The following is a 288,358-nucleotide window of genomic DNA, read 5'->3' as shown; positions in this document are numbered from 1 at the left end:
TGGAATGGCATGCTGAGCAAAAAAACAATGGATTTAGGCCCAGATCTCTGTACCGGGGTGAATGTATGACATTGTTCTGCATTCAGTCCATCAACTATCGTTTTTCCATTTTTCACCCCTAGTGGGAAGGGTATGCCCAGATGTGGGTCCCATGCTCTCCATGCCACTGGAATCAAGCTATCCTGGTTGAAGAGCGGTGAAACCCTGAAACCAGTCCTAGGATGCTTGTTTCCAGTCCAGGGAGGACCTGGCTTGGCAGTTCGGGCTGGACTGTACCCATGAGGCACAGGGTCAAGACTGATTTGCAAATGGCTGGGTTCAAACTAGAACGGCATGGTGAGCAAAAAAACAATGGATTTAGGCCCAGATCTCTGTACTGGGGTGAATGTATGAGATTGTTCTGCATTCTGTCCATCAACTGTTGTTTTTGCATTTGTCACCCTAAGTGGGAAGGCTATGCCAGACGTGGGTCCCATGCTCTCCATGCCACTGGAATCAAGCTATCCTGGCTGAAGAGGGGTGAAACCATGAAACCGGTCCTAGGAGGCTTGTTTCCAGTCCAGGGAGGACCTGGCTTGGCAGTTCGGGCTGGACTATACCCATGAGGCACAGGGTCAAGACTGATTTGCATATGGCTGGGTTCAAACTGTAACGGCATGGTGAGCAAAAAAACAATGGACTTAGGCCCAGATCTCTGTACTGGGGTGAATGTATGACATTGTTCTGCATTCAGTCCATCAACTATTGTTTTTCCATTTGTCACCCCGAGTGGGAAGGGTATGCCCAGACGTGGGTCCCATGCTCTCCATGCCACTGGAATCAAGCTATCCTGGTTGAAGAGTTGTGCAACCCTGAGACCAGTCCTAGGATGCTTGTTTCCAGTCCAGGGAGGACCTGGCTTGGCAGTTCGGGCTAGACTGTACCCATGAGGCACAGGATCAAGACTGATTTGAATATGGCTGGGTACAAACTGGAACGGCATGGTGAGCAAAAAAATGATGGATTTAGGCCCAGATCTCTGTACTGGGGTGAATGTATGATATTGTTCTGCATTCTGTCCATCAACTGCTGTTTTTGCATTTGTCACCCCGAGTGGGAAGGGTATGCCCAGACGTGGGTCCCATGCTCTCCATGCCACTGGAATCAAGCTATCCTGGCAGAAGAGGGGTGAAACCCTGAAACCGGTCCCAGGATGCTTGTGTCCAGTCCAGGGAGGACCTGGCTTGGCAGTTCGGGCTGGACTGTACCCATGAGGCACAGGGTCAAGACTGATTTGCATATGGCTGGGTTCAAACTGGAAGGGCATGGTGAGCAAAATACTCTATGGATTTAGGCCCAGATTTCTGTACTGGGGTGAATCTATGACATTGTTCTGCATTCTGTCCATCAACTGTTGTAATTGCATTTGTGACCCCGAGTGGGAAGGGTATGCCCAGACATGGGTCCCATGCTCTCCATGCCACTGCAATCAAGCTATCCTGGCTGAAGAGGGGTGAAACCTTGAAACCGGTCCTAGGATGCTTGTTTCCAGTTCAGGGAGGACCTGGCTAGGCAGTTCGGGCTCGACTGTACCCATGAGCCACATGGTTAAGATTGATTTGCATATGGCTGGGTTCAAACTGGAAGGGCATGGTGAGCAAAAAAACAATGGATTTAGGCCCAGATCTCTGTACTGGGGTGAATGTATGACATTGTTCTGCATTTTGTTAATCAATTGTTGGTTTTTGCATTTGTCACCCCGAGTGGGAAGGCTATGCCCACACATGGGTCCCATGTTTTCCATGCCACTGGAATCAAGCTATCCTGGCTGAAGAGGGGTGAAACCCTGAAACCGGTCCTAGGATGCTTGTTTCAAGTCCAGGGAGGACCTGGCTTGGCAGTTCGAGCTCGACTGTACCCATGAGGCACAGGGTCAAGACTGATTTGCATATGGCTGGGTTCAAACTGGAACTTCATGGTGAGCAAAAAAATGATGGATTTAGGCCCAGATCACTGTACTGGGGTGAATGTATGACATTGTTCTGCATTCTGTCCATCAACTGTTGGTTTTTGCATTTGTCACCCCGAGTGGGAAGGCTATGCCCAGACGTGGGTCCCATGCTCTCCATGCCACTGGAATCAAGCTATCCTGGCTGAAGAGGGGTGAAACCCTGAAACCAGTCCTAGGATGATTGTTTCCAGTCCAGGGAGGACCTGGCTTGGCAGTTTGGACTGGACTGTACCCCTGAGGCACAGGGTCAAGACTGATTTGCATATGGCTGGGTTCAAACTGGAATGGCATGGTGAGCAAGAAAACAATGGACTTAGGCCCAGATCTCTGTACTGGGGTGAATGTATGACATTGTTCTGCATTCAGTCCATCAACTGTTCTTTTTGCATTTGTCACCCCAAGTGGGAAGGGTATGCCCAGACGTGGGTCCCATGCTCTCCCTGCCACTGGAATCAAGCTATCCTGGCTGAAGAGGGATGAAACCCTGAAACCGGTCCTAGGATGCTTGTTTCCAGTCCAGGGAGGACCTGGCTTGGCAGTTCGGGCTGGACTGTACCTATGAGGCACAGGTTCAAGACTGATTTGCATATGGCTGGGAATAAACTGGAACAGCATGGTGAGCAAAAAAATGATGGATTTAGGCCCGATGTATGTACTGGGGTGAATGTAAGACATTTTTTTGCATTCAGTCCATCAACTGTTGGTTTTTGCATTTGTCACCCCGAGTGGGAAGGCTATGCCCAGACGTGGGTCCCATGCTCTCCCTGCCACTGGAATCAAGCTATCCTGGCTGAAGAGGGGTGAAACCCTGAAACTGGTCCTAGGATGCTTGTTTCCAGTCCAGGGAGGACCTGGCTTGGCAGTTTGGACTGGATTGTACCCATGAGGCACAGGGTCAAGACTGATTTGCATATGGCTGGGTTCAAACTGGAACGGCATGGTGAGCAAAAAAACAATGGATTTAGGCCCAGATCTCTGTACTGGGGTGAATGTATGACATTGTTCTGCATTCTGTCCATCAACTGTTGGTTTTTTCATTTGTCACCCCGAGTGGGAAGGCTATGCCCAGACGTGGGTCCCATGCTCTCCATGCCACTGGAATCAAGCTATCCTGGCTGAAGAGGGGTGAAACCCTGAAACCAATCCTAGGATGCTTGTTTCCAGTCCAGGTAGGACCTGGCTTGGCAGTTCGGGCTGGACTGTACCCATGAGGCACAGGGTCAAGACTGATTTGCATATGGCTGGGTTCAAACTGGAAGGGCATGGTGAGCAAAAAATCGATGGATTTAGGCCCAGATTTCTGTACTGGGGTGAAGGTATGACATTGTTCTGCATTCAGCCCATCAACTGTTTTTTTTGCATTTGTCACTCCGAGTGGGAAGGGTATACCCAGACGTGGGTCCCATGCTCTCCATGCCACTGGAATCAAGCTATCCTGGCTGAAGAGGGGTGAAACCCTGAAACCGGTCCTAGGATGCTTGTTTCCAGTCCAGGGAGGACCTGGCTTGGCAGTTCGGGCTCGACTGTACCCATGAGGCACAGGGTCAAGACTGATTTGCATATGGCTGGGTTCAAACTGAAACAGCATAGTGAGCAAAAAAATGATGGATTTAGGCCCAGATCTCTGTACTGGGGTGAATGTATGACATTGTTCTGCAGTCTGTCCATCAACTGTTGGTTTTTGCAATTGTTACCCCGAGTGTGAAGGCTATGCCCAGACGTGGGTCCCATGCTCTCCATGCCACTGGAATCAAGCTATACTGGCTGAAGAGGGGTGAAACCCTGAAACTGGTCCTAGGATGATTGTTTCCAGTCCAGGGAGGACCTGGCTTGGCAGTTTGGACTGGACTGTACCCCTGAGGCAGAGGGTAAAGACTGATTTGCATATGGCTGGGTTCAAACTGGAACGGCATGGTGAGCAAGAAAACAATGGACTTAGGCCCAGATCTCTGTACTGGGGTGAATGTTGACATTGTTCTGCATTCAGTCCATCAACTGTTCTTTTTGCATTTGTCACCCCAAGTGGGAAGGGTATGCCCAGACGTGGGTCCCATGCTCTTCATGCCAATGGAATCAAGCTATCCTGGCTGAAGAGGGATGAAACCCTGAAACCGGTCCTAGGATGCTTGTTTCCAGTCCAGGGAGGACCTGGCTTGGCAGTTTGCGCTGGACTGTACCTATGAGGCACAGGTTCAAGACTGATTTGCATATGGCTGGGTTTAAACTGGAACAGCATGGTGAGAAAAAAAACAATGGATTTAGGCCCGATGTCTGTACTGGGGTGAATGTAAGACATTGTTTTGCATTCAGTCCATCAACTGTTGGTTTTTGCATTTGTCACCCCGAGTGGGAAGGCTATGCCCAGACGTGGGTCCCATGCTCTCCCTGCCACTGGAATCAAGCTATCCTGGCTGAAGAGGGATGAAACCCTGAAACCGGTCCTAGAATGCTTGTTTCCAGTCCCGGGAGGACCTGGCTTGGCAGTTCGGGCTGGACTGTACCCATGAGGCACAGGGTCAAGACTGATTTGCATATGGCTGGGTTCAAACTGGAACGGCATGGTGAGCAAAAAAACGATGGATTTAGGCCCAGATCTCTGTACTGGGGTGAATGTATGACATTGTTCTGCATTCTGTCCATCAACTGTTGGTTTTTTCATTTGTCACCCCGAGTGGGAATGCTATGCCCAGACGTGGGTCCCATGCTCTCCATGCCACTGGAATCAAGCTATCCTGGCTGAAGAGGGGTGAAACCTTGAAACCGGTCCTAGGATGCTTGTTTCCAGTTCAGGGAGGACCTGGCTAGGCAGTTCGGGCTCAACTGTACCCATGAGCCACACGGTCAAGACTGATTTGCATATGGCTGGGTTCAAACTGGAAGGGCATGATGAGCAAAAAAACAATGGATTTAGGCCCAGATCTCTGTACTGGGGTGAATGTATGACATTGTTCTGCATTCTGTTAATCAATTGTTGGTTTTTGCATTTGTCACCCGAGAGGGAAGGCTATGCCCAGACATGGGTCCCATGCTTTCCATGCCACTGGAATCAAGCTATCCTGGCTGAAGAGGGGTGAAACCCTGAAACCGGTCCTAGGATGCTTGTTTCAAGTCCAGGGAGGACCTGGCTTGGCAGTTCGGGCTCGACTGTACCCATGAGGCACAGGGTCAAGACTGATTTGCATATGGCTGGGTTCAAACTGGAACGGCATGGTGAGCAAAAAAATGATGGATTTAGGCCCAGATCACTGTACTGGGGTGAATGTATGACATTGTTCTGCATTCTGTCCATCAACTGTTGGTTTTTGCAATTGTCACCCCGAGTGGGAAGGCTATGCCCAGACGTGGGTCCCATGCTCTCCATGCCACTGGAATCAAGCTATCCTGGCTGAAGAGGGGTAAAACCCTGAAACTAGTCCTAGGATGATTGTTTCCAGTCCAGGGAGGACCTGGCTTGGCAGTTTGGACTGGACTGGACCCCTGAGGCACAGGGTAAAGACTGATTTGCATATGGCTGGGTTCAAACTGGAACGGCATGGTGAGCAAGAAAACAATGGACTTAGGCCCAGATCTCTGTACTGGGGTGAATGTTGACATTGTTCTGCATTCAGTCCATCAACTGTTCTTTTTGCATTTGTCACCCCGAGTGGGAAGGCTATGCCCAGACGTGGGTCCCATGCTCTTCATGCCAATGGAATCAAGCTATCCTGGCTGAAGAGGGATGAAACCCTGAAACCGGTCCTAGAATGCTTGTTTCCAGTCCCGGGAGCACCTGGCTTGGCAGTTCGGGCTGGACTGTACCCATGAGGCACAGGGTCAAGACTGATTTGCATATGGCTGGGTTCAAACTGGAACGGCATGGTGAGCAAAAAAACGATGGATTTAGGCCCAGATCTCTGTACTGGGGTGAATGTATGACATTGTTATGCATTCTGTCCATCAACTGTTGGTTTTTTCATTTGTCACCCCGAGTGGGAAGGCTATGCCCAGACGTGGGTCCCATGCTCTCCATGCCACTGGAATCAAGCTATCCTGGCTGAAGAGGGGTGAAACCTTGAAACTGGTCCTAGGATGCTTGTTTCCAGTTCAGGGAGGACCTGGCTAGGCAGTTCGGGCTCAACTGTACCCATGAGCCACACGGTCAAGACTGATTTGCATATGGCTGGGTTCAAACTGGAAGGGCATGATGAGCAAAAAAACAATGGATTTAGGCCCAGATCTCTGTACTGGGGTGAATGTATGACATTGTTCTGCATTCTGTTAATCAATTGTTGGTTTTTGCATTTGTCACCCGAGTGGGAAGGCTATGCCCAGACATGGGTCCCATGCTTTCCATGCCACTGGAATCAAGCTATCCTGGCTGAAGAGGGGTGAAACCCTGAAACCGGTCCTAGGATGCTTGTTTCAAGTCCAGGGAGGACCTGGCTTGGCAGTTCGGGCTCGACTGTACCCATGAGGCACAGGGTCAAGACTGATTTGCATATGGCTGGGTTCAAACTGGAACGGCATGGTGAGCAAAAAAATGATGGATTTAGGCCCAGATCACTGTACTGGGGTGAATGTATGACATTGTTCTGCATTCTGTCCATCAACTGTTGGTTTTTGCAATTGTCACCCCGAGTGGGAAGGCTATGCCCAGACGTGGGTCCCATGCTCTCCATGCCACTGGAATCAAGCTATCCTGGCTGAAGAGGGGTAAAACCCTGAAACCAGTCCTAGGATGATTGTTTCCAGTCCAGGGAGGACCTGGCTTGGCAGTTTGGACTGGACTGTACCCCTGAGGCACAGGGTCAAGACTGATTTGCATATGGCTGGGTTCAAACTGGAACGGCATGGTGAGCAAGAAAACAATGGACTTAGGCCCAGATCTCTGTACTGGGGTGAATGTATGACATTGTTCTGCATTCAGTCCATCAACTGTTCTTTTTGCATTTGTCACCCCAAGTGGGAAGGGTATGGCCAGACGTGGGTCCCATGCTCTTCATGCACCTGGAATCAAGCTATCTTGGCTGAAGAGGGATGAAACCCTGAAACCGGTCCTAGGATGCTTGTTTCCAGTCCAGGGAGGACCTGGCTTGGCAGTTCGGGCTGGACTGTACCTATGAGGCACAGGTTCAAGACTGATTTGCATATGGCTGGGTTTAAACTGGAACAGCATGGTGAGCAAAAAAACGATGGATTTAGGCCCGATGTCTTTACTGGGGTGAATGTAAGACATTGTTTTGCATTCAGTCCATCAACTGTTGGTTTTTGCATTTGTCACCCCGAGTGGGAAGGCTATGCCCAGACGTGGGTCCCATGCTCTCCCTGCCACTGGAATCAAGCTATCCTGGCTGAAGAGGGGTGAAACCCTGAAACCGGTCCTAGGATGCTTGTTTCCAGTCCAGGGAGGACCTGGCTTGGCAGTTTGGACTGGATTGTACCCATGAGGCACAGGGTCAAGACTGATTTGCATATGGCTGGGTTCAAACTGGAACGGCATGGTGAGCAAAAAAACAATGGATTTAGGCCCAGATCTCTGTACTGTGGTGAATGTATGACATTGTTCTGCATTCTGTCCATCAACTGTTGGTTTTTTCATTTGTCACCCCGAGTGGGAAGGCTATGCCCAGACGTGGGTCCCATGCTCTCCATGCCACTGGAATCAAGCTATCCTGGCTGAAGAGGGGTGAAACCCTAAAACCAATCCTAGGATGCTTGTTTGCAGTCCAGGGAGGACCTGGCTTGGCAGTTCGGGCTGGACTGTACCCATGAGGCACAGGGTCAAGACTGATTTGCATATGGGTGGGTTCAAACTGGAAGGGCATGGTGAGCAAAAAATCGATGGATTTAGGCCCAGATTTCTGTACTGGGGTGAATGTATGACATTGTTCTGCATTCAGTCCATCAACTGTTTTTTTTGCATTTGTCACCCCGAGTGGGAAGGCTATGTCCAGACGTGGGTCCCATGCTCTCCATGTCACTGGAATCAAGCTATCCTGGCTGAAGAAGGGTGAAACTCTGAAACCGGTCCTAGGATGCTTGTTTCCAGTCCAGGGAGGACCTGGCTTGGCAGTTCGGGCTGGACTGTACCCATGAGGCACAGGGGCAAGACTGATTTGCATATGGCTGGGTTCAAACTGTAACGGCATGGTGAGCAAAAAAACAATGGACTTAGGCCCAGATCTCTGTACTGGGGTGAATGTATGACATTGTTCTGCATTCAGTCCACCAACTGTTGTTTTTGCATTTGTCACTCCGAGTGGGAAGGGTATGCCCAGATGTGGGTCCCATGCTCTTCATGCCACTGGAATCAAGCTATCCTGGCTGAAGAGGGATGAAACCCAGAAACCGGTCCTAGGATACTTGTTTCCAGTCCAGGGAGGACCTGGCTTGGCAGTTCGGGCTGGACTGTACCCATGAGGCACAGGGTCAAGGCTGATTTGCATATGGCTGGGTTTAAACTGGAATGGCATGGTGAGCAAAAAAAGATGGATTTAGGCCCAGATCTTTGTACTGGGGCGAATGTATGACATTGTTCTGCATTCTGTCCATCAACTGCTGTTTTTGCATTTGTCACCCCGAGTGGGAAGGGTATGCCCAGACGTGGGTCCCATGCTCTCCATGCCACTGGAATCAAGCTATCCTAGCAGAAGAGGGGTGAAACCCTGAAACCGGTCCTAGGATGCTTGTTTCCAGTCCAGGGAGGACCTGGCTTGGCAGTTCGGGCTGGACTGTACCCATGAGGCACAGGGTCAAGACTGATTTGCATATGGCTGGGTTCAAACTGGAAGGGCATGGTGAGCAAAAAACTCTATGGATTTAGGCCCAGATTTCTGTACTGGGGTGAATCTATGACATTGTTCTGCATTCTGTCCATCAACTGTTGTGTTTGCATTTGTGACCCCGAGTGGGAAGGGTATGCCAAGAAATGGGTCCCATGCTCTCCATGCCACTGCAATCAAGCTATCCTGGCTGAAGAGGGGTGAAACCTTGAAACCGGTCCTAGAATGCTTGTTTCCAGTTCAGGGAGGACCTGGCTAGGCAGTTCGGGCTCGACTGTACCCATGAGCCACACGGTCAAGACTGATTTGCATATGGCTGGGTTCAAACTGGAAGGGCATGGTGAGCAAAAAATCGATGGATTTAGGCCCAGATTTCTGTATTGGGGTTAATGTATGACATTGTTCTGCATTCAGTCCATCAACTGTTTTTTTTGCATTTGTCACTCTGAGTGGGAAGGGTATACCCAGACGTGGGTCCCATGCTCTCCATGCCACTGGAATCAAGCTATCCTGGCTGAAGAGGGGTGAAACCCTGAAACCGGTCCTAGAATGCTTGTTTCCAGTCCAGGGAGGACCTGGCTTGGCAGTTCGGGCTCGACTGTACCCATGAGGCACAGGGTCAAGACTGATTTGCATATGGCTGGGTTCAAACTGAAACAGCATGGTGAGCAAAAAAATGATGGATTTAGGCCCAGATCTCTGTACTGGGGTGAATGTATGACATTGTTCTGCATTCTGTTCATCAACTGTTGGTTTTTGCAATTGTTACCCCGAGTGTGAAGGCTATGCCCAGACGTGGGTCCCATGCTCTCCATGCCACTGGAATCAAGCTATACTGGCTGAAGAGGGGTGAAACCCTGAAACTGGTCCTAGGATGATTGTTTCCAGTCCAGGGAGGACCTGGCTTGGCAGTTTGGACTGGACTGTACCCCTGAGGCACAGGGTAAAGACTGATTTGCATATGGCTGGGTTCAAACTGGAACGGCATGGTGAGCAAGAAAACAATGGACTTAGGCCCAGATCTCTGTACTGGGGTGAATGTTGACATTGTTCTGCATTCAGTCCATCAACTGTTCTTTTTGCATTTGTCACCCCAAGTGGGAAGGGTATGCCCAGACGTGGGTCCCATGCTCTTCATGCCAATGGAATCAAGCTATCCTGGCTGAAGAGGGATGAAACCCTGAAACCGGTCCTAGGATGCTTGTTTCCAGTCCAGGGAGGACCTGGCTTGGCAGTTTGGGCTGGACTGTACCTATGAGGCACAGGTTCAAGACTGATTTGCATATGGCTGGGTTTAAACTGGAACAGCATGGTGAGCAAAAAAACAATGGATTTAGGCCCGATGTCTGTACTGGGGTGAATGTAAGACATTGTTTTGCATTCAGTCCATCAACTGTTGGTTTTTGCATTTGTCACCCCGAGTGGGAAGGCTATGCCCAGACGTGGGTCCCATGCTCTCCCTGCCACTGGAATCAAGCTATCCTGGCTGAAGAGGGATGAAACCCTGAAACCGGTCCTAGAATGCTTGTTTCCAGTCCCGGGAGGACCTGGCTTGGCAGTTCGGGCTGGACTGTACCCATGAGGCACAGGGTCAAGACTGATTTGCATATGGCTGGGTTCAAACTGGAAGGGCATGGTGAGCAAAAAAACGATGGATTTAGGCCCAGATCTCTGTACTGGGGTGAATGTATGACATTGTTCTGCATTCTGTCCATCAACTGTTGGTTTTTTCATTTGTCACCCCGAGTGGGAAGGCTATGCCCAGACGTGGGTCCCATGCTCTCCATGCCACTGGAATCAAGCTATCCTGGCTGAAGAGGGGTGAAACCTTGAAACCGGTCCTAGGATGCTTGTTTCCAGTTCAGGGAGGACCTGGCTAGGCAGTTCGGGCTCGACTGTACCCATGAGGCACACGGTCAAGACTGATTTGCATATGGCTGGGTTCAAACTGGAACAGCATGGTGAGCAAAAAAATGATGGATTTAGGCCCAGATCACTGTACTGGGGTGAATGTATGACATTGTTCTGCATTCTGTCCATCAACTGTTGGTTTTTGCAATTGTCACCCCGAGTGCGAAGGCTATGCCCAGACGTGGGTCCCATGCTCTCCATGCCACTGGAATCAAGCTATCCTGGCTGAAGAGGGGTAAAACCCTGAAACCAGTCCTAGGATGATTGTTTCCAGTCCAGGGAGGACCTGGCTTGGCAGTTTGGACTGGACTGTACCCCTGAGGCACAGGGTCAAGACTGATTTGCATATGGCTGGGTTCAAACTGGAACGGCATGGTGAGCAAGAAAACAATGGACTTAGGCCCAGATCTCTGTACTGGGGTGAATGTATGACATTGTTCTGCATTCAGTCCATCAACTGTTCTTTTTGCATTTGTCACCCCAAGTGGGAAGGGTATGCCCAGACGTGGGTCCCATGCTCTTCATGCCACTGGAATCAAGCTATCCTGGCTGAAGAGGGATGAAACCCTGAAACCAGTCCTAGGATGCTTGTTTCCAGTCCAGGGAGGACCTGGCTTTGCAGTTCGGGCTGGACTGTACCTATGAGGCACAGGTTCAAGACTGATTTGCATATGGCTGGGTTTAAACTGGAACAGCATGGTGAGCAAAAAAACGATGGATTTAGGCCCGATGTCTGTACTGGGGTGAATGTAAGACATTGTTTTGCATTCAGTCCATCAACTGTTGGTTTTTGCATTTGTCACCCCGAGTGGGAAGGCTATGCCCAGACGTGGGTCCCATGCTCTCCCTGCCACTGGAATCAAGCTATCCTGGCTGAAGAGGGGTGAAACCCTGAAACCGGTCCTAGGATGCTTGTTTCCAGTCCAGGGAGGACCTGGCTTGGCAGTTTGGACTGGATTGTACCCATGAGGCACAGGGTCAAGACTGATTTGCATATGGCTGGGTTCAAACTGGAACGGCATGGTGAGCAAAAAAACAATGGATTTAGGCCCAGATCTCTGTACTGGGGTGAATGTATGACATTGTTCTGCATTCTGTCCATCAACTGTTGGTTTTTTCATTTGTCACCCCGAGTGGGAAGGTTATGCCCAGACGTGGGTCCCATGCTCTCCATGCCACTGGAATCAAGCTATCCTGGCTGAAGAGGGGTGAAACCCTGAAACCAATCCTAGGATGCTTGTTTCCAGTCCAGGGAGGACCTGGCTTGGCAGTTCGGGCTGGACTGTACCCATGAGGCACAGGGTCAAGACTGATTTGCATATGGGTGGGTTCAAACTGGAAGGGCATGGTGAGCAAAAAATCGATGGATTTAGGCCCAGATTTCTGTACTGGGGTGAATGTATGACATTGTTCTGCATTCAGTCCATCAACTGTTTTTTTTGCATTTGTCACCCCGAGTGGGAAGGCTATGTCCAGACGTGGGTCCCATGCTCTCCATGTCACTGGAATCAAGCTATCCTGGCTGAAGAGGGGTGAAACTCTGAAACCGGTCCTAGGATGCTTGTTTCCAGTCCAGGGAGGACCTGGCTTGGCAGTTCGGGCTGGACTGTACCCATGAGGCACAGGGGCAAGACTGATTTGCATATGGCTGGGTTCAAACTGTAACGGCATGGTGAGCAAAAAAACAATGGACTTAGGCCCAGATCTCTGTACTGGGGTGAATGTATGACATTGTTCTGCATTCAGTCCACCAACTGTTGTTATTGCATTTATCACTCCGAGTGGGAAGGGTATGCCCAGACGTGGGTCCCATGCTCTTCATGCCACTGGAATCAAGCTATCCTGGCTGAAGAGGGATGAAACCCAGAAACCGGTCCTAGGATACTTGTTTCCAGTCCAGGGAGGACCTGGCTTGGCAGTTCGGGCTGGACTGTACCCATGAGGCACAGGGTCAAGGCTGATTTGCATATGGCTGGGTTTAAACTGGAATGGCATGGTGAGCAAAAAAAGATGGATTTAGGCCCAGATCTTTGTACTGGGGCGAAGGTATGACATTGTTCTGCATTCTGTCCATCAACTGTTGTGTTGCATTTGTGACCCCGAGTGGGAAGGGTATGCCAAGACATGGGTCCCATGCTCTCCATGCCACTGCAATCAAGCTATCCTGGCTGAAGAGGGGTGAAACCTTGAAACCGGTCCTAGAATGCTTGTTTCCAGTTCAGGGAGGACCTGGCTTGGCAGTTCGGGCTGGACTGTACCCATGAGGCACAGGGTCAAGACTGATTTGCATATGGCTGGGTTCAAACTGGAAGGGCATGGTGAGCAAAAAACTCTATGGATTTAGGCCCAGATTTCTGTACTGGGGTGAATCTATGACATTGTTCTGCATTCTGTCCATCAACTGTTGTTTTTGCATTTGTCACCCCGAGTGGGAAGGGTATGCCCAGACGTGGGTCCCATGCTCTCCATGCCACTGGAATCAAGCTATCCTAGCAGAAGAGGGGTGAAACCCTGAAACCGGTCCTAGGATGCTTGTTTCCAGTCCAGGGAGGACCTGGCTTGGCAGTTCGGGCTGGACTGTACCCATGAGGCACAGGGTCAAGACTGATTTGCATATGGCTGGGTTCAAACTGGAAGGGCATGGTGAGCAAAAAACTCTATGGATTTAGGCCCAGATTTCTGTACTGGGGTGAATCTATGACATTGTTCTGCATTCTGTCCATCAACTGTTGTGTTTGCATTTGTGACCCCGAGTGGGAAGGGTATGCCAAGACATGGGTCCCATGCTCTCCATGCCACTGCAATCAAGCTATCCTGGCTGAAGAGGGGTGAAACCTTGAAACCGGTCCTAGAATGCTTGTTTCCAGTTCAGGGAGGACCTGGCTTGGCAGTTCGGGCTGGACTGTACCTATGAGGCACAGGTTCAAGACTAATTTGCATATGGCTGGGTTTAAACTGGAACAGCATGGTGAGCAAAAAAACGATGGATTTAGGCCCGATGTCTGTACTGGGGTGAATGTAAGACATTGTTTTGCATTCAGTCCATCAGCTGTTGGTTTTTGCATTTGTCACCCCGAGTGGGAAGGCTATGCCCAGACGTGGGTCCCATGCTCTCCCTGCCACTGGAATCAAGCTATCCTGGCTGAAGAGGGGTGAAACCCTGGAACCGGTCCTAGGATGCTTGTTTCCAGTCCAGGGAGGACCTGGCTTGGCAGTTTGTACTGGATTGTACCCATGCGGCACAGGGTCAAGACTGATTTGCATATGGCTGGGTTCAAACTGGAACGGCATGGTGAGCCAAAAAACGATGGATTTAGGCCCAGATCTCTGTAATGGGGTGAATGTATGACATTGTTCTGCATTCTGTCCATCAACTGTTGGTTTTTTCATTTGTCACCCCGAGTGGGAAGGCTATGCCCAGACGTGGGTCCCATGCTCTCCATGCCACTGGAATCAAGCTATCCTGGCTGAAGAGGGGTGAAACCCTGAAACCAATCCTAGGATGCTTGTTTCCAGTCCAGGGAGGAGCTGGCTTGGCAGTTCGGGCTGGACTGTACCCATGAGGCACAGGGTCAAGACTGATTTGCATATGGCTGGGTTCAAACTGGAAGGGCATTTTGAGCAAAAAATCGATGGATTTAGGCCCAGATTTCTGTACTGGGGTGAATGTATGACATTGTTCTGCATTCAGTCCATCAACTGTTCTTTTTGCATTTGTCACCCCAAGTGGGAAGGGTATGCCCAGACGTGGGTCCCATGCTCTTCATGCCACTGGAATCAAGCTATCCTGGCTGAAGAGGGATGAAACCCTGAAACCGGTCTTAGGATGCTTGTTTCCAGTCCAGGGAGGACCTGGCTTGGCAGTTCGGGCTGGACTGTACCCATGAGGCACAGGGTCAAGACTGATTTGCATATGGCTGGGTTCAAACTGGAACGGCATGGTGAGCAAAAAAACGATGGATTTAGGCACAGATCTCTGTACTGGGGTGAATGTATGACATTGTTCTGCATTCTGTCCATCAACTGTTGGTTTTTTCATTTGTCACCCCGAGTGGGAAGGGCATACCCAGACGTGGGTCCCATGCTCTCCATGCCACTGGAATCAAGCTATCCTGGCTGAAGAGGGGTGAAACCCTGAAACCGGTCCTAGGATGCTTGTTTCCAGTCCAGGGAGGACCTGGCTTTGCAGTTCGGGCTGGACTGTACCTATGAGGCACAGGTTCAAGACTGATTTGCAAAAGGGTGGGTTTAAACTGGAACAGCATGGTGAGCAAAAAAACGATGGATTTAGGCCCGATGTCTGTACTGGGGTGAATGTAAGACATTGTTTTGCATTCAGTCCATCAACTGTTGGTTTTTGCATTTGTCACCCCGAGTGGGAAGGCTATGCCCAGACGTGGGTCCCATGCTCTCCCTGCCACTGGAATCAAGCTATCCTGGCTGAAGAGGGGTGAAACCCTGAAACCGGTCCTAGGATGCTTGTTTCCAGTCCAGGGAGGACCTGGCTTGGCAGTTTGGACTGGATTGTACCCATGAGGCACAGGGTCAAGACTGATTTGCATATGGCTGGGTTCAAACTGGAACGGCATGGTGAGCAAAAAAACAATGGATTTAGGCCCAGATCTCTGTACTGGGGTGAATGTATGACATTGTTCTGCATTCAGTCCATCAGCTGTTGGTTTTTGCATTTGTCACCCCGAGTGGGAAGGCTATGCCCAGACGTGGGTCCCATGCTCTCCCTGCCACTGGAATCAAGCTATCCTGGCTGAAGAGGGGTGAAACCCTGGAACCGGTCCTAGGATGCTTGTTTCCAGTCCAGGGAGGACCTGGCTTGGCAGTTTGTACTGGATTGTACCCATGCGGCACAGGGTCAAGACTGATTTGCATATGGCTGGGTTCAAACTGGAACGGCATGGTGAGCCAAAAAACGATGGATTTAGGCCCAGATCTCTGTAATGGGGTGAATGTATGACATTGTTCTGCATTCTGTCCATCAACTGTTGGTTTTTTCATTTGTCACCCCGAGTGGGAAGGCTATGCCCAGATGTGGGTCCCATGCTCTCCATGCCACTGGAATCAAGCTATCCTGGCTGAAGAGGGGTGAAACCCTGAAACCAATCCTAGGATGCTTGTTTCCAGTCCAGGGAGGAGCTGGCTTGGCAGTTCGGGCTGGACTGTACCCATGAGGCACAGGGTCAAGACTGATTTGCATATGGCTGGGTTCAAACTGGAAGGGCATTTTGAGCAAAAAATCGATGGATTTAGGCCCAGATTTCTGTACTGGGGTGAATGTATGACATTGTTCTGCATTCAGTCCATCAACTGTTCTTTTTGCATTTGTCACCCCAAGTGGGAAGGGTATGCCCAGACGTGGGTCCCATGCTCTTCATGCCACTGGAATCAAGCTATCCTGGCTGAAGAGGGATGAAACCCTGAAACCGGTCTTAGGATGCTTGTTTCCAGTCCAGGGAGGACCTGGCTTGGCAGTTCGGGCTGGACTGTACCCATGAGGCACAGGGTCAAGACTGATTTGCATATGGCTGGGTTCAAACTGGAACGGCATGGTGAGCAAAAAAACGATGGATTTAGGCACAGATCTCTGTACTGGGGTGAATGTATGACATTGTTCTGCATTCTGTCCATCAACTGTTGGTTTTTTCATTTGTCACCCCGAGTGGGAAGGGCATACCCAGACGTGGGTCCCATGCTCTCCATGCCACTGGAATCAAGCTATCCTGGCTGAAGAGGGGTGAAACCCTGAAACCGGTCCTAGGATGCTTGTTTCCAGTCCAGGGAGGACCTGGCTTTGCAGTTCGGGCTGGACTGTACCTATGAGGCACAGGTTCAAGACTGATTTGCATATGGCTGGGTTTAAACTGGAACAGCATGGTGAGCAAAAAAACGATGGATTTAGGCCCGATGTCTGTACTGGGGTGAATGTAAGACATTGTTTTGCATTCAGTCCATCAACTGTTGGTTTTTGCATTTGTCACCCCGAGTGGGAAGGCTATGCCCAGACGTGGGTCCCATGCTCTCCCTGCCACTGGAATCAAGCTATCCTGGCTGAAGAGGGGTGAAACCCTGAAACCGGTCCTAGGATGCTTGTTTCCAGTCCAGGGAGGACCTGGCTTGGCAGTTTGGACTGGATTGTACCCATGAGGCACAGGGTCAAGACTGATTTGCATATGGCTGGGTTCAAACTGGAACGGCATGGTGAGCAAAAAAACAATGGATTTAGGCCCAGATCTCTGTACTGGGGTGAATGTATGACATTGTTCTGCATTCTGTCCATCAACTGTTGGTTTTTTCATTTGTCACCCCGAGTGGGAAGGTTATGCCCAGACGTGGGTCCCATGCTCTCCATGCCACTGGAATCAAGCTATCCTGGCTGAAGAGGGGTGAAACCCTGAAACCAATCCTAGGATGCTTGTTTCCAGTCCAGGGAGGACCTGGCTTGGCAGTTCGGGCTGGACTGTACCCATGAGGCACAGGGTCAAGACTGATTTGCATATGGGTGGGTTCAAACTGGAAGGGCATGGTGAGCAAAAAATCGATGGATTTAGGCCCAGATTTCTGTACTGGGGTGAATGTATGACATTGTTCTGCATTCAGTCCATCAACTGTTTTTTTTGCATTTGTCACCCCGAGTGGGAAGGCTATGTCCAGACGTTGGTCCCATGCTCTCCATGTCACTGGAATCAAGCTATCCTGGCTGAAGAAGGGTGAAACTCTGAAACCGGTCCTAGGATGCTTGTTTCCAGTCCAGGGAGGACCTGGCTTGGCAGTTCGGGCTGGACTGTACCCATGAGGCACAGGGGCAAGACTGATTTGCATATGGCTGGGTTCAAACTGTAACGGCATGGTGAGCAAAAAAACAATGGACTTAGGCCCAGATCTCTGTACTGGGGTGAATGTATGACATTGTTCTGCATTCAGTCCACCAACTGTTGTTTTTGCATTTGTCACTCCGAGTGGGAAGGGTATGCCCAGACGTGGGTCCCATGCTCTTCATGCCACTGGAATCAAGCTATCCTGGCTGAAGAGGGATGAAACCCAGAAACCGGTCCTAGGATACTTGTTTCCAGTCCAGGGAGGACCTGGCTTGGCAGTTCGGGCTGGACTGTACCCATGAGGCACAGGGTCAAGGCTGATTTGCATATGGCTGGGTTTAAACTGGAATGGCATGGTGAGCAAAAAAAGATGGATTTAGGCCCAGATCTTTGTACTGGGGCGAATGTATGACATTGTTCTGCATTCTGTCCATCAACTGCTGTTTTTGCATTTGTCACCCCGAGTGGGAAGGGTATGCCCAGACGTGGGTCCCATGCTCTCCATGCCACTGGAATCAAGCTATCCTAGCAGAAGAGGGGTGAAACCCTGAAACCGGTCCTAGGATGCTTGTTTCCAGTCCAGGGAGGACCTGGCTTGGCAGTTCGGGCTGGACTGTACCCATGAGGCACAGGGTCAAGACTGATTTGCATATGGCTGGGTTCAAACTGGAAGGGCATGGTGAGCAAAAAACTCTATGGATTTAGGCCCAGATTTCTGTACTGGGGTGAATCTATGACATTGTTCTGCATTCTGTCCATCAACTGTTGTGTTTGCATTTGTGACCCCGAGTGGGAAGGGTATGCCAAGAAATGGGTCCCATGCTCTCCATGCCACTGCAATCAAGCTATCCTGGCTGAAGAGGGGTGAAACCTTGAAACCGGTCCTAGAATGCTTGTTTCCAGTTCAGGGAGGACCTGGCTAGGCAGTTCGGGCTCGACTGTCCCCATGAGCCACACGGTCAAGACTGATTTGCATATGGCTGGGTTCAAACTGGAAGGGCATGGTGAGCAAAAAAATCGATGGATTTAGGCCCAGATTTCTGTACTGGGGTTAATGTATGACATTGTTCTGCATTCAGTCCATCAACTGTTTTTTTTGCATTTGTCACTGAGTGGGAAGGGTATACCCAGACGTGGGTCCCATGCTCTCCATGCCACTGGAATCAAGCTATCCTGGCTGAAGAGGGGTGAAACCCTGAAACCGGTCCTAGAATGCTTGTTTCCAGTCCAGGGAGGACCTGGCTTGGCAGTTCGGGCTCGACTGTACCCATGAGGCACAGGGTCAAGACTGATTTGCATATGGCTGGGTTCAAACTGAAACAGCATGGTGAGCAAAAAAATGATGGATTTAGGCCCAGATCTCTGTACTGGGGTGAATGTATGACATTGTTCTGCATTCTGTTCATCAACTGTTGGTTTTTGCAATTGTTACCCCGAGTGTGAAGGCTATGCCCAGACGTGGGTCCCATGCTCTCCATGCCACTGGAATCAAGCTATACTGGCTGAAGAGGGGTGAAACCCTGAAACTGGTCCTAGGATGATTGTTTCCAGTCCAGGGAGGACCTGGCTTGGCAGTTTGGACTGGACTGTACCCCTGAGGCACAGGGTAAAGACTGATTTGCATATGGCTGGGTTCAAACTGGAACGGCATGGTGAGCAAGAAAACAATGGACTTAGGCCCAGATCTCTGTACTGGGGTGAATGTTGACATTGTTCTGCATTCAGTCCATCAACTGTTCTTTTTGCATTTGTCACCCCAAGTGGGAAGGGTATGCCCAGACGTGGGTCCCATGCTCTTCATGCCAATGGAATCAAGCTATCCTGGCTGAAGAGGGATGAAACCCTGAAACCGGTCCTAGGATGCTTGTTTCCAGTCCAGGGAGGACCTGGCTTGGCAGTTTGGGCTGGACTGTACCTATGAGGCACAGGTTCAAGACTGATTTGCATATGGCTGGGTTTAAACTGGAACAGCATGGTGAGCAAAAAAACAATGGATTTAGGCCCGATGTCTGTACTGGGGTGAATGTAAGACATTGTTTTGCATTCAGTCCATCAACTGTTGGTTTTTGCATTTGTCACCCCGAGTGGGAAGGCTATGCCCAGACGTGGGTCCCATGCTCTCCCTGCCACTGGAATCAAGCTATCCTGGCTGAAGAGGGATGAAACCCTGAAACCGGTCCTAGAATGCTTGTTTCCAGTCCCGGGAGGACCTGGCTTGGCAGTTCGGGCTGGACTGTACCCATGAGGCACAGGGTCAAGACTGATTTGCATATGGCTGGGTTCAAACTGGAACGGCATGGTGAGCAAAAAAACAATGGATTTAGGCCCAGATCTCTGTACTGGGGTGAATGTATGACATTGTTCTGCATTCTGTCCATCAACTGTTGGTTTTTTCATTTGTCACCCCGAGTGGGAAGGCTATGCCCAGACGTGGGTCCCATGCTCTCCATGCCACTGGAATCAAGCTATCCTGGCTGAAGAGGGGTGAAACCTTGAAACCGGTCCTAGGATGCTTGTTTCCAGTTCAGAGAGGACCTGGCTAGGCAGTTCGGGCTCGACTGTACCCATGAGGCACACGGTCAAGACTGATTTGCATATGGCTGGGTTCAAACTGGAAGGGCATGGTGAGCAAAAAAACAATGGATTTAGGCCCAGATCTCTGTACTGGGGTGAATGTATGACATTGTTCAGCATTCTGTTAATCAATTGTTGGTTTTTGCATTTGTCACCCGAGTGGGAAGGCTATGCCCAGACATGGGTCCCATGCTTTCCATGCCACTGGAATCAAGCTATCCTGGCTGAAGAGGGGTGAATCCCTGAAACCGGTCCTAGGATGCTTGTTTCAAGTCCAGGGAGGACCTGGCTTGGCAGTTCGGGCTCGACTGTACCCATGAGGCACAGGGTCAAGACTGATTTGCATATGGCTGGGTTCAAACTGGAACGGCATGGTGAGCAAAAAAATGATGGATTTAGGCCCAGATCACTGTACTGGGGTGAATGTATGACATTGTTCTGCATTCTGTCCATCAGCTGTTGGTTTTTGCAATTGTCACCCCGAGTGCGAAGGCTATGCCCAGACGTGGGTCCCATGCTCTCCATGCCACTGGAATCAAGCTATCCTGGCTGAAGAGGGGTAAAACCCTGAAACCAGTCCTAGGATGATTGTTTCCAGTCCAGGGAGGACCTGGCTTGGCAGTTTGGACTGGACTGTACCCCTGAGGCACAGGGTCAAGACTGATTTGCATATGGCTGGGTTCAAACTGGAACGGCATGGTGAGCAAGAAAACAATGGACTTAGGCCCAGATCTCTGTACTGGGGTGAATGTATGACATTGTTCTGCATTCAGTCCATCAAATGTTCTTTTTGCATTTGTCACCCCAAGTGGGAAGGGTATGCCCAGACGTGGGTCCCATGCTCTTCATGCCACTGGAATCAAGCTATCCTGGCTGAAGAGGGATGAAACCCTGAAACCAGTCCTAGGATGCTTGTTTCCAGTCCAGGGAGGACCTGGCTTTGCAGTTCGGGCTGGACTGTACCTATGAGGCACAGGTTCAAGACTGATTTGCATATGGCTGGGTTTAAACTGGAACAGCATGGTGAGCAAAAAAACGATGGATTTAGGCCCGATGTCTGTACTGGGGTGAATGTAAGACATTGTTTTGCATTCAGTCCATCAACTGTTGGTTTTTGCATTTGTCACCCCGAGTGGGAAGGCTATGCCCAGACGTGGGTCCCATGCTCTCCCTGCCACTGGAATCAAGCTATCCTGGCTGAAGAGGGGTGAAACCCTGAAACCGGTCCTAGGATGCTTGTTTCCAGTCCAGGGAGGACCTGGCTTGGCAGTTTGGACTGGATTGTACCCATGAGGCACAGGGTCAAGACTGATTTGCATATGGCTGGGTTCAAACTGGAACGGCATGGTGAGCAAAAAAACAATGGATTTAGGCCCAGATCTCTGTACTGGGGTGAATGTATGACATTGTTCTGCATTCTGTCCATCAACTGTTGGTTTTTTCATTTGTCACCCCGAGTGGGAAGGTTATGCCCAGACGTGGGTCCCATGCTCTCCATGCCACTGGAATCAAGCTATCCTGGCTGAAGAGGGGTGAAACCCTGAAACCAATCCTAGGATGCTTGTTTCCAGTCCAGGGAGGACCTGGCTTGGCAGTTCGGGCTGGACTGTACCCATGAGGCACAGGGTCAAGACTGATTTGCATATGGGTGGGTTCAAACTGGAAGGGCATGGTGAGCAAAAAATCGATGGATTTAGGCCCAGATTTCTGTACTGGGGTGAATGTATGACATTGTTCTGCATTCAGTCCATCAACTGTTTTTTTTGCATTTGTCACCCCGAGTGGGAAGGCTATGTCCAGACGTGGGTCCCATGCTCTCCATGTCACTGGAATCAAGCTATCCTGGCTGAAGAGGGGTGAAACTCTGAAACCGGTCCTAGGATGCTTGTTTCCAGTCCAGGGAGGACCTGGCTTGGCAGTTCGGGCTGGACTGTACCCATGAGGCACAGGGGCAAGACTGATTTGCATATGGCTGGGTTCAAACTGTAACGGCATGGTGAGCAAAAAAACAATGGACTTAGGCCCAGATCTCTGTACTGGGGTGAATGTATGACATTGTTCTGCATTCAGTCCACCAACTGTTGTTATTGCATTTGTCACTCCGAGTGGGAAGGGTATGCCCAGACGTGGGTCCCATGCTCTTCATGCCACTGGAATCAAGCTATCCTGGCTGAAGAGGGATGAAACCCAGAAACCGGTCCTAGGATACTTGTTTCCAGTCCAGGGAGGACCTGGCTTGGCAGTTCGGGCTGGACTGTACCCATGAGGCACAGGGTCAAGGCTGATTTGCATATGGCTGGGTTTAAACTGGAATGGCATGGTGAGCAAAAAAAGATGGATTTAGGCCCAGATCTTTGTACTGGGGCGAAGGTATGACATTGTTCTGCATTCTGTCCATCAACTGCTGTTTTTGCATTTGTCACCCCGAGTGGGAAGGGTATGCCCAGACGTGGGTCCCATGCTCTCCATGCCACTGGAATCAAGCTATCCTAGCAGAAGAGGGGTGAAACCCTGAAACCGGTCCTAGGATGCTTGTTTCCAGTCCAGGGAGGACCTGGCTTGGCAGTTCGGGCTGGACTGTACCCATGAGGCACAGGGTCAAGACTGATTTGCATATGGCTGGGTTCAAACTGGAAGGGCATGGTGAGCAAAAAACTCTATGGATTTAGGCCCAGATTTCTGTACTGGGGTGAATCTATGACATTGTTCTGCATTCTGTCCATCAACTGTTGTGTTTGCATTTGTGACCCCGAGTGGGAAGGGTATGCCAAGACATGGGTCCCATGCTCTCCATGCCACTGCAATCAAGCTATCCTGGCTGAAGAGGGGTGAAACCTTGAAACCGGTCCTAGAATGCTTGTTTCCAGTTCAGGGAGGACCTGGCTTGGCAGTTCGGGCTGGACTGTACCTATGAGGCACAGGTTCAAGACTGATTTGCATATGGCTGGGTTTAAACTGGAACAGCATGGTGAGCAAAAAAACGATGGATTTAGGCCCGATGTCTGTACTGGGGTGAATGTAAGACATTGTTTTGCATTCAGTCCATCAGCTGTTGGTTTTTGCATTTGTCACCCCGAGTGGGAAGGCTATGCCCAGACGTGGGTCCCATGCTCTCCCTGCCACTGGAATCAAGCTATCCTGGCTGAAGAGGGGTGAAACCCTGGAACCGGTCCTAGGATGCTTGTTTCCAGTCCAGGGAGGACCTGGCTTGGCAGTTTGTACTGGATTGTACCCATGCGGCACAGGGTCAAGACTGATTTGCATATGGCTGGGTTCAAACTGGAACGGCATGGTGAGCCAAAAAACGATGGATTTAGGCCCAGATCTCTGTAATGGGGTGAATGTATGACATTGTTCTGCATTCTGTCCATCAACTGTTGGTTTTTTCATTTGTCACCCCGAGTGGGAAGGCTATGCCCAGACGTGGGTCCCATGCTCTCCATGCCACTGGAATCAAGCTATCCTGGCTGAAGAGGGGTGAAACCCTGAAACCAATCCTAGGATGCTTGTTTCCAGTCCAGGGAGGAGCTGGCTTGGCAGTTCGGGCTGGACTGTACCCATGAGGCACAGGGTCAAGACTGATTTGCATATGGCTGGGTTCAAACTGGAAGGGCATTTTGAGCAAAAAATCGATGGATTTAGGCCCAGATTTCTGTACTGGGGTGAATGTATGACATTGTTCTGCATTCAGTCCATCAACTGTTCTTTTTGCATTTGTCACCCCAAGTGGGAAGGGTATGCCCAGACGTGGGTCCCATGCTCTTCATGCCACTGGAATCAAGCTATCCTGGCTGAAGAGGGATGAAACCCTGAAACCGGTCTTAGGATGCTTGTTTCCAGTCCAGGGAGGACCTGGCTTGGCAGTTCGGGCTGGACTGTACCCATGAGGCACAGGGTCAAGACTGATTTGCATATGGCTGGGTTCAAACTGGAACGGCATGGTGAGCAAAAAAACGATGGATTTAGGCACAGATCTCTGTACTGGGGTGAATGTATGACATTGTTCTGCATTCTGTCCATCAACTGTTGGTTTTTTCATTTGTCACCCCGAGTGGGAAGGGCATACCCAGACGTGGGTCCCATGCTCTCCATGCCACTGGAATCAAGCTATCCTGGCTGAAGAGGGGTGAAACCCTGAAACCGGTCCTAGGATGCTTGTTTCCAGTCCAGGGAGGACCTGGCTTTGCAGTTCGGGCTGGACTGTACCTATGAGGCACAGGTTCAAGACTGATTTGCATATGGCTGGGTTTAAACTGGAACAGCATGGTGAGCAAAAAAACGATGGATTTAGGCCCGATGTCTGTACTGGGGTGAATGTAAGACATTGTTTTGCATTCAGTCCATCAACTGTTGGTTTTTGCATTTGTCACCCCGAGTGGGAAGGCTATGCCCAGACGTGGGTCCCATGCTCTCCCTGCCACTGGAATCAAGCTATCCTGGCTGAAGAGGGGTGAAACCCTGAAACCGGTCCTAGGATGCTTGTTTCCAGTCCAGGGAGGACCTGGCTTGGCAGTTTGGACTGGATTGTACCCATGAGGCACAGGGTCAAGACTGATTTGCATATGGCTGGGTTCAAACTGGAACGGCATGGTGAGCAAAAAAACAATGGATTTAGGCCCAGATCTCTGTACTGGGGTGAATGTATGACATTGTTCTGCATTCTGTCCATCAACTGTTGGTTTTTTCATTTGTCACCCCGAGTGGGAAGGTTATGCCCAGACGTGGGTCCCATGCTCTCCATGCCACTGGAATCAAGCTATCCTGGCTGAAGAGGGGTGAAACCCTGAAACCCATCCTAGGATGCTTGTTTCCAGTCCAGGGAGGACCTGGCTTGGCAGTTCGGGCTGGACTGTACCCATGAGGCACAGGGTCAAGACTGATTTGCATATGGGTGGGTTCAAACTGGAAGGGCATGGTGAGCAAAAAATCGATGGATTTAGGCCCAGATTTCTGTACTGGGGTGAATGTATGACATTGTTCTGCATTCAGTCCATCAACTGTTTTTTTTGCATTTGTCACCCCGAGTGGGAAGGCTATGTCCAGACGTGGGTCCCATGCTCTCCATGTCACTGGAATCAAGCTATCCTGGCTGAAGAAGGGTGAAACTCTGAAACCGGTCCTAGGATGCTTGTTTCCAGTCCAGGGAGGACCTGGCTTGGCAGTTCGGGCTGGACTGTACCCATGAGGCACAGGGGCAAGACTGATTTGCATATGGCTGGGTTCAAACTGTAACGGCATGGTGAGCAAAAAAACAATGGACTTAGGCCCAGATCTCTGTACTGGGGTGAATGTATGACATTGTTCTGCATTCAGTCCACCAACTGTTGTTTTTGCATTTGTCACTCCGAGTGGGAAGGGTATGCCCAGACGTGGGTCCCATGCTCTTCATGCCACTGGAATCAAGCTATCCTGGCTGAAGAGGGATGAAACCCAGAAACCGGTCCTAGGATACTTGTTTCCAGTCCAGGGAGGACCTGGCTTGGCAGTTCGGGCTGGACTGTACCCATGAGGCACAGGGTCAAGGCTGATTTGCATATGGCTGGGTTTAAACTGGAATGGCATGGTGAGCAAAAAAAGATGGATTTAGGCCCAGATCTTTGTACTGGGGCGAATGTATGACATTGTTCTGCATTCTGTCCATCAACTGCTGTTTTTGCATTTGTCACCCCGAGTGGGAAGGGTATGCCCAGACGTGGGTCCCATGCTCTCCATGCCACTGGAATCAAGCTATCCTAGCAGAAGAGGGGTGAAACCCTGAAACCGGTCCTAGGATGCTTGTTTCCAGTCCAGGGAGGACCTGGCTTGGCAGTTCGGGCTGGACTGTACCCATGAGGCACAGGGTCAAGACTGATTTGCATATGGCTGGGTTCAAACTGGAAGGGCATGGTGAGCAAAAAACTCTATGGATTTAGGCCCAGATTTCTGTACTGGGGTGAATCTATGACATTGTTCTGCATTCTGTCCATCAACTGTTGTGTTTGCATTTGTGACCCCGAGTGGGAAGGGTATGCCAAGAAATGGGTCCCATGCTCTCCATGCCACTGCAATCAAGCTATCCTGGCTGAAGAGGGGTGAAACCTTGAAACCGGTCCTAGAATGCTTGTTTCCAGTTCAGGGAGGACCTGGCTAGGCAGTTCGGGCTCGACTGTACCCATGAGCCACACGGTCAAGACTGATTTGCATATGGCTGGGTTCAAACTGGAAGGGCATGGTGAGCAAAAAATCGATGGATTTAGGCCCAGATTTCTGTACTGGGGTTAATGTATGACATTGTTCTGCATTCAGTCCATCAACTGTTTTTTTTTGCATTTGTCACTGAGTGGGAAGGGTATACCCAGACGTGGGTCCCATGCTCTCCATGCCACTGGAATCAAGCTATCCTGGCTGAAGAGGGGTGAAACCCTGAAACCGGTCCTAGAATGCTTGTTTCCAGTCCAGGGAGGACCTGGCTTGGCAGTTCGGGCTCGACTGTACCCATGAGGCACAGGGTCAAGACTGATTTGCATATGGCTGGGTTCAAACTGAAACAGCATGGTGAGCAAAAAAATGATGGATTTAGGCCCAGATCTCTGTACTGGGGTGAATGTATGACATTGTTCTGCCTTCTGTTCATCAACTGTTGGTTTTTGCAATTGTTACCCCGAGTGTGAAGGCTATGCCCAGACGTGGGTCCCATGCTCTCCATGCCACTGGAATCAAGCTATACTGGCTGAAGAGGGGGGAAACCCTGAAACTGGTCCTAGGATGATTGTTTCCAGTCCAGGGAGGACCTGGCTTGGCAGTTTGGACTGGACTGTACCCCTGAGGCACAGGGTAAAGACTGATTTGCATATGGCTGGGTTCAAACTGGAACGGCATGGTGAGCAAGAAAACAATGGACTTAGGCCCAGATCTCTGTACTGGGGTGAATGTTGACATTGTTCTGCATTCAGTCCATCAACTGTTCTTTTTGCATTTGTCACCCCAAGTGGGAAGGGTATGCCCAGACTTGGGTCCCATGCTCTTCATGCCAATGGAATCAAGCTATACTGGCTGAAGAGGGATGAAACCCTGAAACCGGTCCTAGGATGCTTGTTTCCAGTCCAGGGAGGACCTGGCTTGGCAGTTTGGGCTGGACTGTACCTATGAGGCACAGGTTCAAGACTGATTTGCATATGGCTGGGTTTAAACTGGAACAGCATGGTGAGCAAAAAAACAATGGATTTAGGCCCGATGTCTGTACTGGGGTGAATGTAAGACATTGTTTTGCATTCAGTCCATCAACTGTTGGTTTTTGCATTTGTCACCCCGAGTGGGAAGGCTATGCCCAGACGTGGGTCCCATGCTCTCCCTGCCACTGGAATCAAGCTATCCTGGCTGAAGAGGGATGAAACCCTGAAACCGGTCCTAGAATGCTTGTTTCCAGTCCCGGGAGGACCTGGCTTGGCAGTTCGGGCTGGACTGTACCCATGAGGCACAGGGTCAAGACTGATTTGCATATGGCTGGGTTCAAACTGGAACGGCATGGTGAGCAAAAAAACGATGGATTTAGGCCCAGATCTCTGTACTGGGGTGAATGTATGACATTGTTCTGCATTCTGTCCATCAACTGTTGGTTTTTTCATTTGTCACCCCGAGTGGGAAGGCTATGCCCAGACGTGGGTCCCATGCTCTCCATGCCACTGGAATCAAGCTATCCTGGCTGAAGAGGGGTGAAACCTTGAAACCGGTCCTAGGATGCTTGTTTCCAGTTCAGGGAGGACCTGGCTAGGCAGTTCGGGCTCGACTGTACCCATGAGGCACACGGTCAAGACTGATTTGCATATGGCTGGGTTCAAACTGGAAGGGCATGGTGAGCAAAAAAACAATGGATTTAGGCCCAGATCTCTGTACTGGGGTGAATGTATGACATGGTTCAGCATTCTGTTAATCAATTGTTGGTTTTTGCATTTGTCACCCGAGTGGGAAGGCTATGCCCAGACATGGGTCCCATGCTTTCCATGCCACTGGAATCAAGCTCTCCTGGCTGAAGAGGGGTGAATCCCTGAAACCGGTCCTAGGATGCTTGTTTCAAGTCCAGGGAGGACCTGGCTTGGCAGTTCGGGCTCGACTGTACCCATGAGGCACAGGGTCAAGACTGATTTGCATATGGCTGGGTTCAAACTGGAACGGCATGGTGAGCAAAAAAATGATGGATTTAGGCCCAGATCACTGTACTGGGGTGAATGTATGACATTGTTCTGCATTCTGTCCATCAGCTGTTGGTTTTTGCAATTGTCACCCCGAGTGCGAAGGCTATGCCCAGACGTGGGTCCCATGCTCTCCATGCCACTGGAATCAAGCTATCCTGGCTGAAGAGGGGTAAAACCCTGAAACCAGTCCTAGGATGATTGTTTCCAGTCCAGGGAGGACCTGGCTTGGCAGTTTGGACTGGACTGTACCCCTGAGGCACAGGGTCAAGACTGATTTGCATATGGCTGGGTTCAAACTGGAACGGCATGGTGAGCAAGAAAACAATGGACTTAGGCCCAGATCTCTGTACTGGGGTGAATGTATGACATTGTTCTGCATTCAGTCCATCAAATGTTCTTTTTGCATTTGTCACCCCAAGTGGGAAGGGTATGCCCAGACGTGGGTCCCATGCTCTTCATGCCACTGGAATCAAGCTATCCTGGCTGAAGAGGGATGAAACCCTGAAACCAGTCCTAGGATGCTTGTTTCCAGTCCAGGGAGGACCTGGCTTTGCAGTTCGGGCTGGACTGTACCTATGAGGCACAGGTTCAAGACTGATTTGCATATGGCTGGGTTTAAACTGGAACAGCATGGTGAGCAAAAAAACGATGGATTTAGGCCCGATGTCTGTACTGGGGTGAATGTAAGACATTGTTTTGCATTCAGTCCATCAACTGTTGGTTTTTGCATTTGTCACCCCGAGTGGGAAGGCTATGCCCAGACGTGGGTCCCATGCTCTCCCTGCCACTGGAATCAAGCTATCCTGGCTGAAGAGGGGTGAAACCCTGAAACCGGTCCTAGGATGCTTGTTTCCAGTCCAGGGAGGACCTGGCTTGGCAGTTTGGACTGGATTGTACCCATGAGGCACAGGGTCAAGACTGATTTGCATATGGCTGGGTTCAAACTGGAACGGCATGGTGAGCAAAAAAACAATGGATTTAGGCCCAGATCTCTGTACTGGGGTGAATGTATGACATTGTTCTGCATTCTGTCCATCAACTGTTGGTTTTTTCATTTGTCACCCCGAGTGGGAAGGTTATGCCCAGACGTGGGTCCCATGCTCTCCATGCCACTGGAATCAAGCTATCCTGGCTGAAGAGGGGTGAAACCCTGAAACCAATCCTAGGATGCTTGTTTCCAGTCCAGGGAGGACCTGGCTTGGCAGTTCGGGCTGGACTGTACCCATGAGGCACAGGGTCAAGACTGATTTGCATATGGGTGGGTTCAAACTGGAAGGGCATGGTGAGCAAAAAATCGATGGATTTAGGCCCAGATTTCTGTACTGGGGTGAATGTATGACATTGTTCTGCATTCAGTCCATCAACTGTTTTTTTTGCATTTGTCACCCCGAGTGGGAAGGCTATGTCCAGACGTGGGTCCCATGCTCTCCATGTCACTGGAATCAAGCTATCCTGGCTGAAGAGGGGTGAAACTCTGAAACCGGTCCTAGGATGCTTGTTTCCAGTCCAGGGAGGACCTGGCTTGGCAGTTCGGGCTGGACTGTACCCATGAGGCACAGGGGCAAGACTGATTTGCATATGGCTGGGTTCAAACTGTAACGGCATGGTGAGCAAAAAAACAATGGACTTAGGCCCAGATCTCTGTACTGGGGTGAATGTATGACATTGTTCTGCATTCAGTCCACCAACTGTTGTTATTGCATTTGTCACTCCGAGTGGGAAGGGTATGCCCAGACGTGGGTCCCATGCTCTTCATGCCACTGGAATCAAGCTATCCTGGCTGAAGAGGGATGAAACCCAGAAACCGGTCCTAGGATACTTGTTTCCAGTCCAGGGAGGACCTGGCTTGGCAGTTCGGGCTGGACTGTACCCATGAGGCACAGGGTCAAGGCTGATTTGCATATGGCTGGGTTTAAACTGGAATGGCATGGTGAGCAAAAAAAGATGGATTTAGGCCCAGATCTTTGTACTGGGGCGAAGGTATGACATTGTTCTGCATTCTGTCCATCAACTGCTGTTTTTGCATTTGTCACCCCGAGTGGGAAGGGTATGCCCAGACGTGGGTCCCATGCTCTCCATGCCACTGGAATCAAGCTATCCTAGCAGAAGAGGGGTGAAACCCTGAAACCGGTCCTAGGATGCTTGTTTCCAGTCCAGGGAGGACCTGGCTTGGCAGTTCGGGCTGGACTGTACCCATGAGGCACAGGGTCAAGACTGATTTGCATATGGCTGGGTTCAAACTGGAAGGGCATGGTGAGCAAAAAACTCTATGGATTTAGGCCCAGATTTCTGTACTGGGGTGAATCTATGACATTGTTCTGCATTCTGTCCATCAACTGTTGTGTTTGCATTTGTGACCCCGAGTGGGAAGGGTATGCCAAGACATGGGTCCCATGCTCTCCATGCCACTGCAATCAAGCTATCCTGGCTGAAGAGGGGTGAAACCTTGAAACCGGTCCTAGAATGCTTGTTTCCAGTTCAGGGAGGACCTGGCTTGGCAGTTCGGGCTGGACTGTACCTATGAGGCACAGGTTCAAGACTGATTTGCATATGGCTGGGTTTAAACTGGAACAGCATGGTGAGCAAAAAAACGATGGATTTAGGCCCGATGTCTGTACTGGGGTGAATGTAAGACATTGTTTTGCATTCAGTCCATCAGCTGTTGGTTTTTGCATTTGTCACCCCGAGTGGGAAGGCTATGCCCAGACGTGGGTCCCATGCTCTCCCTGCCACTGGAATCAAGCTATCCTGGCTGAAGAGGGGTGAAACCCTGGAACCGGTCCTAGGATGCTTGTTTCCAGTCCAGGGAGGACCTGGCTTGGCAGTTTGTACTGGATTGTACCCATGCGGCACAGGGTCAAGACTGATTTGCATATGGCTGGGTTCAAACTGGAACGGCATGGTGAGCCAAAAAACGATGGATTTAGGCCCAGATCTCTGTAATGGGGTGAATGTATGACATTGTTCTGCATTCTGTCCATCAACTGTTGGTTTTTTCATTTGTCACCCCGAGTGGGAAGGCTATGCCCAGACGTGGGTCCCATGCTCTCCATGCCACTGGAATCAAGCTATCCTGGCTGAAGAGGGGTGAAACCCTGAAACCAATCCTAGGATGCTTGTTTCCAGTCCAGGGAGGAGCTGGCTTGGCAGTTCGGGCTGGACTGTACCCATGAGGCACAGGGTCAAGACTGATTTGCATATGGCTGGGTTCAAACTGGAAGGGCATTTTGAGCAAAAAATCGATGGATTTAGGCCCAGATTTCTGTACTGGGGTGAATGTATGACATTGTTCTGCATTCAGTCCATCAACTGTTCTTTTTGCATTTGTCACCCCAAGTGGGAAGGGTATGCCCAGACGTGGGTCCCATGCTCTTCATGCCACTGGAATCAAGCTATCCTGGCTGAAGAGGGATGAAACCCTGAAACCGGTCTTAGGATGCTTGTTTCCAGTCCAGGGAGGACCTGGCTTGGCAGTTCGGGCTGGACTGTACCCATGAGGCACAGGGTCAAGACTGATTTGCATATGGCTGGGTTCAAACTGGAACGGCATGGTGAGCAAAAAAACGATGGATTTAGGCACAGATCTCTGTACTGGGGTGAATGTATGACATTGTTCTGCATTCTGTCCATCAACTGTTGGTTTTTTCATTTGTCACCCCGAGTGGGAAGGGCATACCCAGACGTGGGTCCCATGCTCTCCATGCCACTGGAATCAAGCTATCCTGGCTGAAGAGGGGTGAAACCCTGAAACCGGTCCTAGGATGCTTGTTTCCAGTCCAGGGAGGACCTGGCTTGGCAGTTCGGGCTCGAGTGTACCCATGAGGCACAGGGTCACGACTGATTTGCTTATGGCTGGGTTCAAACTGAAACGGCATGGTGAGCAAAAAAATGATGGATTTAGGCCCAGATCTCTGTACTGGGGTGAATGTATGACATTGTTCTGCATTCTGTCTATCAACTGTTGTTTTTGCATTAGTCACCCTAAGTGGGAAGGCTATGTCCAGACGTGGGTCCCATGCTCTCCATGTCACTGGAATCAAGCTATCCTGGCTGAAGAGGGGTGAAACTCTGAAACCGGTCCTAGGATGCTTGTTTCCAGTCCAGGGAGGACCTGGCTTGGCAGTTCGGGCTGGACTGTACCCATGAGGCACAGGGGCAAGACTGATTTGCATATGGCTGGGTTCAAACTGTAACGGCATGGTGAGCAAAAAAACAATGGACTTAGGCCCAGATCTCTGTACTGGGGTGAATGTATGACATTGTTCTGCATTCAGTCCACCAACTATTGTTTTTGCATTTGTCACTCCGAGTGGGAAGGGTATGCCCAGACGTGGGTCCCATGCTCTTCATGCCACTGGAATCAAGCTATCCTGGCTGAAGAGGGATGAAACCCAGAAACCGGTCCTAGGATACTTGTTTCCAGTCCAGGGAGGACCTGGCTTGGCAGTTCGGGCTGGACTGTACCCATGAGGCACAGGGTCAAGGTTGATTTGCATATGGCTGGGTTTAAACTGGAATGGCATGGTGAGCAAAAAAAGATGGATTTAGGCCCAGATCTTTGTACTGGGGCGAATGTATGACATTGTTCTGCATTCTGTCCATCAACTGCTGTTTTTGCATTTGTCACCCCGAGTGGGAAGGGTATGCCCAGACGTGGGTCCCATGCTCTCCATGCCACTGGAATCAAGCTATCCTAGCAGAAGAGGGGTGAAACCCTGAAACCGGTCCTAGGATGCTTGTTTCCAGTCCAGGGAGGACCTGGCTTGGCAGTTCGGGCTGGACAGTACCCATGAGGCACAGGGTCAAGACTGATTTGCATATGGCTGGGTTGAAACTGGAAGGGCATGGTGAGCAAAAAACTCTATGGATTTAGGCCCAGATTTCTGTACTGGGGTGAATCTATGACATTGTTTTGCATTCTGTCCATCAACTGTTGTGTTTGCATTTGTGACCCCGAGTGGGAAGGGTATGCCAAGACATGGGTCCCATGCTCTCCATGCCACTGCAATCAAGCTATCCTGGCTGAAGAGGGGTGAAACCTTGAAACCAGTCCTAGAATGCTTGTTTCCAGTTCAGGGAGGACCTGGCTAGGCAGTTCGGGCTCGACTGTACCCATGAGCCACACGGTCAAGACTGATTTGCATATGGCTGGGTTCAAACTGAAAGGGCATGGTGAGCAAAAAAACAATGGATTTAGGCCCAGATCTCTGTACTGGGGTGAATGTATGACATTGTTCTGCATTCTGTTAATCAATTGTTGGTTTTTGCATTTGTCACCCCGAGTGGGAAGGCTATGCCCAGACATGGGTCCCATGCTTTCCATGCCACTGGAATCAAGCTATCCTGGCTGAAGAGGGGTGAAACCCTGAAACCGGTCCTAGGATGCTTGTTTCCAGTCCAGGGAGGACCTGGCTTGGCAGTTTGGGCTCGACTGTACCCATGAGGCACAGGGTCAAGACTGATTTGCATATGGCTGGGTTCAAATTGGAACGGCATGGTGAGCAAAAAAATGATGGATTTAGGCCCCGATCACTGTACTGGGGTGAATGTATGACATTGTTCTGCATTCTGTCCATCAACTGTTGGTTTTTGCAATTGTCACCCCAAGTGGGAAGGCTATGCCCAGACGTGGGTCCCATGCTCTCCATGCCACTGGAATCAAGCTATCCTGGCTGAAGAGGGGTGAAACCCTGAAACCAGTCCTAGGATGATTGTTTCCAGTCCAGGGAGGACCTGGCTTGGCAGTTTGGACTGGACTGTACCCCTGATGCACAGGGTCAAGACTGATTTGCATATGGCTGGGTTCAAACTGGAACGGCATGGTGAGCAAGAAAACAATGGACTTAGGCCCAGATCTCTGTACTGGGGTGAATGTATGACATTGTTCTGCATTCAGTCCATCAACTGTTCTTTTTGCATTTGTCACCCCAAGTGGGAAGGGTATGCCCAGACGTGGGTCCCATGCTCTTCATGCCACTGGAATCAAGCTATCCTGGCTGAAGAGGGATGAAACCCTGAAACCGGTCCTAGGATGCTTGTTTCCAGTCCAGGGAGGACCTGGCTTGGCAGTTCGGGCTGGACTATACCTATGAGGCACAGGTTCCAGACTGATTTGCATATGGCTGGGTTTAAACTGGAACAGCATGGTGAGCAAAAAAACGATGGATTTAGGCCCGATGTCTGTACTGGGGTGAATGTAAGACATTGTTTTGCATTCAGTCCATCAACTGTTGGTTTTTGCATTTGTCACCCCGAGTGGGAAGGCTATGCCCAGACGTGGGTCCCATGCTCTCCCTGCCACTGGAATCAAGCTATCCTGGCTGAAGAGGGGTGAAACCCTGAAACCGGTCCTAGGATGCTTGTTTCCAGTCCAGGGAGGACCTGGCTTGGCAGTTTGTACTGGATTGTACCCATGAGGCACAGGGTCAAGACTGATTTGCATATGGCTGGGTTCAAACTGGAACGGCATGGTGAGCCAAAAAACGATGGATTTAGGCCCAGATCTCTGTACTGGGGTGAATGTATGACATTGTTCTGCATTCTGTCCATCAACTGTTGGTTTTTTCATTTGTCACCCCGAGTGGGAAGGCTATGCCCAGACGTGGGTCCCATGCTCTCCATGCCACTGGAATCAAGCTATCCTGGCTGAAGAGGGGTGAAACCCTGAAACCAATCCTAGGATGCTTGTTTCCAGTCCAGGGAGGAGCTGGCTTGGCAGTTCGGGCTGGACTGTACCCATGAGGCACAGGGTCAAGACTGATTTGCATTTGGGTGGTTTCAAACTGGAAGGGGCATGGTGAGCAAAAAATCGATGGATTTAGGCCCAGATTTCTGTACTGGGGTGAATGTATGACATTGTTCTGCATTCAGTCCATCAACTGTTCTTTTTGCATTTGTCACCCCAAGTGGGAAGGGTATGCCCAGACGTGGGTCCCATGCTCTTCATGCCACTGGAATCAAGCTATCCTGGCTGAAGAGGGATGAAACCCTGAAACCGGTCCTAGGATGCTTGTTTCCAGTCCAGGGAGGACCTGGCTTGGCAGTTCGGGCTGGACTGTACCTATGAGGCACAGGTTCAAGACTGATTTGCATATGGCTGGGTTTAAACTGGAACAGCATGGTGAGCAAAAAAACGATGGATTTAGGCCCGATGTCTGTACTGGGGTGAATGTAAGACATTGTTTTGCATTCAGTCCATCAACTGTTTTTTTTGCATTTGTTACCCCGAGTGGGAAGGCTATGCCCAGACGTGGGTCCTATGCTCTCCCTGCCACTGGAATCAAGCTATCCTGGCTGAAGAGGGGTGAAACCCTGGAACCGGTCCTAGGATGCTTGTTTCCAGTCCAGGGAGGACCTGGCTTGGCAGTTTGGACTGGATTGTACCCATGAGGCACAGTGTCACGACTGATTTGCATATGGCTGGGTTTAAACTGGAACGGCATGGTGAGCAAAAAAATGATGGATTTAGGCCCATATCTCTGTACTGGGGTGAATGTATGACATTGTTCTGCATTCTGTCTATCAACTGTTGGTTTTTGCAATTGTCACCCCGAGTGTGAAGGCTATGCCCAGACGTGGGTCCCATGCTCTCCATGCCACTGGAATCAAGCTATACTGGCTGAAGAGGGGTGAAACCCTGAAACTGGTCCTAGGATGATTGTTTCCAGTCCAGGGAGGACCTGGCTTGGCAGTTTGGACTGGACTGTACCCCTGAGGCACAGGGTAAAGACTGATTTGCATATGGCTGGGTTCAAACTGGAACGGCATGGTGAGCAAGAAAACAATGGACTTAGGCCCAGATCTCTGTACTGGGGTGAATGTATGACATTGTTCTGCATTCAGTCCATCAACTGTTGTTTTTGCATTTGTCATCCCGAGTGGGAAGGGTATGCCCAGACGTGGGTCCCATGCTCTTCATGCCACTGGAATCAAGCTATCCTGGCTGAAGAGGGATAAAACCCTGAAACTGGTCCTAGGATGCTTGTTTCCAGTCCAGGGAGGACCTGGCTTGGCAGTTCGGGCTGGACTGTACCTATGAGGCACAGGTTCAAGACTGATTTGCATATGGCTGGGTTTAAACTGGAACAGCATGGTGAGCAAAAAAACGATGGATTTAGGCCCGATGTCTGTACTGGGGTGAATGTAAGACATTGTTATGCATTCAGTCCATCAACTGTTGGTTTTTTCATTTGTCACCCCGAGTGGGAAGGCTATGCCCAGACGTGGGTCCCATGCTCTCCCTACCACTGGAATCAAGCTATCCTGGCTGAAGAGGGGTGAAACCCTGACACCGGTCCTAGGATGCTTGTTTCCAGTCCAGGGAGGACCTGGCTTGGCAGTTTGGACTGGACTGTACCCATGAGGCACAGGGTCAAGACTGATTTGCATATGGCTGGGTTCAAACTGGAACGGCATGGTGAGCAAAAAAATGATGGATTTAGGCCCAGATCTCTGTACTGGGGTGAATGTATGACATTGTTCTGCATTCAGTCCATCAACTGTTGGTTTTTGCATTTGTCACCCTGAGTGGGAAGGCTATGCCCAGACGTGCGTCCCATGCTCTCCATGCCACTGGAATCAAGCTATCCTGGCTGAAGAGGGGTGAAACCCTGAAACCGGTCCTAGGATGCTTGTTTCCAGTCCAGGGAGGACCTGGCTTGGCAGTTTGTACTGGATTGTACCCATGAGGCACAGGGTCAAGACTGATTTGCATATGGCTGGGTTCAAACTGGAACGGCATGGTGAGCCAAAAAACGATGGATTTAGGCCCAGATCTCTGTACTGGGGTGAATGTATGACATTGTTCTGCATTCTGTCCATCAACTGTTGGTTTTTTCATTTGTCACCCCGAGTGGGAAGGCTATGCCCAGACGTGGGTCCCATGCTCTCCATGCCACTGGAATCAAGCTATCCTGGCTGAAGAGGGGTGAAACCCTGAAACCAATCCTAGGATGCTTGTTTCCAGTCCAGGGAGGAGCTGGCTTGGCAGTTCGGGCTGGACTGTACCCATGAGGCACAGGGTCAAGACTGATTTGCATATGGCTGGGTTTAAACTGGAACAGCATGGTGAGCAAAAAAACGATGGATTTAGGCCCGATGTCTGTACTGGGGTGAATGTAAGACATTGTTTTGCATTCAGTCCATCAACTGTTGGTTTTTGCATTTGTCACCCCGAGTGGGAAGGCTATGCCCAGACGTGGGTCCCATGCTCTCCCTGCCACTGGAATCAAGCTATCCTGGCTGAAGAGGGGTGAAACCCTGGAACCGGTCCTAGGATGCTTGTTTCCAGTCCAGGGAGGACCTGGCTTGGCAGTTTGGACTGGATTGTACCCATGAGGCACAGGGTCAAGACTGATTTGCAAATGGCTGGGTTCAAACTGGAACGGCATGGTGAGCAAAAAAACGATGGATTTAGGCCCAGATTTCTGTACTGGGGTGAATGTATGACATTGTTCTGCATTCAGTCCATCAACTCTTTTTTTTGCGTTTGTCACTCCGAGTGGGAAGGGTATACCCAGACGTGGGTCCCATGCTCTCCATGCCACTGGAATCAAGCTATCCTGGCTGAAGAGGGGTGAAACCCTGAAACCGGTCCTAGGATGCTTGTTTCCAGTCCAGGGAGGACCTGGCTTGGCAGTTCGGGCTCGACTGTACCCATGAGGCACAGGGTCACGACTGATTTGCAAATGGCTGGGTTCAAACTGAAACGGCATGGTGAGCAAAAACATGATGGATTTAGGCCCAGATCTCTGTACTGGGGTGAATGTATGACATTGTTCTGAATTCTGTCTATCAACTGTTGGTTTTTGCAATTGTCACCCCGAGTGTGAAGGCTATGCCCAGACGTGGGTCCCATGCTCTCCATGCCACTGGAATCAAGCTATACTGGCTGAAGAGGGGTGAAACCCTGAAACTGGTCCTAGGATGATTGTTTCCAGTCCAGGGAGGACCTGGCTTGGCAGTTTGGACTGGACTGTACCCCTGAGGCACAGGGTAAAGACTGATTTGCATATGGCTGGGTTCAAACTGGAACGGCATGGTGAGCAAGAAAACAATGGACTTAGGCCCAGATCTCTGTACTGGGGTGAATGTATGACATTGTTCTGCATTCAGTCCATCAACTGTTGTTTTTGCATTTGTCATCCCAAGTGGGAAGGGTATGCCCAGACGTGGATCCCATGCTCTTCATGCCACTGGAATCAAGCTATCCTGGCTGAAGAGGGATGAAACCCTGAAACTGGTCCTAGGATGCTTGTTTCCAGTCCAGGGAGGACCTGGCTTGGCAGTTCGGGCTGGACTGTACCTATGAGGCACAGGTTCAAGACTGATTTGCATATGGCTGGGTTTAAACTGGAACAGCATGGTGAGCAAAAAAACGATGGATTTAGGCCCGATGTCTGTACTGGGGTGAATGTAAGACATTGTTTTGCATTCAGTCCATCAACTGTTGGTTTTTTCATTTGTCACCCCGAGTGGGAAGGCTATGCCCAGACGTGGGTCCCATGCTCTCCCTACCACTGGAATCAAGCTATCCTGGCTGAAGAGGGGTGAAACCCTGAAACCGGTCCTAGGATGCTTGTTTCCAGTCCAGGGAGGACCTGGCTTGGCAGTTTGGACTGGACTGTACCCATGAGGCACAGGGTCAAGACTGATTTGCATATGGCTGGGTTCAAACTGGAACGGCATGGTGAGCAAAAAAATGATGGATTTAGGCCCAGATTTCTGTACTGGGGTGAATGTATGACATTGTTCTGCATTCAGTCCATCAACAGTTTTTTTTGCGTTTGTCACTCCGAGTGGGAAGGGTATACCCAGACGTGGGTCCCATGCTCTCCATGCCACTGGAATCAAGCTATCCTGGCTGAAGAGGGGTGAAACCCTGAAACCGGTCCTAGGATGCTTGTTTCCAGTCCAGGGAGGACCTGGCTTGGCAGTTCGGGCTCGACTGTACCCATGAGGCACAGGGTCACGACTGATTTGCATATGGCTGAGTTCAAACTGAAACGGCATGGTGAGCAAAAAAATGATGGATTTAGGCCCAGATCTCTGTACTGGGGTGAATGTATGACATTGTTCTGCATTCTGTCTATCAACTGTTGGTTTTTGCAATTGTCACCCCGAGTGTGAAGGCTATGCCCAGACGTGGGTCCCATGCTCTCCATGCCACTGGAATCAAGCTATACTGGCTGAAGAGGGGTGAACCCCTGAAACTGGTCCTAGGATGATTGTTTCCAGTCCAGGGAGGACCTGGCTTGGCAGTTTGGACTGGACTGTACCCCTGAGGCACAGGGTAAAGACTGATTTGCATATGGCTGTGTTCAAACTGGAACGGCATGGTGAGCAAGAAAACAATAGACTTAGGCCCAGATCTCTGTACTGGGGTGAATGTATGACATTGTTCTGCATTCAGTCCATCAACTGTTGTTTTTGCATTTGTCATCCCGAGTGGGAAGGGTATGCCCAGACGTGGGTCCCATGCTCTTCATGCCACTGGAATCAAGCTATCCTGGCTGAAGAGGGATGAAACCCTGAAACTGGTCCTAGGATGCTTGTTTCCAGTCCAGGGAGGACCTGGCTTGGCAGTTCGGGCTGGACTGTACCTATGAGGCACAGGTTCAAGACTGATTTGCATATGGCTGGGTTTAAACTGGAACAGCATGGTGAGCAAAAAAACGATGGATTTAGGCCCGATGTCTGTACTGGGGTGAATGTAAGACATTGTTTTGCATTCAGTCCATCAACTGTTGGTTTTTTCATTTGTCACCCCGAGTGGGAAGGCTATGCCCAGACGTGGGTCCCATGCTCTCCATGCCACTGGAATCAAGCTATCCTGGCTGAAGAAGGGTGAAACCCTGAAACCGGTCCTTGGATACTTGTTTCCAGTCCAGGGAGGACCTGGCTTGGCAGTTTGGACTGGACTGTACCCATGAGGCACAGGGTCAATACTGATTTGCATATGGCTGGGTTCAAACTGGAACGGCATGGTGAGCAAAAAAACAATGGATTTAGGCCCAGATCTCTGTACTGGGGTGAATGTATGACATTGTTCTGCATTCTGTCCATCAACTGTTGGTTTTTGCATTTGTCACCCCGAGTGGGAAGGCTATGCCCAGACGTGCGTCCCATGCTCTCCATGCCACTGGAATCAAGCTATCCTGGCTGAAGAGGGGTGAAACCCTGAAACCGGTCCTAGGATGCTTGTTTCCAGTCCAGGGAGGACCTGGCTTGGCAGTTTGTACTGGATTGTACCCATGAGGCACAGGGTCAAGACTGATTTGCATATGGCTGGGTTCAAACTGGAACGGCATGGTGAGCCAAAAAACGATGGATTTAGGCCCAGATTTCTGTACTGGGGTGAATGTATGACATTGTTCTGCATTCAGTTCATCAACTCTTTTTTTTGCGTTTGTCACTCCGAGTGGGAAGGGTATACCCAGACGTGGGTCCCATGCTCTCCATGCCACTGGAATCAAGCTATCCTGGCTGAAGAGGGGTGAAACCCTGAAACCGGTCCTAGGATGCTTGTTTCCAGTCCAGGGAGGACCTGGCTTGGCAGTTCGGGCTCGACTGTACCCATGAGGCACAGGGTCACGACTGATTTGCATATGGCTGGGTTCAAACTGAAACGGCATGGTGAGCAAAAACATGATGGATTTAGGCCCAGATCTCTGTACTGGGGTGAATGTATGACATTGTTCTGAATTCTGTCTATCAACTGTTGGTTTTTGCAATTGTCACCCCGAGTGTGAAGGCTATGCCCAGACGTGGGTCCCATGCTCTCCATGCCACTGGAATCAAGCTATACTGGCTGAAGAGGGGTGAAACCCTGAAACTGGTCCTAGGATGATTGTTTCCAGTCCAGGGAGGACCTGGCTTGGCAGTTTGGACTGGACTGTACCCCTGAGGCACAGGGTAAAGACTGATTTGCATATGGCTGGGTTCAAACTGGAACGGCATGGTGAGCAAGAAAACAATGGACTTAGGCCCAGATCTCTGTACTGGGGTGAATGTATGACATTGTTCTGCATTCAGTCCATCAACTGTTGTTTTTGCATTTGTCATCCCAAGTGGGAAGGGTATGCCCAGACGTGGATCCCATGCTCTTCATGCCACTGGAATCAAGCTATCCTGGCTGAAGAGGGATGAAACCCTGAAACTGGTCCTAGGATGCTTGTTTCCAGTCCAGGGAGGACCTGGCTTGGCAGTTCGGGCTGGACTGTACCTATGAGGCACAGGTTCAAGACTGATTTGCATATGGCTGGGTTTAAACTGGAACAGCATGGTGAGCAAAAAAACGATGGATTTAGGCCCGATGTCTGTACTGGGGTGAATGTAAGACATTGTTTTGCATTCAGTCCATCAACTGTTGGTTTTTTCATTTGTCACCCCGAGTGGGAAGGCTATGCCCAGACGTGGGTCCCATGCTCTCCCTACCACTGGAATCAAGCTATCCTGGCTGAAGAGGGGTGAAACCCTGAAACCGGTCCTAGGATGCTTGTTTCCAGTCCAGGGAGGACCTGGCTTGGCAGTTTGGACTGGACTGTACCCATGAGGCACAGGGTCAAGACTGATTTGCATATGGCTGGGTTCAAACTGGAACGGCATGGTGAGCAAAAAAATGATGGATTTAGGCCCAGATTTCTGTACTGGGGTGAATGTATGACATTGTTCTGCATTCAGTCCATCAACAGTTTTTTTTGCGTTTGTCACTCCGAGTGGGAAGGGTATACCCAGACGTGGGTCCCATGCTCTCCATGCCACTGGAATCAAGCTATCCTGGCTGAAGAGGGGTGAAACCCTGAAACCGGTCCTAGGATGCTTGTTTCCAGTCCAGGGAGGACCTGGCTTGGCAGTTCGGGCTCGACTGTACCCATGAGGCACAGGGTCACGACTGATTTGCATATGGCTGAGTTCAAACTGAAACGGCATGGTGAGCAAAAAAATGATGGATTTAGGCCCAGATCTCTGTACTGGGGTGAATGTATGACATTGTTCTGCATTCTGTCTATCAACTGTTGGTTTTTGCAATTGTCACCCCGAGTGTGAAGGCTATGCCCAGACGTGGGTCCCATGCTCTCCATGCCACTGGAATCAAGCTATACTGGCTGAAGAGGGGTGAACCCCTGAAACTGGTCCTAGGATGATTGTTTCCAGTCCAGGGAGGACCTGGCTTGGCAGTTTGGACTGGACTGTACCCCTGAGGCACAGGGTAAAGACTGATTTGCATATGGCTGGGTTCAAACTGGAACGGCATGGTGAGCAAGAAAACAATGGACTTAGGCCCAGATCTCTGTACTGGGGTGAATGTATGACATTGGTCTGCATTCAGTCCATCAACTGTTGTTTTTGCATTTGTCATCCCGAGTGGGAAGGGTATGCCCAGACGTGGGTCCCATGCTCTTCATGCCACTGGAATCAAGCTATCCTGGCTGAAGAGGGATGAAACCCTGAAACTGGTCCTAGGATGCTTGTTTCCAGTCCAGGGAGGACCTGGCTTGGCAGTTCGGGCTGGACTGTACCTATGAGGCACAGGTTCAAGACTGATTTGCATATGGCTGGGTTTAAACTGGAACAGCATGGTGAGCAAAAAAACGATGGATTTAGGCCCGATGTCTGTACTGGGGTGAATGTAAGACATTGTTTTGCATTCAGTCCATCAACTGTTGGTTTTTTCATTTGTCACCCCGAGTGGGAAGGCTATGCCCAGACGTGGGTCCCATGCTCTCCCTACCACTGGAATCAAGCTATCCTGGCTGAAGAGGGGTGAAACCCTGAAACCGGTCCTAGGATGCTTGTTTCCAGTCCAGGGAGGACCTGGCTTGGCAGTTTGGACTGGACTGTACCCATGAGGCACAGGGTCAAGACTGATTTGCATATGGCTGGGTTCAAACTGGAACGGCATGGTGAGCAAAAAAATGATGGATTTAGGCCCAGATCTCTGTACTGGGGTGAATGTATGACATTGTTCTGCATTCAGTCCATCAACTGTTGGTTTTTGCATTTGTCACCCCGAGTGGGAAGGCTATGCCCAGACGTGGGTCCCATGCTCTCCATGCCACTGGAATCAAGCTATCCTGGCTGAAGAAGGGTGAAACCCTGAAACCGGTCCTAGGATACTTGTTTCCAGTCCAGGGAGGACCTGGCTTGGCAGTTTGGACTGGACTGTACCCATGAGGCACAGGGTCAATACTGATTTGCATATGGCTGGGTTCAAACTGGAACGGCATGGTGAGCAAAAAAACGATGGATTTAGGCCCAGATCTCTGTACTACGGTGAATGTATGACATTGTTCTGCATTCTGTTCATCAACTGTTGGTTTTTGCATTTGTCACCCCGAGTGGGAAGGCTATGCCCAGACGTGCGTCCCATGCTCTCCATGCCACTGGAATCAAGCTATCCTGGCTGAAGAGGGGTGAAACCCTGAAACCCGTCCTAGGATGCTTGTTTCCAGTCCAGGGAGGACCTGGCTTGGCAGTTTGGACTGGACTGTTGTAGAAATCAAAACCTAATCTGGGGATTCACTGATACACCTGGTCCTTTTAAACCAACAAAGAAGAGATTGGCACAGAAGCTGTATTATAAAAGACATCTTTTTATTTAACCTCTAAAGAGGGAAAAATGCGTCATACAGAATTCTCAAATCACCGTAGGAGACATTTCTAAGGAGTTCAGAGAACAGGGGCATTATATACCCACACAGGGGCTGAAAAAATGCGGTACAAGTACACATGAGAAGAGTTATGCACATAGATGGTCATACAGAAACTGCACAGTCAACAGGTAGGAGGAGTAATAAGTTGCTGACATCAGTTAGAACAGCCTGACAGTTCTATATTAGGAACAGGTGCAAAGTACAAAATGGCTTTCAGCTCATTATAAGAGATTAATGCAATCTTCAACAGATGGTCCTTTTAGCATGAGCTAAAGACATTCCTATAATCCAGTAGGAAATATGCATATTAAGTTTTTTTCATAAAATTTATCAATATCCTAATTCATTGCTTGGTGGGCATTTCTCATTCTAAATATTGTTAAGCGGGTATGTATAAGGTATAAGCAGGAGTACAAAGGGAACAGAGCATTGGGTCATACATATAGCAGGAGAGAGTAATTACTATTATCAGAAACAGAACTATTAGCTTTCTAGTCCTAAGCAAATCCTAGAACATCCAGTAAAAACATTTTCAAGGCTCCTATGCATTTCAGTGACCATCAATTTCAACTTCAAAATAGCCAACAGCACATACCTAATAAAAACATTTTCACTAGACTTTTCCAGTGTTTTCTTTATGAGGGTAAGAGTATCAATCAAGGAAAGGGTAAAATAACATTTGTCAACTGCTCAGATGAACTTTTCTCTCGCAGAATAAACATTATTCCTAATACAATTATGAAACCAGTCAGACATATTATTACAAAAATGATCCTGGATCCAGAGGACCAGGAGGACTACACAGGACCATGAGAATTAGGACGAAGAGCTGCAAAGGGCTGCTCCTCCTCAAAAATGGGACGACCAATGGGGTACATTTTCAACACAAAAGAAAAAGAAGTCCTTGGGAAATTAAAGCCGCTGTACAACCAACCAGAGGGGAGTCTTCTCCCTGTGTCCGTTTGAGCCTCACAGGCAGGCTCTTGTTGTTCCCACGGTGGAGCTGTGCAACTCGCAACTCAGGAATCACGGCCCAGTTTCAAGGGAAAAGTTTCTTCTTTCAGGATATGGCAATCACCCACCTGGGCAAATGCTCTCAGCGATCCTGTCCAGTGTCTCAGGCAGTGCACCAGTTTTCTTCATTTCAATCTAACAGGCACCAGAGACACAGCACCTGTACCCTGAACTCAAGACCTTCCCTAACTCCTGTATTGCTCTGCTGGCACACTGCTCTTTCGTTGGGGCCATAGATTGCATTCAGTGTGCCCAGGTATCTCTTGACCAACAAAGGTGAAGACTTTACAGCCACTTTGGGACCAGGATTCAGAGGCCTGATGCTAGGATCTCTGAACCAACCCTAGTTTCAAGGGGGGTTACCTCAAGCAAAAACTTTCTCGCCTTGCTGGTCGGTCTGTGACTCTCGGCTGGGCATCAAAAACTTGATCCACGATTTCTCCTTTCTGATTTGTGACCCCGTCTTTCGCCCAAGACAGTGGCAAGGGTACACACTTCACATCCCAGTGCTTCCGGCCTTCTACCTTCACTGAGGTCCTGGTTGCCAGCAATACCTGTGCTGGTTACCTTCACTTTGACTTCAAGTTGGACTGGTGCTGACTCCTCAAGCTGGATCTGACGTCCGCGCCCCTCTGGCAATGGTTGTAAGGCAGCAAATATCTATTGGTGGACAGAACAAAAGGTCTTTAGACAAGGCACAGAAATAATCTATCAACAGAGAGGTTAGTCTCAGAATACTTCTTAGTCTAGGGACGCCCCATATATTAGCAAGGCACCCAAGAACCACTTTCATCTATGTGAGAGTAAAAAAAACAACAGCCTCGACCTATTGGCAAGTATAAAAGGAACTCTTTGGTGAACTGACAAGAGTAATACGTCACCCAATCCCAAGCAGCCAAGGAAGTCTGTGTTCATTTACTAAATTCTGAGGGAAAGAGAAAAACAATACAGACATACTCCAAATCCTTACATCTGTATATTCCTATCTTAATCATCTAAAGACCCTCAAGAAAAAAGGAAATGTTCTACACTTTTACTCATAGACTTTGCATTACTTGTACAGGACTGTAGACACTTCTAAAATGATTTCTCTTAATAAAAGCACCTACATTGTATGCTTAGGACCATGCTCTCATGTTATAGGAGCAACAGGAAAATCTAAAACTGCTAATTTAACAGGAATTCCTATTACATAAAGAACTAAAAACTTCATCATCATCATTTCAACTTTATTTCGGCCACTTGGGCCATAAAAGAATAAAAGAGATAAACATACAATAAATAACATGTTATGCACCACATTAAAATACTCATTTAGAGTTAGCAGCATAGCAACATTAAGATCAGTCCATCCTCAATTTTTGGGCTTTACATGACGGTTGCGGCTGATCCACATAGCTGTTAAAAATTTCGCTACCGCAAATACTATTGGTGGTGATAAGTCAGTTTTTAAAATCCTATAAGCTGAAATGTAATGCTTAAAACCCAGGTTTTTTAAAAGTGGAAGAAGCCAGTATCTCCGTGGTCTGTGGTAGGCTTGGCAGAAGAAAATTATATGCAAGTCAGACTCTGATGGGTGGCCACACGCTGGGCATAGAGTTGTTGAGTTAGGCGACCAGCTGACAGTATGGGCTCCAAGAGGCAAAGTACCGTAGCACCATTGTAGGTAAAGCTTCCTGGTTAATGTTGGTTCAATATCATCTAGGACTGGTTCCCGGGTGTATGTATCTTTAAATGCCAGGAACTGTTCAGTAAGGGACCTAGCCCTAGCCTTCATAACTAGGGCACGTAAATTGTGCTCATAGTAAGCTGAGGAGATAGTTTTGCGGGAAGACATTGGGCATGTATTAACTGGGTCAGTCCACAGATCAGATCTTCCTATTAATTCACAGGAATGTTTAATATAAGCAAGCCATGGTACTTGATCAATTCTTATAAGGCGCAGAATATCTTGTAGCTCTTTTCTGTAATTCTCAAGCTCTGGGGTACGCCATAATTTATGCCAGAAAATTAGAGGTTTGAGGCCTAGTTCCACCGCAATGGGTTTTAAGCCCAAGTCCAATCTTAAGGGTAATAGCGGGGTGCTTGATGGTAGAGCTGTCAGCTGCCTCAAGAAGTTGTTCTCTACAACCTGTATTTTCTGGATAGGTACATGTCCCCAGATTTCGCCCCCATATAGCCCAGCCGCCCTAGCCTGGGTTTTGTAAATGTGAAGGCGTGGGACTAATGGTTTGTAGCTCAGCCCACTCAGCATCCTGGAAATGGCGCCCGTCATCTGGGTTAGCTTCAGATTCACTTTTGTCTGATGTGAATCCCACCTCATTAGGGGATTAAAGATAACCCCCAAGTATTCAAAGGTGTACACCCTCTCAAGACTGGAAGTCCCTATCCGCGGGCTAGATCGGGTAGAGGCAGGTGGGTTGAAGATCATATATTTTGTTTTTGTAGTGTTGATCTCCAAACCATGCGACTTGCAGAAGTCGACAAAGCCGTCAAGGACCTTTTGTATACCCATAGGTGATTTGGAGAGCAACAGGGTATCATCAGCAAACATAATTGCCGGTACCCTGTTGCCCGCCAACCTTGGGGCGTCGATGTTACTAATCCCGCCAAGATGGTTAAAGATCCCGTTGACAAAGAGGCAAAAAAGGGTGGGTGCAAGCACACAACCCTGTCTAACCCCCCTGTCAACGGGAAAAGGATCTGAAAGGGTACCTCCTCTGCCACATCTTACCCTTGCGTAGTTGCCCTGATGTAGTTTTTCCAGAATAAAGAGTAGATCAGCAGGAACCCCTGTAGCTGCCAAAACTGCCCAGAGTTTGTCCCTAGGGACTAAATCAAACGCCGCCCGCAGGTCGACGAATATTGTGTATAGACTGCCCCCCTCGATTGTTACTGTTTTCCAGTAGAGAAGATTCAATCGGAAGATCTGGTCCACCGTCGAAACCCCCCTTCTGAAACCTGCCTGAAAGGGACTCAAGATGTTATTGTCATCGATCCAGTCCTGAAGCCGGTTCAGAATCACTCTACCAAAGATCTTTTGTGAGACATCTATGAGGCTTATGGGTCTGTAATTGGCTGGGAGCAGAGGAGAGCCCTTCTTAAAAATGGGAACAATCTCTGCGCCCAGCCAAGTAGCAGGAATCTCCATGCCTCGCAGAATGTGGTTAAATAATAAAACCAGATATGGAGTCCAGACATCCACCTCCTGCTTAAAAAGGTCACCTGGGATACCATCCAACCCTGGGGCCTTGCCTGAAGCTAATCCAGCTATAGCCGCTCTAACCTCCTTGAATGTAAACAGGGAGATTTCTTTAGGATCCTCAGTGCATAAAGGGTAGAAAGCAGCCTGCTCCCCATCTGGTAGTTGGTATAGCGATTTAAAATGATCAGACCATGCACTAGGTGAAATGTTCGGCTCCAGTGCAGGGGCCAATTCCAGTGAGCCAGTGTTCACTGTTCGCCAAAATGTTCGTGAGTCCCCCCTGGCTAATGATACAGAAAGGGATTCCCATTTCTGGTGTTCCCATTCTCTTTTCGCATTACAGATTAAAGTTTTGTAAGCGGATCTCTTGGCTCTAATTATCTCGCTTCCCAGACCTGCTTTGATAGAGGTCAAGAGGCTTGATTTTGCAGTACGACAGGTCCTATTATACCAAATTGGGCCAGCTGCACAGGCAGTTGGCCTCCTTAGGGTACGAGTAAGTGTTGCAGATACTGTCTCAGAGAGGGTTCTATGGCACTGCCCTACTTGTTCATGGTTACTCTGGTTTATATCATTAACCATGATTTCCTGAACTTTTTCGAGTATAGGGACAACCCTTTGATAGAGTATGGGTATCCTCTCTGGGTTAGAGATGAATATCTCCCACTTTACTCTTCGTTTATTTTGAGTCAGGCCAAGACCGGTATCCCGGGAATCCCTCAATTCCAGCCTAGAATCTATACCAGGATGAGCAAATTCTAGTTTCAGTGCATTATGGTCACTGTCATCCCTAGGCAATACCCAGAAGTCAATGATACTTGACCACATTGGTAGTGGGGCCAGTATATAGTCCAGTCTTGACTCCCTACCCTTGCTGTTAAAAGTGAAGCTAGCTGGGTTATCTGAGGTAGACCTGCCGTTACATGCCCTCAGACCAAATTTTAAGGTTAAGGCGGTAACTTGTGTAGCTAGGGGGGTCCAAGCTCTGGGGGCTGTTGCTCGCAGGGGGGGTATGGACCACTCCATGTCCTCCTCCATTGCTAAATCCAACAGTAATCCCGGAAGGGGCTCATAATGGGAGTTAAGATCACCTCCTATCAAGAAGTGAGTGCCCTGTGGAATGTCATCTAAAACTCCTGAGAGCTCCTCTATCGTACTTGAAGTCTGGGAAATCTTGGTTGGCCTGGAGTATACATTAATTAGCAGAAGGCTGTTTGCGTTCGGCCAGTCAAGCCGAACCATAAGAATGTTCGGCGAATTTTGTGGATATACAATAGCCTTACAGCCCAGATCGGTGGCTACCCAGGTAGCCAGACCATCTGAGGGGCGTCCAATGCCGGCCCATGTTGCCTGCACAGAAAATGCAGCGAAGCCTGTTTGGGTGAGATGTTCTCTCGCCCAGGTTTCCTGAAAGAGGCAAATGTCTTGGGCCTGGATAAATTCTCTCCATTCTGGGCAGTTGGTTTTATTTACCAAACCTGCCACATTCCAGGACAGGATCTTGAGGGAGGGACGGTTAGATATTTCCGGAGCAATAATTGCAGAGACATCGTTCTCCCCCCTATCCTGGCCTGGAAATTCCAAAGCCCGTGATTTCGCCAGTTGGGGTGCAGATACCTCATGCGGGCAACACGTTGAGAGAAATGAACCCATGTTTTTATCTCTAACTTGATGTACTCCAAGTATTTTTATATTTTCAGAAGGAGTAGTTGGCCTAAACGGTTTGTTAATAATGTCATTGGGCCCTGTTGTTACCGCCCCTTTCGACTTTATTGGTCAATCGACCATATCAAGACTGCTAAATCTATTATGAGTTAATAATTAGGGGGCCTGATTTCTAGACCTTCTGGACACAAGTTCCCAACAATCTTCTCCCCGTTCAGGATCAACGGTTGGATAAAAAAAGGATAGAGGGAGGGAATGAATCTGTGATCCTTGGGGCTGATAGGGCCAACTGCAAATGTGCGAGACAGTAAGAGGATCTCTAAAATTAATCAGTGCACAATCTCCCTGGATTGACTTCCTGGTATGTCCTATCCAGGGGATTCGTCTTACCATCAAAATCTCGCTAAATATTCCTTCTGGCAACGGCCTATTCCTAGAGAGCCAGTGGATTACCTTATTCTTCAGTGCCTCCGCCGGCTCTCTAGTAGAGGAATTTAATTTGGGGATGCCAGCTAAAATTACAGTATAAGGCATTGCTTCTGGTGGTAGATCGATAGTTCTATAGTTATGATCAATGCCATTAGTGCCCATAGAAGGTGTGTCTTTCTTCAGTGGGCCACTTGAGCCGAGGGCTTTAGTTATGGGGCTATAGTTTGGGGGCACTGCAGGGACGTTGGAAAGCTGCTGCAATTGGCTGGGATGTAAGGTCGAGCTACCCAGCGCCCCTTTGGTGTCAGATGTAGAGATGTTGATGGGATGTGTGGATTTATTTTGTGGGATCTGGTTTATTGTGCCAGAGCCCTCGTCGACACGGGTAAAATCCATCTTACGCTGCACTAAGGCCTTTTCTATCTTAACTAGACAGTTTAAGATGGGGTTAAGTAAATCCCTCAGAAGTGTACCTATATTCGATAGTGTTAAGCCCTCATCTCCCGCGGCATCAAATGTAATTAGTTTATTTTTGGACTGAGCGCCGGAGGATGAGTTGGCTTGCTTTAGGGGTTTCGTCGTGGCTTTTCTGGCTATACTAGCAGTATTGTTGCCTCGAGGAGGGATATGTTTGAAATTCTTAGTTTCAACTCCTCTTATGCTTTGTGCCCCTTTTTTTGTCTTAGGGATTGCCCCTTCCCTCTCGTAAGCGGTAGTTAATTTATGCTGGTCTGTGGAGATTGGAGTTGGTACTCTGTCAGAAAGACTAGGTTCGATAATGGTAGGAATTATGGACGAACTAGGTAGTGGGAGGGATAGTAGACTGGGATCAGAATGGATGGAAAAATCATGAGTTGTTAAAGAGTCATTTAGAGTAACAAGTAACGAATCTTCAACTGTATTAGTCGCTATTTCTGTTGCCCCCCCCCCATCCAACGTTGTGGCCCTGGCAAGAGGGGCCGGAGATGTTACATGTTGAAGAGGGCCCAAAGAGGATCTTCTAGCCCACTCTAACTCTTGGGAAATTCGCCTTTCTAATATTGAGATTTCATCTATGAGAAGGGATCCCGCTTTCACAAAATATGTGTCCAGAGTACCTGAGGGGGCCCCCTTGGCCGCCGAGGATTTGCTCCTAGTTGTCCTTGATGACATCCTCAGTCTCTCGGGTGTAGGGAGCGTATCAATAGGGATCAGCGATTGATCGTGGTCCCTCGCCTTCCTCGTCCGTCCTTGAACGGCCTCAAACGGCCCGCTCTTTGCCCGGTCTTAGCCCCGTGCTGAGACCCGCGCGCGTCCCGCTAGCGCGTGTAGGCAGGGAGACGTACATATAATGGAGGGCAACGGTGTTGGGGGAGGAGTCAGGAAGAGGACCAGGTGCGGCTGATCTGCTTCGTGCACAGCACCCTGGTCCTCGCAGTCCTGAATACGCCGGTTCTTGCAGGGTCAGCACACCAACAATGCCCCAAGTGACAGCAGCAGAGTCCCGGTCCCTCGAGCGGCTCCCGCGAAGCGGGGGCCGCGAGGAGCGGTGTTGATTTCAAGACCGCGGTGTTGATTTCAAGAAAGCTGGGATGAAAGTCCAAGGAATCCCTCCAATGGGCAGCAGCACCAGCCAAGTTCACAGACGGAACTTCAACATAATGGGTGCATTTTCTCCAGCAGAACATCTTGTGACAAACAGACTCCTATAAAACAATATTTTCCTCAAAAATGTTTGCTAAGGATCACATGGGCATGTTCCCTGCATTCTGTTTTTTCACAATCCAAACTATGCAACATCAGCTCTAGTAAGGACTGTCAGTTTATTTACACAGACTAGCTCATAAAAACTAGCAATACCCTTGCAAAACTGTATGTAGCATGAGAATAACAAACAATAGTGGTGTTATCACCTGAGAATTTCAGAACAAAAACTACCCACAGCTAGTTCCCCTTAAAGATCAAATAAGGAAACCACAATCTAGACTACTCATCCTTTCATAATTTCATCAGACAGGATGGACAGTAGCATAGCAAATTTATTTATTCATTTTATTAATGCTAATAATGTTTAAAACAGTATTATTGAATAGCCAATTAAATGTCTCATGGCTATTTCACAGACAGTTTAGACAAGCTCAAAAGAAATTTGAGAAAAAGAGAGAGAAAACATAAATTTGCCTACCCTTAATTTTTAGAGGAGCTAGCCTCCTCCCCCCATTTTTGACAGTAGGAACCCTGTAACAGGTTTCATTCTGTCAACACTATCAACCCCAATTTGTAGCAACTGGGCATAAACAAACTCTGAGGAGGTAAATAGCACATTGAGCTAGCTAAAGAACATATTCCTTTAGCAAATGTACAAGTGTAACACAAGGGCACATGAATTCAAACTAAATCCCATTGCTTCCTTAATTCAGCCCTAAAAGCATTAGTGCTATATATATGGCAGAGCCATTGTCTTAATAAGAGCTCACATATACCATTATTATTCAATCTGTTCATATGAGTGAACAAAAACTTGCTTTTGCCAAAAAAAGTAAGCAAAACCTCTTTCTGTCCCTGCCCTGACATTTCGTCTTTCAAATGTCGAAATGTCAAAGCAAATGTTGCGCTGAGCCCTGCTAGGCTTCTAAATGTAGAACTTCGACCTTTAACCTATTCACAGCTGTCCCATCTTGCGTGCAAGGTTTTCATGTAGTTTTACAAATTCAAAGTGACCCTGGAGACTGAGAGCTCAACAACCCACTCCATTCCTGTCTACCAGCAATTCAGAGGTAACTTCTGCCAGTTTTTTTTGTACATATTTATATTTGTAAGCAGTGTGCTGATTGCTTGTCTAGCAGTATAGATGTCAGCTATTCATTCTATACTTACATATGTGCATTTACTGGAGCCTAAGGCAGTTTAAAAGCTGCTCTGATTGGAATAACCTCATTTAAATAGTGAATTTTACTCAATATCAACTTTGATGTTTGGGGAACTTAAAAATGAATATCCTACAATGTTTCTGCATAATAGTCATCCCCAGAATGTCCTCTACATATCCCAGAGATGTGGCATCAAAATGTATAATGTATACCCTTATAAAAATAAGTGTTGTATGCCTGGGTAAAGTAACATTTCACATGTAAGTGACCCCCTATTGCTGTATAGAACGGCTTAAATTCAATTTGGATGCTAGGAGGTCACAGCATCATTATTAGGCATTATAAATATTAAAAAACGAATTTAATGCACCTATTTTAAATAACATTTTTTATATGATCAAAATATATATTTTCTTTTTTTAATTAAATCCAATTATTTTGATGAGTCCACATACGAAAAGCAAGCTGCATCCCTTTGCCTATCATATTTAAACACATTCATTTTTAGCCCTAAGCACAGAAGCTTAACTTGAAACATCTTAAGTCTGCGCCACTTTTAAATGAAGGACAGTCATTATTATTTAACATCAAAAACCACTCTTATCCTTATTTAAAAAGGCATTAAGAAAAGAAATCCCTACTGTCAATCTGTCCTCTGTTTATCAAAAATAATGAAACTATATTTCTAACTTTTTAAAACAGCAGTCTGAAATGCAGGATTTTACACCGTTTTTGACTTCAGCTGTTTTCTGTGGCCGGAGTCAGAAATACCCACGTGCTGACACAGCTGCTTGACACGTAAAGGCGTCGAATTCACACGCCTTTCAAGTCAGCCTTTCGAGCCAGCACAAGTCTGTTGTTCTGTAATGTGTATTTTGGTTCAGCAACAACCAATTCACTCAGATAATGTGAATGCCTTTCAATACCTAATACAGAAGGATAAATGCTGTGACATTTTGTATCTTAATTTTATCTATTGCAAAACACACACTTTCGTTTTTTGAAGCCTTTTTATTCCTATTAAATGTGGATTCTAATTTTATCTTTAACATTGTGGCAATTTGCACACATGTATAGTGTCTTACTCTGTCAATTTAATGATAGCGTGCAGCTATTTAGCATATATTATATAATTCATTGCTGGATTCTTTTAAAATATATTTCATTTTAATGATGTTTTGCATAACAGAATGATGACAAAAAAAAACATTGAGCTCATTCCAGACATTTTCAAAACGGTGTCATACACATAATACAGGGCACTTAAGGCGAGCCATTTTTGCACCAAGAGCGAAATCGCTACTTACAAGTACCACTAATGACAAACCACAGACATTTAAACACACATTTAATCCACAGATCAACACTTAGGACAGAAACAAATGACAGCCCACAGACTGTACTTAAACCAAACCATTTGTAAATACTAGTTGTAAGCCATATTCACTTGATTTGGCTGGCAGAACACCAAGAAAAAACGCTCTGCATATCACCACTTATGAATGTTACTAAGTGCACAGACCAGGATCCTTTCTATGTACATATTTAGTTCCTCGGGGTACTAGTCACCAAGGAAGAAATACGTTTCTATACCTAAACCTAGTTAAGTATCCCCTCTAGGGGAGCCGGCTAATTCAATACAAGTTCCAAGGGTACCTACAAACCAGGCAACACATTCTATGATGTGTGCTAATAACAGGCATGCCAAAAATATTGCAGCATATACAATATTATACACATAGTAGCACTTAACTCAAAGTGTGCCGTTCAAGTTTACAAAAGTTTCTCATTACCTGCCTACATAAATTCAGTTTACATATTTCCAAATTCCAAATATTGGCCAATTTCCATACAAATCCAAGAAGCGTTGTAACAAACGACCTTACCAAGCACAAGTTTCCAGATTCTAACTGCCAAGTTCTGCGTGACCAAACGGTCATTTTTAGAATACTCACGCCAAAAATGTTCTCAGTCAGGAGTGGTAAGCAGTTGGAGGAGTCCAATCAGGAAGACCAGAAATATACTGGGCTGCAGAGACAGAATCTCAGTTTTAGGGTACCTTTTTACTAGAGTCCTGTTCTGTCCTCCTCAGTAGATTCCTGTCTCCCATCAGGATCCCTCCCTTGGATAGCCACTTCTCTGATGAGCCTCACAGAGGGCACCAATTGTAGAAATCAAAACCTAATCTGGGGCTTCACTGATACACATGGTCCTTTTAAACCAACAAAGAAGAGATTGGCACAGAAGCTGTAATATAAAAGACATCTTTTTATTTAACCTCTAAAGAGGGAAAAATGCGTCATACAGAATTCTCAAATCACTGTAGGAGACATTTCAAAGGAGTACAGAGAACAGGGGCATTATATACCCACACAGGGGCTGAAAAAAGGCGGTACAAGTACACATGAGAAGAGTTATGCACATAGATGGTCATACAGAAACTGCACAGTCAACAAGTAGGAGGAGTAATAAGTTGCTGACATCAGTTAGAACAGCCTGACAGTTCTATATTAGGAACAGGTGCACTCTACTAGCTAAGCAAATCTGAGCATGTGCAAGACTCTGGGAGAGGGAAACAGCAAATGGCCAGCACATAGGTAACTAAAAAGGCTGCCAACTACAAAATGGCTTTCAGCTCATGCTAAGAGATTAATGCAATCTTCAACACTGTACCCATGAGGCACAGGGTCAAGATTGATTTGCATATGGCTGGGTTCAAACTGGAACGGCATGGTGAGCAAAAAAACAATGGACTTAGGCCCAGATCTCTGTACTAGGGTGAATGTATGACATTGTTCTGTATTCAGTCCATCAACTGTTGTTTTTGCATTTGTCACCCCGAGTGGGAAGGGTATGCCCAGACGTGGGTCCCATGCTCTTCATGCCACTGGAATCAAGCTATCCTGGCTGAAGAGGGATAAAACCCTGAAACCAGTCTTAGGATACTTGTTTCCAGGCCAGGGAAGACCTGGCTTGGCAGTTCGGGCTGGACTGTACCCATGAGGCACAGGTTCAAGACTGATTTGCATATGGTTGGGTTCAAACTGGAACGGCATGGAGAGCAAAAAAACGTTGGATTTAGGCCCGATGTCTGTACTGGGGTGAATGTATGACATTGTTTTGCATTCAGTCCATCAACTGTTGTTTTTGCATTTGTCACCCCGAGTGGGGAGGGTATGCCCAGACGTGGGTCCCATGCTCTCCATGACACTGGAATCAAGCTAACCTGGCTGAAGAGGGTTGAAACCCTGAAACCGGTCCGAGGATGCTTGTTTCCAGTCCAGGGAGGACCTGGCTTGGCAGTTTAGGCTGGACTGTACCCATGAGGCACAGGGTCAATACTGATTTGCATATGGCTGGGTTCAAACTGGAACGGCATGGTGAGCAAAAAAAGATGGATTTAGTCCCAGATCTCTGTACTGGGGTGAATGTATGACATTGCTCTGCATTCTGTCCATCAACTGCTGTTTTTGCATTTGTCACCCCAAGTGGGAAGGGTATGCCCAGACGTGGGTCCTATGCTCTCCATGCCACTGGAATCAAGCTATCCTGGCTGAAGAGGGGTGAAACCCTGAAACCGGTTCTAGGATGCTTGTTTCCAGTCCAGGGAGGACCTGGCTTGGCAGTTCGGGCTGGACTGTACCCATGGGGCACAGGGTCAAGACTGATTTGCATATTGCTGGGTTCAAACTGGAACGGCATGGTGAGCAAAAAAACAATGGACTTAGGCCCAGATGCCTGTACTGGGGTGAATGTATGCCATTGTTTTGCATTCAGTCCATCAACTGTTGTTTTTGCATTTGTCACCCCGAGTGGGAAGGGTATGCCCAGACGTGGGTCCTATGCTCTCCATGCCACCGGAATCAAGCTAGCCTGGCTGAAGAGGGTTGAAACCCTGAAACCGGTCCGAGGATGCTTGTTTCCAGTCCAGAGAGGACCTGGCTTGGCAGTTTGGGCTGGACTGTACCCATGAGGCACAGGGTCAATACTGATTTGCATATGGCTGGGTTCAAACTGGAACAACATAGTGAGCAAAAAAAGAAGGATTTAGGCCCAGATCTCTGTACTGGGGTGAATGTATGACATTGTTCTGCATTCAGTCCATCAACTGTTCTTTTTGCATTTGTCATCCCGAGTGGGAAGGGTATGCCCAGACGTGGGTCCCATGCTCTCCATGCCAATGGAATCAAGCAATCCTGGCTGAAGAGGGGTGAAACCCTCAAACCGCTCCTAGGATGCTTGTTCTCATTCTAGGGAGGACCTGGCTTGGCAGTCCGGGCTGGAATGTACCCATGAGGCACAGGGTCAAGACTGATTTGCATATGGCTGGGTTCAAACTGGAACGGCATGGTGAGCAAAAAACTGATGGATTTAGGCCCAGATCTCTGTACTGTGGTGAATATATGACATTGTTCTGCATTCTGTCCATGAACTGCTGTTTTTGCATTTGTCACCACGAGTGGGAAGGGTATGCCCAGACGTGGGTCCCATGCTCTCCATGCCACTGGATTCAAGCTATCCTGGCTTAAGAGGGCTGAACCCGGTTCTAGAATGCTTGTTTCAAGTCCAGGGAGGACCTGGCTTGGCAGTTCGGGCTGGACTGTACCCATGAGGCACACGGTCAAGACTGATTTGCACATGGCTGGATTCAAACTGGAACGGCATGGTGAGCAAAAAAACAATGAATTTAGGCCCAGATCTCTGTACTAGGGTGAATGTATGACATTGTTCTGCATTCTGTCCATCAACTGTTGTTTTTGCATTTGTCACCCCGAGTGGGAAGGCTATGCCCAGACGTGGGTCCCATGCTCTCAATGCCACTGGAATCAAGCTTTCCTGACTGAAGAGGGTTAAAACCCTGAAACCGGCCTGAGGATGCTGGTTTCCAGTCCAGGGAGGACATGGCTTGGCAGTTTGGGCTGGACTGTACCCATGAGGCACAGGGTCAATACTGATTTGCGTGTGGCTGCGTTCAAACTGGAACAGCATGGTGAGTAAAAAAGATGGATTTAGGACCAGATCTCTGTACTTGGGTGAATGTGTGACATTGTTCTGCATTCTGTCCATCAACTGCTGTTTTTGCATTTGTCACCCCGAGTGGGAAGGGTATGGCCAGACATGGGTCCCATGCTCTCCATGCCACTGGAATCAAGCTATCCTGGCTGAAGAGGGGTGAAACCCTGAAACCGGTCCTAGGATGCTTGCTTCCAGTGCAGGGAGGACCTGGCTTGACAGTTCGAGCTGGACTGTACCCATGTGGCACAGGGTCAAGACTGATTTGCATATGGCTGGGTTCAAACTGGAACGGTATTGTGAGCAAAAAAATGATGGATTTAGTCCCAGATCTCTGTACTGGGGTGAATGTATGACATTGTTCTGCATTCTGTCCATCAACTGTTGTTTTTTCATTTTTCACCCCGATTGGGAAGGGTATGCCCAGTCATGGGTCCTATGCTCTCCATGCCACTGGAATCAAGTTATCCTGGCTGAAGAGGGGTGAAACCCTGAAACCGGTCCTAGGATGCTTGTTTCCAGTTCAGGGAGGACCTTGCTTTGCGGTTTGGGCTGGACTGTACCCATGAGGCACAGGGTCAAGGCTGATTTGCATATGGCTTGGTAAACACTGGAACGGCATGGTGAGCAAAAAACGATGTATTTAGGCCCAGATCTCTGTACTGGGGTGAATGTATGACATTGTTCTGCATTCAGTCCATCAACTGCTGTTTTTGCATTTGTCACCCCGAGTGGGAAGGGTATGCCCAGACGTGGTTCCCATGCTCTCCATGCCACTGGAATCAAGCTATCCTGGCTGAAGAGGGCTGAAACCGGTCCTAGAATGCTTGTTTCCAGTCCAGGGAGGACCTGGCTTGGTACTTCGGGCTCGACTGTACCCATGAGGCACAGGGTCAAGACTGATTTGTTTATGGCTGAGTTCAAACTGGAATGGCATGGTGAGCAAAAAAACAATAGATTTACGCCCAGATCTCTGTACTGGGGTGAATGTATGACATTGTTCTGCATTCAGTCCATCAATTGTTGTTTTTGCATTTGACACCCCGAGTGGGAAGGGTATGCCCAGACGTGGGTCCCATGCTCTCCATGCCACTGGAATCAAGCTATCCTTGATGAAGATGGGTGAAACCCTCAAACTGTTCATAGGATGCTTGTTTTCATTCCAGGGAGGAGCTGGCTTGGTAGTCCGGGATGGACTGTTCCCATGAGGCAGAGGGTCAAGACTGAATTGCATATGGCTGGGTTAAAACTGGAACGGCATGGTGAGCAAAAAAAGATGGATTTAGGCCCTGATCTCTGTACTGTGGTGAATGTATGACATTGTTCTGCATTCTGTCCATGATCTGCTGTTTTTGCATTTGTCACCCCGAGTGGGAAGGGTATGCCCAGAAGTGGGTACCATGCTCTCCATGCCACTGGAATCAAGCTATCCTGGCTGAAAAGGGCTGAAACCGGTCCTAGAATGCTTGTTTCCAGTCCAGGGAGGACCTGGCTTGGCAGTTCGTGCTGGACTGTACCCATGATGGTACAAAAGGGGGTGGTGATGGGCGGAGCATCAGAACCAATCAAAAACTCACACCCAGTCAACAGATCTGGGTTTGATCCATCACCGTTCTTTAGCCCACTCTGCCACCCCAGTTCAGACATGGCCATATGCAAATCAGTATGACCCTGTGCCTCATGGGAACAGTCCAGCCCAAACTGCCAAGCCATGCCTTCCCTGGACCGGAAACAAGCTTCCTAGGACCGGTTTCTGGCATTTCAGCCGTCTTCAGCTAGGCTTGCTTGAATCCAGTGGCAAAGTGAGCAAGGGACTCACGTCTGAGCATACCCTGCCAACTTATGGCGAACAAAGCGGTACAAAAGGGGGTGGTGATGGACAGAGCATCAGAACCAATCAAACACTCACACCCAGTCAACAGATCTGGGTTTGATCCATCACCGTTCTTTAGCCCACTCTGCCACCCCAGTTCAGACATGGCCATATGCAAATCAGTCTGACCCTGTGCCTCATGGGAACAGTCCAGCCCGAACTGCCAAGCCATGCCTTCCCTGGACCGGAAACAAGCTTCCTCGGACCGGTTTCTGGCATTTCAGCCGTCTTCTGCCAGGCTTGCTTGAATCCAGTGGCAAAGTGAGCAAGGGACTCACGTCTGAGCATACCCTGCCAACTTATGGCGAACAAAGCGGTACAAAAGGGGGTGGTGATGGACGGAGCATCAGAACCAATCAACAAAACGAGGATTTAGGCCCAGATCTCTGTACTGGGGTGAATGTATGACATTGTTCTGCATTCGGTCCATCAACTATTGTTTTTGCATTTGTCACCCCGAGTAGGAAGGGTATGGCCGGACGTGAGTCCCATGCTCTGCATGCCACAGGAATCAAGATATCCTGGCTGAAGAGCGGTGAAACCCTGAAACCAGTCCTAGGATGCTTGTTTCCAGTCCAGGGAGGACCTGGCTTGGCAGTTCGGGCTGGACTGTACCCATGAGGCACAGGGTTAAGACTGATTTGCATATGGCTGGGTTCAAACTGGAACGGCATGGTGAGCAAAAAAATGATGGATTTAGGCCCAGATCTCTGTACTGGGCTGAATGTATGACATTGTTCTGCATTCTGTCCATCAACTGTTGTTTTTGCATTTGTCACCCCGAGTGGGAAGGCTATGCCCAGACGTGGGTCCCATGCTCTCCATGCCACTGGAATCAAGCTATCCTGGCAGAAGAGGGGTGAAACCCTAAAACCGGTCCTAGGATGCTTGTTTCCAGTCCAGGGAGGACCTGGTTTGGCAGTTCGGGCTGGACTGTACCCATGAGGCACAGGGTCAAGTCAGATTTGCATATGGCTGGGTTCAAACTGGAACGGCATGGTGAGCAAAAAAACAATGGACTTAGTCCCAGATATCTGTACTGGGGTGAATGTATGACATTGTTCTGCATTCAATCCATCAACTGTTGTTTTTGCATTTGTCACCCCGAGTGTGAAGGGTATGCCCAGACGTGGGTCCCATGCTCTCCATGCCACTGGAATCAAGCTATCCTGGCTGAAGAGGGGTGAAACCCTGAAACCGGTCCTAGGATGCTTGTTTCCGGTCCAGGGAGCACCTGGCTTGGCTGTTTAGGCTGGACTGTACCCATGAGGCACAGGCTCAAGACTGATTTGCATATGGCTGGGTTCAAACTGGAACGGCATGGTGAGAAAAAAAACGATGGAATTAGGCCCAGATTTCTGTACTGGGGTGAATCTATGACATTGTTCTGCATTCTGCCCATCAACTGTTGTGTTTGCATTTGTGACCCCGAGTGGGAAGGGTATGCCCAGACATGGGTCCCATGCTCTCCATGCCACTGGAATCAAGCTATCCTGGCTGAAGAGGGGGGAAACCTTGAAACCGGTCCTAGGATGGTTGTTTCCAGTCCAGGGAGGACCTGGCTTAGCAGTTCCGGCTCGACTGTACCTATGAGGCACAGGGTCAAGACTGATTTGCATATGGCTGGGTTCAAACTGGAACGGCATGGTGAGCAAAAAAAGGATGGATTTAGGCCCAGATCTCTGTACTGGGGTGAATGTATGACATTGTTCTGCATTCTGTTAATCAATTCTTTGTTTTTGCATTCGTCACACCGAGTGGGAAGGGTATGCCCAGACGTGGGTCCTATTCTTTCCATGCCACTGGAATCAAGCTAACCTGGCTGAAGAGGGTTGAAACCCTGAAACCGGTCTGAGGATGCTTGTTTCCAGTCCAGGAGGACCTGGCTTGGCAGTTTGGGCTGGACTGTACCCATGAGGCACAGGGTCAATAATGATTTGCATATGGCTGGGTTCAAACTGGAGCTGCATGGTGAGCAAAAAAAAATGGATTTAGGCCCAGATCTCTGTACTGGGGTGAATGTATGACATTGTTCTGCATTCAGTCCATCAACTGTTGTTTTTGCATTTGTCACCGCGAGTGGGAAGGGTATGCCCAGACGTGGGTCCCATGCTCTCCATGCCATTGGAATCAAGCTATCCTGGCTGAAGAGGGATGAAACCGGTCCTAGGATGCTTGTTTCCAGTCCAGGGAGGACCTGGCTTGGCAGTTCGGGCTGGACTGTACCCATAAGGCACAGGGTCAAGACTGATCTGCATATGGCTGGGTTCAAACAGGAACGGCATGGTAAGCAAGAGTGGGAAGGGTATGCCCAGACGTGGGTCCTATACTCTCCATACCACCGGAATCAAGCTAGCCTGGCTGAAGAGGGTTGAAAGCCTGAAACCGGTCCGAGGATGTTTGTTTCCAGTCCAGGGAGGACCTGGCTTGGCATTTTGGGCTGGACTGTACCCATGAGGCACAGGGTCAATACTGATTTGCATATGGCTGGGTTCAAACTGTAACGGCATGGTGAGCAAAAAAAAGATGGATTTAGGCCCAGATCTCTCTGCTGGGGTGAATGTATGACATTGTTCTGCATTCTGTCCATCAACTGCTGTTTTTGCATTTGTCACCCCAAGTGGGAAGGGTATGCCCAGACGTGGGTCCCATGCTCTCCATGCCATTGGAATCAAGCTATCCTGGCTGAAGAGGTGTGAAACCCTGAAACCGGTCCTAGGATGCTTGTTTCCAGTGCAGGGAGGACCTGGCTTGGCAGTTCAGGCAGGACTGTACCCATGAGACACAGGGTCAAGACTGATTTTCATATGGCTGGGTTCAAACTGGAACGGCATTGTGAGCAAAAAAATGATGGATTTAGTCCCAGATCTCTGTACTGGGGTGAATGTATGACATTGTTTTGCATTCTGTCCATCAACTGTTGTTTTTTCATTTGTCACCCCGATTCGGAAGGGTATGCCCAGTCATGGGTCCCATGCTCTCAATGCCACTGGAATCAAGCTATCCTGGCTGAAGAGGGGTGAAACCCTGACCCCGGTCCTAGGATGCTTGTTTCCAGTCCAGGGAGGACCTGGCTTGGCAGTTCGGGCTCGACTGTACCCTTGAGGCACAGGTTCAAGACTGATTTCCATATGGCTGGGTTCAAACTGGAACGGCATGGTGAGCAAAAAAACGATGGATTTAGGCCCGAAGTCTGTACTGTGGTGAATGTATGACATTGTTTTGCATTTAGTCCATCAACTGTTATTTTTGCATTTGTCACCCCGAGTGGGAAGGGTATGCCCAGACGTGGGTCCTATGCTCTCCATGCCACTGGAATCAAGCTAACCTGGCTGAAGAGGGTTGAAACCCTGAAACCGGTCCGATGATGCTTGTTTCCAGTCCAGGGAGGACCTGGCTTGGCAGTTTGGGCTGGACTGTACCCATGAGGCACAGGGTCAATACTGATTTGCATATGGCTGGGTTCAAACTGGAACGGCATGGTGACCAAAAAAAGATGGATTTAGGCCCAGATCTTTGTACTGGTGTGAATGTATGACATTGCTCTGCATTCTGTCCATCAACTGCTGTTTTTGCATTTGTCACCCCGAGTGGGAAGGGTATGCCCAGACGTGGGTCCCATGCTCTCCATGCCACTGGAATCAAGTTATCCTGGCGGAAAAGGGGTGAAACCCTGAAACCGGTCCTAGGATGCTTGTTTCCAGTCCAGGGAGGACCTGGCTTGGCAGTTCGGGCTGGACTGTACCCATGAGGCACAGGGTCAAACCTGATTTGCATATGGCTGGGTTCAAACTGGAACACCATGGTGTGCAAAAAAAAAATGGACTTAGGCCCAGATCTCTGTACTGGGGTGAATGTATGACATTGTTCTGCATTCAGTCCATCAACTGTTGTTTTTGCATTTGTCACCCCGAGTGGGAAGGGTATGCCCAGTCGTGGGTCCCATGCTCTCCATGCCACAAGAATCAAGCTATACTGGCTGAAGAGATGTGAAACCCTGAAACCGGTCCTAGGATGCTTGTTTCCAGTCCAGGGAGGACCTGGCTTGATAGTTCGGGCTGGACTGTACCCATGAGGCACAGGGTCAAGACTGATTTGCATATGGCTGGGTTCAAACTGGAACGGCATGGTGAGCAAAAAAACGATGGATTTAGGCCCAGATCTCAGTACTGGGGTGAATGTATGACATTGTTCTGCATTCAGTCCATCAACTGTTGTTTTTGCATTTGTCACCCGAGTGGGAAGGGTAAGCCCAGACATGGGTCCCATGCTCTCCATGCCACTGGAATCAAGCTATCCTGGCTGAAGAGAGGTGAAACCCTGAAACCAGTCCTAGGATGCTTGTTTCCAGTACAGGGAGGACCTGGCTTGGCAGTTCGGGCTGGACGTTACCCATGAGGCACAGGGTCAAGGCTGATTTGCATATGGCTGGGTTCAAACTCGAACGGGATGGTGAGCAAATAAACGATGGATTTAGGCCCAGATCTCTGTACTGGGGTGAATGTATGACATTGTTCTGCATTCTGTCCATCAACTGTTGTTTTTGCATTTGTCACCCCGAGTGGGAAGGGTATGCCCAGACGTGGGTCCTATGCTCTCCATGCCACCGGAATCAAGCTAGCCTGGCTGAAGAGGGTTGAAAGCCTGAAACCGTTCCGAGGATGCTTGTTTTCAGTCCAGGGAGGACCTGGCTTGGCATTTTGGGCTGGACTGTACCCATGAGGCACAGGGTCAATACTGATGTGCATATGGCTGGGTTCAAACTGAAACGGCATGGTGAGCAAAAAAAGATGGATTTAGGCCCAGATCTCTGTACTGGGATGAATGTATGACATTGTTCTGCATTCTGTCCATCACCTGCTGTTTTTGCATTTGTCACCCCGAGTGGGAAGGGTATGCCCAGACGTGGGTCCCATGCTCTCCATGCCACTAGAATCAAGATATCCTGGCTGAAGAGGTGTGAAACCCTGAAACCGGTCCTAGGATGCTTGTTTCCAGTGCAGGGAGGACCTGGCTTGGCAGTTCGGGCTGGAATGTACCCATGAGGCACAGGGTCAAGACTGATTTCGATATGGCTGGGTTCAAACTGGAACGGCATTGTGAGCAAAAAAATGATGGATTTAGTCCCAGATCTCTGTACTGGGGTGAATGTATGACATTGTTTTGCATTCTGTCCATCAACTGTTGTTTTTTCATTTGTCACCCCGATTCGGAAGGGTATGCCCAGTCATGGTTCCCATGCTCTCCATGCCACTGGAATCAAGTTATCCTGGTTGAAGAGGGTTAAACCCTGAAACCGGTCCTAGGATGCTTGTTTCCAGTCCAGGGAGGACCTTGCTTTGCAGTTCAGGCTGGACTGTACCCATGAGGAACAGGTTCAAGACTGATTTCCATATGGCTGGGTTCAAACTGGAACGGCATGGTGAGCAAAAAAATGATGGATTTAGGCCCGAAGTCTGTACTGGGGTGAAAGTATGACATTGTTTTGCATTTAGTCCATCAACTGTTATTTTTGCATTTGTCACCCCGAGTGGGAAGGGTATGCCCAGACGTGGGTCCCATGCTCTCCATGCCACTGGAATCAAGCTAACCTGGCTGAAGAGGGTTGAAACCCTGAAATCGGTCCGAGGATGCTTGTTTCCAGTCCAGGGAGGACCTGGCTTGACAGTTTGGGCTGGACTGTCCCCATGAGGCACAGGGTCAATACTGATTTGCATATGGCTGGGTTCAAACTGGAACGGCATGGTGACCAAAAAAAGATGGATTTAGGCCCAGACCTCTGTACTGGTGTGAATGTATGACATTGCTCTGCATTCTGTCCATCAACTGCTGTTTTTGCATTTGTCACCCCGAGTGGGAAGGGTATGCCCAGACGTGGGTCCCATGCTCTCCATGCCACTGGAATCAAGTTATCCTGGCGGAAGAGGGGTGAAACCCTGAAACCGGTCCTAGGATGCTTGTTTCCAGTCCAGGGAGGACCTGGCTTGGCAGTTCGGGCTGGACTGTACCCATGAGGCACAGGGTCAAACCTGATTTGCATATGGCTGGGTTCAAACTGGAACACCATGGTGTGCAAAAAAAAAATGGACTTAGGCCCAGATCTCTGTACTGGGGTGAATGTATGACATTGTTCTGCATTCAGTCCATCAACTGTTGTTTTTGCATTTGTCACCCCGAGTGGGAAGGGTATGCCCAGTCGTGGGTCCCATGCTCTCCATGCCACAAGAATCAAGCTATACTGGCTGAAGAGATGTGAAACCCTGAAACCGGTCCTAGGATGCTTGTTTCCAGTCCAGGGAGGACCTGGCTTGATAGTTCGGGCTGGACTGTACCCATGAGGCACAGGGTAAAGACTGATTTGCATATGGCTGGGTTCAAACTGGAACGGCATGGTGAGCAAAAAAACGATGGATTTAGGCCCAGATCTCAGTACTGGGGTGAATGTATGACATTGTTTTGCATTCAGTCCATCAACTGTTGTTTTTGCATTTGTCACCCGAGTGGGAAGGGTAAGCCCAGACATGGGTCCCATGCTCTCCATGCCACTGGAATCAAGCTATCCTTGCTGAAGAGAGGTGAAACCCTGAAACCGGTCCTAGGATGCTTGTTTCCAGTACAGGGAGGACCTGGCTTGGCAGTTCGGGCTGGACGTTACCCATGAGGCACAGGGTCAAGGCTGATTTGCATATGGCTGGGTTCAAACTGGAACGGGATGGTGAGCAAATAAACGATGGATTTAGGCCCAGATCTCTGTACTGGGGTGAATGTATGACATTGTTCTGCATTCTGTCCATCAACTGTTGTTTTTGCATTTGTCACCCCGAGTGGGAAGGGTATGCCCAGACGTGGGTCCTATGCTCTCCATGCCACCGGAATCAAGCTAGCCTGGCTGAAGAGGGTTGAAAGCCTGAAACCGTTCCGAGGATGCTTGTTTTCAGTCCAGGGAGGACCTGGCTTGGCATTTTGGGCTGGACTGTACCCATGAGGCACAGGGTCAATACTGATGTGCATATGGCTGGGTTCAAACTGAAACGGCATGGTGAGCAAAAAAAGATGGATTTAGGCACAGATCTCTGTACTGGGGTGAATGTATGACATTGTTCTGCATTCTGTCCATCACCTGCTGTTTTTGCATTTGTCACCCCGAGTGGGAAGGGCATGCCCAGACGTGGGTCCCATGCTCTCCATGCCACTAGAATCAAGATATCCTGGCTGAAGAGGTGTGAAACCCTGAAACCGGTCCTAGGATGCTTGTTTCCAGTGCAGGGAGGACCTGGCTTGGCAGTTCGGGCTGGAATGTACCCATGAGGCACAGGGTCAAGACTGATTTCGATATGGCTGGGTTCAAACTGGAACGGCATTGTGAGCAAAAAAATGATGGATTTAGTCCCAGATCTCTGTACTGGGGTGAATGTATGACATTGTTTTGCATTCTGTCCATCAACTGTTGTTTTTTCGTTTGTCACCCCGATTCGGAAGGGTATGCCCAGTCATGGTTCCCATGCTCTCCATGCCACTGGAATCAAGTTATCCTGGTTGAAGAGGGTTAAACCCTGAAACCGGTCCTAGGATGCTTGTTTCCAGTCCAGGGAGGACCTTGCTTTGCAGTTCAGGCTGGACTGTACCCATGAGGAACAGGTTCAAGACTGATTTCCATATGGCTGGGTTCAAACTGGAACGGCATGGTGAGCAAAAAAATGATGGATTTAGGCCCGAAGTCTGTACTGGGGTGAAAGTATGACATTGTTTTGCATTTAGTCCATCAACTGTTATTTTTGCATTTGTCACCCCGAGTGGGAAGGGTATGCCCAGACGTGGGTCCCATGCTCTCCATGCCACTGGAATCAATCTAACCTGGCTGAAGAGGGTTTAAACCCTGAAATCGGTCCGAGGATGCTTGTTTCCAGTCCAGGGAGGACCTGGCTTGACAGTTTGGGCTGGACTGTACCCATGAGGCACAGGGTCAATACTGAATTGCATATGGCTAGGTTCAAACTGGAACGGCAGGGTGAGCAAAAAAAGATGGATTTAGGCCCAGATCTCTGTACTGGGGTGAATGTATGACATTGCTCTGCATTCTGTCCATCAACTGCTGTTTTTGCATTTGTCACCCTGAGTGGGAAGGGTATGCCCAGACGTGGGTCCCATGCTCTCCATGCCACTGGAATCAAGTTATCCTGGCTGAAGAGGTGTGAAACCCTGAAACCGGTCCTAGGATGCTTGTTTCCAGTGCAGGGAGGACCTGGCTTGGCAGTTCGGGCTGGAATGTACCCATGAGGCACAGGGTCAAGACTGATTTCCATATGGCTGGGTTCAAACTGGAACGGCATTGTGAGCAAAAAAATGATGGATTTAGTCCCAGATCTCTGTACTGGGGTGAATGTATGACATTGTTTTGCATTCTGTCCATCAACTGTTGTTTTTTCATTTGTCACCCCGATTCGGAAGGGTATGCCCAGTCATGGGTCCCATGCTCTCCATGCCACTGGAATCAAGTTATCCTGGCTGAAGAGGGTTAAACCCTGAAACCGGTCCTAAGATGCTTGTTTTCAGTCCAGTGAGGACCTTGCCTTGCAGTTCGGGCTGGACTGTACCCATGAGGAACAGGTTCAAGACTGATTTCCATATGGCTGGGTTCAAACTGGAACGGCATGGTGAGCAAAAAAACGACGGATTTAGGCCCGAAGTCTGTACTGGGGTGAATGTATGACATTGTTTTGCATTTAGTCTATCAACTGTTATTTTTGCATTTGTCACCCCGAGTGGGAAGGGTATGCCCAGACGTGGGTCCTATGCTCTCCATGCCACTGGAATCAAGCTAACCTGGCTGAAGAGGCTTGAAACCCTGAAACCGGTCCGAGGATGCTTATTTCCAGTCCAGGGAGGACCTGGCTTGGCAGTTTGGGCCGGACTGTACCCATGAGGCACAGGGTCAATACTGATTTGCATATGGCTGGGTTCAAACTGGAACGGCATGGTGAGCAAAAAAAGATGGATTTAGGCCCAGATCTTTGTACTGGGGTGAATGTATGACATTGCTCTGCATTCTGTCCATCAACTGCTGTTTTGCATTTGTCACCCTAAGTGGGAAGGGTATGCCCAGACGTGGGTCCCATGCTCTCCATGCCACTGGAATCAAGTTATCCTGGCGGAAGAGGGGTGAATCCCTGAAACCGGTCCTAGGATGCTTGTTTCCAGTCCAGGGAGGACCTGGCTTGGCAGTTCGGGCTGGACTGTACCCATGAGGCACAGGGTCAAGCCTGATTTGCATATGGCTGGGTTCAAACTGGAACGCCATGGTGTGCAAAAAAACAATGGCCTTAGGCCCAGATCTCTGTAGTGGGGTGAATGTATGACATTGTTCTGCATTCAGTCCATCAACTGTTGTTTTTGCATTTTTCACCCCGAGTGGGAAGGGTATGCCCAGACGTGGGTCCTATGCTCTCCATGCCACAGGAATCAAGCTAGCCTGGCTGAAGAGGGTTGAAAGCCTGAAACCTTTCCGAGGATGCTTGTTTCCAGTCCAGGGAGGACCTGGCTTGGTATTTTGGGCTGGACTGTACCCATGAGGCACAGGGTCTATACTGATGTGCATATGGCTGGGTTCAAACTGGAACGGCATGGTAAACAAAAAAAGATGGATTTAGGCACAGATCTCTGTACTGGGGTGAATGTATGACATTGTTCTGCATTCTGTCCATCAACTGCTGTTTTTGCATTTGTCACCCCGAGTGGGAAGGGTATGCCCAGACGTGGGTCCCATGCTCTCCATGCCACTGGAATCAAGCTATCCTGGCTGAAGAGGTGTGAAACCCTGAAACTGGTCCTAGGATGCTTGTTTCCAGTGCAGGGAGGACCTGGCTTGGCAGTTCGGGCTGGAATGTACCCATGAGGCACAGGGTCAAGTCAGATTTGCATATGGCTGGGTTCAAACTGGAACGGCATGGTGAGCAAAAAAACAATGGACTTAGTCCCAGATATCTGTACTGGGGTGAATGTATGACATTGTTCTGCATTCAGTCCATCAACTGTTGTTTTTGCATTTGTCACCCCGAGTGTGAAGGGTATGCCCAGACATGGGTCCCATGCTCTCCATGCCACTGGAATCAAGCTATCCTGGCTGAAGAGGGGTGAAACCCTGAAACCGGTCCTAGGATGCTTGTTTCCGGTCCAGGGAGGACCTGGCTTGGCAGTTCGGGCTGGAATGTACCCATGAGGCACAGGGTCAAGACTGATTTCGATATGGCTGGGTTCAAACTGGAACGGCATTGTGAGCAAAAAAATGATGGATTTAGTCCCAGATCTCTGTACTGGGGTGAATGTATGACATTGTTTTGCATTCTGTCCATCAACTGTTGTTTTTTCATTTGTCACCCCGATTCGGAAGGGTATGCCCAGTCATGGTTCCCATGCTCTCCATGCCACTGGAATCAAGTTATCCTGGTTGAAGAGGGTTAAACCCTGAAACCGGTCCTAGGATGCTTGTTTCCAGTCCAGGGAGGACCTTGCTTTGCAGTTCAGGCTGGACTGTACCCATGAGGAACAGGTTCAAGACTGATTTCCATATGGCTGGGTTCAAACTGGAACGGCATGGTGAGCAAAAAAATGATGGATTTAGGCCCGAAGTCTGTACTGGGGTGAAAGTATGACATTGTTTTGCATTTAGTCCATCAACTGTTATTTTTGCATTTGTCACCCCGAGTGGGAAGGGTATGCCCAGACGTGGGTCCCATGCTCTCCATGCCACTGGAATCAAGCTAACCTGGCTGAAGAGGGTTGAAACCCTGAAATCGGTCCGAGGATGCTTGTTTCCAGTCCAGGGAGTACCTGGCTTGACAGTTTGGGCTGGACTGTACCCATGAGGCACAGGGTCAATACTGAATTGCATATGGCTAGGTTCAAACTGGAACGGCAGGGTGAGCAAAAAAAGATGGATTTAGGCCCAGATCTCTGTACTGGGGTGAATGTATGACATTGCTCTGCATTCTGTCCATCAACTGCTGTTTTTGCATTTGTCACCCTGAGTGGGAAGGGTATGCCCAGACGTGGGTCCCATGCTCTCCATGCCACTGGAATCAAGTTATCCTGGCTGAAGAGGTGTGAAACCCTGAAACCGGTCCTAGGATGCTTGTTTCCAGTGCAGGGAGGACCTGGCTTGGCAGTTCGGGCTGGAATGTACCCATGAGGCACAGGGTCAAGACTGATTTCCATATGGCTGGGTTCAAACTGGAACGGCATTGTGAGCAAAAAAATGATGAATTTAGTCCCAGATCTCTGTACTGGGGTGAATGTATGACATTGTTTTGCATTCTGTCCATCAACTGTTGTTTTTTCATTTGTCACCCCGATTCGGAAGGGTATGCCCAGTCATGGGTCCCATGCTCTCCATGCCACTGGAATCAAGTTATCCTGGCTGAAGAGGGTTAAACCCTGAAACCGGTCCTAAGATGCTTGTTTTCAGTCCAGGGAGGACCTTGCCTTGCAGTGCGGGCTGGACTGTACCCATGAGGAACAGGTTCAAGACTGATTTCCATATGGCTGGGTTCAAACTGGAACGGCATGGTGAGCAAAAAAACGACGGATTTAGGCCCGAAGTCTGTACTGGGGTGAATGTATGACATTGTTTTGCATTTAGTCTATCAACTGTTATTTTTGCATTTGTCACCCCGAGTGGGAAGGGTATGCCCAGACGTGGGTCCTATGCTCTCCATGCCACTGGAATCAAGCTAACCTGGCTGAAGAGGCTTGAAACCCTGAAACTGGTCCGAGGATGCTTATTTCCAGTCCAGGGAGGACCTGGCTTGGCAGTTTGGGCTGGACTGTACCCATGAGGCACAGGGTCAATACTGATGTGCATATGGCTGGGTTCAAACTGGAAAGGCATGGTGAGCAAAAAAAGATGGATTTAGGCCCAGATCTTTGTACTGGGGTGAATGTATGACATTGCTCTGCATTCTGTCCATCAACTGCTGTTTTGCATTTGTCACCCTAAGTGGGAAGGGTATGCCCAGACGTGGGTCCCATGCTCTCCATGCCACTGGAATCAAGTTATCCTGGCGGAAGAGGGGTGTATCCCTGAAACCGGTCCTAGGATGCTTGTTTCCAGTCCAGGGAGGACCTGGCTTGGCAGTTCGGGCTGGACTGTACCCATGAGGCACAGGGTCAAGCCTGATTTGCATATGGCTGGGTTCAAACTGGAACGCCATGGTGTGCAAAAAAACAATGGCCTTAGGCCCAGATCTCTGTAGTGGGGTGAATGTATGACATTGTTCTGCATTCAGTCCATCAACTGTTGTTTTTGCATTTGTCACCCCGAGTGGGAAGGGTATGCCCAGACGTGGGTCCTATGCTCTCAATGCCACAGGAATCAAGCTAGCCTGGCTGAAGAGGGTTGAAAGCCTGAAACCTTTCCGAGGATGCTTGTTTCCAGTCCAGGGAGGACCTGGCTTGGCATTTTGGGCTGGACTGTACCCATGAGGCACAGGGTCAATACTGATTTGCATATGGCTGGGTTCAAACTGGAACGGCATGGTGACCAAAAAAAGATGGATTTAGGCCCAGACCTCTGTACTGGTGTGAATGTATGACATTGCTCTGCATTCTGTCCATCAACTGCTGTTTTTGCATTTGTCACCCCGAGTGGGAAGGGTATGCCCAGACGTGGGTCCCATGCTCTCCATGCCACTGGAATCAAGTTATCCTGGCGGAAGAGGGGTGAAACCCTGAAACCGGTCCTAGGATGCTTGTTTCCAGTCCAGGGAGGACCTGGCTTGGCAGTTCGGGCTGGACTGTACCCATGAGGCACAGGGTCAAACCTGATTTGCATATGGCTGGGTTCAAACTGGAACACCATGGTGTGCAAAAAAAAAATTGACTTAGGCCCAGATCTCTGTACTGGGGTGAATGTATGACATTGTTCTGCATTCAGTCCATCAACTGTTGTTTTTGCATTTGTCACCCCGAGTGGGAAGGGTATGCCCAGTCGTGGGTCCCATGCTCTCCATGCCACAAGAATCAAGCTATACTGGCTGAAGAGATGTGAAACCCTGAAACCGGTCCTAGGATGCTTGTTTCCAGTCCAGGGAGGACCTGGCTTGATAGTTCGGGCTGGACTGTACCCATGAGGCACAGGGTCAAGACTGATTTGCATATGGCTGGGTTCAAACTGGAACGGCATGGTGAGCAAAAAAACGATGGATTTAGGCCCAGATCTCAGTACTGGGGTGAATGTATGACATTGTTCTGCATTCAGTCCATCAACTGTTGTTTTTGCATTTGTCACCCGAGTGGGAAGGGTAAGCCCAGACATGGGTCCCATGCTCTCCATGCCACTGGAATCAAGCTATCCTGGCTGAAGAGAGGTGAAACCCTGAAACCGGTCCTAGGATGCTTGTTTCCAGTACAGGGAGGACCTGGCTTGGCAGTTCGGGCTGGACGTTACCCATGAGGCACAGGGTCAAGGCTGATTTGCATATGGCTGGGTTCAAACTGGAACGGGATGGTGAGCAAATAAACAATGGATTTAGGCCCAGATCTCTGTACTGGGGTGAATGTATGACATTGTTCTGCATTCTGTCCATCAACTGTTGTTTTTGCATTTGTCACCCCGAGTGGGAAGGGTATGCCCAGACGTGGGTCCTATGCTCTCCATGCCACCGGAATCAAGCTAGCCTGGCTGAAGAGGGTTGAAAGTCTGAAACCGTTCCGAGGATGCTTGTTTTCAGTCCAAGGAGGACCTGGCTTGGCATTTTGGGCTGGACTGTACCCATGAGGCACAGGGTCAATACTGATGTGCATATGGCTGGGTTCAAACTGAAACGGCATGGTGAGCAAAAAAAGATGGATTTAGGCACAGATCTCTGTACTGGGGTGAATGTATGACATTGTTCTGCATTCTGTCCATCACCTGCTGTTTTTGCATTTGTCACCCCGAGTGGGAAGGGTATGCCCAGACGTGGGTCCCATGCTCTCCATGCCACTAGAATCAAGATATCCTGGCTGAAGAGGTGTGAAACCCTGAAACCGGTCCTAGGATGCTTGTTTCCAGTGCAGGGAGGACCTGGCTTGGCAGTTCGGGCTGGAATGTACCCATGAGGCACAGGGTCAAGACTGATTTCGATATGGCTGGGTTCAAACTGGAACGGCATTGTGAGCAAAAAAATGATGGATTTAGTCCCAGATCTCTGTACTGGGGTGAATGTATGACATTGTTTTGCATTCTGTCCATCAACTGTTGTTTTTTCATTTGTCACCCCGATTCGGAAGGGTATGCCCAGTCATGGTTCCCATGCTCTCCATGCCACTGGAATCAAGTTATCCTGGTTGAAGAGGGTTAAACCCTGAAACCGGTCCTAGGATGCTTGTTTCCAGTCCAGGGAGGACCTTGCTTTGCAGTTCAGGCTGGACTGTACCCATGAGGAACAGGTTCAAGACTGATTTCCATATGGCTGGGTTCAAACTGGAACGGCATGGTGAGCAAAAAAATGATGGATTTAGGCCCGAAGTCTGTACTGGGGTGAAAGTATGACATTGTTTTGCATTTAGTCCATCAACTGTTATTTTTGCATTTGTCACCCCGAGTGGGAAGGGTATGCCCAGACGTGGGTCCCATGCTCTCCATGCCACTGGAATCAAGCTAACCTGGCTGAAGAGGGTTGAAACCCTGAAATCGGTCCGAGGATGCTTGTTTCCAGTCCAGGGAGGACCTGGCTTGACAGTTTGGGCTGGACTGTACCCATGAGGCACAGGGTCAATACTGAATTGCATATGGCTAGGTTCAAACTGGAACGGCAGGGTGAGCAAAAAAAGATGGATTTAGGCCCAGATCTCTGTACTGGGGTGAATGTATGACATTGCTCTGCATTCTGTCCATCAACTGCTGTTTTTGCATTTGTCACCCTGAGTGGGAAGGGTATGCCCAGACGTGGGTCCCATGCTCTCCATGCCACTGGAATCAAGTTATACTGGCGGAAGAGGGGTGAAACCCTGAAACCGGTCCTAGGATAATTGTTTCCAGTCCAGGGAGGACCTGGCTTGGCAGTTCGGGCTGGACTGTACCCATGAGGCACAGGGTCAAGCCTGATTTGCATATGGCTGGGTTCAAACTGGAACGGCATGTTGTGCAAAAAACAATGGACTTAGGCCCAGATCTCTGTACTGGGGTGAATGTATGACATTGTTCTGCATTCAGTCCATCAACTGTTGTTTTTGCATTTGTCACCCCGAGTGGGAAGGGTATGCCCAGACATGGGTCTCATGCTGTTCATGCCACTGGAATCAAGCTCTCCTGGCTATAGAGGGATGAAACACTGAAACCGGTCCTAGGATGCTTGTTTCCATTCCAGGGAGGACCTGGCTTGGCAGTACGGGCTGGACTGTACCCATGAGGCACAGGGTCAAGACTGATTTGCATATGGCTGGGTTCAAACTGGAACGGCATGGTGAGCAAAAAAACGATGGATTTAGGCCCAGATGTCTGTAGTGGGGTGAATATATGACATTGTTTTGCATTCAGTCCATCAACTGTTGTTTTTGCATTTGTCACCCCGAGTGGGAAGGGTATGCCCAGACGTGGGTCCTATGCTCTCCATGCCACCGGAATCAAGCTAGCCTGGCTGAAGAGGGCTGAAAGCCTGAAACCGTTCCGAGGATGCTTGTTTCCAGTCCAGGGAGGACCTGGCTTGGCATTTTGGGCTGGACTGTACCCATGAGGCACAGGGTCAATACTGATGTGCATCTGGCTGGGTTCCAACTGGAACGGCATGGTGAGCAAAAAAAGATGGATTTAGGCACAGATCTCTGTACTGGGGTGAATGTATGACATTGTTCTGCATTCTGTCCATCAACTGCTGTTTTTGCATTTGTCACCCCGAGTGGGAAGGGTATGCCCAGACGTGGGTCCCATGCTCTCCATGCCACTGGAATCAAGCTATCCTGGCTGAAGAGGTGTGAAACCCTGAAACCGGTCCTAGGATGCTTGTTTCCAGTGCAGGGAGGACCTGGCTTGGCAGTTCGGGCTGGAATGTACCCATGAGGCACAGGGTCAAGACTGATTTCCATATGGCTGGGTTCAAACTGGAACGGCATTGTGAGCAAAAAAATGATGGATTTAGTCCCAGATCTCTGTACTGGGGTGAATGTATGACATTGTTTTGCATTCTGTCCATCAACTGTTGTTTTTTCATTTGTCACCCCGATTCGGAAGGGTATGCCCAGTCATGGGTCCCATGCTCTCCATGCCACTGGAATCAAGTTATCCTGGCTGAAGAGGGTTAAACCCTGAAACCGGTCCTAAGATGCTTGTTTTCAGTCCAGGGAGGACCTTGCCTTGCAGTTCGGGCTGGACTGTACCCATGAGGAACAGGTTCAAGACTGATTTCCATATGGCTGGGTTCAAACTGGAACGGCATGGTGAGCAAAAAAACGATGGATTTAGGCCCGAAGTCTGTACTGGGGTGAATGTATGACATTGTTTTGCATTTAGTCTATCAACTGTTATTTTTGCATTTGTCACCCCGAGTGGAAGGGTATGCCCAGACGTGGGTCCTATGCTCTCCATGCCACTGGAATCAAGCTAACCTGGCTGAAGAGGCTTGAAACCCTGAAACCGGTCCGAGGATGCTTATTTCCAGTCCAGGGAGGACCTGGCTTGGCAGTTTGGGCTGGACTGTACCCATGAGGCACAGGGTCAATACTGATTTGCATATGGCTGGGTTCAAACTGGAACGGCATGGTGAGCAAAAAAAGATGGATTTAGGCCCAGATCTTTGTACTGGGGTGAATGTATGACATTGCTCTGCATTCTGTCCATCAACTGCTGTTTTGCATTTGTCACCCTAAGTGGGAAGGGTATGCCCAGACGTGGGTCCCATGCTCTCCATGCCACTGGAATCAAGTTATCCTGGCGGAAGAGGGGTGAATCCCTGAAACCGGTCCTAGGATGCTTGTTTCCAGTCCAGGGAGGACCTGGCTTGGCAGTTCGGGCTGGACTGTACCCATGAGGCACAGGGTCAAGCCTGATTTGCATATGGCTGGGTTCAAACTGGAACGCCATGGTGTGCAAAAAAACAATGGCCTTAGGCCCAGATCTCTGTAGTGGGGTGAATGTATGACATTGTTCTGCATTCAGTCCATCAACTGTTGTTTTTGCATTTGTCACCCCGAGTGGGAAGGGTATGCCCAGACGTGGGTCCTATGCTCTCCATGCCACAGGAATCAAGCTAGCCTGGCTGAAGAGGGTTGAAAGCCTGAAACCTTTCCGAGGATGCTTGTTTCCAGTCCAGGGAGGACCTGGCTTGGCATTTTGGGCTGGACTGTACCCATGAGGCACAGGGTCTATACTGATGTGCATATGGCTGGGTTCAAACTGGAACGGCATGGTAAACAAAAAAAGATGGATTTAGGCAAAGATCTCTGTACTGGGGTGAATGTATGACATTGTTCTGCATTCTGTCCATCAACTGCTGTTTTTGCATTTGTCACCCCGAGTGGGAAGGGTATGCCCAGACGTGGGTCCCATGCTCTCCATGCCACTGGAATCAAGCTATCCTGGCTGAAGAGGTGTGAAACCCTGAAACTGGTCCTAGGATGCTTGTTTCCAGTGCAGGGAGGACCTGGCTTGGCAGTTCGGGCTGGAATGTACCCATGAGGCACAGGGTCAAGACTGATTTCCATATGGCTGGGTTTACACTGGAACGGCATTGTGAGCAAAAAAATGATGGATTTAGTCCCAGATCTCTGTACTGGGGTGAATGTATGACATTGTTTTGCATTCTGTCCATCAACTGTTGTTTTTTCATTTGTCACCCCGATTCGGAAGGGCATGCCAGGTCATGGGTCCCATGCTCTCCATGCCACTGGAATCAAGTTATCCTGGCTGAAGAGGGTTAAACCCTGAAACCGGTCCTAGGATGCTTGTTTCCAGTCCAGGGAGGACCTTGCTTTGCAGTTCGGGCTGGACTGTACCCATGAGGAACAGGGTCAAGACTGATTTTCATATGGCTTGGTTCACACTGGAACGGCATGGTGAGCAAAAAAACAATTTTATTTAGGCCCAGATCTCTGTACCGGGGTGAATGTATGACATTGTTCTGCATTCTGTCCATCAACTGTTGTTTTTGCATTTGTCACTTCGAGTGGGAAGGGTATGCCCGGACGTGGGTCCCATGCTCTCCATGCCACTGGAATCAAGCTATCCTGGCTAAAGAGGGGTGAAACCCTCAAACCGGTCCTAGGATGCTTGTTTCCATTCCAGGGAGGAACTGGCTTGGCAGTCCGGGCTGGACTGTACCCATGAGGCACAGGGTCAAGACTGTTTTGCATATGGCTGGGTTAAATTGGAACGGCATATTGAGCAAAAAAACGATGGATTTAGGCCCAGATGTCTGTACTGGGGTGAATGTATGACATTGTTCTGCATTCTGTCCATTAACTGTTGTTTTTGCATTTGTCACCCTGAGTGGGAAGGGTATGCCCAGACGTGAGTTCAATGCTCTCCATGCCACTGGAATCAAGCTATCCTGGCTGAAGAGGGCTGAAACCGGTCCTAGGATGCTTGTTTCCAGTCCAGGGATGACCTGGCTTGGCAGTTCGGGCTGGACTGTACCCATGAGGCACAGGGTCAAGACTGATTTGCATATGGCTGGGTTCAAACTGGAAAGGCATGGTGAGCAAAAAAACTATGGATTTAGGCCAAGATCTCTGTACCAGGGTGAATGTGTGACATTGTTCTGCATTCTGTCCATCAACTGTTGTTTTTGCATTTGTCACCCCGAGTGGGAAGGGTATTCCCAAACGTGGGTCCCATGCTATCCATGCCACTGGAATCAAGCTATCCTGGCTGAAGAGGGGTGAAACCCTGAAACAGGTGCTAGGATGCTTGTTTCCAGTCCAGGGAGGACCTGGCTTGGTAGTTTGGGCTGAACTGTACCCATGAGGCACAGGGTCAAGACTAATTTGCTAATGGCTGGGTTCAAACTGGAACGGCATGGTGAGCAAAAAAACTATGGATTTAGGCCCAGATCTCTGTACTGGGGTGAATGTATGACATTGTTCTGCATTCAGTCCATCAACTGTTGTTTTTGCATTTGTCACCCGAGTGGGAAGGGTATGCCCAGACGTGGGTCCCATGCTCTCCATGCCACTGGAATCAAGCTATCCTGGCTAAAGAGGGGTGAAACCCTCAAACCGGTCCTAGGATGCTTGTTCCATTCCAGGGAGGACCTGGCTTGGCAGTCCGGGCTGGACTGTACCCATGAGGCACAGGGTCAAGACTGTTTTGCATATGGCTGGGTTAAAACTGGAACGGAACGGTGAGCAAAAAAATGATGGATTTAGGACCAGATCTCTGTACTGGGGTGAATGTATGACGTTGTTCTGCATTCTGTCCATCAACTGTTGTTTTTGCATTTGTCACCCCGAGTGGGAAGGGTATGCCCAGATGTGGGTCCCATGCTCTCCATGCCACTGGAATCAAGCTATCCTGGCTGAAGAGGGCTGAAACCGGTCCTAGGATGCTTGTTTCCAGTCCAGGGAGGACCTGGCTTGGCAGTTCGGGCTGGACTGTATCCATGAGGCACATGGTCAAGACTGATTTGCATATGTCTGGGTTCAAACTGGAATGGCATGGGGAGCAAAAAAACGATGGATTTAGGCCCAGATCTCTGTACTGGGGTGAATGTATGACGTTGTTCTGCATTCTGTCCATCAACTGTTGTTTTTGCATTTGTCACCCCGAGTGGGAAGGGTATGCCCAGATGTGGGTCCCATGCTCTCCATGCCACTGGAATCAAGCTATCCTGGCTGAAGAGGGCTGAAACCGGTCCTAGGATGCTTGTTTCCAGTCCAGGGAGGACCTGGCTTGGCAGTTCGGGCTGGACTGTATCCATGAGGCACATGGTCAAGACTGATTTGCATATGTCTGGGTTCAAACTGGAATGGCATGGGGAGCAAAAAAACGATGGATTTAGGCCCAGATCTCTGTACTGGGGTGAATGTATGACGTTGTTCTGCATTCTGTCCATCAACTGTTGTTTTTGCATTTGTCACCCCGAGTGGGAAGGGTATGCCCAGATGTGGGTCCCATGCTCTCCATGCCACTGGACTCAAGCTATCCTGGCTGAAGAGGGGTGAAACCGGTCCTAGGATGCTTGTTTCCAGTCCAGGGAGGACCTGGCTTGGTAGTTCGGGCTGGACTGTACCCATGAGCCACAGGGTCAAGACTGATTTGCTTATGGCTGGGTTCCAACTGGAATGGCATGGTGAGCAAAAAAACAATGGATTTAGGCCCAGATCTCTGTACTGGGGTGAATGTATGAATTGTTCTGCATTCAGTCAATCAACTGTTGTTTTTGCATTTGTCACCATGAGTGGGAAGGGTATGCACAGACATGGGTCCCATGCTCTCCATGCCACTGGAATCAAGGTATCCTGGCTGAAGAGGGGTGAAACCCTGAACCCGGTCCTAGGATGCATTCAGTCCATCAACTGTTGTTTTTGCATTTGTCACCCTGAGTGGGAAGGGTATGCCCAGACGTGGGTCCCATGCTCTCCATGCCACTGGAATCACGGTATCCTAGCTGAAGAGGGGTGAAACCCTGAACACGGTCCTAGGATGATTGCTTCAAACAAAGCAAACACAAGGAGATGATAGACGGAGCACTGAAACCTTTCAGACACTCACTTCCAGTCACAGATCTGGGTTGACTGTATCATCAATATTTAGCTCACTTTGCCACCTCAGTTCAGACCCAGCTTTATGCAAATCAGTCTTGACCCTGTGCCTCATGGGAACAGTCCAGCCCGAACTGCCAAGCCAGGTCTTCCCTGAACCGGAAACAGGCATCCGGGAACTGGTTTCTGGATAACACCCTTCATCAGCCATGGTAGCTTGAATCCAGTGGCAAAGTGAGCAAGTGACCCACTTCTGGGCATACCCTGCCAACTTATGGCGAATAAAGCCAACACAAGGAGATGATGGACAGAGCGCTGAAACTTTTCAGACACTCACCCCTAGTCACAGATCTCGGTTGAATCCATCTTCATTATTTAGCTCACTTTCCCACCTCAGTTCAGACCAAGCTATATGCAAATTAGTCTTGACCCTGTGCCTCATAGGAACAGTCCAGCCCGAAGTGCCAAGCGAGGTCTTCCTTGAACAAAAAACAAGGATCCTGGGACCGGTTTCTGGGTGCCACCCTTCATCAGCCATGCAAGCTTGAATCCAGGGGCAAAGTGAGTAAGGGACCCATGTCAGGGCATACCATGCAAACTTATGCAAACTTAGGGCGAACAAAGCAAACACAAGGAGATAATGGTTGGAGCACTGAAACTTTTCAGACACTCACCCCCTGTCACAGATCTGGGTTGAATCCGTCATTATTATTTAGCTCACTTTGCCACCTCAGTTCAGAACCAGCAATATGCAAATCAGTCTTGACCCTGTCCCTCATGGGAACAGTCCAGCCCGAAGTGTAAAGCCAGGTCTTCCCTGAACCAGAAACAAGGATCCTGGGACCGGTTTCTGGGTAACATCCTTAATCAGCCATGCTAGCTTGAATCCAGGGGCAAAGTGAGTAAGGGACCCATGTCTGGGCATACCCTGCAAACTTATGGAAACTTAGGGCGAACAAAGCAAACACAAGAAGATAATGGACGGAGCACTGAAATTTTTCAGACACTCACCCCCAGTCACAGATCTGGGTTGAATCGATCATCATTATTTAGCTCACTTTGCCACCTCAGTTCAAACCCAGCTATACGCAAATGAGTCTTGACACTGTGCCTCATGGGACAAGGCCAGCCCGAACTGCCAAGCTAGGCCTTCCCAGAACTGGAAACAAGCATCCAGGGACCGGTTTATGGGTAACATCCTTAATCAGCCAGGCTAGCATGAATCCAGTGGCAAAGTGAGCAAGGGACCCATGCCTGGGCATACACTGCCAACTTAGGGCGAATAAAGCAAACTCAAGGAGATAATGGACAGAGCGCTGAATCTTTTCAGACACTCACTCCCAGTCACAGATCTGGGTTAACTGTATCATCATTATTTTGCTCACTTTGCCACCTCAGTTCAGACCCAGCTATATGCAAATCAGTCTTGACCCTGTGCCTCATGGGAAGAGTCCAGCCCGAACTGCCAAGCCAGGTCTTCTCTGAACCGGAAACAGGCATCCGGGAACTGGTTTCTGGATAACACCATTCATCAGCCATGGTAGCTTGAATCCAGTGGCAAAGTGAGAACTTGGTTAGAAAAGATTTTCATCATTTGCATTTCAAAAGAACTAAGAAGACTAATTTAACTAAACATGAAACCTGTACGCTACGTTCTATTCAGAACAATGCTGAAGTCCAGGTGCAAGGAGCGGACAAAGGCGACGATATTGTCATAATGGACAGTTCATTTTATTTCAACGCCGTTCAAGATCATGTAGCAGACTTACAGACATACTTGCTGTTAGACAAAGACCCCATCAACGAACTTAAAATACCCTTAAGAGCATCCTAGATCATGCCCTTGAGATGGGCTGGATCACCACTGCTACTAAACAATTTCTCACTGTGGATTATCCTCGCAAACCTCTTCTATACATGTTACCAAAAATTCACAAAGACTTGCACAACCCTCCCATGCGACCGAAAGTCACTGGTTGTGGGACTATCTTTGAACCTCTTGGTCATTATATTGATTATTTTTTGCAACCCTTTGTCCATGACTGGAACTCTGGGCGCTTGTTTGACATTGTTCTGAGGAATCATACCTGATTGCTGATAGCTCGGGTCCCGCTCTGGTCCCGCCGAAGGTCTCTCCCCGCTGCCGCGTCCATTTCCAGCAGCGCGGCCGCAGTGGGGGAGGGAGGGAGATCTAAACTACACTACCCACAAACCTTTGCGGCAGGAAGCCGTCATCGGGGGATCCCTTTTCGCGCCAGGAGGCGTTTAAAGTTGAGAGGTCTTCCCCGGTGGAGTGGGCGCTTGTTTGACATTGTTCTGAGGAATCATACCTGATTGCTGATAGCTCGGGTCCCGCTCTGGTCCCGCCGAAGGTCTCTCCCCGCTGCCGCGTCCATTTCCAGCAGCGCGGCTGCAGTGAGGGAGGGAGGGAGATCTAAACTACACTACCCACAAACCTTTGCGGCAGGAAGCCGTCATCGGGGGATCCCTTTTCGCGCCAGGAGGCGTTTAAAGTTGAGAGGTCTTCCCCGGTGGAGTGGGCGCTTGTTTGACATTGTTCTGAGGAATCATACCTGATTGCTGATAGCTCGGGTCCCGCTCTGGTCCCGCCGAAGGTCTCTCCCCGCTGCCGCGTCCATTTCCAGCAGCGCGGCCGCAGTGAGGGAGGGAGGGAGATCTAAACTACACTACCCACAAACCTTTGCGGCAGGAAGCCGTCATCGGGGGATCCCTTTTCGCGCCAGGAGGCGTTTAAAGTTGAGAGGTCTTCCCCCGCGTCGCGGGACGCGCGCGGGACACGCCGGGCTAAGCCCGGGCAAAGGGTGGGCCCTCTGTGGCCCTCAGTGGACGGAAGAGGACGGGACGGGCCATAGAGTAAGGACCGGCAATTGACAGTTTGGCACACAATATATATTGTGCACCTTGGTTAGTTGTGGTGGAATTTTGCTGATGTATTCCCCATATGATTTCTTTTTTTTTTTAATTGTTATATTCAATACATAAGTTTTACATAATTGATTTTGATCCTGATATATGCGTACTAGACATTTTGGGTATTGTATTTCGTATTAGTCAGGATAATCCTGTCTTACATATAGCCTGTACAGCATGAGTATGAGGGAGACCAGAAGTAAAATCGTGACGGGGGGAAACAAGCTGACGGGAACATTAGATGATTTCATTGTACGTACTAATACCCTAATAGATCAAGGGATAGTACTAATGGAGAGAAGGGTATCCCAAGACCTAGCCCTTGCCAGAAGATCATCGATGGGTAACATAGCTATGGCACGTAGCCCTGAAAATACTCTGCTTGTTTCTTCTGTACTACAAGTACATCCGCAATTACATAACAGTGTTGATACTGATTCTCCTTCTCAGAACTCTACCATTATGGGTCTTGAACCATCTAATCCCCCGGGAGAATCTATACCAGCGGCTCACTCGGATACTGCGATTGAGATCGCAAACCCAACTCATACGGGAAAAAAGCAGGGAGCAATCCCAAAAAAGTGTACTAAAAATAAAAACTCAACCTGCAAAAAAGCTAAGATGAAAGTAAAAGTGTCTGAGAAGGGTGGTAGGAAAGATCCTATGATAAGAGAAATTGGGAATAGTCTTGAAAATGAAGCAGTTAACCAAAAGAAAGTCTCCCTGCCCATGATGGATGTTACTATATCAGATGAATCATTAGTTGATATCCTTCATGAGAGCATGATAACTAATGGTATAGATGGACATGCAGATAGGGAGGATTCTATGATATATACCTTGACAACATTAATAAAATCTTTACTCGCCCCTATACAAGATAGGCTATTTGGTATAGAAAGGCTACTTCAAACATTGCAGAAGGATATAAAGACTCATCCTCCTACCCTGGAAAAAAAGGCCAATAATGAGACCATATTGGTGGATAAATTGACGATTTTAAAAGATACCCGGCTGGAAGGGAAGAAAGGCACTCCTATGAATCCCTCATCTCAACCTATATTAAATACAAATGGCACCGCAGTGTGCATAAATACTCCCACACTAATCCCTGTTCCTGGAGTAACCACACCTATTACAATTCCGCCTCCTGCACTCACTCCTAATTCAGTTAAAATACAACAGGAGAAAATTGGAAAGCGCAGAATTATAAATTTGCCCCCAGATGCAAGTCCCTACGTGATAGTATTAACTGGGGTCCCTGAATTGGCTCCCCATATCATGGAACCCTTTGAAGCACTCAGAAATAAGGTGATTCACTGGTTAAACTTTAATTACCCTATACCTTCAAGTCTGGCCAGTAGAATCTTAATGGTCCAGAGGGTTCCATGGGTAGGCTATAATAGAAAGAAACTAAAGGGCGATTGTGTGGTTATAACTTTTGAAGACCCGCAAACAGTAGACTATATCTGTCAGGGGTCCCCCAGGAATCAGGATTTGTCGATCACAGCAAGATCCTTATCTTATTTTTATACTCCAATTGAACAACTAGAGGATAGATGGAGTGGGATTAGGAATGAAAACTGTGCTAGGGAAGGGAGGACATATTACGGAGATCCAACCTATAAAAGGCAAGGATGGAGGGAAGAAGACCACTGGACATTAGTACAGCGAAGAGCTGGGAGAAATCAAAAGGGAGGCTTGCAACACTGGGGAAATTGGCAAATGACACAGTTTGCTCCTTCCTCCCTCCCATGCTATAATAGATTCAGTCCACTGGATATGGTTGACTGACGCCTAGGGATTGAAGAATTTCCCGACTTGTCGTCATCTGTAAATACTACTTCAAACCTATTAGAGTTCAGTATTTCCAAGGAAAATTTTGACCTGATTAATGGTAATGAGTCTGATAAGATTATACCACTAAACCAAGAATCGAATAGTCTGATTAAACCTATGGTGCATGGGGACATAAAATGTAAAAAGGGATTACCCTATTATAGTAATCAAAACTTAACTAATGATAGAAAAGAACTTATGGGCGAACCCATAGTTGAAATAGCTAAGACGGATAGAGGTTATGCACCCATAGACGACGCAATAATATTTAGCCAAAACAAAAATTGTTCTGTGATGTTCTGGAACGTGGCAGGTTTAAAGAATAGAATTTCTAACCCATCATGGAAAACGGCCACGGATAGCATGGATATTATGGCCGTGCAAGAAACTTGGACCATAGACCCAATACATCTAACTGGCTATAAAACTTACTGTACTCCTGCAGTAGGAGGGACATATGGGAGACCGAAAGGTGGTATAATCACCTACCTTTCAAACACCTTAACATATGAGAGGGTCCGTTTTCATCAAAACTGTAGTTTCTATCATAAAGTAGTTATAGATACCAAATCGGGGATCAGCTTGGTCATTATTAATTTTTATAATAATATCCCATGCACTGCTGTTCAGAAGATTATGAAAAGCCTAAATGAGGATCTACAAGGGGAGATAGTCAGTAAGACAAGAGAAGTAATGGTTTTATGGGGGGGGGATTTTAATTGTCATCTTTGCAAAAAGGGTCAAAAAGGTTTCTGTGGTTTGATGTTGGAGCAAGACATTAACCTTACGCATTTTGACCATACTCTAACAGGTGATTCGCTGAACGAAATACTGTTCAACTGCGATTTGGGATATGCTAACGAACTGGCCACGCGCCCAACACCTTTTGTCCCAACCTTTATTGGGAGGGGTGCATCGACCACCATTGATTTTATTATCTGTTCAAATACCTCTGGTTTTAGGGACTCTAACTATAAGATTCTTGAATTACCACTGAGCGATCATTACCCACAAGTCCTTGAAATCGATATCCCATTCTCAGCATGCCAACAAAATAGCTTGCAGAGACAGGTAGCCCCGGATGTGCTGATGGGGAGACAAAATGGGTATTCCCTCAAGTGGAGCAAGGTGGTCCCGAATGAATTCTTAGCTAAACTAGTTGATATATGCACAGATAGTTTTAGAGTCTGTTTAGATGAAAACTCAAAGAGTGATAATATAATTGAACATTTTTATATCATAGCAGCCACCATTAAAGAAAACTTGAGGGTGGCTTCTAGAAAAAGACTCAAAAATGGTAGAAGATGGTTCGATAATGCATGTACTAAAGCCCTGACTGAGCTTAAACACGCTATACACCGGGAACCACGGAACCCCACCCAAATAAGAGATTTAAGGAACCGTTATAATCTTGCACTCCAAGAAAGAAAGAAAAACATAAAGAATTTGGCCTGGGAACAACTATGCGATGCCTCACAGGCTAAAGATTTATCGGCATTTTGGAGGGTGGTTAATGCCCCCCTTCTTTTTGATAATACTAAGGCTCGCATAGAAATTGCTATAAATGAGGATGACTGGGTTACACATTTTTCCACCCTATATATGTGCCTAGAACAGTCCCCACAAAAGGTTTCCCAGTCTTTATGCGAGAACGAGATAAATATACAAAATGTATCGGTTATACCATCGGAGGATTCTAGTGAGAAAGGGGGGGTCCGTGAAAAAATAGTGGTTACGCTGCCTGAAGTTTTATTGAGCTTAAAAGCCACAAAGGGTGGAAAAGCACCAGGACCGGATGGGATCCCAGCCGACCTGTATAAAGCTAACACTGACCTCTGGGGCCCCATTCTGGTTCAGCTTTTTAACGCAGCATTGGCCAAGGGCCTAAGCCCGTCATGGTTTACATCCATTATTGTTCCCATCTATAAAAAGGGAGACAGACAAAATTGCGCATGTTACAGGCCAATATCCCTACTTGATTCAACTATAAAAATCCTGGGTAGAGTTATTTTAGTTAAACTGCAAAACTGGGCGGAGGACAACGGGGTAATAAGTGACCTTCAGTTTGGTTTTCAAAGGGGTTTAGGAACTATAGAGCAATGCCTAAACCTATTTTTAATTCAGCAGAAGTATATAACGATAAAAAAAGAGCGCTTATACCTTGTATTTGTCGATCTAACTTCTGCTTTTGATTGCGTGTCTCATAGCAAATTATGGAAATTGATGCAAAGGTTGGGCGTGGACGATTCGATTCTTTGTTTTTTGAAGGAGTTGTATTCAGGGGCTACAGCAACTGTTCGTTATGGAAAAGGGGGGGAATGCAGTAGACCTTTTGGGATAGGGCGTGGAGTACGCCAGGGATGTGTCCTGGCCCCCTTCCTATTCCTGATTTACATAAATGGGCTGGAAGACCGTCTACTGCAGGAGGGCAGGGATGTCCCGGTTGTTGGTAATAGGCGTATCCCTACGCTCCTTTATGCGGACGACGCTGTTTTAATGGCGCGAACACCGAATGCCCTCCAAAACCTATTAACATCCTTCAATAAGTTCATGAACACTCTGGATTTAAAAATCAACTGTAGTAAAACTTTCACCATGAACTGTGGAACACGATCTAAAAACAAGATGAAAACTATTTTAATAAATAACGCTAGTTTAGAAAATACGCCTGCCTTCTCTTATTTAGGCATCCTATTTCATGAGACTGGTTCATGGACAAACGCGATCAAGGCAAGAACTCTTTTGTTCTCAAAGACAATAATGGCCTTAAAGAGTTTCATACAGAAACTGGGAAAAAAGCCTTTTAGGGAAATTTTAACTGTTTATAACGCAACATGTATATCGGTGGCTGTCTATGGAGCAGGACTCTGGGGGTATGCAAATATTGATGCTATCCAAATAATTGAAAATAAATTTATGCGGTACATGCTGTCTGTGCCCGATAGCACTTCAACCGTTAATTGCCATGAGGAATTGGGGCAGCCGTACATTTCAGACATAATAAGAATTCAGCCCATATTACTATGGCATAGGGTCTGGACTGCTAATGAGTGTGTTATAAATCGTGCCACACTTCGGGATGTGTTATCACTTGAAAATGTAAATACATTTAAATGGTTAAATTATGTGAAGACCTCCTTAATAGAAATGTGCTTTCAACAATATTTTGAGGATCCACTATCCATGGTACACATCACAAGAAAATCATTGAAAAAAGCCTGTATGGAACATCTTAGGGAAAAAAGACTGTGTGTGGAAAAAAACAAAAAGACAGTGTGTTCCCACCAGTTGATATTAAATGGCGCTAGTCTACAACCATACTTACGCCTTTCCATGCCATCCTATGACAGGTTCTGCCTTACACGTTTTAGGTTTAATATTGTTTTTAGATTACTAACATTCCCAGTAATGAACTCTTGGTCTAATGAATTGTGTTTATGCCCATGTGACGAATTATCCACGCAATCTGATATTCATGTACTGTTCTTTTGTAGATTCTATACCCTGCCCCGCAGGAAATTTATAGTCCCACTTCTTAAAGAGTTGAAGGTAAACAGATGTCGCCCAGCATTTTTAGTATTGCAAAGAATGGACACTGTATTTATAGTTATTTCATTGATAGAATTTTTTAAAAATGTTTTTAAACTACGTAAATCAATGGACAGATAATTTTTAAAAATTCGATATAGAAATCCTGACATTTTCACTTGTAATAATAACTATGTATTGAACTATTTCTTCTTCTTAATTGTATATGTATTATTGATGCTTTTATGGTTACTGTTTTTTAACCGAATAAAGTACTTTTTGAACTTTGAACTTTGACTGGAACTCTTACATAAAAGATACCAAGGACTTTCTACAGAAATTGGAGACTGTGGTTCTCACAGAAGAGATTTTACTTTGCACGATTTATGTTAAGTCCCTTTACACTTCCATACCACACACTGCTGGTATGGAAGCTGTAGAGTGGGCCCTGCTGCATCAACCCTCGCTACGAGCTGACAAAGTTTTCATACTTGAAATTTTGCATTTTTGTCTGTACCACAGCTATTTCCATTGGAACAATAATTTTTTTCTACAACAACAAGGTACTTCGATGGGCTTTGCAGGGGCCCCAGCATACGCTAATACCTTTATGGCCAAATTTGAGTCTGATCATATATATAACGATGTAGACTGGACAAGGAATTCCCTGCTTTATTGCAGGTTTATAGATGACATCTTTATCCTATGGACGAACACCCAGAAACTACTGGAAGAAAAAATTCAACATCTAAATACAGTAGATGAACACATTCAATTTACTCACACTATCAGTAACACTACTATCTCATATTTGGATGTGACCCTTGCCATTTGTGGGAGGATCATTCGGACTGAAGTACACAGGAAACTGACCGATGTTAATAGCGCTTTGCACTTTCAGAGTTTTCACCCTACTAGTCTCAAACATAATCTACCTTTTTCACAATTCTTGCGGATCAAAAGAATTTGTTCTGAACCTAACGATATGGGAAAACACTCTTTACAACAACAACAAATGTATCTTCAAAGAGGATATCCCCATGAAGTGATCGAACAAGCTAAACAACGCACCTTCAAACATACGAGAAAGAGCTTGTTACAATTTCAACCCCGCAGACAAACGTCCAGACAAGTCTTTATCTCTAAATACTCAACGAGCTCAACAAAGCTTAAAAAGATCATCATCAAAAGATGGGAAATGCTACAGAACGAACCTGATTTTAATGACATCTTTAAGGATCCGCCCATGTTTGCATACACGCGATCAAAAAATCTGAAAGAACTCATCAATACTCCCGAAAAAACATTTGGCACTAATTTTAAAGGCATGAGTAAATGTTATAACTGTGTTCACTGCAACATTGTTATTGTGGGAAACGTGTTACACCATCCTACCTCCGGAGAAACGATCAAACTCTACCATGATTCTGATTGCAATTCTAATAAACTCATCTACTACATAAAGTGCCCATGTGGAAAGCTCTACGTTGGCAAGACAGAGCGAAAAATATAAGTGCGAATATCTGAACATAAAAGTACTATAAGAACACAGAATAAAAACAGAAGCTTAGCTACCCACTGGCTGGAAGAGAGACACAGTATAGCCCAACGAAAATTTTCAGTGCTAGAAAGAGTTGTACATCATTCAGATATGGATCTCACCAGAGGTCTTTTGCAAAGAGAAACATACTGGATTAAACGTCTCGACACCCTGATAGACAGGGGAATTAATGACAGAATAGATTATTTATGCTACCTATGAACACTATATATTCACTATAACTGGCTTGTTCCACATGATGACTCTGAATGTCTAGAGGTTTATGTACTGAATTCTAATGTTTTTCAAGTTTATGACATTTCACTTGGGTTTCACTTATTTTTTATGCACTTTTTCACTTTTCATCTTTTTTAGCTCACTGACAAGTCACATTCGCTTCTCAGTTGACCGTTGGTAGAACCAGCAACTTGGATATAAAGATCGTTCGTGTAAACTATAGTGTTAAAAATGGCACTTGTAATTTCCTTTTGTACTTTTAGATAAACACTTCAGTTCCCGTTTTCAGTTTCCATGAAAGTTTCCCTCAGTTTGGGCTAGTCCGCCTTTTATCTCTGATCCGATCGCGTACCACCGCATTACGGAAAGTTTGTATCTAAACCAAGCGGGTACACGGCTGAATACTCCTGAGTCCGCTACACTGATACCGAGTGTTTTGGCACTCCTAAATTTTGAGCTTTCTCACACGGTATGATGAGTTACTTATCGTTTCATAAAAAATGAGGTTACAATCGAGTATTTTTTCAGTGTGGTATTGAAGTGATGGCGCTGACTCTTGTCGATTCGTTATCTTTTAGGCATCTAATTAACTGCTTGGCCATTAGCGTACACACGTCTGAGATTGAAGGTATTTACTAATCACGCTTTTAAAATCACGCTGGTGGTTTACACATGGGTTGTTTTTAATTGGTGCTTCTAAACTTGAGTAGTGTATTTTGACCTCTATAGATGACGTTTAAGCTTCTTTAAACTTTAAATAAGTATACACCCAAACAAGGGTTAAACTCTGCTGGAGGGTCTTTTGTTGACTTAAATGTCGTTTATGAAAACATCTATGATTCATAATTACTTTTTTTATGTATAATGAAAATGCTGCTTTGATATTGATGATGTTAGTGCCATTTCTGTCTAGCATTATATTTTTTCCGTTTATTTTTTAGAACTTGAGTCCCTGAAGAAGGGCCAATTTTGGCTCGAAATGCATTGGGCAGCAAGATAATTCTTGAACTTACCATTCAATTACAAAGTTGTAATGAAATGATGAACTCATGGACATTTTCTGAATAATGTTTGAATGTATTTATGCAAATACATTGGATTAATTCTTGAATCTGCTGTGGATTTAATGTTTATGAAAAGAACTCGACTAACATTAATATTGCGATGATAACAATGTTTTATAGTTTAGGTATTATTACCTGATGTTACAGTGCGCAGAGGATGGGCCTCATCGATCCTCAAATTTTGTTGTGCATTACTGGCATTTTCTGACTGTTTTATGCCTCTCCTGCAGCACGCTTGAGATAAAAGTGTTTAAAATTGAGTGAATTTAGATTGTGAAAAAAAGTTTTTTTGATTAAGCTAATTTAGCGTGTGCCTCTCCAAAAATATTGGGGCAGATTTATAATAACTGGCGCATCCCTGCATATCAGCAGGGATGTGCCAGTTATTATGCGGCACAGCTGCGCCACCATGGATGCGCCGCATATATAATGCGGCGCACCATGGGGCAAAAACAGCACAGATGCGTGACGCATCTGTGCCGTAAAAGTGGCGCATTGCTGGAGTTGCGTCGCAAGCGCGACGCAGCTCCAGCAATGCTCTGGGGGGCCCTATCTTTACAATGCTGCGTCAATCCTTACGCCTGCTTCAAGCAGGCGCAGTGTTGTGACGCAGCATGGGCCTAAAAGTGAGTGAGTGAAATCTTGTAGATTTCACTCAGCCACTTTTAGGAGGCGTTCCTGCGCCGGAACGCCCCCACCTTCCCTGGAACGCCTACATGTGGCGCAGGGCTTTACAACGTGACGCATCTCCCAGATGCGTCACGTTGTAAATACCCCGCACAATGGCGCAGGATTTGCGCCGCTGCTGCGTCACAAAAGTGACGCAACGGCGGCGCAAAAGTGGCGCAAGTGCAACATAAATCTGCCCCATTGTTTTTTCAGTTTAGCAGTCCCAGGTAGAGAGCACCCAAACATGTCATTTGACGCAATCACGAGTTTAACTGATAATAGAGCTAATACTCTTGCTTACACATCTGAACAAGCTTCAGAAATGTATGCACTAATACAGGATGTCAAGGCATCAGACCTTCAAGGCAGCACAATTACTCAACAACTTAAACAACTTGAATTTTTAGTTAAGAGAGAAATGAATAAGCGTCTTCATGCGTCAACCCTAGTACAGTATCACTGAGCCAAAAGGATTCCGCGGGGGTTGAGGTTGTCGATTAAACCAATGTTATTTAGGTTTCACCTCAATAAAGACTTTATGGAGCGATGGTACTCGATTTTAAACAAATGCTCACTTGACTTGATTTTATTACTAGTAGAGGAACTATCAAAAGCCATCAATGAACTCACCAATGAAATCGAAGAGATTAAACAAAACTTATCTACACGAATGGAAGATGGAGAATTGAAAAAGTCTCTGGAAGATATCAACTGTAGACTGGATAAATGTACCAAAGAACTACAAGAAGGAAAACTACGGAAATATAAGAGAGATACTTTGGATTACAAATTGAACGAAGTATACACCTGGGCAGAAGTTTACGCTCTGCGACGTTCATATTTCAAAAAATCCACGACCACCACCTCATCCGAAGAAAGTGTAGCAACTGAGTCTGATACAACTATGACTAGACCACCAGCGCAAAGCCAAATGAAAAACGCTGTAACTCCTAAGGAGAATACTGAAAGTGTAACAACTTCGAGTTCTATTCATTTTTTATCCAAGGATCCAGATCCCAGTCAACCACCAGGAACATCAAAAACCGGAAAACCAGGAGAAGTCACCGGAAAATCAGGAAGAACACGGAGCCAGAAACAAACTTAGTGCTTAATATTTTCTCAAAAGAGTTCACTTCTTCACAGATTCAAATTCTTAACAAAGGACTGGGCTTTGTCCCTACATATGACACTAATATCCTAGAATGTCAAATAGCTCTTTTCAAGTTTCTGAGAATTTTGCGTCTTAGACATTTCTTCATGAATGTGTTACCACCTAAAAAAGATGAAGTAGTCTCAGAATTTCAGGAATTTCGTCCAAAATCCAAATTCCAAGCACCTATTTCCCACAAAATACTGGATTCCTTTGAGAACTTGGTTAGAAAAGATTTTCATCATTTGCATTTCAAAAGAACTAAGAAGACTAATTTAACTAAACATGAAACCTGTACGCTACGTTCTATTCAGAACAATGCTGAAGTCCAGGTGCAAAGAGCGGACAAAGGCGGCGCTATTGTCATAATGTTACAGTGCGCAGAGGATGGGCTTCATCGACCCTCAAATTTTGTTGTGCATTACTGGCATTTTCTGACTGTTTTATGCCTCCGCTGCAGCACGCTTGAGATAAAAGTGTTTAAAATTGAGTGAATTTAGATTGTGAAAAAAAGTTTTTTTGATTAAGCTAATTCAGCGTGTGCCTCTCCAAAAATATTGTTTTTTAAAGTGAGCAAGGGACCCATGTCTGGGCATAGCCTGCAATCTTGGGGCGAACAAAGCAAACACAAGGAAATGATGGGCAGAGAGTTGAAACTTTTCATACACTCACCGTCAGTCACAGATCTGGGTTGAATCCATCATCATTATTCAGCTCACTTTGCCACCTCGGTTTAGACTCAGCTATATTAAAATCAGTCTTGACCCTGTGCCTCATGGGAACAGTCCAGCGCAAATTCTCAAGCCTGGTCTTCCCTGATCAGGGAACAAGCCTCCTGGGACCGTCGTCTGGGTAACACCCTTCATCAGCCAGGCTAGCTTGAATCCAGTGGCAAAGTGAGCAAGCGACCCATGTCTGGGCATACCCTGTCAACTTAGGGTGAACAATGCAAACACAAAGAGATGATGAACGGAACATGGAAACTTTTCAGACACTCACCCTCAGTCACAGTTGTGGATTGAATCCATCATCATTACCCTGCCAACTTAGGGCGAGCAAAGAAAACACAAGGAGATGATGGATGGAGTGCTGAATATTTTCAGACACTCAACCCTAGTGAGAGATCTGGGTTGAATCCATCATCATTATTTAGCTTACTTTGCCACCTCAGTTCAATCCCAGCTATATAGCAAATCAGTCTTGACCCTGTGCCTCATGAGAACAGTCCAGCCTGAAGCATCTGGGATCTGGTTTCTGGATAACACCCTTCATCAGCCAGGCTAGCTTGAATCCAGTGGCATAGTCAGCAAGGGACCCATGTCTGGGCATACACTGCCAACTTAGGGCGAACAAAGCAAACGCAAGGAGATGATGGTCAGAGCACTGAAACTTTTCAGACATTCACCCCCGGTCACAGTTCTGGGCTGAATCCATCATCATAATAATTTAGCTCAGTTTGCCATCTCAGTTCAGACCCAGCTTTATGCAAATGAGTCTTGACCCTGTGCCTCATGGGAACAGGGTAGCCCGAACTGCCAAGCCGTGTCTTACCCGAACTGGAAGCAAGCATCCAGGGACCGGTTTCTGGGTAAAACCCTTCTTTAGCCAGCCTAGCTTAAATCCAGTTGCAAAGTGAGCAAGAGACCCATGTCTGGGCATACCTTGCCAACTTAGGGTGAACAAAGCAAACACAAGGAGATGATGGACAGAGCACTGAAACTTTTCAGACACTCACACCCAGTCACAGTTCTGGGTTGAATCCATCATCATTATTTATCTAACTTTCCCACCTCAGTTCAGACCCAGCTATATGCAAATCAGTCTTGACCCTGTGCCTCATGAGAACAGTCCAGCCCGAACTGCCAAGCCAGGTCTTCCCTGAACCGGAAACAAGCATCCGGGAACTGGTTTCTGGATAACACCCTTCATCAGCCAGGCTAGATTGAATCCAGTGGCATAGTGAGCAAGGGACACATGTCTGGGCATATACTGCCAACTTAGGGCGAACAAAGGAAACACAAGCAGATGATGGATGGAGCACTGAAACTTTTCAGACACTCACCCCCAGTCACAGTTCTGGGTTGAATCCATCATCATTATTTTGCTCAGTTTGCCATCTCAGTTCAGACCAGCTATATGCAAGTGAGTCTTGACCCTGTGCCTCATGGGAACAGGGCAGCCCGAACTGCCAAGCCAGGTCTTACCTGAACCGGAAACAAGCATCCAGGGAGCGTTTTCTGGGTAACACCCTTCATCAGCCAGGCTAGATTGAATCCAGTGGCAAAGTGAGCAAGGGACCCACTTCTGGGCATACCCTGCCAAATTAGTGCTAACAAAGCAAACACAAGGAGATGATGGACGGAGCGCTGAACCTTTTCAGACACTCACCCCCAGTCACAGATCTGGGTTGAATCCGTCATCATTATTTAGCTCACTTTGCCACCTCAGTTTAGACCCAGCTATATGAATATCAGACTTGACCCTGTGCCCCATGGGAACAGTCTAGTACGAACTGCCAATCCAGTTCTCCCCTGAACCAGAAACAAGCATCCTGGGACCGGTTTCCAGGTAACACCCTTCATCAGCCAGGCTAGCTTGAATCCAGTGGCAAAGTGAGCAAGGGACCCATGTCTGGGCATACCCTGCCAACTTAGGGCGAACAATGCAAACACAAGGAGATGATGGACGGAGCGCTGAAAGTTTTCAGACACTCACCCCCAGTCACAGTTCTGGGTTGAATCCATCATCATTATTTATCTCACTTTGCCATCTCAGTTCAGACCCAGCTATATGCAAATGAGTCTTGACCATGTGCCTCATGGGACCAGAGCAGCCCGAACTGCCAAGCCAGGTCTTACTTGGACCGGAAACAAGCATCCAGGGACTGGTTTCTGGGTAACACCCTTCATCAGCCAGGCTAGTTTGAATCCAGTGGCAAAGTGAGCAAGTGACCCACGTCTGGGCATACCCGCATACTTACGGTGAACAAAGCAAACACAAGGAGATAATGGAAAGAGATCTGAAACTTTTCGGACGCACACCCCCAGTCACAGATCTGGGTTGAATCTATCATCATTATTTAGATCACTTTGCCACCTCAGTTCAGACCCAGCAATATGCAAATGAGTCTTGACCCTGTGCCTCATGGGAGCAGTCCAACCCGAATTGCCAAGCCAGGTCAGCACTGACCCGGAAACAAGCACCCTGGGACCGGTTTCTGGGTAACACTCTTCATCAGCCAGGCTAGCTTGAATCCAGTGGCCAAGTGAGCACGGGACCCATGTCTGGGCATAGCCTGCAATCTTGGGGCGAACAAAGCAAACAGAAGGAAATGATGGACGGAGCGTTGAAACTTTTCATACACTCACACCCAGTCACAGATCTGGGTTGAATCCATCATCATTATTTAGCTCACTTTGCAACCTCAGTTTAGACCCAGCTAAATTCAATTGAGTCTTGACTATGCCTGGGCGTTGAACTACGCTCCGTTTGCGGAGCTTGCGAAGTTTAGGCAACTTCGCGATTCGCGCAGAGCGCGAAGTTGCAGATTACTACGCAATCTAGCGCGTAGCGTAGTAGTTCTGCTTCCTCGCGCGCTCAATATTTATTCTCGTGCGCGCGGTAACATCTTACCGTGATTCTGCGATCGCCAACTTGCTTTTCTGTCCGTTCGCGAGCGCCATGAGATTTGTAATATGGCTGCCCAAGCCCGCGAGAGTGTGTGAACGTGAACACGTCATTCGGGCACGCGAGCTGACTTCCGGCGGCTGTCTTGGTAAGATCGCGATCCCGAACATGCAAAAACTACAATCTGGCGAAAAATATCTCGAGATCTTCATAAAACCTTCTCTAAAATGATCATTTTGCTCAGAAAAACTCCTCAGATTGTGATTTTGCTGTAGTCTTTTGTGTAAGGAGGAGTCCTTTAATTTTTTTAACTCCTTTTTTCAAGAGGAAGGAAGTGCCCCTGAGTCTACAACTTCCTGTTCCTGTCCAGCAGGCTCCTCCCAGTGCTTTGTGCAGGTGCTGTTCACTTTCATTTGGATTTGGAGCTGGAAGGATCATTTTTTGTGTCTGTCTGCTGCATCATACCATTGGATTGGATTTATTTGAGGACTTTTTGATTTGAGATTTCATTTACTACAAGTAAGTTGGAGAATTGGTGTGTTTGTTTCATTGGGGCTTGTATTAGCTACATTTCTCTGGGTTTTTCATTGTTTTTTAAAATTATTGTTGTGGCGGGTGGCCTGTGCTTTCAATAGGGGCCTAGTTGTTTTTCTCTGCAATTTCAGCCAGTAGGGTACCCATGGGTCCATGTTTCGTGGTGTCTGTAGAATTTTCAACATCATATAGGGCATGGATGGCATAGGATTATTTGAAATGCTAAATGTGGCTGTGGTGCATTTCTCTGTTGGTGTGTGTGTGTGTGAAATACCGTTGTTGGATGTGTGTGCTTGATGTGCAACTTCTTTCCAATCCTTTCGTAGCCCTGTTGTTTTTCATTTTTGTATTAAAGCTGTGTTGTTTAGCAGGCCTCCTGTGTCCGGTCATATATTATAGGCCTGCTTCAGTTCATTGTTTTCCATGGCCTGTTGTGACTGTGAGTGCCCATGTGGCTTGTGGCAATTTTGTGGTGGTAGTTTAGTAGTGTGTGCTTCTTTTTCCATAAAGGCCTGCATTTCTTTTCTTTGTTCCCCTTGGCTTATGCTTGTTGTTGTTGTGTCCTCCTGGCCATGTGTGTGGCGGCCATTTTGTGAAGGCAGGCATTGTGCTTTTGCGATAGGCTTACATTGACTGTTCCAAGCTTGTGGCCTAGTCTGCCAGTAGGCCCAGAGGTAGTCAGCCTCAAATCTTTGGTGCGTTATTTAAATTTACAGTTTGTGTTGTCTGTTGATTTTTTTACACCATGGATGGCTTTGGATTTTATTGCAAAAGGTGTTTTTTTGGGGTGGAATAGCATTTTTTGGGTGTGTGTTAAATAAATAGGGCTTTTTAGCCAGTAGGTAACCCTAGGGATTCAGCTCGCGTACTTTTGGTAACTCTGCACAGCGCGACAACGCGGACTTACAGTTTTTGTCATTTTTGCGCTCTCAATTTGCGTGTTCGCGCACGCGATAAAGCCTTTTTGTACAGTTCGCGATCCCGAACACGCAGCATTTGCAATCTCGCAAACAATATCTCGCGAGCAACATATATCCTTCTCGAAAACGCTGATTTTGTGCATTTTGCTAAAAAAACTCCTCAGGTTGTCATTCAGCTGTAGTTTTGGAGCACGGAGAAGCTTTTATCTTTTTAAAAATAATTTTGAGAGAGGAAGTAAGTCCAACAGAGACTACAACTTCCTGTTCCTGTCCTTTGTAATCACTTTGGTTATTTGTGGTGGGTGGCCTGAGCATGTGTGGCGGCCATTTTGTGGAGGCAGGCATTGTGCTTTTTGCATAGGCCTCCAAGCTTGTGGCCTAGTCGTACAGTAGGCCCAGGGGTACAACTGTTTTTGTGTTGTGCGTTAAATTTCAACATCATATAGGGCATGGATGGCATAGGATTATTTGAAATGCTAAATGTGGCTGTGGTGCATTTCTCTGTTGGTGTGTGTGTGTGTGAAATACCGTTGTTGGATGTGTGTGCTTGATGTGCAACTTCTTTCCAATCCTTTCGTAGCCCTGTTGTTTTTCATTTTTGTATTAAAGCTGTGTTGTTTAGCAGGCCTCCTTTGTCCGGTCATATATTATAGGCCTGCTTCAGTTCATTGTTTTCCATGGCCTGTTGTGACTGTGAGTGCCCATGTGGCTTGTGGCAATTTTGTGGTGGTAGTTTAGTAGTGTGTGCTTCTTTTTCCATAAAGGCCTGCATTTCTTTTCTTTGTTCCCCTTGGCTTATGCTTGTTGTTGTTGTGTCCTCCTGGCCATGTGTGTGGCGGCCATTTTGTGAAGGCAGGCATTGTGCTTTTGCCATAGGCTTACATTGACTGTTCCAAGCTTGTGGCCTAGTCTGCCAGTAGGGCCAGAGGTAGTCAGCCTCAAATCTTTGGTGCGTTATTTAAATTTACAGTTTGTGTTGTCTGTTTATTTTTTTACACCATGGATGGCTTTGGATTTTATTGCAAAAGGTGTTTTTTTGGGGTGGAATAGCATTTTTTGGGTGTGTGTTATATAAATAGGGCTTTTTAGCCAGTAGGTAACCCTAGGGATTCAGCTCGCGTACTTTTGGTAACTCTGCACAGCGCGACAACGCGGACTTACAGTTTTTGTCATTTTTGCGCTCTCAATTTGCGTGTTCGCGCACGCGATAATGCCTTTTTGTACAGTTCGCGATCCCGAACACGCAGCATTTGCAATCTCGCAAAAAATATCTCGCGAGCAACATATATCCTTCTCGAAAACGCTGATTTTGTGCATTTTGCTAAAAAAACTCCTCAGGTTGTCATTCAGCTGTAGTTTTGGAGCACGGAGAAGCTTTTATCTTTTTAAAAATAATTTTGAGAGAGGAAGTAAGTCCAACAGAGACTACAACTTCCTGTTCCTGTCCTTTGTAATCACTTTGGTTATTTGTGGTGGGTGGCCTGAGCATGTGTGGCGGCCATTTTGTGGAGGCAGGCATTGTGCTTTTTGCATAGGCCTCCAAGCTTGTGGCCTAGTCGTACAGTAGGCCCAGGGGTACAACTGTTTTTGTATTGTGCGTTAAATTTCAACATCATGTATGGCTTTGGATTCAATTGTAAAATGTGGCCTTTACTTTTTTACGAGGGTAGATTTCACTTTTTGGGTGTTGTAAATAAATGCTTTTAGTTTTTGTGTATATGTTTGTTGTTGTTGCTCACTGATGCTGCATCCATCCCATAAGATGCACAAATTTTTATTTAGGGCAAACAGGCTAGACTACATTTATGTTTTTGTTCTTTGCTATTCTTCTTCCTGAGTGTACACAGTACAAATACAACAGGATCCCTGGCCTTGTCAGTCTCTTAATGGCTGGCTATACTGTTGTTGTTCACTGACTTCATAAAATTTTATAATTGTGACCACCCACCAGACACTAATAAGTTATATATTATATTATGGATCTTTTGACTGATGTTCTTCTGGCTTTTTTGCTTTTAGGTGCACAAAAGACAGAGGAGGTGTGTCATCATCATCCACCGTTTTGGTGCCAGACCAACGTCCTGCTGCTGTACACAACATGACGTGTGAGTGACCTGACCAGGCATCTCTGCAACTTGTGCAACTGAGTGCTGTTTTGACATCTGTTGAAGATGCCCCCAAAGAAAGCAGGTAGCAGGTCCTCCGGTACCAAGAAAGTTGCCATGGAGAAGAAGGAACAGAAGAAGAAGGAAGTGTTACTTAAGTCTGGTGTGCCTACCAAAACCTTTTTTGGTACACCAAAAATGACACCTGCAGCAGCGGTGTCGGGGGGCCAAGCTGGGGGCAGCACCTCCACATCAGTGGGCCCAACCCACAAACCCAGGCCCAAGCAGATGAGTGTGGAAGAGGTAGCCAGCCTTATGGTGGAAAGCAGTGATGCTGAGCCTGAACTAAACTTAACGCTATCTCAAAGTAGTACACAATCAACGCAGGAAGGAACACAGCAGAAAAGTGGTCAACAGCCGCAGCCACCGCCCGCAATAGTAGCTGTTGTTCCTCCCGAAGTAGGGGCAGTTCAGGAAATTGAGCCTCATGCAGAGGAAGAAGAGGAAGCCACTCCTTTAGAAGCTCCATTGGCTTCCAAATCCCCAGCAAGGAAAAGGAGGGTTAGTACATCAAGTTCTTCACCAAGCCCCCCTTCTGATGATCTAGATGCCACTTGGAAGCCACAAACTGAGTCTGAGAGGGAAACACATCACAAGAGCAGGCATGGGAAAAGGAAGGTTCCAGAAAGCCTTACACTTATGGATGTTGATGTAGAAGAGCAGGATGATGATGATGAGCCAGTCATCACAAACATCACTCCTGGGCCTGAGGAGATGGAGACCAACATTTTTACACTATCCAAAATGGCTGCGAGGGATGTAGCACGCATACCTCCAACACAGGTAACACCAACACGACCTCCAGCTTCCATATTTACATTAGCAAAGGGCCGGCAGCGTCCTACATCCAGCACAAGCACCACCTCAGCAGAAGTAGGTAGTGGTACTGCACAGAGTCAAATTCAACACACTCCCTCCAGTTCATCCGGCATTGGACGTGGGAGTGGCACCTCCAGCAGGAGACAAAAGTTAAGCTCCCCAGTGTGGGACTTCTTTACGGTTAGCGGAAAGGAGGAGAACATTGCTATATGCTCCGTTTGTCATACCTCTGTTAGTCGTGGTAAGCTTGGTACAAACTATGGTACCGGAGGCCAAATGACCCATCTGAAAAAACACCACGCAATCCAGTGGGAGGAGCACCTTAGTCTTATCAAAACTGGAACCATTGCTGTTGGGCATAAACGAGTAGAAAGTCCGCTCACAGTGGCACAGGAAGAAGAGGAAGACATTCTCTGTGGTAGTGGTACACAAAGTAGCCCTGTCCCCAGCACTGCAGTGGTAACGCCCACATCCTCAGCCACATCTCATTGGCACAAGAGTAAGAGTCAGCCTGAGACACCAAGGAGTACTGCTGGCCAAAAAGTGCGACGTTGACCACAGGAAGGAATACCATGCAGCCTACCATTCTTAGCATGTTTAGTAGGCTGGAGGGGCAGTACGAACGCAACCACCCAATAGCACGTTTGTACAATGCAAAGCTGGCTAAAATGTTAGCACTGGACCTTCTCCCTTTTTCTTTTGTTGAAGGGGTGGGTTTTCTTGAAGTTGTGACCACCATCTGCCCAAAATGGAAAGTTCCCAGCCGCTACTATTTCGCAAGAGTTGCTGTTCCAGCACTACATCACGACGTGCAGGTATTGCTTGGAAAAGCCTTAAAACAGAGTGCTGTTCAGAGTATACACCTGACAACAGACATGTGGACCAGTTGCCAAGATACTGATCACATGTGCATCACTGCACACTGGGTCTCTTTTTCGGGTGTTAAAGATAAGATATCTGACGGTGTTGTTGACACCGCTGAGATTTTTAAAGACACTCGCAAACATGCAACTGTAGCCATGTTTGCTATGGAGAAATCTCATACTGCTGCAAACATTTTGGATGAGTTTAACAGCAAGGTGTTTGAGTGGCTGCGACCAAGAGGGCTTACCATTGGTTTTGTTGCCACGGACAATGGCAGTAATGTAGTTAGGGCCATGAAAGATGGTGGCTATTTCAGGGTGCCATGTTTGGCACACTGCATTAACATTGTTGTTCAGGACTTTCTGAAAAATGAAAGCAAAGTCAGCAGCTTACTGACCACCTGCAGAAGAATATGCACACATTTCAACCATTCTTTTAAAGCCCGGAAGCAGCTGAGGGTCATTCAATGTGATATAAAATGCCAGTCAAAGCACTCATCCAGGAGGTGCCAACACGTTGGAACTCAGCGTATTACATGCTTGAGCGTCTGTTTGAGCAGTACATACCACTTAATGCTTATGTCATGAAAAGGTCAGGGGATCCTACTGTGAAAGGCATGACAGTTGAGATGGCCCAATGGGACCTCGTCAAATGCCTGACAGAGATGCTACTTCCTTTTGAGGTCTTCACACGTGAAGTGAGCAGGGAGGACTGTACTATTGTGGAAATGTGGATTTTCCTGATCAGTTATGTCCCCTATCTTGGACCCCAACGATTCTATGTGCATGTCACAAGTACATGTATGTTCCCTCCAGTTCCAGTTTCCAAGACGCAAACATATGTGTGTCTACCGTCGACATGTTCTCTGTCAGATCCGCCATCAATGGGCTGGATATTCAATTCCTAAGTATGAAAAGCCACCGACTTTATATGGCTAAGGTACTCCATTTTTACAGTTCAGGCAAGTAGGCCCGATTCTTTCCTCAAAGCCTTTCCCTGCTCTCTGTCTCTGACAGTTTCAGCTTGAGCTCGCATCTGTATCCATGAACTTTGTCCTACTCCCTGTGCAGCTAACGGTGCCTGCCTCGGCCAGTTTTCGCCTGCCTGCCAAGAAGCTGTATTTCACCTTCGAATTATCTATTTTGCTCTTCAGCCGATGCATTCCTGTCTAGTGATTTAGGTAAACATTTCCTTTAGCTCACAAGCAAAGGACTCAGCCTTTCCGTCCTCCTGCAAGTGATTCATAGCCCTGTTGCCATGGAAAGTTTTCTGCCCCTCGCTTCTCATATAGACACTTAGACGCTTGTACACGCACATACAGTTAGTATAGAATAGATTCTGTCCGAGAGTCCTTCCTTGTGGATAACATAGTTCTCTAAACATAGGATGTTAGATATGATTTGGGATTAGGTTGACATGACCCCCTAGACTTCTCGTCCCCACATGTAGAGCTAAATGTCAAGTCCCCTTCACCCCCTAGTTGCACGTCAATCACACGTCATGCTGCTGCGCACGCATCCATGTTAAGTATTATCGTATAGATCCACCTATGTAAGATAATGAGAGCCAATCATGTTTCTTTTTACTCCTTATTACGCCTAGTTTCAATTACGTATCACTATGTTAATTTATCTTATCAATTGTTACGCCTTTTTGCACTTGTTTCATTGTAAATGTATGACCTATAAAAGTTACTTCTTGTCAATAAAGTATTGTACTTCACTTCCTGAACCCTCGTGGTGACGGAACCTGAAGGCCGCGACTCGAGTCGGCCATTTTGGATGGAATAAAGCCCATTTAGAAACCTCTTATACCACGGATTTCTGCCTCTTGTTATTCTGAGCTATTTTACTTTATTTTAAGGATTCCGTATGAAATTCAGTTTCGGTAAAAAGAATATTTACCACATAATGGCGCCCGAACAGGGACACTTTCTCATCTCACGCGCCGGCGGTGCGTTGCAGGCCCGGTCTCCTGCCACAGCTGGACGGACCATAAACGCGTACCAGCAGGATTTCCTGTAAGCTCCCTCCGGTCAAGCGGGGGCGACTGAGGCTGCGATCAACCCAGACGAGGCGGTGAGAAGTGCGAAGTATCCCGACCAGAGCCTAGCTGAGAGAGCAAGATCCGAGGTATACAGAAGCCCACCAGGTTTTTCGAAACCCCGATGTCCAGAGGGTCCGCTATCCGCAGTTATCGAGTCCTGTCCATTCTCTGAGGCCTTCCGTTTCAAGGAGCTACTCGGTGAGTACCATCGCCGGGGAGGCGTGTTGACGCGCACATAGGTTGTGCCGGTCAAGACGGATTTGGGTACACAAATCCGGTCGGCACTGTTTAGCAGTGTATATGTACTGTTTAGCAGTATATCAAGTATTCCGAAGTATTCAGTTATTGTCAAGAATTCAGCGTGGTGATTAGTTAGGCAGACTGTCATCATTGTCGGTTATTGTTAAAATGTTTAATGTTTAATGTTTAAAAGTGTTCAAATGTCTTGCATATTGTGGTATGAATGATTGTTCCTTGTTCGCTGTTCATTATTGTGTTTTTCGTATTAAGTGAATTCAAGAGTAAGTATCAGATCAGTTGTCAATATGCCGCTCTTCTCGAAGTTAAGACAGATTACTACCAGAAAAGGGGTGCTTGAAGAAGCAGTTCCTATTCCTCCTAGGGACACTCCAGGGCATTTTATGTACCACAAGCATGGCTTAGATGCCATATTGTTTCTTGATCTATGGGTAGATTATACCAAGGGATTGCCGGAAAGTCAAAGGTGGCCCGCAGCGGGAACCTGGGATGCAGAGTGCATCATGAAAGTGGAGGAAGAGTTATGGAAAAGAAAGGTCAGACAGTCACAGAAAGACGCTGTTGAGTTATGGCGTAAAGAATCTCATAGACGTACAGAAAAAGCACGTAGACAAGAAGAGAGGAGTAAAGAAAGTTCAAATAAAGTTCAAGTAGATCTATTAATTGAGGAAGGTATCCGAGTGAAGTCAGAACAAGTAAATAGACAAAGAAATGCTCTTATGAATGGTATGTATCCCCTTCTAACCGAAGGACTACCAAAGGCTGTTCCAGGGATGCCAAAAGACTTGCCACCCCCGTTATTTCCAATTAAGGTACATCAAAAAGGGCATCCCAGAACCGCAGAAGATGTTTTTCTTTCCTCATATCTAGACGACACAGCTCCCGAGTATACTAACGCCACACTACATAGACCGTCTGGCGGAGGGGTTCAACGTCAGGATCAGGTATCCGACCCCGTGCAACAGCAAGTCCCGATACAAGCTTCGGCAAGCACATCTGTCCCCACAGTCGATTCTACAGTGGTATCGACACCCATAGTTGCTGTGTCACGTTCAACGAACCCATTCACACCCGATGCCCCAGATGGGGCCACGGGAGGTGCTAGCAATACCTTTACACCACCCAGAATAAATAAACTTGTCTTTCAAGAATCAGCGCATTCACGTACACCTAAATTCGTAAGTGAACGTACGCTTAAGGAACTCCTTGTAAATTGTAGATATGACCCGGTGGTTGGTAAAGAGGACGAAATGGTCCTGGCATCATTACGCATCAGGCGAGCCGCAGAGTATTTAGCAAGGTTACCAGGAATGACTACGCATCTAGATAACATATACCATTTTGTTCAAACAGGACGAGATCCAGGATGTATTAACAGAGCTATGGAATTCCAGAAAGTAGAGATACAGGGGGAACTGTTACGTTTCCTCATAAACTGTGTGATCAGAAATCAAGACCGTCCGGGGGTAGACCCGAATGCAATGCTTATTCTTACAAGATGGAGCCAGAATATATCAGAAGGGAGACACGATAAGCAAAATTGTATAATAGCCATGTGCCGAAAAATCCGTAGAGAAATAGAGCGTATTCATGAAGAAAGATTGGGAACAGACGAGTTCGAGCAAGATGAAGTGTCCGAATCAGGGAATTCCGCAAGACAGTCAGAGACCATAGCCTATGTAGGCAGAGGAAGATCCTGTAATAATGCTAGATGTTTTTCTGATCCCATACACTCTGTATGCCCAAATAATAGCAGAACGTATCCGACGCCTGTAATAAATCTGAAGTCTCCTGAACGTTTGTTTCAAGCCGCAGATAAAATACTACGAGAACGAAGGGGTTACCACCTCCTCGATTCCATGGATGAGCAAGAATTAGCCAGATCAGCTGTTCACTGGATTGACAGTCCTGAAATATACGGTGATGAGATCGTAGCACACACGTTTTTTAATCTCAGTGCAGATGAACAACGTTTAGCTGGAATCTATATGATTCAGCAACTCCTTATATTATATAAGAGCCAACATGCTGACCCTGGTCCTCTACCTGATATATTAACGGAACTACTCACGAACAGATGGAGAGGTTCTAGTAACAAGCTAATTAAAGAGATATTAGTGTCACGTAAACAGTATGTCCTTTTTGTAAATCCGGATTCTCTCTCGCTGCCCCACAGAGAAAGAACGCCGTACTATATGGATAGACAAAATCCTTTACGAGAAGTGCACCCAATAAAAGGCGAAGACAATGAGTTTCACCGTGTATTTGTTTACACACCCATATCAAAAATGGAATTATTAGAAATGAAGAAAGTAGTACCTAGTCATGACAAAGACCCAGCGGGTTTCCACCGAGAAATTAAAGACATGTTACTAATGGGAGAGTACACCTTTCCTGATATTATGACGATATTAAAGGTGCTTTTGCCTGCTGGCATCTATGAAAAACTGAAAGAAAAAGAGTGGGAAGTGGGAGACCAAAAGATAGACTGGACAGCATTAGCAGAGGAAGAAAGGGCCCGAACTGCAGGTTCAGGGCTCGGGGATAAAGTTAAACTGTTACCAGGTTTACTAGTACAGGTACTGCCACGTCTATTAACTACAAAAAAGGAAGATTGGGGTGCAATCACAGCCTGCAAACAAAAGCAAGATGAAGACACAAGCGATTATTATGCTCGATTTGAAAAATGTTTTGGTATAAACAGTGGTATAAAAGCAAGTAGTGACTCATATCCACATTTATTTGTGACAAAATTAGTGGAAAATGCATTGCCTCCAGTGAAGAATAGAATATTGAAATTCGAGAGTACCTGGCAAAGTAACACTCCGTCACAAATGCTACAAATGTTACAGTATCATCACAATAGAATTAGGGATGAACAAGAACACGAGCATAGACGCATGAAGGATACAAAAATGAAAATGCTAGTTTCTCAGACAGTACCAGCAGAGGGTCACAAAAAGGGTGTGACACATTCTGGTGATTCTGCAGCTCCCGTAAAAGGAACCTGCAATTACTGTAAGCAACTAGGCCATTATGTACACGATTGTCCAGTCCTGAAACGTAATATAGCTACAGGTATTGCAAAAGAGAGACCACGATTAGTTAGACAAGATCAGAATGAACAAGGAGCTATGCAGCATGGACAGTCCATGCCAGTTCAGCAACAGTCCATGCCAGTTCAGCAACAGTCCATGCCAGCCTCACAGCAGCCCATACAGTTTGTGCCAGCTGCACCACCGTTGCCTGCTACTGCCACACAAACCACAACACGACAAATGTATCAGACTGCACAATATGAATATCCTGAGTATCAGCGTTACGCATGAACAAGCCTAGAGAGGGAAGTTGACTTACCGCTCATCGAGATTCCTGTAGATCAAGAAGGACCGTATGTACATAGTGAATTGTTAGGTCAAGATAGAAAATTCTTACTCGATACAGGGGCAAGTCGAACAACTATAAAACGTAGTGAAGTTCCAGGGGCACCCCTCTCAGGCTCTCAAAATGTTTCCCTTGGTTTTTCAGGAAAACCTATTGTTAATGAAGTATCACAGCCTCTCCCACTTACGATAGGACCTTTGACACGAACTACAGATTTATTGCTTACTAAATCATGCCCAGAAAATCTGTTAGGAATTAAAACTCTGAAAGCACTAGGAGCCATAATATGTTGTTCTCCGGAAGGAGTAAGGTTGTTTCTACGTGATTTTAAAGGTCACTATGTGTCTAGGGACATGGATCCCCGACTACAGACTTTACCAGTACATCTATGGGCACAAGGCCCTACGGATGTTGGCTGCATGAACATTACACCATACCGAGTCACATTGAAAGCAGGAGTGGTACTACCACGAATGCGACAATACAAGTTGCCACATGATGCTGTAGTGGCTTTGCTGAAAATTATTGATGAGCTAATTGCCCAGGGAGTAGTTGTAGAAACAGACTCCAATGTATGTAATTCACCGATAATTCCGATTCTTAAACGAACTGATCCTACTGCCCCACCAGTATACCGATTGGTTATTGATTTGCGTGAACTAAACAAGTGCATTGTACCACAATTTCCTGTGGTCCCTGATATATCATCATTATTGACAGCAATTGATTCCGAAGCAACATTCTTTACTGTAATTGATCTCAAGAATGCCTTTTTCAGCGTCCCAATAGATCCGGAAAGCCAATATTTGTTCGGATTCAGTTTAAATGGGCGCAGCTTTAAATTCTCACGCGCTCCCCAAGGATTCACAGAAAGCCCCAGCATCTACAGCCAAGCACTGAAACGAGAACTTGACAGTATCCACATGCCAGTCAATACTGCACTGCTTCAATATGTCGATGATCTGCTGATCACCGCGAGAAGCGAACGTGAATGTGAAAAGGCTTCTCTGACAGTTTTACATTTTCTAGCCGACAAGGGGCACAAGGTGTCTCCTTCTAAGCTGCAATTCTGTGTCCAGCGAGTTATTTATCTTGGTCACTCGCTGTCCAAGGAGGGAAGGCAGCTTACACCAGATCGCATCCAGTTAATTGCTAACATGTCAATACCCCAGACACAAAAGGAAGTGCGGGCTTTTATAGGCCTCACTTCATATTGTAGGCAGTGGATCCCTCAGTACGCATTTCTAGCAAAACCACTCATTCAGCTAACCACACAGGAGGCAGCCACATCGACTGTTCTCCCTTGGACTCAGGAACATACACAAGCTTTTGAAAGCCTAAAGGAAGCTTTATGTCAAGCACCTGTTTTAGCAACACCATGTTATAGCAAACATTTTACACTTTTTGTTACAGAACGTGAAGGTACTGCCTTGTCAGTACTCACTCAGGATCAAGCAGGATCACGCAAGCCATGTGCTTATTTTTCCAGTACATTAGATCCCGTAGCTCAGGCTTTGCCTGCATGCCTGAAATCAGTGGCGGCGACAGCTTTAGCAATCAGACAAAGCGATGCCATAGTATTAGGACATCCATTGACAGTACAAGTACCACATGCAGTAGAGGTTCTTGTGAACCGAACACAAACACAACACTTGACCATAGCAAGACTTACCGGTTATGAACTAACATTGTTTCAACCACACATAGAGATCCGACGGTGTAATACATTGAATCCTGCTACACTATTACCTGTAATTGGAACAGACCCACTAGCTCATGATTGTGTTGAAATCATTGAAATAAAGACGAAACCTAGACAAGACTTGACAGACGTTCCATTGTTAGATCCAGACCTGACGTTGTATGTAGACGGATCGTGCATGAGAACAAGTACAGGAGATTTAGTGGCCGCGTATGCAGTCACAACAGACACTGAAGTTATTGAGACAAATTGTATAGATACTTTGTCAGCCCAAGCAGCAGAACTTATTGCTCTAACACAAGCCTGTATTCAAGCCACAAATAAGAAAGTTAATGTATACACTGACTCACGTTATGCATTCGGAGTTGTACACGACTTCGGCGTACTGTGGCGAGAGAGAGGTTATTTAACCTCCCATGGTGCCCACATTCAGCACGGACCCCTCATTCATGCCTTGTTAGACGCAATACATCTACCCACTGCTATATCGATTATGAAATGTAAAGCACACACGAAGGTTACTGATATCATTTCTCAAGGCAATGATTTAGCTGACAGAACAGCTAAACAGACTGCTCAGAATCGCACATTAGACATGACAAAGCCAATAGTTCAGACACCAACACAGTGTATGACAATTAAGGATCCCGCACTTGACGTAATTGACATACAGACACATGCTACTGCAGAAGAATTAAAGAAATGGACTGAACTAGGAGGGATCCAGACAGATCAGGGATGGATGACGAAGGAGAAATCTGTATGGTTTCTTCCTGACTCTATGGTCCAAGCCATTATAGCTACAATTCACAGCCCGGCGCATTTAGGAGAAAAAGCTATGCTAGATAGCATTCAACACATTTGGTTCAATAAACATTTACGAGCAGCAGCTAAACAAAAGGTCCGTACCTGTATGATATGTTGTCAGTTCAACCCGGGAAAAAGTGTTCCCGTAGAACAGGGTGGATTCCAGACTCCTGATCATCCTTTTGAAGTGCTCCAAATGGATTATATCCAGATGGAACGATGTCGAGGATTCAAATATGTTCTTGTAGTTGTCTGCGCTCTCTCCCGATGGACTGAGGCGTACCCAGTATCAGATTACACGGCCCCGACTACTGCCAAACAGTTAGTTCGAGAATTCTTCCCACGGTACGGGCTACCACGTGTTGTATATTCAGATAACGGCCAGCCTTTCTCATCCGAATTAATGAAACATGTCTCACTTTTGTTGGGATATCAGTGGAAGTTCCACTGTGTCCGACACCCCGAGGCAGCAGGTCTCGTGGAACGACATAATCAAATTTTGAAAATCAGATTGTCTAAAATATGTAAGGAGAAAGGTGTTGACTGGATAGTAGCCTTACCAGTTGCACTATTTTACATAAGAATGGTAGCACACTCTCGAACAGGGCTATCCCCGTATGAGGTGATCTTCGGAAGGCCACCAAATATGTGGGGGACGCCTGTACCACGTAAAATAACTGATGTTAATTGTAATATGCTGACAGATTACCTGGCTTCCTTGATGTCTGCACTACGATCTTGTCGTTCACAGGTAGCTGCAGCTTTTCCTGACAACACTGAGGTGAAACCCCATGACGTTGCTCCGGGGGATCTGGTGTTTGTGAGGAATTTCGATCGGAAAACCCAATTGGAGCCCAGGTGGAAAACACCGAAGCTAGTCCTGCTGACCACAAGAACAGCCGTGAAAGTGGAGGGCCGCAAAGGATGGATACATTCCAGTCACGTTAAGAAATTTCATGGACTATCCTCGGATATAGACACTGTGCCCTGCACTCCCTCACAGACTGATTCAAAACTTCCCTTTGTTGAAAGGAATGACTCTCAGAACTATAAATTAAAACTTAGGCCCAAACAGTCGAGCAATTTGATTGTTTAAGTCCTCTCCAAGGTGAAGCGGTTGAATTGTCTCTGACATGTATCCCTTGGACCTGAGTAGAGAAAATACCAGAGAAATGTTGAAACGACAGGCGTATTGTAAATCACTGCGTAGCTACTGTGTGAGGACATTATTAATTCTGTTTTTATTGAGTGTTTTAATAATCATTACGAGTGTGATTTTGCACATATATCATCCTATTTCTAGACATGTTTATAATATTACTGCTGAACATTCTTTTAGTGACCTACCGCCACATGAACTATCTTATAGACTTGCGCTGCGCAATAACACCTTCATTAGTATGTTACATCATTCCCATCAGACTAGTAATGCCACCAATTGTTGGGTGTGTGGCCGACTCCCTCCCTATCAGAATAACAAAGGAGTTCTGCCTTTCTTTCCACATCCGTTCACACACAATGGCTCCTGTGGAGCATGGTTTAGTTTACTAAATTCCATAGACCCAGACACAGCAGTTTATCAACAACATTGGATATGGGGAAATCTGAATCTAGTTTTATTCAAAGTCTGTCACCCTAATAAGGAAGGTCACCCCAGTAGAACAGGAACTGATTTAGAAAATGAAGTGTATAAATTAGGTAATTTTACGCCTAACCTCATGATTTTGAACGTCAAATCCGAAGTTGAATTAATTCTGCCCACTATGTCAGTATTTCCAGTTAAGGGTGAATTATGTGTGAGAAAAGTTGGTTCCATACACATGGGCCATAGCAAATGCGTTACTACAGTAGAATATAGTGATCAAGGGAAATCTTCATTTAGAGCTTCTCGCCATTCTTACTTTATATGTGGTCAGACGGCATATATGCGTCTGCCTCTAGATTGGGATGGTACCTGTTACATAGCATTCCTTTTGCCACCTGTTTTCCTAGCTCCCCCTGATTATTATCGAAATGTTCATTTAGTACACAAAAGAGAGCGTAGAGATCTCCCAGTTGTCGATTATACTGAGACGGCATGGGACAAGTATGTAGATTTCAATAAAGGTATCTTTCCCTATATAGGTACTATATCAAATAGTAAGCTGATACGCAGACTCACCAAGACTCTTGAAGCTGTAGTAAACGAGACTATAACCGCCCTAGGCAATCTGACAGAGGAACAATCAGTGATGAGAATTGTTGTTCTCCAGAATCGTCTTGTCCTTGACGTCATCCTGGCCGATAGGGGCGGAGCTTGCAGGGTCATCGGATCCAGCTGCTGCATATTCATACCAGAAAATTCGCCATCTGTATATAAAGCTATAACACGCCTTCATAAGATTGTAAGCCAGATACACGAGAATCCAGGCACTTGGACGTGGTCCGGGTGGTTTTGGAGTGTGATATCAGCCTGGGGATGGAGAGTTCTATCCTTCCTAGGTATTGGCCTTCTTATGCTCTTTAGTTGTTGTTTATGCCTGCAATGTGGACCAGCGATTTGTGGTCTGTGTGCCACATCATGCATTCCATATCAAAGTTCTCGTTCAAAATGCCGGAAAAAGAAGGAAGAAGAAATGATGCTCCATGAGCAAATCGATGGAATAATGAAGATTGATATCTCTTGAAGGGCAAGTAGGGGACAAGGAGGGAATGTGGAAATGTGGATTTTCCTGATCAGTTATGTCCCCTATCTTGGACCCCAACGATTCTATGTGCATGTCACAAGTACATGTATGTTCCCTCCAGTTCCAGTTTCCAAGACGCAAACATATGTGTGTCTACCGTCGACATGTTCTCTGTCAGATCCGCCATCAATGGGCTGGATATTCAATTCCTAAGTATGAAAAGCCACCGACTTTATATGGCTAAGGTACTCCATTTTTACAGTTCAGGCAAGTAGGCCCGATTCTTTCCTCAAAGCCTTTCCCTGCTCTCTGTCTCTGACAGTTTCAGCTTGAGCTCGCATCTGTATCCATGAACTTTGTCCTACTCCCTGTGCAGCTAACGGTGCCTGCCTCGGCCAGTTTTCGCCTGCCTGCCAAGAAGCTGTATTTCACCTTCGAATTATCTATTTTGCTCTTCAGCCGATGCATTCCTGTCTAGTGATTTAGGTAAACATTTCCTTTAGCTCACAAGCAAAGGACTCAGCCTTTCCGTCCTCCTGCAAGTGATTCATAGCCCTGTTGCCATGGAAAGTTTTCTGCCCCTCGCTTCTCATATAGACACTTAGACGCTTGTACACGCACATACAGTTAGTATAGAATAGATTCTGTCCGAGAGTCCTTCCTTGTGGATAACATAGTTCTCTAAACATAGGATGTTAGATATGATTTGGGATTAGGTTGACATGACCCCCTAGACTTCTCGTCCCCACATGTAGAGCTAAATGTCAAGTCCCCTTCACCCCCTAGTTGCACGTCAATCACACGTCATGCTGCTGCGCACGCATCCATGTTAAGTATTATCGTATAGATCCACCTATGTAAGATAATGAGAGCCAATCATGTTTCTTTTTACTCCTTATTACGCCTAGTTTCAATTACGTATCACTATGTTAATTTATCTTATCAATTGTTACGCCTTTTTGCACTTGTTTCATTGTAAATGTATGACCTATAAAAGTTACTTCTTGTCAATAAAGTATTGTACTTCACTTCCTGAACCCTCGTGGTGACGGAACCTGAAGGCCGCGACTCGAGTCGGCCATTTTGGATGGAATAAAGCCCATTTAGAAACCTCTTATACCACGGATTTCTGCCTCTTGTTATTCTGAGCTATTTTACTTTATTTTAAGGATTCCGTATGAAATTCAGTTTCGGTAAAAAGAATATTTACCACACTATGGGCCAAGCTATCCCATTGTTGTACATGCTAGAGCAAGAGCTGAAGGAGGTGTTAGAAATGTACGCAGGTGTGGATGACAAAGTAGACGCATATTATTTGGCAGACACCTTAGTCGCTCGCTTATCTGACAATACAAGGATTCAAAATAACATTGTGTCACATCCACATTACATTACTGCCTCAATTTTGGATCCACGTTACAAATTATTGCTGCGCAGTAATGAAGTAATTCCTTTTTCAGAAGTGGATGTTGCCCAGTACAAAACTTTGATAGCTGAGGAAGCCAATGACTTTGAAAACGAAAGGATCTTAATTAGAGGCCCGCCCCCCCAGGGCAGAAAAAGTACTGCAGGGCACCCAGAGTCAAGTTCTACTTCAGAGTCCAAGAGCAGTGTGTTTGCTTCCCAGCAGTCAACAACACTGCCAGCAATAACATCAACAGCACCAACAGGATCATCAGGCACATTTAAAAAAACGGCAGGTGATTGGTTTCTACGGAAAGGGTATTGTACGTCCATGACTGATGAAAAGGCAAAAGAGGCCCAGGAAATCGGAGCACCCCTGAACATTGAGCGGATGGTTCAGGCCTATCTAGATGACACAACAGAGGTCTTCATGGAGCAAAGCCCATTGGTGTATTGGTATGGGAAAAGAAGCCAATGGCCAGTGCTCAGCAGGCTGGCGATAAAGTATGTGGCTTGCCCTGTTGCAAGTGTCTCTTCAGAGCGTGTTTTCAGTGCTGCTGGTGCCATTGTTACTGTCAAAAGGACCAGTCTCTCGCCCAAAAGCGTTGAGACGTTAACCATGATCAAAATGAATCAACACTTTATACCACCGGAGTACAAAATACGTGAATCACAGCAGGAAGAGGAGAGCGACTTCGATGACATAAGTAGTGGGTTGTTAGACGTACTTCTGTCTGAACCACCAGAGTTTGAGGACGAGCTCCTCTTCCCTGACAACTAGGCTTTCAAATTGTTCTCCCTTCCTTTATTTGTGTGTGACTGTGTATCTGTTTTTCTGGTTCAAAATCTAATCACAAAAAATCCATCAACAGTCTCCTCTTTTTATTTCCCTATTGGAGTCCACTCCACTCCTCAGGGTCCTGCTCCATCTTCCTTACTCTCCCTAAGTACATTTCAAGCAAGCCAGACATTGGATGGAGATGGAGAATAGTACAATACATGTTGCCTCTAACAGTCCCTCCATAAGAAGGGAAACGTGACTCCAGCTATATTCCATTTTGTTTCCAAGCCGAAAGAAACTCATCACTGACTGCCAGAAGGCTAGGCAGGCATCAGATCAGACAGCCAAAGAGAACACCAAGACAGGTAATGAGTGATTATTGTGAATGATGGTGGCATCCATTGCATTGGATGCTGGCTGACTACGAATAATTGTGCATGAAGTAGAACTATACTAGTTTATCGACAAAGTAAAAGTGACTCAGGTGTGGTGACAGTTAATGTTTCCTTGTTGTTTAATAATAACCACATTGTACACCTACCACTGCAGGTGCCGGCCAATATCCGTTGCAATTTTGTAATATGGAATATATTATAAACTTAATCAGTCACTACAGACTGAGTTGGTGTTGGAGAATACGTACCACACGGTCATCATCATGATGCTGCTGAGCATACTATCTTTGCACACAGTCAGTTGGATCGGAGAAAATTGATGGAATAACTGCGTTTCATGGCCTGACTTAAAAGGTAAACAGTTTGAACAAGAACCACAGCAGACCTAGGCTTTATGTCCGTTTAGTGGTGTGGACTGGAGTAGAGTGTAGTGGTATGAGGGACAGTGGCGCATTGATTTAGTCACTTCATTTGGAAAATGCTAGGTTGCTGCAGTGCATATGACATTTCTCTGGCTCGGTCAAAATGTAAGTAAGGGGTAGGTTGCCTGGCCTGTGTCACGGTTCTCCTGTTCTGTGGCTGTGCTGGCTCCTGAGTCCTGTCCCATTGTTGTTGTACCTTAATGCTGTAGAGTAGACACTATATATCCTATCCAAGCTGCCTCAGTCTGAAAGTGTTCTCTCCAGGGTGTTGTCTTCTCATCTTGCACTCCACTGTAATTGAGTTTATTGTTTTAAATGCAGTAATTTTTCAATACCCCGTTTGTTTTTCCATCTACACTTACAGGCCGGCCTTTAACCTGTGCTATAGTGGGAGAAACGACTCACACTTACCTTACCAATCCGCATCAGGCAGGCAGTGGTACCCAAGATTGATGTGCGGAGTGTCCATGGAAGGGAGGACCAAGAGGAATGACGAGAATGATGCAGCTCCACATTTGGACCAGGATAATACAGTAACTTTAGTATCATTCATCATTCGTCTTTAAATTTATTTGATTGCTTTTTTCTCTTCAATCATTACGACTGTGTGTTGTGGTTTGTTTGGTAATTGATCCCTACAACTATTTTTTAATTTCCTTTGCTAGCTTGAAAAATAAAAGTAAGCCCGGTACAGCATGTAATTGGGTTCGGTCTGAGCTCAGAGGGCGGCAGACAGGCAAAGCAAATTTCAATTTCTTCCCTGACTGTACTGTCTCATTGGGTAATAGTAGTTATAGTAAGTACAACTCATTATCATTAACCATCAAGTTCTCTTCCTCAGCATGCATGCATTTGCTTTTTCTAGCTTTATACTTTGATTTCTTTGATAAAGGATCATGGTCGTCTTACAAGATTGTGTTTTACTTTTGTTGTGTCTATGCATACTGTCTGTATTTCTTTCTCAAACCTTTCCCAAAACCCTACTTCCCATCCATTCATCAATCCCTAACCCTCTTCCCCCGGGCTGTGTGATTTATATTGAGGTGTGATGTGATGACTACATTAAATGTACACCAATTGATCACACACTTGCTGGGGCAGATGTGGCGAAAGCAACATTAATTGAATTTCAACTAAGGCAGGGCAAGGATCTTCTTCTGCTTGCCCACCCATGCTGTAGTTTACTTTGTGTTCTGTTCTACTACTCCTCCCACAGTCTCTCAGTCAAGTGACTTTCTATTTCTTTTTTCAAATGCTATTGCCAGTGTCTACTACTACCACCACAATAATGGCATCTTGCCCGTTAATTTGGGAAACCAACCATGCAGCCATCAGTGTGCCGAACTTCATCATCAATCACAGGTAAGATAAGTTTGGTGGGAGGTATGGACTAGGAGGAGAGACTGACAGTACTATTATGACAATTAAAAATAACTCAGTGAGGGGTACTGTATCTATCGGTTTGTGTGTTACAAAATCGGCAGATCTTTTAAATCAAACACTGGCTGTGGACATGCAGCAGCACGGAAACAAAGTAACAAACCATGTAACTTAGATTGAATTCGGAAAACTGTAACCCACCACAAAACATTAACTTTGGATAAGTAAATAGTAAATAGTATATAATTTAATATCCCCTAACAAAAATAAACTATCCCACTCTGACCTAACCCACCCCCTCCCTAACCCCAACCAATGTCCAAAACGAAACGAAAGTTGAAGAGTACCAAATGTCCGAAAGAATCCCCAACGCCCAAAAACCCACCCACCAACAAAAGGAATTAAAAAGGGGGAAAATGACGAGGTCCTCTATTGTCGGCAGGCCTTAAGGTGTTTGTCCACCAGGATCTTTACCCGCTCCTCCAGGTTTTCCTCTAAGCGGGCCATCCGGCGGAGCAGCTGGCAGCGAAATGCCCTGCAGTTACATGCAGGGTGGGGGGCAGCAGTGCTTGAAATCGAGGCGCGGCGGCGGGCGGATCCCGGACCACGGCGCCGTGAAAGTGGAGGCAGGGCCTGACTGGGGCCCGGGGCATTGGAGGAGGCTGCAGCTGCAGCCGCCTCCTCCTACTCCTCCGCCTGAGCCACCAGCCGGCGATAATGTTCGCAGATGGCCTCCAGTTTCTGGCGCCGGGCCCTAGCGGCCAACTCCTTCCTTGATGGTTTAGTGGATGTGGAAGGAGTATCTATATCAAGAAAGAAAAAGAACATGTTGTAGCCAATAATCTTAGCAAAACAGAAACACTAAAATCATTCAACACATAGTGTCACAGTATCACCAGCAAGCACAGTTCATAACATTTGTGATTTGGTGGTAAGTTTCTCTACTCCTACTTCCTTGGACTCTAACATTTGTGGGAGTTTCCGACATTATAAATATAATCGTACTATGTACTCCGGTACACCAGTCGTGTTGTTCTTATCTGTAGTTTAGCCCAATTACATAACCTTGTTGTAGCCGGCATGCCAGCTCAGTCAGCTAAGCTTGCACCCAAGAGAAACAGATATGAGCCACATGATGCAGACTCACGTTAGTTTTATTTACTACTACTGTCTGCAGGTGGGGAAGCTCATATTTTTGTATGCCGCCTTACGGCCGTTGGCACTGACCATACTCTGTTACATGAGGGCAAATGGCATGCACAATTTCACTTTCACCCTGCCATGGGTACTACAAAAAGGCTGATTATTTATCTGATCCAATGATCATTGCTTATATTCATATTATAGATGCTAATACGATACGACATCAGGTCAGTAGCGATCGGTGGTGGGAGTGCTGCCGGACGGTGAGTCGGTGACGTGGGAAGGTGCAGGGTGGGGATAGTAAACTATGGATTAAGGACAATCAGAGGTAATTAAACAATACATTAAAAAAAAAATTGTTGCACGCACTGCTTCGCATTCGGCGGTACAGTGCGCACATTGAAAATAATTTTATTTATTTTTATGTTGATTACCTGTATTTGGCCGTAATACACAGTTTACTCGCCAGTGCCACCCACCAGTCCCCTCCCCATGTCACCGCCCGCCAACACTCCCACCACCAACCGCTACTGCAGAGGGTACTTTGCTTTCATTGATTGTGTAACCAATAACCATAAACAACAGATAGCCCACCCTTTGCAGGCTGGCTGCCCCAATCGAAAATACATTAATAATAATAGGTAGGGAGTGGTTCCCAGAGTGGGAGGCAGGGGCTTCCGCTTGATAATATATATATATATAAATATATATGACGTGCTTGCAAACTACTGCAAGTGTACTGTATTCTGATAAATACTACCTATATTCCCCTAGGCTTTGCAAATGTCGCGCAGTTTCTTTTACATTTTCTTCAAAGTAAGAATCTCCAGTGACACTTTCCACCTATACTGTCTATTGATGATAGTACATCCAGGCATACATCCATTAAAGTAAACGTTTATCCTTCTTTTTTATATCTCTCATACTTAGTTGGTTTCACCAACAACCACCCATGCTTCCGCTCCTTTCTTGCTTGCCTTGGCTTTGAATTTGAACCAAACAACGCTGATTTTTGCTATCTAGCACTATCCACCCATACTGTGTCGCCCACCCAGGCAGGCATTCTTTCACCTTCCACCCATCCTTCAACAACCCATGCATCTGATCTGATTACTATCAGCCACCTATGCATGCTTCCAACAACATATCCTTCTCTGCCAGTCAGTCATATTATTTATCTCGCTCGTCCTTCCACCCTTAGTTCTTTCCCTCTTTGTTCAACACATCCATCAAGGTCATCTGATCTGAGTTTGTCTTCTCCATAAAACCTTCACAGCTGATTTTGGAGTCAAATAGAAGAGGCCATTGGTTACTCTACTCACGCTGCTAATGCTAAGTAAAGGGTGTCTTCTTCAACCGTTGTATAATAATATGTCGCACAGTACAGTGAAATAGTGAACACACTTCCATCTAGTAGTAATGTCAAGAAGTAATGAATATAACTTACCGCCGCCGGCCACTGCTGCTGGATCCCCCCCTGTCTCTCCTGCAGATGCTGCCAGTTCGCCTGCCCCCTCCGGAATGGCCGCATCGCTGGCCCCGACGGCACTGGTGGATGGTAGTGTGCCTAGAAAAAAACATCACACATTTTTAGATGCCTGGAAACCTCCCCCTATTTTAAGTGTTCACTTGGAAAATTAAAAAAAAAGTTAATACAACATACATCAGCACTAGACAGTAAGTACAGTCAGTAGACAGACACTAGTAGTAGTGATATGGTTCCACTTCCTAGGGTCATCTAGTCCTACTCTACTCTTTTGAAAGTTAGCCTGAGCCATGTGTAACCCTTTTAGATTCATCATGTCGACTACTACTCTTTTGGCGCATATTTAATTATACCTGCCAGCTTATTGACATGTGCAGTAGATGCCTTTGAGGCCACTTGACTGTTGCGTACAAGGGAAGAGGTCGAAAAAAAAAAACACTTATTGAGTTTGTTTAGTTCATATTGCTTAGCCATCACATACATGTTACACTTTTTGCCATGACTGCAAAATGCTTGCATTCACCAGTATACTATCTAACGGCTAACTCGCAGCATTTTTCTCATATAATAGGCGGAAGATTCCCTTCTACAAACCAGAGATTTACAGAACATATTATGATGCAAGATGATGTAACCAGTATTTCTACGTTCTACGGTGAGGGGTCTTCCAGAATTCTAAAGATCTTGGCTCTTGCTCTTGTTGTCATGCACTTGTAAATGTTTAATGTTTTAATCTTAGGCTTTTTGCTGGCTTATTGACTATGGCTGTAGTAAATTAAATTTCCTATTAACGATGTACAGAGTTTGATACTTGTTTCAAATAAACCTTTTGAACTTACACATAGACTCTGTGGTATTTGGTGTGGTGGGGTGGACTTACACAAGTGAGTGAGCAAAATGGTGTTATTATGTTCTGGGTTGTCTGTCTCAGTCATCATCAACATTGTGTATCTTCTTCGTGGGTGGGGTCGGGAGTGGGACCCTAATGTGAGAAACTCACACTATAGCTAGTCGGTCAGGGGATCCTGGGTTCTTCAGACTGAGGTGTGATCAGTAAGGTCCAACCTCCCATCAGCAACATCCTATTTTGTTGTGCATAGTTCTGTATGTGGCTCTGCAGAGTCACTAGACAAGAGTAGTATCATGTACTATCCGATCAAAAATACTAGTCAAATATCTGGTTGGCCATTTTGTTTGTGGTAATTGTCAAAGCCTCAACATTGAGAAGACTTGAAGAGGACAACCCAAAGGACAGGACACAGTGGCTAGAGCTATTGGTCAATCAGAGTTTTATTATTCCAAAGAAAACCTTCTATAAAGAGTAGGCAACTGTGCAACCTTCACTACAGACAGAGTAATAGGCAGAGGCAGTTAGAAGCAACTTAGTTAGAGGCAGGGATAAACAGAATTTGGAAACAGATAGTCAAGGTCAAAGAAGTAAGCTTTTGTAAAAAATAGAATTAGAAAGTGAAACCATAATTTATAGTTCGGAAAAAAAAGATGCAGTAAAAGTTAGGGAAATATAAATGTCAATATAACCACTGGAGGACTTACTGGGGCCAGCAGCAGGAGCCTCGGTAGAGGAGCGGTCGTCTGGTTCCCCCGCTGACTCCGACCCCGTCTTCTTGCCCCTGGGTGGTGCTGATGATCATGTAAAATATAATAAAGAAAGTGACAAACATTAAGGAGTGCTGTGAAAGAAATAATAATAAATCATTTGGAAAAATAAGTCAAACAACATTTTAGGAAACAACAATTGCAATAAAATTGACCCATCTAATCAGATGGATCGACTACTGGCTTCTTCCTGCATTCACGGATCGTCTACTTATTTAGGAACACTCCAGTGTTCCATAATCATTCTGATTACAAATACTAACGAAGCCTAGTAAGTACCACCTGACCTACTCCACCTATTCCAGACGGGCCAATTGTTCACTAAGTCTGCATTTCCATTTTTTTTCAGCCATCAAATGCATAGATGAGATGGAGGACACATGCATACATTAGTGCATACATACATACAACAAATTGTGGGTTGGTTGCATGATTCTGATCTAGTCCTGCTACTGACTGACCATGCTAAGCCTACCACTCACTAAACAAAGTGCAAAAGGTTCGACGGAGGACTTGGGTAAGCAGCACTCAGTGACAGAAGAGGCGTCACGCAGACCGCATAAAACAATTATTAACTAATACTAACAAACTAAACCTAGTATCCAATATCCATCCACCACTATTTCACAGTAGGACAATGGAAGGACTAGAGTCTCTCTAGCAAATCACATTACCTAACTTCAGTTCTGTAAAATAAACTCTTATATAATCAGCATCAGCACAAGCTAGCGCAAACTAAGTTGCAAACAAGTAAGAGTACCACCGAGCACCTGGGTCCTAGTTAAATCAAAGAACATCTTGCTTTTTGGATCTTAATTTACCAGCAACGCTTGGCAAGCAGCAGTAATCTTGTTCATCAAATTTAATATACACAATAAGTTACTCACCAAGCCCGATGACCTCGACACCTAGCAGGTCCAACAGGTCCTGCTCCCGGTCCAGGATGTCGGACCACCGGTGGGCTAGTTGATTGTGGGTGCACCGGACCCCAGAGCACCAGAACACGGCCCGGCGCACCTTCGCCCACCGACGGTGCTGCTCCTGGGTAGCGTACCCGGAGCCGGGCCTGCCACCTGCTGCCAAGGTCAAGGGGAGGTGGCGCTGGATGAAAAAAACAAGGGCGGCCACCTCCTCCTCCCCAAACAGTTCCCGGGCCTGCACCCCTGCAGGACTCATTCTGCCGCAAGGCAGGCGGCCCTTCTCTGCTCCTGCAGGTCCCTTGCCCTTGGCACTCGGTCTGCCCTTGGCCATGGTTCTGGGGTGGGTGGGAGGTGGAAAAGAAAAGTTAGAAGGGGAAAAAAAGTTAGGGGGAAGAAGATAGAAATAACTTTATAAAAGTAACAAAAACACAGTAAAAGTAGAAATAAAATGCAAAATATAAACTTAGGCAAAGAGAGAGATAGATAATAACTAAAAAAGTCAGAAAAAATGTTTTAAAGACAAAGGATTGAACAGATAAAGAGAGGATACAAAAGTAGGACCAGAACCATAGAATAGAGTGAAAAACAAGATGGCCGCGCCCATTCGCGACCGCGTGGGTAAGTTCACGCGATATTTCTCGCGAACATGTACTATTCATCGCGAACAAGTAAAATGCACTCCCGAACACGTCAATGCACATCGCAAACATGCTATCCGTGACCCGGAACAGGAAATAAGGCATCGCGAGCGGGCAGGAAAATAGAAAAACAAGATGGCCGCGCCCGTTGGCGACCGCATGGGTAAGATCGCGAGATATATCCCCCGAGCATGCAAACAGCTCCCCGAACATGCTCACTGCGCTCGCGAACAAGAAAAAGCCATCGCGAACGGGCACCCCAAGCAACTATGCAAGCTCGCGAAGCTACGCGAAGGTCGCGTAGTGCAAGTACATCTTCGCGAAGCTTCGCGAAGCGCGGCTAGGCGAACTACGCTCAGGGTTAGTCTTGACCCTGTGCCTCATGGGAACAGTCCAGCGCAAATTCCCAAGCCATGTCTTCCCTGATCAGGGAACAAGCCTCCTGGTACCGGTTTCTGGGTAATACCCTTCATCAGCCAGGCTAGCTAGAATCCAGTGGCAAAGTGAGCAAGGGACCCACTGCAGGACATACCCTGCCAACTTAGGGCAAACAAAGCAAACACAAGGAGATGATGGATTGAGCGCTGAAACTTTTCAGACACTAACCCCCAGTGACAGATCTGGGTTGAATCCATCATCATTATTTAGCTCTCTTTGCCACCTCAGTTCAGACCCAGCTATATGCAAATCAGTCTTGACCCTGTGCCTCATTGGAACAGTCCAGCCCAAACTGCCAAGCTAGGTCTTCCCTGAACCAGAAACAAGCATCCTGGGACCGTTTTCTGGGGAACACCCTTCATCAGCCAGGCTAGCTTGAATCCAGTGGCAAAGTGAGCAAGGGATCCATGTCTGGGCATACCCTGCAAACTTAGGGTGAACATAGCAAACACAAGGAGATAATGGAAGGAGCACTGAAACTTTTCAGACACTCACCCCAGTCATAGAACTGGGCTGAATCGATCATCATTATTTAGCTCACTCTACCACCTCAGTTCAGTCCCAGCTATATAGCAAATCAGTCTTGACCCTATGCGTTATGACAACAGTCAAGCCCGAAATGCCAAGCCAGGTCTTCCCTGAACCGGAAACAAGCATCTGGGAACTGGTTTCTGGATAACTCCATTCATCAGCCAGGCTAGCTTGAATCCAGTGGCAAAGTGAGCAAGGGACCCATGTCTGGGCATACCCTGCCAACTTAGCCGAAATAAAGCAAACACAAGGAGATGATGGAAAGGAGTGCTAGAAACTTTTAAGACCCTCAACCCCAGTCACAGATCTGGGTTGAATCCATTATCATTATTTAGCTCACTTTGCCTCTTCAGTTCAGACCCAGCTATATGCAAATCAGTATTGACCCTGTGACTCATGGGAACATTCCAGCCCGAACTAAGAAGCCAGGTTTTCTCTGAACCGGAAACAAGCATTCTGGGACCAGTTTCTGGGTAACACCCTTCATCAGCCATGCTAGCTTGAATCCAGTGGCAAAGTGAGCAAGGGACCCATGTCTTGGCATACCATGCAAACATAGGGCAAACAAAGCATACACAAAGGGATGATGGACGGAGCGCTGAAACTTTTCAGACACTCACCCCCAGTCACAGATCTGGGTTGAATCCATCATCATTATTTAGCTCACTTTGCAACCTCAGTTCAGACCCGGCTATATGCAAATCAGTCTTTACCCTGTGCCTCATGAGAACAGACAAGCCCAAACTGCCAAGTCAGGTATTTCCTGAACCGGAAACAAGCATCCGGAAACAGGTTTCTGGATAACACCCTTCATCAGCCATGCTAGCTTGAATGCAGTGGCAAAGTGAGGAAGTGACCGACGTCTGGGCATAACCTGCTAACTTAATGTGAACAAAGCAAACACAAGGAGATGATGGACGGTGTGGTGAATCTTTCCAGACACTCACCCCCAGTCACAGATCTGGGTTGAATCCATCATCATTATTTAGCCCACTTTGCCACCTCAGTTCAGACCCAGCTATATGCAAATCAGTCTTGACACTGTGCCTCATGGGAACAGTCCAGTAAGAACTGCTACGCCAGGCCTTCCCTGAACCAGAAACAAGCATCCAGGGACCGGTTTCTGGGTAACACCTTTCATTAGCCAGACTAGCTTGAATCCAGTGGCAAAGTGAGCGAGGGACCCACATCTGGGCATACCCTGCCAACTTAGGGCGAACAAAGCAAACACAAGAAGATGATGGAAAGGAGTGCTGAAACTTTTCAGACACTCACCCCCAGTCACAGATCTGGGTTGAATCCATCATCATTATTTAACTCACTTTGCCACCTCAGTTCAAAACCAGCTATATGGAAATCAGTCTTGAACCTGTGCCTCATGGGAACAGGGGAGCCCGAACTGCCAAGCCAGGCCTTCCCTGAACCGGAAACTAGCATCCAGGGACCGGTTTCTGGGTAACACCCTTCATTAGCCAGGCTAGCTTGAATACAGTGGCAAAGTGAGCGAGGGACCCACGTCTGGCCATACCCTGCCAACTTAGGGCGAACAAAGCAAACACAAGGAGATGATGGAGAGGAGTGCTGAAACTTTTCAGACACTCACCCCCAGTCACAGATCTGGGTTGAATCCATCATCATTATTTAGCTTACTTTGCCACCTCAGTTCAGACCCAGCTATATGCAAATCAGTCTTGATCCTGTGCCTCATGAGAACAGTCCAGCCCGAACTGCCAAGCCAGGTCTTCCCTTAACCGGAAACATCATCCTGGGACCGGTTTCTAGGTAACACCCTTCATCAGCCAGGCTAGCTTGAATCCAGTGGCAAAGTGAGCAAGGGACCCATGTCTGGGCATACCCTGCCAACTTAGCCCAAATAAAGCAAACACAAGGAGATGATGGAAAGGAGTGCTAGAAACTTTTAAGACCCTCAACCCCAGTCACAAATCTGGGTTGAATCCATCATCATTATTTAGCTCACTTTGCCACTTCAGTTCAGACCCAGCTATATGCAAATCAGTATTGACCCTGTGACTCATGGGAACATTCCAACCTGAACTTCGACGCCAGGTTTTCTCTGAACCGGAAACAAGCATTCTGGGACCAGGTTCTGGGTAACACCCTTCATCAGCCATTCTAGCTTGAATCCAGTGGCAAAGTGAGCAAGGGACCCATGTCTTGGCATACCATGCAAACATAGGGCAAACAAAGCATACACAAGGAGATGATGGACGGAGCGCTGAAACTTTTCAGACACTCACCCCGAGTCACAGATCTGGGTTGAATCCATCATCATTATTTAGCTCACATTGCCACCTCAGACCCAGCTATATGCAAATCAGTTTTGACCTCATGGGAACAGTCCAGCCTGAACTGCCAAGCCAGGTCTTCCCTGATCCGGAAACAAGCATCCTGGGACTGGTTTCTGGGTAACACCCTTCATCAGCCAGGCTAGCTTGAATCCAGTGGCAAAGTGAGCAAGGGACCCACCTCTGGGCATACCCTGCCTACTTACGGCGAACAAAGCAATCACAAGGAGATGATGGACGGAGCGCTGAAACGTTTCAGACATTCACCCCCCAGTCACAGATCTGGGTTGACTCCATCATCATTATTTAGCTCACTCTGCCACCTCAGTTCAGTCCCAGCTCTATTGCAAATTAGTCTTGACCCTGTGCCTCATGGGAGCAGTCCAGCCCGAACTGCCAAGCTAGGTCTTCCCTGTTACGGAAACAAGCCTGCTGGGACTAGTTTCTGGGTAACACCCTTCATCAGACAGGCTAGCTTGAATCCAGTGGCAAAGTGAGCAAGCGACCCATGTCTGGGCATACCCTGCCAACTTAGGGTGAACAAAGCAAACACAAGGAGATGATGGACGGAGCGTTGAAACTTTTCAGACACTCACCCCCAGTCACAGATCTGGGTTGAATCCATCATCTTTATTTAGCTCACTTTGCCACCTCAGTTCAGACCCAGCTATATGCAAATCAGTGTTGACCCTGTGACTCATGAGAACAGCCCAGCCCGAACTGCCAAGCCAGCTCTTCCCTTAACCGGAAACAAGCATCTTGGGACCGGTTTCTGGGTAACACCCTTCATCAACCAGGCTAGCTTGAATCCAGTGGCAAAGTGAGCGAGGGAACCATGTCTGGGCATACCCTGCCAACTTAGGGCGAACAAAGCAAATACTAGGAGATGATAGACAGAGCACTGAAACTTTTCAGACACCCGCAGTCACAGTTCTGGGTTGAATCCATCATCATTATTTAGCTCACTTTGCCACCTCAGTTCAGACCCAGATATATGCAAATCAATCTTGACCGTGTGCCTCCTGGGAACAGTCCAGCCCGAGCTGCCTAGCTAGGTCTTCTCTGAAGCAGAAACAAGCATCCTGGGACCGGTTTCTGGGTAACACCCTTCATCAGCCAGGCTAGCTTGAATCCAGTGGCAAAGTGAGCAAGGGACACACATCTGGGCAATGGGCATACCCTGCCAACTTAGGGCGAACAAAGCAAACACAAGGAGATGATGGACGGAGCACTGAATCTTTTCAGACACCTGCAGTCACAGTTCTGGGTTGAACCCATCATCATTATTTAGCTCACTTTAGCACCTCAGTTCAGACCCAGCTACAGGCAAATCAATCTTGACCCTGTGCCTCCTGGGAACAGTCCAGCCCGAACTGCCAAGCCAGGCCTTCCCTGAACCGGAAACAAGCACCTAGGAACTGGTTTCTGGATAACACCCTTTATCAGCCAGGCTAGCTTGAAAACAGTGGCAAAGTGAGCAAGGGACCCACTTCTGGGCATACCCTGCCAATTTCGGGCGAACAACGAAAACACAAAGAGATGATGGACGGAGCTCTGACTCTTTTCATACACTCATCCAAGTCATGTGCTCTGAATCTTTTCAGACACTCACCCCAGTCACAGATCTGGGTTGAATCCATCATAATTATTTAGATCACTTTGCCACCTCAGTTCAGACCCAGCTATATGCAAATCAGTCTTGACCCTCAGCCTCATGGGAGCAGTCCAGCCCGAACTGCCAAGCCAGGTCTTCCCTGAACCGGAAACAAGCATACTGGGACCGGTCTCTGGGTAACACCCTTCATCAGCCAGGCAAGCTTGAATCCAGTGGTAAAGTGAGCAAGGACCCATGTCTGGGCATACCCTGCCAACTTAGGGTGAACAAAGCAAACACAAGGAGATGATGGACGGAGCGCTGAAACTTTTCAGGCACTCACCACCAGTCATAGATCTGGGGTGAATCCATCATCATTATTTAGCTCACTTTGCCACCTCAGTTCTGTCCCAACTATATAGCAAATCAGCCTTGACCCTATGCCTCATAAGAACAGTCCAGCCCGAACTGTCAAGCCAGGTCTTCCCTGAACTGGAAACAAGCATCCGGGAACTGGTTTCTGGATAACACCCTTCATCAGCCAGGCTAGCTTGAATCCAGTGGCAAAGTGAGCAAGGTACCCACTTCTGAGCATACCCTGCCACATAGGGCGAACAAAGCAAACACAAGGAGATGATGGACGGAGCACTAAACATTTTTCAGACATTCACCCGCAGCCACAGTTCTGGGTTGAATCCATCATCATTATTTAGCTCACTTTGCCACCTCAGTTCAGACCCAGTTATATGCAAATCAATCTTGACCCTGTGCCTCCTGGGAACAGTTCAGCCCGAACTGCCAAGCTAGGTCTTCTCTGAACCAGAAACAAGCATCCTGGGATCGGTTTCTGTGTAACACCCTTCATCAGCCAGGCTAGCTTGAACCCAGTGGCAAAGTGAGCAAGTGACACACGTCTGGGCAAACCCTGTCAACTTAGGGCGAACAAAGCAAACACAAGGAGATGATGGACAGAGCGCTATATCTTTTCAGACACTCACCCCCAGTCACAGAACTGGGTTGAATCCATCATCATTCTTTAGCTCACTTTGCCACCTCAGTTCTGTCCCAGATATATAGCAAATCAGTCTTGGCCCTGTGCCTCATGAGAACAGCCAAGTCCGAACTGCGAAACCAGGTCTTCACTTAACCGGAAACAAGCATCCTGGGACCGGTTTCTGGGTAACACCTTTCATCAGCCAGGCTACCTTGAATTCAGTGGTAAAGCGAGCAAGGGACCCATGTCTGGGCATACCCTGTCAACTTAGGGCGAACAAAGCAAGCACAAGGAGATGATGGACGGAGCACTGAAACTATTCAGGCACTCACCGCCAGTCACAGATCTGGAGTGAATCCATGAACATTATTTAGCTCACTTTGCCACCTCAGTTCAGTCCCAGCTATATAGCAAATCAGCCTTGACCCTATGCCTCATAAGAAAAGTCCAGCCCGAACTGTCAAGCCAGGTCTTCCCTGAACCGGAAACAAGCATCCGGGAACTGGTTTCTGGATAACACCCTTCATCAGCCAGGCTAGCTTGAATCCAGTGGCAAAGTGAGCAAGGTACCCACTTCTGGGCATACCCTGCCAACATAGGGAGAACAAAGCAAACACAAGAAGATGATGGACGGAGCACTGAAATTTTTCAGACACTCACCCGCAGTCACAGTTCTGGGTTGAATCCATCATCATTATTTAGCTCACTTTGCCACCTCAGTTCAGACCCAGTTATATGCAAATCAATCTTGACCCTGTGCCTCCTGGGAACAGTCCAGCCTGAACTGCCAAGCTAGGTCTTCTCTGAACCAGAAACAAGCATCCTGGGACCGGTTTCTGTGTAACACCTTTCATCAGCCAGGCTAGCTTGAACTCAGTGGCAAAGTGAGCAAGGGACACACGTTTGGGCAAACACTGTCAACTTAGGGCGAACAAAGCAAACACAAGGAGATGATGGACAGAGCCCTGAATATTTTCAGACACTCACCCCCAGTCACAGAACTGGGTTGAATCCATTATCATTATTTAGCTCACTTTGCCACCTCAGTTCTGTCCCAGCTATATAGCAAATCAGTCTTGACCCTGTGCCTCATGAGAACAGTCCAGTCTGAACTGCGAAGCCAGGTCTTCACTTAACCGGAAACAAGCATCCTGGGACCGGGTTCTGGGTAACAACCTTCATCAGCCAGGCTACCTTGAATCCAGTTGTAAAGTGAGCAAGGGACCCATGTCTGGGCATACCCTGCCAACTTAGGGCGAACAAAGCAAGCACAAGCAGATGATGGACGGAGCGCTGAAACTATTCAGGCACTCACCGCCAGTCACAGATTTGGGGTGAATCCATCAACATTATTTAGCTCACTTTGCCACCTAGTGTAGGAGAGTAGGATCTGCTTCACATGGGTACCCCCACTTTTTGCTGGTGTTTCACTGTTTTTCGACCTTAGTCTGGCTGTGGCCCTGCTAATCAGGACCACAGCCTAGCTGCTTCCTCTCTAAAATGTTTTCCATGTACATTAGGTACATATCTAATTGGATTCTGGAGTGCCTTATAAGCCCCTAGTATATGGTATACTATGTACCTAGGGCATAGGTACCTCTGAGGCCTACCAGGGGCTGAAGCATGTATTATGCCACCCCTCGGAAGCACTCCAAAATGGCACCACAGGTCTGCTACTGCAGCCTGTGTAAGGGTGTGCTTGGACCCCTTACTGTGGTATAGGCTACCTATATCACTACCTTATACAGACACATATAAACCTATAAGCCACTCCTATGGCAGGCCTTGACAATCCTGATGGCAGAGTGCTTGATTTTGTGTGAGAGGGTGCACAAGCATGAGCTGAGCCCCTCTGCAGCTTTCAGAAATACTTCCTTATGGCTGTTCTTTGATACATGATTAATGATGCATTAACTAATGGGATGCACACTGTCTATTTAGTCCTAAGTCCAATGTAATCCAGAAATCCTCAAAGAGTGCGTGCATTACTGGTGTTGTGCCTTGCCCTGGTGGCACATGTAATACAATGAAATTAGAGGGGCGTCATTTACGCCCAAAGCCAGTCGCACATCTCCATACGCAAAATCCACAATATTCCAATGTTAATCCAAATTTAGCAGAATAATCATTCATTTCTGTCTTCCAACTTCACTCCGCTTAATCCACACTTGAAGAACCATGCTAATGTTCCAGGTTTCCTATATTTCTGATGAGACCATCCGGACTTCTGTCAAAAACACGATCAACACATGATTCTTCCCAGGCATGTTCTTTAATAAAACCCAATGCATTTCGGACTGAACGAGTACTTCTTCAGGGGTAACTACAAGTGAAATATTTCATAAATTAATAATAAACATGTACATATATCATGATACATTTTAAATTGTTCAGCAAAATATTTGCAAACAGCGGTAATCTACTGTGCTCTAAATTTATTGTACTATATATATAGACAAAACTACATTTGTAAAAACATCCCCCTTATTATCATTCCCCAATAACCACCCCCTTCTACGCTGTGAAGCTTCTCAAACTGACTGCTAACATGTCCTGTATGCTTATGGTAATCGAAATCCCTCTTCATAACCAGCCAATCATGTTAAGCCAATTTAAACAACCCCTATGAATAACACGTTGTTGACAGACCATCTATTGTTTGCTTTTATATTAATTTCTCCTCTCCCCAAGAAAGCATTCCGCCCATAGACTCCCAACTAAACTGTGCCTTCCTGTGTATTTCCTGGTTTCAAACACACGTGCCTAATAGAGTTCAAGGTGTTACGCACATACCTGCTCGGGAATTTTAAAGATTCAACATCCTCATCTTCGGAAAGAAAAATTTGTTGACCCGCACGTGGCAACGCTCGGTTTTTAAACCTCGCGTATGAATTAAAGTCCCTCCCCGATACTTTCGTATGCTGATTGAACACCTGATCTGACCGTTACCGCTTCTCAATTAGCGAATACTACAACTCCCAAAGTGCTTTGCTTTACACACTCCCGATTCCTGTGTCAACATATGTAGACTTAAGAAAATTATCCTTGAAAAAAATTATTAAGAAATCAAATAATTCTCTATTTGTTCTACGTGCTTAAATGAGTGCTATTTACAAACAGAACAAGATGTATTGGCCATTGATGTGGATCAAACTTCCAAACCCGTTTAGTGAAAATGACTAAACGGGTTTGGAAGTTTGATTTTGCTGAACAATTTAAAATGTATCATGATATATGTACATGTTTATTATTAATTTATGAAATATTTCACTTGTAGTTACCCCTGAAGAAGGACTCGTGCAGTCCGAAATGCATTGGGTTTTATTAAAGAACATGCCTGGGAAGAATCATGTGTTGATCGTGTTTTTGACAGAAGTCCGGATGGTCTCATCAGAAATATAGGACACCTGGAAAATTAGCATGGTTCTTCAAGTGTGAATTAAGCGGAGTGAAGTTGGAAGACAGAAATGAATGATTATTCTGCTAAATTTGGATTAACATTGGAATATTGTGGATTTTGCGTATGGAGCTGTACTTTGATACAGCCATACCGCATACTCTTAAGTGCATTATAACCTCGGGGGTAAATGCTAACTTTGGGATGGCTGCATCAAAACATGTCGTGTTTGGTGTCAAACGCTTTGGAATACTACCCCCCGCCAATTCTGGCGGCTGGGGTAGCATTCCACCCTTCTAGAGGGAGAGACATGTTCACACTGGCTAAACCCATAGGACTTTCCTGAGCCCTGGCATCACAAAATGGATGCCTCTGCCACAGACACGGGTCTGGCCTCCTGCTGCTGACTGAAACTCCGGCAGGGGAGGCCTGGACAATAGGTTTACTGTCGAAGGGAGGTGTCCCCACCTCCCCAGACAGGCTGATGTGTTTTGGGGCTGGGCGGGAGCACTCTCTGGTGCTTTGTAAGCCCTCACTGGGGGCACACTTGGTGTCTCTGTGCATACTCCAGTTCAAACCGGTTGCAGGGGCTACCTGCCCCTGCTCTGGTGTGAAACTGGACAAAGGAAATGGGTGTAACCACCCCTCTTTCCTGGCCCACCCATAGGTGGGGCCTTAGAGTTAGTCCATCCCCTAAACTTAGTATAAGTATAGGAATGCAGTCCCTAGGACTTTAGATTACCCTGGACGAAACTCTGCAACATATATCCAGGACCTTCGACGTTCTACTTTAACTAGAAGACTGAAGAAATCTCCCTTGGGGTCAAGGTGTGACTCCCCTGCTTGGCAGGCACCAAAGAAGCAACTGACTGGTCTGCATCGCTAAAGCTCCAGCCGGACGCCAAAGTCTTTGCATCACCAGAGGTGGATTTTCAGACTTCCCCAAGGCTGCCCTGAGTCCACAGCAAAGCTGAGACCCGTGGCTATCGTGTGTGACGTGGAACCGTGACCCCTGGACACCGTGAACTTTTGCAGCAACATTATCTTCCTGGTCCTCCTCGAAGTTATATTTTGGACTTCCAGTAGCCCCAGCCTTGAGCATCTCCATCACCGAAGATTGTGGGCCTCCACTCCACGAGTGATCCGTGGGCCCGTTTCAAGTGCGACCGCTTGAGGCTCCTTCGCGATCACTAGCCCGTTGGCTAGCAGGTCCCCACGAAGGCAACTCCTCTTCTGCTTGGCCTTTCCTGGTTGCTCCAGATGTGCCCTGACTTACCCTCGCTGGGTGAGTCCCTCAGACCTTGCTGGTCTGCACTGCAGTCCTTTCTCTGAATTGAAGCCAAGGCTTGTTGGGTCCAATCTGGTCACCGACTCTGCACTACTCAACAGACTTTGTGGGGCAGCTCGAATCCGGCTCGCGCACTTCGTCTACTCCTCCTGGACCTCGTGGCTGAAGAGTCAAGACACCCATCAACTCACCTGAAGCACCCTACATCTCTTGGCATTGGTCCATCCTGCCCTCGGTCACTGGCTAGTGACCCAGACTCTGTCCCCTCTGCTTTCAGGTTCCTTACATCCTAGATCCAGGCTTGGATCTCTTCGGACACTTCTCCTCATCATGGCAGCAGCAGTTCTTTGCAGTCTTCCATTGAAATCGACGACGCGACCCAACACCAAAAAACACCTATGCACACGGTTTCCCTGTGTGAGGTAACTCGAGTACTCCGGTGCTCACGTGGATGCTAGCCCTAGAACTCCTTAAGTCCAAAAGGGTTTGGTCCAGACTCGATTAGAAGTGTCCCTAATCTTTAAATTTCCAACCGCGACATTGTCCATAGAAGATAATAGGAACCCGCGGTTGTGTTTACACACTGCATACAGTCCCCGTTGGTCCCCTGTGTCACTACCTTGGGTGGTTCCTCGGAGTCCCAGCGAGTCTAGAGGCAATAGGCCAAGTGCCTATTCCAGTCGTGGTTCTTATACCACTTTTTTGGTATATGGTTTGGTACGCCCCTATGGCCCAAACGTGTATTTGTGCTAGTACTGATGCTTTCTCACTTGTAAAGTAAGTACTTCGAACTCCAGTCTCATAAAGAGACTAGAGGGGTGTGTTTTATCTTAAATACGTATATTTTGAATATATACCTGGTGTGGTTGTCCTTTCATTTGATCATTCAAGAGATTATAGACTGGTAAAACAAGCTGCTTTACATTCCTTCAAGACTTAGCCTGAAGGCTGCTCTCCATAGCTACCACTAGGATTGCTTTCAATAAAGGTTGTCTTTAACCTATCACCATAAGGGGTTGTTTGGACTGATACAGGGTGCCCACTAGAACTAGTGGACAGCATATATTAGGCCACCTTCTCACATTGGTGTGCAGCGTGTGGGATTCCAGCTTGCTATTGTTTTACCAGATAATCTCAATTGAATTGATCAACTGAAAACCACTAAAGGTCCCTGAGGTACATATAATATCAAGTTTAGCTACATTAAGTTCTACTGAACTTAGAGTTGTGTGTTAAGGGATAGCACATCCTTTCTACAACTAGAGAGAGTTTAGTAGGCCACACTAGTGTAGGTATTGCAATACACCACACCACATTAGTAATGTGTAACCAGCCAGGAACCAGTGGGTCCCTACCAGGAACCAGTGAGCTAATTCCCTATAAATATGAGGATCTCTCCTTTGCTCAGCTTAGGGCCTTATGTACCATTAGGAAGCTGAAGACAGGCAAAAGTCCATCCACCCATCATCTCATAAAGATACTGAAACTGGATGATATCACAGGGCCTAGTGGGCCTGGTGATGTAGACAATGTGGGTGGGGCAGCACCTGAGGGTGGGTCCAGGGATGGAAACTCCCCTGACCCTAACTCTAATGCTGACCAGACTGGTGACAATGACCAGACTCTGGTGAACACAGACCACCAGGATGAGGATGAGGAGGATGACAATAATGCCACTTCCTTCATTCCTCCTGGTGGGCCTGACAACAGGGCTAGAAGGAATAGATCTCTGTCTAGGGGATCTATCCAGTCTAACTCCTCTATAAGAACCTCTGTTTCTTCTCACAGAGGGAGGAAAATCTCCCAGGAGAGGAGAGAGAGACTGCTGAAGTATGAGCAAGACAAGTTCAACCTCAGAAAGCGGCAGATGACCTTAGATAGGGAAGCCCTGGAGCTCTACCGAGCTAGTAAAAAGAAGGGACTAGAGTCCCTTGGTGGCAGCAATTTCCCTAGAGGTAGGGAGAGGACTTATGACCATAGAAACCTAAGTAAGATTGTCCCTCCCTACCAGAGTGGGGATGACATCCACAAATGGATAACTACCTTGGAGAGGGCCTGTAAAGTACAGAAGGTCCCTCAAGGTCAGTGGGCAGCAATCTTATGGCTCTCCTTTGCAGACAAAGGTAAAGACAAGCTCCTCACTGTAAGATAAGAGGATGCTGATGATTACAAAGTCTTGAAAAGTGCTATCATAGATGGGTTTGGCCTAACCACTGAACAATACAGGTTGAAGTTCAGAGACACCCAAAAAGCACAAAATCAGAACTGGGTTGACTTTGTTGACTGTGCTGCTAAGGCTCTGAAAGGTTGGTTATTGGGCAGTAAAGTGTGTGACTTCATAGGATTGTACAATCTGATAATGAGGGAGCAGATTCTTAATAACTGTCAAAATCAGCTGTTGCACCAGTACCTGGTAGACTCTGATCTGACCTCTCCCCAAGAATTGGGAAAGAAGGCAGACAAATGGGTCAGAACCAGGGTGAGGCAGAAAGTACAGAACCAAGGTGGTGACCCTAAGAAGCAAGATTCCAAAAACTCTGACAAGGGTGGGGACAAGGGTAAAGACCAGAAGTCTTCACAAGGGCCCCAAAAATCTTCTTCGGGTGGGGATTCACAGGCTAACAAAGGGAAAGGCCCAAAGAAACCATGGTGCAAAATCTGTAAACAGAACACTCACTGGACTAGTGACTGCACCAAAGCCAAAGAAAATACTCCAGCCCCCACCAATGCCCCTAAGGCACCTGATGCCCCTAGTGCAGTTACAATTGGTGGTGGGAATACACAGAATAAGGGTGTAGTAGGGTTGACCCTGGGTTCTGAGATGGACTCTGGCCTAGTCAGAGTACCAACTCAGGCTGTGCTTGTCAGTGATGTGGGCATGGTTATGTCCCCCTTTGTGAGCCCCAGTAACCTCGGCAAATACAGACAGCAGCCTTTAATTAATGGAGTGGAAGCTTGGGCATTCAGGGACACAGGAGCAAGTGTCACAATGGTGACAAAAGGTCTTGTGGATCCTGGGCAGATTATACTTGGTGAAATGCACCAAGTGACCAATGCTAGCAATGTCAGAACAGACCATTCTCTGGCAGTTGTTAACTTCTCCTGGGGAGGGGTAACTGGCCTTAAGAAGGTTGTGGTAAGTGCGGACCTACCGGTACAGTGCTTGCTTGGCAATGATCTGGAAACTTCAGCTTGGGCTGAAGTGGAGCTCAGGACACATGCAGAAATGTTAGGGATCCCTGCACATGTCTTTGCTTTGACCAGGTCACAGGCAAACATGTCAAAAGCTGGACAGGCCCTGGATTCTGGAATAATGGACCAGGTGCCTCCCAAGTGGAGGGGCAGTAGGGTTAAGGCAGAGCCTTCCCACCTGGCTCAGGATACTGATTAGTCTCCTCAGGGAGATGATCTTGAGCCTGAAGAAGGAACTGTCCCAGAGTAGCTTGATCCTGACCAGGTTGAGTTCTTGGGGATAGGGGGCCCTTCCAGGTCTGATCTGAGACAGGAGCAGAAAATCTGCCCCTCTGTTGAAAACCTCAGACAGCAAGCTGCTGATGAGGCTGCTGGGAATGCTAGTGGCACCCATAAAGATTATTGGGATGATGGACTCCTATGCGCAGAGAGTAGAGACCCCAAGCCTGGTGCATCCAGGAAGTTGGTTATACCTCTTAAATTTAGGGGTTTCCTATTGACACTAGCTCATGATATTCCCTTAGCAGGACACCTGGGCCAGAACAAGACTTGGGATAGAATTGTTCCTCACTTTCACTGGCCCCACATGTCTGAAGGCACAAAGGAGTTTTGTCGCTCCTGTGTAACCTGCAAAGCCAGTGGCACGGCAGGTGGCACTACAAAGGCCCCCCTGATACCACTACCTGTGGTGGGGGTGCCCTTTGAAACAGTAGGGATTGACATTGTTGGTCCCATGGATCCCCAAACAGTATCTGGACACAGATTTATACTGGTGGTAGTGGATCATGCCACCAGGTATCCAGAAGCAATTCCCCTCAGGACCACTACAGCACCAGTAGTGGCAAGAGCTCTCTTGAGTGTGTTCTCAAGAGTAGGCTTTCCTAAGGAGGTAGTATCTGACAGAGGTGCAAACTTTATGTCAAGTTACTTAACTGCTATGTGGAAGGAGTGTGGAGTGAATTACAAATTCACCACACCCTATCACCCACAATGCAATGGTTTGGTTGAAAGATTCAACAAAACCTTAAAGGGCATGATCAAAGGACTCCCAGAGAAGCTTAGGTGAAAATGGGACCTGCTCTTGCCCTGCCTTTTATTTGCATACAGGGGAGTGCCTCAGAAGGGGGTTGGCTACAGCCCATTTGAACTTCTGTTTGGTCATCCAGTCAGGGGTCCATTGTGTTTGGTGAAGGAAGGATGGGAGTTAACTCTCAAGCCCCCAAAGCAAGACATAGTGGACAATGTACTTGGTCTCCGCTCCAGGATGGCTGAGTACATGAAAAAGGCAAACAAAAACCTTGAGGCAAGCCAGGAACTGCAAAAAGCCTGGCACGACCAAAAGGCTGTACTGACTGTTTACCAGCCAGGACAGAAGGTGTGGGTGTTGGAGCCAGTGGCCCCAGCAGCTCTCCAGGACAAGTGGAGTGGACCTCACACTATTGTTGAACAGAAGGGAGAGGTTACTTATTTAGTAGACCTAGGAACTCCCAGGAGTCCCCATAGGGTCCTCCATGTCAACAGGCTGAAGCCATGTGTGGACAGGGCTGACATGGGCTTGCTCATGGCAGCTGATGAGGGACAGGAGGAAGAGAGTGACCCACTCCCTGACCTCCTCTCACAGAACCCTGATGATGGGTCAGTTGATGGTGTAGCCTTGGCAGGCAGCCTCACTGCCCAGCAGCAAACTGATTGTCGACAGGTTCTCAATCAGTTCAGACACATGTTCTCACTGACTCCAAGTCAGACTACCTGGTGCACTCATGAAGTGGACACTGGGGACAGTTTTCCTATTAAAAATAAGATTTATAGGCAACCTGACCATGTCAGGAACTGTAGCAGGAGAGAAGTCCAGAAAATGTTAGATTTGGGAGTTATTGAACCCTCAGATAGCCCTTGGGCTAGTCCAGTGGTCCTTGTGCCAAAACCTCACACCAGTGGTGGAAAAAGAGAGATGAGGTTTTGTGTGGACTACAGGGGTCTCAATGCAGTCACTAGGACTGATGCCCATCCAATACCAAGGGCAGATGAGCTCATAGATACTTTGGCCTCAGCCAAGTACCTCAGCACATTTGACTTGACAGCTGGCTACTGGCAGATCAGATTAGCTGATGATGCAATCCCAAAAAAAGCATTTTCAACCCCTAGTGGGCACTATCAATTTGTGGTAATGCCATTTGGTCTAAAAAATGCACCTGCCACTTTCCAAAGGTTGGTGAATACAGTTCTCACAGGCCTGGACGCCTTTAGTGCAGCATTTCTAGATGATATTGCTGTCTTTAGCTCCACCTGGGAGGATCACCTGGTCCACCTAAGGAATGTTTTGGAGGCCCTGCAAAAAGCAGGCCTAACTATCAAGGCTACTAAGTGCCAGATAGGGCAGAGTCATGTTGTGTACCTGGGTCACCTTGTAGGTGGAGGCCATGTTCAACCATTTCAGAGCAAGATCCAGACCATAATGTAATGGACTGCTCCCACTACCCAGACTCAGGTGAGAGCCTTCTTAGGTCTGGCTGGGTACTATAGGATATTTTTTTTAAAGGGTATGGATCAATAGTGACACCCTTGAATGACTTAACTTCTAAGAAAATGCCCAAAAAGGTTCAGTTGACAGCTAGCTGTCTAAAGGCATTTTATGACCTGAAGCAGGCTATGTGTACTGCTCCCATTCTGCAGAGTCCTGACTACTCCAAAAAGTTCATTGTTCAAACTGATGCATCTGAATTGGGGGTTGGGGCTGTACTGTCACAATTGAATTAAGAAGGTCAGGTTCAGCCAGTAGCTTTCATAAGCAGAAGGCTGACCCCTAGAGAGAAACGTTGGTCAGCCATCGAGAGAGAGTCCTTTGCTGTGGTTTGGGCTCTGAAGAAGTTGAGGCCATACTTGTTTGGTACTCACTTCCTTGTTCAGACAGACCATAAGCCCCTCTTATGGCTAAAACAAATGAAGGGGGAAAACCCCAAACTGCTTAGGTGGTCCATTTCCCTAGAGGGGATGGTCTTTACAGTGGAACATAGACCTGGGAGTAACCATGCCAATGCAGATGGACTCTCTAGGTATTTCCACTTAGAACATGAAGACTCAAATGGTCAAGGTTAGTTTAATGTCCCTGCGTTGGGGGGGGGGGGGGTGTGTAGGAGAGTAGGATCTGCTTCACATGGGTACCCCCACTTTTTGCTGGTCTTTCACTGTTTTTCGACCTTAGTCTGGCTGTGGCCCTGCTAATCAGGACCACAGCCTACCTGCTTTCTCTCTAAAATGGTTTCCATGTACATTGGGTACATATCTACTTGGATTCTGGAGTGCCTTATAAGCCCCTATTATATAGTATACTATGTACCTAGGGCATAGGTACCTCAGAGGCCTACCAGGGGCTGAAGCATGTATTATGCCACCCCTAGGAAGCACTCCAAAATGGCACCACAGGTCTGCTACTGCAGCCTGGGTAAGGGTGTGATGGCACCCCTTACTGTGGTATAGGCTACCTATATCACTACCTTATACAGACACATATAAACCTATAAGCCACTCCTATGGCAGGCCTTGACAATCCTGAAGGCAGAGTGCTTGGTTTTGTGTGAGAGGATGCCCAAGCATGAGCAGAGAACCTCTGCAGCTTTCGGAAATACTTCCTTATGGCTGTTCTGTGATACAGCCATACCATATACTCTTAAGTGCATTATAACCTCGCGGTAAATGCTAACTTTGGGATGGCTGCATCAAAACATGTTGTGTTTGGTGTCAAACACTTTGGAATACTACCCCCCCCCGCCAATTCTGGCAGCGGGTTTAGCATTCCACCCTTCTAGAGGGAGAGATATATTCACATTGGCTAAACCCTGTAGGACTTTCCTGAGCCCTCTGCCTCTGCCACAGACACGGGTCTGGACTCCTGCTGCTGACCCAAACTCCGACAGTGGAGACCTGGACAATAGGTTTCCTGTCGAGGGGAGGTGTCCCCACCTCCCCAGACAGGCTGATGTGTATTGGGGCTGGGCGGGAGCACTCTCTGGTGCTTTGTAAGTCCTGCACTGGGGGCACACTTGGTGTCCCTGTGCATGCTCCAGTTCAAACCGGTTGCAGGGGCGACCTGCCCGTGCTCTGGCATGAAACTGGACAAAGGAAATGGGTGTAACCACCCCTCTTTCCTGGCCCACCCATAGGTGGGGCCTTAGAGTTAGTCCATCCCCTAAACTTAGTATAAGTATAGGAATGCAGTCTCTAGGACTTTAGATTACCCTGGACGAAACTCTGCAACATATATCCTGGACCTTCGATGTTCTACTTTAACTAGAACACTGAAGAAATCTTCCTTGGGGTCAAGGAGTGACTCCCCTGTTTGGCAGGCACCAAAGAAGGAACTGACCGGTCTGCATCGCTGAAGCTCCCTCTGGACGCCGAAGTCTTTGCATCACCAGAGGTGGATTTCCAGACTTCCCCGAGGTTACCCTGAGCCCACAGCAAAGCTGAGGCCCGTGGCTATCGTGGGTGATGTGGAACCGTGACCCCTGGACACCGTGAACTTCTGCAGCAACACTATCTTCCTGGTCCTCCTCGAAGTTGTGCTTTGGGCTTCCAGTAGCCCAAGCCTTGAGCATCTCCAGCACCGAAGATTGTGGGCCTCCACTCTACGAGTGACCCTTGGGCCCGTTTCAAGTGTGACCACTTGAGGCTCCTTTGCGATCACTAGCCTGTTGGCTAGCAGGTCCCCATGAAGGCAACTCCTCTTCTGCTTGGGCTTTCCGGGTTGTTCCAGATATGCACTGACTTACTCTCACTGGGTGAGTCCCTCAGACCTTGCTGGTCTGCACCGCAGTCCTTTCTCTGAATTCCAGTGACTTGCCGTTGCCAAGGCTTGTTAGGTCCAATATGGTCGCTGTCTCCGCAGCACTCGACAGACTTTGAAGGACAGCTTGAATCCGGCTCGTGGACTTTGTCGATGCCTCCTGGACCTCGTGGCATACCCTGACTACTTAGGGCGAACAAAGCAAACAGAAGGAGATAATGGACGGAGCGCTGAAACTGTTCGGACATTCACCCCCCCACAGATCTGGGTTGAATCTATCATCATTATTTAGCTCACTTTGCCACCTCAGTTCAACCCAGCTATATGCAAATCAGTCTTGACCCTGTGTCTCATGGGAACAGTACAGCCCGAACTGCCAATCCCGGCCTTCCCTGAACCGGAAACAAGCATCCACGGACCGGTTTCTGGGTAACACCTTCATTAGCCAGGCAAGCTTGAATCCAGTGGCAAAGTGAGCAAGGGACCCATGTCTGGGCATACCCTCCCAACTTAGGGCAAACAAAGCAAACACAAGGAGATGATGGGTGGAGAAATGAAACTTTTCAGACACTCACCCCCAGTCACAGTTCTGGGTTGAGCCCATCATCATTATTTAGCTCTCTTTGCCACCTCAGTTAAGACCCAGCAATATGCAAATCAATCTTGACCCTGCGCCTCCTGGGAACAGTTGAGCCAGGACTGCCAAGCCAGGTCTTCCCTGAACCGGAAACAAGCATCCAGAGACCGGATTCTGGGTAACACCCTTCATTATCCAGCCTAGCTTGAATCCAGTCGCAAAGTGAGCAAGGGACCCATGTCTGGACATACTCTGCCAACTTAGTGCGAACAAAGCAAACACAAGGAGATGATGGCCAAAGCACTTAAACTTTTCAGACACCCACCGCCAGTCACAGATCTGGGTTGAATCTATCATCATTATTTACCTCACTTTGCTACCTCAGTTCAGACCCAGCTATATGCAAATGAGTCTTAACCCTGTGCCTCATGGGAACAAGGCAGCCCGAACTGCCTAGCCAGGTCTTACCTGAACCAGAAACAAGCATCCAGAGACCAGTTTCTGGGTAACTCCCTTTATTAGCCATCCTAGCTTGAATCCAATGGCAAAGTGAGCAAGGAACCCATGTCTGGGCATACCGTGCCAACTTAGGGCGAACAAAGCAATCACAAGGAGATGATGGCCAGAGCACTTAAACTTTTCAGACACCCACCCCCAGTCACAGATCTGGGTTGAATCCATCATCATTATTTAGCTCACTTTGCCACCTCAGTTCAGACCCAGCTATATGCAAATCAGTCTTGACCCTGTGCCTCATGGGAACTGTCCTGCCAGAACTGCCAAGCCAGGTCTTCCCTGAACTCGGAAACTAGCATCCGGAAACTGGTTTCTGGATAACACCCTTCATCAGCCAGGTTAGCTTGAGTCCAGTGCAAAGTGAGGAAAAGACCCACTTCTGGGCATACCCTCCCAACTTAGGGCGAACAAAGCAAACACAAGGAGATGATGGACGGAGCGCTGAAACTTTTCAGACACTCACTCCTAGTCACAGATCTGGGTTGAATCCATCATCATTATTTAGCTCACTTTGCCACCTCAGTTCAGAACCAGCTATATACAAATCAGTCTTGACCCTGTGCCTCATGGGAACAGTCCAGCCCAAACTGCCAAGCCAGGTCTTCCCTGAACCAGAAACAAGCATCCTGGGACCGCTTTCTGGGTAACACCCTTCATCATGCTAGCTTGAATCCAGTGGCAAAGTGAGCAAGTTACCCACGTCTCAGTATACCCTGCCAACTTAGGACGAACAAAGCAAACACAAGGAGTTGATGGATCGAGCGCTGAATCTTTCCAGACACTCACCCAGGTCACAGATCTGGGTTGAATCCATCATCATTATTAACCTCACTTTGTCACCTCAGTTCAGACCCAGCTATATGCAAATCAATCTTCACCCAGTGCCTCATGGGAACAGGGCAGCCCGAACTGCCAAGCCAGGTCTTACCTGAACCGGAAACAAGCATCCAGGGACCGGTCTCTTAGTAACTCTCTTCATTAGCCATCCTAGCTTAAATCCATTGGCAAAGTGAGCAAGGGACCCATGTCTGGGCATACCGTGCCAACTTAGGACGAACAAAGCAAACACAAGGAGTTGATGGATCGAGCGCTGAATCTTTCCAGACACTCACCCCCAGTCACAGTTCTGGGTTCAATCCATCATCATTATTTAGCTCACTTTGCCAACTCAGTTCAGACCCAACTATATGCAAATCAGTCTTGACCCTGTGCCTCATGGGAATATTCCAGCCCAAACTGCCAAGCCAGGTTTTCCGTGATCCGGAAATAAGCCCCCTGGGACCGGTTTCTGGGTAACACCCTTCATCAGCCATGCTACCATGAATCCACTTCCAAAGTGAGCAAGTGACTTATGTCTGGGCATACCCTGCCAACTTAGAGAGAACAAAGCAAATAGAAGGAGATGATGGACGGAGCGCTGAAACTTTTCCGACACTCACCCCCAGTCACAGATCTAGGTTGTATCTATCATCATTATTTAGCTCACTTTGCCACCTCAGTTCAAACACAGCTATATGCAAATGAGTCTAATCCCTGTGCCTCATGGGAACAGGGCAGCCCGAACTGTCAAGCCAGGTCTTACCTGAACCGGAAACAAGCATCCAGGGACCAGTTTCAGGATAACTACCTTCATTAGCCATCCTAGCTTGAATCCAGTGGCAAAGTGAGCAAGGGACCCATGTCTGGGCATACCGTGCCAACTTAGGACGAACAAAGCAAAAACAAGGAGTTGATGGATCGAGCGCTGAATCTTTCCAGACACTCACCCCAGTCACAGATCTGGGTTGAATCCATCATCATTATTTACCTAACTTTGTCACCTCAGTTCAGACCCAGCTATATGCAAATCAGTCTTCACCCAGTGCCTCATGGGAACAGGGCAGCCCGAACTGCCAAGCCAGGTCTTACCTGAACCGGAAACAAGCATCCAGGGACCGGTCTCTTAGTAACTCTCTTCATTAGCCATCCTAGCTTAAATCCATTGGCAAAGTGAGCAAGGGACCCATGTCTGGGCATACCGTGCCAATTTAGGGCGAACAAAGCAAACACAAGGAGATGATGGACTGAGCACTGAAACTTTTCAGACACTCACCCCCAGTCACAGTTCTGAGTTCAATCCATCATCAATATTTAGCTCACTTTGCCAACTCAGTTCAGACCCAACTATATGCAAATCAGTCTTGACCCTGTGCCTCATGGGAATATTCCAGCCCAAACTGCCAAGCCAGGTTTTCCGTGATCCGGAAACAAGCCCCCTGGACCGGTTTCTGGGTAACACCCTTCATCAGCCATGCTACCATGAATCCACTTCCAAAGTGAGCAAGTGACTTATGTCTGGGCATACCCTGCCAACTTAGAGAGAACAAAGCAAATAGAAGGAGATGATGGACAGAGCGCTGAAACTTTTCCGACACTCACCCCCAGTCACAGATCTAGGTTGAATCTATCATCATTATTTAGCTCACTTTGCCACCTCAGTTCAGACACAGCTATATGCAAATGAGTCTTATCCCTGTGCCTCATGGGAACAGGGCAGCCTGAACTGTCAAGCCAGGTCTTACCTGAACCGGAAACAAGCATCCAGGGACCAGTTTCAGGATAACTACCTTCATTAGCCATCCTAGCTTGAATCCATTGGCAAAGTGAGCAAGGGACCCATGTCTGGGCATACCGTGCCAACTTAGGGCGAACAAAGCAAACACAAGGAGATGATGGACAGAGCAGTGAAACTTTTCAGACACTCACCACCAGTCGCAGATCTGGGTTGAATCCATCAGCATTATTTAGCTTACTTTGACACCTCAGTTCAATCCCAGCTATATAGCAAATCAGTCTCGACCCTGTGCCTCATTGGAACAGTCCAGTCCGAACTGCCAAGCCAGGTCTTCCCTGAACCGGAAACAAGCATCCGGGATCTGGTTTCTGGATAACACCCTTCATCACCCAGGCAAGCTTGAATCCAGAGGCAAACTGAGCAAGGGGCATACTTCTGGGCATACCCTGCTAACTTAGGGCGAACAAAGCAAACAGAAGGACATGATGGACGGAGCGCTGAAACTTTTCAGACACTCACTCCCAGTCACAGATCTGGGTTGAATATATCATCATTATTTAGCTCACTTTCCCACCTCAGTTCAGACCCAGCTATATGCAAATGAGTCTTGAACCTGTACCTCATGGGAACAGTTCAGCCCCAGCCCGAACTGCCAAGCCAGGTCTCTCCTGAACCTGAAACTAGCATCCTGGGACCGGATTCTGGGTAACACCCTTCTTCAGCCTGGCTAGCTTGAATCCAGTGGCAAAGTGAGCAAGGGACTCATGTCTGGGCATACCCTGCAAACTTAGGGTGAACAATGCAAACACAAGGAGATGAGGTACGGAGCGCTGAAACTTTTCAGACACTCACTCCCAGTCACAGATCTGGGTTGAATCCATCATCATTATTTAGCTCACTTTGCCACCTCAGTTCAGACCCAGCAATATGAAAATCAGTCTTGACCCTGTGCCTCCTGGGAACAGTCGAGCACGAACTGCCAAGCCAGGTCTTCCCTGAACGAGAAACAAGCATCCTGGGACCGGTTTCTGCGTAACACCCTTCATCAGCCAGGCTAGCTTGAATCCAGTGGCAAAGTGAGCAAGGGACCAACATCTGGGCATACCCTGCCAAATTAGGACGAACAATGCAAACACAAGGAGATGATGGACGGAGCGCTGAATATTTTCAGACACTCAACCCTAGTCACAGATCTGGGTTGAATCCATTATAATTACTTAGCTTACTTTGCCACCTCAGTTCAATCCCAGCTATATAGCAAATCAGTCTTGACACTGTGCCTCATGAGAACAGTCCAGCCCGAAATTCCAAGCCAGGTCTTCCCTGAGTTGGAAACAAGCATCCGGGAACTGGTTTCTGGATAACACCCTTCATCAGCCATCCTAGCTTGAATCCATTGGCAAAGTGAGCAAGGGACCCATGTCTGGACATACCTTGCCAACTTAGGGCGAACAAAGCAAACACAAGGAGATGATGGACTGAGCACTGAAACTTTTCAGAAACTCAACCCCAGTCACAGTTCTGGGTTGAATCCATCATCATTATTTAGCTCACTTTGCCAACTCAGTTCAGGCCCAGTTATATGCAAATAAGTCTTGAACCTGTGCTTCATGGGAACAGTCCAGCCCGAACTGCGAAACCAGGTCTAACCTGAACCAGAAACAAGCACCCCGGGACCGGGTTCTGGGTAACACCTTTCATCAGCCAGGCTAGCTTGAATCCAGTGGCAAAGTGAGCATGGGACCCATGTCTGGACATACCGTGCCAACTTAGGGCGAACAAAGGAGATGATGGACTGAGCACTGAATCTTTTCAGACACTCACCCCCAGTCACAGTTCTGGGTTCAATCCATCATCATTATTTAGCTCACTTTGCCACCTCAGTTCAGACCCAGCTATATGCAAATGAGTCTTGACCCTGTGCCTCATGGGAATATTCCAGCGCAAACTGCCAAGCCCGGTCTTCCCTGATCCGGAAACAAGCCTCCTGGGACCGGTTTCTGGGTAACACCCTTCATCACCCATGCTAGCTTGAATCCAGTGGCAAAGTGAGCAAGTGACCCACGTCTGGGCATACCCTGCCAACTTAGAGCGAACAAAGCAAATAGAAGGAGATGATGGACGGAGCGCTGAAACGTTTCAGACACTCACTTCCAAACACAGATCAGGGTTGAATCGATAATCATTATTTAGCTCACTTTGCCACCTCAGTTCAGACCCAGGTGTATGCCACTCAGCCTTGACTCTGTGCCTCATGGAAACAGTCCAGCCGGATCTGCCAAGCCAGGCCTTTCCTGAACCGGAAACAAGCATCCAGGGACCAGTTTCTGGGTAACACCTTCATTAGCCAGGCTCAATTGAATCCAGTGGCAAAGTGAGCAAGGGACCCATCTCTGGGCATACCCTGCCATTTTAGGATGAACAAAGCAAACACACGGAGATGATTGACGGAGCGCTGAATATTTTCAGACACTCAACCCTAGTCACAGATCTGGGTTGAATTCATCATCATTATTTAGCTTACTTTGCCACCTCAGTTCAATCCTATCAATATAGCAAATCAGTCTTGATCCTGTGCCTCATGAGAGCAGTCCAGCCTGAACTGCCATGCCAGGTTTTCCCTGAACCGGAAACAAGCATCCGGGAACTGGTTTCTGGATAACACCCTTCATCAGTCAGGCAAGCTTGAATCCAGTGGCATAGTGAGCAAGGGACCGTTGTCAGAGCATACACTGCCAACTTAGGGCGAACAATGCAAACACAAGGAGATGATGGACGGAGCACTGAAACTTTTCAGACACTCACCCCCAGTCAGTTCTGGGTTGAATCCATCATCATTATTTAGCTCACTTTGCCACCTCAGTTCAGACACAGCTATATGCAAATGAGTCTTATCCCTGTGCCTCATGGGAACAGGGCAGCCCGAACTGTCAAGCCAGGTCTTACCTGAACCGGAAACAAGCATCCGGGATCTGGTTTCTGGATAACACCCTTCATCAGCCAGGCAAGCTTGAATCCAGTGGCAAACTGAGCAAGGGGCATACTTCTGGGCATACCCTGCTAACTTAGGGCGAACAAAGCAAACAGAAGGACATGATGGACGGAGCGCTGAAACTTTTAAGACACTCACTCCCAGTCACAGATCTGGGTTGAATATATCATCATTATTTAGCTCACTTTGCCACCTCAGTTCAGACCCAGCTATATGCAAATGAGTCTTGAACCTGTACCTCATGGGAACAGTCCAGCCCGAACTGCCAAGCCAGGTCTCTCCTGAACCAGAAACTAGCATCCTGGGACCAGATTCTGGGTAACACCCTTCTTCAGCCAGGCTAGCTTGAATCCAGTGGCAAAGTGAGCAAGGGACCCATGTCTGGGCATACCCTGCAAACGTAGGGTGAACAATGCAAACACAAGAAGATGATGGACGGAGCGTTGAAACTTTTCAGACACTCACTCCCAGTCACAGATCTGGGTTGAATCCATCATCATTATCTAGCTCACTTTGCCACCTCAGTTCAGACCCAGGAATATGAAAATCAGTCTTGACCCTGTGCCTCCTGGGAACAGTCGAGCACGAACTGCCAAGCCAGGTCTTCCCTGAACCAGAAACAAGCATCCTGGGACCGGTTTCTGCGTAACACCCTTCATCAGCCAGGCTAGCTTGAATCCAGTATGTAAACAATTAGAGTGCTAATACTGCCCTAGAATTAAAGCTTCCATATTATTCTGGAACACACATTTAGAGAAAATGAAACAAAATGTGTCACAAAAAATGAATTTATTCTTTTGTTTGATTAAATCAATGTTTTAGTAATCTAATTTATAGATTTTTAGAACCTTCCTGTTGCCAGAGGGGCTGAATTTAGAAAAAGTGATTAATACAATATTTACATTACAACAATTATACATTCAATACTGTCATATCACAAACACGTCTCATGCATTCACATCCATTCCTACAATCACACAGGCTTGTTCATTGGCACACAAATAGAAAAACGGTTTTTACAGTCAAAGGACCACAGAGTCAATTGTTAGAGCAACAAGCTTAGCTACAAACAATTCTTAATTTTCAGTGTTTTAACTTCTTGTGGTCACAGTATAAGGTCTACGCGTTTCGAGACCCTTAGATCATTGGGTCTCTCGTCAGGACCTGTAAAATAATAAGAAACCTATATAAGTTTATGTGCTTCCCCTATGCCTCTCCCTAGAAGCTTTTTAAGGAACTCAGTTGATTTACCTTGTATCAGATGGAGACGGACGGAATTAATCTAAACAGAGAAAGTATAACAAAAGAAAGAGTGTGTAAGGACAACCATACCTTTCAAAATGCATTTGAAATATCAATAATTTTGGGCAATGACTTACTGTGGTGTGGTGTGGAGTGACTCGACCGAAAGAGATTGCTTTATGCTTAAGAAAAACAGGAAGGGAGCGTGTTGGGCTAGTCCTCGTTGGAAAACTGGGGAGGAAACAGGCATGTGTTGGATCAGATGGTGCCTTGTATTTTCATAGGAAAAATATGAGTCCATAGAGTGTAAAAGCCAAGGATTACCTTTAGTAGAAGTATCTTGTGGTTATTTTGGGTCTGTACGTTCGGTGTATGGACGCTGCTTTTCGTCAGGAGAGTTTTTAGCCGACTCTGTGAAGAATCGACACAGGATTTAAAATCAGGGGGGAGGGAATAGAACCAATCATTCCGTGGTCTAAATCTGCCGGCGCTTCATACCTGTATAAGTCAGAGGATTTTCGGAGCGGAGTATCCGTTCGTTTCCGTGTTGTTCAGCCGATTTTTGCCGCGATAGTGTCCCGCTGTCGATGACGTTTTATGCGTCTGGTTGCCAATTGGTTGAAGAATTAAGCATAGAAAGAGGACTGGTTGAAGCGGCTCATGTGTCCTTTTATGCGGTTTACTATACGTGTCTGAGCACTTGGATTACATTAGCACAACGAGAAGAGGGGGATGAAGGTCGGTGAATCTGTTTCAGTAGTCACGTGAATTTAGATTACACGGAAGTGCTGATGTCACTAGCGTACTAGATTCAAAAATGAAATCGATTTGCTGTCTCAGTACATGATTTTCGAAGATCCCATTCAGTCATTTTAGATGTAGTCCTTCTTTGAGATTATTTGAATAAAATACTGTAGTTAAGAACAACGTCATTGTCATTTCAAAAGGTTTTAACTATCTCATCGAGTGATTTGATTTGAGGGTGAACAACTCGATGAAGCTGGAATGTGGCGCAGATGAGCCAATTTGAGTGACCGCGTACATTATAGTTCCAAAAAGAACGTGGTGGATCACTGATGTCCTTTACGAACTAAGTTAAAATTACAATCTCACATAATATCATCTTTCAGCACGTAGTTATCATTTGTCCTATTGCATGTTGTTACATGCAAGGTGATTGTCCTCGTTTGACTCGATTTGTTAAGGAAGTGGGTTTGAAATGATGAGGCTTTGTTTAGAAATAATTCGGTCCTAGTATGAATCAGATTTATACAGTCTCCAAGTAATGTCTCGTAAGGCTCAATCATTATACTAAGTTAAGTTGTACAGTTCAGAAAGTTCATTCAGACCTTTGGTGGCAGAGTTGAATTTGAGAATTAACATGGCTTCTGTTCTTGAAAGTTTCTGTTCGAGATCGCCACCTCTTGTATCTCTATTTACTTTGGCAATCACTGTCCATTTTAGGTCTTTGATTTGGTGGTTATTGATTCGCCAATGGTTGACCAAAGGGGCTGTTATAACATTGTTGTTGATCCTAGACTTATGCTGTGACATTCGAATTCGAATTTCTTGACTAGTCTTGCCTATGTAGACTAGATCACACGGGCATCTTATGGCATAGATCACTGATTTACTTCGACAGTTGGTGAATGATTCGTGTTTCCAATAAATCCGATTGTATTCAAAGAGATCGCCTTCGATAGTCGAGTCACAACAGGCGCATGAGCCACATTTATGATGGCCTTGGATAGGTTGTAGTCCTACATAATCCCGCACCGTCGGTGGTTTATTTTGTGGCAAAGCTGCTTGAATGATTTGGTTAGCAATATTGCGATCCTTTTTGAATGCAATGAAGGATTTTGTTTGAGTGATGCGTCAAGATTTTTTATTAGATGCCAATTCTGTACGATACATTTTTTCATTAGATTTGAATTAGGACAAAATGTCGAGACACAGACAATCCTTTCCAGTGGATGACTCTCTTTCTTTTTTAATAGATCTTCTCTGGGAGACCACCAAGCTCTTTTCATTGATCTTTTTAGCAGTTTCTTGGGGTATCCTCTTTTCTTTAGATTCTCGCATAGTGTAGTTGCATGGGCCATGTATTCATCCTTGAATTGACAGTTTCTTCGGATCCGTAAAAATTGACCGAAAGGTAAGTTATCACGTAAATTTCTCGGGTGATAACTTGAGTAGTGAAGGGTCTTGTTCCTGTCTGTTTTCTTTTTAAACAAGGTAGTGGCCAAGCTATTGTCTGAAGGATAAATTTCTACATCAAGAAACGCAATTTTAATTTGAGAATGATTTAGAGTAAATTGGATATCGACAGTGCGATTGTTCAACCATTCATGGAAGTTCTTTAGATTTTCAAGAGACCCTGTCCAAGTCATGAAGACATCGTCAATGTAACAAGTCCATTTGCCGATGTATTGAGAAAAAGGGTTGTCATTATAAATGAATTTCTCTTCGTATTTGGCCATGAAGAGTATCGCTAGTTCCGGTGCAAATGGACATCCCATAGCCACTCCTTTGACTTGGAAATAGAATTCCCCATTGAAGTTGAAGTAGTTCTTTTTTAGTGCAAAGGTGGCTAGTTTCATGATGAATTCTGTAGGTACTTTAGGGTTATCTCTTGTTTCTAGGTATGATTGAATGACCGAAAGACCATCGTGCTGAGGTATTTGTGTATACAAAGAGACTACGTCCAAAGTTACTAGATGATATGAATTTGGGATGTAGTCTATAGATGATAATTTATTGATAAAATCTGTAGTATCAGCTAGAAAAGATGGTACTCCAGCAATGAACGGTTTTAGGAAGTAGTCAACAAATTTTGAGATTGGTTCCATCAGAGAGTCGCAGCCCGATATAATCGGCCTGCCGGGGGGTGATGTTTCATTTTTATGGATTTTTGGGAGGACATAAAATAAAGGTGTCCTTGGGTTCTTATTTTGCAAAAATTCCAATTCTTTTTTGGAGAGATAGCCTTCTTCGAAACCTTTTGACAAAATCGGGAAGAGTATGTGCTGAAGGTCAGAAGTTGGATCTTTGTTCACTTTTTTATAGCATTGAATGTCATCTAACTGTCTGGTCACTTCCTTTACATAGTCCTCTTTGTCTAGAATGACTATGGATCCGCCCTTGTCGGCTTGTTTTATCACAATAGAAGTGTCTTTTTGAAGTGTTGAAAGGGCTTGAATTTGAACCAGAAACAGGAATACTGGGACTGGTTTCTGGGTGACACCCTTCATCATCCAGGCTAGCTTGAATCCAGTGGCAAAGTGAGCAAGGGACCAACGTCTGGGCATCCCTGCCAAATTAGGACGAACAATGCAAACACAAGGAGATGATGGTCGGAGCGCTGAATATTTTCAGACACTCAACCCTAGTCACAGATCTGGGTTGAATCCATTATAATTATTTAGCTTACTTTGCCACCTCAGTTCAATCCCAGCTATATAGTAAATCAGTCTTGACCCTGTGCCTCATGAGAACAGTCCAGCCCGAAATTCAAAGCCAGGTCTTCCCTGAATCGGAAATAAGCATCCGGGAACTGGTTTCTGGATAACACCCTTCATCAGCCAGGCTAGCTTGAATCCAGTGGCATAGTGAGCAAGGGACTGGTGTCTGGGCATATGCTTCCAACTTAGGGCGAACAAAGCAAACACAAGTAGATGATAGATGGAGCACTGAAACTTTTCAGACACTCACCCACAGTCACAGTTCTGGGTTGAATCCATCATCATTATTTATCTCACTTTGCCACCTCAGTTCAGACCCAGCTATATGCAAATCAGTCGTGACCCTGTGCTTCATGGGAACAGTCCAGCCCGAACTGCGAAACCAGGTCTTACCTGAACCAGAAACAAGCACCCTGGGACCGGTTTCTGGGTAACACCCTTCATTAGCCATCCTAGCTTGAATCCATTGGCAAAGTGAGCAAGGGACCCATGTCTGGACATACCCTGCAAACTTGGGCGAACAAAGCAAACACAAGGAGATGATGGACAGAGCACTGAAACTTTTCAGACACTCACCCCCAGCCACAGATCTGGGTTGAATCCATCATCATAATTTAGCTCACTTTGCCACCTCAGTTCAAACCCAGATATATGCAAATGAGTCTTGACCCTGTGCCTCATGGGAATAGGGCAGCCCGAACTGCCAAGCCAGGTCTTACCTGAACTGGAAACAAGAAGCCAGGGACCGGTCTCTGGGTAACTCCCTTCATTAGCCATCCTAGCATGAATCCATTGGCAAAGTGAGCAAGGGACCCATGTCTGGACATACCGTACCAATTTAGGGTGAACAAAGGAGATGATGGACTGAGCACTGAAACTTTTCAGACACTCACCCCCAGTCACAGTTCTGGGTTCAATCCATCATCATTATTTAGCTCACTTTGCCACCTCAGTTCAGACCAAATATATGCAAATGAGTCTTGACCCTGTGCCTCATGGGAATATTCCAGCCCAAACTGCCAAGCCAGGTCTTCCCTGATCCGGAAACAAGCATCCTGGGACCGGTTTTTGGGTAACACCCTTCATCAGCCATGCTAGCTTGAATCCAGTGGCAAAGTGAGCAAGTGACCCACGTCTGGGCATACCCTGCCAATTTAGAGCGAACAAAGCAAATAGAAGGAGATGATGGACGGAGCGCTGAAACATTTCAGACACTCAGTTCCAGTCACAGATCAGGGTTGAATCCATCATCATTATTTAGCTCACTTTGCAACCTCAGTTCAGACCCAGGTGTATGCCAATCAGCCTTGACTGAGCAAGGGACCCACGTCTGGGCATACCCTGCCAAATTAGGGCGCACAAAGCAAACATAAGGAGATGACGGACGGAGCGCTGAATCTTTTCATACACTCACCCCTTGTCACAGATCTGGGTTGAATACATCATCATTATTTAGCTCAATTTGCCACCTCAGTTCAGACCCAGCTATATGCAAATCAGTCTTGACCCTGTGCCTCATGGAAACAGTCCAGCCCGATCTGCCAAGCCAGGCCTTCCCTGAACCGGAAACAAGCATCCAGGGACCAGTTTCTGGGTAACACCTTCATTAGCCAGGCTAGCTTGAATCCAGTGGCAAAGTGAGCAAGGGACCCATGTCTGGGCATACCCTGCCAACTTAGGATGAACAAAGCAAACACACGGAGATGATGGACGGAGCGCTGAATATTTTCAGACACTCAAACCTAGTCACAGATCTGGGTTGAATTCATCATCATTATTTAGCTTACTTTGCCATCTCAGTTCAATCCCACCAATATAGCAAATCAGTCTTGATCCTGTGCCTCATGAGAGCAGTCCAGCCCGAACTGCCATGCCAGGTTTTCCCTGAACCGGATACAAGCATCCGGGAACTGGTTTCTGAATAACACCCTTCATCAGTCAGGCAAGCAGTCACAGTTCTGGGTTGAATCCATCATAATAATTTAGCTCACTTTGCCAGCTCAGTTCTGACTCAGCTATATGCAAATGAGTCTTGACCATGTGCCTCATGGGAACATTCCAGCCCGAACTGCCAAGCCAGGCCTTCCCTGAACCAGAAACAAGCATCAAGTGACCGGTTTCTGGGTAACACCTTCATTAGCCAGGCTAGCTTGAATCCAGTGGCAAAGTGAGCAAAGGACCCATGTCTGGGCATACCCTGCCAACTTAGGGCGAACAAAGCAAACACAAGGAGATGATGGACGGAGCACTGAAACTTTTCAGACACTCACCCCCAGTCACAGTTCTGGGTTGAATCCATCATCATTATTTAGCTCACTTTGCCACCTCAGTTCAGACCCAGCAATATGCAAATCAGTCTTGACCCTGTGCCTCCTGGGAACAGTCGAACCTGAACTACCAAGCCAGGTATTCCCAGAACCAGAAACAAGCATCCTGGGACCGGTTTATGGGTAACACCCTTCATCAGCCAGGCTAGCTTGAATCCCGTGGCAAAGTGAGCAAGTGACCCACGTCTGAGCATACCCTGCCAACTTAGGGCACACAAAACAAACACAAGGAGATGATGGATGTAGCGCTGAATCTTTTCAGAAACTGACCACAGTCACAGATATGGGCTGAATCCATCATCATTATTTAGCTCACTTTGCCACCTCAGTTCAGACCCAGCTATAACTAATGAGTCTTGACCCTGTGCCTCATGGGAACAGGCCAGCCCGAACTGCCAAGCCATGACTTCCCAGAACCGGAAACAAGCATCCGGGGACCGGTTTCTGGGTAACACCCTTCATTAGCCAGGCTAGTTTGAATCCAGTGGTAAAGTGAGCAAGGGACCCATGTCTGGGCATACCCTGCCAACTTAGGGAGAACAAAGCAAACACAAGGAGATGATGGACTGAGCACTGACATTTTTCAGACACTTACCCCAAGTCACAGTTCTGGGTTGAATCCATCATTATTATTTAGCTCACTTTGTCACCTCAGTTCAGGCCCAGTTATATGCAAATCAGACTTGACCCTGTGCCTCCTGGGAACAGTCCAGCCCGAACTACCAAGCCAGGTCTTCCTTGAACCAGAAACAGGAATACTGGGACTGGTTTCTGGGTGACACCCTTCATCATCCAGGCTAGCTTGAATCCAGTGGCAAAGTGAGCAAGGGACCCACGTCTGGGCATACCCTGCCAACTAAGGGCAAACACAGTAAACACAAGGAGATGATGGACTGAGAGCTGAATCTTTTCAGACACTCAACCCCAGTCACAGATCTGGGTTGAATCCATCAACATTATTTTGCTTGATTTGCCACCTCAGTTCAATCCCAGCTATATAGCAAATCAGTCTTGACACTGTGCCTCATGAGAACTGTCTGGCCCGAACTGCCAAGCTAGGTCTTTCCTGCGCCAGAAACAAGCATCCTGGGACTGGTTTCTGGATAACACCCTTCATCAGCCAGGGTAGCTTGAATCCAGTGGCAAAGTGAGCAAGGTACCCACTTCTGGGCATACCCTGCCAACTTAGGGCGAACAAAGCAAACACAAGGAGATGATGGATGGTGCACTGAAACTTTTCAGACACTCAACCCCCAGTCACAGATATGGGTTGTATCCATCATCATTATTTAGCTCACTTTGTCACTTCAGTTTAGACACCGCTATATGCAAATCAGTCTTGAACCTGTGCTTCATGGGAACAGTCCAGCCCGAACTGCGAAACCAGGTCTTACCTGAACCAGAAACAAGCACCCTGGGACCGGTTTCTGGGTAACACCTTTCATCAGCCAGGCTAGCTTGAATCCAGTGGCAAAGTGAGCAAGGGACCCATGGCTGGGCATACCCTGCAAACTTGGGGCGAACAAAACAAACGCAAGGAGATAATAGACAGAGCACTGTAACTTTTCAGACACTCACCCCCAGCTACAGATCTGGGTTGAATCCATCATCATAATTTAGCTCACTTTGCCACCTCAGTTCAAACCCAGCTATATGCAAATGAGTCTTGACCCTGTGCCTCATGGGAATAGGGCAGCCTGAACTGCCAAGCCAGGTCTTACCTGAACTGGAAACAAGCACCCAGGGACCGGTCTCTGGGTAACTCCCTTCATTAGCCATCCTAACTTGAATCCATTGGCAAAGTGAGCAAGGTACCCATGTCTGGACATACCGTGCCAACTTAGGGCGAACAAAGCAAACACAAGCAGATGATGGACTGAGCACTGAAACGTTTCAGACACTCACCCCCAGTCACAGTTCTGGGTTCAATCCATCATCATTATTTAGCTCACTTTGCCACCTCAGTTCAGACCCAGCTATATGCAAATCAGTCTTGACCCTGTGCCTCATGGGAATATTTCAGCCCAAACTGCCAAGCCAGGTTTTCCGTGATCCGGAAACAAGCCCCCTGGACCGGTTTCTGGATAACACCCTTCATCACCCATGCTAGCTTAAATCCAGTGGCAAAGGGAGCAAGTGACCCATGTCTGGGCATACCCTGCCAACTTAGAGGGAACAAAGCAAATGGAAGGAGATGATGGACGGAACGCTGAAACTTTTCAGACTCTCACTCCCAGTCACAGATCAGGGTTGAATCCATAATCATTATTTAGCTCACTTTGACACCTCAGTTCAGACCCAGGTGTATGCCAATCAGCCTTGACTCTGTGCCTCATGGAAACAGTCCAGCCCGAACTGCCAAGCCAGGCCTTCCCTGAACCGGAAACAAGCATCCAGGGACCAGTTTCTGGGTAACACCTTCATTAGCCAGGCTAGCTTGAATCCAGTGGCAAAGTGAGCAAGGGACCCATGTCTGGGCATACCCTGCCAACTTAGGGCGAACAAAGCAAACACAAGGAGATGATGGACGGAGCACTGAAACCTTTCAGACACTCACCCCCAGTCACAGTTCTGGGTTGAATCCATCATCATTATTTAGCTCACTTTGCCACCTCAGTTCAGACCCAGCAATATGCAAATCAGTCTTGACCCTGTGCCTCCTGGGAACAGTCGAGCCCGAACTACCAAGCCAGGTCTTCCCTGAACCAGAAACAAGCATCTTGGGACCGATTTATGGGAGACACCCTTCATCAGCCAGGCTAGCTTGAATCCAGTGGCAAAGTGAGCAAGGGACACACATCTGGGCATACCCTGCCAACTTAGGATGAACAAAGCAAACACAAGGAGATGATGGACGGAGCACTGAATATTTTCAGACACTCAACCCTAGTCACAGATCTGGGTTGAATTCATCATCATTATTTAGCTTACTTTGCCACCACAGTTCAATCCCACCTATATAGCAAATCAGTCTTGACCCTGTGCCTCATGAGAGCAGTCCAGCCCGAACTGCCATGCCAGGTCTTCCCTGAACCGGAAACAAGCATCTGGGAACTGGTTTCTGGATAACACCCTTCATCAGCCAGGCAAGCTTGAATCCAGTGGCATAGTGAGCAAGGGACCAGTGTCAGAGCATACACTGCCAACTTAGGGAGAACAAAGCAAACACAAGTAGATGATGGACGGAGCACTGAAACTTTTCAGACACTCACCCCCAGTCACAGTTCTGGGTTGAATCCATCATCATTATTTAGCTCACTTTGCCAACTCAGTTCAGGCCCAGCTTTATGCAAATCAGTCTTGAACCTGTGCTTCATGGGAACAGTCAAGCCCGAACTGCCAAACCAGGTCTTACCTTATCCAGAAACAAGCACCCTGGGACCGGTTTCTGGCCATCAGCCAGGCTTGCTTGAATCCAGTGGCAAAGTGAGCAAGGGACCCATGGATGGGCATACCCTGCAAACTTGGGGCGAACAAAGCAAACACAAGGAGATGACGGACGGAGCGCTGAAACTTTTCAGACACTCACTCCCAGTCACAGATCTGGGTTGAATCCATTATCATAATTTAGCTCAGTTTGGCAGCTCAGTTCTGACCCAGTTATATGCAAATGAGTCTTGACCCTGTGCCTCATGGGAACAGGTCTTCTCTGATCCGGAAACAAGCCTCCTGGGACCGGTGTCTGGGCAACACCCTTCATCAGCCAGCAAGATTGAATCCAGTGGCAAAGTGAGCAAGGGACCCACGTCTGGGCATACCCTGCCAAATTAGGGCGCACAAAGCAAACACAAGGAGATGACGGACGGAACGCTGAATCTTTTCATACACTCACCCCCTGTCACAGATCTGGGTTGAATACATCATCATTATTTAGCTCACTTTGCCACCTCAGTTCAGACCCAGCTATATGCAAATCAGTCTTGACCCTGTGCCTCATGGGAACAGTCCAGCCCGAACTTCCAAGCCAGGTCGAACCAGAAACAAGCATCCTGGGACCGGTTTCTGGGTAACACCCTTCATCAGCCATGCTAGCTTGAATCCAGTGGCAAAGTGAGCAAGTGACCCACGTCTGAGCATACCCTGCCAACTTAGGGCAAACACAGTAAACACAAGGAGATGATGGACTAAGAGCTGAATCTTTTCAGACACTCAACCCCAGTCACAGATCTGGGTTGAATCCATCAATATTATTTTGCTTACTTTGCCACCTCTGTTCAATCCCAGCTATATAGCAAATCAGTCTTGACACTGTTCCTCATGAGAACTGTCTGGCCCGAACTGCCAAGCTAGGCCTTTCCTATGCCAGAAACAAGCATCCTGGGACTGGTTTCTGGATAACACCCTTCATCAGCCAGGGTAGCTTGAATCCAGTGGCAAAGTGAGCAAGGTACCCACTTCTGGGCATACCCTGCCAACTTAGGGCGAACAAAGCAAACACAAGGAGATGATGGATGGTGCACTGAAACTTTTCAGACACTCAACCCCAGTCACAGATCTGGGTTGTATCCATCATCATTATTTAGCTCACTTTGTCACTTCAGTTTAGACCCAGCTATATGCAAATCAGTCTTGACCCTGTGCCTCATGGGAACAGTCCAGCCCGAACTGCCAAGCTAGGTCTCCCCTGAACCAGAAACAAGCATCCTGGGACCGGTTTCTTGGTAACACCCTTCATAAGCCAGGCTAGATTGAATCAATTGGCAAAGTGAGCAAGGGACACACATCTGGGCATACCCTGTGAAATTAGGGCGAACAAAGCAAACACAAGGAGATGATGGACAGAGCGCTGAATCTTTTCATACACTCACCCCTGGTCACAGATCTGGATTGAATCCAACATCATTATTTAGCTCACTTTGCAACCTTAGTTCATTCCCAGCTATATGCAAATCAGTCTTAACCATGTGCCTCATGGGAAAAGTCCAGCCCAAACTTCCAAGCCAGGTATTTCCTGAATCAGAAACAAGCATCCTGGGACCGGTTTCTGGGTAACACCCTTCATCAGCCATGCTAGCTTGAATCCAGTGGCAAAGTGAGCAAGTGAGCCACGTCTGAGCATACTCTGCCAACTTAGGGCACACAAAACAAACACAAGGAGATGATGGATGTAGCGCTGAATCTTTTCAGAAAGTGACCCCAGTCACAGATCTGGGTTGAATCCATCATCATTATTTAGCTCACTTTGCCACCTCAGTTCAGACCCAGCTATAACTAATGAGTCTTGACCCTGTGCCTCATGGGAACAGTCCAGCCCGAACTGCCAAGCCAGGTCTTTCTTGAACCAGAAACAAGCATCCTGGGAGCGGTTTCTGGGTAACTCCCTTCATCAGCCATGTTAGCTTGAATCCAGTGGCAAAGTGTGCAAGTGACCCACATCTGGGCATACCGTGCCAACTTAGGGCAAACAAAGCAAACACAAGGAGGTGATGGATGGAGAGCTGAATCTTTTCAGACACTCACCCCAGGCACAGATCTGGGTTGAATCCATCATCATTATTTAGCTTACTTTGCCACCTCAGTTCAGACCCAGCTATATGCATATCAGTCTTGACCCTGTGCCTCATGGGAACAGTCCAGCCCGAACTGCCAAGCCATGTCTTCCCTGAACCGGAAACAAGCATCCTGGGACCGGTTTTTGGGTAACACCCTTCATCAGCCAGGCTAGCTTGAATCCAGAGGCAAAGGGAGCAAGAGACCCATATCTGGGCATACCCTGCCAACTTAGGGTGAACAAAGCAAACATAAGGAAATGATGGACTGAGTGCTGAATCTTTTCAGACACTCAACCCCAGTCACAGATCTGGGTTGAATCCATTATCTTTATTTAGCTTACTTTGCCAACTCAGTTCAATCCGAGCAATATAGCAAATCAGTCTTGACCCTGTGCCTCGTGAGAACTGTGGAGCCCGAACTGCCAAGCCAGGTCTTCCCTGAACCGGAAACAAGCATCCGGGAACTGGTTTCTGAATAACACCCTTCATCAGCCAGGGTAGCTTGAATCCAGTGGCGAAGTGAGCAAGGGACCCACTTCTGGGCATACCCTGCCAACTTAGAGCAAACAAAGCATGCACAAGGAGATGATGAACGGAGCGCTGAAACTTTTCAGACACTCACTCCCATTCACAGATCTGGGTTGACTGTATCATCATTATTTAGCTCACTTTGCCACCTCAGTTCAGACCCAGCTATATGCAAATCAGTCTTGACTCTGTGCCTCATGGGAACAGTCCAGCCCGAACTGCCAAGCCAGGTCTTTCCTGAACCGGAAACAAGCAACCGGGAACTGGTTGCTGGATAACACCCTTCATCAGCCAGTCTAGCTTGAATCCAGTGGCAAAGTGAGCAAGGGACCCATGTCTGGGCATACCCTGCCAACTTAGGGCCAACAAAGCAAACACAAGGAGATGATGGACGGAGCACTAAAACTTTTCAGACACTCACCCACAGTCACAGATCTGGGTTGTATCCATCATCATTATTTAGCTCACTTTGTCACTTCAGTTTAGACCCAGCTATATGCAAATCAGTCTTGACCCTGTGCCTCACGGGAACAGTCCAGCCCGAACTGCCAAGCTAGGTCTCCCCTGAACCAGAAACAAGCATCCTGGGACCGGTTTCTTGGTAACACCCTTCATAAGCCAGGCTAGATTGAATCAATTGGCAAAGTGAGCAAGGGACACACATCTGGGCATACCCTGTGAAATTAGGGCGAACAAAGCAAACACAAGGAGATGATGGACAGAGCGCTGAATCTTTTCATACACTCACCCCTGGTCACAGATCTGGATTGAATCCAACATCATTATTTAGCTCACTTTGCAACCTTAGTTCATTCCCAGCTATATGCAAATCAGTCTTAACCATGTGCCTCATGGGAAAAGTCCAGCCCAAACTTCCAAGCCAGGTATTTCCTGAATCAGAAACAAGCATCCTGGGACCGGTTTCTGGGTAACACCCTTCATCAGCCATGCTAGCTTGAATCCAGTGGCAAAGTGAGCAAGTGAGCCACGTCTGAGCATACCCTGCCAACTTAGGGCGCACAAAACAAACACAAGGAGATGATGGACGGAGCACTGAAACTTTACAGACACTCACCCCCAATCACAGTTCTGGGTTGAATCCATCATCATTATTTAGCTCACTTTGCTACCTCAGTTCAGACCCAGCTATATGCAAATCAATCTTGACACTGTGCCTCCTGGGACAGTCGAGCCCGAACTGCCAAGCCAGGTCTTCCCTGAACCAGAAACAAGCATCCTGGGACCGATTTATGGGTAACACCCTTCATCAGCCAGGCTAGCTTGAATCCAGTGGCAAAGTGAGCAAGGGACGCACATCTGGGCATACCCTGCCAACGTAGGATGAACAAAGCAAACACAAGGAGATGATGGACGGGGCGCTGAATATTTTCAGACACTCAACCCTAGTCACAGATCTGGGTTGAATTCATCATCATTATTTAGCTTACTTTGCCACCACAGTTCAATCCCACCTATATAGCAAATCAGTCTTGACCCTGTGCCTCATGAGAGCAGTCCAGCCCGAACTGCCATGCCAGGTCTTCCCTGAACCGGAAACAAGCATCCGGGAACTGGTTTCTGCATAACACCCTTTATCAGCCAGGCAAGCTTGAATCCAGTGGCATAGTGAGCAAGGGACCAGTGTCAGAGCATATACTGCCAACTTAGGGCGAACAAAGCAAACACAAGTAGATGATGGACGGAGCACTGAAACTTTTCAGACACTCACCCCCAGTCAGAGTTCTGAGTTGAATCCATCATCATTATTTAGCTCACTTTGCCAACTCAGTTCAGGCCCAGCTTTATGCAAATCAGTCTTGAACCTGTGCTTCATGGGAACAGTCCAGCCCGAACTGCCAAACCAGGTCTTACCTTAACCAGAAACAAGCACCCTGGGACCGGTTTCTGGGTAATACCCTTCATCAGCCAGGCTAGCTTGAATCCAGTGGCAAAGTGAGCAAGGGACCCATGGATGGGCATACCCTGCAAACTTGGGGCGAACAAAGCAAACACAAGGAGATGACGGACGGAGTGCTGAAACTTTTCAGACACACACTCCCAGTCACAGATCTGGGTTGAATCCATCATCATAATTTAGCTCAGTTTGGCAGCTCAGTTCTGACCCAGCTATATGCAAATGAGTCTTGACCCTGTGCCTCATGGGAACAGGTTTTCCCTGATCCGGAAACAAGCCTCCTGGGACCGGTGTCTGGGCAACACCCTTCATCAGCCAGGCAAGATTGAATCCAGTGGCAAAGTGAGCAAGGGACCCACGTCTGGGCATACCCTGCCAAATTAGGGCGCACAAAGCAAACACAAGGAGATGACGGACGGAGCGCTGAATCTTTTCATACACTCACCCCTTGTCACAGATCTGGGTTGAATACATCATCATTATTTAGCTCACTTTGCCACCTCAGTTCAGACCCAGCTATAGGCAAATCAGTCTTGACCCTGTGCCTCATGGGAACAGTCCAGCCCAAACTTCCAAGCCAGGTCTTCCCTGAACCAGAAACAAGCATCCTGGGACCGGTTTCTGGGTAACACCATTCATCAGCCATGCTAGCTTGAATCCAGTTGCAAAGTGAGCAAGTGACCCACGTCCGAGCACACCCTGCCAACTTAGGGCGTACAAAACAAACACAAGGAGATGATGGATGTAGCGCTGAATCTTTTCAGAAACTGACCCCAGTCACAGATCTGGGTTGAATCCATCATCATTATTTAGATCACTTTGCCACCTCAGTTCAGACCCAGCTATAACTAATGAGTCTTGACCCTGTGCCTCATGGGAACAGGCCAGCCCGAAATGCCAAGCCAGGCCTTCCCTGAACCGGAAACAAGCATCCGGGGACCGGTTTCTGGGTAACACCCTTCATTAGCCAGGCTAGTTTGAATCCAGTGGTAAAGTGAGCAAGGGACCCATGTCTGGGCATACCCTGCCAACTTAGGGAGAACAAAGCAAACACAAGGAGATGATGGACGGAGCACTGACATTTTTCAGACACTCACCCCAAGTCACAGTTCTGGGTTGAATCCATCATCATTATTTAGCTCCCTTTGCCACCTCAATTCAGACACAGCTCTATTCAAATCAGACTTGACCCTGTGCCTCCTGGGAACAGTCCAGCCCGAACTGCCAAGCCATTTCTTCCTTGAACCAGAAACAGGAATACTGGGACTGGTTTCTGGGTGACACCCTTCATCATCCAGGCTAGCTTGAATCCAGTGGCAAAGTGAGCAAGGGACCCACGTCTGGGCATACCCTGCCAACTTAGGGCAAACACAGTAAACACAAGGAGATGATGGACTGAGAGCTGAATCTTTTCAGACACTCAACCCCAGTCACAGATCTGGGTTGAATCCATCAATATTATTTTGCTTACTTTGCCACCTCAGTTCAATCCCAGCTATATAGCAAATCAGTCTTGACACTGTGCGTCATGAGAACTGTCTGGCCAGAACTGCCAAGCTAGGTCTTTCCTGAGCCAGAAACAAGCATCCTGGGACTGGTTTCTGGATAACACCCTTCATCAGCCAGGGTAGCTTGAATCCAGTGGCAAAGTGAGCAAGGTACCCACTTCTGGGCATTCCCTGCCAACTTAGGGCGAACAAAGCAAACACAAGGAGATGATGGATGGTGCACTGAAACTTTTCAGACACTCAACCCCCAGTCACAGATCTGGGTTGTATCCATCATCATTATTTAGCTAACTTTGTCACTTCAGTTTAGACCCAGCTATATGCAAATCAGTCTTGACCCTGTGCCTCATGGGAACAGTCCAGCCCGAACTGCCAAGCTAGGTCTCCCCTGAACCAGAAACAAGCATCCTGGGACCGGTTTCTTGGTAACACCCTTCATAAGCCAGGCTAGCTTGAATCAATTGGCAAAGTGAGCAAGGGACACACGTCTGGGCATACCCTGCCAAATTAGGGCGAACAAAACAAACACAAGGAGATGATGGGCAGAGCGCTGAATCTTTTCATACACTCACCCCCGGTCACAGATCTGGGTTGAATCCAACATCATAATTTAGCTCACTTTGCAACCTCAGTTCATTCCCAGCTATATGCAAATCAGTCTTAACCATGTGCCTCATGGGAACAGTCCAGCCCAAACTTCCAAGCCAGGTATTTCCTGAACCAGAAACAAGCATCCTGGGACCGGTTTCTGGGTAACACCCTTCATCAGCCATGCTAGCTTGAATCCAGTGGCAAAGTGAGCAAGTGACCCACGTCTGAGCATACCCTGCCAACTTAGGGCGCACAAAAAAAACACAAGGAGATGATGGATGTAGCGCTGAATCTTTTCAGAAACTGACCCCAGTCACAGATCTGGGTTGAATCCATCATCATTATTTAGCTCACTTTGCCACCTCAGTTCAGACCCAGCTATAACTAATGTGTCTTGACCCTGTGCCTCACGGAAACAGGCCAGCCCGAACTGCCAAGCCAGGCCTTCCCTGAACTGGGAACAAGCATCCGGGGACCGGTTTCTGGGTAACACCCTTCATCAGCCAGACTAGCTTGAATCCAGTGGCAAAGTGAGCAAGGCACCCACGTCTGGGCATACCCTGCAAACTTAGGGTGAACAAAGAAAACACAAGGAGATGACGGACGGAGCGCTGAAACTTTTCAGACACTCACTCCCAGTCACAGATCTGGGTTGAATACATCATCATTATTTAGCTCACTTTGCAACCTCAGTTCAAACCCAGCTATATGCAAATCAGTCTTGACCCTGTGCCTCATGGGAACAGTCCAGCCCGAACTGCCAAGCCAGGTCTTCCCTGAACCGGAAACAAGCATCCGGGAACTGGTTTCTGGATAACACCCTTCATCAGCCAGGGTAGCTTGAATCTAGTGGCAAAGTGAGCAAGGGACCCACTTCTGGGCATACCCTGCCAACTTAGGGCGAAAAAGCAAACACAAGGAGATGATGGATGGAGAGATTAATCTTTTCAGACACTCACCCCAGGCACAGATCTGGGTTGAATCCATCATCATTATTTAGCTCACATTGCCACCTCAGTTGAGACCCAGCTATATTCAAATCAGACGTGACCCTGTGCCTCATGGGAACAGTCCAGCCCGAACTGCCAAGCCAGATCTCCCCTGAACCAGAAACAAGTATCCTGGGACCGGTTTCTGGGTAACACCCTTCATCAGCCAGGCTAGCTTTAATCCAGTGGCAAAGTGAGCAAGGGACCCATGTCTGGGCATACACTGCCAACTTAGGGCGAACAATGCAAACACAAGGAGATGATGGACGGGGCACTGAATCTTTTTAGACACTCACACCCAGTCACAGTTCTGGTTTGAATCCATCATAATTATTCAGCTCACATTGCCACCTCAGTTCAAACCCAGATATATGCAAATCAGTCTTGACCCTGTGCTTCATGGCAACAGTCCAGCCCGAATTGCCAAGCCAGGTCTTCCTTGAACCATAAACAAGCATCCTGGGACCGGTTTCTGGGTAACTCCCTCCATCAGCCATGTTAGCTTGAATCCAGTGGCAAAGTGTGCAAGTGACCCACATCTGGGCATACCGTGCCAACTTAGGGCGAACAAAGCAAACACAAGGAGGTGATGGATGGAGAGCTGAATCTTTGCAGAAACTCACCCCAGGCACAGATCTGGGTTGAATCCATCATCATTATTTAGCTCACTTTGCCACCTCAGTTCAGACCCAGCTATATGCATATCAGTCTTGACCCTGTGCCTCATGGGAACAGTCCAGCCCGAACTGCCAAGCCATGTCTTCCCTGAACCGGAAACAAGCATCCTGGGACCAGTTTTTGGGTAACACCCTTTATCAGCCAGTCTAGCTTGAATCCAGTGGCAAAGGGAGCAAGGGACCCATGTCTGGGCATTCCCTGCCAACTTAGGGCAAACAAAGCAAACACAAGGAGATAATGGACGGAGCACTATAACTTTTCAGACACTCAGCCCAGTCACAGATCTGGGTTGAATCCATCATCATTATTTAGCTCACTTTGCCACCTCAATTCAGACCCAGCTATTTGCAAATGAGTCTTGTCCCTGTGCCTCATGGGAACAGGCCAGCCCGAACTTCCAAGCCAACCATCCCTGAACAGAAAACAATCATCCAGGGACAGTTTTTTGGGTAACACCCTTCATTAGCCAGGCTAGCTTGAATCCAGTGGCAAAGTGAGCAAGAGACCCATATCTGGGCATACCCTGCCAACTTAGGGTGAACAAAGCAAACATAAGGAAACGATGGACTGAGTGCTGAATCTTTTCAGACACTCAACCCCAGTCACAGATCTGGGTTGAATCCATTATCATTATTTAGCTTACTTTGCCAACTCAGTTCAATCCGAGCAATATAGCAAATCAGTCTTGACCCTGTGCCTCGTGAGAACTGTTGAGCCCGAACTGCCAAGCCAGGTCTTCCCTGAACCGGAAACAAGCATCCGGGAACTGGTTCCTGAATAACACCCTTCATCAGCCAGGGTAGCTTGAATCCAGTGGCGAAGTGAGCAAGGGACCCACTTCTGGGCATACCCTGCCAACTTAGAGCAAACAAAGCATACACGAGGAGATGATGAACGGAGCGCTGAAACTTTTCAGACACTCACTCCCATTCACAGATCTGGGTTGACTGTATCATCAATATTTAGCTCACTTTGCCACCTCAGTTCAGACCCAGCTATATGCAAATCAGTCTTGACCCTTTGCCTCATGGGAACAGTCCAGCCCGAACTGCTAAGCCAGGTCTTTCCTGAACTGGAAACAAGCATCCGGGAACTGGTTGCTGGATAACACCCTTCATCAGCCAGTCTAGCTTGAATCAATTGGCAAAGTGAGCAAGGGACCCATGTCTGGGCATACCCTGCCAACTTAGGGCCAACAAAGCAAACACAAGGAGATGATGGACGGAGCACTGAAACTTTTCAGACACTCACCCCCAGTCACAGATCTGGGTTGAATCCATCATCATTATTTAGCTCACTTTGCCACCTGAGTTCAGACCCAGCTATATGCAAATGAGTCTTGACCCAGTGCCTCATGGGAACAGGCCAGCTCGAAGTGCCAAGCCAGGCCTTCATTGAACCGGAAAAAAGCATCCAGGGTCTGGTTTCTGGGTAACACCTTCATTAGCCAGGCTAGCTTGAATCCAGTGGCAAAGTGAGCAAGGGACCCATGTCTGGGCATACCTTGCCAACTTAGAGCGAACAAAGAAGACACAAGGAGATGATGGACGGAGCACTGAAACTTTTCAGACACTCACCCCCAGTCACAGATCTGGGTTGAATCCATCATCATAATTTAGCTCAGTTTGGCAGCTCAGTTCTGACCCAGCTATATGCAAATGAGTCTTGACCCTGTGCCTCATGGGAACAGGTCTTCCCTGATCCGGAAACAAGCCTCCTGGGACCGGTGTCTGGGCAACACCCTTCATCAGCCAGGCTAGCTTGAATCCAGTGGCAAAGTGAGCAAGGGACCCATGTCTGGGCATACCTTGCCAAGTTAGAGCGAACAAAGAAGACACAAGGAGATGATGGACTGAGTGCTGAATCTTTTCAGACACTCAACCCCAGTCACAGATCTGGGTTGAATCCATTATCATTATTTAGCTTACTTTGCCAACTCAGTTCAATCCGAGCAATATAGCAAATCAGTCTTGACCCTGTGCCTCGTGAGAACTGTCGAGCCCGAACTGCCAAGCCAGGTCTTCCCTGAACCGGAAACAAGCATCCGGGAACTGGTTTCTGGATAACACCCTTCATCAGCCAGGCTAGCTTGAATCCAGTGGCAAAGTGAGCAAGGGGCGCACATCTGGGCATACCCTGCCAACTTAGGAAGAACAAAGCAAACACAAGGAGATGATGGACGGAGCGCTGAATATTTTCAGACACTCAACCCTAGTCACAGATCTGGGTTGAATTCATCATCATTATTTAGCTTACTTTGCCACCTCAGTTCAATCCCACCTATATAGAAAATCAGTCTTGACCCTGTGCCTCATGAGAGCAGACCAGCCCGAAATGCCATGCTAGGTCTTCCCTGAACCGGAAACAAGCATCCGGGAACTGGTTTCTGGATAACACCCTTCATCAGCCAGGCAAGCTTGAAATCAGTGGCATAGTGAGCAAGGGACTGGTGTCAGAGCATACACTGCCAACTTAGGGCGAACAAAGCAAACACAAATAGATGATGGACGGAGCACTGAAACTTTTCAGACACTCACCCCCAGTCACAGTTCTGGGTTGAATTCATCATCATTATTTAGCTCACTTTGCCAACTCAGTTCAGGCCCAGCTTTATGCAAATCAGTCTTGAACCTGTGCTACATGGGAACAGTCCAATCCGAACTGCCAAACCAGGTCTTACCTGAACCAGAAACAAGCACCCTGGGACCGGTTTTTGGGTAACACCCTTCATCGGCCAGCCTAGCTTGAATCCAGTGGCAAAGTGAGCAAGGGGCCCATGGATGGGCATACCCTGCCAACTTAGGGCAAACAAAGCAAACACAAGGAGATATTGGACGGAGCACTGAAACTTTTCAGACACTCACCCCCAGTTACAGATCTGGGTTGTATCCATCATCATTATTTAGCTCACTTTAGGCCATATGTAGGAAGCCAAATACCGGTCGGTAACGGCCGATTTTCGGTAAATATCCCGTTACCGACCGGTATCTAGGCATTTGCTATGTAGGGGGCATATTTCAGGATTCGGTAATTTACCGAATCGGTAAAATTACCGATTCGGTAAAATTACCGATTCGGTAAATACCGAATCCTGAAATGAGATGTAGGTAACACTCAAATGAGTGATGGGTAGGACTTAGAATTCGGTATTTACCACCAAATATAGGTTGGTGATAAATACCGAATCCCTAGCAAAACGTGACATTTTGCTGATGTCAAAGTGCCATGTGGCAGACATATGTGCGCCACATGTGCACACATGGACGAATCAGGGGTGCAACAGGGTGTCAATGTGACACCCTGCCACCCATGATACTGCCTCCCCCATTATCGAATCGGTATTTACCGATTCGGTAATGGTAACTGGCTTCCCATTCATTCCTATGGGCCTCCTGGCCCATAGGAATCAATGGGAAGGTATGCATCATTACCGAATCGGTAAATACCGATTCTAAATTACTGACCCTTTCCGAATCGGTAAATTTTACCGATTGATTACCTACATCACATTTACCGATTCATAAATACCGAATCGGTAAAATTCGGTATTTATGAGTCGGTAAATGTGACCCTACCATCATATGGCCGCTCGTCACTTCAGTTTAGACCCAGCTATATGCAAATCAGTATTGACCCTGTGCCTCATGGGAACAGTCCAGCCCGAACTGCCAAGCCAGGTCTCCCCTGAACCAGAAACAAGCATCCTGGGACCGGTTTCTTGGTAACACCCTTCATAAGCCAGGCTAGCTTGAAACCATTGGCAAAGTGAGCAAGGGACCCACATCTGGGCATACTCTGCCAACTTAGGGCGAGTAAAGCAAACACAAGGAGATGATGGACGGAGCACTGAAACTTTTCAGACACTCACCCCCAGTCACAGTTCTGGGTTGAATCCATCATCATTATTTAGCTCACTTTGCTAACTCAGTTCAGGCCCAGCTATATGCAAATCAGTCTTGAACCTGTGCTTCATGGGAACAGTCCAGCCTGAACTGCGAAACCAAGTCTTACCTGAACCAGAAACAAGCACCATGGGACCGGTTTCTGTGTAACACCTTTCATAAGCCAGGCTTGCTTGAATCCAGTGGCAAAGTGAGCAAGAGACCCACGTCTGGGCATACCCTGCCAACTTAGGGCGAACAAAGCAAACACAATGAGATGATGGACAGAGCGCTGAATCTTTTCAGACACTCACTCCCAGTCACAGATCTGGGTTGAATACATCATCATTATTTAGCTCACTTTGCAACCTCAGTTCAAACCCAGCTATATGCAAATCAGTCTTGACCCTGTGCCTCATGGGAACAGTCCAGCCCGAACTGCCAAGCCAGGTCTTCCCTGAACCGGAAACAAGCATCCGGGAACTGGTTTCTGGATAACACCCTTCATCAGCCAGTGTAGCTTGAATCCAGTGGCAAAGTGAGCAAGGGACCCACTTCTGGGCATATCCTGCCAACTTAGGGCGAAAAAGCAAACACAAGGAGATGATGGATGGAGAGATGAATCTTTTCAGACACTCACCCCAGGCACAGATCTGGGTTGAATCCATCATCATTATTTAACTCACATTGCCACCTCAGTTGAGACGCAGCTATATGCAAATCAGTCGTGACCCTGTGCCTCATGGGAACAGTCCAGCCCGAACTGCCAAGCCAGATCTCCCCTGAACCAGAAACAAGTATCCTGGCACCGGTTTCTGGGTAACACCCTTCATCAGCCAGGCTAGCTTTAATCCTGTGGCAAAGTGAGCAAGGGACCCATGTCTGGGCATACACTGCCAACTTAGGGCGAACAATGCAAACACAAGGAGATGATGGACGGAGCACTGAATCTTTTTAGACACTCACACCCAGTCACAGTTCTGGTTTGAATCCATCATAATTATTCAGCTCACATTGCCGCCTCAGTTCAAACCCAGCTATATGCAAATCAGTCTTGACCCTGTGCTTCATGGCAACAGTCCAGCCCGAACTGCCAAGCCAGGTCTTCCTTGAACCAGAAACAAGCATCCTGGGAGCGGTTTCTGGGTAACTCCCTTCATCAGCCATGTTATCTTGAATCCAGTGGCAAAGTGTGCAAGTGACCCACATCTGGGCATACCGTGCCAACTTAGGGCAAACAAAGCAAACACAAGGAGGTGATGGATGGAGAGCTGAATCTTTTCAGACACTCACCCCAGGCACAGATCTGGGTTGAATCCATCATCATTATTTAGCTTACTTTGCCACCTCAGTTCAGACCCAGCTATATGCATATCAGTCTTGACCCTGTGCCTCATGGGAACAGTCCAGCCCGAACTGCCAAGCCATGTCTTCCCTGAACCGGAAACAAGCATCCTGGGACCGGTTTTTGGGTAACACCCTTCATCAGCCAGGCTAGCTTGAATCCAGAGGCAAAGGGAGCAAGAGACCCATATCTGGGCATACCCTGCCAACTTAGGGTGAACAAAGCAAACATAAGGAAATAATGGACTGAGTGCTGAATCTTTTCAGACACTCAACCCCAGTCACAGATCTGGGTTGAATCCATTATCATTATTTAGCTTACTTTGCCGACTCAGTTCAATCCGAGCAATATAGCAAATCAGTCTTGACCCTGTGCCTCGTGAGAACTGTGGAGCCCGAACTACCAAGCCAGGTCTTCCCTGAACCGGAAACAAGCATCCGGGAACTGGTTTCTGAATAACACCCTTCATCAGCCAGGGTAGCTTGAATCCAGTGGCGAAGTGAGCAAGGGACCCACTTCTGGGCATACCCTGCCAACTTAGAGCAAACAAAGCATACACAAGGAGATGATGAACGGAGCGCTGAAACTTTTCAGACACTCACACCCATTCACAGATCTGGGTTGACTGTATCATCATTATTTAGCTCACTTTGCCACCTCAGTTCAGACCCAGCTATATGCAAATCAGTCTTGACCCTGTGCCTCATGGGAACAGTCCAGCCCGAACTGCCAAGCCAGGTCTTTCCTGAACCGGAAACAAGCATCCGGGAACTGGTTTCTGGATAACACCCTTCATCAGCCAGTCTAGCTTGAATCCAGTGGCAAAGTGAGCAAGGGACCCATGTCTGGGCATACCCTGCCAACTTAGGGCCAACAAAGCAAACACAAGGAGATGATGGACGGAGCACTGAATCTTTTCAGACACTCACCCCCAGTCACAGATCTGGGTTAAATCCATCATCATTATTTAGCTCACTTTGCCACCTGAGTTCAGACCCAGCTATATGCCAATGAGTCTTGACCCAGTACCTCATGGGAACAGGCCAGCCGGAAGTGCCAAGCCAGGCCTTCATTGAACCAGAAAAAAGCATCCAGGGTCTGGTTTCTGGGTAACACCTTCATTAGCCAGGCTAGCTTGAATCCAGTGGCAAAGTGAGCAAGGGACCCATGTCTGGGCATACCTTGCCAACTTAGAGCGAACAAAGAAGACACAAGGAGATGATGGACGGAGCACTGAAACTTTTCAGACACTCACCCCCAGTCACAGTTGTGGGTTGAATCCATCATCATTATTTAGCTCACTTTGCTACCTCAGTTCAGACCCAGCTATATGCAAATCAGTCTTGACACTGTGCCTCCTGGGACAGTCAAGCCCGAACTGCCAAGCCAGGTCTTCCCTGAACCAGAAACAAGCATCCGGGAACTGGTTTCTGGATAACACCCTTTATCAGCCAGGCAAGCTTGAATCCAGTGGCATAGTGAGCAAGGGACCGGTGTCAGAGCATACACTGCCAACTTAGGGCGAACAAAGCAAACACAAGTAGATGATGGACGGAGCACTGAAACTTTTCAGACACTCACCCCCAGTCACAGTTCTGGGTTGAATCCATCATCATTATTTAGCTCACTTTGCCAACTCAGTTCAGGCCCAGCTTTATGCAAATCAGTCTTGAACCTGTGCTTCATGGGAACAGTCCAGCCCGAACTGCCACACCAGGTCTTACCTTAACCAGAAACAAGCACCCTGGGACCGGTTTCTGGGTAACACCCTTCATCAGCCAGGCTAGCTTGAATCCAGTGGCAAAGTGAGCAAGGGACCCATGGATGGGCATACCCTGCAAACTTGGGGCGAACAAAGCCAACACAAGGAGATGACGGACGGAGCGCTGAAACTTTTCAGACACTCACTCCCAGTCACAGATCTGGGTTGAATCCATCATCATAATTTAGCTCAGTTTGGCAGCTCAGTTCTGACCCAGCTATATGCAAATGAGTCTTGACCCTGTGCCTCATGGGAACAGGTCTTCCCTGATCCGGAAACAAGCCTCCTGGGACCGGTGTCTGGGCAACACCCTTCATCAGCCAGGCAAGATTGAATCCAGTGGCAAAGTGAGCAAGGGACCCACGTCTGGGCATACCCTGCCAAATTAGGGCGCACAAAGCAAACACAAGGAGATGACGGACGGAGTGCTGAATCTTTTCATACACTCACCCCTTGTCACAGATCTGGGTTGAATACATCATCATTATTTAGCTCACTTTGCCAACTCAGTTGAGGCCCAGCTTTATGCAAATCAGTCTTGAACCTGTGCTTCATGGGAACAGTCCAGCCCGAACTGCCACACCAGGTCTTACCTTAACCAGAAACAAGCACCCTGGGACCGGTTTCTGGGTAACACCCTTCATCAGCCAGGCTAGCTTGAATCCAGTGGCAAAGTGAGCAAGGGACCCATGGATGGGCATACCCTGCAAACTTGGGGCGAACAAAGCCAACACAAGGAGATGACGGACGGAGCGCTGAAACTTTTCAGACACTCACTCCCAGTCACAGATCTGGGTTGAATCCATCATCATAATTTAGCTCAGTTTGGCAGCTCAGTTCTGACCCAGCTATATGCAAATGAGTCTTGACCCTGTGCCTCATGGGAACAGGTCTTCCCTGATCCGGAAACAAGCCTCCTGGGACCGGTGTCTGGGCAACACCCTTCATCAACCAGGCAAGATTGAATCCAGTGGCAAAGTGAGCAAGGGACCCACGTCTGGGCATACCCTGCCAAATTAGGGCGCACAAAGCAAACACAAGGAGATGACGGACGGAGCGCTGAATCTTTTCATACACTCACCCCTTGTCACAGATCTGGGTTGAATACATCATCATTATTTAGCTCACTTTGCCACCTCAGTTCAGACCCAGCTATATGCAATTCAGTCTTGACCCTGTGCCTCATGGGAACAGTCCAGCCCGAACTTCCAAGCCAGGTCTTCCCTGAACCAGAAACAAGCATCCTGGGACCGGTTTCTGGGTAACACCCTTCATCAGCCATGCTAGCTTGAATCCAGTGGCAAAGTGAGCAAGTGACCCACGTCTGAGCATACCCTGCCAACTTAGAGCGTACAAAACAAACACAAGGAGATGATGGATGTAGCGCTGAATCTTTTCAGAAACTGACCCCAGTCACAGATTTGGGTTGAATCCATCATCATTATTTAGATCACTTTGCCACCTCAGTTCAGACCCAGCTATAACTAATGAGTCTTGACCCTGTGCCTCATGGGAACAGGCCAGCCCGAAGTGCCAAGCCAGGCCTTCCCTGAACCGGAAACAAGCATCCGGGGACCGGTTTCTGGGTAACACCCTTCATTAGCCAGGCTAGTTTGAATCCAGTGGTAAAGTGAGCAAGGGACCCATGTCTGGGCATACCCTGCCAACTTAGGGAGAACAAAGCAAACACAAGGAGATGATGGACGGAGCACTGACATTTTTCAGACACTCACCCCAAGTCACAGTTCTGGGTTGAATCCATCATCATTATTTAGCTCCCTTTGCCACCTCAATTCAGACACAGCTATATGCAAATCAGACTTAACCCTGTGCCTCCTGGGAACAGTCCAGCCCGAACTGCCAACCCATTTCTTCCTTGAACCAGAAACAGGAATACTGGGACTGGTTTCTGGGTGACACCCTTCATCATCCAGGCTAGCTTGAATCCAGTGGCAAAGTGAGCAAGGGACCCACGTCTGGGCATACCCTGCCAACTTAGGGCAAACACAGTAAACACAAGGAGATGATGGACTGAGAGCTGAATCTTTTCAGACACTCAACCCCAGTCACAGATCTGGGTTGAATCCATCAATATTATTTTGCTTACTTTGCCACCTCAGTTCAATCCCAGCTATATAGCAAATCAGTCTTGACACTGTGCCTCATGAGAACTGTCTGGCCCGAACTGCCAAGCTAGGTCTTTCCTGAGCCAGAAACAAGCATCCTGGGACCAGTTTTTGGGTAACACCCTTCATCAGCCAGGCTAGCTTGAATCCAGTGGCAAAGGGAGCAAGAGACCCATATCTGGGCATACCCTGCCAACTTAGGGTGAACAAAGCAAACATAAGGAAATGATGGACTGAGTGCTGAATCTTTTCAGACACTCAACCACAGTCACAGATCTGGGCTGAATCCATTATCATTATTTAGCTTACTTTGCCAACTCAGTTCAATCCGAGCAATATAGCAAATCAGCCTTGACCCTGTGCCTCGTGAGAACTGTGGAGCCCGAACCGCCAAGCCAGGTCTTCCCTGAACCGGAAACAAGCATCCGGGAACTGGTTTCTGAATAACACCCTTCATCAGCCAGGGTAGCTTGAATCCAGTGGCGAAGTGAGCAAGGGACCCACTTCTGGGCATACCCTGCCAACTTAGAGCAAACAAAGCATACACAAGGAGATGATGAACGGAGCGCTGAAACTTTTCAGACACTCACCCCCAGTCACAGTTGTGGGTTGAATCCATCATCATTATTTAGCTCACTTTGCTACCTCAGTTCAGACCCAGCTATATGCAAATCAGTCTTGACACTGTGCCTCCTGGGACAGTCGAGCCCGAACTGCCAAGCCAGGTCTTCCCTGAACCAGAAACAAGCATCCGGGAACTGGTTTCTGGATAACACCCTTTATCAGCCAGGCAAGCTTGAATCCAGTGGCATAGTGAGCAAGGGACCAGTGTCAGAGCATACACTGCCAACTTAGAGCGAACAAAGCAAACACAAGTAGATGATGGACGGAGCACTGAAACTTTTCAGACACTCACCCCCAGTCACAGTTCTGGGTTGAATCCATCATCATTATTTAGCTCACTTTGCCAACTCAGTTCAGGCCCAGCTTTATGCAAATCAGTCTTGAACCTGTGCTTCATGGGAACAGTCCAGCCCGAACTGCCAAACCAGGTCTTACCTTAACCAGAAACAAGCACCCTGGGACCGGTTTCTGGGTAACACCCTTCATCAGCCAGGCTAGCTTGAATCCAGAGGCAAAGTGAGCAAGGGACCCATGGATGGGCAAACCCTGCAAACTTTGGGCTAACAAAGCAAACACAAGGAGATGACGGACGGAGCGCTGAAACTTTTCAGACACTCACTCCCAGTCACAGATCTGGTTTGAATCCATCATCATAATTTAGCTCAGTTTGGCAGCTCAGTTCTGACCCAGTTATATGCAAATGAGTCTTGACCCTGTGCCTCATGGGAACAGGTCTTCCCTGATCCGGAAACAAGCCTCCTGGGACCGGTGTCTGGGCAACACCCTTCATCAGCCAGGCAAGATTGAATCCAGTGGCAAAGTGAGCAAGGGACCCACGTCTGGGCATACCCTGCCAAATTAGGGCGCACAAAGCAAACACAAGGAGATGACGGACGGAGCGCTGAATCTTTTCATACACTCACCCCTTGTCACAGAACTGGGTTGAATACATCATCATTATTTAGCTCACTTTGCCACCTCAGTTCAGACCCAGCTATATGCAAATCAGTCTTGACCCTGTGCCTCATGGGAACAGTCCAGCCCGAACTTCCAAGCCAGGTTTTCCCTGAACCAGAAACAAGCATCCTGGGACCGGTTTCTGGGTAACACCCTTCATCAGCCATGCTAGCTTGAATCCAGTGGCAAAGTGAGCAAGTGACCCACGTCTGAGCATACCCTGCCAACTTAGGGCGTACAAAACAAACACAAGGAGATGATGGATGTAGCGCTGAATCTTTTCAGAAACTGACCCCAGTCACAGATTTGGGTTGAATCCATCATCATTATTTAGATCACTTTGCCACCTCAGTTCAGACCCAGCTATAACTAATGAGTCTTGACCCTGTGCCTCATGGGAACAGGCCAGCCCGAAGTGCCAAGCCAGGCCTTCCCTGAACCGGAAACAAGCATCCGGGGACTGGTTTCTGGGTAACACCCTTCATTAGCCAGGCTAGTTTGAATCCAGTGGTAAAGTGAGCAAGGGACCCATGTCTGGGCATACCCTGCCAACTTAGGGAGAACAAAGCAAACACAAGGAGATGATGGACGGAGCACTGACATTTTTCAGACACTCACCCCAAGTCACAGTTCTGGGTTGAATACATCATCATTATTTAGCTCCCTTTGCCACCTCAATTCAGACACAGCTATATGCAAATCAGACTTGACCCTGTGCCTCCTGGGAACAGTCCAGCCCGAAGTGCCAAGCCATTTCTTCCTTGAACCAGAAACAGGAATACTGGGACTGGTTTCTGGGTGACACCCTTCATCATCCAGGCTAGCTTGAATCCAGTGGCAAAGTGAGCAAGGGACCCACGTCTGGGCATACCCTGCCAACTTAGGGCAAACACAGTAAACACAAGGAGATGATGGACTGAGAGCTGAATCTTTTCAGACACTCAACCCCAGTCACAGATCTGGGTTGAATCCATCAATATTATTTTGCTTACTTTGCCACCTCAGTTCAATCCCAGCTATATAGCAAATCAGTCTTGACACTGTGCCTCATGAGAACTGTCTGGCCCGAACTGCCAAGCTAGGTCTTTCCTGAGCCAGAAACAAGCATCCTGGGACTGGTTTCTGGATAACACCCTTCATCAGCCAGGGTAGCTTGAATCCAGTGGCAAAGTGAGCAAGGTACCCACTTCTGGGCATATCCTGCCAACTTAGGGTGAACAAAGCAAACACAAGGAGATGATGGATGGTGCACTGAAACTTTTCAGACACTCAACCCCCAGTCACAGATCTGGGTTGTATCCATCATCATTATTTAGCTCACATTGTCACTTCAGTTTAGACCCAGCTATATGCAAATCAGTCTTGACCCTGTGCCTCATGGGAACAGTCCAGCCCGAACTGCCAAGCTAGGTCTCCCCTGAACCAGAAACAAGCATCCTGGGACCGGTTTCTTGGTAACACCCTTCATAAGCCAGGCTAGCTTGAATCAATTGGCAAAGTGAGCAAGGGACACACGTCTGGGCATACCCTGCCAAATTAGGGCGCACAAAGCAAACACAAGGAGATGACGGACGGAGCGCTGAATCTTTTCATACACTCACCCCTTGTCACAGATCTGGGTTGAATACATCATCATTATTTAGCTCACTTTGCCAACTCAGTTCAGGCCCAGCTTTATGCAAATCAGTCTTGAACCTGTGCTTCATGGGAACAGTCCAGCCCGAACTGCCACACCAGGTCTTACCTTAACCAGAAACAAGCACCCTGGGACCGGTTTCTGGGTAACACCCTTCATCAGCCAGGCTAGCTTGAATCCAGTGGCAAAGTGAGCAAGGGACCCATGGATGGGCATACCCTGCAAACTTGGGGCGAACAAAGCCAACACAAGGAGATGACGGACGGAGCGCTGAAACTTTTCAGACACTCACTCCCAGTCACAGATCTGGGTTGAATCCATCATCATAATTTAGCTCAGTTTGGCAGCTCAGTTCTGACCCAGCTATATGCAAATGAGTCTTGACCCTGTGCCTTATGGGAACAGGTCTTCCCTGATCCGGAAACAAGCCTCCTGGGACCGGTGTCTGGGCAACACCCTTCATCAACCAGGCAAGATTGAATCCAGTGGCAAAGTGAGCAAGGGACCCACGTCTGGGCATACCCTGCCAAATTAGGGCGCACAAAGCAAACACAAGGAGATGACGGACGGAGCGCTGAATCTTTTCATACACTCACCCCTTGTCACAGATCTGGGTTGAATACATCATCATTATTTAGCTCACTTTGCCACCTCAGTTCAGACCCAGCTATATGCAATTCAGTCTTGACCCTGTGCCTCATGGGAACAGTCCAGCCCAAACTTCCAAGCCAGGTCTTCCCTGAACCAGAAACAAGCATCCTGGGACCGGTTTCTGGGTAACACCCTTCATCAGCCATGCTAGCTTGAATCCAGTGGCAAAGTGAGCAAGTGACCCACGTCTGAGCATACCCTGCCAACTTAGAGCGTACAAAACAAACACAAGGAGATGATGGATGTAGCGCTGAATCTTTTCAGAAACTGACCCCAGTCACAGATTTGGGTTGAATCCATCATCATTATTTAGATCACTTTGCCACCTCAGTTCAGACCCAGCTATAACTAATGAGTCTTGACCCTGTGCCTCATGGGAACAGGCCAGCCCGAAGTGCCAAGCCAGGCCTTCCCTGAACCGGAAACAAGCATCCGGGGACCGGTTTCTGGGTAACACCCTTCATTAGCCAGGCTAGTTTGAATCCAGTGGTAAAGTGAGCAAGGGACCCATGTCTGGGCATACCCTGCCAACTTAGGGAGAACAAAGCAAACACAAGGAGATGATGGACGGAGCACTGACATTTTTCAGACACTCACCCCAAGTCACAGTTCTGGGTTGAATCCATCATCATTATTTAGCTCCCTTTGCCACCTCAATTCAGACACAGCTATATGCAAATCAGACTTGACCCTGTGCCTCCTGGGAACAGTCCAGCCCGAACTGCCAACCCATTTCTTCCTTGAACCAGAAACAGGAATACTGGGACTGGTTTCTGGGTGACACCCTTCATCATCCAGGCTAGCTTGAATCCAGTGGCAAAGTGAGCAAGGGACCCACGTCTGGGCATACCCTGCCAACTTAGGGCAAACACAGTAAACACAAGGAGATGATGGACTGAGAGCTGAATCTTTTCAGACACTCAACCCCAGTCACAGATCTGGGTTGAATCCATCAATATTATTTTGCTTACTTTGCCACCTCAGTTCAATCCCAGCTATATAGCAAATCAGTCTTGACACTGTGCCTCATGAGAACTGTCTGGCCCGAACTGCCAAGCTAGGTCTTTCCTGAGCCAGAAACAAGCATCCTGGGACCAGTTTTTGGGTAACACCCTTCATCAGCCAGGCTAGCTTGAATCCAGTGGCAAAGGGAGCAAGAGACCCATATCTGGGCATACCCTGCCAACTTAGGGTGAACAAAGCAAACATAAGGAAATGATGGACTGAGTGCTGAATCTTTTCAGACACTCAACCACAGTCACAGATCTGGGCTGAATCCATTATCATTATTTAGCTTACTTTGCCAACTCAGTTCAATCCGAGCAATATAGCAAATCAGCCTTGACCCTGTGCCTCGTGAGAACTGTGGAGCCCGAACTGCCAAGCCAGGTCTTCCCTGAACCGGAAACAAGCATCCGGGAACTGGTTTCTGAATAACACCCTTCATCAGCCAGGGTAGCTTGAAGCCAGTGGCGAAGTGAGCAAGGGACCCACTTCTGGGCATACCCTGCCAACTTAGAGCAAACAAAGCATACACAAGGAGATGATGAACGGAGCGCTGAAACTTTTCAGACACTCACCCCCAGTCACAGTTGTGGGTTGAATCCATCATCATTATTTAGCTCACTTTGCTACCTCAGTTCAGACCCAGCTATATGCAAATCAGTCTTGACACTGTGCCTCCTGGGACAGTCGAGCCCGAACTGCCAAGCCAGGTCTTCCCTGAACCAGAAACAAGCATCCGGGAACTGGTTTCTGGATAACACCCTTTATCAGCCAGGCAAGCTTGAATCCAGTGGCATAGTGAGCAAGGGACCAGTGTCAGAGCATACACTGCCAACTTAGAGCGAACAAAGCAAACACAAGTAGATGATGGACGGAGCACTGAAACTTTTCAGACACTCACCCCCAGTCACAGTTCTGGGTTGAATCCATCATCATTATTTAGCTCACTTTGCCAACTCAGTTCAGGCCCGGCTTTATGCAAATCAGTCTTGAACCTGTGCTTCATGGGAACAGTCCAGCCCGAACTGCCAAACCAGGTCTTACCTTAACCAGAAACAAGCACCCTGGGACCGGTTTCTGGGTAACACCCTTCATCAGCCAGGCTAGCTTGAATCCAGTGGCAAAGTGAGCAAGGGACCCATGGATGGGCAAACCCTGCAAACTTTGGGCTAACAAAGCAAACACAAGGAGATGACGGACGGAGCGCTGAAACTTTTCAGACACTCACTCCCAGTCACAGATCTGGTTTGAATCCATCATCATAATTTAGCTCAGTTTGGCAGCTCAGTTCTGACCCAGTTATATGCAAATGAGTCTTGACCCTGTGCCTCATGGGAACAGGTCTTCCCTGATCCGGAAACAAGCCTCCTGGGACCGGTGTCTGGGCAACACCCTTCATCAGCCAGGCAAGATTGAATCCAGTGGCAAAGTGAGCAAGGGACCTACGTCTGGGCATACCCTGCCAAATTAGGGCGCAGAAAGCAAACACAAGGAGATGACGGACGGAGCGCTGAATCTTTTCATACACTCACCCCTTGTCACAGAACTGGGTTGAATACATCATCATTATTTAGCTCACTTTGCCACCTCAGTTCAGACCCAGCTATATGCAAATCAGTCTTGACCCTGTGCCTCATGGGAACAGTCCAGCCCGAACTTCCAAGCCAGGTTTTCCCTGAACCAGAAACAAGCATCCTGGGACCGGTTTCTGGGTAACACCCTTCATCAGCCATGCTAGCTTGAATCCAGTGGCAAAGTGAGCAAGTGACCCACGTCTGAGCATACCCTGCCAACTTAGGGCGTACAAAACAAACACAAGGAGATGATGGATGTAGCGCTGAATCTTTTCAGAAACTGACCCCAGTCACAGATTTGGGTTGAATCCATCATCATTATTTAGATCACTTTGCCACCTCAGTTCAGACCCAGCTATAACTAATGAGTCTTGACCCTGTGCCTCATGGGAACAGGCCAGCCCGAAGTGCCAAGCCAGGCCTTCCCTGAACCGGAAACAAGCATCCGGGGACCGGTTTCTGGGTAACACCCTTCATTAGCCAGGCTAGTTTGAATCCAGTGGTAAAGTGAGCAAGGGACCCATGTCTGGGCATACCCTGCCAACTTAGGGAGAACAAAGCAAACACAAGGAGATGATGGACGGAGCACTGACATTTTTCAGACACTCACCCCAAGTCACAGTTCTGGGTTGAATACATCATCATTATTTAGCTCCCTTTGCCACCTCAATTCAGACACAGCTATATGCAAATCAGACTTGACCCTGTGCCTCCTGGGAACAGTCCAGCCCGAACTGCCAAGCCATTTCTTCCTTGAACCAGAAACAGGAATACTGGGACTGGTTTCTGGGTGACACCCTTCATCATCCAGGCTAGCTTGAATCCAGTGGCAAAGTGAGCAAGGGACCCACGTCTGGGCATACCCTGCCAACTTAGGGCAAACACAGTAAACACAAGGAGATGATGGACTGAGAGCTGAATCTTTTCAGACACTCAACCCCAGTCACAGATCTGGGTTGAATCCATCAATATTATTTTGCTTACTTTGCCACCTCAGTTCAATCCCAGCTATATAGCAAATCAGTCTTGACACTGTGCCTCATGAGAACTGTCTGGCCCGAACTGCCAAGCTAGGTCTTTCCTGAGCCAGAAACAAGCATCCTGGGACTGGTTTCTGGATAACACCCTTCATCAGCCAGGGTAGCTTGAATCCAGTGGCAAAGTGAGCAAGGTACCCACTTCTGGGCATATCCTGCCAACTTAGGGTGAACAAAGCAAACACAAGGAGATGATGGATGGTGCACTGAAACTTTTCAGACACTCAACCCCCAGTCACAGATCTGGGTTGTATCCATCATCATTATTTAGCTCACATTGTCACTTCAGTTTAGACCCAGCTATATGCAAATCAGTCTTGACCCTGTGTCTCATGGGAACAGTCCAGCCCGAACTGCCAAGCTAGGTCTCCCCTGAACCAGAAACAAGCATCCTGGGACCGGTTTCTTGGTAACACCCTTCATAAGCCAGGCTAGCTTGAATCAATTGGCAAAGTGAGCAAGGGACACACGTCTGGGCATACCCTGCCAAATTAGGGCGCACAAAGCAAACACAAGGAGATGACGGACGGAGCGCTGAATCTTTTCATACACTCACCCCTTGTCACAGATCTGGGTTGAATACATCATCATTATTTAGCTCACTTTGCCAACTCAGTTCAGGCCCAGCTTTATGCAAATCAGTCTTGAACCTGTGCTTCATGGGAACAGTCCAGCCCGAACTGCCACACCAGGTCTTACCTTAACCAGAAACAAGCACCCTGGGACCGGTTTCTGGGTAACACCCTTCATCAGCCAGGCTAGCTTGAATCCAGTGGCAAAGTGAGCAAGGGACCCATGGATGGGCATACCCTGCAAACTTGGGGCGAACAAAGCCAACACAAGGAGATGACGGACGGAGCGCTGAAACTTTTCAGACACTCACTCCCAGTCACAGATCTGGGTTGAATCCATCATCATAATTTAGCTCAGTTTGGCAGCTCAGTTCTGACCCAGCTATATGCAAATGAGTCTTGACCCTGTGCCTCATGGGAACAGGTCTTCCCTGATCCGGAAACAAGTCTCCTGGGACCGGTGTCTGGGCAACACCCTTCATCAACCAGGCAAGATTGAATCCAGTGGCAAAGTGAGCAAGGGACCCACGTCTGGGCATACCCTGCCAAATTAGGGCGCACAAAGCAAACACAAGGAGATGACGGACGGAGCGCTGAATCTTTTCATACACTCACCCCTTGTCACAGATCTGGGTTGAATACATCATCATTATTTAGCTCACTTTGCCACCTCAGTTCAGACCCAGCTATATGCAATTCAGTCTTGACCCTGTGCCTCATGGGAACAGTCCAGCCCGAACTTCCAAGCCAGGTCTTCCCTGAACCAGAAACAAGCATCCTGGGACCGGTTTCTGGGTAACACCCTTCATCAGCCATGCTAGCTTGAATCCAGTGGCAAAGTGAGCAAGTGACCCACGTCTGAGCATACCCTGCCAACTTAGAGCGTACAAAACAAACACAAGGAGATGATGGATGTAGCGCTGAATCTTTTCAGAAACTGACCCCAGTCACAGATTTGGGTTGAATCCATCATCATTATTTAGATCACTTTGCCACCTCAGTTCAGACCCAGCTATAACTAATGAGTCTTGACCCTGTGCCTCATGGGAACAGGCCAGCCCGAAGTGCCAAGCCAGGCCTTCCCTGAACCGGAAACAAGCATCCGGGGACCGGTTTCTGGGTAACACCCTTCATTAGCCAGGCTAGTTTGAATCCAGTGGTAAAGTGAGCAAGGGACCCATGTCTGGGCATACCCTGCCAACTTAGGGAGAACAAAGCAAACACAAGGAGATGATGGACGGAGCACTGACATTTTTCAGACACTCACCCCAAGTCACAGTTCTGGGTTGAATCCATCATCATTATTTAGCTCCCTTTGCCACCTCAATTCAGACACAGCTATATGCAAATCAGACTTGACCCTGTGCCTCCTGGGAACAGTCCAGCCCGAACTGCCAACCCATTTCTTCCTTGAACCAGAAACAGGAATACTGGGACTGGTTTCTGGGTGACACCCTTCATCATCCAGGCTAGCTTAAATCCAGTGGCAAAGTGAGCAAGGGACCCACGTCTGGGCATACCCTGCCAACTTAGGGCAAACACAGTAAACACAAGGAGATGATGGACTGAGAGCTGAATCTTTTCAGACACTCAACCCCAGTCACAGATCTGGGTTGAATCCATCAATATTATTTTGCTTACTTTGCCACCTCAGTTCAATCCCAGCTATATAGCAAATCAGTCTTGACACTGTGCCTCATGAGAACTGTCTGGCCCGAACTGCCAAGCTAGGTCTTTCCTGAGCCAGAAACAAGCATCCTGGGACCAGTTTTTGGGTAACACCCTTCATCAGCCAGGCTAGCTTGAATCCAGTGGCAAAGGGAGCAAGAGACCCATATCTGGGCATACCCTGCCAACTTAGGGTGAACAAAGCAAACACAAGGAAATGATGGACTGAGTGCTGAATCTTTTCAGACACTCAACCACAGTCACAGATCTGGGCTGAATCCATTATCATTATTTAGCTTACTTTGCCAACTCAGTTCAATCCGAGCAATATAGCAAATCAGCCTTGACCCTGTGCCTCGTGAGAACTGTGCAGCCCGAACTGCCAAGCCAGGTCTTCCCTGAACCGGAAACAAGCATCCGGGAACTGGTTTCTGAATAACACCCTTCATCAGCCAGGGTAGCTTGAAGCCAGTGGCGAAGTGAGCAAGGGACCCACTTCTGGGCATACCCTGCCAACTTAGAGCAAACAAAGCATACACAAGGAGATGATGAACGGAGCGCTGAAACTTTTCAGACACTCACACCCATTCACAGATCTGGGTTGACTGTATCATCATTATTTAGCTCACTTTGCCACCTCAGTTCAGACCCAGCTATATGCAAATCAGTCTTGACCCTGTGCCTCATGGGAACAGTCCAGCCCGAACTGCCAAGCCAGGTCTTTCCTGAACCGGAAACAAGCATCCGGGAACTGTTTGCTGGATAACACCCTTCATCAGCCAGGCTAGCTTGAATCCAGTGGCAAAGTGAGCAAGGGACCCATTTCTGGGCATACCCTGCCAACTTAGGGCCAACAAAGCAAACACAAGGAGATGATGGACGGAGCACTGAAACTTTTCAGACACTCACCCACAGTCACAGATCTGGGTTGAATCCATCATCATTATTTAGCTCACTTTGCCACCTTAGTTCAGACCCAGCTATATGCAAATGAGTCTTGACCCAGTACCTCATGGGAACAGGCCAGCCGGAAGTGCCAAGCCAGGCCTTCATTGAACCAGAAAAAAGCATCCAGGGTCTGGTTTCTGGGTAACACCTTTATTAGCCAGGCTAGCTTGAATCCAGTGGCAAAGTGAGCAAGGGACCCATGTCTGGGCATACCTTGCCAACTTAGAGCGAACAAAGAAGACACAAGGAGATGATGGACGGAGCACTGAAACTTTTCAGACACTCACCCCCAGTCACAGTTGTGGGTTGAATCCATCATCATTATTTAGCTCACTTTGCTACCTCAGTTCAGACCCAGCTATATGCAAATCAGTCTTGACACTGTGCCTCCTGGGACAGTCGAGCCCGAACTGCCAAGCCAGGTCTTCCCTGAACCAGAAACAAGTATCCGGGAACTGGTTTCTGGATAACACCCTTTATCAGCCAGGCAAGCTTGAATCCAGTGGCATAGTGAGCAAGGGACCAGTGTCAGAGCATACACTGCCAACTTAGAGCGAACAAAGCAAACACAAGTAGATGATGGACGGAGCACTGAAACTTTTCAGACACTCACCCCCAGTCACAGTTCTGGGTTGAATCCATCATCATTATTTAGCTCACTTTGCCAACTCAGTTCAGGCCCAGCTTTATGCAAATCAGTCTTGAACCTGTGCTTCATGGGAACAGTCCAGCCCGAACTGCCAAACCAGGTCTTACCTTAACCAGAAACAAGCACCCTGGGACCGGTTTCTGGGTAACACCCTTCATCAGCCAGGCTAGCTTGAATCCAGTGGCAAAGTGAGCAAGGGACCCATGGATGGGCAAACCCTGCAAACTTTGGGCTAACAAAGCAAACACAAGGAGATGACGGACGGAGCGCTGAAACTTTTCAGACACTCACTCCCAGTCACAGATCTGGTTTGAATCCATCATCATAATTTAGCTCAGTTTGGCAGCTCAGTTCTGACCCAGTTATATGCAAATGAGTCTTGACCCTGTGCCTCATGGGAACAGGTCTTCCCTGATCCGGAAACAAGCCTCCTGGGACCGGTGTCTGGGCAACACCCTTCATCAGCCAGGCAAGATTGAATCCAGTGGCAAAGTGAGCAAGGGACCCACGTCTGGGCATACCCTGCCAAATTAGGGCGCACAAAGCAAACACAAGGAGATGACGGACGGAGCGCCGAATCTTTTCATACACTCACCCCTTGTCACAGAACTGGGTTGAATACATCATCATTATTTAGCTCACTTTGCCACCTCAGTTCAGACCCAGCTATATGCAAATCAGTCTTGACCCTGTGCCTCATGGGAACAGTCCAGCCCGAATTTCCAAGCCAGGTTTTCCCTGAACCAGAAACAAGCATCCTGGGACCGGTTTCTGGGTAACACCCTTCATCAGCCATGCTAGCTTGAATCCAGTGGCAAAGTGAGCAAGTGACCCACGTCTGAGCATACCCTGCCAACTTAGGGCGTACAAAACAAACACAAGGAGATGATGGATGTAGCGCTGAATCTTTTCAGAAACTGACCTCAGTCACAGATTTGGGTTGAATCCATCATCATTATTTAGATCACTTTGCCACCTCAGTTCAGACCCAGCTATAACTAATGAGTCTTGACCCTGTGCCTCATGGGAACAGGCCAGCCCGAAGTGCCAAGCCAGGCCTTCCCTGAACCGGAAACAAGCATCCGGGGACCGGTTTCTGGGTAACACCCTTCATTAGCCAGGCTAGTTTGAATCCAGTGGTAAAGTGAGCAAGGGACCCATGTCTGGGCATACCCTGCCAACTTAGGGAGAACAAAGCAAACACAAGGAGATGATGGACGGAGCACTGACATTTTTCAGACACTCACCCCAAGTCACAGTTCTGGGTTGAATACATCATCATTATTTAGCTCCCTTTGCCACCTCAATTCAGACACAGCTATATGCAAATCAGACTTGACCCTGTGCCTCCTGGGAACAGTCCAGCCCGAACTGCCAAGCCATTTCTTCCTTGAACCAGAAACAGGAATACTGGGACTGGTTTCTGGGTGACACCCTTCATCATCCAGGCTAGCTTGAATCCAGTGGCAAAGTGAGCAAGGGACCCACGTCTGGGCATACCCTGCCAACTTAGGGCAAACACAGTAAACACAAGGAGATGATGGACTGAGAGCTGAATCTTTTCAGACACTCAACCCCAGTCACAGATCTGGGTTGAATCCATCAATATTATTTTGCTTACTTTGCCACCTCAGTTCAATCCCAGCTATATAGCAAATCAGTCTTGACACTGTGCCTCATGAGAACTGTCTGGCCCGAACTGCCAAGCTAGGTCTTTCCTGAGCCAGAAACAAGCATCCTGGGACTGGTTTCTGGATAACACCCTTCATCAGCCAGGGTAGCTTGAATCCAGTGGCAAAGTGAGCAAGGTACCCACTTCTGGGCATATCCTGCCAACTTAGGGTGAACAAAGCAAACACAAGGAGATGATGGATGGTGCACTGAAACTTTTCAGACACTCAACCCCCAGTCACAGATCTGGGTTGTATCCATCATCATTATTTAGCTCACATTGTCACTTCAGTTTAGACCCAGCTATATGCAAATCAGTCTTGACCCTGTGCCTCATGGGAACAGTCCAGCCCGAACTGCCAAGCTAGGTCTCCCCTGAACCAGAAACAAGCATCCTGGGACCGGTTTCTTGGTAACACCCTTCATAAGCCAGGCTAGCTTGAATCAATTGGCAAAGTGAGCAAGGGACACACGTCTGGGCATACCCTGCCAAATTAGGGCGAACAAAGCAAACACAAGGAGATGATGGATGTAGCGCTGAATCTTTTCAGAAACTGACCCCAGTCACAGATTTGGGTTGAATCCATCATCATTATTTAGATCACTTTGCCACCTCAGTTCAGACCCAGCTATAACTAATGAGTCTTGACCCTGTGCCTCATGGGAACAGGCCAGCCCGAAGTGCCAAGCCAGGCCTTCCCTGAACCGGAAACAAGCATCCGGGGACCGGTTTCTGGGTAACACCCTTCATTAGCCAGGCTAGTTTGAATCCAGTGGTAAAGTGAGCAAGGGACCCATGTCTGGGCATACCCTGCCAACTTAGGGAGAACAAAGAAAACACAAGGAGATGATGGACGGAGCACTGACATTTTTCAGACACTCACCCCAAGTCACAGTTCTGGGTTGAATACATCATCATTATTTAGCTCCCTTTGCCACCTCAATTCAGACACAGCTATATGCAAATCAGACTTGACCCTGTGCCTCCTGGGAACAGTCCAGCCCGAACTGCCAAGCCATTTCTTCCTTGAACCAGAAACAGGAATACTGGGACTGGTTTCTGGGTGACACCCTTCATCATCCAGGCTAGCTTGAATCCAGTGGCAAAGTGAGCAAGGGACCCACGTCTGGGCATACCCTGCCAACTTAGGGCAAACACAGTTAACACAAGGAGATGATGGACTGAGAGCTGAATCTTTTCAGACACTCAACCCCAGTCACAGATCTGGGTTGAATCCATCAATATTATTTTGCTTACTTTGCCACCTCAGTTCAATCCCAGCTATATAGCAAATCAGTCTTGACACTGTGCCTCATGAGAACTGTCTGGCCCGAACTGCCAAGCTAGGTCTTTCCTGAGCCAGAAACAAGCATCCTGGGACTGGTTTCTGGATAACACCCTTCATCAGCCAGGGTAGCTTGAATCCAGTGGCAAAGTGAGCAAGGTACCCACTTCTGGGCATATCCTGCCAACTTAGGGTGAACAAAGCAAACACAAGGAGATGATGGATGGTGCACTGAAACTTTTCAGACACTCAACCCCCAGTCACAGATCTGGGTTGTATCCATCATCATTATTTAGCTCACTTTGTCACTTCAGTTTAGACCCAGCTATATGCAAATCAGTCTTGACCCTGTGCCTCATGGGAACAGTTCAGCCCGAACTGCCAAGCTAGGTCTCCCCTGAACCAGAAACAAGCATCCTGGGACCGGTTTCTTGGTAACACCCTTCATAAGCCAGGCTAGCTTGAATCAATTGGCAAAGTGAGCAAGGGACACACGTCTGGGCATACCCTGCCAAATTAGGGCGAACAAAGCAAACACAAGGAGATGATGGACAGAGCGCTGAATCTTTTCATACACTCACCCCCGGTCACAGATCTGGGTTGAATCCAACATCATTATTTAGCTCACTTTGCAACCTCAGTTCATTCCCAGCTATATGCAAATCAGTCTTAACCATGTGCCTCATGGGAACAGTCCAGCCCACACTTCCAGGCCAGGTATTTCCTGAACCAGAAACAAGCATCATGGGACCGGTTTCTGGGTAACACCCTTCATCAGCCATGCTAGCTTAAATCCAGGGGCAAAGTGAGCAAGTGACCCACGTCTGAGCATACCCTGCCAACTTAGGGCGCACAAAACAAACACAAGGAGATGATGGATGTAGCGCTGAATCTTTTCAGAAACTGACCCCAGTGACAGATCTGGGTTGAATCCATCATCATTATTTAGCTCACTTTGCCACCTCAGTTCAGACCCAGCTAAAACTAATGAGTCTTGACCCTGTGCCTCATGGGAACAGGCCAGCCCGAACTGCCAAGCCAGGCCTTCCCTGAACCGGGAACAAGCATCCAGGGACCGGTTTCTGGGTAACACCCTTCATCAGCCAGACTAGCTTGAATCCAGTGGCAAAGTGAGCAAGGCACCCACGTCTGGGCACACCCTGCAAACTTAGGGTGAACAAAGCAAACACAAGGCGATGACGGACGGAGAGCTGAAACTTTTCAGACACTCACTCCCAGTCACAGATCTGGGTTGAATACATCATCATTATTTAGCTCACTTTGCAACCTCAGTTCAAACATAGCGTAATGCAAATCAGTCTTGACCATGTGCCTCATGGAAACAGTCCAGCCAGAACTGCCAAGCCAGATCTTCCCTGAACCGGAAACAAGCCTCCGGGAACTGGTTTCTGTATAACACCCTTCATCAGCCAGGGTAGCTTGAATCCGGTGGTAAAGTGAGCAAGGGACCAACTTCTGGGCATACCCTGCCAACTTAGGGCGAAAAAGCAAACACAAGGAGATGATGGATGGAGAGATGAATCTTTTCAGACACTCACCCCAGGCACAGATCTGGGTTGAATCCATCATCATTATTTAGCTCACATTGCCACCTCAGTTGAGACCCAGCTATATGCAAATCAGTCGTGACCCTGTGCCTCATGGGAACAGTCCAGCCCGAACTGCCAAGCCAGATCTCCCCTGAACCAGAAACAAGTATCCTGGGACCGGTTTCTGGTTAACACCCTTCATCAGCCAGGCTAGCTTTAATCCAGTGGCAAAGTGAGAAAGGGACCCATGTCTGGGCATACACTGCCAACTTAGGGCGAACAATGCAAACACAAGGAGATGATGGACGGAGCACTGAATCTTTTTAGACACTCACACCCAGTCACAGTTCTGGCTTGAATTCATCATAATTATTCAGCTCACATTGCCACCTCAGTTCAAACCCAGCTATATGCAAATCAGTCTTGACCCTGTGCTTCATGGCAACAGTCCAGCCCGAACTGCCAAGCCAGGTCTTCCTTGAACCAGAAACAAGCATCCTGGGACCGGTTTCTGGGTAACTCCCTCCATCAGCCATGTTAGCTTGAATCCAGTGGCAAAGTGTGCAAGTGACCCACATCTGGGCATACCGTGCCAACTTAGGGCGAACAAAGCAAACACAAGGAGGTGATGGATGGAGAGCTGAATCTTTGCAGACACTCACCCCAGGCACAGATCTGGGTTGAATCCATCATCATTATTTAGCTTACTTTGCCACCTCAGTTCAGACCCAGCTATATGCATATCAGTCTTGACCCTGTGCCTCATGGGAACAGTCCAGCCCGAACTGCCAAGCCATGTCTTCCGTGAACCGGAAACAAGCATCCTTGGACCAGTTTTTGGGTAACACCCTTCATCAGCCAGGCTAGCTTGAATCCAGTGGCAAAGGGAGCAAGGGACCCATGTCTGGGCATTCCCTGCCAACTTAGGGCAAACAAAGCATACACAAGGAGATAATGGACGGAGCGCTGAAACTTTTCAGACACTCACTCCCAGTCACAGATCTGGGTTGAATCCATCATCATAATTTAGCTCAGTTTGGCAGCTCAGTTCTCACCCAGTTATATGCAAATGAGTCTTGACCCTGTGCCTCATGGGAACAGGTCTTCCCTGATCCGGAAACAAGCCTCCTGGGACCGGTGTCTGGGCAACACCCTTCATCAGCCAGGCAAGATTGAATCCAGTGGCAAAGTGAGCAAGGGACCCACGTCTGGGCATACCCTGCCAAATTAGGGCGCACAAAGCAAACACAAGGAGATGACGGACGGAGCGCCAAATCTTTTCATACACTCACCCCTTGTCACAGAACTGGGTTGAATACATCATCATTATTTAGCTCACTTTGCCATCTCAGTTCAGACCCAGCTATATGCAAATCAGTCTTGACCCTGTGCCTCATGGGAACAGTCCAGCCCGAACTTCCAAGCCAGGTCTTCCCTGAACCAGAAACAAGCATCCTGGGACCGGTTTCTGGGTAACACCCTTCATCAGCCATGCTAGCTTGAATCCAGTGGCAAAGTGAGCAAGTGACCCACGTCTGAGCATACCCTGCCAACTTAGGGCGTACAAAACAAACACAAGGAGATGATGGATGTAGCGCTGAATGTTTTCAGAAACTGACCCCAGTCACAGAATTGGGTTGAATCCATCATCATTATTTAGATCACTTTGCCACCTCAGTTCAGACCCAGCTATAACTAATGAGTCTTGACCCTGTGCCTCATGGGAACAGGCCAGCCCGAAGTGCCAAGCCAGGCCTTCCCTGAACCGGAAACAAGCATCCGGGGACCGGTTTCTGGGTAACACCCTTCATTAGCCAGGCTAGTTTGAATCCAGTGGTAAAGTGAGCAAGGGACCCATGTCTGGGCATACCCTGCCAACTTAGGGAGAACAAAGCAAACACAAGGAGATGATGGACAGAGCACTGACATTTTTCAGACACTCACCCCAAGTCACAGTTCTGGGTTGAATACATCATCATTATTTAGCTCCCTTTGCCACCTCAATTCAGACACAGCTATATGCAAATCAGACTTGACCCTGTGCCTCCTGGGAACAGTCCAGCCCGAACTGCCAAGCCATTTCTTCCTTGAACCAGAAACAGGAATACTGGAACTGGTTTCTGGGTGACACCCTTCATCATCCAGGCTAGCTTGAATCCAGTGGCAAAGTGAGCAAGGGACCCACGTCTGGGCATACCCTGCCAACTTAGGGCAAACACAGTAAACACAAGGAGATGATGGACTGAGAGCTGAATCTTTTCAGACACTCAACCCCAGTCACAGATCTGGGTTGAATCCATCAATATTATTTTGCTTACTTTACCACCTCAGTTCAATCCCAGCTATATAGCAAATCAGTCTTGACACTGTGCCTCATGAGAACTGTCTGGCCCGAACTGCCAAGCTAGGTCTTTCCTGAGCCAGAAACAAGCATCCTGGGACTGGTTTCTGGATAACACCCTTCATCAGCCAGGGTAGCTTGAATCCAGTGGCAAAGTGAGCAAGGTACCCACTTCTGGGCATATCCTGCCAACTTAGGGTGAACAAAGCAAACACAAGGAGATGATGGATGGTGCACTGAAACTTTTCAGACACTCAACCCCCAGTCACAGATCTGGGTTGTATCCATCATCATTATTTAGCTCACTTTGTCACTTCAGTTTAGACCCAGCTATATGCAAATCAGTCTTGACCCTGTGCCTCATGGGAACAGTCCAGCCCGAACTGCCAAGCTAGGTCTCCCCTGAACCAGAAACAAGCATCCTGGGACCGGTTTCTTGGTAACACCCTTCATAAGCCAGGCTAGCTTGAATCAATTGGCAAAGTGAGCAAGGGACACACGTCTGGGCATACCCTGCCAAATTAGGGCGAACAAAGCAAACACAAGGAGATGATGGACAGAGCGCTGAATCTTTTCATACACTCACCCCCGGTCACAGATCTGGGTTGAATCCAACATCATTATTTAGCTCACTTTGCAACCTCAGTTCATTCCCAGCTATATGCAAATCAGTCTTAACCATGTGCCTCATGGGAACAGTCCAGCCCACACTTCCAGGCCAGGTATTTCCTGAACCAGAAACAAGCATCATGGGACCGATTTCTGGGTAACACCGTTCATCAGCCATGCTAGCTTGAATCCAGTGGCAAAGTGAGCAAGTGACCCACGTCTGAGCATAACCTGCCAACTTAGGGCGCACAAAACAAACACAAGGAGATGATGGATGTAGCGCTGAATCTTTTCAGAAACTGACCCCAGTGACAGATCTGGGTTGAATCCATCATCATTATTTAGCTCACTTTGCCACCTCAGTTCAGACCCAGCTAAAACTAATGAGTCTTGACCCTGTGCCTCATGGGAACAGGCCAGCCCGAACTGCCAAGCCAGGCCTTCCCTGAACCGGGAACAAGCATCCGGGGACCGGTTTCTGGGTAACACCCTTCATCAGCCAGACTAGCTTGAAATCAGTGGCAAAGTGAGCAAGGCACCCACGTCTGGGCATACCCTGCAAACTTAGGGTGAACAAAGCAAACACAAGGCGATGACGGACGGAGAGCTGAAACTTTTCAGACACTCACTCCCAGTCTCAGATCTGGGTTGAATACATCATCATTATTTAGCTCACTTTGCAACCTCAGTTCAAACATAGATTAATGCAAATCAGTCTTGACCATGTGCCTCATGGGAACAGTAGTCCAGCCAGAACTGCCAAGCCAGATCTTCACTGAACCGGAAACAAGCCTCCGGGAAATGGTTTCTGTATAACACCCTTCATCAGCCAGGGTAGCTTGAATCCGGTGGTAAAGTGAGCAAGGGACCAACTTCTGGGCATACCCTGCCAACTTAGGGCGAAAAAGCAAACACAAGGAGATGATGGATGGAGAGATGAATCTTTTCAGACACTCACCCCAGGCACAGATCTGGGTTGAATCCATCATCATTATTTAGCTCACATTGCCACCTCAGTTGAGACCCAGCTATAGGCAAATCAGTCGTGACCCTGTGCCTCATGGGAACAGTCCAGCCCGAACTGCCAAGCCAGATCTCCCCTGAACCAGAAACAAGTATCCTGGGACCGGTTTCTGGTTAACACCCTTCATCAGCCAGGCTAGCTTTAATCCAGTGGCAAAGTGAGAAAGGGACCCATGTCTGGGCATACACTGCCAACTTAGGGCGAACAATGCAAACACAAGGAGATGATGGACGGAGCACTGAATCTTTTTAGACACTCACACCCAGTCACAGTTCTGGTTTGAATTCATCATAATTATTCAGCTCACATTGCCACCTCAGTTCAAACCCAGCTATATGCAAATCAGTCTTGACCCTGTGCTTCATGGCAACAGTCCAGCCCGAACTGCCAAGCCAGGTCTTCCTTGAACCAGAAACAAGCATCCTGGGACCGGTTTCTGGGTAACTCCCTCCATCAGCCATGTTAGCTTGAATCCAGTGGCAAAGTGTGCAAGTGACCCACATCTGGGCATACCGTGCCAACTTAGGGCGAACAAAGCAAACACAAGGAGGTGATGGATGGAGAGCTGAATCTTTGCAGACACTCACCCCAGGCACAGATCTGGGTTGAATCCATCATCATTATTTAGCTTACTTTGCCACCTCAGTTCAGACCCAGCTATATGCATATCAGTCTTGACCCTGTGCCTCATGGGAACAGTCCAGCCCGAACTGCCAAGCCATGTCTTCCCTGAACCGGAAACAAGCATCCTGGGACCAGTTTTTGGGTAACACCCTTCATCAGCCAGGCTAGCTTGAATCCAGTGGCAAAGGGAGCAAGGGACCCATGTCTGGGCATTCCCTGCCAACTTAGGGCAAACAAAGCAAACACAAGGAGATAATGGACGGAGCGCTGAAACTTTTCAGACACTCACTCCCAGTCACAGATCTGGGTTGAATCCATCATCATAATTTAGCTCAGTTTGGCAGCTCAGTTCTGACCCAGTTATATGCAAATGAGTCTTGACCCTGTGCCTCATGGGAACAGGTCTTCCCTGATCCGGAAACAAGCCTCCTGGGACCGGTGTCTGGGCAACACCCTTCATCAGCCAGGCAAGATTGAATCCAGTGGCAAAGTGAGCAAGGGACCCACGTCTGGGCATACCCTGCCAAATTAGGGCGCACAAAGCAAACACAAGGAGATGACGGACGGAGCGCCGAATCTTTTCATACACTCACCCCTTGTCACAGAACTGGGTTGAATACATCATCATTATTTAGCTCACTTTGCCACCTCAGTTCAGACCCAGCTATATACAAATCAGTCTTGACCCTGTGCCTCATGGGAACAGTCCAGCCCGAACTTCCAAGCCAGGTCTTCCCTGAACCAGAAACAAGCATCCTGGGACCGGTTTCTGGGTAACACCCTTCATCAGCCATGCTAGCTTGAATCCAGTGGCAAAGTGAGCAAGTGACCCACGTCTGAGCATACCCTGCCAACTTAGGGCGTACAAAACAAACACAAGGAGATGATGGATGTAGCGCTGAATGTTTTCAGAAACTGACCCCAGTCACAGAATTGGGTTGAATCCATCATCATTATTTAGATCACTTTGCCACCTCAGTTCAGACCCAGCTATAACTAATGAGTCTTGACCCTGTGCCTCATGGGAACAGGCCAGCCCGAAGTGCCAAGCCAGGCCTTCCCTGAACCGGAAACAAGCATCCGGGGACCGGTTTCTGGGTAACACCCTTCATTAGCCAGGCTAGTTTGAATCCAGTGGTAAAGTGAGCAAGGGACTCATGTCTGGGCATACCCTGCCAACTTAGGGAGAACAAAGCAAACACAAGGAGATGATGGACGGAGAACTGACATTTTTCAGACACTCACCCCAAGTCACAGTTCTGGGTTGAATACATCATCATTATTTAGCTCCCTTTGCCACCTCAATTCAGACACAGCTATATGCAAATCAGACTTGACCCTGTGCCTCCTGGGAACAGTCCAGCCCGAACTGCCAAGCCATTTCTTCCTTGAACCAGAAACAGGAATACTGGGACTGGTTTCTGGGTGACACCCTTCATCATCCAGGCTAGCTTGAATCCAGTGGCAAAGTGAGCAAGGGACCCACGTCTGGGCATACCCTGCCAACTTAGGGCAAACACAGTAAACACAAGGAGATGATGGACTGAGAGCTGAATCTTTTCAGACACTCAACCCCAGTCACAGATCTGGGTTGAATCCATCAATATTATTTTGCTTACTTTACCACCTCAGTTCAATCCCAGCTATATAGCAAATCAGTCTTGACACTGTGCCTCATGAGAACTGTCTGGCCCGAACTGCCAAGCTAGGTCTTTCCTGAGCCAGAAACAAGCATCCTGGGACTGGTTTCTGGATAACACCCTTCATCAGCCAGGGTAGCTTGAATCCAGTGGCAAAGTGAGCAAGGTACCCACTTCTGGGCATATCCTGCCAACTTAGGGTGAACAAAGCAAACACAAGGAGATGATGGATGGTGCACTGAAAATTTTCAGACACTCAACCCCCAGTCACAGATCTGGGTTGTATCCATCATCATTATTTAGCTCACTTTGTCACTTCAGTTTAGACCCAGCTATATGCAAATCAGTCTTGACCCTGTGCCTCATGGGAACAGTCCAGCCCGAACTGCCAAGCTAGGTCTCCCCTGAACCAGAAACAAGCATCCTGGGACCGGTTTCTTGGTAACACCCTTCATAAGCCAGGCTAGCTTTAATCAATTGTCAAAGTGAGCAAGGGACACACGTCTGGGCATACCCTGCCAAATTAGGGCGAACAAAGCAAACACAAGGAGATGATGGACAGAGCGCTGAATCTTTTCATACACTCACCCCCGGTCACAGATCTGGGTTGAATCCAACATCATTATTTAGCTCACTTTGCAACCTCAGTTCATTCCCAGCTATATGCAAATCAGTCTTAACCATGTGCCTCATGGGAACAGTCCAGCCCAAACTTCCAAGCCAGGTATTTCCTGAACCAGAAACAAGCATCATGGGACCGGTTTCTGGGTAACACCCTTCATCAGCCATGCTAGCTTGAATCCAGGGGCAAAGTGAGCAAGTGACCCACGTCTGAGCATACCCTGCCAACTTAGGGCGCACAAAACAAACACAAGGAGATGATGGATGTAGCGCTGAATCTTTTCAGAAACTGACCCCAGTGACAGATCTGGGTTTGAATCCATCATCATTATTTAGCTCACTTTGCCACCTCAGTTCAGACCCAGCTAAAACTAATGAGTCTTGACCCTGTGCCTCATGGGAACAGGCCAGCCCGAACTGCCAAGCCAGGCCTTCCCTGAACCGGGAACAAGCATCCGGGGACCGGTTTCTGGGTAACACCCTTCATCAGCCTGACTAGCTTGAATCCAGTGGCAAAGTGAGCAAGGCACCCACGTCTGGGCATACCCTGCAAACTTAGGGTGAACATAGCAAACACAAGGTGATGACGGACGGAGCGCTGAAACTTTTCAGACACTCACTCCCAGTCACAGATCTGGGTTGAATACATCATCATTATTTAGCTCACTTTGCAACCTCAGTTCAAACATAGCTATATGCAAATCAGTCTTGACCCTGTGCCTCATGGGAACAGTCCAGCCCGAACTGCCAAGCCAGATCTTCCCTGAACCGGAAACAAGCATCCGGGAACTGGTTTCTGTATAACACCCTTCATCAGCCAGGGTACATTGAATCCGGTGGTAAAGTGAGCAAGGGACCCACTTCTGGGCATACCCTGCCAACTTAGGGCGAAAAAGCAAAAACAAGGAGATGATGGATGGAGAGATGAATCTTTTCAGACACTCACCCCAGGCACAGATCTGGGTTGAATCCATCATCATTATTTAGCTCACATTGCCACCTCAGTTGAGACCCAGCTATATGCAAATCAGTCGTGACCCTGTGCCTCATGGGAACAGTCCAGCCCGAACTGCCAAGCCAGATCTCCCCTGAACCAGAAACAAGTATCCTGGGACCGGTTTCTGGTTAACACCCTTCATCAGCCAGGCTAGCTTTAATCCAGTGGCAAAGTGAGCAAGGGACCCATGTCTGGGCATACACTGCCAACTTAGGGCGAACAATGCAAACACAAGGAGATGATGGACGGAGCACTGAATCTTTTTAGACACTCACACCCAGTCACAGTTCTGGTTTGAATCCATCATAATTATTCAGCTCACATTGACACCTCAGTTCAAACCCAGCTATATGCAAATCAGTCTTGACCCTTTGCTTCATGGCAACAGTCCAGCCCGAACTGCCAAGCCAGGTCTTCCTTGAACCAGAAACAAGCATCCTGGGACCGGTTTCTGGGTAACTCCCTCCATCAGCCATGTTAGCTTGAATCCAGTGGCAAAGTGTGCAAGTGACCCCCATCTGGGCATACCGTGCCAACTTAGGGCGAACAAAGCAAACACAAGGAGGTGATGGATGGAGAGCTGAATCTTTGCAGACACTCACCCCGGGCACAGATCTGGGTTGAATCCATCATCATTATTTAGCTTACTTTGCCACCTCAGTTCAGACCCAGCTATATGCATATCAGTCTTGACCCTGTGCCTCATGCGAACAGTCCAGCCCGAACTGCCAAGCCATGTCTTCCCTGAACCGGAAACAAGCATCCTGGGACCAGTTTTTGGGTAACACCCTTCATCAGCCAGGCTAGCTTGAATCCAGTGGCAAAGGGAGCAAGGGACCCATGTCTGGGCATTCCCTGCCAACTTAGGGCAAACAAAGCAAACACAAGGAGATAATGGACGGAGCACTGAAACTTTTCAGATACTCACCCCCAGTCACAGATCTGGGTTGAATCCATCATCATTATTTAGCTCACTTTGCCACCTCAATTCAGACCCAGCTATTTGCAAATAAGTCTTGTCCCTGTGCCTCATGGGAACAGGCCAGCCCGAACTTCCAAGCCAACCATCCCTGAACAGAAAACAATCATCCAGGGACAGTTTTTTGGGTAACACCCTTCATTAGCCAGGCTAGCTTGAATCCAGTGGCAAAGTGAGCAAGAGACCCATATCTGGGCATACCCTGCCAACTTAGGGTGAACAAAGCAAACATAAGGAAATGATGGACTGAGTGCTGAATCTTTTCAGACACTCAACCCCAGTCACAGATCTGGGTTGAATACATCAATATTATTTTGCCTACTTTGCCACCTCAGTTCAATCCCAGCTATATAGCAAATCAGTCTTGACACTGTGCCTAATGAGAACTGTCTGGCCCGAACTGCCAAGCTAGGTCTTTCCTGAGCCAGAAACAAGCATCCTGGGACTGGTTTCTGGATAACACCCTTCATCAGCCAGGGTAGCTTGAATCCAGTGGCAAAGTGAGCAAGGTACCCACTTCTGGGCATACCCTGCCAACTTAGGGCGAACAAAGCAAACACAAGGAGATGATGGATGGTGCACTGAAACTTTCAGACACTCAACCCCCAGTCACAGATCTGAGTTGTATCTATCATCATTATTTAGCTCACTTTGTCACTTCAGTTTAGACCCAGCTATATGCAAATCAGTCTTGACCCTGTGCCTCATGGGAACAGTCCAGCCCGAACTGCCAAGCTAGGTCTCCCCTGAACCAGAAACAAGCATCCTGGGACCGGTTTCTTGGTAACACCCTTCATAATCCAGGCTAGCTTGAATCAATTGGCAAAGTGAGCAAGGGACACACGTCTGGGCATACCCTGCCAAATTAGGGCGAACAAAGCAAACACAAGGAGATGATGGACAGAGCGCTGAATCTTTTCATACACTCACCCCCAGTCACAGATCTGGGTTGAATCCAACATCATTATTTAGCTCACTTTGCAACCTCAGTTCATTCCCAGCTATATGCAAATCAGTCTTAACCATGTGCCTCATGGGAACAGTCCAGCCCAAACTTCCAAGCCAGGTATTTCCTGAACCAGAAACAAGCATCATGGGACCGGTTTCTGGGTAACACCCTTCATCAGCCATGCTAGCTTGAATCTAGTGGCAAAGTGAGCAAGTGACCCACGTCTGAGCATACCCTGCCAACTTAGGGCGCACAAAACAAACACAAGGAGATGATGGATGTAGCGCTGAATCTTTTCAGAAACTGACCCCAGTGACAGATCTGGGTTGAATCCATCATCATTATTTAGCTCACTTTGCCACCTCAGTTCAGACCCAGCTATAACTAATGAGTCTTGACCCTGTGCCTCATGGGAACAGGCCAGCCCGAACTGCCAAGCCAGGCCTTCCCTGAACCGGGAACAAGCATCCGGGGACCGGTTTCTGGGTAACACCCTTCATCAGCCAGACTAGCTTGAATCCAGTGGCAAAGTGAGCAAGGCACCCACGTATGGGCATACCCTGCAAACTTAGGGTGAACAAAGCAAACACAAGGAGATGACGGGCGGAGCGCTGAAACTTTTCAGACACTCACTCCCAGTCACAGATCTGGGTTGAATACATCATCATTATTTAGCTCACTTTGCAACCTCAGTTCAAACATAGCTATATGCAAATCAGTCTTGACCCTGTGCCTCATGGGAACAGTCCAGCCCGAACTGCCAAGCCAGATCTTCCCTGAACCGGAAACAAGCATCCGGGAACTGGTTTCTGGATAACACCCTTCATCAGCCAGGATAGCTTGAATCCGGTGGTAAAGTGAGCAAGGGACCCACTTCTGGGCATACCCTGCCAACTTAGGGCGAAAAAGCAAACACAAGGAGATGATGGATGGAGAGATGAATCTTTTCAGACACTCACCCCAGGCACAGATCTGGGTTGAATCCATCATCATTATTTAGCTCACATTGCCACCTCAGTTGAGACCCAGCTATATGCAAATCAGTCGTCACCCTGTGCCTCATGGGAACAGTCCAGCCCGAACTGCCAAGCCAGATCTCCCCTGAACCAGAAACAAGTATCCTGGGACCGGATTCTGGTTAACACCCTTCATCAGCCAGGCTAGCTTTAATCCAGTGGCAAAGTGAGCAAGGGACCCATGTCTGGGCATACACTGCCAACTTAGGGCGAACAATGCATACACAAGGAGATGATGGACGGAGCACTGAATCTTTTTAGACACTCACACCCAGTCACAGTTCTGGTTTGAATCCATCATAATTATTCAGCTCACATTGCCACCTCAGTTCAAACCCAGCTATATGCAAATCAGTCTTGACCCTGTGCTTCATGGCAACAGTCCAGCCCGAACTGCCAAGCCAGGACTTCCTTGAACCAGAAACAAGCATCCTGGGACCGGTTTCTGGGAAACTCCCTCCATCAGCCATGTTAGCTTGAATCCAGTGGCAAAGTGTGCAAGTGACCCACATCTGGGCATACCGTGCCAACTTAGGGCGAACAAAGCAAACACAAGGAGGTGATGGATGGAGAGCTGAATCTTTGCAGAAACTCACCCCAGGCACAGATCTGGGTTGAATCCATCATCATTATTTAGCTTACTTTGCCACCTCAGTTCAGACCCAGCTATATGCATATCAGTCTTGACCCTGTGCCTCATGGGAACAGTCCAGCTCGAACTGCCAAGCCATGTCTTCCCTGAACCGGAAACAAGCATCCTGGGACCAGTTTTTGGGTAACACCCTTCATCAGCCAGGCTAGCTTGAATCCAGTGGCAAAGGGAGTAAGGGACCCATGTCTGGGCATTCCCTGCCAACTTAGGGCAAACAAAGCAAACACAAGGAGATAATGGACGGAGCACTGAAACTTTTCAGACACTCACCCCCAGTCACAGATCTGGGTTGAATCCATCATCATTATTTAGCTCACTTTGCCACCTCAATTCAGACCCAGCTATTTGCAAATGAGTCTTGTCCCTGTGCCTCATGGGAACAGGCCAGCCCGAACTTCCAAGCCAACCATCCCTGAACAGAAAACAATCATCCAGGGACAGTTTTTTGGGTAACACCCTTCATTAGCCAGGCTAGCTTGAATCCAGTGGCAAAGTGAGCAAGAGACCCATATCTGGGCATACCCTGCCAACTTAGGGTGAACAAAGCAAAGATAAGGAAATGATGGACTGAGTGCTGAATCTTTTCAGACACTCAACCCCAGTCACAGATCTGGGTTGAATCCATCAATATTATTTTGCCTACTTTGCCACCTCAGTTCAATCCCAGCTATATAGCAAATCAGTCTTGACACTGTGCCTCATGAGAACTGTCTGGCCCGAACTGCCAAGCTAGGTCTTTCCTGAGCCAGAAACAAGCATCCTGGGACTGGTTTCTGGATAACACCCTTCATCAGCCAGGGTAGCTTGAATCCAGTGGCAAAGTGAGCAAGGTACCCACTTCTGGGCATACCCTGCCAACTTAGGGCGAACAAAGCAAACACAAGGAGATGATGGATGGTGCACTGAAACTTTCAGACACTCAACCCCCAGTCACAGATCTGAGTTGTATCTATCATCATTATTTAGCTCACTTTGTCACTTCAGTTTAGACCCAGCTATATGCAAATCAGTCTTGACCCTGTGCCTCATGGGAACAGTCCAGCCCGAACTGCCAAGCTAGGTCTCCCCTGAACCAGAAACAAGCATCCTGGGACCGGTTTCTTGGTAACACCCTTCATAATCCAGGCTAGCTTGAATCAATTGGCAAAGTGAGCAAGGGACACACGTCTGGGCATACCCTGCCAAATTAGGGCGAACAAAGCAAACACAAGGAGATGATGGACAGAGCGCTGAATCTTTTCATACACTCACCCCCAGTCACAGATCTGGGTTGAATCCAACATCATTATTTAGCTCACTTTGCAACCTCAGTTCATTCCCAGCTATATGCAAATCAGTCTTAACCATGTGCCTCATGGGAACAGTCCAGCCCAAACTTCCAAGCCAGGTATTTCCTGAACCAGAAACAAGCATCATGGGACCGGTTTCTGGGTAACACCCTTCATCAGCCATGCTAGCTTGAATCTAGTGGCAAAGTGAGCAAGTGACCCACGTCTGAGCATACCCTGCCAACTTAGGGCGCACAAAACAAACACAAGGAGATGATGGATGTAGCGCTGAATCTTTTCAGAAACTGACCCCAGTGACAGATCTGGGTTGAATCCATCATCATTATTTAGCTCACTTTGCCACCTCAGTTCAGACCCAGCTATAACTAATGAGTCTTGACCCTGTGCCTCATGGGAACAGGCCAGCCCGAACTGCCAAGCCAGGCCTTCCCTGAACCGGGAACAAGCATCCGGGGACCGGTTTCTGGGTAACACCCTTCATCAGCCAGACTAGCTTGAATCCAGTGGCAAAGTGAGCAAGGCACCCACGTATGGGCATACCCTGCAAACTTAGGGTGAACAAAGCAAACACAAGGAGATGACGGGCGGAGCGCTGAAACTTTTCAGACACTCACTCCCAGTCACAGATCTGGGTTGAATACATCATCATTATTTAGCTCACTTTGCAACCTCAGTTCAAACATAGCTATATGCAAATCAGTCTTGACCCTGTGCCTCATGGGAACAGTCCAGCCCGAACTGCCAAGCCAGATCTTCCCTGAACCGGAAACAAGCATCCGGGAACTGGTTTCTGGATAACACCCTTCATCAGCCAGGATAGCTTGAATCCGGTGGTAAAGTGAGCAAGGGACCCACTTCTGGGCATACCCTGCCAACTTAGGGCGAAAAAGCAAACACAAGGAGATGATGGATGGAGAGATGAATCTTTTCAGACACTCACCCCAGGCACAGATCTGGGTTGAATCCATCATCATTATTTAGCTCACATTGCCACCTCAGTTGAGACCCAGCTATATGCAAATCAGTCGTCACCCTGTGCCTCATGGGAACAGTCCAGCCCGAACTGCCAAGCCAGATCTCCCCTGAACCAGAAACAAGTATCCTGGGACCGGTTTCTGGTTAACACCCTTCATCAGCCAGGCTAGCTTTAATCCAGTGGCAAAGTGAGCAAGGGACCCATGTCTGGGCATACACTGCCAACTTAGGGCGAACAATGCATACACAAGGAGATGATGGACGGAGCACTGAATCTTTTTAGACACTCACACCCAGTCACAGTTCTGGTTTGAATCCATCATAATTATTCAGCTCACATTGCCACCTCAGTTCAAACCCAGCTATATGCAAATCAGTCTTGACCCTGTGCTTCATGGCAACAGTCCAGCCCGAACTGCCAAGCCAGGACTTCCTTGAACCAGAAACAAGCATCCTGGGACCGGTTTCTGGGTAACTCCCTCCATCAGCCATGTTAGCTTGAATCCAGTGGCAAAGTGTGCAAGTGACCCACATCTGGGCATACAGTGCCAACTTAGGGCGAACAAAGCAAACACAAGGAGGTGATGGATGGAGAGCTGAATCTTTGCAGAAACTCACCCCAGGCACAGATCTGGGTTGAATCCATCATCATTATTTAGCTTACTTTGCCACCTCAGTTCAGACCCAGCTATATGCATATCAGTCTTGACCCAGTGCCTCATGGGAACAGTCCAGCTCGAACTGCCAAGCCATGTCTTCCCTGAACCGGAAACAAGCATCCTGGGACCAGTTTTTGGGTAACACCCTTCATCAGCCAGGCTAGCTTGAATCCAGTGGCAAAGGGAGTAAGGGACCCATGTCTGGGCATTCCCTGCCAACTTAGGGCAAACAAAGCAAACACAAGGAGATAATGGACGGAGCACTGAAACTTTTCAGACACTCAGCCCCAGTCACAGATCTGGGTTGAATCCATCATCATTATTTAGCTCACTTTGCCACCTCATTTCAGACCCAGCTATTTGCAAATGAGTCTTGTCCCTGTGCCTCATGGGAACAGGCCAGCCCGAACTTCCAAGCCAACCATCCCTGAACAGAAAACAATCATCCAGGGACAGTTTTTTGGGTAACACCCTTCATTAGCCAGGCTAGCTTGAATCCAGTGGCAAAGTGAGCAAGAGACCCATATCTGGGCATACCCTGCCAACTTAGGGTGAACAAAGCAAACATAAGGAAATGATGGACTGAGTGCTGAATCTTTTCAGACACTCAACCCCAGTCACAGATCTGGGTTGAATCCATCAATATTATTTTGCTTACTTTGCCACCTCAGTTCAATCGCAGCTATATAGCAAATCAGTCTTGACACTGTGCCTCATGAGAACTGTCTGGCCCGAACTGCCAAGCTAGGTCTTTCCTGAGCCAGAAACAAGCATCCTGGGACTGGTTTCTGGATAACACCCTTCATCAGCCAGGGTAGCTTGAATCCAGTGGCAAAGTGAGCAAGGTACCCACTTCTGGGCATACCCTGCCAACTTAGGGCGAACAAATCAAACACAAGGAGATGATGGATGGAGCAATGAAACTTTTCAGACACTCAACCCCCAGTCACAGATCTGGGTTGTATCCATCATCATTATTTAGCTCACTTTGTCACTTCAGTTTAGACCCAGCTATATGCAAATCAGTCTTGACCCTGTGCCTCATGGGAACAGTCCAGCCCGAACTGCCAAGCTAGGTCTCCCCTGAACCAGAAACTAGCATCCTGGGACCGGTTTCTTGGTAACACCCTTCATAAGCCAGGCTAGCTTGAATCAATTGGCAAAGTGAGCAAGGGACACACGTCTGGGCATACCCTGCCAAATTAGGGCGAACAAAGCAAACACAAGGAGATGATGGACAGAGCACTGAATCTTTTCATACACTCACCCCCGGTCACAGATCTGGGTAGAATCCAACATCATTATTTAGCTCACTTTGCAACCTCAGTTCATTCCCAGCTATATGCAAATCAGTCTTAACCATGTGCCTCATGGGAACAGTCCAGCCCAAACTTCCAAGCCAGGTATTTCCTGAACCAGAAACAAGCATCATGGGACCGGTTTCTGGGTAACACCCTTCATCAGCCATGCTAGCTTGAATCCAGGGGCAAACTGAGCAAGTGACCCACGTCTGAGCATACCCTGCCAACTTAGGGCGCACAAAACAAACACAAGGAGATGATGGATGTAGCGCTGAATCTTTTCAGAAACTGACCCCAGTGACAGATCTGGGTTGAATCCATCATCATTATTTAGCTCACTTTGCCACCTCAGTTCAGACCCAGCTATAACTAATGAGTCTTGACCCTGTGCCTCATGGGAACAGGCCAGCCCGAACTGCCAAGCCAGGCATTCCCTGAACCGGGAACAAGCATCCGGGGACCGGTTTCTGGGTAACACCCTTCATCAGCCAGACTAGCTTGAACCAAGTGGCAAAGTGAGCAAGGCACCCACGTCTGGGCATACCCTGCAAACTTAGGGTGAACAAAGCAAACACAAGGAGATGACGGACGGAGCACTGAAACTTTTCAGACACTCACTCCCAGTCACAGATCTGGGTTGAATACATCATCATTATTTAGCTCACTTTGCAACCTCAGTTCAAACATAGCTATATGCAAATCAGTCTTGACCCTGTGCCTCATGGGAACAGTCCAGCCCGAACTGCCAAGCCAGATCTCCCCTGAACCAGAAACAAGTATCCTGGGACCGGTTTCTGGTTAACACCCTTCATCAGCCAGGCTAGCTTTAATCCAGTGGCAAAGTGAGCAAGGGACCCATGTCTGGGCATACACTGCCAACTTAGGGCGAACAATGCAAACACAAGGAGATGATGGACGGAGCACTGAATCTTTTTAGACATTCACACCCAGTTACAGTTCTGGTTTGAATCCATCATAATTATTCAGCTCACATTGCCACCTCAGTTCAAACCCAGCTATATGCAAATCAGTCTTGACCCTGTGCTTCATGGCAACAGTCCAGCCCGAACTGCCAAGCCAGGTCTTCCTTGAACCAGAAACAAGCATCCTGGGACCGGTTTCTGGGTAACTCCCTCCATCAGCCATGTTAGCTTGAATCCAGTGGCAAAGTGTGCAAGTGACCCACATCTGGGCATACCGTGCCAACTTAGGGCGAACAAAGCAAACACAAGGAGGTGATGGATGGAGAGCTGAATCTTTGCAGACACTCACCCCAGGCACAGATCTGGGTTGAATCCATCATCATTATTTAGCTTACTTTGCCACCTCAGTTCAGACCCAGCTATATGCATATCAGTCTTGACCCTGTGCCTCATGGGAACAGTCCAGTCCGAACTGCCAAGCCATGTCTTCCCTGAACCGGAAACAAGCATCCTGGGACCAGTTTTTGGGTAACACCCTTCATCAGCCAGGCTAGCTTGAATCCAGTGGCAAAGGGAGTAAGGGACCCATGTCTGGGCATTCCCTGCCAACTTAGGGCAAACAAAGCAAACACAAGGAGATAATGGACGGAGCACTGAAACTTTTCAGACACTCAGCCCCAGTCACAGATCTGGGTTGAATCCATCATCATTATTTAGCTCACTTTGCCACCTCATTTCAGACCCAGCTATTTGCAAATGAGTCTTGTCCCTGTGCCTCATGGGAACAGGCCAGCCCGAACTTCCAAGCCAACCATCCCTGAACAGAAAACAATCATCCAGGGACAGTTTTTTGGGTAACACCCTTCATTAGCCAGGCTAGCTTGAATCCAGTGGCAAAGTGAGCAAGAGACCCATATCTGGGCATACCCTGCCAACTTAGGGTGAACAAAGCAAACATAAGGAAATGATGGACTGAGTGCTGAATCTTTTCAGACACTCAACCCCAGTCACAGATCTGGGTTGAATCCATCAATATTATTTTGCTTACTTTGCCACCTCAGTTCAATCCCAGCTATATAGCAAATCAGTCTTGACACTGTGCCTCATGAGAACTGTCTGGCCCGAACTGCCAAGCTAGGTCTCCCCTGAACCAGAAACTAGCATCCTGGGACCGGTTTCTTGGTAACACCCTTCATAAGCCAGGCTAGCTTGAATCAATTGGCAAAGTGAGCAAGGGACACACGTCTGGGCATACCCTGCCAAATTAGGGCGAACAAAGCAAACACAAGGAGATGATGGACAGAGCACTGAATCTTTTCATACACTCACCCCCGGTCACAGATCTGGGTAGAATCCAACATCATTATTTAGCTCACTTTGCAACCTCAGTTCATTCCCAGCTATATGCAAATCAGTCTTAACCATGTGCCTCATGGGAACAGTCCAGCCCAAACTTCCAAGCCAGGTATTTCCTGAACCAGAAACAAGCATCATGGGACCGGTTTCTGGGTAACACCCTTCATCAGCCATGCTAGCTTGAATCCAGGGGCAAAGTGAGCAAGTGACCCACGTCTGAGCATACCCTGCCAACTTAGGGCGCACAAAACAAACACAAGGAGATGATGGATGTAGCGCTGAATCTTTTCAGAAACTGACCCCAGTGACAGATCTGGGTTGAATCCATCATCATTATTTAGCTCACTTTGCCACCTCAGTTCAGACCCAGCTATAACTAATGAGTCTTGACCCTGTGCCTCATGGGAACAGGCCAGCCCGAACTGCCAAGCCAGGCATTCCCTGAACCGGGAACAAGCATCCGGGGATCGGTTTCTGGGTAACACCCTTCATCAGCCAGACTAGCTTGAATCCAGTGGCAAAGTGAGCAAGGCACCCACGTCTGGGCATACCCTGCAAACTTAGGGTGAACAAAGCAAACACAAGGAGATGACGGACGGAGCACTGAAACTTTTCAGACACTCACTCCCAGTCACAGATCTGGGTTGAATACATCATCATTATTTAGCTCACTTTGCAACCTCAGTTCAAACATAGCTATATGCAAATCAGTCTTGACCCTGTGCCTCATGGGAACAGTCCAGCCCGAACTGCCAAGCCAGATCTCCCCTGAACCAGAAACAAGTATCCTGGGACCGGTTTCTGGTTAACACCCTTCATCAGCCAGGCTAGCTTTAATCCAGTGGCAAAGTGAGCAAGGGACCCATGTCTGGGCATACACAGCCAACTTAGGACGAACAATGCAAACACAAGGAGATGATGGACGGAGCACTGAATCTTTTTAGACACTCACACCCAGTTACAGTTCTGGTTTGAATCCATCATAATTATTCAGCTCACATTGCCACCTCAGTTCAAACGCAGCTATATGCAAATCAGTCTTGACCCTGTGCTTCATGGCAACAGTCCAGCCCGAACTGCCAAGCCAGGTCTTCCTTGAACCAGAAACAAGCATCCTGGGACCGGTTTCTGGGTAACTCCCTCCATCAGCCATGTTAGCTTGAATCCAGTGGCAAAGTGTGCAAGTGACCCACATCTGGGCATACCGTGCCAACTTAGGGCGAACAAAGCAAACACAAGGAGGTGATGGATGGAGAGCTGAATCTTTGCAGACACTCACCCCAGGCACAGATCTGGGTTGAATCCATCATCATTATTTAGCTTACTTTGCCACCTCAGTTCAGACCCAGCTATATGCATATCAGTCTTGACCCTGTGCCTCATGGGAACAGTCCAGTCCGAACTGCCAAGCCATGTCTTCCCTGAACCGGAAACAAGCATCCTGGGACCAGTTTTTGGGTAACACCCTTCATCAGCCAGGCTAGCTTGAATCCAGTGGCAAAGGGAGCAAGGGACCCATGTCTGGGCATTCCCTGCCAACTTAGGGCAAACAAAGCAAACACAAGGAGATAATGGACGGAGCACTGAAACTTTTCAGACACTCACCCCCAGTCAGAGATCTGGGTTGAATCCATCATCATTATTTAGCTCACTTTGCAACCTCAATTCAGACCCAGCTATTTGCAAATGAGTCTTGTCCCTGTGCCTCATGGGAACAGGCCAGCCCGAACTTCCAAGCCAACCATCCCTGAACAGAAAACAATCATCCAGGGACAGTTTTTTGGGTAACACCCTTCATTAGCCAGGCTAGCTTGAATCCAGTGGCAAAGTGAGCAAGAGACCCATATCTGGGCATACCCTGCCAACTTAGGGTGAACAAAGCAAACATAAGGAAATGATGGACTGAGTGCTGAATCTTTTCAGACACTCACCCCAGGCACAGATCTGGGTTGAATCCATCATCATTATTTAGCTTACTTTGCTAACTCAGTTAAATCCGAGCAATATAGCAAATCAGTCTTGACCCTGTGCCTCATGGGAACAGTCCAGCCCGAACTGCCAAGCCATGTCTTCCCTGAACCGGAAACAAGCATCCTGGGACCGGTTTTTGGGTAACACCCTTCATCAGCCAGGCTAGCTTGAATCCAGTGGCAAAGGGAGCAAGGGACCCATGTCTGGGCATTCCCTGCCAACTTAGGGCAAACAAAGCAAACACAAGGAGATAATGGACGGAGCACTGAAACTTTTCAGACACTCACCCCCAGTCACAGATCTGGGTTGAATCCATCATCATTATTTAGCTCGCTTTGCCACCTCAATTCAGACCCAGCTATATGCAAATGAGTCTTGTCCCTGTGCCTCATGGGAACAGGCTAGCCCAAACTTCCAAGCCAACCATCCCTGAACAGAAAACAATCATCCAGGGACAGTTTTTTGGGTAACACCCTTCATTAGCCAGGCTAGCTTGAATCCAGTGGCAAAGTGAGCAAGAGACCCATATCTGGGCATACCCTGCCAACTTAGGGTGAACAAAGCAAACATAATGAAATGATGGACTGAGTGCTGAATCTTTACAGACACTCAACCCCAGTCACAGATCTGGGTTGAATCCATTATCATTATTTAGCTTACTTTGCCAACTAAGTTCAATCCGAGCAATATAGCAAATCAGTCTTGACCCTGTGCCTCGTGAGAACTGTCGAGCCCGAACTGCCAAGCCAGGTCTTCCCTGAACTGGAAACAAGCATCCGGGAACTGGTTTCTGAATAACACCCTTCATCAGCCAGGGTAGCTTGAATCCAGTGGCGAAGTGAGCAAGGGACCCACTTCTGGGCATACCCTGCCAACTTAGAGCAAACAAAGCATACACAAGGAGATGATGGACGGAGCACTGAAACTTTTCAGACACTCACCCCCAGTCACAGATCTGGGTTGACTGTATCATCATTATTTAGCTCACTTTGCCACCTCAGTTCAGACCCAGCTATATGCAAATCAGTCTTGACCCTGTGCCTCATGGGAACAGTCCAGCCGGAACTGCCAAGCCAGGTCTTTCCTGAACCGGAAACAAACATCCGGGAACTGGTTGCTGGATAACACCCTTCATCAGCCAGGCTAGCTTAAATCCAGTGGCAAAGTGAGCAAGGGACCCATGTCTGGTCATACCCTGCCAACTTAGGGCCAACAAAGCAAACACAAGGAGATGATGGACGGAGCACTGAAACTTTTCCGACACTCACCCCCAGTCACAGATCTTGGTTGAATCCATCATCATTATTTAGCTCACTTTTCCACCTGAGTTCAGACCCAGCTATATGCAAATGAGTCATGACCCAGTGCCTCATGGGAACAGGCCAGCCCGAAGTGCCAAGCCAGGCCTTTATTGAACCGGAAAAAAGCATCCAGGGTCCGGTTTCTGGGTAACACCTTCATTAGCCAGGCTAGCTTGAATCCAGTGGCAAAGTGAGCATGGGACCCATGTCTGGGCATACCTTGCCAACTTATAGCGAACAAAGAAGACACAAGGAGATGATGGACGGAGCACTGAAACTTTTCAGACACTCACCCCCAGTCACAGTTCTGGGTTGAATCCATCATCATTATTTAGCTCAATTTGCTACCTCAGTTCAGACCCAGCTATATGCAAATCAGTCTTGACACTGTGCCGACTGGGACAGTTGAGCCCGAACTGCCAAGCCAGGTCTTCCCTGAACCAGAAACAAGCATCCTGGGACCGATTTATGGATAACACCCTTCATCAGCCAGGCTAGCTTGAATCCAGTGGCAAAGTGAGCAAGGGACGCACATCTGGGCATACCCTGCCAACTTAGGATGAACAAAGCAAACACAAGGAGATGATGGACGGAGCGCTGAATATTTTCAGATACTCAACCCTAGTCACAGATCTGGGTTGAATTCATCATCATTATTTAGCTTACTTTGCCACCACAGTTCAATCCCACCTATATGGCAAATCAGTCTTGACCCTGTGCCTCATGAGAGCAGTGCAGCCCGAACTGCCATGCCAGGTCTTCCCTGAACCGGAAACAAGCATCCTGGGACCGGTTTCTTGGTAACACCCTTCATCAGCCAGGCTAGCTTGAATCCAGTGGCAAAGTGAGCAAGGGACCCATGGATGGGCATACCCTGCAAACTTGGGGCGAACAAAGCAAACACTAGGAGATGACGGACGGAGCGCTGAAACTTTTCAGACACTCACTCCCAGTCACAGATCTGGGTTGAATCCATCATCATAATTTAGCTCAGTTTGGCAGCTCAGTTCTGACCCAGCTATATGCAAATGAGTCTTGACCCTGTGCCTCATGGGAACAGGTCTTCCCTGATCCGGAAACAAGCCTCCTGGGACCGGTGTCTGGGCAACACCCTTCATCAGCCAGGCAAGATCGAATCCAGTGGCAAAGTGAGCAAGGGACCCACGTCTGGGCATACCCTGCCAAATTAGGGCGCACAAAGCAAACACAAGGAGATGATGAACGGAGCGCTGAATCTTTTCATACACTCACCCCCTGTCACAGATCTGGGTTGAATACATCATCATTATTTAGCTCACTTTGCCACCTCAGTTCAGACCCAGCTATATGCAAATCAGTCTTGACCCTGTGCCTCATGGGAACAGTCCAGCCTGAACTTCCAAGCCAGGTCTTCCCTGAACCAGAAACAAGCATCCTGGGACCGGTTTCTGGGTAACACCCTTCATCAGCCATGCTAGCTTGAATCCAGTGGCAAAGTGAGCAAGTGACCCACGTCTGAGCATGCCCTGCCAACTTAGGGCGCACAAAACAAACACAAGGAGATGATGGATGTAGCGCTGAATTTTTTCAGAAACTGACCCCAGTCACAGATCTGGGTTGAATCCATCATCATTATTTAGATCACTTTGCCACCTCAGTTCAGACCCAGCTATAACTAATGAGTCTTGACCCTGTGCCTCATGGGAACAGGCCAACCCGAACTGCCAAGCCAGGCCTTCCCTGAACCAGAAACAAGCATCCGGGGACCGGTTTCTGGGTAACAACCTTCATTAGCCATGCTAGTTTGAATCCAGTGTAAAGTGAGCAAGGGACCCATGTCTGGGCATACCCTGCCAACTTAGGGAGAACAAAGCAAACATAAGGAGATGATGGACGGAGCACTGAAACTTTTCAGACACTCACCCCCAGTCACAGTTCTGGGTTGAATCCATCATCATTATTTAGCTCACTTTGCCAACTCAGTTCAGGCCCAGCTTTATGCAAATCAGTCTTGAACCTGTGCTTCATGGGAACAGTCCAGCCCGAACTGCCAAACCAGGTCTTACCTTAACCAGAAACAAGCACCCTGGGACCGGTTTCTGGGTAACACCCTTCATCAGCCAGGCTAGCTTGAATCCAGTGGCAAAGTGAGCAAGGGACCCATGGATGGGCACACCCTGCAAACTTAGGGCGAACAAAGCAAACACTAGGAGATGACGGACGGAGCGCTGAAACTTTTCAGACACTCACTCCCAGTCACAGATCTGGGTTGAATCCATCATCATAATTTAGCTCAGTTTGGCAGCTCAGTTCTGACCCAGCTATATGCAAATGAGTCTTGACCCTGTGCCTCATGGGAACAGGTCTTCCCTGATCCGGAAACAAGCCTCCTGGGACCGGTGTCTGGGCAACACCCTTCATCAGCCAGGCAAGATTGAATCCAGTGGCAAAGTGAGCAAGGGACCCACGTCTGGGCATAACCTGCCAAATTAGGGCGCACAAAGCAAACACAAGGAGATGACGGACGGAGCGCTGAATCTTTTCATACACTCACCCCCTGTCACAGATCTGGGTTGAATACATCATCATTATTTAGCTCACTTTGCCACCTCAGTTCAGACCCAGCTATATGCAAATCAGTCTTGACCCTGTGCCTCATGGGAACAGTACAGCCCGAACTTCCAAGCCAGGTCTTCCCTGAACCAGAAACAAGCATCCTGGGACCGGTTTCTGGGTAACACCCTTCATCAGCCATGCTAGCTTGAATCCAGTGGCAAAGTGAGCACGTGACCCACGTCTGAGCATGCCCTGCCAACTTAGGGCGCACAAAACAAACACAAGGAGATGATGGATGTAGCGCTGAATCTTTTCAGAAACTGACCCCAGTCACAGATCTGGGTTGAATCCATCATCATTATTTAGATCACTTTGCCACCTCAGTTCAGACCCAGCTATAACTAATGAGTCTTGACCCTGTGCCTCATGGGAACAGGCCAACCCGAACTGCCAAGCCAGGCCTTCCCTGAACCGGAAACAAGCATCCGGGGACCGGTTTCTGGGTAACACCCTTCATTAGCCAGGCTAGTTTGAATCCAGTGGTAAAGTGAGCAAGGGACCCATGTCTGGGCATACCCTGCCAACTTAGGGAGAACAAAGCAAACATAAGGAGATGATGGACGGAGCACTGACATTTTTCAGACACTCACCCCAAGTCACAGTTCTGGGTTGAATCCATCATCATTATTTAGCTCACTTTGCCACCTCAATTCAGACACAGCTATATGCAAATCAGACTTGACCCTGTGCCTCCTGGGAACAGTCCAGCCCGAACTGCCAAACCATTTCTTCCTTGAACCAGAAACAGGAATAATGGGACTGGTTTCTGGGTGACACCCTTCATCATCCAGGCTAGCTTGAATCCAGTGGCAAAGTGAGCAAGGGACCCACGTCTGGGCATACCCTGCCAACTTAGGGCAAACACAGTAAACACAAGGAGATGATGGACTGAGAGCTGAATCTTTTCAGACACACAACCCCAGTCACAGATCTGGGTTGAATCCATCAATATTATTTTGCTTACTTTGCCACCTCAGTTCAATCCCAGCTATATAGCTAATCAGTCTTGACACTGTGCCTCATGAGAACTGTCTGGCCCGAACTGCCAAGCTAGGTCTTTCCTGCGCCAGAAACAAGCATGCTGGGACTGGTTTCTGGATAACACCCTTTATCAGCCAGAGTAGCTTGAATCCAGTGGCAAAGTGAGCAAGGTACCCACTTCTGGGCATACCCTGCCAACTTAGGGCGAACAAAGCAAACACAAGGAGATGATGGATGGTGCACTGAAACTTTTCAGATACTCAACCCCCAGTCACAGATCTGGGTTGTATCCATCATCATTATTTAGCTAACTTTGTCACTTCAGTTTAGACCCAGCTATAAGCAAATCAGTCTTGACCCTGTGCCTCATGGGAACAGTCCAGACCAAACTGCCAAGCCAGGTCTTTCCTGATCCGGAAACAAGCCTCCTGGGACCGGTTTCTGGGTAACACCCTTCATCAGCCAGGCTAGCTTCAATCCACTAGCAAAGTGAGCAAGGGACCCACGTCTGGGCATACCCTGCAAACTTAGGGCAAACAATGCAAACACAAGGAGATGATGGACGGAGCACTGCAACTTTTCAGACACTCACCCCCAGTCACAGATCTGGGTTGAATCCAACATCATTATTTAGCTCACTTTGCAACCTCAGTTCAGTCAGAGCGATATCGCAAATCAGTCTTGACCCTGTGCCTCATGGAAACAGTCCAGCCAGAACTGCCAAGCCAGGTCTTCCCTGAACCAGAAACAAGCATCCTGGGACCGGTTTCTGGGTAACACCCTTCATCAGCCATGCTAGCTTGAATCCAGTGGCAAAGTGAGCAAGTGACCCACGTCTGAGCATGCCCTGCCAACTTAGGGCGCACAAAACAAACACAAGGAGATGATGGATGTAGCGCTGAATCTTTTCAGAAACTGACCCCAGTCACAGATCTGGGTTGAATCCATCATCATTATTTAGCTGACTTTGCCAACTCAGTTCAGACCCAGCTATATGCAAATCAGTCTTGACCCTGTGCCTCATGGGAACAGTCCAGCCCGAAGAAGCATTCGGGAACTGGTTGCTGGATAACACCCTTCATCAGTCATTCTAGCTTGAATCCAGTGGCAAAGTGAGCAAAGGATTCACTTCTGGGCATACCCTGCCAACTTAGGGCGAACAAACCAAACACAAAGAGATGATGGAAGGAGCGCTGAAACTTTTCAGACACTCTCCCCCAGTCACAGATCTGGGTTGAATCCATCATCATTATTTAGCTGACTTTGCCAACTCAGTTCAGACCCATATATATTCAAATCAGTCTTGACCCTGTGCCTCATGGCAACAGTCCAGCCCGAACTGCCAAGCCAGGTATTCCCGGAACCAGAAACAAGCATCCTGGGACCGGTTTCTGGGTAACACCCTTCATCAGCCAGGCTAGCTTGAATTCAGTGGCAAAGTGAGCAAGGGACCCACATCTGGGCATACCCTGCCAACTTAGGACGAACAAAGCAAACACAAGGAGATGATGGACGGAGAGCTGAATATTTTCAGACACTCAACCCTAGTCACAGATCTGGGTTGAATTCATCATCATTATTTAGCTTACTTTGCCACCTCAGTTCAATCCCACCTATATAGCAAATCAGTCTTGACCCTGTGCCTCATGAGAGCAGACCAGCCCGAACTGCCATGCCAGGTCTTCCCTGAACCCGAAACAAGCACCCGGGAACTGGTTTCTGGATAACACCCTTCATCAGCCAGGCAAGCTTGAATCCAGTGGCATAGTGAGCAAGGGACTGGTGTCAGAGCATACACTGCCCACTTACGGTGAACAAATCAATCACAAATAGATGATGGACGGAGCACTGAAACTTTTCAGACACTCACCCCCAGTCACAGTTCTGGGTTGAATCCATCATTATTATTTAGCTCACTTTGCCAACTCAGTTCAGGCCAAGCTTTATGCAAATCAGTCTTGAACCTGTGCTACATGGGAACAGTCCAGCACAAACTGCCAAACCAGGTCTTACCTGAACCAGAAACAAGCACCCTGGGACCGGTTTCTGGGTAACACCCTTCATCAGCCAGGCTAGCTTGAAACCAGTGGCAAAGTGAGCAAGGGACCCACGGATGGGCATACCCTGCCAACTTAGGGCGAACAAAGCAAACACAAGGAGATATTGGACGGAGCACTGAAACTATTCAGACACTCACCCACAATCACAGATCTGGGTTGTATCCATCATCATTATTTAACTCACTTTGTCACTTCAGTTTAGACTCAGATATATGCAAATCAGTCTTGACCCTGTGCCTCATGGGAACAGTCCAGCCCGAACTGCCAAGCCAGGTCTCCCCTGAACCAGAAACAAGCATCCTGGGACCGGTTTCTTGGTAACATCCTTCATAAACCAGGCTAGCTTGAATCCATTGGCAAAGTGAGCAAGGGACCCATGTCTGGGCATACCCTGCCAACTTAGGACTAACAAAGCAAACACAAGGAGATGATGGACAGAGAGCTGAATATTTTCAGACACTCAACCCTAGTCACAGATCTGGGTTGAATTCATCATCATTTTTAGCTTACTTTGACACCTCAGTTCAATCCCACCTATATAGCAAATCAGTCTTGACCCTGTGCCTCATGAGAGCAGACCAGCCCGAACTGCTATGCCAGGTCTTCCCTGAACCGGAAACAAGCATCCGGGAACTCGTTTCTGGATAACACCCTTCATCAGCCAGGCAAGCTTGAAATCAGTGGCATAGTGAGCAAGGGACTGGTGTCAGAGCATACACTGCCAACTTAGGGCGAACAAAGCAAACACAAATAGATGATGGAGGGAGCACTGAAACTTTTCAGACACTCACCCCCAGTCACAGTTCTGGGTTGAATCCATCATTATTATTTAGCTCACTTTGCCAACTCAGTTCAGGCGCAGCTTTATGCAAATCAGTCTTGAACATGTGCTACATGGGAACAGTCCAGCACGAACTGCCAAACCAGGTCTTACCTGAACCAGAAACAAGCACCCTGGGACCGGTTTCTGGGTAACACCCTTCATCAGCCAGGCTAGCTTGAAACCAGTGGCAAAGTGAGCAAGGGACCCACGTCTGGGCATACCCTGCAAACTTAGGGCAAACAATGCAAACACAAGGAGATGATGGACGGAGCACTGCAACTTTTCAGACACTCACCCCCGGTCACAGATCTGGGTTGAATCCAACATCATTATTTAGCTCACTTTGCAACCTCAGTTCAGTCAGAGCGATATCGCAAATCAGTCTTGACCCTGTGCCTCATGGAAACAGTCCAGCCAGAACTGCCAAGCCAGGTCTTCCCTGAACCAGAAACAAGCATCCTGGGACCGGTTTCTGGGTAACACCCTTCATCAGCCATGCTAGCTTGAATCCAGTGGCAAAGTGAGCAAGTGACCCACGTCTGAGCATGCCCTGCCAACTTAGGGCATACAAAACAAACACAAGGAGATGATGGATGTAGCGCTGAATCTTTTCAGAAACTGACCCCAGTCACAGATCTGGGTTGAATCCATCATCATTATTTAGCTGACTTTGCCAACTCAGTTCAGACCCAGCTGTATGCAAATCAGTCTTGACCCTGTGCCTCATGGGAACAGTCCAGCCCGAAGAAGCATTCGGGAACTGGTTGCTGGATAACACCCTTCATCAGTCATTCTAGCTTGAATCCAGTGGCAAAGTGAGCAAAGGACTCACTTCTGGGCATACCCTGCCAACTTAGGGCGAACAAACCAAACACAAAGAGATGATGGAAGGAGCGCTGAAACTTTTCAGACACTCTCCCCCAGTCACAGATCTGGGTTGAATCCATCATCATTATTTAGCTGACTTTGCCAACTCAGTTCAGACCCATATATATTCAAATCAGTCTTGACCCTGTGCCTCATGGGAACAGTCCAGCCCGAACTGCCAAGCCATGTCTCCCCTGAACCAGAAACAAGCATCCTGGGACCGGTTTCTTGGTAACATCCTTCATAAACCAGGCTAGCTTGAATCCATTGGCAAAGTGAGCAAGGGACCCATGTCTGGGCATACCCTGCCAACTTAGGACTAACAAAGCAAACACAAGGAGATGATAGACAGAGAGCTGAATATTTTCAGACACTCAACCCTAGTCACAGATCTGGGTTGAATTCATCATCATTTTTAGCTTACTTTGCCACCTCAGTTCAATCCCACCTATATAGCAAATCAGTCTTGACCCTGTGCCTCATGAGAGCAGACCAGCCCGAACTGCCATGCCAGGTCTATTGAACCGGAACCAAGCATCCGGGAACTCGTTTCTGGATAACACCCTTCATCAGCCAGGCAAGCTTGAAATCAGTGGCATAGTGAGCAAGGGACTGGTGTCAGAGCATACACTGCCAACTTAGGGCGAACAAAGCAAACACAAATAGATGATGGAGTGAGCACTGAAACTTTTCAGACACTCACCCCCAGTCACAGTTCTGGGTTGAATCCATCATTATTATTTAGCTCACTTTGCCAACTCAGTTCAGGCGCAGCTTTATGCAAATCAGTCTTGAACATGTGCTACATGGGAACAGTCCAGCACGAACTGCCAAACCAGGTCTTACCTGAACCAGAAACAAGCACCCTGGGACCGGTTTCTGGGTAACACCCTTCATCAGCCAGGCTAGCTTGAAACCAGTGGCAAAGTGAGCAAGGGACCCACGGATGGGCATACCCTGCCAACTTAGGGCGAACAAAGCAAACACAAGGAGATATTGGACGGAGCACTGAAACTATTCAGACACTCACCCACAGTCACAGATCTGGGTTGTATCCATCATCATTATTTAACTCACTTTGTCACTTCAGTTTAGACCCAGCTATATGCAAATCAGTCTTGACCCTGTGCCTCATGGGAACAGTCCAGCCCGAACTGCCAAGCCAGGTCTCCCCTGAACCAGAAACAAGCATCCTGGGACCGGTTTCTTGGTAACATCCTTCATAAACCAAGCTAGCTTGAATCCATTGGCAAAGTGAGCAAGGGACCCATGTCTGGGCATACCCTGCCAACTTAGGACTAACAAAGCAAACACAAGGAGATGATGGACAGAGAGCTGAATATTTTCAGACACTCAACCCTAGTCACAGATCTGGGTTGAATTCATCATCATTTTTAGCTTACTTTGCCACCTCAGTTCAATCCCACCTATATAGCAAATCAGTCTTGACCCTGTGCCTCATGAGAGCAGACCAGCCCGAACTGCCATGCCAGGTCTTCCCTGAACCGGAAACAAGCATCCGGGAACTGGTTTCTGGATAACACCCTTCATCAGCCAGGCAAGCTTGAAATCAGTGGCATAGTGAGCAAGGGACTGGTGTCAGAGCATACACTGCCACCTTAGGGCGAGCAAAGCAAACACAAGGAGATGATGGACGGAGCACTGAAACTTTTCAGACACTCACCCCCAGTCACAGTTCTGGGTTGAATCCATCATCATTATTTAGCTCACTTTGCTAACTCAGTTCAGGCCCAGCTATATGCAAATCAGTCTTGAACCTGTGCTTCATGGGACAGTCCAGCCCGAACTGCGAAACCAAGTCTTACCTGAACCAGAAACAAGCACCCTGGGACTGGTTTCTGTGTAACACCTTTCATAAGCCAGGCTTGCTTGAATCCAGTGGCAAAGTGAGCAAGAGACCCATGTCTGGGCATACCCTGCCAACTTAGGGCGAACAAAGCAAACACAAGGAGATGATGGACAGAGCGCTGAATCTTTTCATACACTCACCCCCGGTCACAGATCTGGGTTGAATCCAACATCATTATTTAGTTCACTTTGCCACCTCAGTTCATTCCCAGCTATATGCAAATCAGTCTTGACCATGTGCCTCATGGAAACATTCCAGCCCAAACTTCGAAGCCAGGTCTTCCCTGATCTGGAAACAAGCCTCCTGGGACCAGTTTCTGGCTAACACCCTTCATCAGCCAGACTAGCTTGAATCCAGTGGCAAAGTGAGCAAGGCACCCACGTCTGGGCATACCCTGCAAACTTAGGGTGAACAAAGCAAACACAAGGAGATGACGGACGGAGCGCTGAAACTTTTCAGACACTCACTCCCAGTCACAGATCTGGGTTGAATACATCATCATTATTTAGCTCACTTTGCAACCTCAGTTCAAACCCAGCTATATGCAAATCAGTCTTGATCCTGTGCCTCATGGTAACAGTCCAGCCCGAACTGCCAAGCCAGGTCTTCCCTGAACCGGAAACAAGCATCCGGGAACTGGTTTCTGGATAACACCCTTCATCAGCCAGGGTAGCTTGAATACAGTGGCAAAGTGAGCAAGGGACCCACTTCTGGGCATACCCTGCCAACTTAGGGCGAAAAAGCAAACACAAGGAGATGTTGGATGGAGAGATGAATCTTTTCAGACACTCACCCCAGGCACAGATCTGGGTTGAATACATCATCATTATTTAGCTCACTTTGCAACCTCAGTTCAAACCCAGCTATATGCAAATCAGTCGTGACCCTGTGCCTCATGGGAACAGTCCAGCCTGAACTGCCAAGCCAGATCTCCCCTGAACCAGAAACAAGTATCCTGGGACCGGTTTCTGGGTAACACCCTTCATCAGCCAGGCTAGCTTTAATCCAGTGGCAAAGTGTGCAAGTGACCCACATCTGGGCATACCGTGCCAACTTAGGTCGAACAAAGCAAACACAAGGAGGTGATGGATGGAGAGCTGAATCTTTTCAGACACTCACCCCAGGCACAGATCTGGGTTGAATCCATCATCATTATTTAGCTTACTTTGCCACCTCAGTTCAGACCCAGCTATATGCATATCAGTCTTGACCCTGTGCCTTATGGGAACAGTCCAGCCCGAACTGACAAGCCATGTCTTCCCTGAACCGGAAACAAGCATCCTGGGACCGGTTTTTGGGTAACACCCTTCATCAGCCAGGCTAGCTTGAATCCAGTGGCAAAGGGAGCAAGGGACCCATGTCTGGGCATTCCCTGCCAACTTAGGGCAAACAAAGCAAACACAAGGAGATAATGGATGGAGCACTGAAACTTTTCAGACACTCACCCCCAGTCACAGATCTGGGTTGAATCCCTCATCATTATTTAGCTCACTTTGCCACCTCAATTCAGACCCAGCTATATGCAAATGAGTCTTGTCCCTGTGCCTCATGGGAACAGGCTAGCCCGAACTTCCAAGCCAACCATCCCTGAACAGAAAACAATCATCCAGGGACAGTTTTTTGGGTTACACCCTTCATTAGCCAGGCTAGCTTGAATCCAGTGGCAAAGTGAGCAAGAGACCCATATCTGGGCATACCCTGCCAACTTAGGGTGAACAAAGCAAACATAAGGAAATGATGGACTGAGTGCTGAATCTTTTCAGACACTCAACCCCAGTCACAGATCTGGGTTGAATCCATTATCATTATTTAGCTTACTTTGCTAACTCAGTTCAATCCGAGCAATATAGCAAATCAGTCTTGACCCTGTGCCTCGTGAGAACTGTCGAGCCCGAACTGCCAAGCCAGGTCTTCCCTGAACTGGAAACAAGCATCCGGGAACTGGTTTCTGAATAACACCCTTCATCAGCCAGGGTAGCTTGAATCCAGTGGCGAAGTGAGCAAGGGACCCATGTCTGGGCATACCCTGCCAACTTAGAGCAAACAATGCATACACAAGGAGATGATGGACGGAGCACTGAAACTTTTCAGACACTCACCCCCAGTCACAGATCTGGGTTGACTGTATCATCATTATTTAGCTCACTTTGCCACCTCAGTTCAGACCCAGCTATATGCAAATCAGTCTTGACCCTGTGCCTCATGGGAACAGTCCAGCCCGAACTGCCAAGCCAGGTCTTTCCTGAACCGGAAACAAGCATCTGGGAACTGGTTGCTGGATAACACCCTTCATCAGCCAGGCTAGCTTGAATCCAGTGGCAAAGTGAGCAAGGGACCCATGTCTGGGCATACCCTGCCAACTTAGGGCCTACAATGCAAACACAAGGAGATGATGGACGGAGCACTGAAACTTTTCCGACACTCACCCCCAGTCACAGATCTTGGTTGAATCCATCATAATTATTTAGCTCACTTTGCCACCTGAGTTCAGACCCAGCTATATGCAAATGAGTCATGACCCAGTGCCTCATGGGAAAAGGCCAGCCCGAAGTGCCAAGCCAGGCCTTTATTGAACCGGATAAAAGCATCCAGGGTCCGGTTTCTGGGTAACACCCTTCATCAGCCAGGCAAGCTTGAATCCAGTGGCATAGTGAGCAAGGGACCAGTGTCAGAGCATACACTGCCAACTTAGGGAGAACAAAGCAAACACAAGTAGATGATGAACGGAGCACTGAAACTTTTCAGACACTCACCCCCAGTCAAAGTTCTGGGTTGAATCCATCATCATTATTTAGCTCACTTTGCTACCTCAGTTCACACCCAGCTATATGCAAATCAGTCTTGACACTGTGCCTCCTGGGACAGTTGAGCCCGAACTGCCAAGCCAGGTCTTCCCTGAACCAGAAACAAGCATCCTGGGACCGGTTTCTGGGTATCACCTTTCATCAGCCAGGCTAGCTTCAATCCAGTGGCAAAGTGAGCAAGGGACCCACATCTGGGCATACCCTGCCAACTTAGGGCGAACAATGCAAACACAAGGAGATGATGGACGGAGCGCAGAATATTTTCAGACACTCACCCCCAGTCACAGTTCTTTGTTGAATCCATCATCATTATTTAGCTTACTTTACCACCTCAGTTCAATCCCAGCTATATACCAAATCAGTCATGACCCTGTGCCTCATGAGAACAGTCCAGCCCGAACTGCCAAGCCAGGTCTTCCCTAAACTGGAAACAAGCATTCGGGAACTGGTTTCTCGATAAAAACCCTTCATCAGCCAGGCTAGCTTGAATCCAGTGGCATAGTGAGCAAGGGACCCATGTCTGGGCATACCCTGCCAACTTAGGGTGAACAAAGAAAACACAAGGAGCACTGAAACTTTTCAGACACTTGTAGGAGAGTAGGATCTGCTTCACATGTGTACCCCCACTTTTTGCTGGTGTTTCACTGTTTTTCGACCTTAGTCTGGCTGTGGCCCTGCTAATCAGGACCACAGCCTAGCTGCTTCCTCTCTAAAATGGTTTGCATGTACATTAGGTACATATTTAATGGATTCTGGAGTGCCTAGTATATGGTATACTATGTACCTAGGGCATAGGTACCTCATAGGCCTACCAGGGGCTGAAGCATGTATTATGCCCCCCCTGGGAAGCACTCCAAAATGGCACCACAGGTCTGCTACTTCAGCCTGGATATCAGTCCAAACAACCCCTTATGGTGAATGGTTAAAGACAACCTTATATGAAAGCTATCCTTGTGGTAGCTATGGAGAACAGTCTTCAGGCTAAGTGTTGAAGGAATGTAAAGCAGCTTGTTTTACCAGTCTATAATCTCCTGAATGATCAAATGAAAGGACAACCACACCAGGTATATATTTAAAATATATGTATTTAGGTTAACACACACCCCTCTAGTCTCTTTATGAGACTGGAGTTCGAAGTACTTAAGTTACAAGTGATCAAGCATCAGTAAAAGCACAAATACACATTTGGGCCCTAGGGGCGTACCAAACCATATACCAAAAAAGTGGTATAAGAACCACGACTGGAATAGGCACTTGGCCTATTGCCTCTAGACTCGCTGGGACTCCAAGGAACCACCCAAGGTAGTGACACAGGGGACCCATGGGAGCTGTATGCAGTGTGAAAACACAACCGTAGGTTCCTATTATCTTCTATGGGCAATGTCGCGGTTGGAAATTTAAAGATTAGGGAAACTTCTAATCGAGTCTGGACCAAACCCTTTTGGACTTAAGAAGTTCTAGGGCTAGCACCCACGAGAGCACCAGAGTACTTGAGTTACCTCACCCAGGGAAGCCGGGTGCATAGGTGTCTTTTGGTGTCGGGTTGCGTCGTCGATTCCAATGGAAGCCTGCAAAGAACTGCTGCTGCCGTTAAGAGGAGAAGTGTCCGAGGAGATCCAAACCTGGATCTGGGATGTAAGGAACCTGAAAGCAGAGGGGACAGAGTCTGGATCACTAACCAGTGACCAAGGGCAGGTTGGACCAATGCCCACAGATGTCGGGTGCTTCAGGTGAGTTGATGGGTATCTTGACTCTTCAGCCACGAGGTCCAGGAGGCGTCGACGAAGTCCACGAGATGGATTCGAGCTGTCCCACGAAGTCTGTCGAGTGCTGCTGTGTCGGCGACCGGAAAGGACCTAACAAGCCTTGGCAACGGCAAGTCACTGGAATTCAGAGAAAGGACTGCGGTGCAGACCAGCAAGATCTGAGGGACTCACCCAGTGAGAGTAAGTCAGGGCACATCTGGAGCAACCAGGTAAGCCCAATCAGAAATGGAGTCGCCTTTGTGGGGACCTGCTAGCCAACGGGCGAGTGATCGCGAAGGAGCCTCCAGCGATGGTACTTGAAGCTGGACCATGGGTCACTCGTGGAGTGGAGGCCAACAATCTTCGGTGCAGAAGGTGCTCAAGGCAGGGGCCCAAAGCACAACTTCGAGGAGGACCAGGAAGATAGTGTTGCTGCAAAAGTTCACGGTGTTCAGGGGTCACGGTTCCACGTCACCCACGATAGCCACGGGCCTCAGCTTTGCTGTGGACTCAGGGTAGCCTCGGCGAAGTCTGGAAATCTAGTGATGCAGAGACTTCGGCATCCGGCGGGAGCTTCAGAATTGCAGACTGGTCCGTTGCCTCTTTGGTGCCTGCCAACCAGGGGAGTCACTCCTGGACCCCAAGGGAGATTTCTTCAGTCTTCTAGTCAGGATAGAACATCGAAGGTCCAGGATGTACGTTGCAGAGTTTCGTCCAGGGTAATCTAATGTCCTAGGGACTGCATTCCTATACTTATTCTAAGTTTAGGGGATGGACAAACTCTAAGGTCCCACCTATGGTTGGGCCAGGAAAGAGGGGTGGTTACACCCATTTCCTTTGTCCAGTTTCGTGCCAGAGCACGGTCAGGTAGCCCCTGCAACCGGTTTGAACTGGAGTATGCACAGGGACACCAAGTGAGCCCCCAGTGCAGGACTAAAAAAGCACCAGAGAGTGCTCCTGCCCAGCCCCAATACACATCAGCCTGTCTGGGGAGGTGGGGACACCTCCCCTCGACAGGAAACCTATTGTCCAGGCCTCCCCTGCTGGAGTTTTGGTCAGCAGCAGGAGGCCAGACCCGTGTCTGTGGCAGAGGCATCCATTTTGTGATGCCAGGGCTTAGGAAAGTCCTAACGGGTTTAGCCAGTGTGAACATATCTCTCCCTTTCGAAGGGTGGAATGCTACCCCTGCTGCCAGGACTGGCGGGGGGGGGGGTTAGTATTCCAAAGTGTTTGACACCAAACACAAATGTTTTGATGGAGCCATCCCAAAGTTAGCATTTACCGCGAGGTTATAATGCACTTAAGAGTATATGGTATGACTGTATCACAGAACAGCCATAAGGAAGTATTTCCGAAAGCTGCAGAGGGGCTCAGCTCATGCTTGGGCACAATCTCACAGAAACCAAGCACTATGCCTTCAGGATTGTCAAGGCCTGCCATAGGAGTGGCTTATAGGTTTATATGTGTCTGTATAAGGTAGTGATATAGGTAGCCTATACCACAGTAAGGGGTGCAAGCACACCCTTACCCAGGCTGCAGTAGCAGACCTGTGGTGTCATTTTGGAGTGATTCCCAAGGGTGGCATAATATATGCTGCAGCCCCTGTTAGGTCTCTGAGGTACCTATGCCCTAGGTACATGGTATACCATATACTAGGGGCTTATACGACACTTCAGAATCCAATTAGATATGTACCCAATGTACATGGAAACCATTTTAGAGAGGAAGCAGCTAGGCTGTAGTCCTGATTAGCAGGGCCACAGCCAGATTAAGGTCGAAAAACAGTGAAACATCAGCGAAAAGTGGGGGTACCCATGTGAAGCAGATCCTACGATCCTACTCTCCTACAGGATGGAGCACTGAAACTTTTCAGACACTCACCCCCAGTCACAGATCTGGGATGAATCCATCATTATTATTTAGCTCACTTTGCCACCTCAGTTCAGATCCAGCTATATGCAAATTAGTCTTGACCCTGTGCCTCATGGGAACAGTCCAGCCCAAACTGCCAAGCCAGGTCTTCCCTGATCTGGAAACAAGCCTCTTGGGACCGGTTTCTGGGTAACACCCTTCATCAGCCAGGCTAGCTTGAATACAGTGGCAAAGTGAGCAAGGGACCCACGTCGGGGCACAGCCTGTCAACTTAGGGCGAACAAAGCAAACACAAGAAGATGATGGACAGAGCGCTGAATATTTTCAGACACTCACCCCCAGTCACAGATCTGGGTTGAATCAATCATCATTATTTAGCTCACTTTGCAACCTCAGTTCAGTCCCTGCGATATAGCAAATCAATCTTGACCCTGTGCCTCATGGGAACAGTCCAGCCCGAGCTGCCAAGCCAAGTCTTCCCTGACCCGGAAAGAAGCATCCGGGAACTGGTTTCTGGATAACACCCATCATCAGCCAGGCTAGCTTGAATCCAGTGGCAAAGTGAGCAAGGGACCCATTTCTGGGCATAACCTGCAAACTTAGGGCGAATAAAGAAAATACAAGGAGATGATGGACGGAGCACTGAAACTTTTCAGACACTCACCCCCAGTCACAGTCTGGGTTGAATCCATCATCATTATTTAGCTCACTTTGCAACCTCAGTTCAGTCCCAGCTATATAGCAAATCAGTCTTGACCCTGTGCCTCATGGGAACAGTCCAGCCCAAACTGCCAAGACAGGTCTTCTCTAATCTGGATACAAGCCTCCTGGGATCACTTTCTGGGTAACACCCTTCATCAGCCAGGCTAGCTTGAATCCAGAGGCAAAGTGAGCAGTGGAACCACGTCTGGGCATACCCTGCCAACTTAGGTCGAACAAGCAAACACAAGGAGATGCTGGATGGAGCACTGAAACATTTCATACACTGACACCTGTCACAGATCTGTGTTGAATCCATCATCATCATTTAGCTCACTTTGCAACCTCAGTTCAGTCCCAGCTATATAGCAAGTCAGTCTTGACCCTGTACCTCATGAGAACAGTCCAACCCGAACTGCCAAGCCAGGTCTTCCCTGAACCCGAAACAAGCATCCGGGAACTGGTTTCTGGATAACACCCTTCATCAGCCTGGCTAGCTTGAATCCAGTGGCAAAGTGAGCAAGGGACCCACTTCTGGGCATACCATGCAAACTTAGGGCAAACAAAGCAAAAACAAGGAGCTAATGGACGGAGCACTGAAACTTTTCAGACACTCACCCCCAGTCACAGATCTGGGTTGAATCCACCATCATTATTTAGCTCACTTTGCCACCTCAGTTCAGACCCAGCTATATGCAAATCAGTCTTGACCCTGTGCATCATGGAAAAAGTCCAGCCCAAACTGCAAGGCCTGGTCTTCCCTGATCCGGAACCAAGCCTCCTGGGACCGGTTTCTGGGTAACACCCATCATCAGCCAGGCTAGCTCGAATCCAGTGGCAAAGTGAGCAAGAGACCCTCGTCTGGGCATCACCTGCCAACTTAGGGCGAACAAGCAAACACAAGGAGATAATGATGGAGCGCTGAAACATTTCAGACACTCACCCCAGTCACAGATCTGGGTTGAATCCATCATCATTATTTAGCTCACTTTGCCACCTCAGTTCAGACCCAGCTATATGCAAATGAGTCTTGACCCTGTGCCTCATGGGAACAGGCCAGCCTGAACTGCCAAGCCAGATCTTACCTGCACCGGAAACAAGCATCCAGGGACTGGTTTCTGGGTAACACTCTTCATTAGGGAGGCTATCTTGAATCCAGTGGCAAAGATAGCAAGAGAACCATGTCTGGGCATACCCTGCCAACTTAGGGCGAACAAAGCAAACACAAGGAGATGATGGAAGGAGCGCTGAAACATTTCAGTCACTCACCCCCGTCAAAGATCTGGGTTGAATCCATCATCATTATTTAGCTCACTTTGCAACCTCAGTTCAGTCAGAGCTATATAGCAAATCAGTCTTGACCCTGTGCCTCATGAGAACAGTCCTACCCGAACTACCAAGCAAGGTCTTCCCTGAACCGGAAACAAGCATCCGGGAACTGGTTTCTGGATAACACCCTTCATCAGCCAGGCTAGCTTGAATCCAGTGGCAAAGTGAGCAAGGGACCCACTTCTGGGCATACCCTGCAAACTTAGAGCGCACAAATCAAAAACAAGGAGATAATGGACGGAGCACTGAAACTTTTCAGACACTCACCCCCAGTCACAGTTCTGGGTTGAATCCATCATCATTAATTAGCTCACTTTGCCACCTCAGTTCAGACCCAGCTATATGCAAATCAGTCTTGACCCTGTGCCTAATGGGAACAGTCCAGCCCAAACTGCAAAGCCAGGTCTTCCCGGAACCAGAAACAAGCATCCTGGGACCGGTTTCTGGGAAACACCCTTCATGAGCCTGGCTAGCTTGAATCCAGTGGCAAAGTGAGCAAGGGACCCATATCTGGGCATACCCTGCCAACTTAGGGCGAACAATGCAAACACAAGGAGATGATGGACGGAGCACAGAAACTTTTCAGACACTCACCCTCAGTCACAGATCTGGGTTGAATCATCATCATTATTTAGCTAACTTTGCCACCTCAGTTCGGACACAGCTATATGCAAATCATCCGTGACCCTGTGCCTCATGGGAACAGTCCAGACCAAACTGCCAAGCCAGGTCTTTCCTGATCCGGAAACAAGCCTCCTGGGACCGGTTTCTGGGTAACACCCTTCATCAGCCAGGCTAGCTTCAATCCACTGGCAAAGTGAGCAAGGGACCCACCTCTGGGCATAACCTATCAACTTAGGGCGAACAAAGCAAACAAAAGGAGATGATGGACAGATCACTGAAAATTTTCAGACACTCACCCCCAGTAACAGATCTGGGTTGAATCTATCATCATTATTTAGCTCACTTTGCAACCTCAGTTCAGTCAGAGCGATATCGCCAATCAGTCTTGACCCTGTGCCTCATGGGAACAGTCCAGCCAGAACTGCCAAGCCAGGTCTTCCCTGAACCGGAAAGAAGCATTCGGGAACTGGTTGCTGGATAACACCCATCATCAGTCATTCTAGCTTGAATCCAGTGGCAAAGTAAGCAAAGGACTCACTTCTGGGCATACCCTGCCAACTTAGGGCGAACAAACCAAACACAAAGAGATGATGGAAGGAGCGCTGAAACTTTTCAGACACTCTCCCCCAGTCACAGATCTGGGTTGAATCCATCATCATTATTTAGCTGACTTTGCCAACTCAGTTCAGACCCAGCTATATGCAAATCAGTCTTGACCCTGTGCCTCATGGGAACAGTCCAGCCCGAACTGCCAAGCCAGGTATTCCCGGAACCAGAAACAAGCATCCTGGGACCGGTTTCTGGGTAACACCCTTCATCAGCCAGGCTAGCTTGAATCCAGTGGCAAAGTGAGCAAGTTACCCATGTCAGGGCATACCCTGCCAACTTAGGGCGAACAATGCAAACACAAGGAGATGATGGACGGAGCACTGCAACTTTTCAGACACTCACCCCCAGTCACTGATCTGGGTTGAATCCATCATCAATATTTAGCTCACTTTGCCACCTCAGTTCAGAACCAGCTATATGCAAATCAGTCTTTACCCTGTGCCTCATGGGAACAGTCCAGACCAAACTGCCAAGCCAGGTCTTCCCTGATCCGGAAACAAGCCTCCTGGGACCGGTTTCTGGGTAACACCCTTCATCAGCCAGGCTAGCTTCAATCCAGTGGGAAAGTGAGCAAGGGACCCACGTCTATAACCTATCAACTTAGGGCGAACAAAGCAAACAAAAGGAGATGATGGACAGAGCGCTGAAAATTTTCAGACACTCACCCCCAGTAACAGATCTGGGTTGAGTTCATTATTTTGCTCAATTTGCAACCTCAGTTCAGTCCCAGAATACTGCAAATCAGTCTTGACCCTGTGCCTCATGGGAACAGTCCAGCCCGAACTGCCAAGCCAGGTCTTCCCTGAACCAGAAACAAGCATCCTGGGACAGGTTTCTGGGTAACACCCTTCATCAGCCAGGCTAGTTTGAATCCAGTGGCAAAGTGAGCAAGTGACCCACGTCTGGGCATGCCGTGGCAACTTAGGACGAACAAAGCAAACACAAGGAGATGATGGACGGAGCGCTAAATCTTTTCAGTCACTCACCCCAGTCACAGATCTGGATTGAATCCATCATCATTATTTAGCTCACTTTGCCACCTCAGTTCAGACCTAGCTATATGCAAATCAGTCTCGACCCAGTACCTCATGGAAACAGTCCAGCACGAAGTACCAAGTCAGGTTGTCATTGAACAAGAAACAAGCATCCTGGGACCGGTTTCCAGGTAACACCCTTCATCAGCCAGGCTAGCTTGAATCCAGTGGGAAAGTGAGCAAGGGACCCATATCTGGGCATACCCTGCAAACTTAGGGCGAACAAAGCAAACACAAGGAGATGATGGACAGAGCAATGAAACTTTTCAGACACTCACCCCCAGTCACAGATCTGGGTTTAATCCATCATAATTATTTTGCTCACTTTGTCACCTCAGGTCAGATCCAGCTATTTTGCAAATCATTCTTGATCCTGTGCCTCATGGGAACAGTCCAGCCCAAACTGCCAAGCCAGGTATTCCCTGATCCAGAAACAAGCCTCCTGAGACCGGTTTCTGGGTAACACCCTTCATCAGCCAGGATAGCTTGAATCCAGTGGCAAAGTGAGCAAGAGACCAACGTCAAAGCATAACCTGTCAAATTAGGGCGAACAAAGCAAACACAAAGAGATGATGGACGGAGCGCTGAAACGTTTCAGGCACTCACCCCCAGACACAGTCTGGGTTGAATCCATCATCATAATTTAGCTCACTTTGCAACCTCTGTTCAGTCCCAGCTATATAACAAATTAGTGTTGACCCTGTGCCTCATGGCAACAGACCAGTCCAAACTGCAAAGCCAAGTCTTCCCTGATCCGGAAACAAGCCTCCTGGGGCCGGTTTCTGGGTAACACCCTTTATCAGCAAGGTTAGCTTGAATCCAGTGGAAAAGTGAGCAAGAGACCGACGCCTGGGCATACCCTGCCAACTTAGGGCGAACAAAGCAAACACAAGGAGATAATGGACAACGCGCTGAAATTTTTCAGACACTCACCCCCAGTCACAGATCTGGGTTGAATCCATCATCATTATTTAGCTCACTTTGCCACCTCAGTTCAGACCCAGCTATTTGCAGATCAGTCTTGATCCTGTACCTCATGGGAACAGGCCAGCTCGAACTGCCAAGCCAGTTCTTACCTGCACCGAAAACAAGCATCCAGGGTCTGGTTTCTGGGTAATACCCTTCATTAGCCAGGCTAGCTTGAATCCAGTGACAAAGTGAGCAAGGGACCCATGTCTGGTCATACCCTGCTAACTTAGGGCAAACAAAGCAAACACAAGGAGATGATAGACGGAGCACTGAAACTTTTCAGACACTCACCCCCAGTCACAGTTCTGGTTTGAATCCATCATCATTATTTAGCTCACTTTGCCACCTCAGTTCATATCCAGCTATATGCAAATCAGTCTTGACCCTGTGCCTCATGGGAACAGTCCAGCCCAAACTGCCAAGCCAGGTCTTCCGTGATCTGGAAACAAACCTCCTGGGACCGGTTTCTGGGTAACACCCTTCATCAGCCAGGCTAGCTTGAATCCAGTGGCAAAGTGAGCAAGGGACCCACGTCTGTGCATAACCTGTTAACTTAGGGCGAACAAAGCAAACACAAGAAGATGATGGATGGAGCGCTGAATCTTTTCAGAAACTCACCCCAGTCACAGATCTGAGTTGAATCCATCATCATTAATGACTTCACTTTGCCACCTCAGTTCAGACCCAGCTAAATGCAAATGAGTCTTGACCCTGTGCCTCATGGGAACAGGCCAGCCCGAACTGCCAAGCCAGTTCTTACCTGCACCGAAAACAAGCATCCAGGGACTAGTTTCTGGGTAACACCCGTCATTAGCCAGGCTAGCTTGAATCTAGTGACAAAGTGAGCAAGGGACCCATGTCTGGTCATACCCTGCCAACTTAGGGCGAACAAAGCAAACATAAGGAGATGATGGACGGAGCACAGAAACGTTTCAGACACTCACCCCCGGTCACAGTTCTGGGTTGAACCCATCATCATTATTTAGCTCACTTTGCCACCTCAGTTCAGACCCAGCTATATGCAAATCAGTCTTGACCCTGTGCCTCATGGGAACACTCCAGACCAAACTGCCAAGCCAGGTCTTCCCTGATCCGGAAACAATCCTCCTGGGACCGGTTTCAGGGTCTGGTCATACCCTGCCAAATTAGGGCGAACAAAGCAAACACAAGAAGATGATGGACGGAGCGCTGAAACTTTTATGACACTCACCCCCAGTCACAGTCTGAGTTGAATCCGTCATCATAATTTAGCTCACTTTGCAACCTCAGTTCAGTCCCAGCTATATAGCAAATCAGTGTTGATCCTGTGCCTCATGGGAACAGTCCAGTCCAAACTGAAAAGCAAAGTTTTCCCTGATTCGGAAACAAGCCTCCTGGGGCCGGTTTCTGGGTAACACCCTTTATCAGCCAGGCTAGCTTGAATCCAGTGGAAAAGTGAGCAAGGTACCCACGTCTGGGCATACCCTGCCAACTTAGGGTGAACAAAGCAAAAACAAGGAGATGATGGACAACGTGCTGAAATTTTTCAGACACTCACCCCCAGTCACAGATCTGGGTTGAATGCATCATCATTATTTACCTCAGTTCAGTCCTAGCTATATAGCAAATCAATCTTGACCCTGTGCCTCATGGGAACAGTCCAGCCCAAACTGCCAAGCCAGGTCTTTCCTGATCCGGATACAAGCATCCTGGGACCGGTTTCTGGTTAACACCCTTCATCAGCCAGGCTAGCTAAAATCCAGTGGCAAAGTGAGCAAGGCACCCACATCTGGGCATACCCTGCCAACTTAGGGCGAACAAGCAAACACAAGGAGATGGTGGAAGGAGCGCTAAAACATATCAGACACTGACCCCTGTCACAGATCTGGGTTGAATCCATCATCATTATTTAGCTCACTTTGCAACCTCAGTTCAGTCCCAGCTATATAGAAAATCAGTCTTGACCCTGTGCCTCATGGTAAGAGTCCAGCCCGAACTGCCAAGCCAAGTCTCCCCTAAACCGGAAACAAGCATCCGGGAACTGTTTTCTGGCTAACACCCTTCATCAGCCAGGCTAGCTTGAATCCAGTGGCAAAGTGAGCAAGGGATCCACTTCTGGGCATACCCTGCAAACTTAGGGTGAACAAAGCAAAAACAAGGAGATAATGAACGGAGCACTGAAACTTTTCAGACACTCACCCCCAGTCACAGATCTGGGTTGAATCCATCATCATTATTTAGCTCACCTTGCCACCTCAGTTCAGACCCAGATATATGCAAATGAGTCTTGATCCTGTACCTCATGGGAACAGGCCAGCCCGAAATGCCAAGCCAGTTCTTACCTGCACCGAAAACAAGCATCCAGGGACTGGTTTCTGGGTAATACCCTTCATTAGCCAGGCTAGCTGGAATCCGGTGGCAAAGTGAGCAAGGGACCCACGTCTGGGCATAACCTGTTAACTTAGGGTGAACAAAGCAAACACAAGGAGATGATGGATGGAGCACTGAATCTTTTCAGAAACTCACTCCAGTCACAGATCTGAGTTGAATCCATCATCATCAATGAGCTCACTTTGCCACCTCAGTTCAGACCCAGCTAATTTGCAAATCAGTCTTGACCCTGTGCCTGCATGGGAACAGGCCATCCCGAACTGCCAAGCCAGGTCTTACCTGCACTGTAACAAGCATCCAGGTACTGGTTTCTGGGTAACACCCTTCATTAGGGAGGCTAGCTTGAATCCAGTGGCAAAATGAGCAGGGGACCCATGTCTGGGCATACCCTGCCAACTTAGGGCGAACAAAGCAAACTCAAGGTGATGATGGATTGAGCGCTGAAACATTCAGACACTCACCCCCATCACAGATCTGGGTTGAATCCATCATCATTATTTAGCTCACTTTGCAACCTCAGTTCAGTCCCACCTATTTAGCAAATCAGTCTTTACCCTGTGCCTCATGAGAACAGTCCAACCCGATTTGCCAAGCCAGGTATTCCCTGATCCAGAAACAAGCCTCCTGGGACCGGTTTCTGGGTAACACCCTTCATAAGCCAGGATAGCTTGAATCCAGTGGCAAAGTGAGCAAGGGACCAACGTCTAGGCATAACCTGTAAATTAGGGCGAACAAAGCAAACACAAGAAGATGGACGGAGCGCTGAAACATTTCAGACACTCACCGCCAGTCACAGTCTGGGTTGAATCCATCATCATAATTTAGCTCACTTTGCAACCTCAGTTCAGTCCCAGCTATATAGCAAATCAGTGTTGATCCTGTGCCTCATGGGAACAGTCCAGTCCAAACTGAAAAGCCAAGTCTTCCCTATTCCGGAAACAAGCCTCCTGGGGGCCGGTTTCTGGGTAACACCCTTTATCAGCCAGGCTAGCTTGAATCCAGTGGAAAAGTAAGCAAGGGACCCACGTCTGGGCATACCCTGCCAACTTAGGGTGAACAAAGCAAACACAAGGAGATGATGGACAATGCGCTGACATTTATCAGTCACTCACCCCCAATCACAGATCTGGGTTGAATGCATCATCATTATTTAGCTCACCTTGCAACCTCAGTTCAGTCCTAGCTATATAGCAAATCAATCTTGACCCTGTGCCTCATGGGAACAGTCCAGCCCAAACTGCCAAGCCAGGTCTTCCCTGATCCGGAAACAAGCATCCTGGGACCGGTTTTTGGGTAACACCCTTCATCAGCCATGCTAGCTTGAATCCAGTGGCAAAGTGAGCAAGTGACCCACGTCTGGGCATACCCTGCCAATTTAGAGCGAACAAAGCAAATAGAAGGAGATGATGGACGGAGCGCTGAAACATTTCAGACACTCAGTTCCAGTCACAGATCAGGGTTGAATCCATCATCATTATTTAGCTCACTTTGCAACCTCAGTTCAGACCCAGGTGTATGCCAATCAGCCTTGACTGAGCAAGGGACCCACGTCTGGGCATACCCTGCCAAATTAGGGCGCACAAAGCAAACATAAGGAGATGACGGACGGAGCGCTGAATCTTTTCATACACTCACCCCTTGTCACAGATCTGGGTTGAATACATCATCATTATTTAGCTCAATTTGCCACCTCAGTTCAGACCCAGCTATATGCAAATCAGTCTTGACCCTGTGCCTCATGGAAACAGTCCAGCCCGATCTGCCAAGCCAGGCCTTCCCTGAACCGGAAACAAGCATCCAGGGACCAGTTTCTGGGTAACACCTTCATTAGCCAGGCTAGCTTGAATCCAGTGGCAAAGTGAGCAAGGGACCCATGTCTGGGCATACCCTGCCAACTTAGGATGAACAAAGCAAACACACGGAGATGATGGACGGAGCGCTGAATATTTTCAGACACTCAAACCTAGTCACAGATCTGGGTTGAATTCATCATCATTATTTAGCTTACTTTGCCATCTCAGTTCAATCCCACCAATATAGCAAATCAGTCTTGATCCTGTGCCTCATGAGAGCAGTCCAGCCCGAACTGCCATGCCAGGTTTTCCCTGAACCGGAAACAAGCATCCGGGAACTGGTTTCTGAATAACACCCTTCATCAGTCAGGCAAGCAGTCACAGTTCTGGGTTGAATCCATCATAATAATTTAGCTCACTTTGCCAGCTCAGTTCTGACTCAGCTATATGCAAATGAGTCTTGACCATGTGCCTCATGGGAACATTCCAGCCCGAACTGCCAAGCCAGGCCTTCCCTGAACCGGAAACAAGCATCAAGTGACCGGTTTCTGGGTAACACCTTCATTAGCCAGGCTAGCTTGAATCCAGTGGCAAAGTGAGCAAGGGACCAACGTCTAGGCATAACCTGTAAATTAGGGCGAACAAAGCAAACACAAGAAGATGGACGGAGCGCTGAAACATTTCAGACACTCACCGCCAGTCACAGTCTGGGTTGAATCCATCATCATAATTTAGCTCACTTTGCAACCTCAGTTCAGTCCCAGCTATATAGCAAATCAGTGTTGATCCTGTGCCTCATGGGAACAGTCCAGTCCAAACTGAAAAGCCAGGTCTTCCCTGATCCGGATACAAGCATCCTGGGACCGGTTTCTGGTTAACACCCTTCATCAGCCAGGCTAGCCTGAATCCAGTGGCAAAGTGAGCAAGGCACCCACATCTGGGCATACCCTGCCAACTTAGGGCGAACAAGCAAACACAAGGAGATGGTGGATGGAGCGCTGAAACATACCAGACACTTACCCCTGTCACAGATCTGGGTTGAATCCATCATCATCATTTAGCTCACTTTGCAACCTCAGTTCAGTCCCAGCTATATAGCAAATCAGTCTTGACCCTGTGCCTCATGGTAAGAGTCCAGCCCGAATGACCAAGCCAGGTCTCCCCTAAACCGGAATCAAGCATCCGGGAACTGGTTTCTGGATAACACCCTTCATCAGTCAGGCTAGCTTGAATCCAGTGGCAAAGTGAGCAAGGGACCCACTTCTGGGCATACCCTGCAAACCTAGGGTGAACAAAGCAAAAACAAGGAGCTAATGAACAGAGCACTGAAACTTTTCAGACACTCACCCCCAGTCACAGATCTGAGTTGAATCCATCATCATTATTTAGCTCACCTTGCCACCTTAGTTCAGACCCAGCTATATGCAAATGAGTCTTGATCCTGTACCTCATGGGAACAGTCCAGCCCGAACTGCCAAGCCAGGTCTTCCCTGAACCAGAAACAAGCATCCTGGGACAGGTTTCTGGGTAACACCCTTCATCAGCCAGACTAGCTTGAATCCATTGGCAAAGTGAGCAAGTGACCCACGTCTGGGCATGCCGTGCCAACTTATGGCAAACAAAGCAAACACAAGGAGATGATGGACGGAGCGCTGAATCTTTTCAGTCTCTCATCCCAGTCACAGTTCTGGTTTGAATCCATCATCATTAATTAGCTCACTTTGTCACTTCAGTTCAGATCCAGCTACATGCAAATCAGTCTTGACCCTGTGCCTCATGGGAACAGTCCAGCCCAAACTGCCAAGCTAGGTCTTCCGTGATCTGGAAACAAACCTCCTGGGACCGGTTTCTGGGTAACACCCTTCATCAGCCAGGCTAGCTTGAATCCAGTGGCCAAGTGAGCAAGGGACCCACGTTAGGGCATAACCTGTCAACTTAGGGCGAACAAAGCAAATAAAAGGAGATGATGGACAGAGCGCTGAAACTTTTCAGACACTCACCCCCAGTCACAGATCTCGGTTGAATCCATCATCATTATTTAGCTCACTTTGCAGTCTCATTTTAGTCCCAGCTATATAGCAAATCAGTCTTGACCCTGTGCCTCATAGGGAAAGTCCAGCCTAAACTGCCAAGCCAGGTCTTCCCTGATCCGGAAACAAGCCTCCTGGGACTGGTTTCTTGGTAACACCCTTCATCAACCAGGATAGCTTGAATCCAGTGGCAAAGTGAGCAAGAGACCAACGTCAAAGCATAACCTGTCAAATTAGGGCGAACAAAGCAAACACAAGGAGATGATGGACGGAGCGCTGAAACGTTTCAGGCACTCACCCCCAGACACAGTCTGGGTTGAATCCATCATCATAATTTAGCTCACTTTGCAACCTCTGTTCAGTCCCAGCTATATAACAAATTAGTGTTGACCCTGTGCCTCATGGCAACAGACCAGTCCAAACTGCAAAGCCAAGTCTTCCCTGATCCGGAAACAAGCCTCCTGGGGCCGGTTTCTGGGTAACACCCTTTATCAGCAAGGTTAGCTTGAATCCAGTGGAAAAGTGAGCAAGGGACCCACGCCTGGGCATACCCTGCCAACTTAGGGCGAACAAAGCAAACACAAGGAGATAATGGACAACGCGCTGAAATTTTTCAGACACTCACCCCCAGTCACAGATCTGGGTTGAATCCATCATCATTATTTAGCTCACTTTGCCACCTCAGTTCAGACCCAGCTATTTGCAAATCAGTCTTGATCCTGTACCTCATGGGAACAGGCCATCTCGAACTGCCAAGCCAGTTCTTACCTGCACCGAAAACAAGCATCCAGGGTCTTGTTTCGGGGTAATACTCTTCATTAGCCAGGCTAGCTTGAATCCAGTGACAAAGTGAGCAAGGGACCCATGTCTGGTCATACCCTGCTAACTTAGGGCAAACAAAGCTAACACAAGGAGATGATAGACGGAGCACTGAAACTTTTCAGACACTCACCCCCAGTCACAGTTCTGGTTTGAATCCATCATCATTATTTAGCTCACTTTGCCACCTCAGTTCACATCCAGCTATATGCAAATCAGTCTTGACCCTGTGCCTCATGGGAACAGTCCAGCCCAAACTGCCAAGCCAGGTCTTCCGTGATCTGGAAACAAACCTCCTGGGACCGGTTTCTGGGTAACACCCTTCATCAGCCAGGCTAGCTTGAATCCAGTGGCAAAGTGAGCAAGGGACCCACGTCTGTGCATAACCTGTTAACTTAGGGCGAACAAAGCAAACACAAGAAGATGATGGATGGAGCGCTGAATCTTTTCAGAAACTCACCCCAGTCACAGATCTGAGTTGAATCCATCATCATTAATGACTTCACTTTGCCACCTCAGTTCAGACCCAGCTAAATGCAAATGAGTCTTGACCCTGTGCCTCATGGGAACAGGCCAGCCCGAACTGCCAAGCCAGTTCTTACCTGCACCGAAAACAAGCATCCAGGGACTAGTTTCTGGGTAACACCCGTCATTAGCCAGGCTAGCTTGAATCTAGTGACAAAGTGAGCAAGGGACCCATGTCTGGTCATACCCTGCCAACTTAGGGCGAACAAAGCAAACATAAGGAGATGATGGACGGAGCACAGAAACGTTTCAGACACTCACCCCCGGTCACAGTTCTGGGTTGAACCCATCATCATTATTTAGCTCACTTTGCCACCTCAGTTCAGACCCAGCTATATGCAAATCAGTCTTGACCCTGTGCCTCATGGGAACACTCCAGACCAAACTGCCAAGCCAGGTCTTCCCTGATCCGGAAACAATCCTCCTGGGACCGGTTTCAGGGTCTGGTCATACCCTGCCAAATTAGGGCGAACAAAGCAAACACAAGAAGATGATGGACGGAGCGCTGAAACTTTTATGACACTCACCCCCAGTCACAGTCTGAGTTGAATCCGTCATCATAATTTAGCTCACTTTGCAACCTCAGTTCAGTCCCAGCTATATAGCAAATCAGTGTTGATCCTGTGCCTCATGGGAACAGTCCAGTCCAAACTGAAAAGCCAAGTTTTCCCTGATCCGGAAACAAGCCTCCTGGGGCCGGTTTCTGGGTAACACCCTTCATCAGCCAGGCTAGCTTGAATCCAGTGGAAAAGTGAGCAAGGTACCCACGTCTGGGCATACCCTGCCAACTTAGGGTGAACAAAGCAAAAACAAGGAGATGATGGACAACGTGCTGACATTTTTCAGACACTCACCCCCAGTCACAGGTCTGGGTTGAATGCATCATCATTATTTACCTCAGTTCAGTCCTAGCTATATAGCAAATCAATCTTGACCCTGTGCCTCATGGGAACAGTCCAGCCCAAACTGCCAAGCCAGGTCTTTCCTGATCCGGATACAAGCATCCTGGGACCGGTTTCTGGTTAACACCCTTCATCAGCCAGGCTAGCTAAAATCCAGTGGCAAAGTGAGCAAGGCACCCACATCTGGGCATACCCTGCCAACTTAGGGCGAACAAGCAAACACAAGGAGATGGTGGATGGAGCGCTAAAACATATCAGACACTGACCCCTGTCACAGATCTGGGTTGAATCCATCATCATTATTTAGCTCACTTTGCAACCTCAGTTCAGTCCCAGCTATATAGAAAATCAGTCTTGACCCTGTGCCTCATGGTAAGAGTCCAGCCCGAACTGCCAAGCCAGGTCTTCCCTGATCTGGAAACAAGCCTCTTGGGATCGGTTTCTGGGTAACACCCTTCATCAGCCAGGCTAGCTTGAATCCAGTGGCAAAGTGAGCAAGGGATCCACTTCTGGGCATACCCTGCACACTTAGGGCGAACAAAGCAAAAACAAGGAGATAATGAACGGAGCACTGAAACTTTTCAGACACTCACCCCCAGTCACAGATCTGGGTTGAATCCATCATCATTATTTAGCTCACCTTGCCACCTCAGTTCAGACCCAGATATATGCAAATGAGTCTTGATCTTGTACCTCATGGGAACAGGCCAGCCCGAAATGCCAAGCCAGTTCTTACCTGCACCGAAAACAAGCATCCAGGGACTGGTTTCTGGGTAATACCCCTCATTAGCCAGGCTAGCTTGAATCCGGTGGCAAAGTGAGCAAGGGACCCACGTCTGGGCATAACCTGTTAACTTAGGGTGAACAAAGCAAACACAAGGAGATGATGGATGGAGCGCTGAATCTTTTCAGAAACTCACTCCAGTCACAGATCTGAGTTGAATCCATCATCATCAATGAGCTCACTTTGCCACCTCAGTTCAGACCCAGCTAATTTGCAAATCAGTCTTGACCCTGTGCCTGCATGGGAACAGGCCATCCCGAACTGCCAAGCCAGGTCTTACCTGCACTGTAACAAGCATCCAGGTACTGGTTTCTGGGTAACACCCTTCATTAGGGAGGCTAGCTTGAATCCAGTGGCAAAATGAGCAGGGGACCCATGTCTGGGCATACCCTGCCAACTTAGGGAGAACAAAGCAAACTCAAGGCGATGATGGATTGAGCGCTGAAACATTCAGACACTCACCCCCATCACAGATCTGGGTTGAATCCATCATCATTATTTAGCTCACTTTGCAACCTCAGTTCAGTCCCACCTATTTAGCAAATCAGTCTTGACCCTGTGCCTCATGAGAACAGTCCAACCCGATCTGCCAAGCCAGGTATTCCCTGATCCAGAAACAAGCCTCCTGGGACCGGTTTCTGGGTAACACCCTTCATAAGCCAGGATAGCTTGAATCCAGTGGCAAAGTGAGCAAGGGACCAACGTCTAGGCATAACCTGTAAATTAGGGCGAACAAAGCAAACACAAGAAGATGGACGGAGCGCTGAAACATTTCAGACACTCACCGCCAGTCACAGTCTGGGTTGAATCCATCATCATAATTTAGCTCACTTTGCAACCTCAGTTCAGTCCCAGCTATATAGCAAATCAGTGTTGATCCTGTGCCTCATGGGAACAGTCCAGTCCAAACTGAAAAGCCAAGTCTTCCCTATTCCGGAAACAAGCCTCCTGGGGGCCGGTTTCTGGGTAACACCCTTTATCAGCCAGGCTAGCTTGAATCCAGTGGAAAAGTGAGCAAGGGACCCACGTCTGGGCATACCCTGCCAACTTAGGGTGAACAAAGCAAACACAAGGAGATGATGGACAATGCGCTGACATTTATCAGTCACTCACCCCCAGTCACAGATCTGGGTTGAATGCATCATCATTATTTAGCTCACCTTGCAACCTCAGTTCAGTCCTAGCTATATAGCAAATCAATCTTGACCCTGTGCCTCATGGGAACAGTCCAGCCCAAACTGCCAAGCCAGGTCTTCCCTGATCCGGATACAAGCATCCTGGGACCGGTTTCTGGTTAACACCCTTCATCAGCCAGGCTAGCCTGAATCCAGTGGCAAAGTGAGCAAGGCACCCACATCTGGGCATACCCTGCCAACTTAGGGCGAACAAGCAAACACAAGGAGATGGTGGATGGAGCGCTGAAACATACCAGACACTTACCCCTGTCACAGATCTGGGTTGAATCCATCATCATTATTAAGGCTCACTTTGCAACCTCAGTTCAGTCCCAGCTATATAGCAAATCAGTCTTGACCCTGTGCCTCATGGTTAGAGTCCAGCCCGAATGACCAAGCCAGGTCTCCCCTAAACCAGAAACAAGCATCCGGGAATTGGTTTCTGGATAACACCCTTCATCAGTCAGGCTAGCTTGAATCCAGTGGCAAAGTGAGCAAGGGACCCACTTCTGGGCATACCCTGCAAACTTAGGGTGAACAAAGCAAAAACAAGGAGCTAATGAACAGAGCACTGAAACTTTTCAGACACTCACCCCCAGTCACAGATCTGAGTTGAATCCATCATCATTATTTAGCTCACCTTGCCACCTTAGTTCAGACCCAGCTATATGCAAATGAGTCTTGATCCTGTACCTCATGGGAACAGTCCAGCCCGAACTGCCAAGCCAGGTCTTCCCTGAACCAGAAACAAGCATCCTGGGACAGGTTTCTGGGTAACACCCTTCATCAGCCAGACTAGCTTGAATCCATTGGCAAAGTGAGCAAGTGACCCACGTCTGGGCATGCTGTGCTAACTTATGGCAAACAAAGCAAACACAAGGAGATGATGGACGGAGCGCTGAATCTTTTCAGTCTCTCATCCCAGTCACAGTTCTGGTTTGAATCCATCATCATTAATTAGCTCACTTTGTCACTTCAGTTCAGATCCAGCTACATGCAAATCAGTCTTGACCCTGTGCCTCATGGGAACAGTCCAGCCCAAACTGCCAAGCTAGGTCTTCCGTGATCTGGAATCAAACCTCCTGGGACCGGTTTCTGGGTAACACCCTTCATCAGCCAGGCTAGCTTGAATCCAGTGGCCAAGTGAGCAAGGGACCCACGTTTGGGCATAACCTGTCAACTTAGGGCGAACAAAGCAAATAAAAGGAGATGATGGACAGAGCGCTGAAGCTTTTCAGACACTCACCCCCAGTCACAGATCTCGGTTGAATCCATCATCATTATTTAGCTCACTTTGCAGTCTCATTTTAGTCCCAGCTATATAGCAAATCAGTCTTGACCCTGTGCCTCATGGGAAAAGTCCAGCCTAAACTGCCAAGCCAGGTCTTCCCTGATCCGGAAACAAGCCTCCTGGGACTGGTTTCTTGGTAACACCCTTCATCAGCCAGGCTAGCTTGAATCCAGTGGCAAAGTGAGCAAGGGACCCACGTCTGGGCATACTCTGCCAACTTAGGGCGAACAAGCAAACACAAGGAGATAATGGATGGAGTGCTGAAACATTTCAGACACTCACCCCAGTCACAGATCTGGGTTGAATCCATCATCATTATTTAGCTCGCTTTGCCACCTCAGTTCAGACCCAGCTACATGCACATGAGTCTTGACCCTGGGCCACATGGGAACAGGCCAGACCGAACTGCCAAGCCAGGTCTTACCTGCACCGGAAACAAGCATCCAGGGACTGGTTTCTGGGTAACACCCTTCATTAGGGAGGCTAGATTGAATCCAGTGGCAAAGTGAGCAAGGGACCCATGTCTGGGCATACGCTGCCAACTTAGGGCGAACAAAGCAAACACAAGGAGATGATGGATGGAGCGCTGAAACATTTCAGACACTCACCCCGTCACAGATCTGGGTTGAATCCATCATCATTATTTAGCTCACTTTGCAACCTCAGTTCAGTCCCAGCTATATAGCAGATCAGTCTTGATCCTGTGCCTCATGAGATCAGTCCAACCCGAACTGCCAAGCCAGGTCTTCCCTGAACCGGAAACAAGCATCCGGGAACTGGTTTCTGGATAACACCCTTCATAAGCCAGGCTAGCTTGAATCCAGTGGCAAAGTGAGCAAGGGACTCACTTCTGGGCATACCCTGCAAACTTAGGGCGAACAAATCAAATCAAAAACAAGGAGATAATGGACAGAGCACTGAATCTTTTCAGACACTCACCTCCAGTCACAGATCTGGGTTGATCCATCATCATTATATAGCTCACTTTGACACCTCAGTTCAGACCCAGCTATATGCAAATGAGTCTTGACCCTGTGCCTCATGGGAACAGGCCAGCCCAAACTGCCAAGCCAGGTCTTACCTGTACCGCAAACAAGTATCCAGGGACTGGTTTCTGGGTAACACCCTTCAATAGCCAGGCTAGCTTGAATTCAGTGGTAAAGTGAGCAAGGCACCCATGTCTGGGCATACCCTGCCAACTTATGGCGAACAAAGCAAACACAAGGAGATGATGGACAGAGCGCTGAATCTTTTCAGACACTCACCCCCAGTCACAGAACTGGGTTGAATCCGTCATCATTATTTAGCTCATTTTGCCACCTCAGTTCTGTCCCAGCTATATAGCAAATCAGTCTTGACCCTGTGCCTTATGAGAACAGTCCAGCCTGACCTGGAATGCCAGGTCTTCCCTGAACCGGAAACAAGCATCCGGGAACTGGTTTCTGGATAACACCCTTCATCAGCCAGGCTAGCTTGAATCCAGTGGCAAAGTGAGCAAGGGACCAACGTCTGGGCATACCCTGCCAACTTAGGGCGAACAAAGCAAATACAAGAAGATGATGGACGGAGCGCTGAAACTTTTCAGACACTCACCCCCAGTCACAGATCTGAGTTGAATCCATCATCATTATTTAGCTCACCTTGCCACCTTAGTTCAGACCCAGCTATATGCAAATGAGTCTTGATCCTGTACCTCATGGGAACAGTCCAGCCCGAACTGCCAAGCCAGGTCTTCCCTGAACCAGAAACAAGCATTCTGGGACAGGTTTCTGGGTAACACCCTTCATCAGCCGGACTAGCTTGAATCCATTGGCAAAGAGAGCAAGTGACCCACGTCTGGGCATGCCGTGCCAACTTATGGCAAACAAAGCAAACACAAGGAGATGATGGACGGAGCTCTGAATCTTTATAGTCGCTCATCCCAGTCACAGTTCTGGTTTGAATCCATCATCATTAATTAGCTCACTTTGTCACTTCAGTTCAGATCCAGCTACATGCAAATCAGTCTTCACCCTGTGCCTCATGGGAACAGTCCAGCCCAAACTGCCAAGCTAGGTCTTCCGTGATCTGGAAACAAACCTCCTGGGACCGGTTTCTGGGTAACACCCTTCATCAGCCAGGCTAGCTTGAATCCAGTGGCAAAGTGAGCAAGGGACCCACGTTTGGGCATAACCTGTCAACTTAGGGCGAACAAAGCAAATACAAGGAGATGATGGACAGAGCGCTGAAACTTTTCAGACACTCACCCCCAGTCACAGATCTCGGTTAAATCCATCATCATTATTTAGCTCACTTTGCAGTCTCATTTCAGTCCCAGCTACATAGCAAATCAGTCTTGACCCTGTGCCTCATGGGAAAAGTCCAGCCTAAACTGCCAAGCCAGGTCTTCCCTGATCCGGAAACAAGCCTCCTGGGACTGGTTTCTTGGTAACACCCTTCATCAGCCAGGCTAGCTTGAATCTAGTGGCAAAGTGAGCAAGGGACCCGTGTCTGGGCATACTCTGCCAACTTAGGGCGAACAAGCAAACACAAGGAGATAATGGATGGAGTGCTGAAACATTTCAGACACTCACCCCAGTCACAGATCTGGGTTGAATCCATCATCATTATTTAGCTCGCTTTGCCACCTCAGTTCAGACCCAGCTACATGCACATGAGTCTTGACCCTGGGCCACATGGGAACAGGCCAGACCGAACTGCCAAGCCAGGTCTTACCTGCACCGGAAACAAGCATCCAGGGACTGGTTTCTGGGTAACACCCTTCATTAGGGAGGCTAGATTGAATCCAGTGGCAAAGTGAGCAAGGGACCCATGTCTGGGCATACGCTGCCAACTTAGGGCGAACAAAGCAAACACAAGGAGATGATGGATGGAGCGCTGAAACATTTCAGACACTCACCCAGTCACAGATCTGGGTTGAATCCATCATCATTATTTAGCTCACTTTGCAACCTCAGTTCAGTCCCAGCTATATAGCAGATCAGTCTTGATCCTGTGCCTCATGAGATCAGTCCAACCCGAACTGCCAAGCCAGGTCTTCCCTGAACCGGAAACAAGCATACGGGAACTGGTTTCTGGATAACACCCTTCATCAGCCAGGCTAGCTTGAATCCAGTGGCAAAGTGAGCAAGGGACTCACTTCTGGGCATACCCTGCAAACTTAGGGCGAACAAATCAAATCAAAAACAAGGAGATAATGGACGGAGCACTGAATCTTTTCAGACACTCACCTCCAGTCACAGATCTGGGTTGATCCATCATCATTATATAGCTCACTTTGACACCTCAGTTCAGACCCAGCTATATGCAAATGAGTCTTGACCCTGTGCCTCATGGGAACAGGCCAGCCCAAACTGCCAAGCCAGGTCTTACCTGTACCGCAAACAAGTATCCAGGGACTGGTTTCTGGGTAACACCCTTCAATAGCCAGGCTAGCTTGAATTCAGTGGTAAAGTGAGCAAGGGACCCATGTCTGGGCATACCCTGCCAACTTATGGCGAACAAAGCAAACACAAGGAGATGATGGACAGAGCGCTGAATCTTTTCAGACACTCACCCCCAGTCACAGAACTGGGTTGAATCCGTCATCATTATTTAGCTCATTTTGCCACCTCAGTTCTGTCCCAGCTATATAGCAAATCAGTCTTGACCCTGTGCCTTATGAGAACAGTCCAGCCTGACCTGGAATGCTAGGTCTTCCCTGAACCGGAAACAAGCATCCGGGAACTGGTTTCTGGATAACACCCTTCATCAGCCAGGCTAGCTTGAATCCAGTGGCAAAGTGAGCAAGGGACCAACGTCTGGGCATACCCTGCCAACTTAGGGCGAACAAAGCAAATACAAGAAGATGATGGACGGAGCGCTGAAACTTTTCAGACACTCACCCCCAGTCACAGATCTGAGTTGAATCCATCATCATTATTTAGCTCATCTTGCCACCTTAGTTCAGACCCAGCTACATGCAAATGAGTCTTGATCCTGTACCTCATGGGAACAGTCCAGCCCGAACTGCCAAGCCAGGTCTTCCCTGAACCAGAAACAAGCATCCTGGGACAGGTTTCTGGGTAACACCCTTCATCAGCCGGACTAGCTTGAATCCATTGGCAAAGTGAGCAAGTGACCCACGTCTGGGCATGCCGTGCCAACTTATGGCAAACAAAGCAAACACAAGGAGATGATGGACGGAGCGCTGAATCTTTTCAGTCGCTCATCCCAGTCACAGTTCTGGTTTGAATCCATCATCATTAATTAGCTCACTTTGTCACTTCAGTTCAGATCCAGCTACATGCAAATCAGTCTTGACCCTGTGCCTCATGGGAACAGTCCAGCCCAAACTGCCAAGCTAGGTCTTCCGTGATCTGGAAACAAAACTCCTGGGACCGGTTTCTGGGTAACACCCTTCATCAGCCAGGCTAGCTTGAATCCAGTGGCAAAGTGAGCAAGGGACCCACGTTTGGGCATAACCTGTCAACTTAGGGCGAACAAAGCAAATACAAGGAGATGATGGACAGAGCGCTGAAACTTTTCAGACACTCACCCCCAGTCACAGATCTCGGTTGAATCCATCATCATTATTTAGCTCACTTTGCAGTCTCATTTCAGTCCCAGCTACATAGCAAATCAGTCTTGACCCTGTGCCTCATGGGAAAAGTCCAGCCTAAACTGCCAAGCCAGGTCTTCCCTGATCCGGAAACAAGCCTCCTGGGACTGGTTTCTTGGTAACACCCTTCATCAGCCAGGCTAGCTTGAATCTAGTGGCAAAGTGAGCAAGGGACCCGTGTCTGGGCATACTCTGCCAACTTAGGGCGAACAAGCAAACACAAGGAGATAATGGATGGAGTGCTGAAACATTTCAGACACTCACCCCAGTCACAGATCTGGGTTGAATCCATCATCATTATTTAGCTCGCTTTGCCACCTCAGTTCAGACCCAGCTACATGCACATGAGTCTTGACCCTGGGCCACATGGGAACAGGCCAGACCGAACTGCCAAGCCAGGTCTTACCTGCACCGGAAACAAGCATCCAGGGACTGGTTTCTGGGTAACACCCTTCATTAGGGAGGCTAGATTGAATCCAGTGGCAAAGTGAGCAAGGGACCCATGTCTGGGCATACGCTGCCAACTTAGGGCGAACAAAGCAAACACAAGGAGATGATGGATGGAGCGCTGAAACATTTCAGACACTCACCCCGTCACAGATCTGGGTTGAATCCATCATCATTATTTAGCTCACTTTGCAACCTCAGTTCAGTCCCAGCTATATAGCAGATCAGTCTTGATCCTGTGCCTCATGAGATCAGTCCAACCCGAACTGCCAAGCCAGGTCTTCCCTGAACCGGAAACAAGCATACGGGAACTGGTTTCTGGATAACACCCTTCATCAGCCAGGCTAGCTTGAATCCAGTGGCAAAGTGAGCAAGGGACTCACTTCTGGGCATACCCTGCAAACTTAGGGCGAACAAATCAAATCAAAAACAAGGAGATAATGGACGGAGCACTGAATCTTTTCAGACACTCACCTCCAGTCACAGATCTGGGTTGATCCATCATCATTATATAGCTCACTTTGACACCTCAGTTCAGACCCAGCTATATGCAAATGAGTCTTGACCCTGTGCCTCATGGGAACAGGCCAGCCCAAACTGCCAAGCCAGGTCTTACCTGTACCGCAAACAAGTATCCAGGGACTGGTTTCTGGGTAACACCCTTCACTAGCCAGGCTAGCTTGAATTCAGTGGTAAAGTGAGCAAGGGACCCATGTCTGGGCATACCCTGCCAACTTATGGCGAACAAAGCAAACACAAGGAGATGATGGACAGAGCGCTGAATCTTTTCAGACACTCACCCCCAGTCACAGAACTGGGTTGAATCCGTCATCATTATTTAGCTCATTTTGCCACCTCAGTTCTGTCCCAGCTATATAGCAAATCAGTCTTGACCCTGTGCCTTATGAGAACAGTCCAGCCTGACCTGGAATGCCAGGTCTTCCCTGAACCGGAAACAAGCATCCGGGAACTGGTTTCTGGATAACACCCTTCATCAGCCAGGCTAGCTTGAATCCAGTGGCAAAGTGAGCAAGGGACCAACGTCTGGGCATACCCTGCCAACTTAGGGCGAACAAAGCAAATACAAGAAGATGATGGACGGAGCGCTGAAACTTTTCAGACACTCACCCCCAGTCACAGATCTGAGTTGAATCCATCATCATTATTTAGCTCACCTTGCCACCTTAGTTCAGACCCAGCTACATGCAAATGAGTCTTGATCCTGTACCTCATGGGAACAGTCCAGCCCGAACTGCCAAGCCAGGTCTTCCCTGAACCAGAAACAAGCATCCTGGGACAGGTTTCTGGGTAACACCCTTCATCAGCCGGACTAGCTTGAATCCATTGGCAAAGTGAGCAAGTGACCCACGTCTGGGCATGCTGTGCCAACTTATGGCAAACAAAGCAAACACAAGGAGATGATGGACGGAGCGCTGAATCTTTTCAGTCGCTCATCCCAGTCACAGTTCTGGTTTGAATCCATCATCATTAATTAGCTCACTTTGTCACTTCAGTTCAGATCCAGCTACATGCAAATCAGTCTTGACCCTGTGCCTCATGGGAACAGTCCAGCCCAAACTGCCAAGCTAGGTCTTCCGTGATCTGGAAACAAAACTCCTGGGACCGGTTTCTGGGTAACACCCTTCATCAGCCAGGCTAGCTTGAATCCAGTGGCAAAGTGAGCAAGGGACCCACGTTTGGGCATAACCTGTCAACTTAGGGCGAACAAAGCAAATACAAGGAGACGATGGACAGAGCGCTGAAACTTTTCAGACACTCACCCCCAGTCACAGATCTCGGTTGAATCCATCATCATTATTTAGCTCACTTTGCAGTCTCATTTCAGTCCCAGCTACATAGCAAATCAGTCTTGACCCTGTGCCTCATGGGAAAAGTCCAGCCTAAACTGCCAAGCCAGGTCTTCCCTGATCCGGAAACAAGCCTCCTGGGACTGGTTTCTTGGTAACACCCTTCATCAGCCAGGCTAGCTTGAATCTAGTGGCAAAGTGAGCAATGGACCCGTGTCTGGGCATACTCTGCCAACTTAGGGCGAACAAGCAAACACAAGGAGATAATGGATGGAGTGCTGAAACATTTCAGACACTCACCCCAGTCACAGATCTGGGTTGAATCGATCATCATTATTTAGCTCGCTTTGCCACCTCAGTTCAGACCCAGCTACATGCACATGAGTCTTGACCCTGGGCCACATGGGAACAGGCCAGACCGAACTGCCAAGCCAGGTCTTACCTGCACCGGAAACAAGCATCCAGGGACTGGTTTCTGGGTAACACCCTTCATTAGGGAGGCTAGATTGAATCCAGTGGCAAAGTGAGCAAGGGACCCATGTCTGGGCATACGCTGCCAACTTAGGGCGAACAAAGCAAACACAAGGAGATGATGGATGGAGCGCTGAAACTTTACAGACACTCACCCCCAGTCACAGATCTGGGGTGAATCCATCAACAATATTTAGCTCACTTTGCCACCTCAGTTCAGTCCCAGCTATATAGCCAATCAGTCTTGACCCTGTGCCATATGAGAACAGTCCTGCCCGAACTGCAAAGTCAGGTCTTCCCTGAACCAGAGACAAGCATCCGGGAACTGGTTTCTGGATAACACCCTTCATCAGCCACGCTAGCTTGAATCCAGTGGCAAAGTGAGCAAGGGACCCACTTCTGGGCGTACCCTGCCAACTTAGGGCGAACAAAGTAAACACAAGAAGATGATGGACGGAGCGCTGAAACTTTACAGACACTCACCCCCAGTCACAGATCTGGGGTGAATCCATCAACAATATTTAGCTCACTTTGCCACCTCAGTTCAGTCCCAGCTATATAGCCAATCAGTCTTGACCCTGTGCCATATGAGAACAGTCCTGCCCGAACTGCAAAGTCAGGTCTTCCCTGAACCAGAGACAAGCATCCGGGAACTGGTTTCTGGATAACACCCTTCATCAGCCAGGCTAGCTTGAATCCAGTGGCAAAGTGAGCAAGGGACCCACTTCTGGGCGTACCCTGCCAACTTAGGGCGAACAAATCAAACACAAGGAGATGATGGACGGAGCGCTGAAGCTTTTCAAACACTCACCCCCAGTCAGGGATCTGGGTTGAAATTGAATTGAAATTGAAATTGAAATGATATTTATAAAGCGCGTTGGCTACCCGTAGGCCTCCCAGCGCTGCGGACAGACAAGCAGAGAGCAGAAGCAAGAGAGAGACTTAAAACAACCAGGTTTTCAGTAACCTGCAAAAGGATAGAAGATTAGATTCCTTTCGTAGTTGGAGTGGGAGGGCATTCCAGCCAATGGCACCATTATATGAAAAGGAGCGGCCACCACATCTGGACCTTCTTATTCTGGGTTGAAAGGCAAGGAAGGATCCGGATGACCTAAGATCTTTCTTCGGATGATAGGGGGTAATACGTGACTGAAGAATGGGAGGACCCTCCCTCCAGAAGGCCTTATGGGACAGACACATAGCCTTAAACTGGATCCTTTGCCTGATCGGCAGCCAGTGCAGGCTTTTTAATGCTTGTTTTGCAGAGTTCCAACGGGGAACCTGAAGAAGTCTGCGGGCCGCACAGTTCTGTATTACTTGGAGCTTATTGATGGTGTATTGAGGTGCTCCCAGGTATACAGCATTACCATAATCCAGGCGGGAAAGGATCAGTGCCTGAACCATGATCCTTCTGGCGTGGAAGGGCAGAAGGGGAAGGACCTTATGAAGCATCCTCAGAAGTCCGAAGCAAATAGCCGAGAGTTTAGTTGCCTGGTGACTGAATGAGAGCGAATGATCAATCCAGATGCCTAGACTCTTGATTTGATCTTTAGGAATTGGAGAAAGGCCTAGGCAGACTGGCCATAAACAGGCCGAGTTGAAAACAGGAGAATTGCCCAACAGCATGAGCTCCGTCTTATCCCCATTAAGCTTAAGGCATGATTGTTCCATCCACTTGGCAACCTCTTCTAGACAGCGGGCTAGAGTGCTAGATGATCCTTCCGGGTGGTTAAGGGCTAGCACGAGCTGGGTATCATCTGCATAGGAAACAATTTTTATGCCAAATGGATGGACAATTTCTGCCAGAGGTTTCAGATATATATTAAATAGGGTGGGACTCAAAGCAGAGCCTTGAGTGACCCCACAGTGAAGAGGGTACTGATTGGAGGCAATATCTCCCTCAAAGACCCTAAAAGAGCGGTCAGTAAGAAAAGATCGCAGCCACTGTACTGCCATACCAGACACTCCCAAGTTCATAAGTCTGGCTCACAGTGTGGCATGATTGACAGTATCAAATGCAGCGCTGAGGTCTAGAAGGATAATGGCTGCAGTCCCTCCTAAGTCTAAGATCCTTCTCGACTCCTCAGTCACTGCAAGAAGAGCCGTCTCAGTACCCATTTGGGGGCGGAACCCAGTCTAAGAGGGGTGGAGTAGATTGTTGGTTTCTAGAAAGGCTACCAGAGTGTTATTTACATGCCTTTCCAGAATCTTACTTACCCACGGCAAAAGGGAGATAGGGCGATAGTTAGCCAGATTGTCCTGATCCAGGTCAGGTTTCTTCAGCAGGGCTTTTACCATCGCACATTTCCATGCTGATGGGACTGAACCAGTGGAGATGGAGGAATTAACCAGGTCCAAGATTATAGGGCCGATAGTATCGGATACCAGTGTAAGTGCCTGGGGAGGAGCAGGGTCAGCAGGAGAGCCCGATTTTATGTGGGCCATAATGGGACCCAACAGAGTCAAGTCAAGACGGGGGAATTGTTCTAAGAGAATATGGGGTTTTACCATCGATTCCTCTGGAACAGTTATAGTGCTTGTTGCTTGAGAAGGTGAGAAAGCCTGATAGATCGTTTGAATCTTTTTGTGAAAAAAGTCTGCCAGAGTGTTGCAGTGTGTCATGGCATCACGTAATCTGGGGGGTTTCAAGGGAAGTTTGGTAAGGGTTCTGGCAATTTTAAAGATTTCTTTAGGGGAGTTGGCAGCTAGCGCAATTTTTTGCTCATAGAAAGCGGCTTGAGTAGTTTTAATTGCGGCTGTATTGCGTTTAATGGATTCCCTGTATTCTATTTTACTGAGGTCAAAATAGTCCAGCCTCCATTTCCTCTCAAGCCGTCTGCTACGTTGTTTGAGTTCCCTTAAATTATCGGTAAACCAGGGAGCAGTTTTTGGCCTGTTTGATATGGGGCCAGATTTTTTAGGGAGTATCATATCCAATGTGCCCTGAATCCAGGAGTTAAACTCCTCATTAGCTTTCCCCAAGTTAAGGTTGCCCTCCCAGAGTGGTCTGTTGTTTTCCAGGAACGACTTCCACTGGTCAATTGGGAGTCTAGGCCAGTTGCGTCTGCATACTAAGGTTCTGTTAGCAGATATCTCAGGTCTGCTGATTTCCCATATTATGGGAATCAAGAAGTGGTCAGTCCAAGGAAGGGGGACTGGAGGTCCTGTCTTAAGCTCACCACAGTTACTAAAAACTGGATCCAAAAGATGACCCTTAAAGTGTGTCGGGTTCATCAGTTTTTCCCTGAGCTGAAGGGCTGACAGACTCTCCGTCAGTTCCAGCGCCAATTTGTTCGAGGGATTATCTAGGTGAAGAGTAAGATCACCCAAAAGAGTAAAATTAGCAGGTCCCATAGCTAATTCTGCCACTACGGTAGGTAATGCATTAATACATTTATATGCATTACCTGGGGGGCGGTACACCAAAATGCCCGAAAAAGTGCTTGTGGGGGAAATCTCCAAAGAGAAGGTCATACTCTCACAGTCAGACAGCGGAACTTCGGTAGTATGACAATCAAAAGTACTTTTAAAGATAAGGGCAGGAGTGCGCTAGGTGGTGCCGGACCAGCATGGCCGCTTCGCGGTGAAGCTCCAGCTGCCGGACCCCGCCGATCCTCCTTAACCTATCCTACCCAGCCCTGGCTGGCTCCTTTTGACGGATCTGGTGCCCTGATTCGCCCGGCTCCCCCTGGCCTGGATTTGGGGCACATCTGCTCCCTCGGAGCCGCAGCTGGCGTCTCTGTGTGTGCCCGACGCGAGGAGGCTGTGGTCCTGGTCCCCGGACACCGGCGCGTGGCTAGTCGAGCCTGCGGCACCCACAAGGTGTTTAGGCCTTGAGGCCCCGGCGGCCGGGAAGAGGCGCCCCGGCGGATCCTGCGGGCCCCCCCTTTGAGGTGATGATGAGGGACTCTGCCTGCTACCCGACAGCTGGAGGTGAGGAGGTGTGGGGGCACTCCCCGGGAGGCGGAGCTGTGCGGGGGATCCGGCGGTGATTGCGCTGCTGGCTGAGGCCCCTGACGGGACGACCTGCGAAGTAGTGGGGGTTGGAAGTGGTGGAGGTGCCCTCCCCATCGGGGCGAGTGTCGGCGGTCAGGGGACGGCCCCCTTCCTTCCCCCCCGCCTGCCTTGCCGGACTTGCCCTGGGTTTCTGTGGCCTGCCGCGACGTGGTGGTGGGTGTGACGCTGCCTTGGGAGCTCGGGCCACGGGTCGGCGGTCAGAGGGGGGCTGGTCATCCTTCTTCGTCCTTCTCTGGCCCCCCCTCCCCCCATGCTCGACTCCAGGGTCCCATGTGAAGAGCTGAGACCTACGAGCGGCAGTTGACTGACTGATATTTACTGCAAGGGGTTTCGCCCGGCCTGCATATTCCATCACCCCCTGTCCCCCACACAGGGGCGCCCTGGCCCTGCAACTGCAAAACCCGGCAGGTGCTTTACTGGACTCGACGTAGGTGGGGCCTCTGCGTTGGAAGTCTTGGAGTGTGGCCTCATTTGCAGTGCCAGGGGCCGCATCACTTCCCACTGGGCCGGCAAGACTAGAAGAGTTTGGTTAGCGCCCGAGGGGCAAACGTCCCCATAACGACAGAGCTGCCTGGCAATACATCTACACAGGCGTACCGTAGCGAGGCACTGGGCTGAGTGCGGGTTGTGGTGGCGCTGGACCCTCCAAGGGGAGATCTGTGGTGCGGATGGACGCCCCGCGATTCCGGCTAATGTGAAGAGGCCTGGCTCCGGCTGTGGAGTGTGGCGGCGGGTGGCGCTCCTCCGGGAGGGCTTTGGGGCTAACGGCTAGCGGCCGCTCCTGGGAGTTCATCGGCTGCCAGATCGGGCAAACAGCGGCAAGATAACCTGCGGGGCTGGCGGAGAGTGGCCTTCGAACCAAGCGAGGTGTCCCACTCGCGCTTTCCCCTCCCGCCGTTCGCCTCCCGAGACCTGGCGGAGGTGTGGAGGCTGGCCCCGTGTTTCCTCGACCGGGTGCGGTGCTCCCGTGACCCCAGGGGCTGCCGCCATGGGTAAAGACAGGGCATCCAGACCGACGCCCGCGGCCACCCAGACCAAGATGGACAAATTCACGACCGCTGAGAGGGGGCCGAGCTCCGCCGGGGGGGTGGCTCCGACCCCTGGCACGGACCTCACTGCCTTCCTGCAGGCCATTACGGCGTCCCGCTCTTCCCTGGAGGGTATGGTGGGAGAGGTAAAGGTGGATGTGGCCCTTATTCGGCAGGATTTGTGCAATGCCACCACCCGTCTCTCTGAAGCGGAATCTAGAATTTCGACAGCCGAAGACGATATCCGTCAGCTGCAGGACCAGGTACGCGAACTGACCACTCATTCTAAGGAGCTGCACCGCCGGGTTGAAGATGCCGAAAACCGTGCCCGTCGCTGTAACCTCCGCCTGGTGGGCTTCCCGGAGGGAGCAGAGGCGGGTAGGGTGGATGATTTCTTGGAGCGCTGGTTTAAATCCTGGATGCCGGCAGACAGCCTCTCTGCATGTTTTGTGGTGGAAAGGGCCCATCGTTCCCTGGCTCCCAGACCCCCGGGGGCGCCCCCGTCCCTTTATCCTAAAGATCCTTAACTTCAGAGACAGAGATTCAATCCTACGGGAGGCCAGACGCTCCAAGACTCTCAAGTACCACAACCACGCTATCATGATATTCCCGGACTACACCCGAGAGGTCCAAGAGCTGCGGCGCTCCTACACAGAGGTAAAGCAGAAGATGCGATCCATGGGCCTCCAATATCAGCTGCAATTCCCGGCCCGCCTCCAAGTCATTTTCCAGCACAAGACTTTCTTCTTTGACAAGCCACGTGCGGCCTGGACATGGCTAACAGAGGAGTGCCCCCTGCAGCGTCCTGGATGGGGTTCGCCGGCGGGCGGACGGGGAGGACGGGAGGCACCCCGCTCTTCAAGAACTCGACGACGGCGCCGCACGCTGCCCCGGGGGCGTACCGGGGAGGAGGTGATTGCCACGCGCCCCGGGGGGCGGCAGCGCCGAGCATACCGGGCGTCCTCGGCCTCGTCGGCAGTGCCTGCCAGTCCTGCTGCCGCCGGGCGGCGGGTTGCGTCCCCCCAGCGGGCGACTTCGGCGACCCGCCCCGCCCTTCAAGTGGACACTTCGGACCTTTCCCGTAGCCCCACCATCTGATTTCCATCATCTGTTCTTGGTGGTCTGTCGGGGGGGGCTGGGGCGTGAGTCCTAGCTGAAGGAACTGGAGGTCGGGCTTCAGTGCGCCACCGTACTTACTGCTCTCGGCCAGGGTGGATGAGTTGGGTTTGTTTTGATTTTCCAGGGGTCCACAGGCACTCAAGCCCGAGCGTTTTAGCTTGGTTGTTGTTACAAACTGTTAGGGCGACAGATGCTTCTGTTTTCAAAGTATAGGGTGGGGGATGTGGGGTTGGGGTTGGTTTGGGGTTGTTTTTTCCTCCTAGAGAGGCTTCTGTTGATAGAGGGTTCATTCCTCGCTGTTTTAATTCTAAGGCATCATGTGACATATGACCTGATCTCCTGTCCAATCTCTTCATGTTCCTCCTTTCAGAGAGCTCCCACGCCCAAGCACCCTTCGGCCCTGGTGTGGGGGCAGATCCCGCTGGGTGGAGATTCCAGGCATGCTTCCCGTCTTACCCAATGCTTGTATTCAGGGCAGCCCCCTCCACCTCCTGTCATACATGCCCCCGATTGCCCGTATGGCGGACACACCCGTGCCTAAAGCCGCCGTGCGCGTGCTGTCTTGGAACGTAAATGGTCTGCTGGATCGTTTCAAGCGTATGGCAGTCCTCAAATACGCACAGCGTGCGGAGATTGATGTGCTCCTCCTTCAGGAGACCCACCTTTTAGGTAACAAATGTCCCTTTCTCACCCGGTACGGCTACGATAGGGTCTGGCACTCGGGCTTCGCTAGGGGCTCCCGGGGGGTGGCTATCCTGCTTAAACGATCCTTCCCCTTTGTGCCGGTTCAGGTTCACCTAGACCCCCAGGGAATGGCCGTCGCGGTCAGCGGCACTCTTGAGGGCCGGCCGCTCACTCTGCTGTCCCTTTATGCTGCACCGTCCCTGTTACACACTGCTCTATCTTACACCGCAGAGCTACTCCCCAGATTTCCGGCGGGATCGCTTGTCCTCGGGGGAGACTTTAACGCTGTCTATATGCCCCACCTGGATTCGATGGGCCCGGTCTCCCTTACCAGAGCCACTCGCGCGAAGCAACTATCGTGCTGGGCTGAGACCCAGGGCCTGTGCGACGTCTGGAGGGTCTGGTATCCACGCGATCGCCAGTATACCCACACTTCGGTGGCACACCATTCTCATGCCCGGATTGACCTACTCTTTGTCCCCTCTGCGGAGTGTGCAGGGGTCCACGACATCCGCATTCTGCCAAGGGGCCTCTCGGATCACTCGCCAGTGCTTCTCGCTCTTGGTCCGCCTCCATTCTCTGCCCACCCGACATGGCGTTTGAATGCCTGGTTCCTTCAGGACAAAGCCTTTCGGAAGGTGGTGGAGCGTGAGATCGAGGAATACTACTTCCACAACGCAGGCTCTGTCTCATCCTCGGCGATCCTCTGGGAGGCTGGCAAGGTGACTATCAGAGGGGCAGCTAAGGGGCATCTGCAACAGCAGCGTCGGCGTCAACTCCAGCAGCTCACAGCTTGTGAAGCGCAGGCCATGGAGCTCGAACGCGACCAGGGCGGGTTGGAAGACGCCACTCGGGCACGACGGCTGGCCTTTCTCCGAGAGGAGATACTCACGCATTCTCTGGAGGCGGCGAGGACTCTTTGGCGTTCCTCAGTGGCCCGAGTTTACGGATGGGGATAAGAACGGTACGCTTCTTCACTGGCTGGCTACCTATCCTCGTGCGGGCTGGGTCATTCCTGCCATCACAGACTACGAGGGTGGGACCCACACGGTTTCGGTGGAGATAGCTCAAACCTTTGCCGATTACTACTCCCAGCTATACCGGGCGCGGGCACCGGGGATCTCCCTTGCGGAGTTGATGGGGGAAAGCGGGGTGGCCCTCGAGCGACTGGGGTGGGATGCCTGTGAGACCTTGGACCTGCCCATTACCCTGCAGGAGGTTGTAACAGCAATCGGCCACTTAGCGCCTGGGAAAACTCGGGACCGGACGGTTTCCCACAGGAATACTACGCCCATTTTCGTGAGACCCTGGCACCGCGGCTCCTGGATCTCTTTGCTGAGGTGGTGGAGAAGGGCTCATTCCCGCGGGAAACAGATACTGCCACTATAGTCGTCCTTCCGAAAACGCAGCCCCCTTCGCAGTCCTGCTCCGAGTATAGGCCGATATCTCTCATCAACACCGAGCTTAAAGTGTACGCTACCATTCTTGCACAATGGCTGCGCCCGCTTCTTGTTTCGCTTGTCCACCCGGACCAATGCGGATTTATGCCGAACCGAGGAACTAGACACTGCTTGCGGCGCTTGCACCTTGCCCTGGCCCACCGAGAGCGCCTTTCTCCTTATCTGGCCCTTCTACTGGTTGACTTTGAGAAGGCCTTCGATTCGGTGGGATGGGACTATCTTGGGGCAACCTTGGAGCGGATGGGGTTCGGCCCCCAGTTCCGCGCCATGGTTCGGGTTCTGTACGCTGCTCCACGGGCTCGAGTACTGATTAATGGGACCTTGTCCCGCGTGTTTTCCATTCGACGGGGGACTCGGCAGGGCAGCCCGCTCTCGCCCCTCCTCTTCGCCCTGGCGATGGAGCCTCTGGCTGTGCTCGTCCGGTCGGACCCTACTCTCCATGGTTGGAACTGGCCGGGTATGGTCCCAGATAAAATTGCTTCATATGCGGATGATGTCCTTCTGTATCTCTCGGATCCGGCTGTCTCGGGGCCTCGGGTGCGCCGGATTCTCCGCCGGTTTGGGCAAGCGTCTGGTCTCCGTCTGAACTCCGGGAAATCTGTATTGGTTCCGCTACACCCCTCGCGGGAGTGTTTTGACTGGCAGTCTGACATTCCCATCCGGAGACTGTCCTTTAAGTACCTGGGGATCTGGGTCACCCTTCTCCCGGAACTTTGCTGGGCTCTTAACGTAGCCCCCGTGGTTAACAAGGCCAGATCAAACATGGCAAAATGGCACTCACTCCCATTGAACCCGCTGGGGAGGATTGCTCTTTATCAGATGATGATCCTCCCTAGGTTTCTCTACATGCTACAAAACACGCCCTGCTCCTTTCCCCGCTCTTGGTTTCGGGACCTAGATAAGACCGCGGCTACATTTCTCTGGGTTGGCGGTAGGCCCCGGTTGGCTTTAGACCACTGCCGGGTTCCTTCTTATGACGGTGGCATGAGCATGACAAATCTCTACCTGTACTATCTTGCGACGCGGCTGGTGGTGGTTCATGACTGGTTTTCAGGTGGCTGGGATGATCCGGCTTACGGGCTGGTGGTGCGGCTCACCGGGTTCCACTCTATTCAAAGCATGCTCTATGGAGCGACGGTCCCTCGGTCGTTGCCGGAGGTCGTGCGGGCTCCCTTTCTGGCTTGGCGTGCCACCCTACGGCACACCCGTTGGTCGAAGGTGCTGACCCTGGTTACACCGCTCTGGCATGGCACTTGGCTGCGGGAGGTGTCGGGGCTCGATGGATTCCGTGCCTGGGATCTTCTGGGGATCTCCTGCCTGGGTGATGTCTGGCGGGGGAGCCACGTGTGTTCCTTCCAAGTGCTCCAGAGCCGGTTTTCTTTACATCCCTCGCAATTCTATAGGTATCTCCAGCTGCGCCACGCGCTCCAGTCTCATGTTCCTCTGGACTCCAGACTCCCCGCCCATAGCCCGCCTGAAGCTCAGGTGATGCTGGGATGTCTGGGGAAGGGGGGCATATCCCGTATTTATCGGTCCCTGATCAATAATACCCCGGTGGATTGGAGCGGACTGAGGCTGCGATGGGAGGTCTGGGTGGGTTCCCTGGATGATAATGATTGGAGGGATGCCCTTATTGCACCCAGGACGATCACCACCTCGGCTAGACTGCGGCTTATTCAGCTCTATTATCTTCATACAGCATACCTGACCCCGGAGCGTCTGTTTCGAGCGGGCCTGTGCCGCGTGGCTTCCTGCGCTCGGTGCAGGGGGGGAGCCGGCCGATTTCTTTCATATGGTCTGGTCTTGCCCCCGCCTGGAGAGCTTCTGGGCCGAGATTGAAACTGAGCTAACTGAAGTCCTGGGGTGGGAGGTTCCCCATGACCCGTGAGCAGCGCTGTTGGGGATCACGGATGGACTGGAGGGCTCCCGTAAGGAGAAATATTTCCTAACTACGGCTCTGGTGGTGGCCAAAAGGGATATCGCGGCTGCCTGGAAGCAGGCGGACCCGCCCAGTGGGACTAAATGGAGGAGAGGGGTGGACTGGTGTGCTGCACAAGAACGGACACTGTACACGGCCCGGGGTTGCCCCAAAAAGTTTCGCAAGATATGGGGAAAATGGCTGGGGGGCTTAGTTTAGGAGAGGGAGTGCATTGGGTGGGAACGAAAGGGAGGGGATGGGGGGAAAGATCATGCAAATGCTTATTAGTGATTATGTGACAGGTCTTGTTGATGCCAAGTTACTCAAATGGATGTATGTCCTGCTTGATTTTACTGCCTATATAAAAAAAGTTTTAAAAAATGTGTTTATCCAAAAAAAAAGATAATGGCTATACCCCCTCCTCTACCGGATTTCCGGTCAGTCCTATGCATAGAGTAGTCAGGAGGAATGGTTTGTACAAGGGAGGGGTCTGACTCGGTATGGAGCCATGTCTCTGTAATAAAGAGAACATCAGGTTTTAGGTCTTCAAGTAGCATAGCAAGTTCAGAGGTGTGTTTAGAGACAGATCTGCAGTTCAATAAAAACATTTTTTTTAAAAAGGGGGTATCAGGACATTCAGGAACTTTACAGACAGGCGAGAAGACGAAATCACAATGGGAGCATCGTATTTATTCACTCAGGGCATTCATAGAATGACTGAAATTTTCTGGATTGCAAGTGCGTAATGAGTGAAGAAGATTTGAGCTATAAGTAGTGAGTTTCTGGCTGACTCTGCCAGGGTTTGTGGCCCCTGGGCCCGTCCCGGCGCGGACGGGGCAGACGGGATTGCCTTTGGCTGCGCGTCTGCCAGAGCATCCGGTTTTAAGGGGTGAGTAGCGTGAGAGCTAGAGCGCTAACCCCTGAGACCGGAAGTTGCCTTCTTCTCCCTCCACACAATCGGGACAACACCCGTGATGGACCGGGGAGGGGCAACTCAGCAGCCACAGGTGAGAATGACAATACAAAACGGTATCTGCGCTACACTAATGGCGAAGTTTCCGTTTTTAAAAGCTTCCAAGTTCAATTAAAAGTATAAAATATCTCATTTACTGTTCAGGATTCAAGCAGATCAGCGTGCGTCTGTCGCATCTGCGCGCGTCCACTGCGCGTCCGCTGCGCGTCTGCCAGAGCATCCGGTTTTAAGGGGTGAGTAGCGCGAGAGCTAGAGCGCTAACCCCTGAGACCGGAAGTTGCCTTCTTGTTCCATCATCATTATTTAGCTCACTTTGCCACCTCAGTTCAGACCCAGCTATATGCAAATCAGTCTTGACCCTTTGACTCATGGGAACTGATCAGCCCGAACTGTCAAGCCAGGTCTTCCCTGATCCAGAAACAAACATCCTGGGACTGTTTTCTGGGAAACACCCTTCATCAGCCAGGCTAGATTGAATCCTGTGGCAAAGTTAGCAAGTGACCCACGTCTGGGCATACCCTGCCTACTTAGGGCGAACAAATCAAACACAACGAGATGATGGACGGAGCTCTGACTCTTTTCAGACACTCACCCTAGTCACGAGCCCTGAATCTTTTCAGACACTCACCCCAGTCACAGATCTGGATTGAATCCATCATCATTATTTAGCTCACTTTGCCACTTCAGTTCAGACCCAGGTATATGCAAATCAGTCTTGACCCTGTGCCTCATGGAAACAGTCCAGCACGAACCGCCAAGCCAGGTCTTCCCTGAACCGGAAACAAGCATCCTGGGAATGGTTTCTGGATAACACCCTTCATCAGCCAGGCTAGCTTGAATCCAGTGGCAAAGTGAGCAAGGGACCCATGTCTGGGCATACCCTGCCAACTTAGGGCGAACACAGCAAACACAAGGAGACAATGGACGAAGCACTGAAACTTTTCAGACACTCACCCCCAGTCACAGATCTGGGATGAAACTATCATCATTATTTAGCTCACTTTGCCACCTCAGTTCAGACACTCACCCTCAGTCACAGGTCTGGGCTGAATCCATCATCATTATTTAGCTCACTTTGCCACCTCAGTTCAGACCCAGCTATATGGAAATCAGTCTTCACCTTGTGCCTCATGAGAACAGTGCAGCCCGAACTGCCAAGCCAGGTCTTCCCTTAACCGGAAACAAGCATCCTGGGACCGGTTTCTGGTTAATACCCTTCATCAGCCAGGCTAGCTTGAATCCAGTGGCAAAGTGAGAAAGGGACCCATGTCTGGGCATACCCTGCCAACTTAGGGCGAACAAAGCAAACACAAGGAGTTGATGGATGGAGCACTGAAACTTTTCAGACACCCACAGTCACAGTTCAGGGTTGAATCCATCATCATTATTTAGCTCACTTTGCCACCTCAGTTCAGACACAGCTATATGCAAATCAGTCTTGAAACTGTGCCTCATTGGAGCAGTCCAGCCCGAACTGCCAAGCCAGGTCTTCCCTGTTCCGGAAACAAGCATCTGGGAACTGGTTTCTGGGGAACACCCTTCATCAGCCAGGCTAGCTGGAATCCAGTGGCAAAGTGAGGAAGGGACACAAGTCTGGGCAAACCCTGCCAACTTAGTGTGAGAAGTTGGCCTGGCATATGCTGGTCACTAGTTATAGTGGCCACCTTGCACCAGTCCAATTCGACTCTTGGTAGATAGGTTTAAAGACAACCTTTTAAAAAAAGCTATCCTAGTGGTAGCTGTGGAGAGCAGCCTTCAGGCTAAGTCTCTGAGGAATGTAAAGCAGCTTGTTTTACCTTATAAGCTCTTGAATTACCAAATGAAAAGACACCACACAGCTATATATATCAAATATATATGTATTTATTTCTAAATATACTCTACTAATCTCTTTATGAGATTAGAGCCAGGTAAACATTCAAAAGATCAACAGTTCTCAATAAATTAAGCACAAATATAGCTGTAGCCCTAGGGGCGTACCAGACCATATACTAAAATAATGGGTTAACAAACTCGACTTGCAAAATGAAGAGGCCTAGGGCCTTGGGAATCGCTGGGGATTCACTTCTGCAGTGTTAGCAGGTAAGTAATCAGCCCACAGGAGACGCGTGCAGTGTCTAAACACACACGCGGGTTTTCAATGCGTTTCAATGGCAAATGTCGCGGTTTGTATTTTACAGTTCTAGGGCACTTCGCAAAAGTCAACAGGCAAGCAACTTACAGGGTAAGTATTTCGAGAGCCAACACACACTTGGGTACCGGAGTGCACGAGTTACCTCACCCAGGGAAGCCGGGTGCATAGGTGTCCTTTGGTGTCGGGTCGCGATGCTGTTTCCAATGGAGATCACTGGATACTTGTTGCTTGTGACGACTGGAGAGGTGTCCGTTCGAATCCGATGATGGATTGGAGTTGCAGAAGACCTAGAAATTGAGGGGACAGAGTTCAGAGTCACTTGCCAGTGACCGGTGGCCAGCAAGATGGATGACCACAGCTGTCGCGTCTCTTCAGGTCGGTGATGGTGTTTTGTCTCTTTGCTCACGAGGTTCAGGAAGGCTTGACAATGACCAGCAGCTGGATTTGAGAGGACCCACGATGTCTGCAGCTGTCGACGGTGTCGGCACCCAGATTGGAGCCAACAAGCCTTGGCAGCCACAAGTCTTGTGTGGAGTGAAGATTGGCAATGGTGCAGACCAGCAAGGTCTGATGGACTTACCCAGCGAAGGTAAGTGAGGGCAGGCCCAGAGCAATCAGACAAGCCCTTGGAATTGATGTGAAAGTCTTCAGGTGAGCTACTAGCCAACGGGCAAGCAACCGCAAAGACGCCTTTGCAGGAAATGTTTAACAACAGCCCACGGTCACTCAGGACAGGGTAGGCCACTGAAATTCGATACTAGACCTGCTAGGGACTTGGACAACAAATGGTCCAAAGCACAACTTCGTTGGACGTAGTTTAGGGCTTGCACTCGAAATCAGTGCACGGTTCCCTGGTATTGCCGTTCCTCATCACTCGTGGGGTCCAGATGCCACAGCTTTGCTGGGGACTCAAAATGGCCGTCAAGAGGTCAGGAAATCCAATTCAGGGGATGCAGGGACTTTGGGCTCCGGCGGGAGCAGTAAAGTTTGCAACCGTTGTAGAGAGTTTTGGTGCCTGCCAAGCAGAGGAGTCACTCCTTGACTCCAAGGGAGATTCTTCAGTCTTCCAGAGATAGTGGAACGTCGAAGGGCCAGGATTCTTCTTAGTTGAGCGTCGTCCAGGTGTAATCTAAATTGCATTGGCTATGTGTGGTATCTTATAGTGAAAAGATGGGGGACTAGCTCTATGACCACTCCTCTAGGAGGGTCAGGGTAGTGGGTGGTTACACCCACTTCCCTTTGTCCAGTTTCGCACCAGAGCAGGGGCAGGTAGCCCCTGAACCGGTTTGAGCTGGCATATGCACAGAGAAGCCTACGGCTCCCCCAGTACAGGACTTCAAAGCACTCTAAGAGTGCACCTACCCAGCTCCAATACACTAAATCCTGTCTGGGAGGTGGTGACACCTCCCTGTGACAGTAACCCTTTGTTGGGCTCCCTCCACTGCGAGTTTCGGTCAGCAGCAGGAGGGCAGCCCGGTGTCTGTGCTGGTGGCATCCATTTTGTGATGCCAGGGCTCTGAAAGATTTCTACTGTGTAGTACAGTGGGTACATGTCGTCCCCTCTAGAAGGGTGGGATCCTACTCCCATACCAGTTACTGGTGTGGGGGTAGGATTCCGAGTTGTTTGACACCAAACACGACATGTTTTGATGCAGTCATTCCAAAGTTAGCATTTACCGCGAGGTTATAATGCACTTAAGAGTATATGGTTTAACCGCATCCACAAACAGCAGCAGAGAATAGACTCTGCCGGCTGCAGAGGGGTCCTGCTTAGGCAGAAGCACCCCCTTACATAGTAAACCATGCACCCTGCCCTTGGGATTGATAGGGCCTACCATAGGGGTGGCTGATAGGTTTATATGTGTGTGTATGGTGAGATATAGGAACCTATACCTCTGTGAGGAGTGCTAACACTACCTCACACAGTGTCCAATCACTAGTGCATCTAATATGCACACCAATCATTTAAGGGAGTAAGCAGATAGGCTGGGGTCCTGGATAGCAGGATCCCAGCCAGACTAATCAAAAACCATTCAAACACCAGGAAAAAAGTGGGGGCAACCATATAGTCAGATTCCACCTTCCTACATAACCCCCCCCCCAATGAAAGGAGATAAGGCTAACCTTGCCCAGTTAAGCCTTTATTTCCTGAGTGGCCATATAAGGAAGAACCTGCACTAGCATGGTTGCTCCCTGTCTCATGGTCCACTTGGGAAATCCTACCCCAAGGGGTTTTGGAGTTTCTCCAAAGTCTAGGGAAATTACCTGTATTGTTTTCTGGTACAGAAGTAGGCTGGTGGGGTGTCTGAGTGTGGAAGTGAGGCCCTATTTGGGGTGGTCTCAACTTCCTCAGCACACTGGTCACCATGGAAGCCTTTCTGTCCATGACTGTGTCATATCTGGCCCTAAGGGTCAACCTCTGGCTGCCTACAGCTGGGGGTTGGGTCCCTCTGGTTGGAGTAGTGGAGGGCATTGGAATGTTTGGGGCAACTATGCCCCAGGTTTCCCTGTGCCCAACAAAGTCCATCTGGGGGGTACCTGTACCTAGGGGTAAGGGGGATCCCTCAGTTTGTAGAGGAATATTCACCTGGCTAGAACTACTCTGCTGGGTGTCCCTAATCTGCTGATGAGGGGGTTCCTCTGGACAGGGGCCCATTAGGGGCCACTGACCTCTCTGACCTCTGCAGCCCTGGGCTGACTGAGGCAGGGTAGAGAGGGGCAGGATACCTGCTCCAGACTGGGTGCCACCTTGGAAGGATCCCCTGCCATCAGAGTTGTGCCCAGGACAGGCCTGGCCACTTCTGGGGCAGTTACTTCACAAGGGGCAGGATCAGTTCCCTTAGAAACTTGACCCTTACCTTTAGTCTGGTGGGGGGAGGACTGTTCCTCACCCCCCTATGCTCTCTGTTTGTGTGGAGTGATCCATAGTTTCAGGCTTCACTCCCCTTATTTTCTCCTGGGGTGGAGGTGAGGCCCTCAGGGTCTCATCCACTCTCTCAGGGATGCCTAACATTCTTAAATGGGCATTGTGATCTACCTCAGCCCAGGCTGAGATTTCCAAATCATTCCCCAGTAGACAATCCACAGGCAAGGTTGGGGACACTGCCACTCTCTTTGGGCCAGTGACCCCTCCCCAGCTGAGATTTACCACTGCCATGGGATGGTCTGTCCTAATTCCATCAATATTGGTCACCTGGTAGCTAAACACAGGTAAAAGCTGTTCTAGGGGCACTAGTCTCTTTGTCACCATGGTGACACTAGCCCCTGTGTCCCTGTAGGCCACAGCCTTCTGACCATTGATCATGGGCTCTTGTCTGTACCTGCCCAAGATATTGGGACTCATGGTAAAGTTGGCAAACCCCATGCCACCATCACAGACTAGAGTTGCTTGTGTAGGGGACCTGGTTAGGCCAGAGTCCACCTGAGTTCCCCAAGAAAGCCCAACTAATTTTTTGGGTGCACTCCCACCACCTGGGGGATTACTACTGGTAGTAACAGGAGGTGTTGGAGCTGCAGAGGGAGGAACATTTTCTTTATTGCCATTCTTTGGACAGCTGGAGTCAATTTTCAAGTGTCCAGGTTGCTTGCACACATGGCAATATGGTTTCTTATTGGAAGAGGAAGGATTTTGGGACCCATCCCCAGAACTGGGTTTTTGGGGCCCTTCAGAGGACTTTTCTGTTTTATCATCCCCACCTTTCTCTTTGGGCTTAGTGGAATCTTTCTTCTGGTCACCACCTTGGTTCTTGGGCCTAACCCTGATTCTGACCCATTTGTCTGCCTTCTTTCCCAATTCTTGGGGAGAGGTCAGATCAGAGTCCACCAGGTACTGGTGTAAGAGTTGGTTTTGACAATTATTAAGGATATGCTCTCTCATCATCAAATTATACAATCCTTTAAAGTCAGTGACTCTACTGCCAACTATCCAACCCTCCAGAGCCTTGGTAGCACAATCTACAAAGTCCACCCAATCCTGAGTCTGTGCTTTCTCGGTGTCTCTGAACTTGAACCTGTACTGTTCAGTGGTTAAGCCAAACCCATCTATTAATGCACTCTTCAGGGATTCATAATCATTAGCATCCTCTTCTCTAACAGTGAGGAGCTTGTCTCTACCTTTATCTGAAAAGGAGAGCCACAAGATTGCTGCCCACTGTTTCTGGGGGACCTGTTGAACTTTACAGGCCCTCTCCATAGCAGTTATCCATTTGTGGATATCATCCCCACTCTGGTAGGGAGGAACAACCTTGGACAGGTTCCTATGATCTGGCATGTAATCTCTGCCTCTAGGGACACTGTTGCTGCCACCAGGGGTATCTAACCCCTCCTTCTTAGAAGCTCTTTGGAGCTCGAAGGCTTCCCTATCTAAGGCCAATTGCTTGGTTCTGAGGGCAAGCCTAGCTTCCTCATACTGGAGCATCTTGAACCTTCTTTCAGAGGAGGACTCCCTGGGAAAGTTGGAGTTCCTCTGTGGAACAGATTCTCTTCCAGAGTGGTATGAATGGTCAGAGTCCCCTGAAAGGGACCTAAGCCTTCCTCCCACTTTGTCAGTTCTCTTAGGGAGAATTCCTCTGTTCTTTTCAGACCCTTCTGGGTCTGGCCCTTCACCAACAGACTCCAGGTCATCTTGATTTCCATCATCAGACCCAGAGACTATGTTTGAACCACCCCCTGATGCAGACCCACTTGCTCCTAGAGCTTGTCTCAGGTCATCTGCTACTAACAGATCTATCAGGTGTTGTGATGAGGGACTCCTACCCACCCTCAGTTGTCTTTCAAAGCATAAGGCCTTCAGTTCAGTGTAGGCTATATCTTTGTACTGAGATGGGGAGGACCCACTGGCTCCACCATGGTGAGACATACTAGTGTTGTGCAGTGTTGTACTACCTACACTAGTTGAGGCCTACTGGACCTAGCTTGAGCTGTAGCAAGGGTGCACTTGTCCCTTCACAAACAGCTCTAAGTTCAGTAGAACCTATTGATACTAGCTTGACTTTATATGTACCTTGAGTACCTTAAGTGGTTTTCAGTTAGTAATTCAAATAGAGATTTTCTGGTAAAACAATGGCAAGCTGGAATCCCACCGCTGCCACCAATGTGAGAAGTTGGCCTGGCATATGCTGGTCACTAGTTATAGTGGCCATCTTGCACCAGTCCAATTCGACTCTTGGGAGATAGGTTTAAAGACAACCTTTTAAAGAAAGCTATCCTAGTGGTAGCTGTGGAGAGCAGCCTTCAGGCTAAGTCTCTGAGGAATGTAAAGCAGCTTGTTTTACCTTATCAGCTCTTGAATTACCAAATGAAAAGACACCACACAGCTATATATATCAAATATATATATGTATTTATTTCTAAATATACTCTACTAATCTCTTTATGAGATTAGAGCCAGGTAAACATTCAAAATATCAACAGTTCTCAATAAATTAAGCACAAATATGGCTGTAGCCCTAGGGGTGTACCAGACCATATACTAAAATAATGGGTTAACAAACTCGACTTGCAAAATGAAGAGGCCTAGGGCCTTGGGAATCGCTGGGGCTTCACTTCTGCAGTGTTAGCAGGTAAGTAATCAGCCCACAGGAGACGCGTGCAGTGTCTAAACACACACGCGGGTTTTCAATGCGTTTCAATGGCAAATGTCGCGGTTTGTATTTTACAGTTCTAGGGCACTTCGCAAAAGTCAACAGGCAAGTAACTTACAGGGTAAGTATTTCGAGAGCCAACACACACTTGGGCACCGGAGTGCACGAGTTACCTCACCCAGGGAAGCCGGGTGCATAGGTGTCCTTTGGTGTCGGGTCGCGATGCTGTTTCCAATGGAGATCACTGGATACTTGTTGCTTGTGACGACTGGAGAGGTGTCCGTTCGAATCCGACGATGGATTGGAGTTGCAGAAGACCTAGAAATTGAGGGGACAGAGTTCAGAGTCACTTGCCAGTGACCGGTGGCCAGCAAGATGGATGACCACAGCTGTCGCGTCTCTTCAGGTCGGTGATGGTGTTTTGTCTCTTCGCTCACGAGGTTCAGGAAGGCTCGACGATGACCAGCAGCTGGATTCGGGAGGTCCCACAATGTCTGCAGCTGTCGACGGTGTCGGCACCCAGATTGGAGCCAACAAGCCTTGGCAGCTGCATGTCTCGTGTGGAGTGAAGATTGGCAATGGTGCAGACCAGCAAGGTCTGATGGACTTACCCAGCAAGGGTAAGTGAGGGCAGGCCCAGAGCAACCAGGTGAGCCCTTGGAATCGATGTGGAAGTCTTCAGGTGAGTTACTAGCCAATGGGCAAGCAACCGCAAAGACGCCTTTGCAGGAAAAGTTTAACAACAGCCCACGGTCACTCGGGACGGGGTAGGCCACTGAAATTCGGTACTAGACCTGCTAGGGACTTGGACAACAAGTGGTCCAAAGCACAACTTCGTTGGACGTAGTTTAGGGCTTGCACTCGAAATCAGTGCACGGTTCTCTGGTATTGCCTTTCCTCATCACTCGTGGGGTCCAGATGCCACAGCTTCGCTGGGGACTCAAAATGGCCGTCGAGAAGTCAGAAAATTGGCTTCAGGGGACGCAGGGACTTCGGGCTCTGGCGGGAGCGGTAAAGTTTGCAACCGTTGTAGAGAGTTTTGGTGCCTGCCAAGCAGGGGAGTCACTCCTTGACTCCAAGGGAGATTCTTCAGTCTTCCAGAGATAGTGGAACGTCGAAGGGCCAGGATTCTTCTTAGTTGAGTGTCGTCCAGGTGTAATCTAAACTGCATTGGCAATGTGTGGTATCTTATAGTGAAAAGATGGGAGGGACTAGCTCTATGACCACTCCTCTAGGAGGGTCAGGGTAGTGGGTGGTTACACCCACTTCCCTTTGTCCAGTTTCGCACCAGAGCAGGGGCAGGTAGCCCCTGAACTGGTTTGAGCTGGCATATGCACAGAGGAGCCTACGGCTCCCCCAGTGCAGGACTTCAAAGCACTCTAAGAGTGCACCCACCCAGCTCCAATACACTAAATCCTGTCTGGGAGGTGGTGACACCTCCCTGTGGCAGGAAACCTTTTGTTGGGCTCCCTCCACTGCGAGTTTCGGTCAGCAGCAGGAGGGCAGCCCGGTGTCTGTGCTGGAGGCATCCATTTTGTGATGCCAGGGCTCTGAAAGATTTCTACCGTGTAGTACAGTGGGTACATGTCGTCCCCTCTAGAAGGGTGGGATCCTACTCCCACACCAGTTACTGGTGTGGGGGTAGGATTCCAAGTTGTTTGACACCAAACACGACATGTTTTGATGCAGTCATTCCAAAGTTAGCATTTACCGCAAGGTTATAATGCACTTAAGAGTATATGGTTTAACCGGATCCACAAACAGCAGCAGAGAATAGACTCTGCTGGCTGCAGAGGGGTCCTGCTCAGGCAGAAGCACCCCCTCACATAGTAAACCATGCACCCTGCCCTTGGGATTGATAGGGCCTACCATAGGGGTGGCTGGTTTATATGTGTGTGCATGGTGAGATATAGGAACCTATACCTCTGTGAGGAGTGCTAACACTACCTCACACAGCCTGCAGTAGCAGGCCTGTGGTGTCAGATTGTGAGTGCTTCCCAGGGGTGGCATAATACATGCTGCAGCCCCTGGTAGGCCTGTGAAGTACCAATGCCCTAGGTACCTAAGGTACCATATACTAGGGGCTCATAAGGTACCACAGTATCCAATCACTAGTGCATCTAATATGCACACCAATCATTTAAGGGAGTAGCAAGATAGACTGGGGTCCTGGATAGCAGGATCCCAGCCAGACTAGTCAAAAACCATTCAAACACCAGGAAAAAAGTGGGGGCAACCATATACTCAGATTCCACCTTCCTACACTTAGGGCGAAGAAAGCAAACACAAGAAGATGATGGACGGAGTGCTGAAACTTTTCAGACACTCACCCCCGTCACAGATCTGGGTTGAATCCATCATCATTATTTAGCTCACCCTGCCACCTCAGTTCAGACCCAGCTATATGCAAATCAGTCTTGACCCTGTGCCTCATGGGAACAGGCCAGACCGAACTGCCAAGGCAGGTCTTACCTGTACCGGAAACAAGCTTCCAGGGACTGGTTTCTGGGTAACACACTTTATTAGGGAGGCTAGCTTGAATCCAGTGGCAAAGTGAGCAAGGGACTCATGTCTGGGCATACCCTGCCAACTTAGGGCGAATAAAGCAAACACAAGGAGATGATGGATGGAGCGCTGAAACATTTCAGACACACACCCCGTCACAGATCTGGGTTGAATCCATCATCATTATTTAGCTCACTTTGCCAACTCAGTTCAGACCCAGCTATATGCAAATCAGTCTTGACCCTGCGCCTCATGGGAACAGTCCAGACAAAACTGCCAAGCCAGGTCTTCCTGGAACCAGAAACAAGCATCCTGGGACCGGTTTCTGGGTAACACCCTTCATGAGCCAGGCTAGCTTGTATCCAGTGGCAAAGTTAGCAAGTGACCCACGTCTGGGCATACCCTGCCAACTTAGGGCGAACAAACCAAACACAAGGAGATGATGGACGGAGCGCGGAATCTTTTCAGACACTCACCCCAGTCACAGATCTGGGTTGAACCCATCATCATTATTTAGATTACTTTGCCAACTCAGTTCATACCCAGCTAAATGCAAATCAGTCTTGACCCTGCGCCTCATGGGAACAGTCCAGACCAAACTGCCAAGCCAGGTCATCCCTGAACCGGAAACAATCATCCTGGGACCGGTTTTTGGGTAACACCCTTCATCAGCCAGGCTAGCTTCAATCCAGTGGCAAAGTGAGCAAGGGACCAATGTCTGGGCATAACCTGTCAACTTAGGGCGAACAAAGCAAACACAAGGAGATGATGGACGGAGCGCTGACAATTTTCAGACACTCACCCCCAGTCACAGATCTGGGTTGAATCCATCATCATTATTTAGCTCACTTTGCAACCTCAGTTCAGTCCCAGCGATATAGCAAATCAGTCTTGACCCTGTGCCTTATGGGAACAGTCCAGCCCGAACTGCCAAGCCGGGTCTTCCCTGAACCTGAAAGAAGCACCTGGGAACTGGTTGCTGGATTACACCCTTCATCAGTCAGGTTAGCTTGAATCCAGTGGCAAAGTGAGCAAGGGACCCACTTCTGGGCATAACCTGCCAACTTAGGGCAAACAAACCAAACACAAGGAGATGATGGAAGAAGGGCTGAACCTTTTCTGACACCCTTCCCCAGTCACAGATCTGGGTTGAATCCATCATCATTATTTAGCTGAGTTTGCCACCTCAGTTCAGACCCAGCTATATGCAAATCAGTCTTGACCCTGTGCCTCATGGGAACAGTCCAGTCCGAACTGCCAAGCCAGGTCTTCCCTGAACCAGATAAAAGCATCCTGGGATGGGTTTCTGGGTATCACCCTTCATCAGCCAGACTAGCTTGAATCCATTGGCAAAGTGAGCAAGTGACCCACGTCTGGGCATGCCGTGCCAACTTATGGCAAACAAAGCAAACACAAGGAGATGATGAACGGAGCGCTGAATCTTTTCAGTCACTCACCCCAGTCACAGTTCTGGTTTGAATCCATCATCATTAATTAGCTCACTTTGTCACCTCAGTTCAGATCCAGCTATATGCAAATCAGTCTTGACCCTGTGCCTCATGGGAACAGTCCAGCCCAAACTGCCAAGCTAGGTCTTCCGTGATCGGGAAACAAACCTCCTGGGAACGGTTTCTGGGTAACACCCTTCATCAGCAAGGCTAGCTTGAATCCAGTGGCAAAGTGATCAAGGGACCCACGTCTGGGCATAACCTGTCAACTTAGGGCGAACAAAGCAAATACAAGGAGATGATGGACAGAGCGCTGAAACTTTTCAGACACTCACCCCTAGTCACAGATCTCGGTTGAATCCATCATCATTATTTAGCTCACTTTGCAATCTCATTTCAGTCCCAGCTATATAGCAAATCAGTCTTGACCCTGTGCCTCATGGGAAAAGTCCAGCCTAAACTGCCAAGCCAGGTCTTCCCTGATCTGGAAACAAGCCTCCTGGGACTGGTTTTTTGGTAACACCCTTCATCAGCCAGGCTAGCTTGAATCCAGTGGCAAAGTGAGCAAGGGACACACTTCTGGGCATACCCTGCCAACTTAGGGCGAACAAAGCAAATACAAGAAGATGATGGACGGAGCGCTGAAACTTTTCAGACACTCACCCCCAGGCACAGATCTGGGGTGAATCCATCAACAATATTTAGCTCACTTTGCCACCTCAGTTCAGAGCCAGCTATATGCAAATCATTCTTTACCCTGTGTCTCATGAGAACAGTCCAGCCCGAAATGCCAAGCCAGGTCTTCCCTTAACCGGAAACAAGCATTCTGGGACCGGTTCCTGGGTAACACCTTTCATCAGCCAGGCTAGCTTGAATCCAGTGGCAAAGTGAGCAAGGGACCAACGTCTGGGCATACCCTGCCAACTTAGGGCAAACAAAATAAACACAAGAAGATGATGGACGGAGCGCTGAAACTTTACAGACACTCACCCCCATTCACAGATCTGGGGTGAATCCATCAACAATATTTAGCTCACTTTGCCACCTCAGTTCAGTCCCAGCTATATAGCCAATCAGTCTTGACCCTGTGCCATATGAGAACAGTCCTGCCCGAACTGCAAAGTCAGGTCTTCCCTGAACCAGAGACAAGCATCCGGGAACTGGTTTCTGGATAACACCCTTCATCAGCCAGGCTAGCTTGAATCCAGTGGCAAAGTGAGCAAGGCGTACCCTGCCAACGTAGGGCGTACAAATCAAACACAAGGCAATGATGGACGGAGCGCTGAAACTTTTCAAACACTCACCCCCAGTCAGGGATCTGGGTTGAAATTGAATTGAAATTGAAATTGAAATGATATTTATAAAGCGTGTTGGCTACCCGTAGGCCTCCCAGCGCTGTGGACAGACAAGCAGAGAGCAGAAGCAAGAGAGAGACTTAAAACAACCAGGTTTTCAGTAACCTGCAAAAGGATAGAAGATTAGATTCCTTACGTAGTTGGAGTGGGAGGGCATTCCAGCCAATTGCACCATTATATGAAAAGGAGCGGCCACCACATCTGGACCTTATTATTCTGGGTTGAAAGGCAAGGAAGGATCCGGATGACCTAAGATCTTTCTTCGGATGATAGGGGGTAATAAGTGACTGAAGAATTGGAGGTCCCTTCCTCCAGAAGGACTTATGGGACAGACACATAGCCTTAAACTGGATCCTTTGCCTGATCGGCAGCCAGTGCAGGCTTTTTAATGCTTGTTTTGCAGAGTTCCAACGGGAAACCTGAAGAAGTCTGCGCGCCGCACAGTTCTGTATTACTTGGAGCTTATTGATGGTGTATTGAGGTGCTCCCAGGTATAAAGCATTACCATAATCCAGGCGGGAAAGGATCAGTGCCTGAACCATGATCCTTCTGGCATGGAAGGGCAGAAGGGGAAGGACCTTATGAAGCATCCTCAGAAGTCCGAAGCAAATAGCCGAGAGTTTAGTTGCCTGGTGACTGAATGAGAGCGAATGATCAATCTAGATGCCTAGGCTCTTGATTTGATCTTTAGGAATTGGAGCCGGGCCTAGGCAGACTGGCCATAAAGAGGCCGAGTTGAAAACAGGAGAATTGCCCAACAGCATGAGCTCCGTCTTATCCCCATTCAGCTTAAGGCATGATTGTTCCATCCACTTGGCAACCTCTTCTAGACAGCAGGCTAGAGTGCTAGTTTATCCTTCCGGGTGGTTAAGGGCTACCACGAGCTGGATATCATCTGCATGGAATTTTTTTTTATGCCAAATGGATGGACAATTTCTGCCAGAGGTTTCAGATATATATTAAATAGGGTGGGACTCAAAGCGGAGCCTTGAGGGACCCCGCAGTGAAGAGGGTACTGATTGGAGACAATATCTCCCTCAAAGACCTCAAAAGAGCGGTCAGTAAGAAAAGATCGCAGCCACTGTACTGCCATACCAGACACTCCCAAGTTCATAAGTCTGGCGCACAGTGTGGCATGATTGACAGTATCAAATGCAGCGCTGAGGTCAAGAAGGATAATGGCTGCAGTCCCCCTTAAGTCTAAGATCCTTCTCGACTGCTCAGTCACTGCAAGAAGAGCCGTCTCAGTACCCATTTGGGGGCGGAACCCAGTTTGAGAGGGGTGCAGTAGATTGTTGGTTTCTAGAAAGGCTACCAGAGTGTTATTTACATGCCTTTCCAGAATCTTACTTACCCACGGCAAAAGGGAGATAGGGCGATAGTTAGCCAGATTGTCCTGATCCAGGTTAGGTTTCTTCAGCAGGGCTTTTACCATCGCACATTTCCATGCTGATGGGACAGAACCAGTGGAGATGGAGGAATTAACCAGGTCCAGGATTATAGGGCCGATAGTATCGGATACCAGAGTAAGTGCCTGGGGAGGAGCAGGGTCAGCAGGAGAGCCCGATTTTATGTGGGCCATAATGGGACCCAACAGAGTCAAGTCAAGAGGGGGGAATTGTTCTAAGAGAGTATGGGGGTTTACCATTGATTCCGCTGGAACAGTTATAGTGCTCGTGGCTTGAGAAGGTGAGAAAGCCTGATAGATCGTTTGAATCTTTTTGTGAAAAAAGTCTCCAGAGTGTTGCAGTGTGTCATGGCATCACGTAATCTGGTGGGTTTCAAGGGAAGTTTGGTAAGGGTTCTGGCAATTTTAAAGATTTCTTTAGGGGAGTTGGCAGGTAGCGCAATTTTTTGCTCATAGAAAGGGGCTTGAGTAGTTTTAATTGCGGCTTTATAGCTTTTAATGGATTCCCTGTATCCTATTTTACTAAGGTGAAAATAGTCCAGCCTCCATTTCCTCTCAAGCCGTCTGCTACGTTGTTTGAGTTCCCTTAAATTATCGGTAAACCAGGGAGCAGTTTTCGTCCGGTTTGATATGGGCCCAGATTTTTTAGGGAGTATCATATCCAATGTGCCCTGAATCCAGGAGTTAAACTCCTCATTAGCTTTCCCCAAGTTAAGGTTGCCCTCCCAGAGTGGTCTGTTGTTTTCCAGGACCGACTTCCACTGGTCAATTGGGAGTCTTGGCCAGTTGCGTCTGCATACTAAGGTTCTGTTAACAGATATCTCAGGTCTGCTGATTTCCCATATTATGGGAATCAAGAAGTGGTCAGTCCAAGGAAGGGGGACTGGAGGTCCTGTCTTAAGCTCACCACAGTTACTAAAAACTGGATCCAAAAGATGACCCTTAAAGTGTGTCAGCTTCATCACTTTTTCCCTGAGCTGAAGGGCTGACAGACTCTCCGTCAGTTCCAGCACCAATTTGTTCGAGGGATTATCTAGGTGAAGATTAAGATCACCCAAAAGAGTAAAATTAGCAGGTCCCATAGCTAATTCTGCCACTACGGTGGGTAATGCATTAACACATTTATTTGCATTACCTGGGGGGCGGTACACCAAAATGCCCGAAAAAGTGCTTGTGGGGGTAATCTCCAAAGAGAAGGTCATACTCTCACACTCAGACAGCGGACCTTCGGTAGTATGACAATCAAAAGTACTTTTAAAGATAATGGATATACCCCCTCCTCTACCGGATTTCCGGTCAGTCCTATGTATAGAGTAGTCAGGAGGAATGGTTTGTATAAGGGTGGGGTATGACTCGGTATGGAGCCATGTCTCTGTAAGAAAGAGAACATTGGGTTTTAGGTCTTCCAGTAGCATAGCAAGTTCAGAGGTGTGCTTAGAGACAGATCTGCAATTCAATAAAAACATTTTTTTAAAAAGGGGGTATCAGGACATTCAGGAACTTTACAGACACGTGAGAAGACGAAATCACAATGGGAGCATCGTATTTCTTCACTAAGGGCAGTAAGAATACATCGCAGCCACTGTACTGCTATACCAGACACTCCCAAGTTCATAAGTCTGGCGCACAGTATGGCATGATTGACAGTATCAAATGCAGCGCTGAGGTCAAGAAGGATAATGGCTGCAGTCCCCCAGTAAGTCTAAGATCCTTCTCGACTCCTCAGTCACTGCAAGAAGAGCCGTCTCAGTACCCATTTGAGGGCGGAGCCCAGTTTGAGAGGAGTGGAGTAGATTGTTGGTTTCTAGAAAGGCTACCAGAGTGTTATTTACATGCCTTTCCAGAATCTTACTTACCCACGGCAAAAGGGAGATAGGGCGATAGTTAGCCAGATTGTCCTGATCGAGGTTAGGTTTCTTCAGCAGGGCTTTTACCATCGCACATTTCCATGCTGATGGGACAGAACCAGTGGAGATGGAGGAATTAACCAGGTCCAGGATTATAGGGCCGATAGTATCGGATACCAGAGTAAGTGCCTGGGGAGGAGCAGGGTCAGCAGGAGAGCCCGATTTTATGTGGGCCATAATGGGACCCAACAGAGTCAAGTCAAGAGGGGGGAATTGTTCTAAGACAATATGGGGTTTTACCATCGATTCCACTGGAACAGTTATAGTGCTCGTGGCTTGAGAAGGTGAGAAAGCCTGATAGATCATTTGAATCTTTTTGTGAAAAAAGTCTCCAGAGTGTTGCAGTGTGTCATGGCATCACGTAATCTGGTGGGTTTCAAGGGAAGTTTGGTAAGGGTTCTGTCAATTTTAAAGATTTATTTAGGGGAGTTGGCAGCTAGCGCAATTTTTTGCTCATAGAAAGGGGCTTGAGTAGTTTTAATTGCGGCTTTATAGCTTTTAATGGATTCCCTGTATCCTATTTTACTAAGGTCAAAATAGTCCAGCCTCCATTTCCTCTCAAGCCGTCTGCTACGTTGTTTGAGTTCCCTTAAATTATCGGTAAACCAGGGAGCAGTTTTCGGCCTGTTTGATATGGGCCCAGATTTTTTAGGGAGTATCATATCCAATGTGCCCTGAATCCAGGAGTTAAACTCCTCATTAGCTTTCCCCAAGTTTAGGTTGCCCTCCCAGAGTGGTCTGTTGTTTTCCAGGACCGACTTCCACTGGTCAATTGGGAGTCTAGGCCAGTTGCGTCTGCATACTAAGGTTCTGTTAGCAGATATCTCAGGTCTGCTGATTTCCCATATTAAGGGAAATCAAGAAGTGGTCAGTCCAAGGAAGGGGGACTGGAGGTCCTGTCTTAAGCTCACCACAGTTACTAAAAACTGGATCCAAAAGATGACCCTTAAAGTGTGTCGGCTTCATCACTTTTTCCCTGAGCTGAAGGGCTGACAGACTCTCCGTCAGTTCCAGCACCAATTTGTTCGAGGGATTATCTAGGTGAAGATTAAGATCACCCAAAAGAGTAAAGTTAGCAGGTCCCATAGCTAATTCTGCCACTACGGTGGGTAATGCATTAACACATTTATTTGCATTACCTGGGGGGCGGTACACCAAAATGCCCGAAAAAGTGCTTGTGGGGGTAATCTCCAAAGAGAAGGTCATACTCTCACACTCAGACAGCGGACCTTCGGTAGTATGACAATCAAAAGTACTTTTAAAGATAATGGATATACCCCCTCCTCTACCGGATTTCCGGTCAGTCCTATGTATAGAGTAGTCAGGAGGAATGGTTTGTACAAGGGTGGGGTCTGACTCGGTATGGAGCCATGTCTCTGTAAGAAAGAGAACATCGGGTTTTAGGTCTTCCAGTAGCATAGCAAGTTCAGAGGTGTGTTTAGAGACAGATCTGCAGTTCAATAAAAACATTTTTTTTAAAAAGGGGGTATCAGGACATTCAGGAAATTTACAGACAGGCGAGAAGACGAAATCACAATGGGAGCATCGTATTTCTTCACTCAGGGCATTCATAGAATGCCTGAAATTTTCTGGATTGTAAGTGCGTAATGAGTGAAGATGTGAGCTATAAGTAGTGAGTTTCAGGCTGACTCTGCCAGGGTTTGTGGCCCCTGGGCCCGTCCCGGCGCGGACGGGCGCAGACGGGCTTGCCTTTGGCACGCCACCGGCGCACCCGCTGCGCGCGTCCGCTGCGCGTCTGCCAGAGCATCCGGTTTTAAGGGGTGAGTAGAGCGAGAGCTAGAGCGCTAACCCCTGAGACCGGAAGTTGCCTTCTTCTCCCTCCACACAATCGGGACAACACCCGTGATGGACCGGGAGGGGCAACTGAGCAGCCACAGGTGAGAATGAAAATACAGAATGGTATCAGCGCTATACTAATGGCGAAGTTTCCGTTTTTAAAAGCATCCAAGTTCAATTAAAAGTATAAAATATCTCATTTACTGTTCAAAATTCAAACAGATCAGCGTGCCTCTGTCGCATCTGCGCGGGTCCGCTGCGCGTCTGCCAGAGCATCCGGTTTTAAGGGGTGAGTAGCGCGAGAGCTAGAGCGCTAACCCCTGAGACCGGAAGTTGCCTTCTTGTTCCATCATCATTATTTAGCTCACTTTACCACCTCAGTTCAGACCCAGCTAAATGCAAATCAGTCTTGACCCTGTGACTCATGGGAACTGTTCAGCCAGAACTGTCAAGCCAGGTCTTCCCTGAGCCAGAAACAAACATCCTGGGACTGTTTTCTGGGAAACACCCTTCATCATCCAGGCTAGATTGAATCCTGTGGCAAAGTTAGCAAGTGACCCACGTCTGGGCATACCCTGCCTACTTAGGGCGAGCAAATCAAACACAACGAGATGATGGACTGAGCTCTGACTCTTTTCAGACACTCACCCATGTCACGAGCCCTGAATCTTTTCAGACACTCACCCTCAGTCACAGATCTGGGTTGAATCCATCATCATTATTTAGCTCATTTTGCCACCTCAGTTCAGACCCAGATCAATCTTGACCCTATGCCTCCTGGGAACAGTCCAGCCCGAACTGCCAAGCTAGGTCTTCTCTGAACCAGAAACAAGCATCCTTGGACGGGTTTCTGGGTAACACCCTTCATCAGCCAGGCTTGCTTCAATCCAGTGGCAAAGTGAGCAAGGGACACGTCTGGGCATACCCTGCCAACTTAGGGCAAACAAAGCAAACACAAAGATATTATGGACAGAGCGCTGAATCTTTTCAGGCACTCAGCCCCAGTCACAGAACTGGGTTGAATCCATCATCATTATTTAGCTCACTTTGCCACCTCAGTTCTGTCCCAGCTATATAGCAAATCAGTCTTGACCCTGTGCCTCATGAGAACAGTCCAGCATGAACTGCCAAGCCAGGTCTTCCCTGATACGGAAACAAGCATCCTGGGACCGGTTTCTGGATAACACCCTACATCAGCCAGGTTAGCTTGAATCCACTGGCAAAGTGAGCAAGGGACCCACGTCTGGGAATACCCTGCCAACTTAGGGCGAACAAAGCAAACACAAGGAAATGATGGACGGAGATCTGAAACTTTTCAGACACTCACACCCAGTCACAGTTCTGGGTTGAATCCATCATCATTATTTAGCTCACTTTCCATCTCGGTTCAGACCCAGCTATATGCAAATCAATCTTGACCCTGTGCCTCCTGGGAACAGTCCAGCCCGAACTGCCAAGCTAGGTCTTCTCTGAACCAGAAACAAGCATCCTTAGACCGGTTTCTGGGTAACACCCTTCATCATCCAGGCTTGCTTCAATCCAGTGGCAAAGTGAGCAAGGGACACACGTCTGGGCATACCCTGACAACTTAGGGCAAACAAAGCAAACACAAAGAGATTATGGACAGAGCACTGAATCTTTTCAGGCACTCAGCCCCAGTCACAGAACTGTGTTGAATCCATCACCATTATTTAGCTCAATTTGCCTCCTGAGTTCAGAACCAGCTATATGCAAATCAGTCTTGACCCTGTGCCTCATGGGAACAGTCCTGCCCGAACTGCTAAGCCAGGTCTTCCCTGATCCGGAAACAAGCATCCTGGGACCGGTTTCTGGGTAACACCCTTCATCAGCCTGGTTAGCTTGAATTCACTGGCAAAGTGAGCAAGGGACCCACCTCTGGGCATACCCTGCCAACTTACGGCGAACAAAGCAAACGCAAGGAGATGATGGACGGAGCGCTGAAACTTTTCAGACACACACCCCCAGTCATAGATCTGGGTTAAATCCATCATCATTATTTAGCTCATTTTGCCACCTCAGTTCAGACACTCACCCTCAGTCACAGGTCTGGGTTGAATCCATCATCATTATTTAGCTCATTTTGCCACCTCTGTTCAGACCCAGCTGTATGCAAATCAGTCTTGACCCTGTGCCTCATGAGAACTGTCCAGCCCAAACTGCCAAGCCAGGTCTTCCCTGACCCGGAAACAAGCATCAGGGAACTTGTTACTTAATGAAACCCTTAATCAGCTAGGCTATCTTGACTCAAGTGGCAAAATGAGCAGGGGACCCATGTCTGGGCATACCCTTAATTGCAAAGGTAGTGGTATTTTTCAATAGGGAAGGCAATCCTGGAAATATTCACTAGAAATTTTCTATTGGGTATAGGTGTTTGATATGGTGCGAAAAGGGGAGAGGAGAACCACTAAACTCCTCCAACCAGACTGTGGCGAAGCTACAGTACACAAGTAAATACGAAACCCTTAGCACACAACAAAAATAACATCACAGTGTTCTTAGTGTAGGAATTTAATAAACAATAAATTCAGAAAGGATTTTCTGATGCGAGACTTGGTGTTGTTCTTCTAGGTCCTTCTTTAATAGCAAGAGCTGTGATTCAGAGGAAAAGCCAATGCCAAATGCCAAGACGTGTTTTGTCGCCTTCACAATTTACATGCGACTTTTTCAAGGCTGTATCGGCTTCAATCAGTGTAAATTATCGTGTAGTGTTAATTTCGACCCACACGGTCCTCCGGTGTGAGTAATATATCTTTATAGGAGTATGTTATATTCGTAAGTAATATCGTGCGTAGATAGCACATCCACGTCTGGGAATGCCAAATCAACCTCACACCGGTAGCCTCGAGTACGGTGACATACCCTGCCAACTTAGGGCGAACAAAGCAAACACAAGGAGATGATGGACGGAGCGCTGAAACTTTTCAGACACTCACTCCCAGTCACAGATCTGGGTTGAATCCATCATCATTATTTAGCTCACTTTGCCACCTCAGTTCAGACACTCACCCTCAGTCACAGGTCTGGGTTGAATCCATCGTCATTATGTAGCTCACTTTGCCACCTCAGTTCAGACCCAGGTATATGCCAATCAGTCTTGACCCTGTGCCTCATGGAAACAGTCCAGCCCGAACCGCCAAGCCAGGTCTTCCCTGAACCGGAAACAAGCATCCTGTGAATGGTTTCTGGGTAACACCCTTCATCAGCCAGGCTAGCTTGAATCCAGTGGCAAAGTGAACAAGGAACCCATGTCTGGGCATACCCTGCCAACTTAGGGCGAACACAGCAAACACAAGGAGACAATGGACGGAGCACTGAAACTTTTCAGAAACTCACCCCCGGTCACAGATCTGGGATGAAACTATCATCATTATTTAGCTCACTTTGCCACCTCAGTTCAGACACTCACCCTCAGTCACAGGTCTGGGCTGAATCCATCATCATTATTTAGCTCACTTTGCCACCTCAGTTCAGACCCAGCTATATGCAAATCAGTCTTGACCTTGTACCTCATGAGAACAGTCCAGCCCGAACTGCCAAGCCAGGTCTTCCCTGTTCCGGAAACAAGCATCCTGGGACCGGTTTCTGGTTAACACCCTGCATCAGCCAGGCTAGCTTGAATCCAGTGGCAAAGTGAGCAAGGAACCCAAGTCTGCGCATACCCGGCCAACTTAAGGCGAACAAAGCAAACACTAGAAGATGTTGGACGGAGCGCTGAAACTTTTCAGACAGTCACCCCCAGTCGCAGATCTGGGTTGAATCCATCATCATTATTTAGCTCACTTTGCCACCTCAGTTCAGACCCAGCTATATGCAAATCAGTCTTGACCTTGTGCCTCATGAGAACAGTCCAGCCCGACCTGCCAAGCCAGGTCTTCCCTTAACCGGAAACAAGCATACTGGGACCGGTTTCTGGGTAACACCCTTCATCAGCCAGGCTAGCTTGAATCCAGTGGCAAAATGAGCAAGGGACCCATGTCTGGGCATACCCTGCCAACTTAGGGCGAACAAAGCAAACACAAGGAAATGATGGATGGAGCCCTGAAACTTTTCAGACACCGACAGTCACAGTTCTGGGTTGAATCCATCATAATTATTTAGCTCAATTTGCCATCTCAGTTCAGACCCATCTATATGCAAATCAATCTTGACCCTGTGCCTCCTGGGAACAGTCCAGCCTGAACTGCCAAGCTAGGTCTTCTCTGAACCAGAAACAAGCATCCTTCGACCGGTTTCTGGGTAACAACCTTCATCAGCCAGGCTAGCTTCAATCCAGTGGCAAAGTGAGCAAGGGACACACGTCTGGGCATACCCTGCCAACTTAGGGCGAACAAAGCAAACACAAAGAGATTATGCAAAGAGCACTGAATCTTTTCAGGCACTCACCCCCAGTCACAGAACTGGGTTGAATACATCATCATTATTTAGCTCACTTTGCCACCTCAGTTCTGTCCCAGCTATATAGCAAATCAGTCTTGACCCTGTGCCTCATGAGAACAGTCCAGCACGAACTGCCAAGCTAGGTCTTCCCCTCACCGGAAACAACCATCCTGGGACCGGTTTCTGGGTAACACCTTTCATTAGCCAGTCTAGCTTGAATCCAGTGGCAAAGTGAGCTAGGGACACACGTCTGGGCATACCCTGCCATCTTAGGGCGAACAAAGCAAACACAAGAAGATATTGGACGGAGGGCTGAAACTTTTCAGACAGCCACCCCCAGTCACAGTTCTGGGTTGAATCCATCATCATTATTTAGCACACTTTGCCACCTCAGTTCAGACCCAGCTATATGCAAATCAGTCTTGACCCTGTGCCTTATGAGAAAAGTCCAGCCTGACCTGCGAAGCCAGGTCTTCCCTGAACCGGAAGCAAGCATCCGGGAACTGGTTTCTGGATAACACCCTTCATCATCCAGGCTAGCTTGAATTCAGTGGTAAAATGAGCAAGGGACCCACGTCTGGGCATGCCCTGCCAACTTAGGGCGAACAAATCAAACACAACGAGATGATGGACGGTGCTCACTCACCCCAGTCACAAATCTGGGTTAAATCCCTCATCATTATTTATGCTCACTTTGCCACCTCGGTTCAGACCCAGGTATATGCAAATAAGTCTTGACCCTGTGCCTCATGAGAACAGTCCAGCCTGAACTGCCAAGGCAGGACTTCCCTGAAACGGAAACAAGCATCCAGGATTTGTTTTCTGGATAACACCCTTCATCAACCAGTCTAGCTTGAATCCAGTGGCAAAGTGAGCAAGGGACCCACTTTCCAGCATACTCTGCCAACGTAGGGCGAACAAAGCAAACACAAGGAGATGATGGATGGAGCGCTGAATCTTTTCAGACACTCACCCCATTCAAATATCAGGGTTGAATCCATCATCATTATTTAGCTCACTTTGCCACCTTGTTTCAGACCCAGCTACATGCAAGTAAGCCTTGACCCTGTGCCTCATGAGAACAGTCCAGCCCGAACTGCCAAGCCAGGTCTTCCCTAAACCA

The sequence above is a fragment of the Triturus cristatus genome, chromosome 1_1 (genome assembly GCF_964204655.1).
Source record: "Triturus cristatus chromosome 1_1, aTriCri1.1, whole genome shotgun sequence".
NCBI lineage: Eukaryota > Metazoa > Chordata > Amphibia > Caudata > Salamandridae > Triturus > Triturus cristatus.
Note: the sequence above shows the minus strand (reverse complement) of the source record.